Source organism: Rhinatrema bivittatum, chromosome 17 (genome assembly GCF_901001135.1).
Source record: "Rhinatrema bivittatum chromosome 17, aRhiBiv1.1, whole genome shotgun sequence".
Classification (NCBI taxonomy): domain Eukaryota; kingdom Metazoa; phylum Chordata; class Amphibia; order Gymnophiona; family Rhinatrematidae; genus Rhinatrema; species Rhinatrema bivittatum.
This window is the reverse complement of record NC_042631.1, coordinates 42420626-42708983: the sequence shown is the minus strand read 5'-3', so window position 1 is coordinate 42708983 and position 288358 is coordinate 42420626. Positions and strand designations below refer to the sequence as shown.

At 43.7% G+C, this 288358-nt stretch overlaps 2 protein-coding genes across 2 annotated transcripts; both read left to right on the top strand.

Annotated features, from left to right (window-relative positions):
- Nucleotides 1–128161: 128161 nt before the first annotated feature.
- Nucleotides 128162–278558, top strand: LOC115079490 (mucin-6-like). Its single transcript, XM_029583114.1, has 33 exons — nt 128162–128301; nt 128457–128583; nt 134071–134158; nt 142745–142854; nt 145930–146137; nt 161864–161986; nt 164636–164756; nt 168671–168809; nt 169771–169875; nt 171108–171180; nt 173667–173804; nt 177547–177711; nt 183207–183301; nt 185418–185550; nt 189671–189920; nt 192346–192398; nt 195053–195159; nt 196236–196387; nt 198297–198438; nt 200866–200976; nt 208098–208283; nt 210848–211087; nt 212360–212516; nt 213612–213755; nt 220916–220978; nt 247029–247154; nt 247876–248225; nt 249954–250033; nt 250854–253017; nt 253334–254150; nt 274265–274291; nt 274729–276133; nt 276248–278558. Exons 1-33 carry the CDS (start codon nt 128162–128164, stop codon nt 278379–278381), a joined length of 10473 nt encoding a protein of 3490 aa, XP_029438974.1. The 3' UTR covers nt 278382–278558.
- A 1083-nt stretch (nt 278559–279641) lies between these two features.
- On the top strand, nt 279642–281244 carry LOC115079489 (uncharacterized protein PB18E9.04c-like; the record flags this gene model as incomplete). The annotated part of the gene is made up of 1 exon (XM_029583113.1): nt 279642–281244. A coding segment is annotated over one exon (1521 nt), but the record flags the coding sequence as incomplete, so codon positions are not given.
- Between the last annotated feature and the right edge of the window lie 7114 nt (nt 281245–288358).

Sequence of the window (288358 nt, the reverse complement as noted above, 5' to 3'; positions counted from 1 at the left end):
CCCATGTAAGTCCTGCCGCCACCAGATCCTAAGGGCTCAACCTGCTGGGGAAGCAGCTGGTATAGGCAAAGCTCCATTCTGTCCCGCTACAGGGCACATTAGCCATCTGCCAGTGTAGGGCTTATAGGTTCATCTATGAGGCTGTGTCAAATACACTGGAGCATAAAGGGCTTACTCCCACACCAATCATTGCAATATCAGGGAGAATTGTTGATGTTTTATTTAAATGGTGAATAACAGTTTGCCTAAGCTGAGACTACAGCAGAGTAATACACTCACTTTTAAGTGTTGGTGTTTCAGTAGCCTTTAAATGGTCATCATACATATGTTAATTTAATGTAGTTTCTTAAATTAAATTACTGCCATTACCTTACATACATTCAAAATGCCTTCATTAGACTAAAAAATAATAAATATTGTTCTTACCGTATAAAAGTTGGATCTTTTGAGGGGGGCAGTGTCTCAAAATGGGTTTGTTTAACATAACGCATGATACTAATCAGTAGAGCTATGAGGGAGCACTGGAAGATCATTCAACAAATTCATCCTTCATTAAATCAACCTCTGCGAATTGCATATTCCCGGGGTAAAAACATTCGGGATCATGTTGTGCGTTCAAATTGCTCTAAACCTATACTGAACAAGGAACCTGTCCAAACATGTGATAAATGCAAATTTTGCCCTTTAAAGTCCTCTCAGACTCAGATTGTCACGACATTGGGGAAAACCATTTCATTACCTGAATCTTCTTGTCATTCAACCCATGCTGTTTATGCTATCTTCTGCCCATGCCCATTAACTTATGTGGGCATGACAAAAAGGAAGGTTAAGATTCGTCTTACTGAGCATAAATGTTGTATCAACACCAATCGAGTTGAAGAACCTCTAGTTGCTCATTTTAAAGAGTTCAAACATGAGTTTGATGATATCAAATGGACTGTGTTAGAAATCATCAATCAGCATTGGAGAGGTGGAAATCGTGTACAGACCTTGAGACAGTGCGAGCAGAAGTGGATCTTCCAATTAAAATCAGTGACCCCTGGTGGCTTGAATAAAGACATCGAATGGTTTCATTTCTGGTGATTGCCCGCCGAAATCAGGAATCACTTGACTGTCAGGTGGATACTAGACACAATTGCATTTAAATTCAGACCGACCCAAGCCGCTCCACCGCTAAGAACTTTAAGCGGGGAGATGGCGTTGGGTCCGGTAAGTTTACTTGTTGTTCTTCTTCCCACTGGAATTGTACATCGTTAAAACATTGTTTGTAAAGAAGTAATACCGCTGAATTTAATCAAATAATTTTTATACATTTTTTAGAAAAATTTGATGGACCTCTAACACCATTGAAGTTCTTTCCTTTGTAAGAATTTACGATTACCTAAAGATCTGTTTGTATCCCCGCTAAAATAAGGGGAGTGCTGGATCAGGAGAGTTTGAATACACGTCTCTGAAGCAGCTAGTGTGGCGAAACGCGCGCGTCAGACGAATACCCCCGACAGCTACGGGATGAATGACCCCGACAACGGATGAATAAGGGAAGTTGTTTCTTTTTTTAAACTTATAACGAAAAAATCCTATAAAAATTGAACTGAGCTATGTGGACCAATTGATTAAAAGTGACCCTAATGAAGTGCATGAAATGCAAGTGACTTGTGAGCACTGGGGTGGTATGATGGTCCTTAAATTCATAAGTATATATTGATATGCACAGCGTTGAAGTTTTTTCAAAATCCTAAACACCACGTATTTCAATTTAGTTTAGCCTCCCAATGCCTCCCATCCCATTCTCGCCACCCATCCCTCTCACCCAGAAAAATGCCAGGGCCAGGATCCCCCCTGGCCCCCACTTACCTGGACTGGTGGGGATCCACTGGCGAGGCTTAGGCCCAGGCTAAAGCCTTGGCCTTGCATAGACTGAACCACGGTAGGTCACCGTGACCTCTACCTTGGGCCTAGATGGAGACCAGGCCCAGGGCTGACCCATGGCCCGGCGGCCAGTCCCAAGACTTGGGCCTTGGCTTAGGCCGGAACCAAACCCAGGCCTGAAGCTGCAGCCTGGCCTGGAGACCAGGCCCAAACTCAGGCTCGATGCTGGGGCCTGTGCCTCAGCCTAAGGTCAGTACCAGAGCCCAGGCTTGCAGCTCTGTCAACACTATCCTCTTCTTTCTTCTGAAAACTGATGCCTTGTGCTGGCATCATGCCGGAGTTATTTAATTTCAAATTGCCTCCGGGCCTGGCCGTGGTGTCAGACCTGGGCCCAAGCTCCGGCCAAGGCCTCCACCCAGGCATTAGGTGGGCCCTGATGTCGAGCCTGAGTCCAGTTTCTGACCTAAGCTGAGGCCCAGGCATTGGGACCTGGCCTGGTTCTCAGATACCTGACATATCAGCTACCTGACATATCAGTTAAGTGACTGATCAGTGGCTCGGGTCTCAGCCGAGACCCTGGCATTGTGCTCAGGCCCCTGCTTTGGGCCTCAGGCCTTCACCCTAGGTGAGGCTAGGCCTGAGGCATTCATTTTAAACAAATGTAACAAATATGATTCATTTCATTCATGGGGGCCCTCAATTCATTTCGGGGCTCCCCGAATGAAATTAATTGCCCTTATTTGTCATGTTTTTAAAATTAATTGAAAACAAATGCACATCCCTAGGCAGTAAAGGCACATTCTGTAGCTGGCATGTAAACCAAGCAATTATTACAGTTCAGAGAATCTTGCACCAAAAACAATTAAATTACATGCTGAAAAAGATCAAAATTATGCAGAATTATGCAAAAGTCAATACTTTTATTTTTTACAAAATTATGTTAAATAACACAGAATTTGAACATTCTTAGAAATATATGCCAGTATTTGTATACCCTGGGAAATTAGGAAAATTGTCTTTAGTCTGTCTACATTATTACTTTGTTCCTAGTATCCATATGTCTGCAAACACATTTTCAGAGGGAAAACTCCCCATGAATTTTCCTTGTAAACTTCATGGGCCACAGCTTTGTCCTGCGAGAACTGGTAAAGAGATGCAGGAAACCAATAGGGCATTTCAGTCAGGGCAAGAAAGCTGAGCAGTACCTCCATGAGAAGCAAGAAGCAGTTGGTACATCTTTTACACCAACCTGGAGAAGTTAAAGGACTTCTGGCAGAAAAAGGGACTCGCACCAGAAGTATTGGAGCTTGTATACTCCTTGCAGCTGAAACTACAAATTCAGACCCTTCACCCTTTACCCATTTGGATCTGTACCTGCCGATTACCCTGAACGACCCATGAGTGAAAGGAAGTATCACCCTCTATTCAAAAAACAAGGCTTAACGGAAGGAGAAGCTAGTAGCTAGAGTACAAGAATGGCAACACCAGAAGCAGCGAGATTTGTGGGTGCAATCGAGAAAAGAACAAGCTCCCTATGTACTACTGCCAGCATTAGCAGCACCTTGAAGGCTACTACTTCTTCCCTCCACCTTTATCCGCCACTCTGCCACCCTCCATGACCACCATGGGCTCTCCTGCCACAGGCTATCGCTTCAGTGATTGACAACAGAGATCAGTATACACCCAGCATGAAAGACCCCTGCACAAAGTGCAGTCACATGGTTCCTCAGAGAGCCCATCAAGACTTTCGACACAGACCCATTGCCATACAGTGCACAGAAGGCTATGGCCTGGCAAGACCTTGCCAAGATTGCCCAGCATTTCCTTTCCTATTCACCAAGCAGCGGACCTAACCAATAAGCATTGTAAATTGCAGGACACATCATGAGGCCACACTGTTCATGGCTGGCAAGAGGCTGAATGTGCAGCTACACCAAACCAATGCCCCCAGTTTTTGGCATCAGCACCTAGCTGTGTTGTTGCCAGTTGTCACTCGTGCTGCTTTTGCCTGGCCTGTTCCTCATGCCCTACGCCTTTCTTCTGATTCAGCAGCTTGCTGTGCTGTTGCCAATTGATTCTCTTGCTGCCGCTGCCCAGCATGTTCATCTAGCTTATATATATACAAATTGCTACTCCGTAGCGGGGGCATGATAGATTGTTATCTCAGTAGTGAAGTACAATATACCTATTGTTAGCTCCTCTCCTCAGAAGAGTATCTTTATACAAGATTGCCAACTCCTCTTCCTTGGAGAGTTGATCCATAACAGATTGCTACTCCTTAGCAGATTGGTAATAGATTGCTACCTCCTTTCCTTACAGGAGCATCCAACAGTAGTTCACTAACAGATCTAAAGATAGCTAACTCCTCCCCTCTGGAGGAGCAGGTCATGTCATATCGCTTCTCCTCCCCCTTTCAGGAGAACAGCAGAACAGATTGTTAACTTCGCCCTCCTGGCGGTGTGAGTGACAGCAGATTGCTAACTCTTCCCCTCTGGAGGAGGAGAGAGTAACACACAGACAGAACACTGACCGACCCTTACCTAATACAGAAAAAAGGGACTACAATTTAGAAACAGAAACATGCAAACAACACTGAAATAGAAAGCCTGAGAAACCAGACTCTGAACAGTGGAATGCTAAAGAGCAAAAAACAAAATTATAAGAAATGCACATACATAAAGAAGACGGCATATTCCAATTGCTAAAATCTCAAAATATTTTTTCTTTACCTTTGTTGTCTGATCTTTTCATTTTTCTAATCAGTTGGTCCAGGTCTCTCTTTTTCACTTTCCCTTTGTCAGTCTTTTCCTAATTCTTTCTCCAGGGTCACTCTTCTCTTTCCATTTCTCCTTTCTTCTTCCCTTCCTCTCTCTCACACACACAAAGGCTCATGCTTTCTTTCACAGACTCCCTTACACACACACGCTCTCACTCTCACATGTTCTACCACACATACAAGCTTTCACTGATACACCCAGGCTCCCATTCTTACCCACTCACACTCAAGCTCTCATTCTTTCACCACATAAGCACCCATACTCAGGCATCCATTCTTTCATACACATATACACACCCATTTAGATTCCCATTCCCAGGTTACTATTCTCACATACACATATTTTATACACACTCCCAGGCTCTCATTCTCACACACCCATACATACAGGTTTCCATGCTCACATACAAACATGCAGACTCCCATTCTCATGCACAAATACCTACACTCTGGCTCCCATTCTAACAATCACACATCAGGCCTCATCGCCAAACCCCTTCTTCCGCCGCTGCAGGGATGGGCTCCCATGGTGGCCTTGCTTTGGCAGGCCCTCTCTTTCGCTACTGAGGAGATGGGCTCCTGCCTTGGCTTTACTCTGGCTGGCCTTCTTCTACATTGCCATGGGAATGGCCATGCTAGCCTTGCTTCGGGGGGGCTTTCTTTGCTGTCACAAGGATGGGATCTCATAGTGGCCTTGCTTTGCTGGGACTTCTTCACCACCACCACGGGGATGGGCTCCCAAGGCCTTCCTTCAGTGGGTTGTCTCCTTCAGCCACTGCGATGATGGAGTCGGCAGTGGCCATTCTTCAAGCCTCATTTGGTGTCAGGCAGATGTGATTGGGTTAGCCTGAGCCCCAAATGGGTGGACAACGGCCAAGGCGAGATAGGGGAGATATGATAGAGACATTAAAATATCTCAAACTTTTCCATGCACAGGAGGCAAGTCTTTTTCAATGAAAAGGAGGCTCTAGAACACACAAGGCACTGTAAGAGAAGGAAAGTTTATATGGAAACACAGAAACATTTATTTTTATTTTATTTATTTATTTAAGGCTTTTCTTTACCGACATTCATCAGGGACATCATGCCGGTTTACATCAAACAAGGGGGAGACTAAGTGTTGAAGGCAGTTACAATAAACAAGGAAGAGAGAACTGGGAGATGATGAACAAGTATGCGTAATGGCAAAGCAGAGAGGCATAAATAAGACATTCAAAATTAAAACAGAGAATATAACATAATGTAACATATGCAAACTATTTACAAGTAATGTGTCAGTGTCTTACATAGCGAATATCTCCGGTGTCTGGGTGAAAAGGGCGTTCGGTAGTTTTGTGCAACATAGCTGAGGAAGGTGGGTGGGAGAAAGGGTGGGCAGGGGGTATTAGCTAGTGATGGTCGAGAGGGGAAAGGGATGCGCGAGAAGGGATGAGAAAGGTTTAAGGGTAGGCTTTCTTGAATAGCCATGTTTTGAGGGTTTTTTTTTTAAAATTTCTGCACGCATTGCTCAAGTCTGAGTTTGGGTGGCATGGAGTTCCAGGCGTAAGGACCAGCGATGGATATGGCATGGTCTTTGGTGGAGAGGAGGTACAGTTGTTTTGGAGAGGGGGTGTGGAGGGTACCTTTATATGATGACCTGGTGGGTCTATTCAATGTGTGGAAGTATATACGGTCTGTCATCCAAGGTATGTTCTGGTTGTGAACTGTTTTATGTATGATGGTAAGTGCTTTGTATGTTATACGGTTGTGGATGGGAAGCCAGTGCAGGTCTTTGAGAATGGGGGTGATGTGGTCGAATTTGTATGTGTTGGTAAGTATTCTGGCTGTTGGGTTTTGAAGGAGTTGTAGGGGTTTAATAGAGGCTTTGGGTAGACCAAGTAGGAGTGCATTACAATAGTCTATTTTGGAAAGAATAGTGGCTTGGAGTACTGTCCGGAAGTCACAAAGGAGGAGTAGAGGTCTGAGCTTTTTTAAGGTGTTAAGTTTAAAGTAACAATCTTTCATAGTTGAGCTGATGAATTTTTGGAGGTTGAGGCGATTATTGATTATGACACCTAGGTCTCGCACATACTGTGAGAAGGAGTGATTTGGGGGGGGCACTAATGTTGTAGTGGGTTGGTGAGATTAAGAGGATCTCTGTTTTGGAGGCATTGAGGGCTAGGTTAAGGCTGGTGAGGAGGCTGTTTATCGATGCAAGTGCGTTTTCCCATCTTTTATGTGTGATGGCTAGGGAATCTGTGATGGGGATGAGTATCTGTACGTCATCTGCATAGAGATAGTGGGTGAAGTCAAGGTTAGAGAGGAGTTGGCAGAGGGGAAGAAGGCATGTGTTGAAGAGGGTCGAGGAAAGAGAGGATCCTTGGGGTATGCCTCTGTGGAGGTGGATGGGTTTAGATTTGTAGTCATCAATTTTCACTTTATAGAGCCTATTGGTAAGGTACGACTTGAACCATAGGAGGGGGGTGTCAGAGATACCAATTTCCTGGAGGCGTGTTAGGAGTATGCTGTGGTTTACCATGTCAAAAGCTGCAGAGATGTCAAGTAGTGCCAGTAAGTATGAGTGACCTTTGTCGAAGCCTTGTAGGATGGTGTCGGTGAGGGAGAGTAGGAGGGTTTCTGTGTTGTATAGTTTACGGAAGCCAAATTGAGAAGGGAAGAGGATGTTATGTGTCTCAAGGTGATCAGAGAGCTGAGAGTTTACTACTTTTTCCAGGACTTTGGATAAGAGTGGAAGGTTGGGTCAGAAATTGGCGAGGTCATTGGGGTCAAGACAGCAGAAAGAGACCATAGCATATCTAGTCTGCTCATCCACTCAACAAATTTAGCTTTACAATTCTTATCACTCCCTCAGAGATCCCCTGTATTTATTCCATGCTTTCCTGAATTCAGATACTGTTTTTGTCTCCAATACTTCCACTGGGAGGCTCTGTATCCATTACCCTCATATAAAGAATAATTTCCTAAGATTACTTCTAAGTCTACTTCCTTTCACATTCATCATTGCCTTGGAGTGCTCTAACTTCCTGCTTTTAATAGTGCTGCTTTGCCCCGTCTCATGGTGTTTTGGGCTGTTTGTGCCACTTTTCCCAGCTCTTCTTTCCTTGGAATGTTGTTCCCTTTGCTACTGAGGCCTATCTGCAAGTTCCACTGAACCTGGATTAAAAAACCTAGCTTTAGAATCCAACATAGGAAGAATTGCTTCCCCCATTGACTTTAGTGGAAACAAATTAACTTGGGAACCATAATAAACCAAAGGAATTAAAAAAAAAAAAAAAGGGCACGAACTGAAATAATAAACCAAATCAGTTTTTCATCTTGAAACTTATCTCTTCGGAGGTGATATGATATCCAGCAGGCCCCGTTTCAAGGCACTGGCTTCTTTAGGGGTATAAATACTGCTCCATTGTTCACCGCTTCATAACTTAATGCAGCATAGTCACATCAGCTCTAGAGCAGAAATGATCAAATTTAAACAGCAGGACAGGATCTAAAGCCAACCAGTCATAGACAAGAATAAAAACCAGCACCAATCAACAACATGGTCATAGGCAGACATTCTTCAATCATCTGAAACACAAATAATATGTACATTTCAAGGTGAGCACTTAAAATAATGATGTCTATTATCTCTCTTCATTGAGGCCATTTGGCACTAAAGTTTTCATTCTAAAAATCCAATAATGGTCTCTAAAATTAGAAGTATATCTCCCCCACTCTTGGATGGCACAATTTGCTCTACTACTGTCCACTTCAAATCAGAAATGTAATGTTGTACAATCGGTGCATTAGCTTTGTTAGTACACAGACAGCTCCTATGCTCTGAGATGAACTTTAATCATTTTGGTAGTCCTGCCGATATACACTTTTGGACATGGACAGATTAGTGCATGCACTTTGTAATCAGATAGACAGTTGGTTCTCGCTCTTCTCTGGTTTGTGAACTCAGATAAAAAGGAGAGACCCACTCCATGCCTGTGAGGGAACTAGCACAAAAATCACATCGATGACAAGCTGTGTGGCAGTCATTCATCTCACGACAACTCTGAAGTAAGGATGACTGTACAATTTTATCTCTAATGTTAGGGCCTCTGGAAAAGGCTATTCAAGTGCTTCCTGAAAAACTGGATGCAGCTTCAAAACAGGCCATTGTCACTACATCAGGGCCACTGCATCCATTGCTCTCACATTGTGTCTCAACATGCAAGCTGTTTCAAGATGAGACGTTTTTAAATGCAAACAAAAAATTGTTTAAAAAAATGTTTTGCCAGTATGGATCATATGGGACAATGAGGATGAGACTACGACAGACCGGTTTAAACAATAAATCCGATCGTCTAAATTTGAGCGTGACCCATCCACACTGTTTATTTTTTGATCACTTAATGTAGATTGCATCTTGGGTGCTTGCATATATTTAAGATGTTTACAAGGCAGACTTCTGTTAGTCAAATTAGCCCTAGAGTAAAAGCTTGTGATACCTTTTATTGGACCAGTGTAACAATTATCTATAAATGATACAATACATGAGCTTTTGAGGTCACATACGTCCAATTCTTCATTTCAATGCTAATATCTAAACAAGATCCCATTTAGCTTTACTACGGAACCCCCGCTGAACGACCTCCTGCAGTCGATCTCCTGCCGGCGCCATTTTCCGTACGGAAAACAATTTGCGGCAAGAAATCGCTTCCTGAACCCCGCTGGACTCCCAGAAACTTTTGGCCAGCTTGGGGGGGCCTCCTGACCCCCACAAGACTTGCCAAAAGTCCAGCGGGGGTCCGGAACAACCTCCTTCGTCGAATCGTTTTTGTCTATGGCCGCCGCCATTTTGCGGCGGCCATTTTGCAAAATGGCGCCGGCTGAAGACAACAGGATTCAATTGAGGGGGCCGTTCCGGACCGCCGCCGTTCTGGACTACCGCTGGATCCCCAGGTAATTTAAAGCATTTGGCGGGGTTCGGGAGGGTGGGGGATTTAATTTAAAGGGTCGGGGGTGGGTTTTAGGGGGTTGGCTCACGATTTTAACGATTTTTCACGATAGTTTACACACCCAAACGGCAACAATACGATTCCCTCCCCCTCCCAGCCGAAATCGATCGTTAAGACGATCGAGGACACGATTCACATCTCTAATAGATACTTGAATCCTATATGATATTAGGCCTACTGTAATGCATCTTGGGAATGGCCATTAGGGGTGTGAATCAGGTGCCCGATCGTTCCCGCTTTCAGGTTTGTCTGGCCATGGGAAAATCTCACTTTCTTGCGGATCCCTGTTTTGTTTTTTTTTAGCGAAAAATCGTTTTTCAGGTTAGTGCGTGCTAACTCATGTTAGCACGCACTAGTGAAAAATCGTTTTTCAGGTTAGTGCGTGCTAACTCACTTCAGGTTAGTGCGTGCTAACTCACTTCAGGTTAGTGCGTGCTAACTCATGTTAGCACGCACTAGTGAAAATAGCAAAAAGTAACAAAAAAACAACAAAAATAAACGTTTTTTTGTTAGTGCACGCTAACTCCCGTTAGCGCGCACTAACCCGAAAACCAATTTTTACAAAAATTCGGGGCGAAAAGTGATCATTTCTTTTTTTACATGATATATTAACGAATTTAGAAATATCATACGATATTTCAATTCGTTAGAAAAACGATTCACATCCCTAATGGGCATGACCCTCAGACAGCCACTCAAACAGCAACAATCCTATCTTTGAAAGTTAATACTACAAATATTACACCAGGCCTAAAATAGTATTAAACTCCCCATTAGGAAAACAGAACATTCCAAATTGCTATAGATCCCTACATAGAAACTACACACCAATGGAATAACTCACTTCAGTCACACATGCAAAACACAGACAGACCCTCAAATACAGAATAAAGAGACCATTCAGTATAAATAGAAATGTACAGACAAAAACTGAACTGGAAACCACAACAAACCAAATTCTGTATACACTGCATTAATGTAAAAAACAGAAACATTACCATTCCTCCAAAAAACAAAATTAGTAAAACCATACCAATAAAAAGAATTCAAAACAATTAATGAATAGAATAACATTCAATAAAAAAAAACTTATATAAAACTCTTCCAAACATCAATAAAATATTTCAAAACAGACATATCAAATAACTCACAATTAAAATAAGCATTTAAAAAAATTCCTATTATCCATACCTTGGAACTTTTGATTTCCAGTTGCCCTAAAATTGTCATGGATTAGCAGGCAGAGAGTAACTTAAGTAGTTGTGCACACACATGCTCCCTTCTCATACACACACATGCGCTCTCTCATTGTCCCACACAAAAGCACAAGCTACCTCACACTCCCACACACATGCTCTCTCTCTCCCACACACAAGCACACATGTTCACTCACATGCTCTCTCTCTCACTCTCCCACACACAAGCACACATGTTCTCTCCATACCCAAGCACACATGCTCTCTCTCCCACACACATGCTCTCTCTCTCCCACACACATGCTCTCACTCTCCCACTCCCAAGCACACATGCTGTCTCTCACTCATTTCCTCCTTGACTTAGCAGGTAGCAGCAGTCTCCTTCTTCAGCCCCCCATGGCCAAGGGACTACTTCCGGCAGGTCACGCTCAACCTCTTCCAAAGCAGTGCAGCCCCACCAAAATCGACAGCATAGTAAGAGTGGCCTTAATACATGGAAAAGTAGTGCAGGCCCTGCTGGCAAAGCTGATGATTCTGGTGTGGTCGCGCTGCTTTTCCACATACCAAGGCCACGCTGACCATGCTGTCGATTTTGAGGGGACCGTGCTGCTTTCTCTTTTACCGAGGACCCGTCGGCTGCACTGCTCTCCTTGGCACATCGCAATGGTAGTGCTGCCTAAGGCCAAGGCCATATTGGCCATAGGCACGCTATGGCTCTGCTGTGAGGAAATAGAGTGAAGCAAACCAGAAAGCTTAATTATAACATGAAGGAAATAATTCCAGTCCCAAACTTTAGACCCTGTGGATTCTCAAGTCTACTAAAAGTATGCTAGAGCTAGGGGACCAAACTGTGAGAATCCAGAGGAGACGCGTGAAGTCTTGAACCAGGAAGTAAGTGTATCATTATCTGTAAGTGTCTGGATTACTGCATAAATAGTTAATTAGAACCTGGATCAGACTGAACTAGAAAACCCTTGCTTGTGTCTGAAGGAAGAAAAACTGTCTTTTAATAGGGATGTGAATCGTGTCCTCGATCGTCTTAACGATCGATTTCGGCTGGGAGGGGGAGGGAATCGTATTGTTGCCGTTTGGGGGGGTAAAATATCGTGAAAAATCATGAAAAATCGTGAAAAATCTAAAAATCTAAAAATCACAAAACCGGCACATTAAAACCCCCTAAAACCCACCCCCGACCCTTTAAATTAAATCCCCCACCCTCCCGAACCCCCCCCCAAATGAGTTAAATAACCTGCGGGTCCAGCGGCGGTCCGGAACGGCAGCGGTCCGGAACGGGCTCCTGCTCCTGAATCTTGTTGTCTTCAGCCGGCGCCATTTTCCAAAATGGCGCCGAAAAATGGCGGCGGCCATAGACGAACACGATTGGACGGCAGGAGGTCCTTCCGGACCCCCGCTGGACTTTTGGCAAGTCTCGTGGGGGTCAGGAGGCCCCCCACAAGCTGGCCAAAAGTTCCTGGAGGTCCAGCGGGGGTCAGGGAGCGATTTCCCGCTGCGAATCGTTTTCGTACGGAAAATGGCGCCGGCAGGAGATCGACTGCAGGAGGTCGTTCAGCGAGGGTTCCGGCGCCTCGCTGAACGACCTCCTGCAGTCGATCTCCTGCCGGCGCCATTTTCCGTACGAAAACGATTCGCAGCGGGAAATCGCTCCCTGACCCCCGCTGGACCTCCAGGAACTTTTGGCCAGCTTGTGGGGGGCCTCCTGACCCCCACGAGACTTGCCAAAAGTCCAGCGGGGGTCCGGAAGGACCTCCTGCCGTCCAATCGTGTTCGTCTATGGCCGCCGCCATTTTTCGGCGCCATTTTGGAAAATGGCGCCGGCTGAAGACAACAAGATTCAGGAGCAGGAGCCCGTTCCGGACCGCTGCCGTTCCGGACCGCCGCTGGACCCACAGGTTATTTAACTCATTTGGGGGGGGTTCGGGAGGGTGGGGGATTTAATTTAAAGGGTCGGGGGTGGGTTTTAGGGGGTTTTAGTGTGCCGGCTCACGATTCTAACGATTTATAACGATAAATCGTTAGAATCTCTATTGTATTGTGTTCCATAACGGTTTAAGACGATATTAAAATTATCGGACGATAATTTTAATCGTCCTAAAACGATTCACATCCCTATCTTTTAAAGCTTGCAGGGTATAAGTCAGAGCACCGTGCTATACTTGTTAAGTACATACCTGAATGAAGCCCTATTAGGAATTCTGAATAGGGTGCTTTGACTTGCAGGGACCCCCAACCAATTGAGTTTTTAGAATATCCACAATGAATATGTCTGCATTCAGTAGAGGTATTGCATGCAACTATTTCTCATAGAAACATAGAAATGACAGCAGAAGAAGACCAATAGGCCCATCCAGTCTGCCCAGCAAGACTCATACTTATCTGTTACTCCGACTGCTGAGTTCAGAGCTCTTATTGGTAACTTTTTTTATTCTAATTACCTTCCAACCCCACCAATGATGTAGAGAGCTGTGTTGGAGCTGCAACAAAGTGAATAATAAGGCTTAATGTTTGAAGGTAGTAACCGTTGTATCAAGCAAGTTACCCCGATGTTTGTATACTCATACTGCTCAGATCAATACCTTGTTAGATGTTGTCTGGATGTAAATCCTATTTCTTCATTCACCCTGCTGTTGAAGCAGTGAACTGCACTGGATATGCATTCAAAGTGAAGTATCAGGCTTAATTTGTTAGGGGTAGTAACCGCTGCAATAAGCAAGCTACGCCCATGCTTATTTGTTTACCCAGACTATGCAATTCAGTCCTTGTTGGTTGTTGTCTGAATATAAATCCTCTTTTCATTATTCCCCCTGCCATTGAAGCAGTGAGCTGCACTGGATATGCTTTCCAAGTGAAGTGACACGCTTAATTGGTTTGGGGTAGTAACTGCCGCAACAAGCAAGCTACTCCCATGCTTATTTGTTTACCCAGACTGTGCAATTCAGTCATTGTTGGTTGCTGTCTGAATGTAAATCCTCTTATCTTCATTCTCCTCTGCCGTTGAAGCAGAGATCTACGCTGGATATGCATTGAAAGTTAAGTATCAGGCTTAATTGGTTTGGGGTAGTAACCGCCGCATCAAGCAAGCTACTCCCATGCTTATTTGTTTACCCAGACTGTGCTACCTTGTTGGTTGTTGCCTGAATACAAATCCTCTTTTCCACATTTCCTCTTGCAGTTGAAGCATAGAGCAATGTTGGAGTCGTATTAATCATGTGAACATTTATTGAATAATCACCAGGTAGTAGCTGTCATTCCCGCAAGCCACCCCCATACCTCTTCTCTTCATTCCCATCCTCCAGGATTTATGGATCCACAATGTTTATCCCACTCCCCTTTGAAATCCTTCACAGTTTTGGTCTTTACCACTTCTTCCAGAAGGGCATTCCAGGCATCCACCACCCTCTCCGTGAAGAAATACTTCCTGACATTGGTTCTGAGTCTTCCTTCCTGGAATTTTAAATTGTGACCCCCTAGGTTCTGCTGATTTTTTTCCAACGGAAAAGGTTTGTCGTTTGCATATCCTCTGTAAATATCTTCAAAAGCTGACTGGCTGGGGGACCCTGAGGGCAGGTTCTGGCACAACAGTTTCCATCTTCTCTACCAATGAGTCTCCATTTAGTTCTGGGCCAATCACTTTGGGACAATAATCAAATCATTTTATGCAGGTAAATGTGAATTTACCCTGGTAAAAATGTGTTTTGATCACTGCCACTCTTAGTGCAGGTAAAAGTACCTGTGTTTTTCATAGGATGAATACTTTTACCTGTACAAAAAAATAAAAGAGGGGAGCATAGGTTGGGGGAAGCAAAGTACATTTAGAGATCGCATATTTAAATCTCCGCTCATACTGTACAGTACACAAAGGCCTATTTACTAAAGGTTTTCTCCCATTCTCTGTCTATGGGAAAAATGCTTCATAAATTACCCCCCTAGTTAGCAATTGCACTGTGTGCCAGCTGTCATTTTCAAAGGGAGGCCCTGTAAGGTGTTTCCGCTTGGAAATGAACTTGCAGTCCTGCAGTAGTGCAAGCCCCGTGAGCAGTATCATTGTTGCCATCTTTGGGGTTGATTTTCACAGTGCTGTACGTCCATTATTTTATGTGCATGCAGTGCTTTGGCAATCAGCCTTTGGGTTCTGTAGGAAGAAGCAGGCATGAAACCTGATTTCATCCATACTTTCACCCTCAGGAGGTGGCATGATGAGGGGGTGGAGCTGGGGCAGAGAAAGGATTTACCTGCATGCTTTTAATTTTTGAAAGCATGCATATAAATCTTCACCTGCTCAGGCCTTGCCCATTTTCCCATCCTCCCCACACCCATCTTACCCCTTCCATCAGGTTGCAGACATTCAAATGCGGCAGAAGCCAATCTCCGTGGCTCCTGTCCCACTGGATCTCTTTCTCAAAATGAGCCTGGCACTATTCAGTCTCAGAGCCAGCCGGCCCCATTTTGAGAATGGGTCCCAGGAGAGCAGTCACTTCTGCCTCATCAGAACTTCTATAACATCATGGATGGGGTGAGATGAATGCAGGAATGGTGGGGGATGGGGAAGGCCTGGGGCAGGGCCTAACTTTCTTATTATGGCAGTACTGGGGGTTGTTAAGCAGGGTCCCTTCCCTTCCTATTTTCTTTAGATGGTTTTTTGGGGGGGGGTTTTTTACATTTTTTTCGCTTTAGTGTTTGCTTCAATTAAACAAAGCAAACTGACAAACATCAAACAAAACAATCACATGGAATTAAAATAAACAAGCAAAATGAAAAAATGAAATTAATGAACCTTTTTGCTTCTGTGCACATCTTTATAAAATCCCAGGTCTCCTGGCCCCAGATCCCAGCCCTGGGTCTGACTGAGCTGGAAGAGGAAAGGAGCAGGAAGAAAAAATGCCAGGTCAGTCAAAAGTGTCAAAATGTAACTGATTGCTCGCATGCATCGACTTGGACATGGCCAAACCATAACTAGTTCAGTATTCACTCTGTGCATTATAGCTTGAAAAGGTGAGAAGAGGAATCACTGCCATGACTATTATTTTCACTTTTACATAATGAGATATGCAGACATCGTTTCTGAGCGCAAGCCCCACGCTCTAACCATGGCACCACACCTCCTTCTATTGTCCAGGGAACCTGAGGAGCAAAGCTGCCCAAGAGGTCGCACTGGTTCCCATCCCGCCTAACCCTTCAGCCTCACAGCTGCTGTAACGTGACGCAGCCTATGGTTTTCAAAGAACACATTCCCACTGCCTTGTCCTGTGCTGGGCAGCCAGTGACTGGACAGAATGTTCAACCAGTTTTAGACAACAAAAAGGCCATTGTCAGCTCTGCTATATTAATTCAGAGACTCTGAAATAAAGCACTCCAGGACTTTACTGGTTGGACAGCATCTTCTCCATTATTGATTTTTCAAATTATTTACTTCTCAATATTTCCCTTTACATCAAAACGCTAGTGGAGAGCTGCATTGTATTAGCCAGGAACGGCAATGCAGGTCACTCACAATAAAGGAGCTTTAAACTATTGTAACTCATTAACTTGGCTTTGCTGATGGCATTGTTCAGTGCTGAGCCTGTGTCGGACTCAGGGCTTACTAGTGAATGCACTACGTTGGCCTCTCCCCAGGTGAGACAGGTTGCTGGGAACCAAGATCAAGGCCTGCAGCAAAGTTACCAAAGACAACTTTAGTCAAGTATTCCATGGGATAAGGCTCCCATCGAATAGACTCTGCTAAAGTTACCGAGATAAAGTTATCCAGATACATTTAGTGGATCACTGACTTACTCAATATTCCCCCTCCCTGCCCCATCCACCTATAGTAAAAAATAAAAACAGCATAAAGGACTATCTCCCTGCTGACCCAGACCTCCACCTCACAGACCAGTGCCGCACCTCTGAAGGCGAGAACAGGTGCAGTTCCTCCCCTCACAATCCTGCGGTGCTCTGACAACCATTAAGTGGGAAGCAAAATGTAAAACCCGGGGTTTGGCTAGCTGGAAAACCTCTTTGAATATGAACTCCACGGTTTCTCAGGATGCCGATACCTGTTTCTAGAGGATTTTTTTTTACTATCGTTTAGTTGTGATGCATAGTGAAGGGACTTTGACTCCTCTCTGCACTACTTATGAGACTTGATCCACCAGAAGATCTATAAAATCACTTGTCCTTGATCTACGTATCGTACGAAACATGGCAGCAAAGCTGATCGTTGGACAAAGGAGCATGACCATGCCACCCACTGTCTTATAGAGTTCCACTGGCTGCCTATAATTTGTAGAATGAGATTAAGTAGTTTATGCTTAGTTTTGAAATCAGTTTCTATAGGTCTTCCTTTATATTTATCCAATTTATTGATTCTATACAACTCTGGAAGGATATTGAGATCTTTCAATCAAGACCTTCTAACTGGCTGAGATGTGACTCAAAGGTGCATGTCATTCTTCTTTTAGTTGTCAAGGTCCTTTACTTTAGAATTCATGCAAGAAATCTAATTAGCTTAAATACAGGAAAATAATTAAAACTTGGTCATTCAATGAACTATATAAGATACAAAGTTAGCTGATAGGAAATATAGGAAAAGAACATTAAGATGGATTGTGATGTTTTAGAGAACGATTCCATTTTAAATTCTAATTTTAATTATTTTATATTTTTGGCCTTGTTTTGGTTGTATTGTTTACTGTGGAATGATGGTTTATTATTTTACTTTATTCTAAATTTATGTTTTATGTAATTGTAAACTGTTTTGATTAATGTTTGAAAGGTAGTATAGTAAGAAACTAAACCAAACTTATTATCATGAAATAGTGCTGTTGAGTTGATATTCCTGTAGTGATGTGTAAGACCTTACTTTCCTTTCTACAAAGATCTAACAGATCAGATTTCAATAAGGGGGGAGCGATTTTCAAAAGTTTTTCCATGGGTAAATGGGCGTTTATGAAAGAACACCTTCTGAAAATTGCACTCTCCACCCACCTCATGAGGGGAAAAGTATGCGTATGTACTTTACCCTATGGGGAAAAGGGGTATCATCGAGGGTGGAGTTAGGATGGACCTCCTATAGTACACATTCAGATTTTGAAATCCCCATTGGACTTTTCAGCTGCAAAGTATGTGGGCTAAAGAATCCCTCAGTACTGGACAACTGTGAGATTTTCATTGGAAAACTCCATAGAGAGTTTCTCTTTGAAAATTATCTTACAGGCCCAAGGGTACAAAGAAGGTCTGCAAGCTACATATGAGATTTCATTCTTGCCCTTCATGAAGTTAAGTGACTTGCTTGCTCAGGGTCATACAGTGGGTGGTAGAGATAAAGCAGGATTTCCAGGGTCTGAGAGCCAACCACTGCACTGTACTAGACCTCCTTCAAAAGAATTAGATCTGTACAGTACATAACAATAGTAGAGATGTGCATTCATTTGAAACTAAAGTGCAAAATGGGACAAAAAAGTCCATTTTTATTTTGTTTGAAATGAACTGAAAAATAATTTAAAAATGAAAAATGTTGTGTATTTTTTTGTTTTCAGAAATAATGCAAGAAATAGGAGAGTGATGAGAAGGTTCACCATGGACAAGGAAAACCCTGTGCCAGATATTTAAAACCAAAGTGGGTAGGGAACTTAGCCGGATAACACTTATCCAGCTAAGTTACAAGGATTATTTAGTGGCATGGCTATGCTGCTGAATATCCGTGCAGAAAACACTATTTAGCTGGTTAAATGTTATCCGCTAAGTCTAGATATGCTCAATAGCAGGTGTAGGCTTAGTCAGTTAACTTATCCAGCTAAGTATCAATATTGCTACTTAGGCAGATAAGTTATCCAGCTAAGTAATGCTGCCCTTAGTTATCCAGCTAAGTAATGCTGCCCTGATAAGTACTACTTATCCGACTATCTTCCATTTGAATATCAGGCCTCCTATATTTTATTTGATTACCTGCTGCATGCTGATTTGCAATTTGTGTATTTTTTGCCTAGACCCTTTTCTTTGACTTGCAGTAAAGGATTTATGTTGAACACCACTTCTTTTGAATTTTTTTCCTGCTGATTCCAGTGCAAGGGCTGAACAGATGGACAGTGGGTTGAGTCTTATATTTTCCTCAGTTTATTTCCTTGCTCCTTTTCTGGACAATATTGCACCTTGGTGAGATTTTCCTCCTAGAGTGTGAGCTGTGAGTAAGCCAGAGAGTGATTGTCCGGAAATAAATTCTTCCTCCCCGTCCAAACTCGAACCCAGACCCATGGCACCCTTGGTTAAGGATAAAGCACAGGGTGGGGGAACTTTGTTATGATTCAAGTTATGATTGTAGCTTTTTATTGTAATCTGCTTCAGGGTCCATGATGTGAAGTGGGTAATCATGAATAGTAAATAAATAAATAATCCTGTGATATTGCTCTGTAATAGAATGCATGTATATATTAGTAGAACATGTTTCCTTGTAAAATGGAATCCATATATACCATACATTTGCCTATTGTAACTTATGTTTGCATAAATACAGTACTATTTACAATTTTGCAAGAAGCCAACAGGATCAGGAGAAAGCCACACAATCATATCATGACTTCCTTATCGCCTTATCAACACGTTTATTTACTTTTCTGTGTTTCTCTTTACTTAAAAATTCACCTGCATTAAATTAGCCAGGGACTGGGATCCAGCGCACTCATAATAAAGTGTCTTCCAAGTATTGTAACTTATTAACTTTGCTTTGCTAATAGCATTGCTCGACACCATCTCATACTCCAGGAAGTGGTGGAATTCTGCTTGCACCACTCGCCAGCTGAGACTTGTTTATGGGTATATAAAGTCCAAGACAGATTTCTAGTCTGACAGCCTCAATGCCTATTCCCAGCTGCATTTCTTTACCATCTTTGTATATTGGTGCCTCTCTGTTCTTTTAGGGCAGAATTTTCAAAGGATTTACATGCTTAACATGGTTTTATGCACATAAATGGGCTTTTGCATACTGCTCGGGGGGGGGGGGGGGGAGGGTATACACATAAAAAGTAGGTGTAGACGTTATTCTGCATATAATTTTACACATGGGGCAGATTTTAAAAGAATTACGCACATAAGTTACACGCATAACCCTTAAAAAAAAACCTGTGCGCGCCGAGCCTATTTTGCATAGGCTCGGACGCGCGCACAAGCCTCGGGAAGCACGTAAGTCCCAGGGCTTTCCTGGGGGGGCATATCGGGGGGCATGTCGCGGCCGGCGCATCGTCAGGTGGCATTCCGGGGGCGTGGCCGTGGGTGTGGTTCTGGCCCTGGGGCATTCTGGGGGTGTGCCGTGGCCTCCGGACCGGAACATGGTGCACCGGCAGCCGGCCGGCGCACGCAAGTTACGCCTGCCTCGGGTAAGGGGGGAATTAGTTAGGGCTAGGGGGTGGGATAGATAGGGGAAGGGAGGGGAAGGAGGGGGGGCCCGGAGGGAATGGAGGATAGCTCTGCGGCTCGGCACGCACCGGCAGCCTTGCACGCGCTGACCCTGTATTTTATAACATGCGTGTGGCAGCACGCACATGTTATAAAATTGGGAGTAGATTTGTTTGTGCCGGGTTGCGCGAACAAATCTACTCCCGCACGCAGCTTTTAAAATCTACCCCATACTGTACAGAGACATTCTGGGGGATGGAATTGGGATAGGGAAATCATGTACATAACTATCTATTTACATGTACTCCCTAGTGTACTTTCTGCATGCAGACTTTGAGGTCCTAATTCAAAAGCATTTAGGTAGCTAGCTCAAAAGTTAGCCAGCTAAATACTTGCACATCTCTGGCTAAATACTAGCTGGCTAATAAGTTAGGTGGCTAAAATTTAGCTGAATAACTTAGGGGTCTTCCAGGGGCATAACTGGGAAGAGTTTTGTTAGCCAGCTAAGTCAACCAGCTAATGCCAGTATTCAGAGTTAGCAGGATTATTTATAGGGTCATTTATCAACTCGTGCTATGGCTGCCTCATCACTACCCAATCATGATACCCTGGCACACCTATCTCTGTTTCAAGACAGATCATGAAGGGGTGTCTGCTGCTCCACTAAACTCTGCAGCACCAGATAGGTGGAACTCCAAAACTTGTCAACATCTTGAATCGGATATTTATGAGGGATCCCAAATCCTTCATGCTTCTCACGGAGATGCTACCCATACTTTGATGATAGTGCCCCTCTATTTTCCTGCACCTGTCAGTTCCTTCAGGACTGGAATCTGGTGTTCAGGGGCATCACTCACTGTAGGTGAAGCAAGAATGCCAAGCAATGGATCCCCGAAAGTCCCCATCTTCCACTGCCTTTATCATATTTGCAAGCCTGAAAGATGCAGCTGCCAACCCTCCAGCATCTTTTTTTTTTTTTTACAGCTGATAGGATATTGTACAAGATAGGAGGGCTATCCTTAATCTGGGTGTTCAGCTCAGCCCACCTACACTGATGCTTGGTTTCTGCTACAACTGCTGCCTGCCCTTGCCTTGACCAGTTCCCAACAGTGTGCCATCAGGAAGAGGCAAGTGTGCATAGCATTCGCGCTGGTCCAAATGCCACTGGTGAAATGTAAGCTACTCCCCTCAGCCAGCTGTGCCTGCATATAACTGACCACAGCACTGGTTGTACAGGTTTGGGATAATCTGCCTACTAAATGTGGGCCCCCAGTTACAAAATTCCATTCAGGACATCAGGTGCAACAGAAGCTTAAAGGCCATGCTCTCTACTATCTGCAGGGGTTGGTCATCCAAAGCAATCATTTCCCTGATGCACCTTGTTACTACTTTAGAAGCCGTCTGTCTCTTGCCCCAGAACACTAATACAGACCACCACCCCAATTTCTCTATGGTGGGTTGCTGCTACAGATTCAGGGTGCTGACCTGCCACATAACTGATGGAAGGGGGCGTGGATCAGTGGCAGAGGGTGTCCCCAGGCTAGTATTGCCACCCTCCTCTGATGCCAATGCTGTTTCTGCAGGTGATGCTATATACTAGTGTTTGCCAAAATACTCCAGTACCTTCCCCTCAACTGATGGCCTTACTGCAGTGAATATACTAAGCAATACGTGGTTGCTCCCTCACTTTAAACTGATTCTAGACTAGGGATGTATGCATCTCTGGAGGCTGATGCTGGCACTGGAGTAACTTGAGGCTGAGGGTAGACTATGAGAAAGAAGGCCAGAAGCATCACTTGTGCTCTCTACCTTCAATGCCTGCTCTTCCCAGGGGTTGTTCTTAACACTGTCAGTATCATTTCTCTCACCCATCACATCTCTGGAAGCTAAGATGCTACTGACTGGACCTCACAAATTTTCTTCAGCCAATAACTTCTGATTCAGAGAATCCTAGACAAGTTTCTTCCTTAGAATCAGTTTTTAAAAATACTGCCTCCATTATCAAAAAAGCAGTGCGCTGCTGGCTTCTGCTGCTCCTGTCCTTGACCCTGACCTGATTACACCAGCCTCCGATGGCTCTCCTGAATTTTGCCCTGCTTTAAAAGAAAGAGGGAAAGAAACAGGCTGTGATGGCAGACTCTCTCCCCAATTTTTTGTTCTGGCTTCAGTTGGTTTCCTCTCTTGCCTTTCTGTAGCTACTAAATTTAGGGGCAGGATTCCCTTTTTTCTCTCTGCTACTAATAAATCTTGACTTCTCACAGGCTGGGCTAGCTCTGCAGCAATACCCATTCCTCTACCCGTGCCATTTCTTGCAGTGGCATGATGGAATTTGAAGTGCCTACTGGTGGTTTTGATATTACAATAGAATTTATTGATACTGTACCAGCACTCACAGTACCACTGTAGTTCCTAATGAGTGTGTCTGTTATACAATCAAGTTTACAGACTGAGTTCACATCAGTGCTTAGCAAGCACTGCCAACTTGTCAAACAGAGTTAGCAGCTTGCAGATGCACACAATATGTCTCTGTCTTTCTAGGGCTATTCCTTACACTGTGTGCAAAAATATATCTCTCACACACTATATACAGTGTGTGTACTAACTCCTTTTGCACACAAAAGCTGTTAGAAAGTGAACCAGAAGGCTGGCAAGGCTGTGCTTTTCTTCACTTCAGTCTGATTGCTAACCAAACTGTACTACCCTGTATTACACAGATGGAGAAAGAAAAAATCACTCGCACTGCTTCAGACTCCATTCCACTTCTACCCTACCCCCAGTGAACACAAAAAGCAGAGTCACTGCCTCTGTCTGTTGGTCACAGTGAGTGAGAGACCACTGATGGTAGCAGAGAAGATCAGAAAAAGCCCTTTGCCAATGCCAATACCTACTCTTTTAAAGCTTTGCTTTACCTCTCAGAGACCTTCTGAAAAAAAGATCCTTCTCTGCAAACGCCAACAGAGCAAATGGAGTTTCTCTGTACATCCTCATACCTTTTAGTCAGAGGACTTCAGTGTCACTTGATCCAGATGGCAGCTATAGGCTAATTGAGAAGATGTTTCATCATAATTTGCTCTCCATCAGATCTCCTTGCCAAATTGTCCCACTTTGACTTCTATGTCACATAGGCATAATTTGGTTAATATAGTTACCATTTAGTCCTTATCTGTACTTGCTGCTTGTTCAGTACAGCCATAGTCTAATGGGCCATAGACTTGACTGGGAAACAAACAAATGAATTGAAAATATTCATTGAAATTCGTGGGCACCCTCCATTCATTTTGGGAGTCCAAAAACAAAACAAAAATGATCTTATTTGTTGCAGTTTTTCTATTCATTTCAAATGAATACACATCCCTAGTGCCAGAGCAGCCAAGGAACACAAGATGAAAGACACTAAAACAGCCAGAGGAATTGGAGAAGGTAATGGGTGAGACTTCAGTGATTAATGGTGGGTGCAACATAGAACAAAAGCAATGTAAGACAAGCCAGAAAGCAGAGTGAAAAGAAAAGGCAGGAGAGGAACCATGAAATGAAGTGGCTGGTGGTAAAGCTCCTGGCTTATGCAGAGGTGGATACATATGCTAGGATCCAAGAAAGGGAAAAACTAAAATGACATCCAAAGTAAAAAGAATAATAATTAAGATCAATGAGGCCATAGCAGAATGTCCTGTAGAGAAGAGCTTCTCAGATAATGGGCCATAGAAACATAGAAACATAGAAATGACGGCAGAAGAAGACCAAACGGCCCATCCAGTCTGCCCAGCAAGCTTCACACATTTTTTTTCTCATACTTATCTGTTTCTCTTAGCTCTTTGGTTCTATTTCCCTTCCACCCCCACCAAATGTCACCCCAGACTTGACTGGGATGACATTTGGCCTGGACAAGTAAGCAAAAACTAGGCAAAACTGAAAAATAGTTTGGGAGTAATATTTAGTCACTGGCTGGACTGCAATGTTAGCTGAATAAACGTAACCAGCTAACTTTGGAAGGATATTCAGCAATGCAGCTGCACTATTAAATATGGCCGGCTATCTTAAAAATAGCCATATTTCTCTGGCTAACTTTAGGGCTACTCTACAGCATAATCAGAGTTATTCAGGTAACTTATCTGGCTAACAATATCTGAGTTAGCCAGATACCTTAACTCCTCCCTACAACTTCCCTGGCTAAATTATAGATGGATAATCAATTATCTAGTTAAATTTTAGCTGGATAAATGGGAGGAAATATTCAAGTCAGTATTTAGCTGGATAACTCCCAAGTTAACTGGTTAAATGCAGCTGAATATTGACCCCCTTTATTTCTCTGACTGAAGACTGCACTATAAACGACCTTGAGCAGGAAGGTGTAATATAAATATCTAAGCATAGAGGAAGGTGCAACAATCTGGCATAAATCACTGAGAGAAAAGATCACCAAAGAGTACTGCAGGAGATAAACTGGTATTGAAAGTGCTTTAACAGCATCAGAGAAGATACACACCATCAAGCAGTTTGCAATCCTTGCACTCTCATACAGCTTTGAAATCAGAGACTTGCCCCATAATTATCTTGAAAAATAACATGCAAGAACAAGAAAATTCCTCCATGACACCAGGTAGTCTATAAGAACTAGTGCATGGCAACACTTGCATCCCTAGACATGAAAGCAGTATTGGTCTTTTAGAAATAGATTACACATACAGAGCTACTGCTCTATGCCTCCAGGCATATTCAACAGCATTAACAGATCCAAATGGCCAAAAAGTGAAATAAGGAAGTGCACAGCCACCAGCAGAGATGGTGGAGGCCAGTTTAACATATTTTTTGAATTTAGGGGATGATATGAAAGGCAGTGGTATAAACTAGTTTGAGAGATCAGGTTAAAAAAAAAAACAACCTAGGGGAGGGAGAATTGGTGTTGGGTTGCATATGGGAATTTGTAGGTGCATCTACCCAACATGAACAAATCTCAACAGGGTTTGCTGGTCTTTATATGACATTATTTACTGAGTTACTATGTTGATTTTAACCATTTTCCTTTAATATATACATTTCTCAAAGCCTTCCATTTGTCCTATATGTGTATCTTTACTAGACTGTCTCACATGAGCAGATCATACATCTAGTAGTGCAATAGAAATAAGTAGTGGTGTAGAATCTTAAACAGCACAAAGACCCATAAAGCTGCATTTCCTGAATTTTTCCAGTTTGAATACAATAGCTAACATGCTGTTGAATAGTTTCCTATGAACATATACATATTTGGATACTAGTTACAGTAGTTCATTAGCTCAAATAGAGTAATATATTTACAACCTTTGAGGTTGCCAACAGGATCAGAGGAAGATAGAACAATCATATCAGCTTGTGCCTTATAGTCAGAAGGATTACCTATCATCATGGAGGCTTGGAAACAAACAGCACAAAGGAAGTAAAAGTAGATAGGTATCACTTTGATGGAAAATCAGCATCAGAAACACTGGCCTTCTTCAGGAATCCTGGAAAAACTAAAAGAAATAATGCATATTTCAAACAATTAGCAATGTCAAGACCATTCAATGCCATATCAACATTCTGAACAAAATCAGATTATGCAGAGATTTAATAATCAAAATGACAGGTCAGAAAACTTTACAAAATAGTAACTTAAAAGCAAGTCATTGAACCCACCCCAAATGCAAATACACATTATGATAGTGTACTGGCTAAATTGATGTATTAGTGAAATAACACTATATCCTACCACAGTGCTCTATATTGCACCATATCACTCTATCTGAAGTTACAAAGTCCTCTGTCCACACCTAGGATTGGTTCCAAACAAAGAAAAGTTTATTGTAAATCCAAAAGGGAAATAGACTGTTGCATCTGCCTCCCACAGAGCCCACGAGTGGTCTCACTTACCCCAAGCTGCGCCTCCATGGCCGAATCTGTGCCAGCATTCCATCTGCGCGTCTATGTGCCGCCAACCTTTTCTTCGCTGCAGCCCAAGTGCCGCTGACTCCTGTTGCCTTGGCAGCTGAGAGCAGACGCCGCCAACATCCTCTTCCTGCACCGACATCCTCCTAGGCATACATGCGCACCTCTTTTCCTAATTTAAACGGCTGCGGTGGGAAAAGCCCTGCAACCCTCATTGATGATATCATCTCCACTGTAGTATTTAAGGATGGCCCCTGCCTTCTACCCTTGCCTTGGCAATAGGTCATATGCATCTGGAGTAGTGGTTTGTCATGTTTCTTAATTCATTTCTGCCTTCTGTTTTTCTTGCCTTTCTCTTTCCTTCCCTTCAGACTGGTCTTGGCTTGACACCGGACTGGACTTTGACTTGCTCTTCTCGCCGCCTGCCTTGACCTTCACCTGGACTCGGACCTTGAGCTTCGTTGCCTGCCCTTGACCTCGTCCTGAGTACCTATGTCTCGTGCTTGTCTGAAACCCTGGCTGCTTCCTCTACTGACCCTTCAGCGTATTGTCTGCTAGCTTTCGACTACCTGGACTTTCATCTCTGCAGAGGCCCTGGCAACCAAGGGCTCGACCTAAGGGGAACGTGGACTCAGGGCAGTTCTAAAATGAGGCAGGGTGAGGCAGCCATTTCAGGTGGCAGGTTTTTGAGGCGCTAAAAAGTGCCTCTCTCAGAATGGCGCTATGGCATCTGCCTCACACTGCCTGCCCCTGCCATAGGGATGCCAATTGCTAAATGTCCTCAACTCCCACTGAAAAACTGGAACTTGTCTGGATTTTCAAGTCCTACTCTGCCTGCAGACTGCAGCATGCATGTGAGCAGGGGCAGACCAATTGGGTAATTGCTCGGGGCTCCAACTAATAGGGCGTTAGTTGCCTCCCTCTAGATCCGATAGCGAAAGAGAGAGCAGGCTGCAGGGCCGCCCGGTGGAGTCCAACCTGCCGGTGTCTGAAGATGTCAAGAACTGGCAGGACTGCCCAGTGGAAGCCAAACTGCCAGTGGCTGAAGATGGCAGGAGCTCACAGGGCCATCCAGCCAAAGATGGCAGGAGCTTGCAGAGTCGCCAGTGGCTAAAACTGGGAGGAGGCCACAGGGCTGCTGGCGGAGTCCAAATTGCCAGTGGCTGAAGATGGCAGGAGGCCGTAGGGTCACCAGCAGAGGCCAAACCGTTGGCGGCTGAAGCTGAGAGGAGGCTGCAAAGCCGCCACTCACGGTGCGACCAAAGTGATTTAAATCAGAGAACATCGGAGAGGCCAGGAAGTGTGTATGAGAGCTTGTGTGTGGGGGAAAGAGCATGTGACAGCTTGTGTGGGGGGAAATAGCATGTGATAGCTTGTGTGGGGGACAGCATGTGAGAGCATGTGTGAGTGAGCTTGTGTGTTTGTGTGAGAATGTGTGTGTATGGGAAAGCATGTGAGAGAGAACTTGTGTGTGTGTGTATGGGAAAGCATGTGAGACAGAGCTTGCATGGGTGTATGGGAAAGCATGTGAGACAGAGCTTGTGTGGGTGTATGGGAGCTCATGTGAGAGTTTGTATGTGTGTGTAGGAGAGCATGTGAACTCGTATGTGTGTACGGGAGATCAGGTGATTGCTTGTGTGTGTAAGAGCATATGAGTGAGAGCTTGCTTATCTGAATGGAGAACTTGTGAGAGTGCAAACTTATGTGTGTGGGGGGAAATAGCATGTGATAGCTTGTGTGGGGGGACAGCATGTGAGAGCATGTGTGTATGTGTGAGAGAGCACGTGAGAGTGAGCTTGTGTGTTTGTTTGAGAAAGTGTGTGTGTATGGGAAAGCATGTGAAAGAGAGCTTGTGTGTGTGTATGGGAAAGCATGTGAGACAGAGCTTGCGTGGGTGTATGGGAGCGCATGTGAGAGCTTATATGTGTGTGTAGGAGAGCATGTGAACTCGTATGTGTGTGCGGGAGATCAGGTGAGTGCTTGTGTGTGTAAGAGCATATGAGTGAGAGCTTGCTTATGTGAATGGAGAACTTGTGAGAGTGCAAGCTTATGTGTGTGAGAGAGAGTGAGAGCGTGTGTGTGTGTGTGAGAGAGAGATCATGTGTGAGAGCTTATGTGTGTGTATGAGACAGCTTATAAGAGAGGTAGTGTGTGGGGGGAAAGGGAGGAAGAGAAGAAAGATAGAAGAATCAGAATGAGAAGAGAGACCCTGATAAAGGAATTAAAGGACCAACAAGGAGAAAGTGGAAAAAAAAGAGACCAGGACCAATTGATTGGAAAAATATGATCAGACAACAAAGATTAAAAAAAAAAAGTTGAGTTTCTAGCAATTGTGATATGCCATCTTTGAGAATGTGAATTGTTATATTTTTTGTATTTTGCTCTTTCTTTAAAGTTCCACTGTTCATTTTGGTTTCTTAGGCTATTTTGATTTTGTCTTCACATTTCTGTTTCTGATTTGTAGTCCCTTATTTTTTTGTATTGGGCAAGGGTTAGTCCAGGGCTTTCCAAACCTCTCCTGGGGACCCCACAGCCAGTCAGGTTTTCAGGATATCCACAATGAATATGCATGAGATACATTTGCATACCATGGAGACTCAGTATATGCAAATTTATGCTTGTTTGGTTGTAATATGAACCATCTTAATTGTGCTCTGCACTTGTTCTTATGATTATGATTATTACTGTTTTATTGTAGTAATGATGATTTCTGTCTTTTTGGAGAGGATTAATGAAAGAATACATGTATATGTGTTTTATTAAATGATTGGATCTGATATTTCTGTTATATGTTCTACATTTGCTTTTTACATGATATTCTACTTGTGTATTTATAAATTGCAATAAATATAAAATAAGTTAATATACGTTAATAAGGATTTTTATTTTTACTGTTGGTAAGTGCCTGAAATAAGTGAGTTAAAAATTTAAGTTTACTCATGATGCATACTATTTAGAAATCCATTGTCAGGGATTATTTATCGATGAGTACAACTAGTACTGCCCACCCATGTTAATCTTGAGCCCATCATAAAAAAAAAATCAGGTCTGGTTTCTTCACTGGTAAGAGAAAGAGATAGAGAGCCTGCATATGTGTATGAGAGAGTGCAAGGCCTGCATGCTTGTGTGAAAGTGCATTTGTGTATGAGAGAGTGAGTAAGCCTACGTGTGTGCATGTGTGTGTGTGTGAGAGAGCGATCCTTCATATGTATGAGAGAGCGAGCTTGCATATATGTGTGTGTGAAAGCCTGCATGTGTATGAGACAGAGATAGAGTGTGTGAGAGCATGTGTATGAGGGAGAGAGTGAGAGTGCATGTGTGAAGGCATGTGAGGGAGTGAATGAAAGAATGAATATGGGTAAATGTGTGTGAGAGAGAATGTGCGGCTCCCCCCAATCCACAAAAATCTCAGGGTGACTGGAAATCAAGAATCCCCAGGTATGGACACAGCAGGGGCTTTTAAAAAGATCCTTATTAATTTTAATTATTGGGTATTATTTGATGTATGAGGTGTTTTGAATTATTTTATTGGTGCTTGGGAAATTTTTAAAAAATGTATATGATTTTAATTAATAGAAATTATTCTATTTATCAATTTAACATTTTTTTTATTAGTTTGGTTTTACTATTATAAATTGATGCTTTATGTTTCTTGATTTTATTTGTTTTATGAGGAATGGTGGTTCTGTTTTTCCATTGTTACACACAGAGTCTGGCTTCTTGGGGTTTCCATTTCAGTTTTTGTCTAATTTGTGATCCTTTATTCTGTATTTGGTGAGGGTCTGTCTTTGCTCTGTGCGTGTGACCAAGATGAGAGATTCTGCTAGCATGTAGTTTCTGTGTAGGGATCTATAGCAATCAGGTTTGTTTCGTTTCCCCAGTAGATGGTATATTGGTATTCTGGGACCCAGTGTAATATTTACACTGGGTTGGGGGGGGGGGGGGGCTCCTCCCTACAGGTAGCGTCAACTCCTGCTTGGTCCGAGAGTCCACCAGCACAACATACACAATCCAATGAATCTTGTAATACTTCAACTCCTTCAGCAAACTCCCAATCTTCACAGTGTAGGAGGAAGTCCGCTCACAGATACTTTAAGCCCCTAATCCTTCAGGGCGATTTAAAAGTTCAGCACTTTACACAGCACTCTCTAACCCTGGACAGCAGGAACCAACTAGAAAGCCTTAGAACCTAGTGAAGAATTCTAGTAACCCTGGGTAGGGGTTTTTAACCTATGATTAACTTTGACCACATCCTCCGGCAATAAATTCCACAACTTAATTGTGCATTGAATGGAAAAAAAAAAGCTTTCTTCAATATGTTTTAAATCTGTTACCAGATAGTTTCATAGAGTGTCCCCTGGTCCTTGTGATATTTGAAAAGAATGATTTCCTATATACTGCATCTGTTCCATCCTACTCATGATTTTATTAGAGGTGCAGCTACAAGATTTTCCCTTTTTTTTTTGTTTTTGGATTTGTATTGTTGTAGGGTTGGTTTTTTTTTTTTTTATTTCATTTTGATTTAGTGCACACTAAATCAAACCAAAAGGGAAAAAAATAAATAAAGCACATTCCTAGATTTTATAAACCTCTATCATAACCCCTCTTAGTCATATCCTTAATAAGCAGATTAGCCCTAACTCATTTAACCTTTCTTCATAGGGGAGCTGTTCCATCTGCTTTATCATTTTGGTTGCCCTTATCTGTACCTTTCTCTGTTCTGTAGTATTACACACAGTTCTCAAGGTAGATCCATACTGAGGCATTGTGATATTCTCAGTTTTAATTTCTTTCTTTCCAAATAATTCCTGATGTTCTATTTGCTTTCTGACTTCTCCTGTACACTGAACTGAGAAGTTCATCTGAAAACTACCCACTCTTACATCCAGATAAAGGTACATGTGGATTTCCACAATCAATATTCTTTTGGCTGCATTGGGAGGCGGTGTTTCTGGGGTGTGTTTAAGTTTTGGGAATGAAAAGAAAGCACATATATTGCAGTTTCAAACTTATGCATCTTTTCCATTGAAAAAGCAGGTGGAAATGTCTGCAGTAGGGAGATACAGCCCCCAAATTTTCAGTTTGGTTTATTTTTTCATTTCGGGGGGGAGAGGGGAGGGTGCTGTTTTGGTTTGGCCTGTTTCATGACTTTTCAATTTGTTTCATCTTCCAAACCAAGAAAAAAGAAAACAAAACCTCAAAGAAACAAAAAAAAAAACAAAAAACTGATAAAAGAAACAAATGTGCCTCCAGCAGCTCTGACTAGGCCTTCTGGGGTCCAAGCACAGTCTCTGGACTTTAATCCCATACGAAGAGGGATCCAGGACAACTATTGTCTGTCCATGAAGTCCCCTTCACTGGATTCTACAAGGCCGCCATCTGTGAGCTCCCCTGGAGAAGCCATAATTGGCCCCTGTATCTCCAATTTGATAAGGCTCAAGCAGTGGCCCTGGATGGAAGCCATCTGCTGTTCCTATTCTTCATCTTTTTCCACAACCTGATCTTTCTGGGAGCAGGTAGCAGCTTCTTTGGCTAGGGTTGCCAACTGTCCGGAGAAAAGTACAGAATTTAAAGCAGTGTATGGAAGCCAGAGGGCTGAAATATCAGGAAATTGTCCAGTTTCTCAGAGCCAGCCATAGGCATCGCCATGTGAGGCCTCAGTAAGTGTAAAGGCTGCATGGCCTGCCAGCCACGCTGATGATTTTGGCAAGGCCATGCTGCTTTTTCAATCATAGACATCGGAAGGGAGAGGTCCACCAACAACTGGAGGAGCCTTATTAGCGGCAGTGAGACAGTGCATAATTTCCTTAACGTAGCTCACCCTAGTGGTGCTGCCATGATCCCCTCACTCACCCTCCCAGCTCCTGAAGAATGGAAGGATCGTGGTCTTTCTTGAATTAAGTCTGATCTTTTTGGGTCGGCATAAGCCTCTGTTTAGCCACCTTGTGGATTGTTTACTAAACTCAACATGGACCAGAGTTATGTTTAATTTGAAGATAAACATACCAAACGTCAAGATTCAGATAAGTGAAACCTATTTGTTAGATCTGCTGTTGGACATTACATATGAGAGAATTTTTTTCATTATAATCTTTGCAATATTGAATTTTTCACCAAATATGTGAGATTTTCACCTTTTTCAACTCTAGTACCAGTGCTGAATTCTCAAAAAATCTTTAGATATAAATCAATAATAAATATAAAAAAAGAAAAAAATGTTGAACATAATAAAAAGTTAATAGGTGGTTGGAGGTTTTTTTTTAAGATCTATGATTGGCACAACCTCTTGAATACCATATTGTTCCGTTGAGAACAGGTATAGAGGTTCTGAGTTCTTTTTTCCTCCTTTGGATGACATTCTGTGGAATTTTAATTATTTAATTCATAATTCCTTAACGCAGCTCACCCTGGTGGTGCTGCCATGATCCCCTCACTCACCCTCCCTGCTCCTGAAGAATGGAAGGATCGTGGCCTTGCAGCAGGTTGCTTCCTTCCTTCTTGGCTGTCAGCACCTGATGACGTTATTCATGCACCAGCAGCCGGGAGGAAAGAAGCAGCCATGATCCTTTGATTCTTCATGAGCATGGGAAGGTGAGTGAGGGGATCGTGGTAGCACCACCGGGGTGAACTGCGTTAAGGAAATCATGTGCCGTCTCACTGCCACCAATGAGGTTGTGCAACAGAAAGAGGCCAGGAGGGGCTGTCGGCATTTTCTTCTCACCCACGATGCAGTACAAAAGAAGCCCATGAGTACTGTTGACATCTCTTTCCTCCTGCCTACGGTATAATAGAAAGAAGTTAGGCAAGGCCATCGGGTTCTCCTCCCTCCTGCCTGCGGTGCAATATAAAGAGGCCTGGGGGCATCAGCATCTCCCCACCCATCTGCAGTGCAACAGCAAAAGGCTTAGCCAGACCTTGAACAACTTTGGCTACTGAAACAGAGGCCTAGAGTTTGTGTATGTGTGAGAAACAATAAGTGTGAGAGAGAGCATGTGTGTGAGAGAGTGAGGGAGAGACAGCCACTGAGTGTGAAAGAGCCTGTGTGTGTGTAAGGGAGGGTAAGAGAGCCTGTGAGGGCAAGAGGCAGTGTATATATGAGAGAGAGGGCAAGAGAATCAGTGAGTATGAAAGAGCCTTGTTTATGAGAGAGCAAGAGTGAGTCATTGATTGTGAGAGAGCTATATGTATGTGTGATGGAGAGAAAGCCAGTGTGTGTGTGTGTGTGTAAAAGGGAGAGAGCTAGAGAGTATGAGGAAGGTGAGAGAGTCTGTGTATGAGGGAGGGTGAAAAGCCAGAGAATGTGGGAGAACCTGTGTGAGTTTGGGAGGGTGAGAGAGCCAGTGAATGTGAGACAGCATGTGTGTGTGTGAGGAGAAGAAAGCCAATGCCAAGTGAGTATGAAAGAACCTGCATATGTGTGTGTAATGAGGAGAGAGCCAATGAGTGTGAGATAGCCTGCAAATGAGTTTGAGAGGGAGAGGGCCAGTGAAGGTGAAAGAGCCTGTGTGTGTGTGTGTGTGTGTGTGTGTCTGTGTGTGTGTGAGAGAGAGAGAGAGAGAGAGGGTGGAAAAGAACTGGAGAGAGAGCCTTTGTGTGTCTGTGTAAGGGAGGCAGAGAGGGTAAGAGAACCTGCTTATGTGTGAGAGAGGAAGAGAGCCAGTGAGAGTGAGAGAGCCTGTGTGTGTGTGTGTGTGTGTGTGTGTGTGTTTGTGTGGAGGGAGAGAGAACATGTGTATGTCTGTGTAAGGGAGGGAGGACTAGTGAGAATGAGTACCTGTGAATATGTGAGAGAGGGAGAGCCAGTGAGAGTGAGAGAACCTGTGTGTGACAGAGAGAGGGAAAGAGCTCGTATGTGTGTGGCAGAGAGAAAGAGCGTGTGTGTGTGTGTGCGTGTGTGTGTGGGATCATTTGGTGCACAGTTTTCTAGTAATAAGGCAAGTAATAAAAGATGTTGTGTGGAAGGTCATATAGGAAATGCTCCGTGAGCCCAGGTGTTCAGAATTTTCACAGTTGAAAGTTGGCAGCCCTATCTTTGGCTTCTTTGCGTTTGTTTGCATGCCATCATAGGCTTTGCATAAGGCAGCCCTCTGTCAGCGACCTTCTACATTTATAATTAGGGAGGAACACTCCCGATATATAAAATAATTTGGGTACTCTCCCCAGACAGACTGCACACACTACATTCAGGAGCTGCAGACTGCAACATAGACTGCAACATACCTACCCTTTATACTTTGCATTACAACCAGCTGATCTCAATGTAACCAGTAGTTTACCTCCTGTAATATATACTCAATATGAGGCAACACCTCACTATGAAACCACTAACATTTTCTGATATAATGACTAAACCAATACCCCATCGTTATTAATGTAAATAATAAGACTGTTTATGTAAACTCTTGTTATACCACCCTCCCACAGTTTTTTGATGCAAACCATTTTGACTGTTCATATAAACCGTTGTTATACTTGTATTTCAGAGTGAAGGCCTGCGCTAGCTCCCATAGTTATTAATGTAAATCATTTTGGTTTTTATGTAAATCGTTGTTACACCTGTAAACCGGAGTGAAGGCCTGCACCAAACTTCGGTATATAAAAACATGCAAATAAATAAATAAAAAATAAATCATTCTGCGAATGCAATGGCCTAGGAACAACATATGAATTTACCAAATTAGATAAACTTAACAATTGTAACCATAGGAACCAATTTCTAGATGCTCTGAGATTGTCATGGATTAAGTAGGGTGAAGGGAAGGGGATTGTTGCCCACAAACCTTCGCCATGTTCAATAATACACACACACACTGCTTGTTCACTCCCTCCTCATATGCTCAATCGTTTTATTTATTTAAAAGAAGTTACATCCCACTCAACAGGAGACAAGTAACATACAATAATACACACCACACATGCTGAAATGCTCTAACTCACATGCTTAGTCACACACACAGACACATGCTTGTGTGTTCTTTCACGTACTAAATCATACCAACATACATGCTCGTTTACTCATTCTCTCACACACTGACTGACTGTTAAATTCCACAGGTTGTATGGTTTCTATTAGCGATGTGCTTCGGGTAAAAATTTTGTGTCAGGCTTTGTTTCGGGGGCCCCCCACGGGAATTTCATTTTTCCTGTGGCTCGGGGTTTCTTTTTTCAGGGGCCCCGGTTTTCGGGTTAGTGCGCATTATCAGGAGTTAGTGCGCGCTAACTCCCATTAGTGCGCACTAACCTGGCAGAGTTAGTGCGCACTATTGGGAGTTAGTGCGCACTAATTAAAAAATGAATTTTTCCTGAAATTTCGGAAAAAATTAAATCGTTTTTCGGTTCACCCGAACCATTCCGAATTAGGCAATTTTGTTGACATTGCTTAATTCGGGAAAAACGATTGCACATCCCTAGTTTCTATTGCAGCTCTGACCGCACTCTACCCAAGGCACCCATGCATGATATACATTTGCTTGACCTTTCAAAACATTTTTGTATGCTTTAGAGTACAAACCCTGGAGATAGGAAAAGGAGAATGTCATACAGTCCTTGGCCTCTCTTGTAAGAGAAAACTGCGTAGCAGAGTACTAATGTCAGTTCTCAACGGACAAGCATTTCATTCACTAAAACTGTTCTGTGATCCCCTAACCCATTTCGCATAAGGCATAGAAGATATGATATGCTGAAACTGTGCCCATCAAATCTGGCTTGCTAACACCATTAAAAACATGATTTATAAATAAAAGAGAAGCACATTTACTGCCAGATAATAAAGAACCATATACGTCAAGCACTAGTGGATAAGGAAGTCTGGCCAGTGCCAAGTCTTCTTTCAGCTCACAATGACGAGTTCTAGATGGGCAGTCAAGTCTGAACAGGGTGGCTGCCAAAGCACACGGATTCTGCATAATATCGGACGGATTTCATACCTAGCAGGTGTCAGACTGGGAAGACTAGGCTCATTCTCACGTTCTCTTAGGAAGCTATAGCCCTGGGACTAAGGTATTCCTGTATACCGGATAGAATGGACATAGGAAATCAGACCAGTTTTTGGTAATATTGAATACTGTTTATAATTCTTTGTAATTTAAACATCTCATAAATATGAATGTACTGCATCTTAACTTCTGGTATAAGAATTTTTTGTTTACACAAACTGATATTAGAAGAGCATTCTGCCGATGAGAATTCCTGTCACAAATTCATTCTCCTTAAGGAAACCCAGAAAGGGACTTGGGATAAGTACTGTGGATCCTTGGAGGCTAGAGGATGGAAATGAAGAAATAGGGTAGCCTATATTAACTTGAGGTGCAACATTTCAGAATGGGGGCACCCCACACAGAGTGGCAGTTACTACCCTTAACATAAGGCTTGGGGTGACCAGCATAGAGGTGGGGTGACCAATTGAGGCCACAAATTCATGGCTAGGTTGTAGCACAGAGCAATTATTTAATAAAACACTTTCGCATTTGCAGCCCAATTGGCCTTGAGGCTTTTGACGCAACTGCAACATCGCTCTCCGCTTTAACAGCTAGGGAATTAGATTAAAAGGATTTCCAACACTGGGCCCTGACTTTTATGGTCTTGGACTGCTTCTATGGCCAAGTCCAAAAGCATGTTCAAGCAGCAATGCCTGAATCATCAAGAAGGCTTCTCACCCCGTAAGAACTGTTGCTAGCAGTAATTTTATTATGGGTTTGACAGTTGCTTGGTTTCGATTGCAAAATGTACTACCCTTAACATAAGGCTTGGGGAAACCTGTACGGAGTAGCAGATACTATGCTTAATATAAGACTTGTGGGTGACTTGCATGGAGCGGCAGTTGCCACCCCAGATAGAGGGCATGGGGATATTCTGCACAGAGCCGCAGTTGCCACCATGGTGGGCAGAGCAGATGGACCATTTGGTCTTCTTCCGCCGACTGTTACTATGTTCCTAGGCTATTTTATATAATCATCTCTTATGACCTGAAGGTTGAGTCAGTGTGATAAAGCAGTGGAGAAAGCTAACAGTATTCTTGGAGGAGAGAAACTTCTAGCAGGGAAAAAAAAAAGGTAATGCTGTCCTTTTGTAGGTCATTTATAAGATACATCTTGAGTACCTTTACTACAGAAGGGCATAACTTTGGAAGGACATTGGTGGTCAAATCATCCATTCGGATGGTGGAAAGGAGATTGTGAAGAAGAGTTATTTTGAGGATTGGATGAATATTTTATACACCAGTGTTTCTTAAGTCAGTTCTGCAGTACTCTATAGCCAGTCTGATATTCAGGATAGCCACAAAGAATATGTGCAGCTCCAGCCTCAACTTCTCCTGGCATGCAGGAGCTCCTTGGGGAGGTCATGGGCCACGACTGGACCCATGCTCCTGGGTTCTTCCTACACACTGGGGAAACAGTCATGGGCTGAGGCAGAAAGGTGCATTCAGAGGAACGCACCTCTTAACCTGCATGTGTGCACATCTTTCATGTGGGCAAAGCTTACTCCCCATGCAGGAAGGAGTTCTGCCAGCAGAAAATGTGTGTAACGCAAGGAGAGTAATATTTAGCGCGCTCACATAGACATTCCATGCAAATGAGGGCATTAAGTATTACTTCCCGATGCAGAGAGACTTAATGCCTGGATCAAGGCTGGCGTTAAGTTTCCAGCGATATAGAAAAAATAATTAAAAAGGGAAAATAAATGTCTGGGTAGGTAAGTGGTTGTTGTGCGTCCCGTCCGCGCTAGGCCCGCGCCTGCTCACCTTGCTCCTGCACTGTCGGACCCCGTGCCATCCTCCCATCTGCAGCGCCATCTCCGAGGCCCTCCACTTTGGGCCTAGCTCCCCGCCGGAGCATGGCATCCTCTCCGGCACCGCCCCGCCCCTAGGTGCGCACGCACGCGGACCGCCCTGCCCTTTAAAGGGCCAAGGGCAGGAACCAGCTCTGCGGCACAGTCCGATGACGTCACGTAGACTTCTTATAAAAGCAAGTCCCTGCTCCCCAGGACCTCTTCTTGGCAATCGGGTAGACACAGTGGTGTTCTTAGTTTGCCTAACTCCATGTTTCAGTATCTCCTTGTTCCAGCGTCTCCCTGTTCCTGAGTCTCCGTGTGTTCCTGCATCCTTCTTAGGTAGTACCCCTACAGACTGCTCTCTGGTACTGACCTCTGCCTGCCTGACCATTCTCTTGACTGCCGCCTGAAACTGACCTCAGCCTGCCTGACCATTGTCTTGTCTGCCGCCTGGAACTGACATCTGCCTGCCTGACCATTCTCATCTGCCACCTGGAACTGACCCTCGCTTGCCTTGACTAGCTCGGACTGACCTTGGTATTGACCCCTGCTTTGGCTGACCACTTCTGGACTGATACTCTGGCTCTGACCCTTGCGCTTCACTCGCTCTCTTCTGGCCTACTGTGACTACCAGACCAACTTGCTGGGAATCCACTCCCGGCTTCCACCAAACTAGACCCGCAGGCACTGCCTGTCTCACCTGGAGAATCTTCCTGAACTGTGACCTCCCTGAGGTCTCCGGAGCTTCCAGTTCGGGTCTAGTCCCTCCTATATGCGTCAGCCGCGCACCCTTACTCGTGGTGGGTACACCCCTCTGCTACTTCTCCGGGAGACCATCTGAGGCCCACCTAAGTCCAGGCGGTCCGGGTACCCAAGAGCTCAACCTGCGGAACCGCTGGACTGTTATTGGTGGAGCTCTAGTTAGCCTCTGTCTCCTCGTGTGCTCCGCCTCCTGGTGGCAGGTGCTCTCTGGGTCTGACCAGAGGGCCGTACCAATCCTGCACCAGGCCAAGAGTCCACCTCCAGGGCAACAGTTGTGTCAGCTGCCACACAGCCAGATAAGTACCGACTTGTCTATCTGGCAACAGGAAGCAGCTGCCAGATAGTCGGATATGTTGGTATTAGTCTGGCTGTTTAGCAGGGTCACTGCTACATAGCCAGATAAGTATTTTATCTGGCTAGATAGTGGTGGCCCGCATCAGTTAGATGGATAAGTACAGATTTAACCGGCTATCTGACAGCTGCTTCCCGTTGCCATATAGCTGAAGTTGGTATTTATCCGATGTATCTGCCACGTGTACAGACAGCCTCCCCCTCCCTATGTTAAAATGTGTGTTTGGCCTGTGCTGAATGCACATTTTACAGTTTTTACACGTTTTTAACTCCCGATGCATTAGCAAATCATTAGCTTATTGCATAGGGAGTTAAAAAAAATTAACCTGAGTGTTAAAAATGTGCACTGAAAACCAGTGCACAGTTTTTTTTAATGCTTAGATTATTGCATCAATCCCAGGGTCATTAGATTTTTTCCCCCCTGGACCTCCTCTGTAACCAGTCCAGTATGGAACAAAAACTACACGCCGCATTGTAGCTGTTGTTCAAAAATTAAAGGGTTCCATATTCAACCCTTGAGCGACCATTAAAGTTAGCTGGATAGGTGTATCTGGCTAACTTTAGACCAGCCCTACACCTAGCCGGCAAACTCCACTCCTCCTCCACTCCTCCACTCATTATCCGGCTAGAATATAGCTGGTTAATATTTTTAAAATAGCTTAGCCATTTAGTTATTTGGTTAATTGGCTTTTGAATATCTACCTCAAAATCCTTTACTGGTTACTTGATTGAAGGAAAGAAAATGCACAGCCAGTACACTAAAGCTTATTGCACCATCAGTACGGAAATAAAATCCAAAATTGAAATCACAGCATCAAACATTAACAATGGCAAATGCTACCGGCACCGCTGACAATAACAACCTGAGGTCACCGCTGCTGCTGACGCTACCGCTACCGCTTCTGCTGCCGCTGCAAGAGGAAGGCCGGCGCGATCGGCGCCCAGACCCGTCGGGGTAAGGCCTTTTTGTTCCCTTCCCCCCGGCGAGCCTGATCTGCGATCGCACAGTCAGCATCACAGCACAACAGCTAAGTCCCTCCCTCCAGACTTACCATCCAATCGGGGAGACGAGAGGGATTTTAAATTTCACCTCTCTCCAGCGCCGCTGACAATAACAACCTGAGGCCGCCGCTGCTGCTGACGCTACCGCTACCGCTTCTGCTGCCGCTGCAAGAGGAAGGCCTGCGCGATCGGCGCCCAGACCCGTCAGGGTAAGGCCTTTTTGTTCCCTTCCCCCCGGCGAGCCTGATCTGCGATCGCACAGACAGCATCACAGCACAACAGCTAAGTCCCTCCCTCCAGACTTACCATCCAATCGGGGAGACGAGAGGGATTTTAAATTTCACCTCTCTCCGGCGCCGCTGACAATAACAACCTGAGGCCACCGCTGCTGCTGACGCTACCGCTACCGCTTCTGCTGCCGCTGCAAGAGGAAGGCCTGCGCGATCGGCGCCCAGACCCGTCGGGGTAAGGCCTTTTTGTTCCCTTCCCCCCGGCGAGCCTGATCTGAGATCGCACAGTCAGCATCACAGCACAACAGCTAAGTCCCTCCCTCCAGACTTACCATCCAATCGGGGAGACGAGAGGGATTTTAAATTTACCTCTCTCCGGTGCCGCTGACAATAACAACCTGAGGCCGCCGCTGCTGCTGACGCTACCGCTACCGCTTCTGCTGCCGCTGCAAGAGGAAGGCCTGCGCGATCGGCGCCCAGACCCGTCGGGGTAAGGCCTTTTTGTTCCCTTCCCCCCGGCGAGCCTGATCTGCGATCGCACAGTCAGCATCACAGCACAACAGCTAAGTCCCTCCCTCCAGACTTACCATCCAATCGGGGAGACGAGAGGGATTTTAAATTTCACCTCTCTCCGGCGCCGCTGACAATAACAACCTGAGGCCGCCGCTGCTGCTGACACTACCGCTACCGCTTCTGCTGCCGCTGCAAGAGGAAGGCCTGCGCGATCGGCGCCCAGACCCATCGGGGTAAGGCCTTTTTGTTCCCTTCCCCCCGGCGAGCCTGATCTGCGATCGCACAGTCAGCATCACAGCACAACAGCTAAGTCCCTCCCTCCAGACTTACCATCCAATCGGGGAGACGAGAGGGATTTTAAATTTTACATCTCTCCGGCGTTGCGCGCCTTTGGCGCGCGACAAAGGGGCTTGCCCCTTTGTGCGCCCCTTCGTGCAGCCCCTGAGATCATACTCTTTTTCATTATCTGCTTAATTCTCCTTTCATACCTTGATTAGAATTCAGCATATCATCTTTAAATCTATAAATTACATTGGCAACAAGATTCAAGTCAGCTGATTCGTGTAAGGGATAGATCCCAAGCTTTATTCATCAACAGGAAAACAAATTGAAATTGTAATCCAAAATCTCCACAAACCCTGGAACCTCAACAGATAGTGTTCCCTGATCCTAAAGCCAGCTTCGGGTCAATAATAAGCCAGTTTACTGGCCCTTGAATCTTCATCTTCTTTGGAGCACTCGAGTAAGCCTCTAATATTCTCTCTATACCACACAAACAGATCAAAATGCTTCTTGGTTTCCCTATCCCTATACATCACCATGTTTGCCATGGCGAATACTCCATACCAATCATCAAGAATCAACGTAAACATTAGGGATGTGCAGGACAAAATTTTATGTTCATATTTTTTATGTCCGAAAGGGGGTCCCACTTGCGGCCAATATGGACATAAAAAAAATCCAATGAGTTGGGTATATGTACATATGTGCAAAAAAAAAATTTAAACCCCCTCACCCTCCTTAATCCCCCCCCCCCAGACTTACCACAACTCCCTGGTGATCGAGCGAGGAGTGAGGACGTCATTTCTGCAATCCTTGGCGAGAAGCATGTGACGTCGGTGGCACGTCGAGTGACGCGGCGTCACGTGATTCCCGGCGAGTTCGCACCGGACGGCTCGTTCGGCCCAAAAAGAACTTTTGGCCAGCTTGGGGGGGCCTCCTGACCCCCTCAAGCTGGCCAAAAGTTCTTTTTGGGCCGAACGAGCTGTCCGGCGCGAACGAGCCGGGAATCACGTGACGCCGACGTCACGTGATTCCCGGCAAGTTCGCGCCGGACGGCTCGTTCGGCCCAAAAAGAACTTTTGGCCAGCTTGGGGGGGCCTCCTGACCCCCTCAAGCTGGCCAAAAGTTCTTTTTGGGCCGAACGAGCCGTCCGGCGCGAACTTGCCGGGAATCACGTGACGTCGCGTCTGAGTGACGCGGCGCCACGTGATTCCCGGCTCGTTCGCGCCGGACGGCTCGTTCGGCCCAAAAAGAACTTTTGGCCAGCTTGGGGGGGCCTCCTGACCCCCCCAAGCTGGCCAAAAGTTCTTTTTGGGCCGAACGAGCCGTCCGGCGCGAACGAGCCGGGAATCACGTGACGCCGGCGTCACTCGACGTGCCGCCGACGTCACATGCTTCTCGCCAAGGATTGCAGAAATGGCGTCCTCACTCCTCGCTCCATCACCAGGGAGTTGTGGTAAGTCGGGGGGGGGGGGGATTAAGGAGGGTGAGGGGGTTTATATTTTTATTTTGGCTCAACAATCGCGATTTCCCACATATCGAACATATCTATGTTCGATATGTGGGAAATCCGATCGTTTATGTCGAATCAATTTTTTAAGTAAAAAAAAAATATGAGTTGCGTTTTACTAATGCGGTCAATCCGAATGCACACCCCTAGTAAACATCAAACTAAGCCTCTCCCACAACACTACAACCGTCATCAAAGGCTAATTCCAATAATGATTTCACCAATCACACAATTCCTCGGCCTTTCTCTGTTATCTCTTACTCTATTCAATGCTCAATCACTTTCAAAAAAAACTCATATCTTAAACGACTACCTTACTGAAGTAAACCCAGATATCTGTGCAATCACAGAAACGTGGTTTAAACCTTCAGATTTAGCTCTGTTAAATCAACTACCAACTCAGCTTTATGATTTTTTCTCCATACCTAGAACCAAAAGAAAGGGAGGAGGTCTGCTTCTCGCAGCCAAGAAAGGTCTAAGAATATCTTTACAACATTCATATACCACATCAAAATTAGAGCTCTCTTTCTTTAAATCTGATCATTTACAAATTGGCCTAATCTACGCTCCACCAGGATCTTTAGATTCTGACCCTTCACCAGTCATTGAACTCTCTGCCAAATACTTCAACCCAGACAAACCTGCCATCTTACTGGGTGATTTCAACTTACATGTCGATGCTTCACCACAATCCCCAAATTGTGTTACCCTACTCTCGGCTCTCAACTACATGGGCTTCACACAAATTATAAAAGCCCCTACCCACAAAGCAGGTCACACTTTAGACCTTATTTTCATTAATCAGTGCATCTCAAACACAAATACAATCACATGTTCACCTGTCCCTTGGTCGGACCATCAAATCATCAACACGACCTTCAAGCTTTCACAACATCCTCCACTTTCGTTCCCAAAAAACACTATTCAATTCAGGAAACCTTGTTCTACAGACCTTCTCATCAATCAGTTCACTAATGAATTATTACATCTCGATCTCTCCAACGCATCTACAGCCACCACCTCATGGTGCAACATCACCAAAAAGATCGCAGACATTACCTGCCCTTCCATCACAAAAGTAGTACAACCTTCGCCAGACAACAGGAAACCCTGGTTCACCCCAGAACTGAAGCTGCTTAAACAAGAGCTAAGAAATAAAGAACACACTTGGAGGAGAAACCCATCCCCCACAACATTAGCTATTTATAAAACCTCCCTCAATGCTTATAGGATCACCATACTGAGAACAAAGAGAGATTTTTTCTCAAAAAAAATACATCATTTCATATTTGATTCAAAAGCACTTTTCTCCTACGTTTCAGCTCTCACTAAACCATCACCTCCTACCATTCCTGATGATCAAGCACTCAACAAAGCATCAGAACTAGCAGAATACTTTAAGGATAAAATTGACAAACTGACTATCTCTTTCTCATCATCTTTTTCATATCCCCCTTTCCCTCACATTACCTCACCTCAACTAAATACAACGCTGGAAACTTTCGAGACCACTTCAGCACTTGAGATAGAAAACATACTTAAAAAAATGAAACCGTCATCTCATCCCTTAGACACAATTCCTACTAACCTTCTCATCGCAATAAGAAACTCCATATCAAAACCAATTGAGGACATCATTAACTGCTCTCTCTCCCAGGGTCTAGTTCCTGACCAACTTAAATTAGCCATTCTCAAACCTCTACTTAAAAAACCTAACCTTCCAACCACAGATCCAGCTAACTTCCGCCCAATAGCTAATCTGCCATTGATCGCCAAAATTATGGAAAAGATAGTCAATAAACAACTATCTGAATATTTGGAAGAAAACAACATTCTTGTATCTTCCCAGTATGGCTTTCGGAAATCGTTAAGCACTGAATCTCTCCTTATCTCTCTTACCGATTCTATTCTATCTAATATGGACAAAAAACAACCACATCTTTTGATACTACTAGATCTCTCTGCAGCCTTTGACACTGTCAACATTCATCTCTATTAAAATGTCTGGCAGATATAGGCATTAAAGGAACAGTCTTCAGCTGGTTTAAATCCTTCCTAGCAAATAGACAATTCAAAGTAAAGATTAACAACAAAGAATCACAACCGATCCCTTCCAACCGGGGGATCCCTCAGGGTTCCTCCCTTTCCCCTACCCTCTTCAACATTTACCTCTTACCTCTATGTCATCTACTTACTAAACTAAACCTAACTCACTATCTCTACGCGGATGACATCCAGATACTCATCCCAATCTCAGAATCCTTACAAAAAACCTTGGCTCACTGGAACAATTGTTTGCAACAGATCAATCATCTTCTCTCCAGCCTTTGCCTCATTCTTAACAACAACAAAACTGAGATCCTAATCATCAATCAAGACATCAACATCAAACTTCTAAACCCAGCTGACCTACTCAACTCATCCACTCCCATATTAAATCACTCCCACATGTTCGAGATCTAGGTATCATGCTAGACAATCAGCTCAATTTTAAAAAATTCATAAGCACAACCACCAAAGACTGTTTTTATAAGTTACAAGTCTTAAAAAAATTGAAGCCTCTTCTTTATTTCAACGATTTTCGGATGGTCCTACAAGCCATTATTCTATCAAAAGTCGACTATTGCAATTCGCTTCTCTTTGGCCTTCCATATTCATCCATCAAACCCCTCCAAATGCTACAGAACTCTGCAGCCAGAATCCTTACCAATACGAATAAAAGAGATCACATCACCCCCATTCTCAAGCTCCTCCACTGGCTGCCTATAAAGCAAAGGATCCTATATAAAGTACTCACCGTAATTCATAAATCCATTCACAATATCTCTCCTCTTCAATTATGTAACCAACTACGCCCTCACTCCTCCTCTAGACCCATCAGAGGAGCATATAAAGGCACACTCTATGTACCTTCAACAAAATCCTCGCATCATAAACGTGCCATATCTACAGCAGGCCCCATTCAATGGAATGCGCTCCCACCAGACATTCGGCTTGAGTTCTGCCACTCTTCATTCAAAAAAAAACTTAAAACCTGGCTCTTTAGCCAAGCTTTTCCAGGACCATGATCATCATTTTTTCCCCTCCAACCAGCAAGAACATATCTTCTTCACAAACCCCCATTTTCCATACCACTACCTACTTCGGTATCTAATCTCTTGCTGCAGGACACTTGAGACTTTCTCACTTATACGTTATAATTTTTATGCTCAATAAGACCTGTCAACTTAATTGTTTAAGTCTTTTTTTTTTTTTCTCCTTTATCTTTTGGTCATCAATGTTACAACGTTATTGTTAAATTTTGAACTTATGTACACTGTTCCAAGTTTCATAACCTTGTTCTATGTAATGCCTTTTGGCAATTTTCATGTTCTGTTTCAATGTAAACCGATGTGATCTTTATTTCATATAGGAACACCGGTATATAAAAATCTAAAAATAAATAAATAAATAAATAAAATTATCCGGCTAGAATATAGCTGGTTAATATTTTTAAAATAGCTTAGCCATTTAGTTATTTGGTTAATTGGCTTTTGAATATCTACCTCAAAATCCTTTACTGGTTACTTGATTGAAGGAAAGAAAATGCACAGCCAGTACACTAAAGCTTATTGCACCATCAGTACGGAAATAAAATCCAAAATTGAAATCACAGCATCAAACATTAACAATGGCAAATGCTACCTAGCAGGTAGGCACTCTGGGACAGGTTCACTCTCCCTGGGCAATTCCTTTGGTACCTGCTCCTCTGGATGAAGCTCTCTCTCTCTTCTAACATTTCAAATCCAATGAGCCTCTGGCTAAGCATCTGAAGACGCTGCTAACAGCCATCTTGTTTCCTCCCTTTATCTAGGCCTATTCTATATAAGATTGTATGCTTGTTTGTCTGCTAAATCTTTAACTGAATAAACTTGTCTTGGAACCTGACAGTTGATAAGACTGGAAAATGAACAAGAAGGCGGCAAATGAGAATTGATTAGATTTGTAGCGAGGTCCCCAACTGAGTTGTTAGCTGCATCCTGGGAGCTACATTTACATCCTGTTGGGGGGAGGTGGGAGATAAACTTCCAGGGCCCTAGGCATACCTAAGGAAAACTCCACTGTTCCAAGCCTCGGTACTCTGGAGTGCCACTTAGGTGCAGGGGTAACCACAATAATCACTGAAAAATAACATCAGTCGCAGGTGCCAGAAGCAAAAATAGAAGGGCAAGAGTCCACTTTGGTGTTCAAAGTAAAAGTTTAACTTGCAGAAAACATAAAGACCCAATCAGTATGGAACATCAAAATTCATAAAAATCCTAATAGTCAAAACTGTGATTTCTGTTAGAGATGTGAATTGGAACCGGAATCGGTTCGGATTCCAGTTCCGATTCACATGTGGGGTTTTTTTCATCGGGCCCAATCGCGGTTTTGTTTATCGGCTGCGCCCGAGCCGATAAACAAAAAACCCACCCCGACCCTTTAAAACTAATTCCTTTGCTTCCCTCACACTCCCGACCCCCCAGAAAAATGTTACAGGTACCTGGTGGTCCAGTGGGGGTCCCGGGAGCGATCTCCCGCTCCCGGGCCGTCAGCTGCCACTAATAAAAATGGCGCCGATGGCCTTTGCCCTTACCATGTGACAGGGTATCCAAGCCATTGGCCGGCATGAGGGAGCACTGGATGGCAGGCGCCATCTTTAAAAATGGCGCAGACCATCCAGTGCTCCTACCATGTGACAGGGGCCGGCCAATGGCACGGATACCCTGTCACATGGTAAGGGCAAAGGCCATCGGCGCCATTTTTATTAGTGACAGCCGATGGCCCGGGAGCGGGAGACCGCTCCCGGGACCCCCACTGGACCACCAGATACCTGTAAAATGTTTTTTGGGGGGGTCGGGAGGGTGGGGGAAGCAAAGGGATTAATTTTAAAGGGTCGGGGTGGGTTTAGGGTTATTTTTATGTGCCGTTTTCCCAGAGAACCCCCATGAACAATATCATGGGGTTTTCCTATCGTTTCAGGGGAGCCCCCGATTTCAGACGATTTTGAAAATATCGATGATATTTTCAATCGTCCGAAGCCCGATGCACATCCCTAATTTCTGTGTCCCTGTTCCATCCTGCTTAATGATCCCTTCCCATTGGAGAGTAGGGTATTGGGCAACCTCAGAATAAACTAGAAAAATAGAATCCACGATCTCTGTAAGTCTCCTTGCCCTTGATTTTGCATTGCAGTGTGGGCTTAAAGATCAGCTTCTCAGCTTTTCCGGTTCAGGGAGGAGCCCTACCTTCAAGACTGGTCAATTGAAAGTCCAAAAATCTTCTTCAAATTTAACACAGACTCCTTCTCTTCTAATCCAAACCCCAAGGGATGAAGCTAATACCATTCAAGAAATTCCTCTGTCACTTCTCTCCCTCTCTTCTTCATGCCTGAGGGGCCTAGACAGGGATCTCCACCAACTCCACACCCTCTCTCTCCCAGTATCACCTGCCCTCTGACTCTGAGCAAGGGGAGGGTCCAAAAATGCAAACATTACTCCCACTGCCCATGGCTAGAAAAACCAGTGATAATTGAAATGTTGGCGGGCATAGCCCCCATCACATTCCCCCCGACTACAAAAAGAAAAATAATTTAGCCAGGATGATCACATTAAAATTTGCAGTATGATATTACAATGTCCCAACCACTTGGAGTGCACTATCCCAAGGGCAATTGCTATGGCCAGCATAGAAATAGAAAAAAGTTTGCAGGCATACATTTACATTTTTCAAAATACAACTAACAATATCTGATTATTGATCTCCATGATTAAGGTCAGTTACCTCTTCAGTCAATTCACCTTTACTAATTGGAAGCAGTAGGAACTACTCCAGATAGAAACTTACCAAAGCATGGCAGCAGAGGTCACCCATATGTAGAAACCATCTCACAGGTCATTAACTTTAACCTCAACTGAACCTATAGCTCATCTCCAGGAAGGGAAATCATGAAACTAAGGCACACTAGGCCCTGCTCCACCCACTGAATAGGGGAGCAAACACAACCACTATCAATACCCACAGAGTGAGCCCCAAACTTACTTATTTCAGAAAGCTTACAGTTTACTCTCTAACTTGCAAAATTAATATTCATTTACATCTCATACACACATTATTTTATTTAAATAGCTACACTCACAAGATATAATACCACAGATTCAATCCACTTACTGCATAATGATGTGTAGAGCACAAATGTTCATTGAATTTATTTATTTTTAATGATAATTTTTAATTTCTTCTTATTTTGGTTTATTATGTATGTTCGTTTGGATACCGCTTTTATTTTTATTTTTACCCATTATGTATGTTTGGTTGTAAACCGTTTTGATTAATTCTTTGAATTGTAAAGGCGGTATATAAACATTTTTAAATAAATAAATAAATCAGTAAGGGGGGGTCATCCCACTAGAGATGCACATACATGTGAATTTTGGTGGATCCAAGAAAGGTGAAAAGGTGTCTAAGGATTCCTTAGACCATTGGTTGAAAGACGCTATCTCGTGGCTTATGTTATCAAGGGTTGTCTGGTACCTTCGGACCTGAAGGCGCATTCTACGAGAGCTCAGGTAACTTCGTGGGCAGAGTGTCAGTTGGTTTCTCCCCAAGAGATTTGTAGGGCTGCAGTATGGTCCTCCCTGCATACTTTCACCAAGTATTACCATTTGGATGATTGGGCGCCTGAGACTTCTACTTTTGGTGAAAGTGTGCTGATAGCGGGTCTTTCTGTTTCCTGCCCGGTTTAGGGGTGCTTTGGTACATCCCACTGGTCAGGGCTGATCTGGGTATGTTCAGGAAAGAAAAATTGGTTCTTACCTGCTAATGTTTGTTCCTGTAATACCACAGATCAGTCCAGAGGCCCACCCTGGAAGTAATACCAAAAGTCTGATTTTCTGGTATCTGTCTTGCATTCAGAAGTGTTGAGGATTAAGTAACCAAGTTCGTTAAAGCAATACTTTGTATAATTGTTGAACATTTTTTTTGAGGACCTTAGTGGTCTATTTCTGTTTTGGGGTATCCAGGCTGGGGCTTTGTTTGCCCTCTAAGTTAAATTTCCTTGGTCTAAGCTCAGGTACAGATTAATACTGAGGGCGAGGTGGCATTCTCAATTATAGGCACAGACTCAAAGTTTGCTCTCTGCTGCCATCTGCTGGTAGGGATGCATAACCAACTATGGTATTACAGGAACGAAAATTAGCAGGTAAGAACCATTTTTCCTTTCCCACCTACAGACACACACATATCTCCCACACCTTAGTGCCCCCCCCCCCCCCCCCCCCCACATACAAGTCAAACACTCATTAACACAAGGAATGATGAATAAAACGGAAAATGTCATAATGCCTCTGTATCGCTCCATGGTGAGACCGCACCTTGAATACTGTGTACAATTCTGGTCGCCACATCTCAAAAAAGATATAATTGCAATGGAGAAGGTACAGAGAAGGGCTACCAAAATGATAAGGGGAATGGAACAACTCCCCTATGAGGAAAGACTAAAGAGGTTAGGACTTTTCAGCTTGGAGAAGAGACGACTGAGGGGGGATATGATAGAGGTGTTTAAAATCATGAGAGGTCTAGAACGGGTAGATGTGAATCGGTTATTTACTCTTTCGGATAGTAGAAAGACTAGGGGGCACTCCATGAAGTTAGCATGGGGCACATTTAAAACTAATCGGAGAAAGTTCTTTTTTACTCAACGTACAATTAAACTCTGGAATTTGTTGCCAGAGAATGTGGTTAGTGCAGTTAGTATAGCTGTGTTTAAAAAAGGATTGGATAAGTTCTTGGAGGAGAAGTCCATTACCTGCTATTAAGTTCACTTAGAGAATAGCCACTGCCATTAGCAATGGTTACATGGAATAGACTTAGTTTTTGGGTACTTGCCAGGTTCTTATGGCCTGGATTGACCACTGTTGGAAACAGGATGCTGGGCTTGATGGACCCTTGGTCTGACCCAGTATGGCATTTTCTTATGTTCTTATGTTCTTAATGCAGACTCATTATTAATGAACCATTAGCCACACATTACATAGTATAATTGATATCTAAAGTTTCCCTTTTCTAAGTGCATCCCCCAGCAACATTAAAATATTTTTGAGGAAAGAAAGCTCAAATTCACTTTAAAAATAAAAGGTGTGAATTTTAAAAGTGTTGCTTGCGGTAAAAGGCCCATATACATGATTATACAGGCCACACGTCAGCAATGCATATTTTAAAAGTGGAAAATTATGTGCATATATGCGTGTGCATGAGTAAAAAAAAAAAAATGAAGGGGGTGGGGTTTGGGTGTGTCAGGGGCAATCTGGGGCGGAGCCAAAATTTGTGCATCTAAATCTGAATTCTAAATCCAGTGGCCACAGCGTGCAGGGGGTTGTTAGCTGCACATGTTTACTACTTCTCTTGATGAGGTGTAAGCTTTCATAAACCTCTGTTTATGCCTAAAACTACTGGATGAAGGGTCTGGGTCAACTGGGGGAATTTGGATGACCTCAAGATGGACTGGGCAAACTAGTGGACTAATTGGTTAAACTAGGCTTGTCCTTCATGCCATCTTGTTTTAATATCTGCTTACCTGTGCAGGTTAAAGCTGACAAAGTCTTAAGGAAGATGTATGAAGTATGTGGTAGGTGTATTTTAAATTATACGTGCATGATTTAAAATTCCAGTGTATGTGTGTTCACGTGCCCATACGTGTGTGTATGGGCGCCTGCATGCTTGTTATAAAGTTTCTGTCTAAATGAACAATAGGGTGTGAAAAGCATGAAAAGAATGAATTTGGAAATGGTTTCCAAACTAAGCCCTGCCTCATGACTGCAGATGGCAGGATTGAGAACTTGGAAAAAGCTATAATAAGAACATAAGAACATAAGAAAATGCCATACTGGGTCAGACCAAGGGTCCATCAAGCCCAGCATCCTGTTTCCAACAGTGGCCAATCCAGGCCATAAGAACCTGGCAAGTACCCAAAAACTAAGTCTATTCCATGTAACCATTGCTAATGGCAGTGGCTATTCTCTAAGGGGTAGATTTTCAAAAAACGCGAATAGGCGTACTTTTGCTGGCGCATCAGGCGCCAGCAAAAGTACGCTGGATTTTAGTAGATACGCGCGGAGCCGCGCGTATCCACTAAAATCCTGGATCGGCGCGCGCAAGGCTATGAATTCTGTATAGCCGGCACGCGCCGAGCCGCGCTGCCTACCCCCGTTCCCTCCAAGGCCGCTCCGAAATCGGAGCGGCCTTGGAGGGAATCCTCTAACGCCCTCCCCTCATCTTCCCCTCCCTTCCTCTATCTAACCCACCCGCCCGGCCCTGTCTACACCCCCCCTTTACCTTTCTCCGGGGATTTACGCCTCCCGGAGGGAGAAGTAAATCCCCGCGCGCCAGTGGGCCTCTTGCGCGCCGGGCCGCGACCTGGGGGCGGGTACGGAGGGCGCGGCCACGCCCCCGGACCGCCCCGGACCGCCCCCGGACCGCCCCGGACCGCCCCTGTACCCACCCCCAAAACGCTGCCGACACGCCCCCGAAACGCCGCGACGACCGGGCCTGGCCCCCGACACGCCCCCCTCGGAGAACCCCGGGACTTACGCGAGTCCCGGGGCTCTGCGTGCGCCGGTAGGCCTATGTAAAATAGGCTCACCGGCGCGCAGGGCCCTGCTCGCCTAAATCCGCCCGGTTTTGGGCGGATTTAGGCGAGCAGAACTCTGAAAATCCGCCCCTAAGTGAACTTAATAGCAGGTAATGGACTTCTCCTTCAAGAACTTATCCAATCCTTTTTTAAACACAGCTATACTAACTGCACTAACCACATTCTCTGGCAACAAATTCCAGAGTTTAATTGTGTGTTGAGTAAAAAAGAACTTTCTCCGATTAGTTTTAAATGTGCCCCATGCTAACTTCATGGAGTGCCCCCTAGTCTTTCTACTTTCTCCCTTTCATCCCCATGCTCTGCATAGGGACATGTCAGGCAGTGAGATATGGAGTGGAAGTGTTGTTCTGGAATGATTCGAAGAGCACTAACTGCCAACATGGACACAGACTTCAGGCTGAACACAGTGGGCCGGATTTTAAAGGCCCGGTGACGCACGTAAAGCCCTGGGATGCGTTTAAGTCCCAGGGCTTTACTAAAGGGGCAGACCATGGGGGGGCATGGGCGGGGTGGTCTGGGGCAGGGGTGGGGTTAGAGGATTGTGTGCCGGTAGGCTGCCGGCACGCGGAATCTGCGCCTGCCTTCTGGCAGGTGCAAAAGGTAAGATAATAAACTGGGGGGGGGGGGGGGGTTAGAGTAGGGCTGGGGGGGAAGGGGTGGGAAGGTCAGTTTAGGGTGAAGGGAAGTTCCCTCCCAGGCCGCTACGATTTTGGAGCACGCATGTTATAAAACGTTATAAAATCACATGTCCATGTGTGCACGCCAGGTAGTGTTCGCACCTTTTTAAATCTACCCCAGTATGCATAAGTAATCTCTGTTCCCATCAAGTTCTCACATTCTAGCCATTAAGCCTAGTCATTAAGCAGTCAAAATTCCTTCATCCCATAACAGAATCCTCTTGAAAAATTAATGTAAATGAAATTTCTCAAGAGAACTATTAAAGATGATGAAGAGTAGCACAGAAAGTAATGCTATGAATCCTATGTTCCCCTTCTACATTTCTATATTGGAAACAATTATCAAGTCATGCCTCTGCATGCTTTCCCCATCTGTTTGTTGTAACTTTAGATAAACTGTTGTACATGTTACGCTCCTGCCCGCAAAGAGCGTGGGCAGGCTCTTACCTTGCCACAGCCAGTCGGGCTGCTGACGCTGCTTGCTTTCTCCCTGAATCAGCTGGGGCTGTCCCCGCAGCTGTTCCTGCCTTCTCCCGACGTGCTGCTGCGATCCCGGGCCCTTGAGTCAGCAGGCCGTCTCTGCTGGTGCCTGCTACAGCCCGGGTCCTTGCCTGGCTGGGAAGCCATCCCTGCCAGTGCCTGCAGCCTGCTACAGCTCTCTACTCTGCCTGCAGTCTTACCTCTCCTCCTGGGGCTGTCTTCACGGCATGGAGCCGTTCCTGCAGTCAGCCCTTCTCCTGCTTCAGTCCTTGCAGCTCTCTGTTCTCTCTGCCGGTGCCTGCAGCCAGCCTTACCTCTCTCTGCTTCTTCCTGCTTCTGTCCTTGCAGCTGGGAGCTGCTCCACTGACCTGCCTTCACCCAGCTCCAGCCCAGGGCTGCTCCACTGCTTCCCTGGCCTTCCACATGGCTGAGGACGCCACCAGCTTCCAGCTCTTCTCTCCAGCTCCCTAGGGCGCGGTCGCGCGTCTCTCTGCTCTTCTTCAAGGGCCAGCCAGGTGTGGCCCCCTGCTGACCCCTCCCTGGGCGTTGTCCACCTCAGCCCTACGAAAGGGCTCAGCTTTCAGTCTGTCTTTGCCTTCGCAAGGAGTTGGTCACTCCTGAGATCCTTCGCTCCAGGAAGTCATCCATGTTCCAGCACTTCTGCAAGGTCCTGTGTTTCTTATTACCTGTCGGAGCTCCTCGTCCAGTCCTGATGTCTGCTTGCCGTTCCAGTCCCAAGGTCTGTCTTTGATCCAGTACTCGTGTTCCAGTCCTGATGTTCCTGCTGTTTCAGATGTCCATGTTCCAGCCCTAAGGTGTGTCTCCTGTTCCAGTATCCGTGTTCCAGTCCTGTTGTTCCTGCTGTTCCAGATGTCCTTGTTCCAGCACTGGGGTCTGTCTTAATCCTTGTTCCTGATCCTGATGCTTTAACCTGCCTCGAAGCTGCCAGGAGTGCAGCGTATCCTTGCCTCGAAGCTGCCAGGAGTGCAGCGTATCCTTGCCTCGAAGCTGCCAGGAGTGCAGCAACCTGCTCTTCCTGTGCTCTCCCACTCTCAGCGTGGTCCGCGACCAGCCTTCCAGGGCTGAGTAGGGCGCGCATGAGGCAGGGTGGTCTGCGACTCAGTCCCGCGGGTGGTCTGAGTAGGGTGCCCTGAGGGACAGTGCTCTTGTCTTCCTTCAGCCCTCGTTCCTGACTCCACCTCTGTGCATCCAGCACCTCGTCCTGAGTCCACGTCTATGCATCCTGCACCTCGTCCTGAGTCCACGTCTGTGCCTGTCCACGTCTATGCATCCTGCACCTCGTCCTGAGTCCACTTCTGTGCCTGAGTCTACGTCGTTCCTGAGTCTCGTCTGAATCCATGTTCCAGTCTTTGCTGCCCTGGCCTCCATCTGGCCTGCCACTTCGTGCCGTACCCTGCGGCAGGTCCGAAAGGGCTGGGAACGGTCGGAGGACTTTTCACAAGACCAACATTGCATTGTTGGGTCTTCCGAAGCGTGCAGGTCTGGAGGAGGGCCTGTCAGCCAGTCTTCACTCCAGCTTGCTTCCGTCCAGCCCATGCTCGGGCATGCCACGCCTCCCGCGGCACCTCTTCAGACCCCTCTGGCGTCGAGCCGCGGCTCAAGGGCACACACATCTCCCAGGAGTGGGATCGCTCTCCTAGCGCTCCACAACAGTACAATACTTGCAGACAAGTTCATGTTATGTCACTAAATGGAAACTAATATATAGACCTGTCTGTTATTGGCACCAACAGATGACCTGCAAATGTTACCATGGGAGTAATGAGTATTTTCTAGCTTTTTGTTGTTAGTTTTTTGTTTTTAGTGACTAATTGATCATTTTAATGTAAATTGCCTTGATCTTTTGGACTGTGCAGTTAATACATAATTTAAAAACCAAAAAATAATAATATATAAACACACAGAAAATAACTATGTCATTAATTTTTTAACTCCTTAACTGCCCTGGATTCCCTAGAACAGCAATGCCTAGCATAAGAATCACAAATTGCACCTACATTGGATCCATTATTTTCATTTTGGCTATGATATCGCAAGTAACTTGATAAATCAAATCAGAAACTAGAAGGTGATGCCATTAGTGACAGCCAAAATGGACCAACAGGATGCAGCGTTTGTGATATAATTTGTCTTTCAAATTTAGTAGGTTTCAAAGGGTGCCAAAGAAATGCCTGGGAATTGCTAAAAGAAATTTCAAAATAAATGTACAGAACCAGCACAATTTATAACCAATGTCCCCTTTGAAATATTGCACAGTAAATAATTTACATTTAATGTAAATCCAGGTTCCATTGGCCTGTCAGAGGGATGGCAAGCATTCTCTTTGGGGACTGAATGTCAACCCTCAGGTAATCTTCAAAGATGCAATGGAAGATTCACCTTAAGATACTGCCAGAATGCCTTCCTGCCTTCTGCAGAAAAGTTTCAACAGCAAACACACAACCACTAAGTCAGAAAAAAAGGAACAAATAATTGAGCATTTTATCAGTTAACAGGCAGAGCTATTTTCTACCTTCTCCAAGGCCAACACAGTTAGTAATGGATCCTAAGTGGAAAGCAAACTAATTCTGTGACGTATTAAACCATTAAGGGAGATGAATACCTTACCAAAAATATTCTGAAAGAAAGGTACATTAACACAAATATCAAGTACTGGCATAGCTAACAGGCTTTTTACCATGCAAATAGATTGCGGTTTCTTGGTGTAAAGTATCTTTCTGCTCTATGTTTTATCAACAAAGTAGAAGAGGATTGAGGCGATGCACTCACTAGAATGATGTTTAGAAATTCAAGCTACCTCAAGGATTGCACTGCAAATGTTCTTAAAGTCCCTTAAGTGAGTCAGGAAGACACTGCTTGTGAATATAGGATGTGGATCTATTTATTTTCATTATTGAAGAGATATCAAAGCTAGCGTGAGAGTGCAAGACAAGCCTACTTTAAACTTTTCCATATTTTATGCAGAAATTTCTGTAAATTCATGTTTTTGATTTGTTATATTAATATTTTTATGTTTTTTAGATATTTTATGAATGTTGTAATTGTACATCACTTAGTACTTTTTGCATAAGCAATTAACACATTTAAATAAAGATAAGGTAATAATTAGAGTTCAAAGATGTGAGTAGTTAATAGAAATAAGAAACAGAAATATGCACTAAAGTTGAGAGCGTGTAAATGCCATTTAGTGTGCACATACACTAGCATGTTTGTTTTATTTTAGATTTTACCTAATCCCCTTGGCACACATTTTTTTTATATATGTAGAATATAAGTGTTATAAATAATAAATGCACTAGGAGGATCATTTTCAGCAGTGTGCAGACTGTAAATTAACACATACACATATACACGTCCATGCAAAGATATGCTTTCATTTTATAAACTATGTGACGGGAATTGCAGAGTTTATAAAATACTACATATCCCTGCTCCGAAAGTCTGCACGAATGTGTTTCAGGGAACTGCATATTTTCTACACCTTTTTTTATAAAATTGCATGCACATATTGGGGTAGATTTTATAAAAGTACGCCGGATTTTAATAAATACGCATGTATCTTTTAAAATCTGGGGTCGGCGTGCGCAAGGCTGCGCAAAATCGTCAGCCTGCGCGCGTCGAGCCACGCAGCCCGCCTTCGTTCCCTCCACCCCCCTCCCCCCGTACCTTCCCCTCCCTTCCCCTAACTAATTCCCCCCTACCTTTATCGCGAAAGTTACACCTGCCCGAGGCAAGCGTAACTTGCGCGTGCCGGGCCAGCTGCTGGCGGGCCATGGTCTGGTCCGGGGATTGGTCCAGAGGCCGCAGCCATGCCCCCAGAATGCCCCCGATGACACGCTGACCGCGACATGCCACCAACACAACCGCGACACGCCCCTGATGACATGCCGGCTGTGACATGCCCCCGACACGCCCCCCCAGGAAAGCCCCGGCAGCCTTTGCAACAAAGGTTCGGTGCGTGAAGGGGGAGCTTGGGGCAGGTTTTCGGGGGGTATGCGCGTACTTACACGCGTACCCCTTTGAAAATCTGCTCCATTTTGCACGCCATATAATTGTGCGCATATTTACAGCAGTTTATTTGCAGAGGCAGGTATTTTATAAAGTGTGCGCACGCTTTGCTTATGAAAATACTTTTAATCCTCCCACTTCCACCAGTTCACCCTGACCATCCTACCTGCAGCAAAAGACAAGTGCAATTTCATTTCAATTAGCAGATGTAAAAGTGTGCGTATACGTTTGGTAAATTATGCACGTGTATCGCTTCCCAAACACCAACCTATGCATGGATTTCTGAACTCCACCCCAGAATGCCCTGACCCACCTTTCTTTGTTTACGAGACACTGCTGGTGTGCGCATACTTCAGGCTTTTATAAACCACGACTTGTGTGCTACTTACACACGTGACTTCCAGATTTATACGCAGATCCCTTTTTAAACTGACCCCTAAAGCCCTAGTGGGCACACTAAGCTGACCTGAAACTAAATGTAGCATGTTTATGCTAAACTTAGCTCGTACGCCCAGAACTTGTTATAGATTTGTGGAATATAAGCATGTGGAAATAAATAAATGAAGCATGGGGGGGTCACTATTTAGAGAAGGCAGGGGTGGGCTGTTACTGCACTCCAAGTTTAATCTTTTTTTGACTTTCGGCCTCCAGTGGTTTCCCCAAGATCAGCCAGGGGTCAGCCCTGATCTCTGCTCAACTTTTTCCTTTTGCCATGCCAATTTTTTTTTTAGGGTTTGCACTAGGGATGTGAATCGTTTTTCTGACAATTGAAAATATCGGAAGATATTTTCAAACTCGTCAGAATTCAGGGGGGCCCCCAGAACCTGATAGGAAAACCCCACGAAATATTTCGTAGGGTTCTCTTATCATTTGGCGGGGGGGGGGGGGCAGAAAGAAAGGGCACAAAAATAAATCCCAAACCCACCCTGACCCTTTAAATTTAATTCTTTTGCATCCCCCACCCTCCTGACCGCCCCAAAATTTTTAAAGTACCTGGTCCATCCTGTGCTCCTACCATGTGACAGGGGCCGGCCAATGGCATGGATACCCTGTCACATGCTAAGGGCAAAGGGCCATCGGTGCCATTTTGATTAGTGGCAGCCAATGGCCCGAGAGTGGGAGATCGCTCCCGGGACCCCTGCTGGACCACCAGGTACTTTAAAAAATTTTGGGGGGGGTCAGGAGGGTGGGGGATGGGAAAGAATTAAATTTAATGGATCGGGTGTTTGTTGTTTTTTTTTTTGGCACGACACAGCCGATTAAAACAGGTAAGAATCTCAGGAACTAAGATTTCCTTTGGTTTTTACCCAAACTCGTTACCGGAAACGAGTCCGGTACCAATTCACATACCTAGTTTGCACAGCCTTTAAATGTAAAGTGTGGGAAGCCTTGGGACCCGCGTTAGGGTACCGGGGCTCCCACATTACATTTACCGTTTCCCCAGGAATTATATCTCATCGCAGTTGACAACTTTCACAGTTGGCTGCAATAAAATATTTATAACAAATTGCCTATTAATTACCTTCTTTGCATGTATTTGCATTATTCATGCATATAAATTGCATACAAAGCAGATCATTGTAATATGGGGAAGGAATCTGGGTAGGGACATACAATATCATCACCGATATCACTACAATATACAGCATGTATCGCACAATATACACTCGCTTTCTCTCCCTCCCCAAAAAATGCAGTAAAAACATTTTCCCACATGCGTTGCGCTATTTAACACGCATGTTAGGGCCCTAAAAGATGCAAAATGATGAATGACCCCCTCTAGGCCCTGTGCTCTTCAAATGTGGACATTCTCCACACGACACTATTCTTTCACTCCTCCGTCCTAGTTGTCACACAGCAGCTCACACTCTGTTCAAACACTCAGCAAGTACACATCATATTAGGTTTAGTGTGAAAGCGACTAATGGTTGGGTACAGATAGCTTTTGTGTCATGACAGAAGGTAGGGGGCCAAAGATCATGTCTTATGTGATGATGACTAATTTACTCTTAACACCAAACAAGCTCTACATGTACACAATATACTGTGTGCACCAAATAGTTACTGTGCAACTCACATACAGCCCATGTAAGCAGGAGTTAGCTAAGACTATGCAGTGTAAAAAAGGCAACAAAAGTCAATAATGTTCCTCAGTAATGAACTTCTTTAGCTCTTGCTGTCTTCCTAAGGAGCATTCAGTTGTAAGGCCTAGGCCATATGGTCTTGCCTGCTAGATAAGTGGCAAGTTGGAATGTGCAAGGGCATTCTAGCATGCAAGGTTATGTGGGCAAACCTTGTACCGAATGAATTGTTATCACAACCACCACATAATGAAGGGAGCCAACCAGAAAGTATCATTTTCAAGTCAGTGACTACTTTATTAGCAAATGCATGTAGTCCACTGTTTGAAATAAAGTCAAAGTCTTAGGTAATCACATTCTGCAAGGACAAGCTACAAAAAGCACAACCACTGTACATTTCATGAACAGCACATTCTGTGTATATTTGTACATACATTGTTTGAAATGGCATCATTACATATACAGGCTTATCTTATCCTATTGGTATCAAATCACGGTGAACCTAGACTGAATCAAATCCTTTTTATCTTATCCTTTTGGTATCAAATCACGGTGAACCTAGAAGATGTGGTAGGCCTGATTGACAAACTGAAGAGTAGTAAATCACCTGGACTGGATGGTATACACCCCAGAGTTCTGAAGGAACTAAAAAATGAAATTTCAGACCTATTAGTAAAAATTTGTAACTTATCATTAAAATCATCCATTGTACCTGAAGACTGGAGGATAGCAAATGTAATCCCAATATTTAAAAAGGGCTCCAGGGGCGATCCGGGAAACTACAGACCGGTTAGCCTGACTTCAGTGCCAGGAAAAATAGTGGAAAGTGTTCTAAACATCAAAATCACAGAACATATAGAAAGACATGGTTTAATGGAACAAAGTCAGCATGGCTTTACCCAGGGCAAGTCTTGCCTCACAAATCTGCTTCACTTTTTTGAAGGAGTTAATAAACATGTGGATAAAGGTGAACTGGTAGATATAGTATACTTGGATTTTCAGAAGGCGTTTGACAAAGTTCCTCATGAGAGGCTTCTAGGAAAAGTAAAAAGTCATGGGATAGGTGGTGATGTCCTTTCGTGGATTGCAAACTGGCTAAAAGACAGGAAACAGAGAGTAGGATTAAATGGGCAATTTTCTCAGTGGAAGGGAGTGGACAGTGGAGTGCCTCAGGGATCTGTATTGGGACCCTTACTTTTCAATATATTTATAAATGATCTGGAAAGAAATACGACGAGTGAGATAATCAAATTTGCAGAGGACACAAAATTGTTCAGAGTAGTTAAATCACAAGCAGATTGTGATAAATTGCAGGAAGACCTTATGAGACTAGAAAATTGGGCATCCAAATGGCAGATGAAATTTAATGTGGATAAGTGCAAGGTGATGCATATAGGGAAAAATAACCCATGCTATAATTACACAATGTTGGGTTCCATATTAGGTGCTACAACCCAAGAAAGAGATCTAGGTGTCATAGTGGATAACACATTGAAATCATTGGTACAGTGTGCTGTGGCAGTCAAAAAAGCAAACAGAATGTTGGGAATTATTAGAAAGGGAATGGTGAATAAAACGGAAAATGTCATAATGCCTCTGTATTGCTCCATGGTGAGTCCGTACCTTGAATACTGTGTACAATTCTGGTCGCCGCATCTCAAAAAAAGATATAATTGCAATGGAGAAGGTACAGAGAAGGGCTACCAAAATGATAAGGGGAATGGAACAGCTCCCCTATGAGGAAAGACTAAAGAGGTTAGGACTTTTCAGCTTGGAGAAGAGACGACTGAGGGGGGATATGATAGAGGTGTTTAAAATCATGAGAGGTCTAGAACGGGTAGATGTGAATCGGTTATTTACTCTTTCGGATAGTAGAAAGACTAGGGGGCACTCCATGAAGTTAGCATGGGGCACATTTAAAACTAATCGGAGAAAGTTCTTTTTTACTCAACGCACAATTAAACTCTGGAATTTGTTGCCAGAGAATGTGGTTAGTGCAGTTAGTATAGCTGTGTTTAAAAAAGGATTGGATAAGTTCTTGGAGGAGAAGTCCATTACCTGCTATTAAGTTCAATTAGAGAATAGCCATTGCCATTAGCAATGGTAACATGGAATAGACTTAGTTTTTGGGTACTTGCCAGGTTCTTATGGCCTGGATTGGCCACTGTTGGAAACAGGATGCTGGGCTTGATGGACCCTTGGTCTGACCCAGTATGGCATTTTCTTATGTTCTTATGGTACAATCATGATTGCAAGTAAGAACATGGAAAGCAGAAGTGGCAACCTCCAATAGCTACAGTACTTCTTTAATGTTGTAGCTGATAGCAGCCTTGCTATCTGATGGCTAGGAAAATGCCCTAGACAGTCCATGTTGAAAGAGTGCACTCAAGGGGACACCATAAGGGCCCATGCAGCAGAATTCAAGTAAAACCCCCAGACAATCCATGTTGAAAGTCTGCACTCAAGGGGACAGCCTAAGGGCCTAGGCAGCATAGTTCAACATGGAGGCAGCAGGACCAGTTGGAGACGCAGCAGCATGAAGGCAGGAAGCCCAGGAGGAGACCCAGCAGCATGGAGGCAGCAGCAGCAGCAGCAGGAGCTGAGATGAGATGAGACACCAGGAGCATGGGGTAGCAGCAGCAGTAGCTGAGATGAGATGAAAGACCAGCATCCAGAATAGGAGATGAGACATGATGAGAAGAGGCAGCAGCTGGACTGTGTCTGGAGGCTGCTTCAAGGAGGATATAATACAGGCAGAGCATTCAGTAGGGCTTTACAGTTAGGCTGCTGGACCACAATGGCTGACAGGAGACCATCCCTTCTGTGTGCTGGCACAACAATTCTATAGTGAGTGCGGGCCCAGCAGGCTTCTTCTATCTACAAGACATAGGAACTCTGCATAGAGGCCTGGCCAGGCTTGTGCTACTTGTTCTTTGGCCTTAGAAGCCAGGTGTTTCCAGTTTTCATGGCCCCTTGCCACATCGTCATTTGCCACTTGGGGGGGGGGGGGGCATGGATTTTGGGGGTCTACCCCTCTGGTGTCTATCAGCCCAGGGATTGCTGCTGGGTGTAGACTACAATGATGCTGGGGAAGAGTCTGATGGCAGCTTGGGCATCCTTTGCAGGATCTGCGTCAGAACGTTGGTCATGCTGTTCACTGCTGCAACCAGCATGGTCACGTTCTTTATGTTGGCAGTGGTTTGATCTCGGAGGATCTGATTCTGCCTGTTTGCAGCCCTCCTGAGGTGCAGTAGCTCTGCACGTATGTGTCTGAGGTATACTCCATGCCTCCTTTCCAACTGGTCAGCTGCTCATGAATGGACTCATCTATTGGTGACAGGGATGGTGATGGTGGTGCAGGGCATGGTGCTAGTGCCAGAATTTGGGCCTAACATTTTGGCATGACTGGGCTTGTGGGCTGTTCCTGCCGAGGGCATGGTACTTCAGGCTGAAGCTGTGGTATTCTGGTTCGAGGATGTGAAGATTGTATAGGCTCCCACTCAAGGCTCTGTTCTTCCATGAAACCAGAGAGGGTGAGGGACACATTGAGTGGGCTGGATGAGCCCAGAGGTTCCAGCATCACCAATGGCTCCTGTGCTTGCTGCTGCTCCTACTTCTCGCTGACCTGGGTCTGGGCATCCATGAAGAAGGACCTGTGCAAAGGGGGTGGTGCACTGCTGATCCCTGGGGCTTGCTGACTGGTCCCTGGGGCTTCTTGGCTGGTCCCGGCAGCTTCATGGGTGAGAACTGTGGAAACAAACATGCCAATGGCAGGTAGTATCCATTTTTGCCAAATGATGTGTAAACCTGTTGCTGGCTGCCCATTTACAGGTGAGATGAACTTACCAGCTGCAGCTTGTGTGCTGTTCAGCCTCTCAGGCATGCCCTCGAAGACATCTGGTCCCAGGCTTTCCACTGGGCACTCCTGCATGGTGGTGAGTACCATGGGTCAAGGGGCTCCTCCCTCTGGTCCACCTTTGATATTTATTTCTCACCACCACCTTGGTTTTCAGCTGCACCTTGATGTCCTGGAATATGTGCACCACCTACTCTGTTGGATTCTGCTGTGGGTGCTGATGCCCTGGACTATGTTGCACCATATTTGGCCCTTGGCTGCCTTAGAGGTCTTGGCCACCTAGTTGCTGAAGAGCATGGCATAATAGTGCAGGACCCCTGCAATGACCATGTCATTCTCCTGCATGCTAAACTTGAGAGCTCTGAGACTAGGGCGTGTGCTGCCTGGATGCCAGAAGGGGGTGCCACTTCTGCTTCCAGAGATGTGTCCTCCCTTTCCTCACGCTCCCTCCCATTCTCCTCTCCCCTCCCTTCCTCCCCCGCCCTGCCAATTCCCTTCTCCTCTGCCCTCTCTCTCTGTCTCTAGCCTGTCCTCATCCCTCCTTCCTCATCTGTATTCACTCTTCCCCCTCTCACCTCCTCCTATCCCTTCCCTCCTGCCTCTCTCTGCTCCTGTCCCTACTCCTCCTTCCCCTATCACTCCTGCCCTCATCCTCCCACTTCCTCTCCTCTCTTCCCACGCCTCTCATGCTCCATCCTCTCCACAACCTCCACTCACTTCCACATACCTCCTCACTCCCCCACAGAAAATAACAAACGTGACAAACAAACACAAACTTTCACACACACAGACAAAAGACAAAGGTAAAGGTAAACAGAAGAAAAAACAGTCTTTTACATTTTTATTTACAGCCAAATAAGATTCCTTCCATCAATGCTAAATCAACCAATTTTTATAAGCATCTGTCTATACATGGAATTCTTGGAGACATTTAATTCATGAGTAAAATATTCTTTCCAATTGTTATAGCACTGAAGAGCAATTTGTTGAAGCTTCTCAGATGACTCCTGTATATAAATTCTGTGTACAAAAGTGAGAAAGTGGAAATGTGGAAAAGAAGGAAGACATTGGGGACAGAGAGAGAGAGGAAGGAAAAACATATATATTAGAAGGGATTTGTTCCCATTGTTACATTCTCTTGGAGGGGATACAGGTTGCTAAATGTTACTATAGAGGAGCTGCATTTGTACCATCGTATAAGGAATGCTTCTGTCTGCTGTGAAAGCAAATTGCTGATAATAGAAGTGTAGGTGTTTTATTTAATGGCATTTTAGATGGACGGAAACTGATAAAGCAAAGATCCTGTTTGGCCATTTGACATAGCCAGCTGCTGCAATCTGAATTTTTTGGGAGGAGGCTCCAGCACCTTTGTATATAAGGTCTAGGTTGGCAAAGGTAGCTTTAACTATCCTGAGGCAGCAGCAGCACTGCCCAGTCCAAATCAGGTGCAGAGAAGCCTTGAGAATCCTTAGCCAGCCTATGAATCAGGGCTGACACCATGCGCTCCTCCCTCCTCCTGCTTACCTGCCTTTGCTGCTACCTTCTGCACTGTGCAGGTAAGTCCATCAGATGCATGTTCTATTCATCACAAGCAAATGAGTCACTCACCTTTTTATCGACATGAAAGTGAGATAATGGGAAGAGTTCTAAAGAGTAATCCTTATGGAAAATGTTCTGAAGAGATGGAGAAAGCTTTAGGAAAACTATGAAAACACTATAATAGCCATAAATTCTAACAGAGATCAGTATTATTACATATGATTTGCTTCCATGTAGACATCATGTATAATAGAAATCTCTGTGTGGATCTGATTCTAAATTTTTTCTGATTTATGTTGATCTGTGAGAAGATATTTAGAATCTTTCAGAGAATCTCCACATGAGATGGAGCCTTACATATTCTTGTAGTACACAATAAGATTACAATAGAAGCTAACATCTAAAGTGCCAGTCCTTTTGGTAATCTGCTACATGCAAGAAAGTTTGCCACTAAAGTCATTGATAGAGGTCTCAGATAACCATCAGTGGGCTTTGCGTCTCTACGGCATGTCCAAGGAATTCTGGTTCTTGCAAAGGGCTTAAACCTAGTGAGAGAGATACTGCAAAACATTTTATTGATTTTAGTTTTGGTGGAATAGAAGAGAAATATTTTTTATGGTTTTATGTATGATATATTTAAGGGTGAAAACACAGGGTGGATAATTTTCTATTTATACGCTTATGTGGACAATGGAGATTTATCCCAGTATTTTATAAACTGCGTGATGGGAGCTGCACAGTTTATAAAATACCAGGTACTTATACTCAAAGTTCGCGTGTATGGATTCAGAATGCATGTATATTTTCACTGCAATGAAAGCACTTACTTTTCTTACCTATTTTATAGGCATAGGAACATTTATGCGTAAAATCATACTTATGTACTTATTTGAAATCACCAGTTTATTGCTATCCAGTCTGCTTATTAGATTCTAAATACATTTTGTGACCTCAGACTTCCAGCAAATCTCTTCAAATGGTAAAAGCCAATTTCTTTAGTAATTTAGAGCCTTCTCCTGCCAATCTGTAGTTATTTGTAGCTTCTTCCCATTGTGGAATGGTTAGAAATTTAGTCCTAGTTACAGTATTTAAATGAATCCCCAGTTCTCAGTCTTCCTCCTTATTCTCCTTTCCTCTCCTGGCAGTACTGGGTTGGTACTGTAGTACTCCTCGCCTCCCAAGTGTTTCTCACCTGGGCCAGGAGTGACATGCTCTTGAATGAAACTCCCAATATTCCTTTTTCCTGGTAATGTATGTGAATTTACTCTTCCCTGTTGACACATATCCAGTTCACCCAGTCCATCTCTAGTTCACCTAAACTCTCTAGCACTTTATCCTAAACCCCCACCATTTCACTCAGACCTCCTACCCAAAAATTGCAGACAACAGACGAGTCCAATATCAATTGTGCTAATTAGCAGGTGTAAAATTGTGTGAATAAGTTAATTTATATGCAGATATCTCTTGTAAAGCAACTTTCATGCGTACCTCTTGATTCCATCCAGGAATGCCCCTATTTTTTTTGTGTAGATAAATGTGTGTACGAAAGCAAAAATACACATGTACTTTTGATGTTTATACAATATCATAAATGACAAGAGGCAGGTTAGTCTATAAGGTTCCACCTGCCTCTTGTCCTTTACGCTATACTAGACTAACACGGCAATCCCTCTAAAGACCTTTATATCATCATGTACTTGAATACAGGCTATTTGTGAGCATATATGCTAATTTTCCATGTGTTACCCCTTTGAAAACATACTCGAGGTATTTTGCTGATCTTTGTCCATTGGGAAAAGATCTTCATGAACCAGGCCCCTTGGGTTTAGATGCTATGGTTTGAGTGTTTCATATGCTGTTGATTTTATCAGGTTGTTAATAACGTTGGCAATATTTGTACTGTAGGCACAGTAATAAATCAAAATTGAATTGAGAGAGCCAAAAACACTGAGAAGACAGGAAGCACAAAGAAAAGAGCTAGCAATAGAAAAGAAAAAAAGAAATGTGTGCTATAAATACATCCTAGATGTTTTCTCATTCCCCGTCAAGACAATAAAACTCAGCTTTCAAAGCGCAAACCACGAAGCAGAACCTCAGCACAGAATGTACAGAGAAGTCTGCCCTATTTTTCATTCTGTCTGCCAGCTCAACCCTGCCTACCGCGAGGGTTCCTTTCACCCCCACAGAAAAGCATGAGTTGGTTAACTTTATGTGATACGTCCCCTTTCAAAACAATACCAAAGCAGTTTTCCCACTGGCATGGGGTAAACTTCAGCCCTATCCCATAGAAATATCCTCCTGCCAAACTGTACATGTGCGTTTCTAGACAGGCAGACCTCTCCAGTTGCAGATCAGTGAAACCATGATCAAATACAAGGTTCACTGTTGAACTAACTCCGCCAACAGCAAAACAATCTTTTCAGCAGTTGTTTTTATTGCCTAATTTTCATACTGCAAATGTCATAAGCCCCTTAGAAGACCTTATGGTAGTATTACAGCAAGGACTACAGTGTAGTCAGATGAAATGTGAGAAATTGGTCTTTTGAGAATCAGTGGAGTTGCTGCCTGACTATCTACTGACATTTTGGAGGACAACCCTGATTTAAAGAAATCAGCAAACTAAGGTCTGATGATATTCTTGATTTTCCATGTTACAGTTACCTTCCCTTTCTCCCCTGTCAACTCCACACATACAAGATAAGACTGTTTTTCAGCACTGAAAGAATTCTGGACTTTGCTGGAACTTTGCTGGAACTTCAACAGTGAGAGGTCATCAAGAAAAATTCTGAAAATCCTTCTGCATTTTGGAACACAGCAGTTCCGGGTAGAAAGAGTAAGAACAGAAGAAATGCCATCTTGGGTCCTAAAAGGGAGCTCCATTCCCTGTTGGTCATTCCCATAAGAGGTGGTGCTCCCCCAGGTCTTCCAGAAACTTATCCAAACCTTTCCAAGCCTAATTATAGCACCAGCCTTGACTATATCCTTCAGCAACAAATTCCACATATTAAATGTGCATGTACTGGAAAAAACACTCTCTTAATTTTGTTTGAAATCTATCAGTTTCTTTAATGGCTTGTCTCCTAGTCCTAGAATTATTTGAAAGGGTAAATAATTGTTCCCGATTCATTTGTTCCACAATACCCATGATAAAATCTCAAAAACTGAAGTCCAAACTGGAAGATTATAAATATTGTTTTTACATGGCGCCAAACCTTATAGCAGTTCTCCCCCTATGACTTTCTCATCAACATCAGCAAGACACAGATGGATCATACAAATAAATCTGGCATACTATAAGTCGCTAGGTTGGCCTGTGGCAGGGCATTTATACTGCGTAAATGTAGGCTAGACAGTTTAAGTAAAGAGGAATTTCAAAATGGTACTTAATTACTAGTCCAGTATAAAATCTCTGGCCTCTGTTGCATTATCACACTCTATATGCTCTTTATATCCTGGAGATGTACAATATCAATGCTATGTAAGAAACTAGAATTTACATACAGTTCAAGATTATCCCCTTGGAGAATCTGTCTGTCGCTTACACAGAATACATATTACGAGGGTCATTTTAAGACTACCCACATGTATAAAGTCTGCAGTTAAGTTTTACCCACAGGGGATGTGCACAATGATTTTTTTCATCTTCATTTTGGTTTTTTTTTTCATTTTTTGGAGATTTTTTATTTTTGATAGTGGAATGTTAGTATACAAATTATATCACAATGATAAGGTGAATCAAATGAGTGTGCCTGGAGGTGTTATACTGTATGTTAAGAATGGCATAGAGTCAAACAGGATAAAGATCCTACAGGAGACTAAATGCCTATGGAATCTTAATGGATAGAAATTCCATGTGTGATGGGAAAGAATATAGCCATGGGGGTATACTACCATCTTCTTGGTCAGAATAAACAGACAATGATAACATGCTAATATAAAGTAGGTAAACTAACAAATTGTGCAACACAGTAATAATGGGAGATTTCAATTACTCCAATATTGACTAGATAAATGTCACATCAGGACATGCTAGAGATGTAGTTTCCAGGTGAAGTATGGTGATGATTTGGTGGAACTGAAACAAATCATAGTGAACCTGGAAGATGTAATAGAGCACATTGACAAACCTGGACCAGATGGTTTCCACCAGAGTGTTTGGAAAGAACTCAAAAATGAAATTCCAGATGTATACTAGTAATTTGCAACCGCTCATGAAAATCATCTATAAAGACTGGAAGGTGGTGAATGAAATGCCAGCCTTTAAAGTGGGCTCTAGGTGTGATCCAGGAAACTATAGATCAGTTTGCCTGATGTCAGTGCTGAGAAAAATTGTAGAAACTATTCTAAAGAATAAAATTACCAAACATATAGATAGACATGGTTTAATGGGACACAGCCAGCATGGATTTACCCAAGAGGTGTCTTGCCTAACCAATCCTCTACATCAGGGGTCGGGAACCCATGGCTCGCGAGCCAGATATGGCTCTTTTGAGGGCTGCATCTGGCTCGCAGACAAGTGTCGCCATACTTCGCGGTTCCCCGCTGACCCAGCTGCTCCCCGGTCCTCCGCTGCCCGGGCTTAAAATGCTGTCAGCCCGGGCGGAACGCGGCAGGACAGCTGGAGTCAGCGGCACCGGCGTGCTCTCTTCTCCTCCCCCCCCCCCCCCGCGGCCCGGAAGAGGAAGTGGAGAGCATCGGGTGCCTGCGCGGGAAGAAGAGACCACACTAGCGTGGTCTCTTCTTCCGCGCAGGCACCCGATGCTCACCACTTCCTCTTCCGGGCCGCGGGGGGGAGGAGAAGAGAGCACGCCGACTGGAGTCATCCGGGTGCCTGCGCGGGAGTCATCGGGTGTCAGCCGGGTGCCAGCGCTGGAGTCATCGGGTGCCTGCGCGGGTCTTCCCGCGCAGGCACCCGATGCTCTCCACTTCCTCTTCCGGGCCGCGGGAAGAAGAGAGCACCGGCGTGCTCTCTTCTTCCCGCGGCCCGGAAGAGGAAGTGGAGAGCATCGGGTGCCTGCGCGGGAAGACCCGCGCAGGCACGCTAGTGTCCGACGGGAAGAAGACTGCAGCGCGGCTCGGAGGAAAATGAAAATCTTCAACCGCGGCCGATGGGACTCCGCCTTCGCCTCCGCGAGGGCTGAAAATGAAGGAGGTTAGCGTTGGGAGGTGGCTGCTGCTGCCTCGAGTTCCCGGGGGGGGGAGAGAGAGTGAATGAGCGAGCAAGCATGTGTGTTTGAGATCCTGTGTGTGTGAGTGAGAGATTGCATGTATGTGAATGATTGAGAGCCTGTATATGTGAAAGAGAGTATGTCTGTGATTGAGATCCTGCCTGTGAGAGAGAGAGCATGAATGTAAGTTTACCATTGGGAACCTGTATGTGTAAGTTTGTAATTGAAAACCTGTTTGTTTGAAAGAGTATGTGTGTATGATTGAGATCCTTTGTGTGTGAGAGAGATCATGTGTATGTATGATTAAGAGCCTGTGTGTATAAGTAAGAGAGAGATCATGTGTGTCTGTGTCTGATTGACAGCTGGTTTAGGTGATGGAGCATGTGAGTATGTGATTGAGAGCCTGTGTTTAAATGAGAGAGAGAGACCATGTGTGTCTGTGTGATTGAGAGCTGATTTAGGTGAGGGAGCATGTGAGTATGTGATTGAGAGCCTGTGTTTAAATGAGAGAGAGAGTCCATGTGTGTCTGTGTGTGATTGAGAGCTGATTTAGGTGAGGGAGCATGTGAGTATGTGATTGAGAGCCTGTGTGTAAATGAGAGAAAGAGAGGACATGTTTGTAAGCATGTGAATGAGAGTCTGTGTGTGAGAGAAAAAGACAGCATGTATTTATGTGATTGAAAGCCTGTGTGTGTGTAAGCGTGAAAAGATAGACAGCATGTGTGTAAATGTGTAATTAAGAGCCTATATAAGTGAGAGAGAAAAAACATTTGTATATGTGAGTGACTGAGAGCATGTGTGTATAGGTGTGTCATTGAGAGCCAGTGTGAGAGAGAGCGCTGGTATGTGACTGAGAGAGGAGAAAGTTCCAAGCAAACCACCCCACCTCCTGCTAATTCAGAACAATCTCAGGACACCTGGATATCAAACGTTCCCAGGTATGCAGAGCAAAAAAATTTTTGTATCCTTATTATTTTTCATTACTGGATCTTTGTGTCTGCTATTTTGAAATATTTTGTTGGTATCTGGAAATGTTTTATATGAGTTTTTAAATATTGGATATTCCACTCATCAGCTGTTTCGAAATATGTTCTTTTTGTTAGTACAGTTTTACTGCTGATGATTTTATATTTCTTGATTTGTTTTATAAGGATGTGTGATGTTTCTTTTTTCCTTTGTTACACTGCATACAGAGACTCTGGCTTGTTGCAGTTTCCAATTCAGTTTTTGTCTGCATGCTTCTTGTTATGCGTTTTGGTCTCTTTATTCTATGTTAGGTGAGGGACAGCACGTGATTCAGGTGAGGTTTTCTGCTGGCGTGTAGTTTCTGTGTAGGACTCTATAGCAGCCTGACTTGGTCCGTTTTCCTAATAGGAGATGTATTGGTGTCTTAAGGCCTGGTGTAATATTTTCAGAGACATTGTATTTTAAAAGTGTGATCTTACATAAAATGCACACATTTACTTGTATTTAGTTTTAAACATATTGTATGGCTCTCATGGAATTACATTTTAAAATATGTGGCGTTTATGGCTCTCTCAGCCAAAAAGGTTCCTGACCCCTGCTCTACATTGTTTTAAGAATTTAATAAATGTGGGTAATGGTGAGTCAGTGGATATAGTGTATCTAGATCTTCAGAAGCCATTAGACAAAGTTTCTCATGTGATACTCTTCAGGAATTTAAAAATGTGATAGGAGGCATGTCTTATTGTAGATTGCAAACTGGCTAAAAGAAAGGAAACAGAGAGTAAGCCTGAATGATCAGTTTTCTCAATGGAGGAAGGTAAATAGAGGAAATCCCGAGGGGTCTGTACTGGGACTGGTGCTTTTTAACATTTTTATAAATAACCTGGTAAAGGCAACAATGAGTGAGATGATCAGATTTGTGAATGATACAAAATTATTCCAAGTTGTTAATTTACAAGAGGATTGTGAGAAATTGCAGGAGGATCTTGCCAGACTGGGAAACTAGGCATCCTAATGGCAGATGAAATTTAATGTGGGCAAGTGCAAAGTGATACAGATAGAGAAAAATAATCTAAACTGTATTTACACAAACAATATTAGATTTCATATTAGGAGTCACCACCTAGAAAAGGGATCATACTCAGCTCAGTTTATGGCAGCAGTCAGAAAAACAAACAGAATATTAGGAAGGAATGGACAATATAATAATTCCTTTATATCTCTTTTTAGTGTAACCACAGCTAGAGTACTTTGTGAATTCTAGTTGCCACATCTCTAAAAAGATATAGTGGAACTAGAAAAGGTACAGGGAAGGGCAACCAAAATGATAAAAGGGATGGAACGCTCCCCTATGAGGAAAGGCTAAAGAGGTTAGGGCTCTTCAATTTGGAAAAGAGACATCTAACAGGAGATATAATAGATGTCTATAAAATCATGAGTAGAATGAAACGGGTAAATGCAACTCAGTTTACTCTTCAAAAAAATGAAAAGACTAGAGGACACTATGAAGTTTCTATGTAACACATTTAAAACAAATCAGAGAAAATATTTTTTCACTCAATGCACAATTAAGCTCTGGAATTCATTGCTGGAGGGATGTGGTAAAGGCAGTTAGCATAGATGGGTTTAAAAAGTCTATAAACCTATTAATGAGGTAGACTTGGGGAAAGCTACTGCTTATCCCTGGGCATAAGCTACATGAAATCTATCTACTATTTGGGATCCTGCCAGGTATTTGTGACTTAGAATGGCCACTGGATACTGGGCATGATGGATGCAGTCTAGCAGTTATTTTTTATGAACTTATTCTACAAACTATTGAAGAGACAGTGGTAAGAAATTCTTACCATTGACTTTTTTGTTTGTAGAACAAGTAAACTGGGTGTGTACGTTCATTAATAAAACTTGATTTTGCAATACCTATTATAATTTCTTTATGGTACTGTTCTTCTGATCTATCTCAAGAAATCTTAGATGAGGTTTAGGAGGTTCTATTGGCACTCTCTTTTTTCATATGGGTGATATTCATTTTGTAGATTCTAGAGTGATTAAACTCTGCTCTAGTGATGAGCGATTTAATACAATTGGTAGATGTGCCTACACATGAGAGAGGTCACACCTTAAATGTGATTTTGGGGGCTCTTTTAGCCCTTTTAGCCAGACAGCAAAGGCACTTTTAGAGAAACGAGTGAGTTTTATGGTTAGGTCATAATTAGTTTAGTAATTAGGGTGGTAGGTCAGGTTAATAAGGCTTGTCGAGGGTTAAACCCCAAGTATAATTGTTGAAAGATTGATATGGTCACTTAGAGCAATGCTGGGTGAAGTCACGTAGTAAGGAGGATAGAGATATTTGGTGGAGAGCTGACGATTGATTTCCCTTTGATTGTAAAATTAAAGAATTATCATACAGGGGTGATTATGAAATGAATGCACGGAGCAATCCTTGGATTTTGTATAAGGTTAACTCCCATTTGGGAAAGGGCAAATTGCAGGTCTGTGAGGAAACTCCAGATAGTGAGAGTTTTGAGACCTACTTTTTAAGAATATAGCAACTTTGAGAAGTTCCTTGGTAGGAACTGTTTTGGATGAATTGAAGTTTGATAGCTGGGAGGTGGTTAGTGAAATGGGTATTAAAAATAATAGAGAAGAGGAGGAGAGTACCTTGCAAGGAAGGTTACAGGTTTTTGATTATTTGTCATTATAGAATTGAAAAATTATTTTAATCAAGTAAAAGCTACTTATTCCAGGTTGGACCCTGCCTTCTTTCCTGGTTCTAACTTCTAAGTATGTCAGATATAATTTTGAATTGATTATTGTTGGTAGTGAATAGTGCATCACTGGGGAAAGGGGTGTCTTTCCTGTCTTGAAAATGTTTCTTAGTGCACCTATTTTGAAGAATAAAAGTTTGCATCCTTGGATTTGTGGTAGCTATTGACTTCCATATGTAGCAAAGCTTATTGAAAGGTTGCTACAGTTCAATTAACTGGATTTTTGGAGCATGTGGAAGGGTTGTCATCAGGCAAGTTTTAGAGCAGGATGTAGTACAGAGATAGTTATGAGTTCTATGATGGATGAGGTTTTGCCACTTTTAGATAAGATAGAGGTGATTCTGCCTTCTTAGTTATACTGGATTTATCCAGTGCTTTTGATATTTATTTTATCCCGCATGCTTCAGAATTTGCAGAGGGTTACAGTGAAACATTTACAATTTGCAAAAAAATACTAGGTGCCTAGGGATGTTATGTGTAGGATTTCTCCTGGATCTTACTTGTCACCTGTATTTTTTAAATATATATCTACATCCCCTAGTTGGCTAATTTATTCATTTGAGTTTACCATCTATTTCTACATAGATGATATACAGATTTTGGTACCCTTAGGTTGAAGAACATCATAAGAAATTGCCATTCTCGGTCAGACCGAGGGTCCATCAAGCCCAGCATCCTGTTTCCAACAGTGGCCAATCCAGGTTACAAGTACCTGCCAAGTACCCAAACAGTAAATAAATTATATCATACTAATGCTGGTAATAAGCAGTGACTAATTCCCTAAGTCAAGTTTATGGACTTTTCCTCCAGGAATTTGTTCAAAACTTTTAAAAACTCAGCTTGTTTAAAAATGGTGGCAAAATGGCTGGCTGATAGCATGTTGGTCCTGAATTGTGCTGAAACTGAATTGTTGAGATTTGGGGGGACTGACATTTTTTTTTTTACCAGAAATTAATAGCATGAGGTCTCTTACCCCAGTTGCAGAAGTAAAATCAGTGGGGGTTAAGTTAGATTCAGGTATATCTTTGGAGGCACAGATTAATTTGATAGCACTGAATGCCTATTTGAAATTAAGATTGGTGCGACAACTCCACCCTTTCCCTAGAGATAAGGGCTCTGAAAACAGTGACTTATGCTAGAAATTGCCCAAATTAATTATTGTAATGCACTATATTTGGAGCTACCAGGGAAAATCATTCAGAAGCTGGGGTCCAGGGACCCAGAGTATATCTACCTCTACAATTTAATAGACAAGTGTAGAAACTAGTTGGGCACTTCCACTGAAGTGTGAAGGCAGGGGACCTTCTCCATGAAAAGCAGGAGGAATTGGAGATGCCTCATAAGCATCTCATTCAAGATATGGGCCTCTGATGGAATTCTACTTACATGATGCTGCAGAGGCTAGTGGAGCAGCAGTCATCGTTGCATGATCTGTCTCCTAGGGCATCAGGACTGGTCAGTCATGAGACAGCTTGTGAAAATCCTGAAGCCCTTTAAGGATGCTACAGAGGAGCTGAGTGCCACAAGCGCAACCTTGGGAGATGTCATCTTTAGAAAAGCAAGTGACAGAGAGACTAGGACCTCTGACCTCAAACCCCACATACATAGTTGCAACATTATGTGATCCATGTGTGAAAGGAGACTCGCACTGCAGGCTAACAATCTGACACATGCGAAGAGCATGCTGACAAAGGGGGGTCTGTCAACTAGAGCGTTAGAGGTTGAGCAGAGGAGGGATGTAGCTCAGGAGGAAACACCATCATTTCTCAAGTCTGACAGTAGTGCAAGTCAGAGCAGCACCCTGCCACCACCACCTAGCACTCCCTCCTCCACAGTAAAAGAGAAACAATACTCACTTCTGTCCCAGGTGATCATGAAAGTATCTGGGAAGAAAGACACATGCCTGACACAAGCCAAGGAGATGGCAGTTCAAATCTCAGTGACGCTATCTCACAGAGAAATGAGGACATGGACACAGCTGTACTGGCATATTGGTTCTACAAGTCCAGTATCTGGCCAGACCTAGTGAGACTAACTCAGCGCTATCTCTCTTATTCACCGAGTATCCCCAGCAAAAAGGTGTTTTCGATGACAGGGAACATCATAAGCCTTCATCACTCCAGGCTGTCAACACCCTTGATGGAAAATCTAGTGTTCCTGAAAATTAATCTGCCTTTGCTTGGGTATCCAGATTTACAATGTGAGTGGCAAGATGAACGAAAGGAAATTGAAGGTCCTATAGTTGCTCTGCCTGTCTGCCTGCTGTGCCTCAAATACCAGCAATGGGGCCTACATTTAGCTTCCAGCAATAATATCCACATCCAGTGACTGACTGTGTCTGTCTGCATGTCTCCAACACCATCAATTGGGTCACATTTATGCAATCAGACTGCTGCTGCCTCCCAGTCCCGAGATGCTAGATCGAGGGCCACACCACTCCAAATGCTGAGTCCTGCCATGTTCCCTTCAGTGTCAGTTGGGTCACACACATCCTGCTTCCTTATTCCATGTCTCCAAAAACATCACTGGTGCCAATATGCACTGACACCTTCTGCTTGCCTTGCCCTTAACATCACTGGTGCCAATATGCACTCATACAATCTGCCTGCCTAGCCCTTACCAACATCACTGGGGCATTGCAGAGACCCCAGTGAGTGGGGATGTTGAAGAGCTAGTGATCAGCATGAGCTAGTGATCAGCATGGGCAAGTGGCGAGGAGTACCAGGAGGATACCAAAGAACCACCAATGGAAGAACTATAGCCAGTCCCAAAAGTTCTGCCAGGGTGGAATTTGACCCTGGAGCCAGAAAAGGATGTTTAAAGGACCAGGGGTGCGCAGTGCACACTGGTGAGCAAAGTGTGATTTAGGGAAGCCCTGGAATGGGGGGGGGGGGGTTTGAGTATAACTCTAGACACCAGACCCCAAGCCTAACTGGCAGGACGCCAGATAAGAGGGAATCGGAATGTGAGGCACTTTCCTGGATGGGATCCAGAGGGAGTGAAAATGCTTGGACCAATGGGTCCAGGTCTGTGATGCAGTGCCCCTATTTTCCCCCTTAAACCTGTGCAGGACCTGGATAGGTGCCTGGTCCACCTTAATTCCCCTAAAGTGAGAGAGCTCTGTGATGGGGCCCAGCAGGGGAGGAATAAGAGTTGGGATCCAGGTGGGTTAGTCAGAACAGGCCCGGTTCTCTAGGAGGAAGGCAGCTCCTGCAGAACAATGCTGTCCATACACTGAACTGCAAACGAAGCTGTGAGTACTGAGGGAAGCAATACTAAACTGTAAGTAATGAGAGTACACTGTTCTGAAGATAAGACAGTCTACTGTTTGTTGCTGTAATTACCCAAATAAAGTTAGAAGTGCTTTTAACAGGCTAGAGTCAGACTAGGTTTGTGCCTCCAGGCCTGAGGGTTCTCCACTCAGTCCCACAGGCAGTTTCTTGCAAACAGCAACAGATCTCCTAAGTAGCCTGATTATTGGTGCATGTTGCTTGTTCTTGCCTTGTGCTTCCTGCCTCCTGCTCCTGCATTCCAGTTCCTTGGTTGTCTGCTGTCTGCTCCTTCCTCTGTCTCTTGTCATCTTGTGCGCCTGCCTCTGTTTCCTTTCCTGCCTGCCCTGCTTCTTTGGATTGATTTCTTGGACTCTGCATTCTGCTGCCGGCCCCAAACTTGCTTCATTTTCTTGACTTCCTTGTTTGCTGCCTGCCTCGACCTTTGCTTGGACTTGGACATTCTCTCTTGCCTTGCCCCTGAGACTCGCCTAAGTCCTGTTGGCCATCCGCACCAAGGGCTCAACCTGCGGGAATGACAGTTGATATAGGTGAAGCTCCAGCTAGTCCCACCAAGGCACTTCTGCCCGCAGTCAGTGTGGGCCACATGGGTTTGCCTGAGCGGCTATGTCAACCACACCACCACACAGAGGTCCACAACCGTAATAAGCTGCTTTATGCCAGGGCCTGCACAAGAATTCTTGATGACGATGATGTTCAACAACGTGGTCCCAGCTTCTCAGTGGCAGAACAGGAAGCCTTCACAGAGCAAGCTGACAGCTTAAAGTGCATGCGTGCAGCAAAGTGCAGAGTGCAACAGCAGCAAGGAGGCACATTCTGATACATTTCAAACCACAATACTGGGTTCCTAACACTATAGGGACCTGACAGCACATCCAGCAGCAGCCTTACACTGCCTTAACCCAACACCAACAGCACAAGGGGTCTGGCAGCACATCCAACAGCAAAACCCCACCTGAGTCTACAGCAAACAATTTTTAGAAATACTTTCAGCTCCTGTCATTCTTCTGCAATGGGCAGAACTCCTTTTTAGAATGATTCCTTGAATCTTCTGGTTTCTTGAAATGAAGATTACCTTTATCACAATATAATGGATACTGAGTTCCTGAAATCAAAGACAGTCAGCTCTAGAAAACAAAAAAAATAGTTTTAATTCCAAAAAGGGGAAAAAATCATAACAAGAAACAGGAACGGTAGAAAAACCTCCTTGTTTCCCAAACTGAGGAGATAGTGCCAAAAAACTGATAAAGTTGAAACTTTTCTGCATTGGGTCACTGTCAGGTCCACATCCTGGAGGAGTAGTAGCACACTGCAGATCTTCTCTACCCCTTGATATATCCTTAACACAGAGGTGCCCCAATCCTTTGTGAAAAGGGTTCCGAGCTTCTCACAAGGAGAACTCTCCAAAATTGGCTTTAAAAAGTAAAAACAAGTAGAAACAGGTCAGATAGGAGGCTTGCCCAACAGGGAAAATCCCAACTCCTTGCATCAAATTAGGAAAAACTGTACAGCAGGAGCCAAAGGGCTCCTGTCTGCATGAAATTCTAACTCAAACTCCATGAGGATTGATGTGTTTGAGGATGATAAACAGCTAGAACTCACTATCTGAAGTTCCCACATAAGGGAACAAAATCCAAACCTCTACTAATTCTGAATAGCTCTAATGTTGTGAGCACTGATGGGTGCTTGAGAACATGAGCCCCTGTGCCACAATGTGAACTGCGCAACCCCAGGCCTGGCCATGGTCCATGCCACTGGTAGGCGAATGCATCCGAGCACAGGCTGGCTGAAGCAGGAATACTCAGCTTGGAAACAGGAACATGCTTGGCTTGGAACAGGAACCCTCAGATGTCCAACAAACACCAGAAACTGAGACCCAGCAATGCAATGCTGGTCTCTGGGGTAGCCCTCCGGCCACTCAAAAGCCCTGTCGGATTGCCACTTGGAGGAACAGTTACAACATGAGGACAAAGGCTGAGGTCTTGGAAATAAAACAAAGGCTCTGAGAGAGTCCGGTGCCACTGCATGCCCTACACAACCCTGTGGCTGGTTGTGGACCATGCCAATAGCAGCACAGGGCACTGGATTAAAAAGAGTTGGAACAAGCTGGAACAATAACTCTGAAGACCAGGGACAGGACTCGGGAACTCAGATTCAGACTCAGGAACTCGGACTCAAACTCAGAAGCTAGGAAGGAATTCTGAAGACTTCAACCAGCAATGAAGACTTTGAAGACTCTAGACAGGATGAAGGCTGGAACCAGGAACAAGGCAAAGGAATGGATTCAGGAACGAGACGAAGACTTGGATTCAGGAACAAGACAAAGAGTCTACAGGAACCAGGAGACATGGAACAGGAATAATGGAGGACCTTGAAAGCACTAGCAGACCTTTGCGAAGGCCAGGAGCAAAGATTGAAGTTCTCTTTTATAGGGCTGGCTGCAGATGACATCATCAAGAGGTGCTGTAGCATTTCCCACTGTGGAAATTCTGAAGAGGATCATTGGTAGGAACAATGGCGTGGCTGCAGTCGGCAGTGCTCTAGGCCGCAAGGATGGTAGAAGGAGTCTCGGGTGAGGCAGCGCTTTGGCCATGCAGAGTGGCAAGGCGGCGATAGTGGCACAAGGCCACGCTGGGAAGTGAGTGAGCTGCTCTCAGGCCAGTCCCATGAGCGGAATCACAATATCCAAACCTCCCTATAAGTTAGTACACTCCTTTTAGGAAGGGAAACCAAAGTTTCCCTACATAAAGTTTGGAGTAAATTCCTGGCTCAGCTTCTACTGATTAGTACCATACAAAATCTGAATATCCAGTTACAGCATGAACACACAAAAATACATGCAACCTCGCCTTTCACATATTCTGCTGAAGAGAATAAGAAAGACTGGTGACTGCTTATTCCAAGCAATAATGAAGGATTTTTGTCATCTGTATTTTTCAGCATAACATCCGTTATATCCACTGATATAATGGATGTTAATATTTCTTCACCATGCCAGTATCTAATCATAACTATTGCCACATGCAATTTGCGAAGGTAATTCTTAATAACTAGATGGAGATTAATGTTTACATATATAAACTCAGTAAGTGCTTCTCAAACAATCCAACCCTATCACATGGCAAACAGTACCATATTTTGCTTGTAGAAACATACTTCACCAGTGCCAAGTTAAGAAAGATCTGAGGTAAGGCAAGTTTCTAAGGCTGAACTGTAGTTTTTCTTCTCTTCAAATAATAACAAGGTTTCATCAGTACCTGTTGAAAGAGATGATTTATGCCAGGTTTACAGTAGCCAGCCTTCTTGAGACTGCATCATGGATTTCCACTCTTGAACACTGCAGATTTAATTAAGATGTACATTAAGAGATAGAATTGAAAGAAATGTATCCCTCTAACACTATACTGTAGAGACTGTCAACTTGTCTGTTGCTTGGCTTTTGTCCTTCCATTTCTGATCTTATTGCTAGGTCTCCTTACATTTTTAATCCTATATATTTATGCTTCTAGGGAATAAAAGGCAAGCATATAACTGGAATGCCCATAGCCTTATTTTAATTCTCTTTCCTTGAATCAGTTCCTCAGCAATCTGGTTTTAGAATGGTTAGTGTGACTAATATAACCCGTGGGTGGGATGGATCCTTTAACTGGCACCCAGACACACACAGAAAGAAACAGACACAGATGCTTTTTGCACAACCACTCCAAATATCTCTATGGAACTCCTCCCACTGAATAGCATTAGTGTCTGAAGCCCAGGCTCCTAAGTATGGGGACGAACAATAGATCTTATACCCTGCTACTTTGCATTTCAGGCCCTCTTTCCATCCTCGGTTCCAGCACTACTCAGCATCCAATAAAAACACAATGAGAAAAATGGTGGATTAGATGCTACTTATTTACACTTAAATTCTCTTTGTAGTTCATGTAAATAAATAGTAAGATAGCAAGAAGATATAATAAACTTGTGACTCCAATTCATCACCAAATGTTCTATTCTCAACTGGAAGCTCTTCGTTTACACTGAATTCCTTTTCTTCTCCAATTTCTTTCTCTAATATCCTAGTAGATTGAATATAGTCCAGTCCTTCTTTAACTAATTCTTAAATTTTCCCTCTGAAAGTTGTTAGCATGTATACAGTCCCAATATTTAATTAGAACTTATTCCCAGATTTGATCTCTTCCAAAAAATCCTTTAGACATAATTTAACTCCTCAGACAGCACCAGAAGGGTATTTAAGTCTTTCTTGATACTTTTAACTCCTTAGGCAGTGCCTGGTGGGCACATCTTACTCCCTCATGTAAGACTTCCCTCAATAACAACAAAGTTCCTGTTACCTTTATGTTGTATCATCTTTGTTTCTCCTGGAGTGCACCTTATTGGGATCCCTTGATGTAGATGGAATGTTTTACACCTCTGCATCTTTCTGGATGACTTTCCTCTACCAAAGGTTTTATATACGGACTCCCAGGTACCATGGGTTATCAGCTCCAAGAGAAAAAATATTAGTTGAACCCAAAAGGGGGAAAAAAATCAAGCAAGAAATAGGAAGGGTAGAATAAAACTTCTGTGCCTCCAAACACAGGAGATAGTTCAAAAGACAGTTAATGCAAAAATATTCTTCCTCTGTATCAGGTCGCTGTCAGGTCTGTACTCTGAAGGAGAGAGAGTACACTGCAGGTCTCCCTTACTCCAAATTCTACCTAGAATACAGGGACGCCCCAATCCACTGCAACCAGGGTTATTGGCTCTCCCAGGGAATTCTCAAAAATTGTCTTAAGAGTCCAAAGCAATATTTAAAAGGCTGGATAATTAAGTCAACAGAAGGCCTACATAGGGTCTCTTCCTCACTCCTGACCCATAACTTAGAAATAATTACATATCAGGAGGCAACCAGTTCATTACAAGATTATGATGGTTTAATGTATTTTTCTTCTTTCTGTGCTCCTCTTTAACTTTTTGTTGATTAGATTGATTTTATTTTTTAATTTTTATTTAATTTTATTTAAATTATCTTTTGGTTAACTCGATCTATATAATTGATACTTGTAAACCGTCTTGATCAAACTAGTTTGAAAAGACGGTATAGAAATATTTTTAAATAAAATAAATAAATAAATAAATTACTGCTTAAACATCTAAATCAAAAAGCACAAGGAAAGACTGTGCATGGGATGATAAACAGCTAGGAGAAGACACCCAATCTGCATGATCCCACATGGGGGAGAGAAACCCAAACCTCTCTCACTTATTTCCTCATTGAACCTCCCCAATTAAATGGTACACTTCTTTAATAAGGGGAAACCAAAGGTCCCTTGCACTAAGAGGAGCTTTCAAAAACTTCAAATCCCTATATACCAGGCTACCAAAAAAGCTGAGCCACCACCTCCAGCTCATACAAAATGCAGCACCACAAACTATGCTAAATGTCATAATTTACATGGTTTACTCCATTCTTACAAACCCTTCATTGGTTCCCAATGCCCTACCAAATTAAATTCAAAATGCTGATCTTGGCTTTCAAGGCACTTAAGGAACTTACACCATCCAACCCCACAAACTGACTCGCTCTATACACATCTGCCTGCCCACCATGCTCATACCTCAAGCCTGCCTAGTGGTACCAGCCCTGAAAGGAATGTGACTTATCATGAGATAGAGAACATTCCTGGAGTCAGTCCCCACCCTCTATAGCTCCCTACCTCTAGATATCAGGCTAACCCCTGACCTGCTCACCTTCAGGAAGAAACTGTAGCAGCCTTCAGCCCACAGCCACAGCCTTAATCACTCACCTTTGACTACCAAAACAAAACTTCACAATGTACCTTTCACTTGTTCCACTATATTTATATCCTTTTTATATCCTGTTTGCTCTGAATCCCCTTTATATCTCCATTTGCACTCCAGCTATCCTACCTGATATTTTGTGGCAGCTTTATCCCACAGCCACACCCTCAGACTCCCAACTTTATCCATCGCAATAAAACCATCACAATGTACACTACATCTACCCCACCATATTTATCTTGTACCTTTATTTGCACTGAATTTTCCTATTACCCATTGTATTTTATCCTTCATGTATGATTCCCTCTTTGTAGCTTTACATGCTGTATTGTAAACTTAAACCTCTGTTGTAAAGGCACTTTGAACTCTTTTGTTGGAAAAGAATGAGTAAATAAACAATGATAATGATAATTATGAAGATTTAAACATCAGTCTCTTCATAAATGAAATACAAATCAGAACAGACAGATCTCAAAAACTGAGTTTGATTAAGCGGTCAGAAATGTTCTAAATTATAATTAATTCAATGGGACACTTGATAATCCCTCATGCTATGAGGATTATTTATTTATTTATTTATTTTCTTTTATATACCGACATTCGATAGAGATATCACATCGGTTTATAGGTAACTGAGGGAATAGGGCGAGGTCCGCCCTATTTTACATTATAACATGATAACAATTATAACGTGGTAACAATTATCAAGTCTTGTAGTTCCTAGTCCATGACTCAAACCACCAAATTAGTCTGTCTGCTTCAAATTATTGGATTTTGGTGCAAAGTGCCATACCAGGGAAGTCTGAAGGGGCTAATCAGTGGTAGATCCAAGTCTTCACTTGAGGAAACAGGACAAGAAGATTCAGAGGAAATAGTTGGCACTTCAGTCATTGGCACTGTAAATAGTTGGTAGCTGGTAGACCGGAGAAGCATTTGCTAACATACCTGCCTGGTGCAAAGTCATCTCTCATGTGCCATTTACATAGGATTTTAAAGGATGCTGGGGGAGGGGAGATCCAGCTGTCATGGTGGGTACCAAAGTCATAGGATAGGCAGGAGGTGATTCTGGAGGGTAGATTCAGTTTTTTCAAAAGAAAACTGAAGTCCAGAACTTCTAGGGTTGCATTCTCAAACATGTTCCCTGTTCCATGCACAAGACCCCAGAGGACAGCTGAGCTCCAGAGTCTCAATGCATGGATGAAATGATGATGCAGGGAAGAGAGCTTTAAATCTGTTAGGAACTGGGGAACGCTCTAGGGAAAGGGGAACCTATTCTGATGGCATGGGCTCCTCCTTAAAACAGGGTGGAATGTGGCTGCTGATGCTAGAAAGGACATAGAAAAGCTTTTAAACTAGAGACTCCTTTGGAAATTAAAATGTCATGGGATACGATGCAATGTCCTATTGTGGACTGATAACTGGTTAAAATTCAGGAAACAGGCAGTAGGACTAAATGGTCAGTTTCCAAAAGGAGGAGGAAGGTAAACAGTGGAGTGCTGCAGGGATCTGTATTTGAACTGTTACTGTTTACATTGGGTGTAATATTCAGCCAATGAGCAGCTTGGTTAGGTAGCCAGATAAATGTACCCGGCTAACCAGTAGGGTATATTCAGTGGCGCAGTTGAACCGCTGAATAAACTCAGTTACCGTAAAATATGCTAACTTTAGGACTGTCAGCAGCACAATCAGCTGCATAATTTAACTGGTTAACTCTGAATATCAGAGTTAGCTGGGTAACTTATGTGGCTATCTCCTCTCCTCCCCAAAATGCTTCTCACCCACCCCTGGAACACCCGTGACTTATAAGTCTCTAAATATGCTGTTATCCTTCTAAATGGCTTTTGAATATTGATCTCGATAGTGATAAATTATCTGGAGAAGTGAGCATGAGTGAGGTGATCAAGTTTGCAGATGACACAAAATTATTTAAAGCTGGATTATAAAGAACCGCAAAAAGACCTTATGAGACTGGGAAATATAAGTGGCAGGTGAAACTTGATGTGGACAAGTGCGTAGTGATGCACATAGGGAGTAATATAAGTGTGCAATTCTGGGTTCCATATTGAGGGTAATTTTATAATAGCCTGAATTTTTTAAAGCAGACATGTGTGCATACCTCCGTTTTGAAAATTTATGAGTTGAACCAATATGTGCATACACAGATGTGCAGAAAGTTATACCTGCTCCTAGGCAAATATAACTTTCTACATGTGCATTTACACACATACTTTAGTAAATGCTGTCCCCACCCCAGTTCTGCCCAACAGACTGAGTAATGAGGGGAAAAGTTCATGCAAAATGAGGTTTCACATGCACAACCTCACAACTAATTTTCAAAGCACCACATATACCTAAGTCAAGTTGAAAATCAGGCCCATTAGGAGTACCCACCAGGAAAAAGATCTTGGAGTCACTATGGACAATATATTGAAATCCTCAGCTTACTATACAGCGTGGGTCATAAAAGCAAACAGAATGCTGGGAATGATTCGGAAAGTAATTGAAAAAACAAAAACAGAATATCATAATGCCTGTGTCTATGTTGATCGATGGTATGACTACATCTTGAGTGTTGTTTACGGTTCCGGTTGCCCTGTCTCCAAAAAGGCATAGCAGAACTAGAAAAGGTACAGAGAAGGGCAACACAAATAATAAAAGGGATAGAACTAGTCCCTTATCAAGAAGTTAAACAGCTTAGGGCTCTTCGGCTTGAAAAGAGGTAATGGAGAAAGATAGGATAGAGATTTATAAAATCATGAGTCGGGTGGAATAGGTAAAGAGGTTTATTAAGACTAGAGGACACTCCATGAAATGAACAAGTAGCACATTTAAAACAAATCAGAGAGGGGATCCATGACAGTTGATTGAATATGCAGGGTCTGACAGCAGCAGCCACCTCTCTTTGGCCCTGCCGCCGAAGCCACAGTCTCCTCTCTTCCACCAAGTGGAACAGACCCGGCAGCCTGCAGCTTGTCCGGACCTAACACAGTAACTTTCTCTTTTCAGTCGCACCTGAAGCAGGGTTGTTGCAGGTGTCTCTTTAACAGCTTGTATTAAATGGTTTTCCACTGTCTCAATGGTAAAGAAGAGGAAGGGGAATATTTGGGGAATTCCCCCCCCCCCCTCTTCAACTCCAAACGTAGCAGTTTGCCTAATCCGCGATTACTAGCTTCATGTCAGCTATGGCCTCACTGGGGCCCAGGAAAGCCCATGAGGCAGAGGATATTGCCTCCAGCTCGGGAACAGATGTTTCATTAAGTCCAGGTTTCCATGCAACACCCCGTGATGACGTTGCAGAGGCAGGATCCCAAGGAGATGCCGTAACAGCCATGTATAACACTCGGGCGACCACAGTAGCCATGCTGCGGCCAACCCATACTCACCCTGAATGCCGCTAATGAATGCCATCGTCCTGACTTGTCCCAGCTGCACGTGTGGCCCCGCAGCAGGAAAACAGAGTGGCGCCAGCAGACGACGTCAGAGCTGGCTGGGGATTTAAACTGACACCTCAGCAAAGGTCCCCTGACATTCTGTGCAGTGCGTGTTGCCTCTTGAATCTTGTATTTTTCCTGCCTGCCTTACTCTGTTTCTGCCTTGCGATGCCCTGCCTCATCCAGTCTGCTTGCTTCCCCCTTGCTTTGTTCCAATCTGCTCAGTCTTGTCCAGCCTGCCTACGATCGGACGTGCCCTGCTCCTGCTGTTGTCTTGTCTTCCCTCTCCTGGACTGATATCTTCTGCTCTGACTTTGCCTGGAACCTGACACCACTTGTCTTCACCTGTCCAGACCTCGTATGCTGCTGCCTGCCCTGACATTGGCCTGTTTCTTCACTATGTCTGTCTGGTATCCTCGGGATCCTCACCTAACTCCTGCTGGGCTTCCAAACCCAAGAGCTCTACCTGCGGTGGAGGAAGCTGATACAGGTGAAGCCCAGACCTGGTCCCAATTCCAGCGAGTCTGCCTGCTGATGTTGGGGGCCCAGCTGGGTTACCAGTTGGGCAGTACCAATATCACCTCAGTGCAAGGGCTCACACCAGGGGCCCGTGCCCTGAATCTCAAGTTCAGTGCCCCCAGTCTCAACGACACATCTAATTGTTTTCAATCCCAGCCAAGGGGAAGTTGCCACATTGGGCCTGGACAAGAGAGAAGGCTGGGGAGTAGGCCTGGACTGCGCAGCTAAAAAAAGAAAGTTACCACATTGGGCCCAGGCTATACAGCTGCTGCTGCGTGGGGTCCAGGCCACATAGCTGAAGAGAGAAGATCACCATGTCAGGCCCAGGCTGCGCAGCCGAAGAGAGAAAGTTACTGAGCAGCTGAAAAAAGAGTTACTGTGTTGGGCCCGGACTGTAAAGCTGAAGATAGATGGTTGCTGGGTCTGTTCCACTTGGTGGAAGAGAGGAGGCTGCAGCTTCAGTGGCAGGGCCAAAGAGAGGTGGCTGCTGCTGTCAGACCCTGCACATTTGGGGAGGGAGGAGAGGGGGAGAAGAGAGAGAGTGTATGAGAGCTTGTGTGAGTGTGAGAACAGTAGCTTGTATGAGATGTTTTGTGTGAGTGTCTGTGTGTGTGTGAGAGAGAGCAGTAGCATGTGTGAGAGGCTGTGTGTGAGAGAGAGCGAGAGCAATAGCATGTAGTAGAGGATGTGTGTGTGTATGTGAAAGAGAGAGAGAGCAGTCGTATATTTGAGAGTCTGTGTGAGTGTGACGCTGCATGGGTCCAAGGAGGCGGCTGCCTGCATGTTCTAGGGAGAGAGAGAGAGAAAGCAAATGAGAAAGCTTGTGTGTGAGCATGTCTGTTTATGAAATAGAGAGAGTGCGCAAGATGTGTGAGAGAAGCTGCATGGGCACAAGGAGAAGGCTGCTGCTGCTGTTGCCTTCACATTCCAGAGAGAGAGAGAAAGAGAAAGAACATGTTTGTGTGAAAGAACATAAGAACATGCCATACTGGGTCAGACCAAGGGTCCATCAAGCCCAGCATCCTGTTTCCAACAGAGGCCAAACCAAGCCATAAGAACCTGGCAAGTACCTAAGAGCATGTGAGAATACATGGAAGAAAGAGCGCATGTGAGAGATTGTGTGAGAGCATGGCTGTGTGTAAGAGACACTGTGCAGGCCCAAGGAGTTTGCTGCTGCCTCTCCATTCTGGGGAGAGAAAGAGAGAGAGAGCATCTGTTTGTATGTGTGGCAGCTTAACTTGAGTTTTATTCATTTCCTAAACAGGCTACGGTGGCTCTATTAATCCTGTTCAAGAAAACTGAAGCTTTAAAAATATCTGAAAATGTGATTCCTCCCCTTAATAGGATTTACTACTTCCATGGGAAAAAATGAATTGGTAACTGGGAGAGAATCAGACTGGGGGGGAGGGGGGAGATTTATCTCTGGATAGCTTGGACTTAGCCACCTTCCTGAAGACATCTAGCGAGGATAAGATTAAAAGAGCTAAGTTGCCTAAGACAAGGATTCTGTTATGCCTCTTTATTTTCATAACTGTGGGGTACTTTTGTTGGTGGGAAGATTTGGATTTTCCTGATTTTTGTTAGAAAAATACAAAGGAAATGTTTTCTGATGATGTGACAGGTGGTTATAGCTTTGGCCTCAATTTTATAATTCAAAGCACATGCAAATGTGTAATTAAAATTCAGAGTGTGACACCTTTTTAACCCACGCAGTTGCATTTTATCCTAGATGCTAAAAAGCCAAGAAGCAGGTGGTCCAGTTAGCAGGGATAATAAATAGATCTCTTGTTGCACTCCCTGTGGCTGACTATTAGTTTATCCTTTTAACTTTCACCTAAATTGTCAATCCCTCACTGGTTTTGTTTTTTGGCATCCCCCATCTATTAGCAGGTTAGTTTAAGGCACTCTATTCTTATTTTTCTTTTCTTTTGTTGTTTTTTCTTCTTTATTTAAATAATTTATACAGTATCTGTGTTCTGATGTGTTAAATTTAAATAGCATTAAATAAAATAATTTAAAAAAAGAAAAGGAAACTGGAGAAAGCTTTTTTTGCACTCGGTGCGCTATTACACTGTGGAACTGGTTGCTGAAGGATGTGGTAAAGGCACTTAGCATAGCTGGGTTTTAAAAGGGTTTGGACAAGTTCCTGGCAGGAAAGTTCAAAAATCATTATTAGCCAGGCAGATCTGGAAGTGAGCAACAAGGAACGAATCTATTGTTTTGGATCTGCTGGATATGTTTGACTCGGACTGGCCACTGGAAGAGAAAGGATGACCCAGCATGGAATAATCTTATGTTCTTAACCTCATCAGTAGCTACAGATTTCCCCAAACCCTTACCCAGAAGCTTGTTTTGCTGTCGATATACTACTGTAACTCCTTGATGGTCTCTTGGACTTAGATAATTTCACTCAAACAAAAATGTTCTTCCAATTCCAAGTTTTCCATCAGAAATTTAGCAGGAAAACCTATCGATCTGCACAAACAGCAAAAGAATCAGCCAAGAAATAACACTGAAAAACTACAAATCCAAATATGAAGCCCTGCATCTTATCTTTACAAATTATGCAGATAGAAAAATAAACAAGGGTTTCCTCCAGTAAAATATACACAATCATCATTGACACTAGTTCCTCCTCCTAATCCTGTAATATTTCTTTTCCAGCTTTGAACTTGCAGTCTGACAGGAGGGGTAAGTAAAATACTGTCCAAATGGCATCCTTATTTCTGTGCGTGTCAGAAGATATTCACAGCCTCATTTTCATAGAAACTTCCATTTCCAATTACATGTGTAGCCTAATTTCCAGACATTTAGGGGCGGATTTTCAGAGCCCTGCTCGCGTAAATCCGCCCAAAACCGGGTGGATTTACGCGAGCAGGGCCCTGCGCGCCGGTAAGCCTATTTTACATAGGCCTACCTGGGCGCGCAGAGCCCGGGACTCGCGTAAGTCCCGGGGTTCTCCGAGGGGAGCGTATCGGGGGCGTGTCGGGGGCGGTCCCGGTCGTCGCGGCGTTTTCGGGGCGTGTCGGCAGCGTTTTGGGGGCGGGTACGGGGGCGTGGCTACGGCCCGGGGCGGTACGGGGGCGTGACCACGCCCTCCGTACCCGCCCCCAGGTCGCGGCCCGGCGCGCAGGAGGCCCGCTGGCGCGCGGGGATTTACGCCTCCCTCTGGGAGGCGTAAATCCCCCAACAAAGGTAAGGGGGGGGGGGTATAGACAGGGCCGGGCGGGTGGGTTAGGTAGAGGAAGGGAGGGGAAGGTGAGGGGAGGGTGTTAGAGGATTCCCTCCGAGGCCGCTCCGATTTCGGAGCGGCCTCGGAGGGAACGGGGGTAGGCTGCGCGGCTCGGCGCGCGCCGGCTATACAAAATCGATAGCCTTGCGCGCGCCGATCCAGGTTTTTTAGTAGATACGCGCGGCTCCGCGCGTATCTACTAAAATCCAGCGTACTTTTGTTTGCGCCTGAGCGCAAACAAAAGTAGGCCTATTCGCGCTCCTTTTAAAATCCACCCCTTAGGTTGTATTTGCTGTGGAGCTCCTGTGGAAAACCAAGCAGAGCAAACAATGCTTGCTAGGCAGCTGCCATTAAACTGAAGAACAATCATTTATTTTACCGTATTTTTGTCATTGTCTACTGAATATAAACTTTGCAGTTCCCTTTAAAGGCAGTTTTTAGGCTAGCGATCAAGGACACAAGCCATGAAGTATAAAAAAAACTTAGAGTCCATATTCAGTCGCTACCTGGCAGAACACGTTTGCTGGATAAACGTAGCTGACTAACGGGGCCAGGAGATGCGTATCTGGCAAGCTAAAAGCACTCGGGTAATTTGCCCTGTTATTTTGTGTGGGAGGCTGGAAAGGTTCTTCAAAATGTCCTGTCTGGGTGCTATTTTGGTCCCCCACCTGACGTACGCCTGTGGGAATACCTCGGCTTCAAGTATGCACGCTATGGAAGACTGGTCATTCTTTCAGTCAGCCAGAGGAAGGCAATTTGCAGACAAGCGATTTTACCCCAGCAATCTCTGTGCGTACATTGCCAATGCAAGCTTATGCTAATATGTTCACTTTGAAACTCCTCGGTAAAGACTTTGCGTGCAATGTACATGCAGACTTCACCGCTGTGTGGGCTGCTTGAAAATACCCATCTCTGCGGGTGCTTTTTCCACTGCTGTACTGTTCCTTTCATTATTGCTGTCAATCTTGCAGATAAAAGATTGCTGTCAATCTACAGTGTCTGCACCAGTTGCAGGCAATTTAATCATTGCCCCTAATTTTAAACGTTGAACTCCCAAATAAGCTTTTGAGAAGTCAGTAAAATGGGAAAACCAACCTATGGACAAGCCTGACTAAAAATAGAGTAAAACTACCTCCTTCCCTATCTAGGAGACCCTTTCCCCTTATTTATTTATTTATTTAAAAACATTTCTATACCGTCTTTCACAGCAGGAGTTGACCAAAACGGTTTACAATTTACAAAATAAAAAATAAGAGATAACTACAAATTAATTAAGATAAAAACTTACAATCAAATAAAATATAGAAAAATCATATAAGGTAAACAGAAGAATAGAAAGTTGAGAAAAAAATACAATTTATAATTTAGGCCCTAATTCTAACTGTATCTCCTCTAATTATTTAAATTAACTATGCTAAAATATGAAATGAAGATGGAGAAAGACCCAGGGAGTGTTTTTTCAGGAACAGATTTGTTTTTAAGCTAATTATTCCTTGTTGCACTGCCAGCAGCAAATACAATCAACTGGAAGAGCATGACATTTTAGAGAGAGAGTTGGCCCCTGAACACTGTAGGATACTTTCCACAAGCCTTCTCTCTTAAGCAAAAAGGAGACTCCATAATTGAGATATGTATTGAAGAATGTCAATGAAATGGTTACCATGGGTGCAGAATTCAAGGAGCTGCTTCTCTGGCCCCAGGACCCCACTTATGCTGAAGTTATAGCCAGTAATGAGTGCAGCCCAATTTCTCAGGGCACTCCATGAATTAGGCAAGGGGCCACTTTCAGATGCTACAGACCAGAGAAATACCTCTGGATCAGGATTCTCTGGGCTTTCTCTGTGGCCGCCCTGGTTATTTGGAAGTCTTTCCCCAAAGCTCTACATACAGCAGACCGTGCCAAGACTTTTAAAACACTGCTAAAAGCATGGCTATTTAGACAAGCATTTTATTAAGTCCACAGGAGGTTCTTGTATTTTCCATGATTTATTGTGGTTAATTTTGATTTCGGTGCATATTTATTGCTATGATTGTTTTTCATGTACATCGCCCAGAATATGGGCAATTAATAAATTCAAATGAAAAATAAAAAGAGAAAAGATAAAGAGAAGGGGGAGAGCAGCAGAAAGGTGCCAGATCCTAGGGGATAAATCACAATCTCTCAATAAATATTTATTTTAGAAGATTTATAATCTGCTTGAGCCTGCATTCTTGGTGGAGCACAATAAAACAGACTTTACTAGAATCCCAAAACAAGTACAAAAATACAGGAAAGCAGTTCTTCCAAGTTTCAAAAGCACGCAAAAGAAAACAAAATATTATACCAATTAAGTGAAGTTGTAGGGAACTTAGGATTCCACTGGTTCCTAACAGGTCTCTTCTCTACCAAACACCAAGTCAGATCTTTGAAAGCCTCCTCTCCTACAAGTAATGTATCACTATACTTAGTTGGTGCACTCAGTCTCTCAGATAAGTCTCCTTCTCTCTTTGAACTTGGGAAAATAACTCTTCAGACCACTGCTTGCTGAGCGCTTCCTGATACTCATGTCAACCAATGAAAGAGCAAACCCACTCTCCCAAGGAAATGGAAGGCTAACCACCCTTCCTCCTCCAGGAGCCTGGAGAGCCACAGACTTTGCTGCCTCCCCCTAGCTCTTCTAGGTGACATACTAAATTATTTTTATAGAATTTGAACACTTGACCCACCCTGTAGTGGCTGGTCCTTAACTATCACACACTCACTGCAAACAATACAAGGCTGCTCCCATTGCTGGAACATTATACATTGTACATAATTGGTGAGGCCTAGTCATCCTTGAGTGTATAGGCCCTGCCCCGAGCTGGTCCTGAGCACAGAGGCTCATTGGGAAGCTCATTGCCAAGGACAAATGCCATGACCCCCCAGAGTTCCCACCTAGGGGTGGGGGGAGGAGAAAGATTAAACTCTTCAAGGCCCTTAGGGATTTTTCTTACAAGGGTTCTGCTCATCAGCCTAGTCAAAAGCACAACATTCACTACACAGTAAAATCTGCTATTCAAAATAAAAGCATTTTGTCACACTGATGGCAGGAAAAAGAAAATCCAAAAAGTAATCATACACAGCAACACAAGGTCTAAAACAGCACAAAAGTAAATCTCAATCACTTTCAGCAGCACTACAACTACTCTCCCAAACAGATCAGCTCTTGGGACTGGAACACTCCGCATTCGGGTCTCCCCAAGTATCTGCTTTGAAGGCAGATCTACCTTTTTTTTCTTAGCAGCTTTTCCAATTCTGGTGAGCTTCTGGCAGATTTTTTTCTAACCAGGAGTTCCCTAGGACTCCTTCAGATGGTCAGCTTCCTTTTTCTGAAACTCCCACTGGGGACAAAATCCCTTGTCGGTGTACTCCTCCCCACAGATTTCTCACAAATCAGATGAGAAATTGTAAGCATCTCCAATACCTGACCTCTGCTCCTTCACTTCCGTCTTCTCAGAGCTCTCCATGTTGAATATGAATACCCCTTTTCCTTCTTGGAAGTACTGGGTACCCCCTCCCTTGGGTCGCAGTCCCCTTCACTGGACAGGAATTCTTTTTTCTCCAGAAGATCCCACTCCCCTGTGAAAGGAAAGACTCCATAAGCGCCAGTCCATAGAAAGGTGGCACCCTCAGACCGCAGTTTACAGACTGGCTTCTCCTGAATTCAATATCTTAGGAATCCCCTCAATCTCCTACTGTATCTCATGGGTATAGGAGTTTAATTAACCCAATGATTCCCCCCCCCCTTCATTGGGCAGTGTCAAACCTAACATATTCTTACCTTCACTGACCTCACTAGTAGGGGCAGGGAGTGTTGAGACCACCAATTCTACTCTACTGGCTCATGTGTTGCTATTAAAAATAATGGTAACTTTTCTAATAAGGACAAAATTTGGAGTTCCCCTTAAATGATGTACAAGTAAGAGATTACTTGTAATTAGTTATTTTTCAGAGTAAATGGATAATTAGGCAATGACTTTCTGTATAGTCATCTAAACGGACTGTCTAAACTATTTGCATAGCTAATATGTGATTGAACATCTGGGTTTTTTTCACATTGGAAAAGGCCAAACTGGCTAATCGAATAGATTCAGCCATTTTTCACAAATAAAGCTGAGATGAATAGTGGACATCTGATTGGTCCCTTTTCTACTCTTTATCATAAAGAAATAACTTTCAATTGTTTGTGAATACTTGATATATTAAGACACAAACTTCCCATTAATCTTCGCTTTCTAAAATTGTTAATAAGTCTATATTAAGGGGACTGTGAGGCATTGACCCTAGTGTTCCCCTATTTAACTGGGCAAAACCAAGCTAGATGCCTGATCCACCTTAAATTCTTTAAGGAGAGCGTAATCTATGGGCGGAATCCTACAGGGCAGAAAGGGCTTAGAGAGCATAACTAGAGACTGGGAATAAGAGCTGGGATCCAGATGGGGATAACCAGACCAGGCCCAGGTCTCCAGAAGGAAGGCAGCTGCTATAACATCACACTGTCCAAACACTGAGCTGAGACAAAGCTGAACTGTGAGTACTGAGAGAAACAGTACTGAACTGTAAGTAAAGAGAGTCCACTGTTCTGAAGGGAAGGCAGTCTACTGTTATGCATGTGTGAAGCTGTAATAAAGATATACTGCTTTAAGCAAGGCTGGAATCAGACTAGTTTGTGTCCAGGCTTGAGGGAATCGCCGCTTGTTCCCACAGTGATATACTTAGTTTCAAGTGGTTCTAATGCTACATTTACCACTGGCCATAACCAGCAGCTCTGTACTGTTTATTCATTTAAAATATTTTTGTCCCTCAATATTCACACTTCAATGTGGCTAACAAAAAGAGCAGTCATAAAAAATATAATAAATACAAACAAACAAAAAAATGTACATTAATGTAACAAAATAAACATGTAGCACACCCTGCCAGAAAATCAAAGCATATGTTATCTCCTAAAACGTTATCATTCAGACAAAAGATGGTACCACACGCTGTTAAAACATATCAACAAAAGCTTGTTGGAACAAAAAGGTTGTAAGTAGATTCTTAGATGTCTTGGTGCAAGATGAATGTCCACAGGTAAAGAGTTCCAAAGAACCGGACTTGCTATAGATAAAGGCCACACGCGCCTTTCAGCAAGCTGTGAGTACCTTAGAGGGCATGACACGTGGACCCCTCAGTTGTGATATTAAGATTATTGTAGGATTATAAAGGCACTCCTTGGAGCTCGTCCAAGGAAGATCATCCTCTCCAATCATTTTGTCTACCTTTGTTGCCTGATGGAAGAAAGACATACTGGTAGCATATCAAATGTGGCAGACCAAGTTGACTGAACAGGAATATAAAATTGTATGTTGTCCGCATACAAGTGGTACCCTGAACAGAGTCCTGCAAGGAGTCAGCGTATTGGTGCCATGTAAATATTGATAAGCATAGACAACTGTGTGGAACTCTGGGGCACTTTAGTCGTGAGTGGACACCAATCAAATGTGCAATTTCCAATTCTGTTCTCCTGGAAATGCCCAGTAAGAGAGGGCCACAGCCATTGGAGAACAGTGCCAAGGATCCCGCATGCATGCAATCGGTATGGCAGGATGCCATGGTCAAAGGGATCAAATGCCATGGAAATATCTAATAAAACCAAAACAAAACTTTGGCCATTCTCAAAACACCTCCTGAATACATGTAACTTAATAATAAAGTTTTTGTGCTTAAGGTATTTCAAATACCAAACTGATACATATCAAGAATTTAATGATCATGACTGATGGTTCAATAATCTTATACAGGAAAGTTAAGGAGGAGATAGGACAGAAATTCAGCAAATCAGAAGGATCCAGGCCAGCACTTTTAATAATGGCCTTACAGAGGCTTAGATGTCAATTCTCCCTCAGCCAAAGATAAACTGATTATACTTGTAATAAATGGACAAAGATTTTCTTTAAATGCCTTCGACAAAGCAGTATTATATGGATTGAAGGGAGAAGATGATGAGTTCAGTGCATGGATGTTTCGAGAATTCTTAACTTTGGAGACAAAGGTGAAATGTTCCCATTTAATTGGAGATGAATTTAGCAATAAAGAGAACTGAACTAGGCAGTGAGAATAAATGGCACATAGTTTTTCAATTTTGCTACAAAAGTAGTACAAAAAAGCATTAGAATGAACTGGTGTTGCAAAGGAGCTGTCATTTGACATATTCTCTCTCATTAGCTGGCAAGTTGACCATTTCACCAGATTAAAAAGCTTGCAAGGATTATTTCCAGGTTGTTGAAAACACTAAGAGGAACAGAGTTTTTTTGCATTATCAGATGCCTGTCTATATATATCCATTACATGCCCCCAATGACTCAGATGTGTGCTGCTTATGCTAAAAACACTTCTTTCATAGCTTAAATTTTGCATTGTGTAGCTGGCTGGAAAAACAAGGGACATCGGGTCTGTCATTGCACTTATATGACTTCATAGAAGCTAATTGGTCAAGTGAATGGGTAAGGGAATTCTGCTATAATTCAATAGCATCGTTCATATGTTTTGGGTCAGGATCAGAAAAGGAAGAAGACTATAATTCCTTAAACTGATGAACATCAACATGCGGTTGCTTCCCAACAAGCTGGATTTTAGACATAAAACTAACAGACTGGACAGGAAATGAAAGCATAAAATGGTCCAACCAAGGAATCTCTAATATGGCTAATTTAGATGAAAAATCAGCCATAATTCTGAAATTAAGAAAAATTAGATCTAGGGAATGGTGATGTTCGTGAGTGGCACATTGATCCACCTGTATCCACCCTAGAAAAGTCATATCCAAAAATCTCTGGCATACTACTGCATCCACATGCAGATCAAACTTTCCAACTATCGACGTTTTATTTAAATCAACTTTATAAAACAATTATTGTTCTAAAAAGGGAACAATTAGATATCAGCATACCAGAGAACAATATACTAAACAAACGCTAACAGATTTATAGCTAAGTGATAACATTTTATAAGCCGACCCATTTCCTAATTCCTCATGGGATACCTTGTGAGTACTTTTATATACAATTGTTAGCCCTCCATCTCTCTTGTTTTGACCCCGGACCTAAGACATGATGGAATATCCAGGGGAACAAATTTGGTTGACCAAAACATTATCAGTGTTGGTTAGCCAGGTCTCAGTTGAGCATGTCTGGTTTATGATCCTGCAATAAGTTAAAAATCACTGGTACTTTTTCTCTTATTGATTGGACATTCAGAAGTAAGACTTTATGCTCACAATCACACAAGACATTCCCTGGTGCATCAAGGGACACACATTTTAAGAGTCACTGATGATTTTAAGTTTTTCAGGTCTCCATGCCATCATCTGACAAGAAGCAGTGGAATATTCAAATGTTATTCGTGGCTTGGCCATAGGTTATGATACAAATTGCTAGGATCACAGGGTAAAAATCTGAAAAGCAGAAAGTTAGGTCAGCACTTGAGCTTGCACTCAGTGCACATGAAGAAGCATACAAAGGATGGATGGTCGGGGCAGGGAAAGAAGAGATTTGCAGAGGAACTCTTTAGGTAGATGAGCATACAGGGGTCCATTTTCAGCCACTCTGTGGCTCGGCTAGTTAGCAGGGTATATTCAGTGGTACAGTCTTGCCACTGAATATACCCCACTATCTTAAAGTTATGTATAACTGACTAACTTTAGGACAGTCCTATGGACTGACCAGAGTTAGCCACTTAAATTATGTGGCTACCTCCATTTCTCCCATAAATACCCCCCCCCCCCACTCGCCCTGAGTTATGCTGCTATATTGCAGCCTCATAACTCATTATGCAGCTAGAATGTATCTACATACAGCCTTTTTGCCATTTAGACGGATAACATTTCTGTTATCCGTCTAAATGCTTTTGAATATCGCCCTCACAGTATTTACCAATGATATCAATTTACTTTTGCTATATTGTTTGTATTTTCAGCTATCAATGTGACATCCAGCAGAAATGGTAAGTAAGATTTTTTCAAAAACACTGTTTGGATTTGTTTAACTTGCCAGCCTAATGAGTTGAGCATGCTAATCTTTTACTATTGTCTATAGGATCCTTAGTGTCATCAGATAACTCCAAATCAAGGGCAGGCTGAGCCTGCCCTGCTTTTGTTCCATTTGATATTTGGGGATGCAGTTCTGATCTCCCTACAGAAAGTTGAGGTAGTTTTCTTAACTGAGTGCTGTTCTACGATAAACCACAATGCTTTACAAATCAATACACAGCAATACATATATGCAGGTAAGTTTTTAATAAGGATTTACACGTGTAAATGTAACTACTATCATAGCAATTTTCAAAAGTCATTTACCTGTATAAAATGCACTTAACATGAGAAAATCCTATGGACAATTCAATAGCATATATTGAGGCAATTTTCAAAAGCCCACTTACTAAAGCAAAGTGCATTTACTCGAATAAAACAGTTTTACGCATCTAAAAGCTTTTTAAATTCATGCCTATAATGAAGAATGCATAAGTCATAACAAAAGCAAATAAAACCATAAATAAAATAAGCAAAAAGGAAAAACACATCTAAAAACTGATAATTATGACAGAGGCAATCTAAAATGTAAAAAAAAAAAAAAAAAAACTAAAAAAAACTCAAGTTTAGCCCCAGATAGTAAAAATAAGGAAACCGTAAAACTAAGAGTACATAGCAATGGTGTGATGAAAAGGTCAAGCCTTTTCTGAATTTCAGAGAGCTGTGTTCCAAACCCAGAGTAAGGACTACTGCATTTTGTCATAGTAGATCACAGGACTTCCTCCATTAAGCTGCAGCAAGCCTGTAACCAGTCGTTACTCGTTACTAGATATGCAACAAAATAGGAGCTTCAAGCCACCACTAGGCTCTTGCTGTTTTAGAAATGCTTGCCTTAGGAAAAACATTAAGAGATCTATGCACTAACCAGCATTAAATCCAGTTTAAGGGTGTCACCAAAATGTCCCTTACTACGTACATCCACTGAATAATTGATGTCAGAGCGACACTCCCCAGGGTGTTTAACAAAATACATAAACCCACTTTGACTTATGTTCTTTCCCCCAGTCTTCTATCCTGGGCAAGTGGTTGAGGCTCAAGGTTGGAGCACTCAGGCCTTCCAGGAGGAAAGATTTCTGGGATCCAGGGAGGATCCCGAGATCAAGAGATGAATAATAGTGAAAGGGGAGTTAGTTCCATATCACTTGCATTTCATAGAAGATTTTGCCTGGAGTGTTTGCAGAGTGAATATCTGATTGGCATTAGAGCAAGGACTGCCAGACTGGGAGATCTACCTTCAGAGTTGCTGTTTGGAAAAAATCAGCAGAAGCTCGACTGTTCCAGTTTTGTATTACTGGACCATAGAGATCTGCATGTCAGATGACAACTTGTGGTCTTTCAGAATGAAAGGTCCAGAGCAGCAGGGGAAAATACATTTGTCTCCTTCCCCAACTCTAGGGCAGAAAGAGTAACAACAAATTTCCTTCTGAAACTCAAAGGAAAAAAATTCAATCACTCACACCAGTCCCCTCTGTCCATCCACTGGGTGTGAGATGAAAAGGAAAAGCTTTTCTCATCCTAATCCTTTCCAGAGGTGGGGAGATTTTCCCACCTCTGGAATGCAGAAAAAAAAATATAAAAAAGAAAAAATTCAAAAACCTTCAACAAGCTGCAAAAAAAAAAAAAAAAAAGAGGCAACCCTACCAGGCAGGTTATTGACCAGAGAGATAAACTTCCTTCTTTCTAGCTTGGGAACACTTATAGTCTTAAGGATCAGCCACTAGAAATTGGGGATCAAAGAAAAATACCTTTTCTCCTTCAACTAAAGATGCCAGAATGCGTCTCCTTCTAAGTCTCCCAAAACAATGAAACACTGAACTCCCACTTTGCCTGCACTCCTATACTTTAGCTTTCAATCTAAGGCCATCTAGTGGAGATCCCAAGGATGTCTACACTGACTTGGAAAGCAGTGATATGTTTGTGGGGGACAGAGAATGGGAACGAGAATTTATACGCTCATCTATACAAAGTGGAAGAATCACAATTGGGCAGACCGGATGGGTCACTTTTATCTTTCTCTGTAATCATTTACTATGTCGTGGTGTTACCATTGTAACCCCCATGACAGGATACGTAAAATATAACCAAGTGCCGAGGGTTTTTGGTGGGTTCTGAAAATGGTCAGGAAGATGGTGTAGTGGCCCAGGCTCAGCCCAGGATCAGAGATATCCCTACTGCACTGAGATCCGGTTTTCCTCTCTGAGGCATGGACAGACGTTCCCCTAGGCAGACTGGCAGCTTTTTCAAGACTGGGTGCATATGTCTCAGGAAAACCCAAACTCTGGGTAAGGATCTAATCCATCCATACATTGAGTTGGCAGTTTCAAGAATGCCAAATTTATTTACCACAAATGGTAGTATTCCACAGTAAGAATTACAGATAAATAGCCAGGAGCAAGTCACCAGGAAAACACTCTAGAAGCACTCAGATTTCCAAAGTAAAAGGGAATTCATTTCAGTAAGACATCAAAAGTTAAGATAAATGATGAGACTTTCCCACTGCAAACTGTCCTCTTTAATGTTGTTCCTGTTCTTCCTTCTAGGGGTTTCTTCCCAAATGAAGCTAAGCTTTAGCCTAGGAGCCTTAATTTTATTCTGTCTATGGAAAAGTGTGCCTCCTCTGCCTGTTAAACTAGTGAGCAAACATGGACAGCGGGCAGGACAAACAAAATCAAACTTAAATTGGGCAAGGCAAAAAAGACGCACATTCTCTGCAAGTCTCATCGTTCATACCATTAGATGTCACCGTATGACATCAATGATACCACCCACCACCAGGACAAATGCAGTTCATTGTTCTCTATGGAGTAAATTTTCAAAAGGGTTTCATGCAAAACAAAATAGCAAGTATCTGCATAGGTAGCATGTACTCGTAGATATGCTAGTTTATCCTCGTGAAGAGTACCAGTGTATTTTCTACGATGTGCATACACGTTGGGATAGATTTTAAAAGGTGCGCGCGCAGTTCCTGGCGCGTGCACATGGATGCACAGATTTTATAACATGTGCATGTCGGCGTGTGCCATGTTATAAAATTTGTGGGCCGCATGCACATGTGCGGGCGGCACGTGCAGGGAGGGGAAATTTTACCAAATTACTTGCGGCGATGCAATTGGGTCTCCCCCAGTTTCCTCCCAGTCCACTCCAATTAAGAAGCGGGCTGGGAGGGAACTTCTCTACCCCCCTGCCTAACCTTCAACATGCGATATAATGCAAATTATGAGGAGGGGAGGGGGAGGGGAAGGGAAGGGCAGGGTCGGTGGGGTCTTCGCTGCCAGCGATAATGTTACTAACATTATCGTCGGCAGTAGCACACCAAATAGCACCACCTTTCACAGTGGCACTATTCGGTGTGAAGGCTGCGGGCTTTCGCAGGCCCCCCCCGTTTTCGCAGGATTCCTCATTCTGCGAAGAATGATGAATCCAGGCCTTATTCAGCTAACTTAACTGTATAAATCCAAATATCAGCAGTTATCTAAGTTACTCGGATAAGTTGTTCCTCCCCGTAATGCCCATTTCCCATCCACATGTTATCCGGCTATCTACTTATCTGGATAAGCACTTATCTGGCTAAATGGCGGCTGCTGAATGGAACCTGCTATGTATCCTGCTCTGTAGCTTTGGAATATTGGCTTTCCTAAATAGAAGTTGAGTGAATGTTAAGTAGTATTTAAGAATGGACCATATAGAGATAAAGATCACAGTTTTGGGACCAGAGCCACGCTATGTTTGCTGAAAGATCATTGAAACAATCTCCACACTTATGGATGTCATGAATTGTGGGTGACAGAAGAAACAAATCTATGAAAACTTCACTTTCATATACCCACTCTTATGAAATAGCTAGAATACAGAAGGGATTGCAATGAGACCTTATCCCACCATTCACCAGTAGTATAGCAGTGTAGTCCTATTGAATCTTCTGGACAGAGCTATCACTGCAGAATGGTTTAGGGCTGCCATCTCACACAGGTCAACTAAGATATGCTGATGTAGTCCTGGTTTAACCCCTGCCAGCAAGCATAAAGATATAGTCCTACTCCATGGATACAATGAGGCAAAACTAGGTTAGGTTCAGACTATCCTTGTTGGCTTGGGTTAGGGGGCAATGCTAGAAAGGTTCCTGTTTTACAATTAGAAATTTTTGCCAGATTAAATTACTACTTCTTTAGCAGGAGTGTGAAGGAGTGCAGGATAGGCCTTCCTTGAGCGGGATCAGACATTCAGCCTGGTCCATCTTAAGAGAGCTCAAAAAGGAAGTTAACTCTCAGGGCGAGTCCTTTGAAAGCAAGGCTAATAGTGTGAGCTCAGGTGGGAACATTCAGGCCCAAGGAGCTCCAGGAGAAGGCAGCTCCTCTGACATGGCTGGCCTATTTGTGAGTATAAGGGCAAGGCAGACCCTTTAACATCAATTACCCTACTTCTGTATGATGCTCTAATGAAGGAATGCTGATGTATTTTTGTTTGCACTATAAATAAAAGCACTTTAAAAACTGCAGATCGCTTGTACTATCTTACAAGGAGACAGAAAACCAGACATAGTGGGAAGGGAGAAAAATACAAGAATAGCATTGCTAATAAAAGTGTCATTGCCACATGACTATACTCTAGTACACATGGAGAGAAAGATTATCAAGGAAAGATAGCACATTCATTAAAATTGGGGTCAAAAAACAAGTTGTAGCTGGTATACTTTAATGGACTAACTTAACACATCTGGGCTCGATTTTTAAAATTACTTATCTGCAGGGCCCAGTGTGTGTAAAAGGACATGTGTAACCTAGATTTTCCACACATTTTTACAAACACTGAGGAGACACATTCAGGGGGAGAGGGGTGTAGCTGGGTCAGATTTGCGACTTAAGGGCATTTTTTATTTTAAAAATAAGGATGGTATCTTTGAAACCGGTGCAAGGGCACACATTCGCACGCATACGTCGTCCCACTTCCCAGGACCGCTGCCATTTTATGACATACACGCACGCATTATAAAATAGTCTGGCCACACACACGTGTGCCACGTTTTAAGTGGGCACACGCATGTGCATGCAAATCCCTCTTCTACCGGATAAGTCGGGGGATTTTTAAAGTGGTGCGCACCAAAACCATTGCCTGTTAAACCAGTTCATCCCCAGTTCACAGATAGGGCCTCCAACAACCCCCCTCCCTGGTTTGATAACCTAAACTCCCCTCTGTTAACTCAGGCCCTCTAAACCCCTCAGAAATGGTTCAATCTTTTTATTTATTTTATTTTATTTTTTTAAACTTACACGTCATCTAAAGGAGAAATAAAATTTTGCAGCAGGGGATCTTGGCCTGTGAGGGGGGGTGTAAGTATATTTGCGCACATCTCTGGTTCATGCTCCGAAAAGCTCATGCCCAACGCAGACCATGACCATGCTCCACCCCCTTTTCAAAAACTTTGGAGACGTGCACGCTGCGGGAGATACGTGTGTATCCAGGTGGCTTTTAAAATCTGCTCGGCGCATGCAAGCCCGACTTAATCGCACATCCCCTAATTAATGCATGCATTGGGCTTTTAAAATTCACTTTTAAGCATGGAAGTTACCCTATACAAGTTACATCCTGCTCGGAGCAAGTGTAACATTTTGCAAGGTAATTTGCACATGTACTCGATCATTTACTCAAAGATTTTCAAAGCAAACGTACAATGGTAAGTTTACTAAGAAAAGTCTGTGGGTACAGGGTCCATGTACACTTTACCACTATGCGGGCTGCTATTAAATTAGCTTCCCTAGGATTGGTTTTCAAGCACTGTGCTCCCTCCATGGCTCTCAGGAGCCAGTCACAGATGTGTGGAGTTAAACCAATCAAAAGATAATGCCTAGAGCATGCATGTTGACCCTTATTTCTATGTATTCAAGTTGACTAACATGGCAACCACAATGCTTCACATTACTTCAGTAATTTTGGAGAAAATGCTTTATAGAAACTTGAAGAAAATAAACAGCACAGTACAGCGTATATTGCAATAAATTCTTAAATACCCACTTTCAAGAGGCCAGGTTTTTTAACTCTTTGAACTTACTTTTTTTTTTTTATTTTGTAGGCAGCAAAAGGAAGACCAGACAAGGTGAGCATCTTGCCAGGACAGCTGTTGAGACTGTGCTGTACGGTATTTGAAAGGTTATGAGCAGCTACCTCTCTGTAAATCAACAACACTGGCAATGATCATGGAAAGTATATCTTTAAAGACAGCTCCTCCACTAATATAAATATGAATGTGATCAACCATTCTGTTTGTCACTAAATGGCCCTAGGTCCCACACCATTAGGACTAGTAACAGCACGGGATTTCCATTCTCTTTCAGTCTCTCCACTGAGCTGACTGTGATTGGCTATCCCAGGGGCATAAGCGGAGCTAGTGGTAGAGAGTTTAAGTTTTGAGTTAGGTTTTGAAGAATAAGGAGTGTTTTCTTCTTTTCTCCCTGCTGAGCTGGGCCCACTAACCCAGCTTGGTGTTTTTCTTGCATTCAGAGGAGATCCCTTCTCAGTACACTCCCCTGTCTGAGAGAGTCTGCCCCCTTTTTGTAGAGAGTTAAGGTTTATGTAGATTTTGGTCCAATTTTGATACACTTTTCTTATTCTGGAGAATATCCTGTGTTCCTTGCGAAAGGAGCAGCCCCTCCAGTCCTGAGAGCAGGGGCTAGAGATCTGTGAGCAAACCTTCTAATCCCTGGACAAAGCAAGACCAGTGACAGCGCTACCCAGCATGAGATATTTTGGATAGAAACTTTTGGATATTCCCCTTTTTTTGTTCGTGTAGAGATTTTTCCCCGCACCTCTGCACAACCTGGTGAAAGAGACAGAGAGCTGTGAGGTGAATTGGATATTTGGCCTCCATCCCTGAGAGGTCCTTCAAGGTTGTACCATCAAGCCTTGGGGGACTCCCAATCAGATCTCTACCCCAGAGGGACCAGGACATGGGCTGTGGGCTTCAGACTGAACTTTGGACTCAGTTAGGATCTTTTTGTGGTGTGGGGCTCCCTCCTAGGATTCCCCCCTACTGGACTGTTGCACAGATGCGTAGGCAGTGGCAAACTTCCTCCCAGGAGCTGGAGAGATGGACACCAGCACCCCAGCAGAGACCCTGGGTAAAAAGTTCATTTGTTAAATGTTTGTGGGACAGTGATGGACCTTTTGGAAATAATCTGTAATATGATTTGAACACCCAGTCTGAGTCCAGCTTGTCTGTCCTTGAGGAGAACACAATACCAGAAAGATACACACACCATAGAAGAAACTCTCCATCACCTGGACCACAAGAGGTTTTCCTCTTTCCCCACAGCAAGAGCTCACTCCCTGGAAAGTGCAGGAAGGGGAAGGATGGGAAGAACAGCCCATAAACCAATACTTTTATTGCCCTAGGGCAATCAACAAAGGGTTACATTAATATAAATATTGTGTAATAGCTAAGGATGTATCCCATGAGGTATCCTATAAGTTATAGCCCTGTGCTATAGACATCACCAGCATTCAACTCTCATTGTAATCCTATAAAGATTCCAAAAATATCCAAAATGTTATCCTCAAGCAATTCTTAAAAAAAAGGTTAGACTCACTGACAGCTAATAACGCCATAGGTCCAGGCATATCTTTCCAAACACCATGAAAACATCCACTTCTTTTCTATCAGAACACAAGCTGTAGGAGAAGTCCCAGAAGAGATTGTTGAGATGAGTTTATTCCCATAGGGGTAGATTTTCAGACGAGCGCGAATAGCCTACTTTTGTTTGCGCTCCAGGCGCAAACAAAAGTACGCTGGATTTTAGTAGATACGCGCGTAGTCGCGCGTATCGGCTAAAATCCTGGATCGGCGCGCACAAGGCTATCGATTTCGTATAGCCTGCGCGCGCCGAGCCGCGCAGCCTACCCCCGTTCCCTCCTAGGCCGCTCCGAAATCGGAGCGGCCTAGAAGGGAACTTTCCTTTGCCCTCCCCTCACCTTCCCCTCCCTTCCCCTACCTAACCCACCCGCCCGGCCCTGTCTAAACCCCCATCCTACCTTTGTCGGGGGATTTACGCCTCCCGAAGGGAGGCGTAAATCCCCGCGCGCGAGCGGGACTCCTGCGCGCCGGGCCGCGACCTGGGGGCGGGTACGGAGGGCGCGGCCACGCCCCCGGGCCGTAGCCACGCCCCGTACCCGCCCCCAAAACGCTGTCGACACGCCCCCGCAACGCCGCGCGCTCCGGCCCCGCCCCCCGACACGCCCCCCTCCGAGAACCCCGGGACGTACGCGAGTCCCGGGGCTCTGCGCGCGCCGGGAGGCCTATGTAAAATAGGCTTCCCGGCGCGCAGGGCCCTGCTCGCGTAAATCCGCCCGGTTTTGGGCGGATTTACACGAGCAGGGCTCTGAAAATCCGCCCCCATAGCTTTGGACTGTTTAAACAATCATCACGACCCCTGATGCAGAAACGGTAATTTCAAAATGCTGAGTCAATGACTGGGGTTTGTTAGCATAACTCCATATCGCATCTTCCATCATCATGCTGAGGAACAAATTCACTTCTCTCCAAATAAGGGGTAGATTTTAAAAGAAGCGCGATCAGCCTACTTTTGCTTGCGCATCAGACTCAAGCAAAAGTACGCTGGATTTTAGTAGATACGCGCGGAGCCGCGCGTATCCACTAAAATCCTGGATCGGCGCGCGCAAGGCTATCGATTTTGTATAGCCTGCGCGCGCCGAGCCGCGCTGCCTCCCCCCGTTCCCTCCAAGGCCGCTCCGAAATCGGAGCGGCCTCGGAGGGAACTTTCCTTTGCCCTCCCCTCACCTTCCCCTCCCTTCCCCTACCTAACCCACCCACCCGGCCCTGTCTACACCCCCCCCTTACCTTTGTCGGGGGATTTACGCCTCCCGGAGGGAGACGTAAATCCCCGCGCGCCAGCGGGCCTGCTGCGCGCCGGGCCGCGACCTGGGGGCGGGTACGGAGGGCGCGGCCACGCCCCCGGGCCGTAGCCACGCCCCGTACCCGCCCCCAAAATGCTGCCGACACGCCCCCGCAACGCCGCACGCTCCGGCCCCGCCCCCCGACACGCCCCCCTCCGAGAACCCCGGGACGTACGCGAGTCCCGGGGCTCTGCGCGCGCCGGGAGGCCTATGTAAAATAGGCTTCCCGGCGCGCAGGGCCCTGCTCGCGTAAATCCGCCCGGTTTTGGGCGGATTTACGCGAGCAGGGCTCTGAAAATCCGCCCCTAAGTGTTTTTTGTCAATAGATATATAAAGGTTGTACTTAAAAAAAAAAAATCAAAGGCACACTATTTCTCCAAAAAAATGGTTTTATTTACATATATAAATAGACTTAAAAAATATCTTTTCCTGGATTCAAACAAGACCATATGATTATATTCATTTGCCGAGGGTAAGACATAAGATGCACAATATGAGCGCAGTCTACGGCTGATTTCTGCTGGTAATAGTTACATTTTATTTATATGTTTTATACTCACTTGCTCAAGCCCTATTGAGTTATACTTTTCATACTTTCTGCCTCTTGTGGTTACTATCCCTGCAGATTGTGAAGACCATTTTTATTCCATCCCATTGCACATCCATAGCGCAGAACTACATCATAGAATGGGCTAAGAGGTCAACAGAAGAGCAGGTGATAAGACTGGATTCAAAACAGGGATTCAGATCAAAGAAGTTAATTCCCTTCCAAGTCAAATAAACGGACCTTCTTTATCATATCAAAACATAAAAAGGGTTTTTGCTTTCCTAAAATACCTAGAAAGGGACTTGTCAGCTGGGAAGAAAATATTCACAATCAGAAAAGTCACATAAGTTTAAAACTCAATCAAGTGAATCAGAGATTACTGAGAAATGTTTTGTACAAATATAACTGCTGCTTGCTTCAATCTCTGATTTTTAAAAATTGTAGAATTGCATGCCCTATCTCAGGGGTGGCCAACCTCAGTCTTCAAGAGCTATGAACAGGAATGGTTTTCAGGGTATCCATAACAGATAAGCATGAGATAGATGTGCATTCCCTGCTTTCGTTGTATGCAAATCTATCTCATGCATATTCATTGCGGACAGCCCGGAAACCGGATCTGTTTGTGGTCCTTGAGAACTGGATTTGGCCACCCCTGCCCTTATTTAGGTTTTGAAATTTGAAACTCACAGGATCGTTGAGGTAGTGGTAGGGATTGTACAGCTGAGTAGTTGGTGTGGACGGGCAGACTAGATGGGCCATATGGTCTTTTTCTGCCATTATGTTTCTCTGTTTGTAACAATAAAGAGAAAATTAATACATCTTAGAAAAAATTGGTATATAATCAAGATAAATTAATATCTCAAAAGTAAAACCATGAAAAATGCATTAAAAAATAATAAATACATTATCAAACTAGCACTGAGACGCAAACCACCCCACTCTTACTAGGGAGGAAGAGGCCATAATCATCTAATAAAATAATTAATAAAACCTCCGACCGTCATACATGGTGATCCCTTCCCCATCCCCAAATAAATACCAACAAGTGCCAAGGCCCTGGTCCTTCAAGCTTCCTGAGGAGGAAAATTTTGCTGACCTCTCCTCATCACTGGCTCCTGCCAGAAATTAGTTTTGCTCATCGTGTTCCTGATGTACTAATCTTGACTGCTTCAGTAGATATTTTTCAACCTAAGTTCCCCAGCACAATACCTGTCTCCTAGTAATTTACAAAAGTTTTTGTTGTTTTGGATGTTTGCAAAATTGGATAATTGATACTATATGTATTCTTTGCTGTTTGGTAAATGTGTATAAATGGAACCTTTACCAGGAATTACATTCTATCACCAAGGAAATTGTGAAAAGCTGGAATTTATATTTCCTGACTGACGTAATGTAGACATGTTAGCTGAGAGGCTCACTTTTCTAGGTGGTTATAATGTACTCAATAACAGTCATAGCATTAAATCATATTAAGCTGCTTTAATCTGCCTAAGGTGAGATTGTAATGACATTCTTCTAAAATATTTTACAGTTTCTACTGAAGATGATCTATATTACCAAACTGGCTATGATCCCATCCCAGGTAAAGGTGACATAATGGGGCATAGGCCCTTTCTAGGACTCTCTGAGTGGTTACAACCATCTGCATATAATAGATTCCATCTGATGCTTACACATGCACATCTAGCAATTCCATATGTCAGGCCTCTTATCCATGTGTGAAAGGATTTGATTCATCCTGGTTTACTGTGTGTGTGTGTGTGTGTGTGTGTGTGTGTGTTAGGAGTGGGGGAGTGGAGAGGAGGGAGGAGCCTGGATATAAGCCTATCATCACAGTAATATTGTGGACTCTTATTATTTGGTGGAGGGATAGAAGTATAACTTTAGCTCTTTTGACATCCTCCTCCCATTTCCATACAACTTATTAAGCAAGAGGCTTACAAATATTGCTCTGCTGAGCCTCCCTCAATGGAGCTGTTGGTGATAAGTCATTGTATAGAATATGAGATGTAGGCTACCTTTATCTCTCTCAGATATACCTTTCATAGAAACAGAAATAAAGACCACAAGGTTGTGGGCTAATGTGATTGTGGCTCAAAAAGTTGAAGCCATTCTGTTAACAACGACCTGTGGCATTTGCTTAGTGTACCGCCCTGCAATTCCTCCACACATTAATCTGCTGGAGTTAGTTGAGGTTTTATCTATTTTAGATATTTGTTAACGGGTGATTTTAACTTGTCTGTTGATCGGTTAGATACTCCCTGCTGGCTGCTGTGGAGGTTTTTTTTTACGGCAATGTCATCCTTGGGTTCCAGCAAATAGTAAATGCCCCTACTCATGTGGTGGACATATTCTAAATTTGGTTTTTACTAATGATAATTTTATGCTAAATAAAAAAGTCATCTATATTGACAATAGTTGGGTCTTTCAGCACTGTAAATGTCTGTGATTTTGTTTGATTTTTGGCATTGTTGATTGATTCTTATGTAAATTGTATGTAATTTTATTGTACCCTAGCAATTTAGGAAGACTGGGTAATAAATATTTTAAAATAAATAAGTGACTAATCTGTCAGTGACTAAGGGACCATGGTCAGATCATTTTTAAATTCAGTTTTATTTAAGAGATGTTGAGGTTAGAATTGAGGTAAAAAAAAAAAAAAGGAGCAATTGATGCATCTCTTAATTTTTGGATATTTGGAAGCTTATGGCTGAGAATATGGGTTTTGCTACACTGACAAATATGATTTATTCCTGAAATATGCCCATTACTTAAGCTCTTGATGCAGTTGCTCCGTTGAAAACCTTTAAGAATGTTAGAAGAGAGAAGGCCACCCTGGGTTTCCCCTGACATCTTAGAGGTTGAGAAATTCAAGAATTGCAGAGCATAAGTGGTTAAAAAAAAAAAAAAAAGAGTCCATGCAGAGCAAGGAGGCATATCATGTCTGTTTAAAACATTGACTCCTGATTGTGCGGGTTTTGGTGGACCCTTATACCGGCCTGACGGAGAGCGTAGAAGGTGGAAGAGAAGTCTCCGTGAAGAGAATACAGGCTGGGAGGCAGATACTAGCAGAGCGGGGAGAAGAATCTTCACCCTGGAAGCCCGTGCTCCCCCAGGAGGAGCCTGTAGGAGCCGGGCCGCTGGGACTTAGGTGAGGAGAGAAGACGACTTCACCCTGGAAGCCCGAGACTCCCCCGGGAGGTGCCCGTAGGAGTCCAGACCGCTGGGACTTGGGCGAAAGGGCAAAATCCGAAGAGATGATCCGAGGTCAAGGCAGGTAGCAGTCAGGAGGCGACGGGAGCAGGCAGGGGTCGGAACCGAAGAAGCAAACCAAGACAGGCAGGAAAGCCTAGAACGAGAGCAAGGCTGGAACCAAAGGCAGATCCCACGAACCAGGACCGGAACTGAAGTAGGAACTGGATACCAGAACCAAGAACCAAGGCTGGAACGGAAGCAGGCAACTGGAACAGGAACCAAGACTGGAACTGAAGCAGGCAACTGGAACAGGAACCAAGACTGGAACTGAAGCAGGCGAGAATTCCTGAGGCACACAGCAACTAGGATCACCGAAGCAACCTTGTTGCAAGGCATCTAACAGGTGCAGACGCCGGCCTTAAGTATTTGCCGGCGTCTGACGTCATAAGGAGGGACGGCCCGCGGTGTGGCGGGAAAGTCCCTTTAAATTTATCCTCTTCGCGCGCGTGTGCACCTAGGAGGGGAGGGGCTCAGTTTGGCGACTCGGCGGCATCTCCCTCGTGGAGACGCCGCCACGAAACAGTCCGTACCGGCCTGCCTGTGCACAGAGGCTGCTGCCGGGGACCAGGGCCAACAGATTGCAGCGAACCTCCCGGCGCCGAGTCCCCGAACGGAGAGGTAAGGTCCTGGTTGTGACTGGGACCGCAACATTTAATAGCTAAAAATAAATATTTTTCTTACGCAGTCAAACTTCTTCCTTTCCCAGCTTCCAGATATCAGAGAGAGCTCAATTCTTAATGCCAAAACATTTATTGAATGATGAACACTAACACTCACTGCAAATGGCACGGTACTGAAGAGAGCAGCACAGATAGCAGACCTGGTACGACTGTGATGAGAATATCGGAAAACTCAGTCATAGGCAGACAACTGTTTTCACATCAGTCCAGGAAAAGCAGACCTAAATAGCCATGTCTTGTAGTGTTTTGTGAAATATAGGTTATCTTTGATGGCTTTTTTTAAATTTTTGGATGGTATTCCATAGTTTAGGTCCCAAGCAGGAGATGGCCCTATTGTTAGATTCAGCCAGAAGATTATATTTTCTGAGGTATATAGGATCAGCTGGTCCCTAAGGCATTTCAGCCCTGTTCATTTTAAAACGAGTGCACCCATACACACACATAGCACACACACAAGGATATGCTGGAATTTTTAATTATGGGGCAGATAATAAAAGCTACGTGCTGGCGTAGATTTGTGTGCGCAACCCGGCGCGCACAAATCTACGCCCAATTTTATAACATGTGCGAACAGCCGCCCGCATGTTATAAAATCCGGGGTCGGCATGCGCAAGGGGGTGCACACTTGTGCACTTGCTCGCCGAGCCCTAGGGAGCCCCGATGGCTTTCCCCTCCGAGGCCGCTCTGAAATAGAAGCGGCCTCGGAGGGAACTTTCCTTCCACCCCCTCTCTTCCCCTATCTAACCCGCTCCCCAGCCCTACCTAAATCCCCCCCACCTATATATTTTTTTTATTTATGCCTGCCTCTGGGCAGGTGTAGGTTGCGTGCGCCAGCCGAGTGCCAGTGCACAATCCCCGGGCCCAGCGGCAGTGGAGAGGCCTCTGGCCACGACCACTCCCCGCCCCCGGACCGCCCCACCCTGCCCATTTTTTCAAGCCCCGGGACTTACACACGTCCCGGGGCTTGTGCGCGTTGCTGGGCTTATGCAAAATAGGCTCGGCGCGCGCAGGAGCATGTTTTCGTGTAACCCTTTTAAAATCTGCCCCATGTGATGCTTGCACGCATATGTTTTAAAATGCATCAACCATGCACAAGTATGCTCCTAATTTTAAGAGACTACTCGAGCACAGCTAGCATGTGTGAATCTTCCATAGGACCTTGCCAGCTTTTACGTGCATATGTTAGTGAATGTTAAAACATGCTTGCATGAGGCACATCCACCAGTTTGGCCAGTTAATAGCCAGGTCTTTCAGACCCCTTTGGTTCTTCATCTTGCATGCTGTCCAGTTAACCTGGACCCCTCACCCTATCGTATAAGCCCTAAAACGTAAGATCTACAGTCTTGCATCTCATCAGGAGGAGCAGTAAAGTTACATGAATATCTAACGTACATGCTCTGTGGATTTCTTTTTTAAAATTCGGAGTTACATGAATGTCTTGGCCCCACCCCGGAACGCCCATGCCCCACCCCTTTTCTGCCCTTATATTCCTCACCCGTACACATGTATTTTGCAGCTTTTTAAAATCCGCGTCGCTTGCGTGCGGCCCATGTATGCGCAAGTGAGCATTTTTGTGTGCGCAGTGCTTTTAAAATTGACCTGTAAGTAACGAAGATCAAGGAGGTGATTTTGAATTTGGTTCTGTTAGCTATTGGCAACCATCATAAGCTGTGTAGCCCTATTGATCTTGTATAATTTAAGTTATCATACCTTCTGGATTTGATGCTAAAGCTGCATGGGGGTATTTATTAATTTATTTATAAACTCTAATTGTCTTGTAATAAACACAAATAGTAACAATCATAGAAAATGATAAATATACATTACATTGCATGAAATAAACCAAAGCAAAATTACACAAATATATACAATAAAATAAAAAATTAAAAACAATAAACATAAATTGAAATAAAATCTGCAAAATAAGACATAAACAATATAAAAATGATAATCAATGTAAAATAAGTATATGACATAAAATTTTTCCTAAAAAATACATTTTTTATTGTCTTTCTGAAATTAAAATAATTTGTTTCAGATTTAATATCGGTAGGTAAGGAGTTCCATAAACATGGATTCTAATCTAATCTTAGATTTTGCGGGGGGGGGGGAGGGGGGTATATATGAATTAATAAATCTGCCATATAATTCAGATGCCCATTATAAATAGTTTTACAAGATAGACCAAAAATTCTTAAACTTGACACTGCAATGTACAGTTGATCAGTGGATTTTGCTACAATTGCAATTAAGAGCAACCATTGGAGGCATTGAAAAAACATACTGCAATAATAAGAAAGATATAGGAAAAAAGCATGAATGAGTTTTTTCAAATATGACGTCCAAAAAGGGCCTAAGCCAACAGACATAGAGGAAGTAACAATAAGATGACCAGACCAGACACGATAAATGAGTAGATAAAGTCAACTTAGAATCAGTTATAAAGTCCAAGGTAGTAACTACTTCTTTATGCTGTAAATCCACTCCAGCTATTCATGAAACCCTATCTAAACTGGCATTTCTCTGACTCGTCAGAGAGCTTCAGAATTTTTAGCATTAACATTCAATTAATTGTAGAAAGGACAAAGGCAGTTCTATCTTAGTATGATCACATCCTCAGTATGATACTAGTTAAAATAAGCAACTACCTGAATATCATTGGCATAGAGGAACATACTAAAACACAAATCTTGAATCAAGGTTGCTCGAAGTGAGAAATAGAGATTTAATAAAATTGTTCCCAGGACAGAATCCTGGTGAACACCATGAAACAGAAGTGTTGAATCTGATAGCAAACTTTATAATACTACCCTGTCAAGTAGGATCTAAACTAAACTATTCCTATCCCTTCCAGTCCTAATTCACTAAACTGCAGAAGCAGTAGCTGATGGTCGATAGAATGAAAAACTGCAAAAACTAAGTGCATCTTTTCCCTGGTCAAAGTTCAATGTGATTAATGCTGATTTTGTATTATAATTACACCGAGACCCAAACTGCTTAGGATATAGAGCATTGGTCTTCTCAAGGAAGTCATTAAGACAATAACTTTAAAACAGCCACGCGGGCATACATGAACGCGCGTATGCCAGCTCACAACAATGGTCGCGGCCATTTTATACCATTTGCAAGTATGTGCGTGCCATTTTACATGGATGTGTGCATGTGCTGCTTCTACTGCGTAAGTGGGGGGGAATTTAATATACACAAGCGCCGACAATTACCAGTTGAACCAGTTCATTCCCACTTTGTCCAGTTAGCTAGGGGGGGGGGGGGTAGAAAGTCCTATCTGATAACTGATCTCTCTTTTACCCTACCTGCCCCAACCCTTAAAACTCCACTGACTAGCCTAACTTAACACACCATCTATAACAGAAGTAAAGTTAGGCGGTAGGGGACCCCAGCTTGCACTTGTGCGCATAAATACGCGCTGGTTTCCATCTAAATTCTCGGAATGCCCATGCCCTGCCCAGACCATGCCCACACACCTTTTTTGAACTTTTTCATTTGTGTGGATACTGGGAAATACACGAGTTCATGGATGCTTCTTAAATATGCGCGCTGCGCACTGGCCCAATCAACACACATATCTCCTTGATTTGGCGTGTGTAGGGCTTTTAAAATCTATACCTAAGTTACAATACTACTTCCTTCTCTATAACCTTAGAAACACATATTGAATTAGAAAGACCTATGATTGTTGATATCACAGGGATCTAAAAACTTTTAATTAAAATGGATGAACTCTAAGTTTAGTCAGGGGAGAATGGCCTTGTGTTAGGCGACTATTTACTATGTCAATGAGGGTTTTGAGGGTAGGCTGCTGGGAGACAAAGCAGGTCTACAAGGCTGGAGGACTACAAAATTGTCTATAAAATAAAAACATTTTAAATGTGAGTTTCTAATCCTTCTTCCCCTTTTCTTTTTCCTGTGTGAATACCAATTTCTCACTGATAACGATGTGGATGAACTGTGTACAGAAAAATATCAAGATACCCGTAAGTATTCTTTATGAAAAAGGGTGGTAGGGAAGGAGGAGTGCATAAAAACAGACATAATTCAGTGACTCTTCTCATTTTGACGCTAATTTTCCTTAAACTTTTATCTTCATAAATTCCAAAGCCTTTGCCTTCAACAACGTACGCATTGGTCTAATACAGCAAAGCAACTTTCATTATTCTGTCCATAAAATTAGTCGGCCCATAGTTGGGAATGCAGGAGCAAGCCAGGGACACTACTGGAGGCAAACGAGAAAACCTGTTCCAGTTACTGTCTTATTTTGGGTGGATCCTGTTAAGCGAACAAATTACCGCAAAACGTCGCAAGTTACTTACGTATCATTGCAGACTCCAGGAAAATTCTAATATTGGGGCACACTACAAAAGTCGTCCTGGGGTGTTTATGGGAATGTGCCTGTAGAGTGCACGTGGTTGATCCCTCATGTGACTGATGGGATGGAAGAAGACCTTTCAGGAGAGATTATAAATATAATAAAAAGAAAAACAGAGAAAGGAATTGAATATGCCACCATATAACCATCCTCTCTCCTTCCTGTAGTTGCTGGCAAGAGCTGGTGTAGCACTTGGGGCAGCAGGCATTTCATGACCCTGGATAAAAACATGTACGAATTCTTTGGAACCTGCAACTATATTTTTAGCACAGTCTGTGGCAGCAGTCCTCCAGACTTCAACATCCAGATACAGCGATTAACAAATGGGAAATTCAAAAGGATTATCATTGAGATTGCACAGATCACCGTAGAGATTAAAAGCGGTGTCATTAATATCCCAGGTATTGGGTAAGTGATCTTTAATATTCACAACAGCACTGTGTTTCCAGCATATTTAGTAACTGTGTTCTGCATCTGTTAGTGCTTCTAATAATTACAGTCTTTTCAGTCTACTTACTGGAAGTATCCAGCACTTTCTACATTTGTATTCTCTTGGAGTCCCTATTATTTTCTTCCACTGCATTCTTCACTCCGTTTTTCTTCAGGACCAAAACAGCTACAAGAAGTGCATTACAATTTGTGGTCTCTGATTACTGAATTATAGAGCAACTGATTTTGCCCATAAACTTTGATCTAGCTTATGCACGAGGACCTGGTATTTAGTTTGTGATATAATATATGCTAACTCATTTGCAAAGTGTAGCAGCGAGTACTGAAGCCTCCTTTAATATTATTCATGCATACCTGCAGATTTGTAATTTTGTGATTCCTCGTGCTGTTGGTTCTGGTCTCTCAACTACTTCATGGAATTTGATGTTTATGGAACTGAGATCCTGGTATATCTGTTGTACAGGTGTGAGGCCATCCAGGATTGTGTCACAGCCACAGATGCAATCCTATAACATGTTCCTTAGCTGAAGTTTAATTTGATTCACATCCCTTTCCCTATTTCTCAAGACCTCACTCTACCATTCTAGTGGGAGAGGGACGACTGAGCACCAGTGAGCTTTATTTACATAGCACCGTTTAAAAACATTTTCTTTCCCTGATCCTGAGTTCCAGGGAGATGATAAATTATTTCATAAATATTTACCAGTATTTTTTATGACTATTCAATCTTCACAATAACATTTCTGGGATCCCTTGCACCTTCTGAACTAGGTATCTCTTTATCCTTTCTTATTTTAGCCATACTGTTCCATCTCTAGGGCAGAAACATTCAGTCCGACCATACCTTTTCAAAAAGTGTCATCAATAAAATCTTCCCCATGTCCTCAATAAAATGAAGTTGCATATGTCTGTTCTTCTCTTGGTATCACTTAGCACACTTCTTCCCTGCTGTATACTTAGAGAACAAATCAAGAGGTTAAATATCCTGCTCCCGAATCAGGCATATGTACACATCAGTCTCTCTTTGCCTGGTTTTTCAAAGCCCAGTGATTGATACTTATACATTCAGGCCGGGATTTGTCAATAGGCACACGAGACCTGTGCCTTGGAAGAGGAAATCCGTGGGGGGAGCGAGAGTAGGCTAGCTGAAGATTTGCTGCCTTCTAATAAAAATAATATACATTATACTAATAAATATAGTGTAAAACTACTTTAGTTTCATAATGTTATATAAATATGTAATGTAAAAGATAGAAATGTTTGCTAGTTTGCTTCAGAATTTTTTAATTTTTTACCACAGGATCTACCCCTGAGCTGCCACAGGAAACTAGGGGACTGTGCATTAGACCTTCTGCCCTCTGTTGTCCAGCCTTGGTGGGGGGGGGGGGGGAGGAAGAGGGGGATGACAAGGTGCAGTGGTTCCAGCAGTGCCTAGGGGTGCCAAAATCCTAAATCCACCACTGTAGACATTTCTTCTTTAAGCTCACCATGCAGGAAAGCAGTCTTTATGTCAAGATGCTCCAGTTGCATATTTTTGCTTGCTGCCACAAGCTTCACAACTGGCACAGACATTTCATCAAAGTCAGCACCGTATTTTTCACATGTAGCCTTTGGCTACCAATCTTCCCTTGTGTCTTTGCACAGTTCCTTCTGCATCATAATTAGTTTAAAAAATCCAACAGCATCCTACAGCTTGCCTGCCTCTTGGCTTTTATTCAATGCTCATGTCTTATTTTTATGACAAGCCTCTGTCTGCCTCTTCTTTTGCCTCATTTCTCCATTTTTCTGCTTCAGCACTAGGCATGCTGGCAATGTCTCTCCATGAAGTCGGGTCAGGCATTCTTTTCTTGAATTGTGTAGCACATACATTCTGGTGAATTTCATTTATTTGATCTTTTAGATCTCCTTAGCTTGGCTCCTGGTTTTGTAAGTGCTGCATCTCCTTCCATCTGATTATCAGCGTCATGCTCCTCAGGTTCAGAGGTTGTGAAGTTCTTTGTTTGAGAAGAAACATCAACAGCATCTGCATGTTCGTCGTCTTGTAGGTCCCTGTCATTGGCAGCTGTGCATGCCTCTGCTTGCATGTCAGCATCATCAGCCTCTTGCTCAACAGCTCCATCTTGATCTCTTACTGGGTAGAGCCATGTGCTGCTAGTGGATCTTGCTCTTGTTATTTCAGATCCAAGGCTTAGTGATTCATTCTTGTTCATCCATTCTCTTTAAAATATGCTACATTGCATATTTTTTATTTTTGTTTTGAGAGCCAGGATTCTATAACTTTAGTTCCCACAGCATATCCTAGTATGATTCCCAATTCACTCCTGAACTGTAGTTTGCTTTTCTTTTATTTATGAAAAACACTCTTGTATGTGGCAAATTAGGCTTGTGCCCATTCCACAGCTCATAAGGTGTTTTATCTGCATCCTTGATTGGCAGACAATACTGTAAATAGGTAGCAGTGTTAATTGCTTCACCCCAAAAGTCATCATATAATTGGGCATTCAACAGTAGACATCTAATCATTGGGATCATTCATCGCATACAATAACGCTGTAATGAGCGCGATAACAGCCTATCATAAATCACATATGTAAGTTAAATATGTATTAATAAACAGGGAGGAGTTTGGGTGGGGTTTAGGGAGATTAGGGGTTACCAGCGCTGTGTGTGATAAACTATCGCACACTAGCGTGGGCCATTTTACAGGAAATACCTATGAGGGCAACAATGACCAGCGCGGCTGATATCACCATGTTCAATAACGCATTGCTGCATGGGTTACCGTACGCTGTGATGCAGCCAACTGCTCATTTGCGCACCCACGCTCCGTTTTTCTACTGTGGGTGATCATTTCTCTATAATTGTAGCGGAATGATGAATCTAGGCCCATTTTGTTCAGAGCTGTAACTTATGGTCTTTTCATGCTTTATCCCTTTTTCTCTTAGAAATTCCTCCATTTCTTTGCTGCAGAATTCCCCTTGCTTGTCAATTCTAAATCCCCTTAATTTTCCTTCAAAATGTATTTTCAACGGCAAAGTAATTTTTATATTTTTCAAAAACCTCTCTTTTATTTGACAACTGATAACTATTCAAAGTACATTTATACTTATCTACAAGTACAGGGTGGCCCATGGAAAAGTAGCCTGCCTCCAATGCACTGGTATTGAGGCAGGCTACTTTTCCATGGGCCACCCTGTATAAGAAAATAGCTCTTGTCAGACTTTGTTTTGACTGCTAGGGGCCCACAAACATCTGCACAGACCAGTTCCAGTGTTTGGTTTCTTTTGTCTGCAGCACAGGAAAAGAGCTTCTCTTTTCTTTTCCTCTCATACAATATTCACAGGGCTTTCCTTTATCTTTGCAATTGCAAAGCTCAAAGCTTCTCTTCTTATCTGCTTAGGTATTCATAATTAAATGCCCATAGTGTTTGATCCCTCTGTTTCCTTGTAAACAAGCATTAATTGTACTGCACTTGTCTGCAGGCTGCAACAGTTCAAGTAAGTTTGCATTTATTTTTAATGCTTTTAACATGATCTCCCCATCTTTTTCTACATGCATTCATTGCTCCTTAGGTGGATTCACAGCCTCTTTCCATCATGTAGCAAAGGTTTAAATAATTCCCATCTAGTTCAGGGGTCCAAAAAGCATCCATAAACTCAACAGTTTTAACTTCTTCCTCATTAATCAAACATCTAACTTGGATCCTTCCTTTTCCATGTGCTTCAAAAGACCTGTCCATCTGCCAGACATCTCTGCTCTGAATAATTTATCTATGCCCAATATACTGAAAGGAACAATAATCAAACCAATATTAAAGAAAAAAAACATGGACACCCTAACACTTACTGTAGTGTTCCTCGGCCGAAGACAGCCGCGGCCACGGCCCCCTACCTGAATCCTGATGGTGGGCCGCCGCGGTAGCGTTGGGGAAAGCTGCTGGAATCTTGTGCCCTTCGTTCCTGTGCATTGGCGCGGGTCTCCGGGGTGGCCGCCGGGTTGGCAGCCGTTCCTGCTCCTCCCTTGCGGCGTCGGGCAGCCTTCCTCCGCGGCCGGGAATCCAAGATGGCCACCGCCATCTTAGGCGCAAGGCCGCGCCTCCTCACAGGATTTAAAGGGACCTCATCCCTTTAAGTGCCTGCACCTGTGTCCAATGAGCCAGAGCAGAGGAAGTATATAAGGAGACTTCCTCTGCTCATTCCTTGACTTGGCAATAGCTTCCAGCATTGTTAGAGTCTGCTTGATTCGGTGAGTCTTCTTGCTTTGGACCCTTGCTTCCTGGTTCCTGTCTCATCTCAGTGATTCCTTGGTTCCTGACTTTGGATTGGCAAGCGGTGATTCCTGGTGTGTGACTTCAGACTGGCAAGTGGCGATCCCCTGGTGTGTGACCTCGGACTGGTAAGTGACGACCCTCTGGCACTTGACCTTGGACTTCTTCTGGACCATCGTCTCCAAGGGCCCACCTAAGTCCCAGTGGCCCGGGTCCCTACGGGCTCCTCCCCGCGGGACCGCAGGCTTCCAGGGGTGAAGCTCCAGTTGGCCCTTGCACCAACCTCTTGATTCCTTGACCTCTCAAAGGTCCACCTAAGTCCCAGCGGCCCGGGTCCCAGAACTTGGATTGGAAAGCGGTAATTCCTGGTGTGTGACTTCGGACTGGCAAGTGGGGATCCCCTGGTGTGTGACCTCGGACTGGTAAGTGATGACCCTCTGGCACTTGACCTTGGACTTCTTCTGGACCATCGTCTCTAAGGGCCCACCTAAGTCCCAGTGGCCCGGGTCCCTACAGGTTCCTCCCCGGGGGACTGCGGGCTTCCAGGGGTGAAGCTCCAGTTGGCCCTTGCACCGACCTCTCGATTCCTTGACCTCTCAAAGGTCCACCTAAGTCCCAGCGGCCCAGGTCCCAGGACAGGGCTGGGGACCACTGTTTTAGAAGACACAGTTGGCTTCTTCGATGTCACGACTCTTCCTCTGTCTCTACAGTCACCTCAGTCTCCAGTGCTGAGGGTCAGCTGGTCACATCTTCTGTTCCGCCTCGCCACCCGACGGGAGACCCTAAGGATCCACCTCCTAAGGTATACCATCCTCCCGACAGCCCAAGGGTTCACAAGCCTGAGCATAACACTTACTAACTACAGACCAGTATCCAACTTACCATTAATTGCAAAATTAATAGAAAAAACAGTTCAAAAACAACTATCAGAGCATTTAGAAAATAACAACATCCTATATCCATCACAGCATGCCTTGTGTAAACATAACAGCACCGAAACACTATTAATTGAACTGACAGACAATATTCTAAGAGGATTTGACAGTGGAACATATTACATTCTTGTATTACTAGATCTATCATCAGCATTCAACACAGTGAATCACGATATACTAATCAAAAGACTAGAAGAAATAGGACTACACAACAACACAATTACATGGTTTAGATCCTTTCTAAGTAACAGATTTTTCCAAGTACAAATTAATAACACAATGTCTGAAAAAATAACCCTAAATACAGGAGTTCCACAAGGATCTGCACTATCAGCGACACTCTTTAACATTTACCTACTACCACTATGAAGACTTCTTGAGTGAGATATACACTGCACTAAGTGTGCCTTTTTTCAAAGAAGACACCGCTACACTTTAAAGGACAAATCGTTTGTCCTATGTTGAATCAACTTACCATCATTCCAATTGTTATGGTGTGAAGTTCTCATATCATTTAAGTGAAATAATACAAGCAACTATTGGTACAGTAGCCCCTGAGGCAGCTCCTGCACGAGCGAAACTCGGCCAGAGTCAGGCCAACACCAATAAAGAATCCCTATTCACACCGATCACTTTTGTTCTTCCTGCTTTCCAGCATAATTGATCAGTTTCCGATTTGTTTTCTGGGTCCTACTACCACTATGCCATCTTCTCACTGGTCTCAGAATCATACACTATGTTTATGCCGATGACATACAATTAATATTACCCATTGAGGACACCATTAAAAAATCACTAAGCTTAGCCAATATGTATCTTGACATAATCAAACAGCTATTAAATCAAATGGAACTAGTAATAAACTGTTACGGCTGTGGCTGCTGTGCTACCGCCTCACCACCAGGGGCCCCTCTAGGGCTGGCTTTCCTGACAGGCCCAGTCCATCTCCTATGTCCACTCTATGCTCTGGGTGTGCCCTCTTAACCCTGCCTGACAGTTGCCTCGGTGCTTCGGCATCGAGCTCACCTGGGCTCCCTGCTCTAGCCTGCCTTGCGCGGCCTTCGGGCCTATCCTTGCCTTGCCTTGCCTTGCCTTGCGTGGCCTTCGGGCCTATCCTTGCCTTGCCTTGCCTTGCCTTGCGCGGCCTTCGGGCCTATCCTTGCCTTGCCTTGCCTTGCGTGGCCTTCGGGCCTATCCTTGCCTTGCCTTGCCTTGCGTGGCCTTCGGGCCTATCCTTGCCTTGCCTTGCCTTGCGCGGCCTTCGGGCCTATCCTTGCCTTGCCTTGCCTTGCGCGGCCTTCGGGCCTATCCTTGCCTTGCCTTGCCTTGCCTTGCCTTGCGTGGCCTTCGGGCCTATCCTTGCCTTGCCTTGCCTTGCGCGGCCTTCGGGCCTATCCTTGCCTTGCCTTGCCTTGCGCGGCCTTCGGGCCTATCCTTGCCTTGCCTTGCCTTGCGTGGCCTTCGGGCCTATCCTTGCCTTGCCTTGCGCGGCCTTCGGGCCTATCCTTGCCTTGCCTTGCCTTGCGTGGCCTTCGGGCCTATCCTTGCCTTGCCTTGCCTTGCGCGGCCTTCGGGCCTATCCTTGCCTTGCCTTGCCTTGCCTTGCGCGGCCTTCGGGCCTATCCTTGCCTTGCCTTGCCTTGCGTGGCCTTCGGGCCTATCCTTGCCTTGCCTTGCCTTGCGCGGCCTTCGGGCCTATCCTTGCCTTGCCTTGCCTTGCGCGGCCTTCGGGCCTATCCTTGCCTTGCCTTGCCTTGCGTGGCCTTCGGGCCTATCCTTGCCTTGCCTTGCGCGGCCTTCGGGCCTATCCTTGCCTTGCCTTGCCTTGCGTGGCCTTCGGGCCTTTCCTTTCCTTGCCTTGCCTTGTGCGGCCTTTTGGCCTTCTTCCTTGATTTCCATACCTGGCCTACGGGCCTTCCGTGTGTGTGTGTGTGGCCTACGGGCCTTCTGACCTGCCTTGCCCCGCTATTGGTGTGTGGCCTACGGGCCTTCCATGTGTGTGTGTGTGGCCTACGGGCCTTCTGACCTGCCTTGCCCCGCTATTGGTGTGTGGCCTACGGGCCTTCCATGTGTGTGTGTGTGGCCTACGGGCCTTCTGACCTGCCTTGCCCCGCTATTGGTGTGTGGCCTACGGGCCTTCCGTGTGTGTGTGTGTGGCCTACGGGCCTTCTGACCTGCCTTGCCCCGCTATTGGTGTGTGGCCTACGGGCCTTCCGTGTGTGTGTGTGTGGCCTACGGGCCTTCTGACCTGCCTTGCCCCGCTATTGGTGTGTGGCCTACGGGCCTTCCGTGTGTGTGTGTGTGTGGCCTACGGGCCTTCTGACCTGCCCTGCCCTGCTTACTGTGCCCTGACCCAGCCTGGACCCAGACACTGCTGACTGCCGCCTGCCCTGACCCAGCCTGTACTTGACACTGCCACTTGCCGCCTGCCCTGACCCAGCCTGTACTTAGACACTGCCACTTGCCGCCTGCCCTGACCCAGCCTGGTACCTGACTCTGTTCGAGCTTCCTGTCTCTCTCCACCTGGAGCCACCCTGCTGGGTGGTGTGCACGACTCCTGTCCGGAGCCCAAGCGTAACATAAACATTGAGAAAACTGAATTCCTACACTTAGAAAGAAAGAATATAAACATAATTCAAGCACCAATAATACTAAAAAATGATCAAAAAATTGAATTAGCCGAGAAGGTGCGCAACCTTGACATGATAATAGACACAGAACTAAACCTCAAACAGCACATATCACTAAAAGTTAAAGAAGGGTATACTATTAGAGTCTCATGAGTGTTGGTCCTGCTCTGCTCCTAAGGCCACACTATCTCATATGCTATTTGAATGTCCTTTTGTCTACACTTTTTGGCAACATCTCTGGGATAAGGTCTCCCATATTTTGGGGTTGAGCCTTCCAATATCGTACTCCACAGTTGTTCTCAAAGGGGCACACCCGTCAATTCAACTTTCACTACCCCATCGTAAGTTACTAGATTTTTTTTCTAACCATTGCTCAGCATAATGTCATGTCAAACTAGAAACGTAGTGAGTTACTATCTGAACATTTATGGTGGAATACAGTATGTTTGTACACTAAATATGAAAAGGCTATGGCGATCAAATTTGGTCGTCTTGGTAAATGGTCTCAGGTGTGGAAACCGTTAGACGCCTACATTAATTCACTGTGACAAGTTGTTCCTATACTATGGGCTATATTTTATAAATCTACGTGCACCAGGCGCAAACAAAAGTACACTGGATTTTATAAGATACGTGCATAGCCGCGCGTATCTTATAAAATCAGGGGTCGGCGCACACAAGGGGGTACACATTTGGGCACCTTGTGCACGCTGAGCCCTGCGCGCGCTGCCTCGTTCCTACCGAAGCCGCTCCGAAATCAGAGCGGCCTCGGAGGGAACTTTCCTTCCACCCCCCCACCCCCCCCCGCACCTTCCCCTCCCTTGCCCTACCTAACCCCCCCACCCCCACCTGTGTTTTAAAAGTTACGCCTGCCAGAAGCAGCCCTTTGTGAACTTTTCTGTTCTTATAGTTGCCTACACATTTCAAGCTTGGCTATTGCCTGTTTAAGAAACATTTCATGCTGTAGTGTAAGTTAGGGGTGGCCAACTCTGGTCCTCAAGAGCTACAAACAGGCCAGGATTTCAGGATATCTACAATGAATATGCATGAGATAGATTTGCTTAAAATGGAGGATATGCATGAAAAGCTCTTGCATATTCATTGTGGATATCCTGAAAACCAGGTCTGTTTGTGGCTCTTGAGGACCAGAGTTGGCCACCCCTGGTATAAGTAGTCTTACAGTGTTTGCACAGCTCCGGGTAGTGTGTAGAGTCTAAACCCCTTTATGAGCCCATCTAGCAAACTGACATTTTTTTAAGAGCCATTTGCATAGATATGAACTCTGACACATATGTAATTATATTCCCTCTTCTTTTAGTTTTATGCTAAACAGTCTTTGGAAAATTATGGATGTGTAAACCATAGTCACCTGTCCAAATGTCGTCTTAAGGGTATACCACATTTCTTTCCCTGTAAGCAAATCTTCAATTAGTTTTAAGATGTCATCACTTACATGGCAAGATGATTTCTGCTTTAAGCTTGGCTTCATGCCTCCCCAATTTTTCTTGGCTTTCGTTTCAGCTGGCCAGTCTTGTTCCAATGCATTCACAATGTCCAATTTATTGAAGAGGGTTCGCATAAAAATATGTAATTCTTATGGAACTTCCTGGTATGGCTAAAACATATCCCATGTTTAAGACCTTTTACAGTCTAAAACAGTGGTCCCCAGCCCTGTCCTGGGGGCCCACCAGCCAGTCGGGTTTTCAGGATATACACAATGAATATGCATGAGAGAAAATGTGCATATCATAGAGGCATGAGAGAAAATGTGCATGCTGTGGAGGCAGTGCATGCACATTTTCTCTCATGCATATTCATTGTGGATATCCTGAAAACCTGACTGGCTGGTGGGCCCCAGGTCAGGGTTTGGGACCACTGGTCTAAAAAATATAGCAACCACAGCTTCCAACCAACGTTGGAAGCTGTGGTTTAACCGCTGTGTTCAAAGTAAGAATGCACACAAAAAGAAATGGTCAGTATTTATTTGAGAATCAAAACATCTATGCAGAACCAGAAAGCCTAGTTTCTTTAGGAGCTGTAGCACAGTTGTAGGGCAGATCAGAAGTGAACCTGATAGCAGCAAACAGGCAGAGTAGGAGAGAGAAAAAAATGGGTTTTATGACATCAGCTAACCCCTTGTCCAATCACTTGTAGTAAGTATGAAACAGAGAAGGAGGGAAAACATTTTAATATTATCTTATTTTACATAAATATGCGTTAGTACAACTTACTCAAGAACTTTGCCTCCCTTCTACACTCTTAAGAACTGTTTCCAACAGGTACAAGGATACCAGTACTGGTTCCAAATAAGCTAAAAATAAAAGGAGAAAAGATGGGATTCACCCCAGAGTTCTGAAGGAACTAAAAAATGAAATTGTAGACCTGTTTCTGGTAATTTGCAACCTATCATTTAAAACAGCCAAGCTACCAGAAGACTGGAAGGTGGCCAGTGTGAAGCCAGTTTTTAAAAAGGGTCCCAGGGGTGATCCAGAAAACTGTAGACCAGTGAGCCTGACTTTGGTGCCAGTCAACATGATTGAAACTATTCTTAAAAACAAAATTAATTACTGACCACATAAATAGACATGGTTTAATGGGGTAGAGTCAATATGGTTTTTGCAATAGGAAAGTCTTGCCTTACCAATTTACTAGATTTATTTATTTATTTATTTATTTATTTAATCAGCTTTATATACCGACATTCAAATTAATTTCATGTCGGTTTACAATAACAGAATTTGCTGTAGCAAAATTCAACATAAAACAATTATAATAAACCCATTATACATCTTGTAAAATTTTGCCTACACCTTTAGATGTTTTTGAGGGTGTAAATTAACATGCAGACAAAGGTGAGCTGCTTGATATAGTGAGTATTTTCAGAAGGCATTTGACAAAGTCCCTCATGAGAGACTCCTCAGGAACTTGGAAGGTCATGGGATTGGAGGCAATGTCCTACTGTGGATTGGTAACTGGATATAAGACAGGAAACAGAGGTTGGGAATAAATAGTCAGTTTTCCGAAATGAGAAAAGTTGTTAGTGGAGTGCCCCAGGTCACCTGGGACCTGGCCTATTTAGCATATTCATAAATGATCTGGAGAAAGGAACAATGAGTGAGATGGCCAAATTTGCAAATGACTCAAAATTGTTTAAAGTCATTAAAACAGCAGCGGATTGTGAAGAACTGCAGAAAGACTTTGTGAGACTAGGAACCTGGGCTTCTAAATGGCAGATTCAATTAAATGTGGACAAGTGCAAAGTAATGCACACAGGGATTAATAATCCCAACTACAAGTACACAATGCTAGGTTCAGTATGGGAGCCACCACCCAGGAACAGGATCTCAGAGCCCTTGTGGATAATACTTTGAAATATTCAGCTCAGAGTACAGCAGCAGTCAAAAAAGGCAAATAAAATGTTAGAAATTATTTGGAAATGAGCAGAGACCAAAACTAAGAATATCATAATTCCCTTTATAGATTCGTTGTGCGACCATACCTCGAGTATTGTGTGCAGTTTTGGTCACTCAGTCCCAAAAAAGACATAGCGGACATATAAAAGGAACAGAAAAGGCCAAAAAAAATGCTAGAGGGGATGGAAAAGCTCCTTCATGGAGAAAGGCTAAAGAGATTAGGGCTTTTTAGCTTGGAAAAGAGATGAAATATATAAAATCATGAGTGGGGTGGAACAGATTAATATGGAATGGTTATTTACACTTTCAAACACTTCATGAAACTAGCAACCACCAAATTTAAAACAAATCTTAGGAATTATTTTTTTTACTCCGCATACAATCAAAATATGGAATCTGTTGTCAGAGGACATGGTCAAGGCAACTGACATAATGGGGCTCAAAAGAGGATTGGACAAGTTCCTGAAGGAAAACCATATCCAATATTAGACAGGAGATGTGGAAAAGCTAGTGAGTGAAACAGATCAACTATTGGGGCTATCACAGGTACTTATGACCCAGTCCGGCCACTGTCAGAGACAGAATGTTGGATTCAATGGACCTTGGGCTGACTCAGCATAGCACTTCTAATGTTTTTAACTATCAGGCAAAAGAAAACATTAGCTGTTTCATGGACAGTCTGTCTGGCAGCATGCTCAGCGGAGTGATAATTCATTCCCAAAGGTGACTGCAGACATGTTTCTGGAGTATTGAATTGCATTGTACATCGGGATCCAGTTCATGTGAAAGCACTATATAAATATCATTATCACTGTTATTATGAATTGCCCTACTCAGTCAGATGACCATATAATGATTAATACTCCATTTCTTTACAGGGTAGTGAAGGTACCATATAACAAAAATGGGATTTCTATCCAGAAGTTTGGAGACTTAGATGGTCTGGTGGTCAAGCAGAAAGGCATGGAGCTGATTGCAATGTGGAACAAAGATGATCATCTTAGGGTGAGTAACATAAAAATTAGGGATGTGAATCATTTTTCAACGATTAAAATTATCGTCCGTTAATGTTAATAACGTCTTAAATTGTTATAGAACACAATACAATAGAAATTCTAACGATTTATCGTTAAAAATCGTTAAATCGTGTTAGTGCGCACTAACAGAAAATGATACAAATTGACACTTTCCAGGTCAGTAAAGGTCAGTTAGGAATGAATATGTGTTCCTATTGGCTGGCTGCCCTCTTATCTATTGATGTTACCAAGGTTCCCACTGAGGTGATGGTTGGGGGGATGGGAAATGGAACTGGAAACTCACGAACACCAACAGAAAATGAAACAAAGTGTTGACACTTCCCAGGTCAGCAAAGGTCACTTAGGAATGAATATGTATTCCTATTGGCTGGCTGTGTTCTTATCTATTGATGTTACCAAGGTTCCCACTGAGGTAATGGTTGGGGGGATGTGAAATGGAAACAGTTGGAAGCTTGACAAAAAAAGTAACGTGATGATCATCACTCATGTGACTAGAACTTGTTTGTTTATTATTTTTGTTATTTTTGTCAGGAAGCTCCCCCCTGTCTGTGAAGCCAGCCTCTCACTAGTAATGCAGGGAAGGAGCTGTCTCACCCTTCACCATCCTCCCCCCCCCCCCCCTCACCCACACACCATTCACTGGCTGGGACATGGGGAGGGGAGGAGTGAGGGTCAGGAAGCTCCCCCCTGTCTGTGAAGCCAGCCTCTCACTAGTAATGCAGGGAAGGAGCTGTCTCACCCTTCACCATCCTCCCCCCCCACCCCCTCACCCACACACCATTCACTGGCTGGGACATGGGGAGGGGAGGAGTGAGGGTCAGGAAGCTCCCCCCTGTCTGTGAAGCCAGCCTCTCACTAGTAATGCAAGGAAGGAGCTGTCTCACCCTTCACCATCCTCCCCCCCCTCACCCACACACCATTCACTGGCTGGGACATGGGGAGGGGAGGAGTGAGGGTCAGGCAGCTCCCCCCTGTCTGTGAAGCCAGCCTCTCACTAGTAATGCAGGAAAGGAGCTGTCTCACCCTTCACCATCCTCCCCCCCCCTCACCCACACACCATTCACTGGCTGGGACATGGGGAGGGGAGGAGTGAGGGTCAGGCAGCTCCCTCCTGTCTGTGAAGCCAGCCTCTCACTAGTAATGCAGGGAAGGAGCTGTCTCACCATTCACCATCCTCCCCCCCCCCCTCACCCACACACCATTCACTGGCTGGGACATGGGGAGGGGAGGAGTGAGGGTCAGGCAGCTCCCTCCTGTCTGTGAAGCCAGCCTCTCACTAGTAATGCAGGGAAGGAGCTGTCTCACCCTTCACCATCCTCCCCCCCCCTCACCCACACACCATTCACTGGCTGGGACATGGGGAGGGGAGGAGTGAGGGTCAGGCAGCTCCCTCCTGTCTGTGAAGCCAGCCTCTCACTAGTAATGCAGGGAAGGAGCTGTCTCACCCTTCACCATCCTCCCCCCCCCCCTCACCCACACACCATTCACTGGCTGGGACATGGGGAGGGGAGGAGTGAGGGTCAGGAAGCTCCCCCCTGTCTGTGAAGCCAGCCTCTCACTAGTAATGCAGGCGGGATAGGGCACTGCATGCAGGAAGATCACAACACCCCTGGTGTCAGGGTTAGAGCACTGTGTGCAGGAAGAACACAACACTTCTGGTATTAATAGGGATAGGGCACTGTGTGCAGGAAGATCACAACACCCCTGGTGTCAGGGTTAGGGCACTGTGTGCAGGAAGATCACAACACTCCTGGTATTAATAGGGATAGGGCACTGTGTGCAGGAAGATCACAACACCCCTGGTGTCAGGGTTAGGGCACTGTGTCCAGGAAGATCACAACACTCCTGGTATAGGATAGGGCACTGTGTGCAGGAAGATCACAACACTCCTGGTATTAATAGGGATAGGGCACTGTGTGCAGGAAGATCACAACACCCCTGGTGTCAGGGTTAGGGCACTGTGTCCAGGAAGATCACAACACTCCTGGTATAGGATAGGGCACTGTGTGCAGGAAGATCACAACACCCCTGGTGCCAGGGTTAGGGCACTGTGTGCAGGAAGATCACAACACCACTGGTATCAGGGTTAGGGCACTGTATGCAGGAAGATCACAACACTCCTGGTATTAATAGGGATAGGGCACTGTGTGCAGGAAGATCACAACACTCCTGGTATTAATAGGGATAGGGCACTGTGTGCAGGAAGATCACAACACCCCTGGTGCCAGGGTTAGGGCACTGTGTGCAGGAAGATCACAACACTCCTGGTATTAATAGGGATAGGGCACTGTGTGTACATGAAGATCACAACACCACTAGTGCCAGGGTTAGGGCACTGTGTGCAGGAAGATCACAACACCACTGGTATCAGGGTTAGGGCACTGTGTGCAGGAAGATCACAACACTCCTGGTATTAATAGGGATAGGGCACTGTGTGCAGGAAGATCACAACACCGCTGGTGCCAGGGTTAGGGCACTGTGTGCAGGAAGATCACAACACTCCTGGTATTAATAGGGATAGGGCACTGTGTGCATGAAGATCACAACACCCCTGGTGCCAGGGTTAGGGCACTGTGTGCAGGAAGATCACAACACTCCTGGTATTAATAGGGATAGGGCACTGTGTGTACATGAAGATCACAACACCCCTGGTGCCAGGGTTAGGGCACTGTGTGCAGGAAGATCACAACACCACTGGTATCAGGGTTAGGGCACTGTGTGCAGGAAGATCACAACACTCCTGGTATTAATAGGGATAGGGCACTGTGTGCAGGAAGATCACAACACCCCTGGTGCCAGGGTTAGGGCACTGTGTGCAGGAAGATCACAACACTCCTGGTATTAATAGGGATAGGGCACTGTGTGCATGAAGATCACAACACCCCTGGTGCCAGGGTTAGGGCACTGTGTGCAGGAAGATCACAACACTCCTGGTATTAATAGGGATAGGGCACTGTGTGTACATGAAGATCACAACACCCCTGGTGCCAGGGTTAGGGCACTGTGTGCAGGAAGATCACAACACCCCTGGTATCAGGGTTAGGGTACAAGTTCTAGTCACATTGACTGATCACATTACTTTTTTTGTCAAGCTACCAACTGTTTCCATTTCCCATCCCCCATATACTGTCAGTGGGAACCTTGGTAACATGAATAAATAAGAGGGCAGCCAATAGGAATACATATTCATTCCTAAACTGACCTTAACTGACCTGAAAAGTGTCAAATTGTATCAATTTCTGTTAGTGTGCACTAACTCCCGTTAGTGCGCACTAACTGGGAGTTAGTGCGCGCTAATCGGAAAAAACGATTTTTAACGATTTTTCAACAAAATAATCGTGCCTAACATGATTTTCTTCTCCTGCCACATAATTTCAATCGTTAAGACGATATGGCACACGATTCACATCCCTAATAAAAATGATCAGCCTAATAAAAATGATCAACCCCCACTCAGTTCACAGACTTATAAGCTCAAATTTTCTACAGCAAGCATGGCTAGAACTGCACCAATGTAATAAGCTAGAACTATATTGAAGTGCATGAGAGGAGAAAGCATTGCATGAGTGTGTGTGTTTGTGTGTGTGTGTGTGTATGTGTGTGTGGGGAGGGGGGGGAGGGGGCAGGAGAAGAGGGGGAAGGAGGTCTCATGAGAATGGGTAGCCAGGCATCCTCTTTAAAATAAACTGGAGGCACAATTGCCCTATTTTGCAATCTGGCCATACATATATAGCCTCACCAAGAAGTGTGGATTATATAATGATGGATTCCCCCTCGATGAATAGACTTCTGAAGGGTGAGTGTTCTAGTAATGCACCCAAGACCTTTACCTGTGAGCCAATGAACATACTAAGGTAAAAAAGTGCAGCCTTTATTATTTAAAAAAACAGAGCTGCAGTAAAAGAAATGCACGGAAAGGGCTAACTATAAACAGATAGGAATATAAATACACAGTCAAACTGGCTTCCAGTTATATTTTGCCCTAGGGCAATAAGCTGTTACCTTAAATCTACTGGTACTAAGGCTTTGAAAACCTTTGCATTATTAGTGAACGCATGATACACTAATAGCTGGGCCCAGTAATATACATGCAGAAACACATACAATCCCCCTGCACTCGTGCCCAAGAAGGTAATTGCGCTATGCTGTATAGTATCTTAATCCTTGGGGGTTAGCAGCAAGAATGTGATATGCCTTCAGTTTTTCCGAGAGCAACACACAATAGTGAAGTATGCAAAGAGTTCAGCTTGGATCTGCAGTGGGATACTCCCGCTCCAGGGGCTCAAGGGTTAAAATTAGAAACAATAAAGAACTTGGGTTTAACTATAATCCACAGACTTACTTCTCTTGAAGATGACTTAACTTTTTTTAATGCAGTGATGGATATCCCTGAGTATAATCTGATGGCTCACTTATTTATGCACTTACCTATCTCTTCTGTGGGTGTGAGAAAATGGTTACTCACGCTCCCCAAACGACTCTTCTGAGTAGTGGTCTTCCTTCCGGTCTGTGGGACCTTTATCCTCTGCACCTAAGCTTTAGCAAACAGTGCCCCTTGATCACAAGGTCCTGGCATCAGTGGTCAAATGCATCAGCAGCACAGGGTTCAGCAGAGACTCGGTGCTGCAACTCCTAGGGAATTTCAGCCAGTCTCTTCCCACTGCTCACTCTAACAGGGATACTCACTGTGTAAAGCCTGAAGGAGTCAGCAGGCCTAATTGGTCTGCTCCTCCTTGTAGTTCGGATACAACTGGGCAATGTTTTAGTTATAAAATTAAAGATCTTTCTTCCCAGTTTTCCTCAGAGTACATATAGAGTAGGACGTTTAAATGACAAGTTATCCGTCTAAAGTTAGCCGGATAACTTGTCATGGATATTCAGTGGGATAAAGGTCTCATTGAATATCCCCAATTAAAGTTCTCCAACTAACTATAGCCGGATAACTTTATACATAACCGTATATTCTTTTGAGTATCTCCGGTTGTGTCTGGCCATTATTCAAACAGTGCTATTTGTCTGGCTAAGTCCGAACTTAGACGGACAAATGGTGCAGAATATATGTGACTCATAAAAACCAGAGCTTTCACCTTTATGAATTATTTGCAAAAAAAACCCAAAACATTTTTACCACAAACTGATCAAAGCATTTTATTGAGCTTGTATTATTTTTCTCAAGAATTTCCAATAAATCGCCATTGATTTCCATTAGACTATTTTCCTTGAGAACTCAGCACTTTTTCTTTTGTCATGAAAATGTGTTTGCCTGGTTGGCGGATCATGTGGAAGATCTGGCATGATATTCTGTGGCAGAGAGGCAAATAGCGGTGAGATTCTCAGGTTCATAGCATCTGCTCAAGGCTGGCGTTGTGTGCCAGAGATGCAGTGTGCGCCCCTCGGTTTGGTGACTTTTTCTAAGGGTTGTTCAAAATTCTAATCATTCTTTGGATTCTCTCAGGTTGCCATTGACAAGAAATATAAGAACATGACATGTGGTCTCTGTGGGAACTTTAATGACCAGCCCATGGATGAGTTCCTGATGCAAGGTATGTATGTTACGGGAAAAGAAGCCTGCATATCTCAGCTTAGCACAGCTGTTAATGAAGGGTGACCTTACAGCTCCACATAGGCTAGTCTTGATTTTAGCCCAGTGCATATCTGGAGATGCAGTTCTGATTTTCCTAAATAAAACAAGACTGCTTCACCATGCACATGGCTTAACGCAAGTATTTTCACATGGCACTACATGCTCATTCTAGATTAACGATTCTGGATATGGAGGGATATCCTTACATTTCTAGTTAGAAGAAAAATGGCTCTTTTTATTCTTTGCATACCTGTACATCCCTATCCGAAGGAGTGGCCTGTGTAATACTGGATTCCCCCCTCTGTGAATAGATTGCCAAGGGGAACTGTCCCTGTACACCAGCAAACACTGAAATAATAATTCTGGTGGGTTTTTTTTCTATTATTATTAGAACCAAATGCCTTAAAGGCGATGCATAAAGGAAAAAAATAAAGTTAAATCACAGATATAAACACCAGCATTCAAACAATACAAAGAATTTCAGAGCAATGCCCTTGAAATAATTAACCATGGGCTTTGTACATTTTTATGCTTTCTAGTAGGGATGTGCAGAGCAAAATTTTATGTTCATATTTTTTATGTCCGAAAGGGGGTCCCACTTGCGGCCAATATGGACATAAAAAAAATCCAATGAGTTGGGTATATGTACATATGTGCAAAAAAAAATTTAAACCCCCTCACCCTCCTTAATCCCCCCCCCAGACTTACCACAACTCCCTGGTGATCGAGCGAGGAGTGAGGACGTCATTTCTGCAATCCTTGGCGAGAAGCATGTGACGTCGGTGGCACGTCGAGTGACGCGGCGTCACGTGATTCCCGGCTCGTTCGCGCCGGACGGCTCGTTCGGCCCAAAAAGAACTTTTGGCCAGCTTGGGGGGGCCTCCTGACCCCCCCAAGCTGGCCAAAAGTTCTTTTTGGGCCGAACGAGCCGTCCGGCGCGAACTCACCGGGAATCACGTGGCGCCGCGTCACTCAGACGCGACGTCACGTGATTCCCGGCAAGTTCGCGCCGGACGGCTCGTTCGGCCCAAAAAGAACTTTTGGCCAGCTTGGGGGGGCCTCCTGACCCCCCCAAGCTGGCCAAAAGTTCTTTTTGGGCCGAACGAGCCGTCCGGCGCGAACGAGCCGGGAATCACGTGACGCCGGCGTCACTCGACGTGCCGCCGACGTCACATGCTTCTCGCCAAGGATTGCAGAAATGGCGTCCTCACTCCGCTCCATCACCAGGGAGTTGTGGTAAGTCGGGGGGGATTAAGGAGGGTGAGGGGGTTTATATTTTTATTTTGGCTCAACAATCGCGATTTCCCACATATCGAACATATCTATGTTCGATATGTGGGAAATCCGATCGTTTATGTCGAATCAATTTTTTAAGTAAAAAAAAAAAATGAGTTGCGTTTCACTAATGCGGTCAATCCGAATGCACACCCCTACTTTCTAGTACCCCCTGGTATACTCTAGTGTTGCTAGCGAGCTCGCTATATCCCCTGCAGGTAGGTATATTACTACACCAATCACTGGGCCCAATATTATTCATTCATAAGAAAGACACCTGCCCTTCCCCTCCCCTTCCACAGGAGAGCTCTGCCAGGGGTAATGTCCCCAGACTCCGGGAATTATCAGCCACACGAAATGTCCCTGACTTCTGGAGTGGCGGGCAACATTGTAGCAGAATGCGGCTGCAACTAAGATGCGCAAAAAAGGAAGCATCCTTTTACCCCTCAGGTGCAGCGATGGAGCTGGGAAATTAAGGGATAACGGTCTACGTGCCATCCAATAGTTTATAGGTGCCTCAGATATATAGCTTTCTTTTACATAATGAGGACAGTCACAATAGGGAAGGCAGAACAGAGAAGTTAGCGTAGGATCCGGTGGAAGAGTCTAGCCCCGTGTATCTGAATCCGACAGTCCTCGCACCTCCCCTTGCTGGATCCTGGGAGCTTTATTGCGTCCCTGCTAGGGGGAGATTCAGCAAACAGCCTCAGCATGGCTTCTTAGGACAGCAACTTGTGCAGCTGTTTTACGCTGTCCCCCTGCCTTCCTTCTGTTTGCCTGCACAAGCCGGGCAAGAAACCCACTATCGAGATGCCTTGTATAGTCTAGCACGGGGGTTAGCAAACGTTTTGGGGCTTGGGGGTCACATTACAAGTTATCATCGCACAGAGGGTGGAGTTGGGGGCGAGGCACCCCCTTGGAGCTCCTCGACATGACAACCAAACCCCCAGCTCTTGCTGCAGGCATTTGTTTATGGCAGCCTTACGCATAATCAATAATCATTTTTAGCACCCGAGTCCCTTCGATCATAGTTCCCAGCCTCTATCAAAATTAGCAGGACCTTCAACCCACAAGGTACAAGATGTTTTCCCGGCTAGCAGACTACCTCACCTCAGACAGAAAGCAGAACACATGCAGACCCTCACCAAATAAGAATAAAAATAGTAAAAATAGAAAGGTGCAGACAAGTGGAAACCACTAAAAGCCAGACTCATATGCAGTGCAATAATGCAAAAACAGAAATATCACCATTCCTCATAAAACAGGGGTCAAGAAATATAAATCAGTCATAACAGTGAATAAACCATTCTACTAAAAAGAATATTTCAAAACAGATGAACAGAACATATAATAATTAAAAAGAATAAGGATGAAATGTTTCCCAAAAATCAATTAAATATTTCACAACAACAAACACCCAATAATTCAAACTAATAAGGATAAACATTTTCCTCTCTCATACCTACGAACTTTGAATTTCCAGTTACCCTGAGAATGAATTAGTGGAGGGGAGGTGAAGAGAATACACACTTTCTCCTCTCTCTCATATACACAAACATACACTCACATTCATGAATCCTCTCTTCTCATTCCCCTCTTCCACTTCCTCCTTCCCTCACCTTTCATTCACCTCCGCAATCATTCATCCTCCTTCCCTCCCTTCTCACTCACCCTCCCACTCAATCCCCTCACTCCCACTCACCCTCTTCCTTTGCATCTCATTCACTCCCATCCCTCTGTCAGCTCCCTCCTTGCAACTTATTCCCTTCTGTCACTCTCCCTCCTTCCCACTCACACACTCTCTCCCCTCCCTCATTCACTCCCTTCCCTATTACACACCCTCTCACCATTTCCCTCCCCCATTCAGTCCCTTCCCTTCGGTCCCACTCTCACCCCCTTCCCAAGCCACCATATGACTCACCTTTCCTACCAGAGTTCTCTCATCTTCCTGCCAGCTGGGTGTTGGAAGCCTGCCAGCAGGTCAACTTCAGGCTCACCACACTGTAGGACCTCTTCTTGCTGGTGGGGAGTGCAAGCCCCACCAGCACATGATGCCACGGCACCACGGGACCTATTCTTGCTGATGAAAGGCAGGAACCTCGCCAGCTAGCCATGCTGGCCATGCTGGCTTGGGTGGGGACCCTGCCAGTGCATAATTTAATGCAACGCAACACAGCTGGCTTCTCTTCCTCCTAGCAGGGGTGGGAACCCTGCTAGCGCATAATTTAATGAGCCATGAGGCAGCTGGGTCTTCTGCCTGCTGGTGGCGGGTGGGAATCCTGCCAGCGCATAATTTCATTCACTGCGAGGCAGCCAGGTCCCTGCTGGTAGGGTTGGGAACCCCGCCACTGCATAATTTTGGCAGCCAGGTCCTCTTCTTACACCATTCAGGGTCTGACTTTGCACAGGCCGCATATAATGTAAATTTTAAATCAGTGGGCAGGCTGGAAGAAAGCTGATGATAGGCCTGATGTGGCCCATGGGCCATAGTTTGCCTACCCCTGGTCCAACAGATCTCTCCTGGTGCAGGCAAAGGTAGCCTCAGCCTGGTTCAATTGTCTGCCAGACTTCATCTGCTCATCCAAGCAAGAGACCCTAGGTAACAAAATCTGCTGCAAAACCTGAGTCAGAGTCTCTTGTCTTTTAATTCCCCATTATCCCAGCAGGCATGCCTATTTCAAAATCTTTCCCTTCCTCCACTGACTCTTAAAGTCAGGTGCCCTGAAGCATGGTGCACTAATATGATGCAAAGACAGATTGAATCAGCCATGTTGATGAGGTCAGCAGGAGATAATCACCAGTGTCCTGCTTGTTCCTCTGTGACAGGCATACAGAGCAAGGTAGGAGGCTACATTTGTGTAGCAGAGCCCCTGTTTTTGGTGCTTTATCCATAACTAGGGGTGCTATGGGTCCGGGTACAAGTCCAGACAGTAAGGAAGAATTATCTTCCAGGGCCCCTGGCGCAGTCGATCGTCACCTCAGTGACCACACTCTAGATCAAATATTTCCCCAAAGGTGCCAGATGGTAAGAACATAAAATCAGGGAAGCCAAAATTAAAACTGCGAGCAAAAACCAAGAGTCACAACAGGGTCCGTCCATCCCCTTGCAAGTCCAAACTAGGGTAAAACTGAAAAGAAGACTCCAGAGTTAATGATTGGTGTTCAAATTAAAGACAGACTTCACTGTAATTTAAAGAGGAGGATCCAAGCCAGAATCACAAAAATAAGAATTAGCATATACCCAATAATCAACAAAAAACCGGTGGTTTCTCTATCCATTTTTCTTTTCACCTCCCTTCCAGCTCTTGCACCTTCATCCATTGACAAGAAACTCTTCTCAATTAGTGCTGGGAAGCTGAATTGTATCTCCAACATCCACCAAAACCAAGTGGAAAAAAGTTAAAAACATCCCCAAAGTCCAAGGAAAATATCACAACGCATTCCAAACTTTCCGAACCTTTAAACTGTAATCCAGTTATCCAAATCTGAGGCTCTTGATGCCTTTTCTCCAAAATCCTCAGACTCTCTCTCCACCCTCGTTTTTACTGGACACTTGGGGAAAAGGATCTCTTGATCCAAATTCTTAGGGGGACGGGAGTGGGACAACCCTTTTCTTCAGACAGGTCTAACGCAAAAACTCCCAAAAGTCCAAACAGCTCTTTTCGGTTGAGACTCTGGATGAACCTTCTATTTCCATCTCCTTCTATTCCAACTCCCTTCTCCCTTCTGAAGATCGAGCATGCCCCAGGGGGATTTATAGCCCACTGAGGCCTCCCACAAACAGGTGGCATCAAAGCAAGGGGAGGATTCCAAAATGCAAACTTCACACCCACGCTCATGCTGGAAAAATATTAAGGAGCAATATTAGTGACAAGAAAAGCCTTGACACACTTGCAAAATAAGAATTAATAGCAAAGCATCTTTCTTTCATGGCTCTTATTTTCAGCACATGATAAGATAAAGCTGGTTGCCCTGCTTCTCAAGAATAAGCATGGATTTACAATGCTGTATGCAAATAATGCTGCAGCTCTTTGTGCGGAAACATCCGACATTAAAATAACACAGCCCAATACCTTAGTAAGGGCTCTCATGTGGGAGGCCTGGGTTCAACTCCCAACTCCAGTTGCAGCCCTTTGGGCTTGCCAGGGCTAGTGATGCTGCAGAGGCCGTGTTCACAACCTTTGGGGAAGCTCAGTCATTGGACAAGAGTGACATCTAGTGGCTGGATTCAGGGCATGCATGTACTGGTTTGTGGAAAGAGTTGTATTCCCCGAGTCATCTGGCCTAGGGCTTGTTCTTTTGTACCCCCACTCCAATCTAGCTGAACTGGGCTAGATGAGAGTTGGAAGAGGACAAAAAAAGCAGGAAAACTTGATGGCTGTGACCAAAGGCTCCTAGTATGTATCATCCGTAAAAGAAGAGGACAACAAAATAAACGTTAAATGCATGAGAAGCTTAAAAAAAAAAAAAAAGGAATATACACAGGCAGTTTTGAATTTCTGGCATATTTTTTTTCCAGTAGAGGTCATGTGAGCTACTACTTTTACCAGTGCTTTTGTCTGTCAGGGCTCCTAGCTGGAGTCTGAGCAGCCTCAAGGGGCTGGGGACTTCTTAAGGCTCCCTGCTGGCTGAAAGCCAACCACCAAGAACTGTAAACTGGATTCAGAAGCGCTGTGCTACACGGCGCCTTAGCAGCAAACCACTAGTCCTTCAGCCAGAAGCAGGGTCCAAGCCAGGCTCGAGTCAGGAACCAAGAAATCCAGATAGGACACAGGAATTACAAATTTCTAATTTTACTAGTCATATTGTTTTACTGTACTTTATAAATTACGAAGGTTGATATTGTAAGTCACTCAGAATTTGGGATGGAGCGGCATAAAAATCTTGGAAATAAATAAGAGGCTGGTGCAGAGATCCACAAGCACAGATGCAGCCATGAAGCACGGGGAAGAAATACCCCATCCAAGCTGGACTAGCTGCTACTAGTACTGAGCCATTCCAGAAACAGGACAGAACACAAGCATCTTAACAGAGCGAAGACAGCCCTGATAAAGGCCAAATAGCTCATTCATGGAGTATGAGTGCCAAAACCCACAACTGGTTCAAGGCCAGCCACTGTCTCGCTGAACTCAACACTCCAAACTTGGGCTATCTTATTTAGCTACCTGTGTCCATCTCAGAGGCAGATTTATCTCAGATGCTCCCCTAAGCGAAGAAACAGGGGCTTTCCCCACTGAAGATGTTTTACACTGTGATGAAACAGGCAGCTCCTCCTCCACCTGGTGGCCCTTTCTCCAAAGCAATGCCCAGCATAAGGAACAGAGCCCCATCAGCCCTGCTCAGAACTAATTTTATTTTACATCAGCCCAGGAGTCCCTGTGTCTTTAAGGGGTGAGTTTGAAGGGATAAGATTCTGTTTGGGAGAAAGGATTACCAGAGAGGGAGAAGATGCATCCGTTTTACTGCAGAGTCCTTAAGAACATAACTTGCCATACTGGGTCAGCCCAGGGATCCTGCAATCCTTTTTCCAGAAGTGGCCACTGGCCAATCCACGTCACAAGTACCCAACATTAAATAAATCCTATGCTATTATTCCTTATTAAAAGCAGTTTAAGGTCTTCTCCTCTAAGAACTTATCCAAACCTTTTTTAAACCCAGTTACACTAACTGCCATAACCACATCCTCTGGCAATGAATTCCAGGGTTTAAATGTGTGTTATGTGAAAAATAATTGTCTCCAATGCATGGGCCTGCTCGGCCTAATTAGAAATCTTGGCCTGATCACAATGTGGCAAATCTAGATTTCTTTCCACAAACAGAAGACATTGCAGGAAATCATAAGGGACCCAATATTCAGCCGGCAGACAGCAGGATCAGTAGGACTTATTTGGCTATGTTTTAGCCAGTCAATTTGTGGGTGGGTAATGGCAGATCGTGCAGCACTACTTAGCTAGATAACTTATCCAGCTAAGTAGCAAAGTTCAGCCTTAGATGGATAACTTATCTGCTTAAGTTAGCCCTGCTCAATAGCAGGTCTAAACTTAGATGGATAATACTTACTTATCCATTTAAGTAGCGATTTGTCCAAGGATATGCAGCAGCATAGTGGTGCTGCCAGTTTGTCTATCCGGCTAACTTAGATAAATGGACAACTTTTGAATATTGACTCCAAGGTTCTTAAACTAACCTGGAGGGAAGTTTAAAAAACATGGAGTATTAGTTTCCCCTTCAATGACTCATGGAAGCATTATGTAGAAACCCCTATCTATTCTGCAAAGGCATTGGTATTTTTTTCAGTTAAATAAAAAAACAAGTGTGAATATATTTATTTATTTATTTATTTTTAATTTTTATATACCGAGGTTCTTATAGAGACTATAAATCACTCCGGTTTACATATAACGATAAACTGCCCAACAGAGATAAGGGGGCTTTACATAGAACAGTGGTACATATGGAACATTATAACTGGATGACAATTTAACATAATGATAATCAATAATATAGAATAGTTTTACTTGTAATTAATAAAATTATGTAATATAAACTGTATAATTTAAATATTTAACTTGGACATAGTGACATATTGGTCACATGGCAACAGAAACAAAACAGGGTTGAATAAGCATCAGCTGTAAATTTATGAGCAGTAGCACTGATCTTCAGTGCTTTAACCCTGGCTACTGTCCATCCCCGCATCATTCATATGTGTTCATAAATTAACCATCTTTAAAAATACCAAAAATGTGTATAGCATGGAAGGGCATCTTACATTCACTCACTTCACCCTGGGAGCAGAAAGGGTTGGGCATTGTGGCTGCAAAGTCTTTAAGAATATAAATATCAGTGGGAAAACAGCCTTGTAGGGGGGGGGGTGATTCTTTAGGGAGGGTGGGGAGCTAGGAGAGAAGTACATAGTACATAGAAAAACAATGTAATTGGGACACTGGGTTGGAGATAGGGGCTAAAATCACCAAAAAATGCAGCAAGATTCATACTTTGCCACTAATCCTGCCAAAGTCCCCATTCTCTTCCTATATATATTTCATGGTATGTGCTTCTCTCCTAACCACCCCTACTGTCCCAGTGTCCCTCCTCTCCCTGGACAAATACATCCCCCAACAAACCTGTCTCCGTATTAAGATTTACATTTCCTGAGAGTTTGCAGCCTAGTTAACTCTTCTCCTCGTGTCCATCCACCGGAGTCCGATTTCGTTCCACCACTGGTGTGCATTTCGGTGACTCGGGGCATTTTTACTCTCCTTCCCAGGTGAAATTCTGGAACCTTACAAATATGCCGCGCTGCAACAGATGGATGACCCTGGAGACAACTGCCCAATTCAGATTGACACTATCAAACCGTACTCAAACAAGAAATACGTACGTAACTCTGGCTGCTGTTTTCTCTATGCTGCGCTGGAAGGCTTGTTTATTGATTGATTGATTGGTTTTATATACCGTCGTTCGATAAATAACATCACAACGGTTTCCATTGGAATAAAGGGTTGTGCTATCTTGCTGAAATGCGTGGGACATCCTTTAGTAATTTAGGGCTAGAATCAGGAGACTGCTCACGTAGAAGTTCTTTTCTTTTTCAGCCCTGAATGTAGCTGCCTAGCAGTAATATAATTATGTCCATATTTATACCTTATCAGTTGTTTTCAGTGTGCATGGAGGCATACAAGGTAAGCCACATGGTTACATGGCCTCGTCCATGTCAGTTAGCAGCCAACAGTGAAAGGGATATTAATATTTCCTACCTCTGTACCAACTTTAAATATTCTGTACGGGGCTGATTAGCTAAGCAAGAATGAGAGTTGGGGGTGTACATGAAAATATATATATTTTTTTTGTTTCACTCTTTGGTTTTCTTTATTGCTTGTTTCTCATTTTCTTTAATGATTATTTAATTTTGTTTCATTTATTTGAACCAAAATAAAAAGCAAAGGAAAAAAAATGAAAGATGGAGTTCTCCTCTCTCCCTGCCAAAAAAAAAAAAAAAAACCTTCACAGTGTCCTTGAAATAAAATATTTAAACCCACAGGCTTTCTCCTATTCCTCTATGCCTCTTTCCAGTGCCATTTTATTGTATAGTAAAATGTTAAAAGGCTAGCACCATTATGAAAAATGGCACTGGTGGTGCAGGAACAACTGGGAATTGCTCCTGTCCCCGGGAGAAGTTACCCAGTTTCAGGAATGTTTCATGGGATGCCTGTGGGGGACCCATCCTGGGGGAGGGGGGGGGGGCAGAGAGTCTGGGGGTCCATGAAGGTGGAAAAAGTCCCAGGGTGGTTCTTTAAATATGACTCTTTTTTTTTTTAATGTTGGCATGAAATGAAACAAAATAACACAAATATTTTGATTATTTCTCTCATTTTGTTTAAAAAATGAACAAAAAGGAAATGTTTACATTCTCTATTTTCATTTCAAATGTGAGCATAACACTTTGTTAATTCTCACATAGGGGCCGATGCAATATAGTGTGCTCAGACACACATTTTAGCGATTAGAAATTAACGCCTGCCAGAAGCACATCCCTGGATTGGGAAAACAGACGCTGATAAATTCAGCGTCCATTTTCCAAACCTGACTGCCGGCACTGTAGGGAGTAAATAAATCAATATTAAAGTGTCAGGCACTTAATATTCATTTATTCACTAACTTATTGCCCATTGGTCCTTTTCACTGACATTTGTCAGTGAAAGGACCAATCCCCTTTCAGGACAGCCTTCTGAAAGGTGATTGTTTATTTCATTAACATGTGACAATGAATGAACCAATCAGCAATAAGTGGAGTGAATAAATTAATATTAAGTGCCCGACACTTTAATAATGATTTATACACTCCTTAGGTGCTAGTAGTCAGGTTTGGAGATTGGACGCTGAATTTATCAGCGTCCATTTTCCTAACCTGTGCATGTGCGCTGGTTAGGAAAACGGACGCTGATAAATTCAGCATCCGTTTTCTTAACCGGGGGACAGCCGTCGATAGCGGACCTCTCTCGAACGCACGCTGTCAAGGAGGTACTAGGGGCATGCAATCACCCGAGCACCTCCTCGACAGCACGAGCCCTAATTTAAATATTGCATTGCGCCCCCAGGAGAGGTACCTGGGGGCGCGTTAGGAAAGCGGGCGCTGAACACTCAGCGTCTGCTTTCAGCGCAACATTTTTGCATCGGCCCCATAGAATGAGAAGATGCCATAAGACATTGTTCTCTAGCCAGTGTGACATGACCCACTGCTGTAAAATCATACAGGTGTGCCACAGAAAATTTACCACTGCCTGATGCTCAGATCCAGACAGTGCCTAGGCCCTCCTTTTAGTACCTCACAGCAAAAAGAGCCATTAGTGGTAGCTCTTAAACATGCAGAAGCTCCTTTCTGAGCATATTCTGTATCTTATCCTCAAACTGAATGAGACAGGGAGAATAAGCATGGAGCACTGGATGTGACTCACTTTGAGTGTTGTGTAAGGGTGCTTTCCAAAGTTGATATGAAAAATACACCTGTAAAAGGTATATCTTAGAGTGGTGAAAAGGCAAAGATGCAAGGCAAAGGCAAGGCATAGTATAGGTCATTACTCTTATGCATTGTATCACATTTTTGCTAAAGGAATGTCTGGAAAGACTAGTGTTGCAAGTTCACTGTAGGAAAAAGTACTTAGAAATGCAGAAGTATATTAAAGGTCAGTGCCTGTATCCCATCTTAGTTCTAGGCTCAACTTACACCGTACATATTACACTGATTAGATTTGTAAAACTAACCAAAGCAGCTGAAATGCTAACAAATATGTCAAAGGTCAAAAATATGTTAAAGGCCAGCATTAAGTTTTGCTTTTGCCTTCTGGGCTCAGTTTACAAGAATCCTATCTTATTAACCTACTTGAAATAAAATTATAATGCCAACCAATTAGGGAGATGTTATGCTAAACTCTTTGATGTTCAAATCACAGGTAGTGATGAATTTAACTGATTGTATTACTAAGGTTCTCTGACACTGCTTCTGAATTGCCCTTGCTGTTGCACTTCCCTAAGATATCCCGTTTCCTTGAATAAAGATTTTTCTCTTTCAGCTGCCAGTGTTAAGTGTTTCTTTAGAATCCACATTAGTTGTGAGCAGCAGCAGTGGAGGAGCGCTGGCAGTTAAATAAGCCAGCTGCACAATGTGGACCTGCACTTATGATGGGTCCATATATGTCCCTAATACCCCCCCTTTTTTTTTCTTTAATTTGGAAGGGTTACTAGTTAAGCTTTCAGTGCTTTCCTAGCTCTTCTTTTGGCTATATGAGTCATCCCCTTGTCCACATTGCCTGCATTGTAAAGGCTGATGTACCACACATTTTTGTTAATGTAGGTATGCCTTGGTTGGAAAACAATGTCATAAAAGATGACAAAAATTGACAGTCTCTTCTGCAGGGAAATCAAAGATTCAAATATCTTTTTGCTTCGTTTCAGGCTGACTTCTGTGAATCATTACTCAATCTGGTTTCCCCAAGCCTGGCAGTGCCGAAGAAGCCATACATCAGGCGGTGCCAGAAAGACATGGTAACTTGCACCACACCCGGGGAGAAGAACTGTACCTGCTCCACATTGTCAGAATACGCCAGACAATTGTCTCTGCAGAAAGAACCAATCAACAACTGGCGGCAGAAAAACTTCTGCTGTAAGTTAGTAATATGGTATAGCTGCCATGACAGGAATTTCCTTGTACAGCAAATTTATCTTTTAATTCAGATTAATAGTAATGTATTTCAGTGATGAGAAAAAAGTTCCTGTTATAGTAACCATCCAAAGTCAGCTAAAGTAGCATTTCTCATTCAGTGTTAGTGCAGGATATATTGATAACCTGGTTCTTCCCTTCTCATTTGTCCATTTCTTCATTTTCTCTCATCCCTTGATGGCCACTAGGGATGTACATTTGTTTGTTTAGTTTTGTTTAAGTGCACACTAAACTGAATTATTTATTTTCAAACTTTTATATACAACACAATCAGAAATACTGGCTTGAGCAGTTCACAAAATAAAAATAAGCAAAATTCTAAAATAGTCATACATTAAAAAACCACTAAAAAGCACTTTAGGTCAACAACTTAACCAAGCTGAACATCCTACTATGCATGGATACAACCATGCTTTCACCTTCTTTCTAAATGACAAATAGTTATTTCCCAATCTAATCTCAATGGTGCTGAATTTCACAATAGTCGCCCATACATTAAGAACATCCTACTTTGAAATACTGCTCTCCTAACCACCTTAATCACCAGTACAGAAAACAAGTCCCCATGTGCTGAATGTAAATTGTACTTGGAAAGTACCTCCTTACCTATTTCTGTAAATATCATGCACTCTTTTCATTGGTTACCTTAAATATCAATGTCAATCTTGAACTTGGCTCTCTCCCTAATAGGGAGCTAATGTAATTCATTTAATAGTGGTACTCATTCTCCATGGACAAGAAAAAATTAGTCTTGCTGCCATATTTTGTATCACTTGAAGCTACTGAATGGCATTCCTATCGAAACCCCATTACAATAGTGTAAAACTGGCATCACCACTGCCTGTACCACAATTTGAAACACTGAAACTCAACAAGTGCTGGATTTTCTTCAATTGACGGAGTTTTGAAGGCTTCTTACAGTGCTTGTCCCCATGTTTACAGATTAAACAGACGGTACTTAGGTTAGAAGCATTTATTGATATGCAAAATAAGACAGTTATCAGAAGAGAGAGACAGGGCTCCTTCAGTTTTCTGCTTGCACATTAGCTGCTTATATAGAAAATGTCTCTCTTTGTTTACCAGTTTCATCTTATCTCAACACATCATGACAGTTGGATCTGCTTCTTTTCATCTTAACCTAGCCCATTATTGTTGCCTCCAATATTAGTTGGGGGCAGGTTATCTCCCTTGTATCTGAGTTTCAGTCTCACCATGGCACCTGTGGTTTCAGCATCATGGGCCTCTTTTGACTGGTTGTCAGATCTCCCCACAGGCAATATTTCTTGAGCAACACCATTGTAGTTCTGCACATACACAATATGTCTTATAGAGCTGTCTCTTGCTCTGCAGATATACAGTTTCAAAAACACCCTCTGTAACATCAATGAAATCTGTGGTTCAAAAGACAATTTACTATCATACTGCACCTCCAAATTTCTTATGACTAACATTTATCAACTGAAAAAAATAATCCAAATAATAAAAATAAAACTAAATGAAAATAAAAACTAATATTTGCTGGCTGCACATCCCTAATGGTTGCAGTCATTGACATACCCTTGAACCACTAATAAATACTGTTTCTATAACTTGATATTTTAAAATATAGAACTACTGATACTGAAAAGAGTGTCATCCTTGAAGTGCATGAAAGTAAAGCAGAGTTGCTTACCTGTAACAGGTGTTCTCTGAGGACAGCAGGATGTTAGTCCTCACATATAGGTGACATCATCAGATGTGGGAGCCCAATACGGAAAATTTATGTCAAAGTTTCTAGGTACACTGAGCATGCCCAGCATTCCACGCACCTACGCAGGGTCCCTCTTCAGTCTTGCAACATAGAATTACGATAAAATAAAAAATAGGAGAAACCCAACTCTGCAGGGTGGTGGGCAGGTTTTGCAAGGATTAACATCCTGCTGTCTTCGGAGAGCACCTGTTACACAGATGAATTCCCTAGCTACAGGCTGCTCCCCAACAAAAAAGGAAACCAACAGACACCAACCAGGTGCCAATGGTCACAACACCACAGGTGCTGTTGGTATCAGAGGGGGAGACAGTCTGAACCCAAACAACAGGTCCTAGATTGGGAGAGTTGGATTCTACACCTCAAACAGGTTCTGGAGGGTTGACTGGCCAAGCCTACTGTTGTGTTAGCCATCCCTAGCCAGACAGTAATGGGATGTGAATGTGTGGAGAGAACTCCATGTTGCAGGTTTGCGGATCTCCTCCACAGGAACTGCTCACAAGTGGGCCACTGATGCTGCCATGGCTCTGACAAATTGAACCTTGACATGACCCTCAAGATGTAGTCCCACCTGGGCATAACAAAAGGAGATGCAATCTGCTAGTCAATGGGATAGTGTCTGTTTGGCAATGGAAACACCCAACCTATTCTTATCAAAAGAAACAAAGTTGAGTGGACTGTTTATGGGTTCTGACTGCTCCAGATAGAAGGCTAAAGCTTGCTTGCAGTCCAAACTGTGCAGTGCTCATTCACCTTGGTGCGAATGGGGGCTGGGAAAGAAAATTGGCAGGACGATTAACTGGTTAAAATGGAAATCCGTCACCACTTTAGGCAGAAACTTAAGGTGCATATGCAAGACCACCCTCTCATGATAAAACTTAGTATAAGGTGGCTAAGTCACTAAAGCCTGGAGCTCACTGACCCTGCTTATTGAAGTGATCGCCACCAAAAATATGGCCTTCCAGGTCATGTTCTTACACAGTTATGCAGCAGCTCAAAAGGAGCTTTCATCAGCTGAGCTAACACCACGTTTAGGTCCCAAGACATAGTGGGAGGCCATAGGGAAGGCTTCAATTAAAGCAGGCCTCACATGAAACGTACAACTATAGGCTGTACAGAGATGGGCGTGCCATCTACACCGTGGTGGTATGCACCAATTGCACCAAGATGAATTCTGATGGAGTTGTTTTTTAAGCCAGCATCCAAAAGGTACAGAAGGTAAAATCAAGCACTTTTTGTGTGGAGCAGGAGAATGGATATAGGGCCTTCTGCTCACACCACATGAAAACCTCCTTCATTTCAGTCCATAGGACATTCTAGTGGAAGACTTTCTAGAAGCCACCAGGACCTGAAACACATCTCAGAAAGATCAAGCAGTTGCAGGATTAACCTCTCAACATCCAGGCTGTGAGTGACAGGGCCTGGAGGTTGGACTGCTGCAGCCTGCCCTGATCTTGCATTATGAGATCTGGGGAAGTCCCCAGACTGATCAGTTTCCGGATGGATAACTCCCATAGAAGTGGAAACCAGCCCTGTCTCAGCCACTGAGGGACTATGAGGATCATAGTCCCTCTGTTCTCTCGAATCTTCAAGAGTCTTCACCACTAATGGAATCGGAGGATATGCATACAGAAAACCCTTGCCCCAGTGACACTGGCCAGGGCGTCCAAGGCTGGTTTGCTGTCTGATGTGGACAGGGAGCAGAACTGAGGTACCTTCCTGTTGCAGGGGGACGTGAACAGACCTACCTCTGGCCTCCCCAAGAGGCAGAATATTTGATTCTCTATGCCCTGGTCCAGGGACCACTAAGTCTGAAGGCTCAACTCAGCCTGTCCGCTACCATGTTCTCCATGCCGGTCAAGTATAAAACCCTGGGCACCATCCTGTGAGACAGGGCCCATGACTAGATATGGACCACTTCCTGACACAGGAGGTACAATCCCTTGCCTCCCTGCTTGTTGACATACCACATGGCTACTTGGTTGTCGGTCTGGATTAGGACAATTTTGTTGGACAGTTGATCTCTGAAAGCCCATAGAGTGTACCTGATCGCCCAGAGCTCCAGGAAGTTGATTTGACAAGAACGTTTCTGAGTGAACCACCTGCCCTGGGTGCTGAGCCCATCCACATGAGCTCCCTACCCCAGGGTAGATGTATCTGTTGTTAGCACACTTTTGAGTAGGAGTCTCAGAAAGGAAATCCCCATTCCAGATGGGAAGTGCCCGCCACTAGGACAAAGAGTTCCTGAGAGACGGGGTGACTTGGATGCAATCCTGGAGGCTCTGAGTGGCTTCTGCCACTGTGACCTCAGGGTCCATTGGGCTCTATGCATGTGCAAGTGTGCCAAGGGAATGACATGGATGGCTGTAGCCATGTGGCCCAACAACTCCAACATGTGCCAGGCTGATAACTGCTGGCTCTGTTGAACCTCTGTTGCAATGGTCGCAAAGGTGATGGCTCTCTGGCAAGGCTGAAAGGCCTTGGCCTGAGCCATGTCTAGAAGGGCTCAGATGAAATCCAATTGAGGTGACAGACTGAGATGGGACTTTAGGTAGTTGAGAATGAACCCTAGTGACTCCAACACCTGAATGGTCAAGCACATGGACCTGGCAGCCACTGCCTGAGATGTGCTCTTGACCAGCCAATCATCCAGATTGTAAACCATTGTGATGGCTAGTCCAAACAACGGTATATAAAAGAAATAAATGAACATACACTCCCAGTCTGTGGAGATGTGCCACCACTACGGCCTGACATTTTGTGAAGACCCATAGGGCGGATGCAAGCCCAAATGGCAATACCTGGTACTGGAAGCACCGTTTTACCACCAGGAATCTGAGATACTTCCTGTGACCTGGGAAGATCTCGATATGGGTATATGCATCCTTTAGGCTGAGGGAGCATAGCCAGTCCCATTTTGCAAGAGGGGGATCAAGGTAACCAGGGAAACCTTGAACTTTCTTTTTTTTAGAAACTTGTTCAAGGCCCTCATGTCTAGGATGGGATGGAGCCCTCCTGTTCTCTTTGAAATCAGGAAGTACCTGGAGTAGAATCCCCACCCCTCTTTGCCTTGGTGGTACGGACTCGACCGCTCTGGCCATTAAGAGGGAGGAGAGCTCCATTGCTAGTTCCTCCTGATGCACTACCGGCCCTCAATATGGACACAGAGGGCAATTTGACAGGACACCCAATAGATTCAATTGGTACCTCTGATAGATAATGGACAGAACCCACTGGTCCAAGGTTACACTGGACCACTGGTTCACAAAGAACAGCAGCAGGGGCCATCACCCTGGGTATGGGCAACTGGCTTACACTTCCTGTGGCCCAGTCAAAACCTCATCCCTGGGTTTGACTGAGGAGCCATCTGGGGCTTGGGAGCTCTCTGCTGCCTAGGACTTCCTTTGATGAAAGAAAGACTTCCTTGGCCCTGGCCTCCTGGAGGAGGAAGACAGTTCCAGAGTACTGGCAGAGAGTTGGAGGGTTGCATGATGGTCTCTGAGTTGGGCCACAGTGTTCCTCACCCTATCTACAAAGAGATTCTCTCCCGTACACAGCACATCAGCAAGTCGTTCCTGTACCTACGGTCAGAGATCCGAGACCTGCAGCCATAACATTCTGCGGGCACTGAATCCCACTGAAAAGACCCTTGATGCTGTCTCAAAAACATCATAAATCACACAGACCTCGTGTTTCTCGCACTCCAGACCCTTATACACCAGCAATATGAGGGTGTCTTGCTACTGTTGAGACAGCTGCTCAACCACCTCCTGCACCTGCTTCCAGATGTCCTGCGAGTATTGGCTCATGTAGAGCTGGTAGGCAGTGAAGCAGGCAATAAGTATGGTGCCTTGGAACACCTTCCTCCCAAGAGCGTCCATCGCTCTATAGTCCTTCCCCAGGGGTGTTGAGGAATGGGTCCGAGAGTGCTTGGCCCTCTTGAGGACGGATTCGACCACCATCACCAACTGGTGAGACAGCTGATACTTATCGAATCCAGCAGCCTTGAAGGATCTGAAGCATTTTGTGCCTTGTATCCTCCTCTGTCAAAAGCTGGAATGGGATGTACTGCGCCATCACCCTTACAAACCCTGCAAAGGTTAAGTCCTCAGGCAGAAACTTCCTTTGCTAATCTGGAGAAGGGTCTGACAGGAGACCATCCAAGTCTTCGTAGGACTCTCTTTGATCATTTCCCCCAGGGGTCTTAGGGACCCTCAGCCTCACTGAATGCCAGAGGGGATGGGGCTCTAGGTGCTCGGCCTACGTCCAGAGGTGTAGGCACAGATTGAACTGGTGAGGAACTACAGGCCTCGGCATCTCCGCTGGCCTTGGCAGAACTTCCTCCTCAGAGGATAAATATGGATTTATCTACCTGGCAGCAGGAAGCAGCTGCCAGATAGCACAGGTCACCCCTACTTATCCGGATAAACTGATCACACCTTTCTGCATTGGCCTGACAGTGAGAAGACTAGGAGTACCTGAAGGTCTTTTTCTGTTATCAGATCTCATGTACATTTCTCTGCATGTTTCTAGGTTGTTGATCAGGATTTGATTCCTGGTATTTACAAGGTAGTTCCTCAGGATTTCATTTCAGATGATGGTATAAAGTTAAAAGACCCTGTATTCCTGTAGGATAAATTTATATCAACCATCATAACTTATTCCTTGCCAAAATGCAAATTCCACCAATTTTCAAAGCAAACATGTATAAGTCATTTTGAAAATTATCCAAAATAACACACACAGACTAACCTGCACAAAGTTACACCTGTTCTTTGGCGCATGTAACTTGGGTGGGTTAATTTACATGCATATGTTTTAAAATCAAAAGTATGAGTGTAAATCCGAGTTCCTTCCTCCAGAATTGCTGTTTTTGTGTGAATAAGTATGAAATCAGGTAATATGCATACTTTTATGTGTACAAATCCTGCACCATTTTATAGGGAGCCATTTATGAACATAAAACCAGGTTTTATGCACATAAATGGCTTTAAAATTTACCCTTAAAGGTAAATGAGTCATAAAATGCCAGAAATACATTTGTCAGAGATGATCCACATGGGGCATTGGGGAGTCTTATTAGCCACATTGCAAGCATAGCACCACCAACCAATATTATATATAAAATGCAATACCACGGTATTCGCTGCAGCTTTCCCGATACACAAAATTGTTCTGCATGCTATGGGCTTAGGTTTATGAATTGAGGCCAGAGCCTAGAATGACAGAATCCATTCCAGCTCGTTTCATTATAGGTTCTTGATGGACTGAGAGAACAGCTTAAGGCAGTGCCTGGGCTACAGTCCAATTTGGCTTACTGTCCTGGAGTGCCAGTTCACTGAGGTATTAAATCCTCCACTGTTCTTCCTAAACAAACAATAACATGGGCATGGCGGGAATTTGTGCATCCTCCCCCCTCACCCCTTCCCACAAAATACAACACACAACTTTTGGATTTACAAAAGGCCGCAGTTTATTCACAGCTACAAATGTAACCCAAGCCCAACAAAAACAACTCCCCCTTTATCTACCCTCACGGCATACAGTTTGCCACCACACTCCCTGTGGCATGCTGAGATGCCCTTTCATCCCAAAACCAATATGGCCACTCTCAACCCCCTCCCCCAGTGGGATCCAGCTGCCTACTGGTCCTCAACCAGCCGCATCTCAGCAGGGAAGAACCTGCAGCCTGAATAGCAATCCCACTGCCCGTCAGCTGCCTTGTGTAGACTGGCATAAGATGGAAAGAAGGTCTAGGTCAATTGAATAGACAGGAGGCATCAGTTGGACATCATTTTAAAGTCACAAGTTCACAACACATAAGTATAAAAAATTTGTTTCAAAAAATTATTTTTGTGAATCTGCATTTCAACATGGTGGTGGATGGTTAGTTAATGATTATAAACGAAAAATTTTGCAACCAAGTTGGTGCCTGTACTAGTCAATATATGAAACTACCACCTATTCACTTTATTATTATTATTTTGTTGCTATCTTTAAATTTTCACACATTAGTCTGAGTAGGGGTTAAATGTTTTGAGATTTGGGTTTGATGTATTGTTAACCCCATGAGTGGAGATTTTTGAGATTATTGTGTAGCAGTGTAGCAGCCCCCCTCCCTTGTTACCCCACAGGTCATCAATGTTACCCTTTTTACAATCCTAAAATGTAGGCATGAGTTTACCACCAAAAATAAGGACAATCTACATTGCCCTTGTTCTCCCCAACTGTGGTCCTATTAATCTCAAGTGAAAAACCTCTCAAAAGCCTCCTGATGCATGTTGTTAAAAAGATCAAGCCCAACTTCAGACAAATGCAGCCTATCGGACCAGAACAGGCCAGGTCAAATGTCCCCCGCCTCATCATATCTGACCTGAAATCTCCTTGCGCCTCCATCCACGCACCAATTTGCCTGTTTGTTTTCTTAACACCACGCCTCCACAAAGGCTGCCCCCTGAACTTGCTTCTCACTACTATATCTGACACCTGAAACAAGTATGTGGCAAAGCAGACTACTGAAATCTTTTCTTACCATTGCCACAAACTCTTTACAAGTCCAGTCACCCACATTATTACCTGCACCCCCAGATGCTCGACACGTAGTAAGATGTGCCTTCATTAACCGAATACTGAACCAGCATATATGTTGCCCCCATCACCTGCAGTCCCAGGTGTTCACCATATAGCCTCTGCAGTGCCCTCTGATAAGCCCTCTCATTTGCTTTAGGGCTAATTTAGTGACAAAAAAAACAAAGGTACAGTGTAGATGTAGTAATTGTTTGTGCAAAGATATGAAATGTGAGACATGCCTTAAAACATCAAAGCTGAAATTTATAGAGCTAAGATGATGGTCATTTGGTACCAATCCAGTAAACGCTTGCAAAGTCCCTAGTGTCGGAAAAGTTAAAATGAAACGTAGGGTCTTCACAGAGTCCTCAGAAGGACGTTTGATATTTATAAATTAGTTGCAACTGGCATTTAGCTTATGTAATTTAGTTTTGTTTCATTGTTTCAAAACAGGTCATTTTGACCAAAAGGAGTCACATGCAAAGCAGAATGACTGGAATATTCTGTTTGAAGCCGCAGACAATTTTATTTATTGGAAAAGCAGCTCATGCCAATAAAACTACTATTTGAAAATGAAGCTTCATGGCCTGTCAAGGTCTGCCATGCAAAATGTTCTAAACATACTGAACTCATGACCTTAGCTATAACAATCATTTAGGGGGTAATTTTCAGCCAGTGTAAAGTCTGCACGTACGCTTCACCAGCAGACTTTACACTAATTTTCAAAGTAAAAGTGTACATATCCTTTCACTTTGAAAATGATCCCATCATGACTACACCCACACAATTACATCTGCTATCTGTTACGGGTAAGTTCTGATGGGAGATTTATGCCCACGCTTTTTAAAATAAAATAGTATGCGTGTAAGTCTCAACCCCATCCAGACTCCACTCTTTGGAACGCCTCTCCCCAATGCATGTAAATGTACATAGGTACACAGTGTGTATATCTGTAATTTTCCATTTATAGAAGTCACAATTTTCTAAAGGGTCTTTTTTGTGGGTAAAGCCCCCACCATGCATTGCTCCTTCACCTATGAAGACATGGGCTGTTATCAAGCCTTATGTCCAAAGTAAAATATTCTCGATGAAATGACTTAGGCTGATGATAGGCTGACATCTCTCCACAACAGAAAACCATGCAAAATGTGCTCCAGACAGCTGTGTGTTGAAAAGACCAATCCTACAATAGCAATAATATACAGTAACAGCAGACCAAGGCAGAGGTACATTACCAGAGCTGTGTTTAGATCCCAGTACCAAACTGGAGGGTGCTGCAGGTCATGATTGAGATAGTGATCAAGATGGGGTCGATATTTAAAGGACAGGCTTGGATAACCTTCGGCGTTACCTGGAAAAGCCCAATGTAACCCCTCTTCCTGGTGCAATGATTAGCTGGGAGCATTCGTAACACCCGGGTTCCATTCCAACTCAGTCCTGCTACCCTGGTGTGGATTCTCCAAAACACAGGGAGGATTAATCGCCCAAGGAATTAAGATGATGCTAACCAAGGAGGCAACTTAAGTCAAGGTATAGTGTTCCAAAATGACTGAAAATGGTCAAATAAAATAGTTGCAAGTGATGCAGTCTTTAAAGCATGTAGAATCCACCAGCAGGGACTGAAATGTATCAGGGGATATTTGATCCTTACTTTGTCACCCTCGTGGGATGCTATAACTCGGTTCTTTTGGGGTTTAAGACACCATTGGATAGATGCTGGATGCCCTATCTCCCAAAGACTCTTTTTGGTACCTGATACTCTGAATTCTCAAATAGGAGTAGCCTAGTGATTAATGCAGCAGACTATGAAGCAGGAAACCAGTGTTCAAGTCCCACTGTTGTTCCTTGTGACTTTGGGCAAATCACTTTACCTTCCATTACCTCAAGTACAAACTTAGATTATAAACCCTCTGGGGATAGGAAAAACCTACAGTACCTGAATGTAATCCACTTTCAAGTGCTACAAAAAGTCTAAATTAATACGTCTCTTCTTTTGGAGTACAGGAATGAGCAGCTTTCTGTTGAGTCTGTGGACCCTTGGTCCGAGGCAAGTTTGACGCAACCTGCAGGGAGGAGCCCTTCAAGTTCTCACTGACAGCAGGCAGACCCAGGCGAAGCAGAGACCAGTCAGGACCTTCACCTGTACCAGCCCACGTTCCCCTCAGGTTGAGCCTTTGGATGCGGGGGCCGGCACGCAGGGTCTCTGCTGACGGCAGAAGAGAAGGCTTGTAGTTAGCTAGAGTTGTGGGCAGGCGGGCACATCTGAGGTCCGGTCAGAGGCAGGCAGGCAGTGGTCAGGCATATCCAGGCCAAGGATGAAACCGGGGATCTGTCCAAGGGAGGAGGAGAGGGATGGATAGGCAGGGCAAGCAGGCAAGGGCAAGAACAAGCTGGATGAAGACTGGAATGCAGGGAAGCAACACGTGGTACTGGGGAGTAGCTGGACCTGTTGCTGAGGTAAGTTGCTTCTGGGGAGCTGCCTTTCGATAGGGCAGTGCTGGTGATGTCATCTCTAGGGGTCGTGGGGACTTTCCCACTGCAATCCCTTTAAAACCCTGGGTAGTGAAGCACATGCACTCCTAGGGGGAGGGGGGGGGGGCGGCGCATGCTGTCGGCAGTGTCCTGATGGTGTGAGGGAGAGTGGCATCCTACTGCTTGGTTTATTTGGCAGCATTTGGCACATTAGCGGAGAGCGAGGCCAGGCCTGCCTGGGAAGGTCAGTGTGGTGGTTTGCAGGAGCAGCCTGTGGACCGCCAAATGCAACACTTTTTCCGTCTCTCTTCTGGTTTTCTACAGCCTTCTCTGACCACACCTGAATCACAACTACATTTGCAAAGAATGTTGTCACCCTGACTTGTAAATAACTAACTTATGATGTTAAACTTCTACTGCTTCTTCTCTATGGTCCTAGTTCCTTTACCCCTGTTCATTGTAACTGCAACTCCTCTGCACCAGATTCAGTTATTGTATTTTCTGCACACCCTGTTTGAATGTAAACCGGCATGATGTGATTTTATCATGAATGCCGGTATATAAAAAACCTAAATAAATAAATAAAATAAATGTCTGGTCACCTCTGGGCAGGCACCTGACACTCAGTTCTCACTGATCCTGTGAAGATCTTTATTTAATTTGAACGCTGATCATTGTCTTCTATCCTCCATAGGAGGGTGCATTCACAGTGAAAAGATTTACTCCCTCTAAACAGGTATACTCTCTACCCCCACTGGATCCAATAGGAGCTGTAAATATCCAAAGCACCACTACAGGGAATTTTCTGTGTGGCTCTCTTTACTTACTAAAGACTATGTAGCAACAGGGACAAAGGTTGTACCCCTTCTTCAAATTCTGCTTCCTCTCAGTCTCCTGACTCCTAAGCCTTTGTAAAAAAACAAACCAAAAAACCCACTCTCGGATTTCTCGCCCCATTGTGGCCACTTCTTATGGGAATTCCATAGCAAATCGGAGGAGGCTGGACCCAGAGAAGAGACTATAGACCCCTTTAAACCAAGATTTGAAAAATGTTCCTCACTCCCTGGCTAAATTTTATCCAGATAACTCATTACCCAGACAACATTTAGCTGGATAAAAAAAGGCAGTGATGGAGATGCTCCAGGGACATGGCTACATTTTAGAGAGTGAGCACTGATATTCAGGAAACTTTAGCTGGGTATATTCAAGGGAACACTTATCCACCCATGTTCTGCTGAATATCCAGGTAAAGTTAGTGTGAATTTCCTGCTCGCCGGCCCAACGAGTATCAACCGTTTTATGTTTGGGATCCTAAAACTGGAACAGTAGGAAGTGCTGTAGGACAGGATTTTGATGTTTTGGGTGTGAACACTCAGTACTGGAGTAATAGAAACTGCAGTTAACACTGACATGTATTAATGTATTGCTTGTGGAGGCCCAGTCTGAACAACAAGAGGCACTACTTGTGAATAGTATAGTGACAGCACATAATTACTAGGGATGTGAATCGTTTTTTGACGATTTAAAATATCATCCGATATATTTTAAATCGTCAAAATCGTTAGGGCCACGATACAATACCAATTCCCCCGATTTATCGTCAAAAAATCGTAAATCGGGGGAAGGGGGAGGGCAGGAAAACCGGCACACTAAAACCCCCTAAAACCCACCCCCGACCCTTTAAATTAAATCCCCCACCCTCCCGAACCCCCCCCCCCCCAAATGCCTTAAATTACCTGGGGGTCCAGCGGCACACTAAAACACCCTAAAACCCACCCCGACCCTTTAAATTAAATCCCCTACCCCAAATGCCTTAAATTACCTGGGGGTCCGTAGCGGCGGTCCGTAGCTTAAATTACCCCCGGGTCCGTAGCTAAATCGGGGGAAGGGGGAGAGCAGGAAATCCGGCACACTAAATCGTGGTGTCTTCAGCCGGTGCCATTTTGCAAAATGGCCGCCGCAAAATGGCGGCGGCCATAGACCAATACGATTCGACGCAGGAGGTCGTTCCGGACTCCCGCTGGACTTTTGGCAAGTCTTGTGGGGGTCAGGAGGCCCCCCCAAGCTGGCCAAAAGTTCCTGGGGGTCCAGCGGGGGCCCTGGAGCGATCTCCTGCCGCGAATCGTTTCCGTACGGAAAATGGCGCCGGCAGGAAGTCGTTCAGTGAGGGTTCCAGACCCCCGCTGAATGACCTCCTGCAGTCGATCTCCTGCCGGCGCCATTTTCCGTACGGAAACGATTCGCGGCAGGAGATCGCTCTAGGGCCCCCGCTGGACCCCCAGGAACTTTTGGCCAGCTTGGGGGGCCTCCTGACCCCCACAAGACTTGCCAAAAGTCCAGCGGGGGTCCGGAACGACCTCCTGCGTCGAATCGTACTGGTCTATGGCCGCCGCCATTTTGCGGCGGCCATTTTGCAAAATGGCGCCGGCTGAAGACACCACGATTTAGTGTGCCGGATTTCCTGCTCTCCCCCTTCCCCCGATTTAGCTACGGACCCGGGGTAATTTAAGCTACGGACCGCCGCTACGGACCCCCAGGTAATTTAAGGCATTTGGGGTGGGGGATTTAATTTAAAGGGTCGGGGTGGGTTTTAGTGTGCCGGGGGTGGGTTATAGGGGGTTTTAGTGTGCCGCTGGACCCCCAGGTAATTTAAGGCATTTGGGGAGGGTGGGGGATTTAATTTAAAGGGTCGGGGGTGTGTTTTAGGGGGTTTTAGTGTGCCGGTTCACGATTTTAACGATACTCTAAACACCCAAACGGCGACGATACAATTCCCTCCCCCTCCCAGCCGAAATCGATCGTTAAGACGATCGAGGACACGATTCACATCTCTAATAATTACAGCTAATAAAGATCAACTGGCCATCTATTCTGCCCAGTTATTCCTCGCCGCGCTCTAGGGCAATATCCCAGTGGCAAGCTATAGAAGCTTGACCGTTTGTAGGATATCACTCCTTCCTACTACCCAAGTAAGTTTTTGTTTGTTTCCTTATTGGTTCTCTATAATCCTAGCTAGACGACCCTACAAGATCCGATGCCTAATCCAACACACAACCGCTTCTGTGTCTCACCAAGTTTTGTTAATAATCTGGACAGTTAGCAAAACTAGTGAGGCCGATACCTGAACATCCAGCCTCTGAGTTCTCTCTGGTCTTGTTGGATAGCAACTGGCCACTACCGATCTGCTGGCATCAGAGGCATTGGCAAGGATGTCTGTGGAGTCTAAACATTGGAATACAATAGCAATAAAACTCTTCAGGAATTTTTAGAATTCTCTGGACATTTTTCAGGATTTTTGCTGGAGATATGCCCTATTTTGTTGGAAAAACAGATACAGAAGATGAACTCTCAAATGCTGAAAATGCTGGGACTTTTAGAATTTTGCATAATGTTACAGATTTAGATATATGTAGCAAAAGGTATTGCAGATTGACAAGACAATATATGATGCTCAGTACAGAAATAACAGGGTACTTCCAGTTAGGATTCAGGTACACTGGCAAAACAATGTGGATCATCTCTTACATGTGTCTATATTTTATGACTGGTACTTTTTGAGGCTAAATTTTAAAGTTATTTAAAACACGAGTTTATGCACATAAATGGCTCCTTATACATTTGCTAGGATTTGTAAGCATAAAATATGCACATAACCCAATTTCATACGTACCTCTATGTGCATAAAAAATAGTTGTTCTGGGGAAGGGGAGGGGCTAATTGGGATTTGCATGCATATTTTGATTTTAAAAAGTATAAGTGTAAATTTATAGACTTTCTCCCAGGAACGTGTCCAAATTTATTTTAAACCTAGCTTGGCTAGATGCTTTGCTCACGTTCTTTGGGAAAATATTCCACAGCTTAATTGCTCGTTGAGTGAAAAACAACCTCCTCAAATTAAATTTTAACATTTTTATACAGCTTTTCCATTCATATTTTATCAATCTTTTGATTAATCTATCAACAAGCAATATAAACATAATAAATCATTAAATAATCAATTTTCACAACTTTGTTGACACAAGACACAGCACATGTGCTAGGATAATACTTTGTCACAGAAATATTTAATGGGTTTCCTAGGTAAGTCATGAGAAAAAAAATGCACCTAACAGGAAGCAGGTCTCCTATTTACAAAGCCTCTTGTCAAGCTATAGTGAAATGACCTCCCTCTTGTTTTCCGTAGGGAAGTTGAGCACCTGCAGTAAGATATATATTAATCTAATATAATGTATTAATTGGAGATGTATAGCCTGCCATTCAGAGGGATGAAAAACAATTCGTAGAAACATAGAACAAGATAGCATATGAGGACTGTACGGTCCATCTAATCTGCTCAGTCACATCTCCTGCTCAGCTTTAGAGTCCCTTCCTCTCCCTCAGAGATCTCTGTGCTTGCCTCATGTTTTCTGTAAGTCTGTTGTTGTCATGTCTCCACCACCTCCACAGGGAGGCTGTCCTATGCAAAGAAGGCAGTAATCTGTTCCACAACCAACCAACTTTTCACCCAAAATATAACAGAATTCTCTGAAAATAAACACATAACTACTGACATCTCTGAAAATCACAGATAATCCAATTGCCATATACATAAGGTCCCTCATAAATGCTTATCCTGTCAGTTATAAAGTCATAGTTAGGGTTTGAGTCTTTTGATGAAATTAATCACAATGCTAAAATAAACTTAACAAGTAGTTACTTATACGGATATTTTTTCAGGCTGTCCATGAAGTAACAGAATGCTGGGGAACTCTTGCTGTCGTATGCTCCTGTCTGAACATGCTGCATTGTCCTCATAACATGCACTTACATTCTCACTGCCATAAGGCTGCTTTTTTTTTTTTTTTAAAGTTAATTTTGTTGATTTTTTTCCTTCTCTATGTTAGCTACTGGCAAATGTCCTGGGAACCAGATATACAGCGAGTGCCAGTCACCCTGCATTGCCACCTGCTCCAATCCCCAGTATACCTGCAACAGTTTCTGTGTCTCTGGCTGCTTCTGCTCGCCAGGTAAAGTGCTACTTCTCACTCAAAATGTCCATGCTATGTAGCACCTGTCCCATCTTCTCCTCAGTAACAGGGGCTCATGCATGAGGGTTTTGGGCCATTGCGGTACCCATGTTCGGTTCTTCTCACTCAGGGGCAAAGGACAAGCCATTCAAGGCCTTTAGGATTTTTTCTGGAAATCCCCACAACAGTAAAATAAAAGGAAACACACGTCATCAGTTTAAGAGTTGTTCCAAATAAAATCCTTTACTGGTTGCAGTTGAAAATCACAGTGGGCGCGCTTTTATTAGTACAGTGTCATTACAAAAAAGTAAGGCTTCAATAAACCACAGCCTCAATCAATAGCGGAAGTGCAAATCCCTGACAGTGAGCATTTTTGGTAAAAGAACCTTCTTTTACCAGGCATTTCTCCTGGTGGTATCTGCAAATCTGGATACAGATCCAATGGATTAGAAACTGTAATAGGTTTGGGGGTTAAACGTCAGAGCAGATTGACTATGAGGCCCCACATTTCATCTGTTGCACAGGCTTCATTCTACAGTTTGAGAATGATTAAACAACTGTGGCATCTATCATCCCCCTAATGATCTGGTGTCTGTTGTGCATGTTTGTGCTTTAAACATAATAGGTTACAGAATTCCCTGTGTCAGGTATTACCCGAAGTTTGAAGCAATTGCAACTGCTTAAGACATAGCAGCAAGATTGAAAGTTGCAGCAAAGAAAATAATAGTCTTTTTAGAACTGCACTGGTTGCTTATTGAGGCTAGGATTGGGGTTAAAGTGCTAGTGCTGGCCTTCACGGGTGCGCTTTTTAATCTCCCTGAATATTTGGCAGACGTACTTTCTCGGTACTTGCTGTCTCAACAATTGAGGTCATCCCAGTGCTAGCTGCTAAAGATCCCCGCAATAAGATATTTTAAGGTGGTGCTTACACTTCAGACAGCTATTATTTGTGGAACAAATTAAATTACCCAAAGAGATCAGGCAGGAAAAGGACTATTTTAAGTTAAGGAAGTGAGTAAAAACATGGTTATTTGTCCAATGCTAAGAATTTTGGAGGCATTCTATGACTGGATGTGGAGTTTGAATTTGGCAAAGTGATCTTGATGCTTTTTGATTAAGATATTGTATTTTATTTTCTGTATTTATTAATGTATGATAATTGATGATTTTATATTTGTCCTTGCCTTGTCTCTATAAGACAAGAAATGAATTTCAGGTAAATAATTTAGAACTGGAAGTTTCTTGGCAAACAGATAGATGTGCCTGTGACTGATGCTTTCCTCATTGGGACATTCTCCCTGTAAGGCAGCCTTCTCCTTATCCAACACTGCGAAGAAATCCCTCCTAGACAGAATAAAAAAGATGAGCTTAATTCCCCTCTTCTTAGAGACCCCTTCAGGATATCTTGGGACAGAGGCTCCCAAACTTGTCCTGGAGGACCTCCAGCCTGTCAAGTTTTCCAGATATCCACCATGAATATACATGAGATAAATTTCACTTAGCATAGGTATCTGTTATAAGTGGAATATAAATTGTTTTAATAAATAAATAAATAAATAAATCAAATTTGCATGCAGATCATGCACATTCATGGCGGATATCCGGAAAACCTGACTGGCTGGGGGGTCGTTCAGGATAGATTTGAGAACCACTGTTTTAGGAATCCAACCTTGGACCCCAAGACAAGTGTATCCATAGTCCTGGATACCCCACATTTTTCGGCCACAACCACCTTCCTTGTCCCCTCAGAGAGACCATTTCTAAAGACCTCTATTGAAAGAGAGATCTGAAGCAGCCCCTGAGCCACAATGATACAGGAGCTTTGTCAAGCTCAAAGACACCTCCCACTGGGGAGTGAGAAACACTTTATCATTCCCTACTCTCTCTCTCTCTGACCTCACACTCAGGATCAGCTGAGACTCTACCAGTAAGGGAAGTTTTGGGATCTGCCCTCGCCCTTTCCAGTTATGTTTCTCATTTGCACTATCAAGTCAGATACTTTTGTTGTTTATGATAATACAGTCTCACATAATTTCGTGGCCATCACAGATGGACATTGGGTGACCAAGTCTGATTCTTAATTGTCATGGTCCCATGGAAAGAACCTGAGCCAGCTGCAGCACCTATTGGTCAGTGCAAGAAAGCCCTTGTAGCAGGCTTTGAAGGAAGCCACAGCCCATATCCCTTGACCAGAGACCAGTGACCAGACTATTGTGGGTGGTAGGGCTCCCAAAAGTAGAAAGAAAACCACAGTTGCTACAAATGAAGGTAAATTAATGCTTCAGATTCAAACCACCCCATCATAAGTAGCAGGAAGCATGACTTGAGCAGGATCAGATCGGACAAAGATACCCAGCAGCCTGAAAGGTGCTCTGGCCAAAAAGGATGGCCATCGTGCATAGGAACTAGAGAAATGGGACACTACTGCCTATCATTTGTCTAGTGCTACTGCAGAGAGACAACTGAAGAAGGCACAAGAAGGGAGCTAGAGAAGAGGAAAGAATGAAACAAAAGGCAGGCAGAAAGAGAGAGAAGAAAGGGAGAGCAATGAAAGCAGAGGGAGTGTACAACAGAAATAAGAGGGAAAAGTAAAGTTTCAAAAACTGTAACAGCTATTTCCAGCCCTCAGATCTTGACTTGTTCCATTAGGCACCGTCCTGAATGATTTCTCGGGATCTCAACACTGCATTCCCGTACGTGAGTGCCCCTGCAAGATTAATAATGCAATCTACAGACCTGGATATGTACTGAAAACCCAGTGCAGCACTTGGTACGTAGTTATACTGCTGATGCTTGCATTCATTGTGAAATGAATGTTTCCTAGGGCAGTCATTACATTACTGATTGCTCACCAGTGTTTGATAAACTGTCGCACAGCTGGTACCCTGCAGCCTAAAAATAAATCAGTAAATTTGTATACCAGGCCTAGTATGTACATGATAGCTGCAATCACTAGGTGGCATCCAAGTGTATTCTAGTACTTCATGCTGAGAGGGTCAGGCTCTCTAATGCTCTCTGAGTAAGACATATGTTCCTAGGATACCTCTGGCTCTCCTCACTCTCTGCTCAGTCAGCGCACAAGCAGGAGGTGGAAGAAACTGAACATTGCAAGAACCTCCCACCCCTTAGGCAAGTAAGTTATCCCCTATTTGGAAAGCACCTCAGTCTTGCCAAAATTCACTGCGAGACTGACATGATTTGCCCAAATCTTGACTAAATTGATAATTCCAGATGGCAATATTGTGCCATACGCTATAGTCAGACCTGTCAAACCTGGTGTCATGGGACATGCATACTAAGCATCTTTTCTTCTGTATCTATAAGAATATCATCAAAAGCAAGCTGTACTACCAAGTGTTGTGGGATCTGCCTCACAAGTGATTACTGTTGACTCTGGAGTCACCCCTAAATACAGAGCATTGCAGATGACAGCAGAAAAAGACAGGTTGGATCATCCAGTCTGTCCAGCTGTTCCTGTTTATACTACAAAGATATCCCAGCTGCCAGCCATATAAGTTAGACCATTTGATCTATATTACCCCTTATCCAAATCAGTTTTTACTTCCTCATTGGTTCTGTACCATCTGTACAATCAGCCTCAGTAACAGCTCCTTGCCTCATCATCGCTTCTCCCATACTCCTTGCTATGGCCATCCTTGTGCTTTATCTTAGCCTTTTCTAGGTCCCTGTATTTTGTGTGTGTTGTGTAATTGTGTGTTTGAGTGATGTGCCCTGCCCTTCTCTTGCCCTGTGCTTGTTTGATTTTGCTCCTGCCTTGCCTGTGTCCTGCTTGTTTGGCCTTCTGGTTCCTTGAGTTTCTGCTCCCTGCCTTGCGCCCTGATTCAGCGTTGCCCTTGCCTTGCCTGTATTTGTTTAGACTTGTTCCTGTCTTGCCTATGCATTTATCTGTCCAGTTAGTGCACTCCTTATCCTTTGTTTCCTGTGGACGCCTTTAGTACCCTGCAGCTAGCCGTCTCTGGGTGTGCTTCTGGGCCCTGTTTTCAAGTGCACTTCCAGCTAAGTCCTGCTGGCCACCAGATCCTGCGGGTTCAACCCAAGGGGGAGGTGTCCAGTCAGGCAGAAGACTACACTGCTCTGTTCTGGATTCTTGAGCTGTTCCTGTCCTGGGAATTTTCTAAGACCAGCCTGCACAGCTGTGACAACCTCCCATGTCCCACCCCAAGCCCTGCAACCATCTATACAATTGCCAATACTAGTGAGGCTGTTGCACAAACATCCAGTCTTTCAGGAGTTCATGGCCTTGCTAAACAATACCTAGCCATCATCAACCTGCCGGTACCAACCCGGTTGATTCTGGGGAGTTTAACCTGCTGGTATAAACTCATGGGCTGCATTATCACTAAGTCGTACTTCCTTTCTCTGCCCTTCAGTTCATCATCACCTTTCCTCTTGAGAGAGTTAAGAGTAGGTTGCATGCAATACTGAAACTTTCCAACTCTGTTCCTATCACTATCATAGAACATAAGGACCATTAGACCCATCTAGTTTGCCCAATTTCACTCTTGGAGCAGTACCAAAGACCCCAAATCTCAGGGAATGTCCAGTGGCAAAGCAGTAAGGGGAAAGCCTACCTTATAAACATATAACTCCATGTTACTTCTTAAGCTCACATACAGTACCTTCTTACTAATGATTCATTGACACCACAAACCAAAGCTAACTTGAGCTTATGACCTTCTGATAAAGAATTATTAACAAAGTCTGTCAAAGATACTTAAATCTTCCTGCATAATTTTAAAATGAGCAGTGGAATAATTAGATAGCAGACAAAAAGTATCTCAGACTAGAAATAGTATCCGTTAATTCTCTCTCAGTTACACGAGCAAAATGCTCCCATTTATAGTCATCTGATATCCCCAGAGTGACACTAGGAAGAGGACACTTATTAAATGGCTGCACAAAATATTTAACCTTTTCTTTAATAAAGGTAACAGAGGTGACAGGATTCCCAGCAGCTAGGCATCCTTTAGTTTAAGAAATGGGAGTAGTCAAACGTTTAACAATAGAAAATAATTTCTGCAAATGACTCGGAGCTAACAGTGTACATTTAGAATAATATTCTCTGGCACATTTGTATTCAGATAATGCAGTGCAGTAAGAATCCCGATTAATTTGGGTACTCTCCTTACACCATAGGCATCCATGCCTCCTTAAATTATGTTTAAAGGTAATCAGATCACTACTGTAACAGGATGCCTAATGTGCATGTTTAATCTGACTGGCAGACAAAGGAGTAATTTCATCTAAAACTAAACCAAGTGAATCTTGCCAACTTTTCAATGCATCATCCACATTCAAAGCAGTCAAAGATTCCAGTCTAGAGAGCTCCCGTGATTTCAGTTGTTCCTTTTCAAACTAATAACAGACGTAAGAGCAGTGGTAGATTACATAACAGAGCAAATATTCACTGTCACAGAAATCAAATAATGGTCCGTCTACGGCACTCTCTCACACGTTATCCTAGTTTGAGCATCAAACAATGATCGGTTCTTAACACACACAAGATCTAATGTATGTCCATGTTTGTGAGTAAGATTTGTACTTTCCCTTTCAAAATTATCCAGCCAAAACTCTCTGCATACATTTACACCTTCACCTGTACACTAAATCTATCTTCACATGTACATCCGCTAATACGTATGCATAGTTTTTCCAGGGAAAAATCATGGACATACTTTTGAAAATGCAAACGTGCCCGCGTAAGTGTAAACCCTTCCCCACCCACTCCTGGGAATGCCTCTGCTCACTGAGGCTAAAGGTACATACGTACAGGCCTTGCAGGCCACCTGCTCCTCCATATCATGTGGGAAAAGCCTTTTTCCATAGGTGAAGCACTGCTTTATACACGTGAATGGCTTTGGAGATTACCTTCCTTGTGTCCAACCAAGTGTAAAGTTCAAATTCCACTATCTTTAGGCAGACACCCATGGAAAACTTGCTGTGACTGACTGGAGAAAGGTTTGCTTTGATTGATTCAATTCAGGAGCTTTTTTTTGTGATTGGCTGTGCGTTCCCAGACCTGCACAGAATGATTGATCTCACATCTCAGCTGAGGGATGATGCTAAAACAGTAAGGCAGGTTAGCAGCCCTCTGTGTGCCAGACTTACTAAAAGGGTTTTCCCCATTTCGAGCTAAAGATACTATTTCCCATAAAATAAAATGGAAAAAAAATATTTTAGTGCATGAAAATGTAGTGTATGAAATGGATGTTTATCTGCAGAAGAGGGCCATTCCCAACCGGATAATGCCCTCGGGTGACCCAAAAGGAATACAGGACTCTGAATAAACATGGGAACCATGCTTCTAATCTATTTAAAGGTACATTTGGATGCTTTTTTGCTCAAAATAGATTTTGGGCTCATGCCCTCTTGCATGGTTTTTAAAATGCTATTTTGATTTCAAAAATATTAATAGGAGTCATTGTGGGTGGAGAGACATTTTAAGGAACAGCAAAAAAAAAAAAAATGTTGTAGCACATGAGGCTTTGAGCCTCTTCTTCAGATATGAGCTCCGCTTAAACCTGACCTTGCCTGTGTCTCGGAAAGGCGCAAGCCGCATTACGTTGGTTCTATGAAAACCCCTGAATATCTCTAGGGAACTTTTGTTCCATTGTGATAGGGGTCAGAGTTCAGCGCTAATGGACGTTCCTTCTTCTCCCCTAGCAAATGTGTAATGGGCCAGTGGAACTGCAAAGACCAAGTGTGCCCAGGAAAGTGCTCCATCGAAGGAGGATCGCACGTCACCAGTTTCGATTCCAACATGTTTCGCTTCCATGGAGTCTGTGCCTACATCCTTCTCACGGTAAAGCCACCAGCACACTGCAGCCACGCCATCCACTAACTTCAGTCTAGGGGAGTTCTTAAAACAAATTACCTTAGATATTTATTTCCAAACATGTGATATTCCATTTTTTTCGTTCCTAAAAAGTGTCTTTTACCCTTCCTCTAGCATCCGGGACATTGTAGTCCCGGGTGCTAGAGGACCTGGGCCCAATTGCAGAATCAGTTCTTCCGTCCCCAGGCTGGCTGGGAATTGGGATATTGCGGAAGCAGCATTCATATCTCCTGGTTGAGGAGGGGGAGCCCCAGCCATCGTACAATGGACTTCGGGTTCTAGAGGGGATCGTGGTGTGTGTGTGTGACCACTGCAGCGATTGGGCTTGAGTGAGTTAGGAGAGGATTACAAAATAAGGGGGAAACTCCAGGTAATTCTGAATGAAGGCTCGTGTGCAGCTAATGCTCATTCGTTTGAAAATGCCAATGCATGCATGTAATGTTCACCCCTTCAATCGAAACACAGCCATGCCAAAACCATATTCAATGTATTCCACCATCACAATACCAGTGCCAAAAGCCACCATCATCTACAAGGCAAGTACTGGAAATAGGGCTGTGCTTATTTCCATACCAGCAGAGAGGGGGGCTGGGTCAGAAAATTCAAGAGACAGAACTGAAGCGTGGCTTGGCTGTGAGAGACAAAATAAGGTAAGACAGAGCAATCAGGTAGCAATTAAAACAAATCCACTTTGATTTGTACAGCAAGGCTCTATATCTAAACTACGCTAAGTCCAGATCTGCTCTCTCATGAGACGAGCTGAAAGGAACATTCAGGGCACAGAGGATGGACCTGGACTGAGCCCTGACCAAGATTAACCATCTCCACATTACCTGGAGGGGAGGGAAAGGTGGGGGACGAAAGAAATCCGTTCATTTTCTGACAGCAGGCAAGTTGGCTGCATGTGTCCTGTGTTTCTCCTGCACAGAGTAAAGAGCTGCCAGGAAATGGGACCGTCGTGGGCACATTCGAAAAATGTGGAACTTCTGAAACAGAGACATGTCTGAGCAACATCATTTATACACAGTTCCAGGTAAGAACACAAATAGCTTCTCGTTGTGTTGTACAATATAAGCCTTATAGCGTAATTTTCAATTTCACAGCAATAGTATTGCTATGAAATGGCGTATAAGAATTGTGGCAGGTTCGTTAGCTCGCCTTCTTTCTGTCCAGCATCAGTAGGCCTAAATCCTTACAGGGAAGAAAGGAGATGATAATCTCTTTTTTTTTTTTTAAGATTTATATTCCACGTTTTGCACTTTTTTCAGTGCTTCAAAGTGGATTACATTCAGGTACTGTAGTATTTCTTTCTGCTGTAGTGTCATGTATCAGAGTGCAGAATTACAAAGACCAGCTATAGGAAACATGACTCCCTGGTGATTGAGGGGAGGGCAAAGGATCCCCAAGATACAACATTACAGTAAGATTACAGTTACCACCATCACAGTGGCCAGTGGTTGTACACTGCCAATCAGAGGAGTAGGGGAGGAGAGATAATTAAATAGGAGATGGGGGGACCATGACGCAGAACCCTTAGGGACCTCCTGCTATTACACCCTCTGTCACCCCCACATTGTTCAGTGATTGAACCCCTTCCATATGTTGAGGTAGAGGCAGCCATTCAGGTTTATTTCACATCTGGCCTGCAAATGCTGTAGTATCAGGTTATTTCTCACTTGGGAGCTGCAAGTACTACCTGAAAAGCGAGTGCCTAAATTCAGACTCCTACCTGCCGTTGAACCTTACTCAGAGTTAAGAGAGTTCTCAGCATTCTCCCATGATAACCTCCTGCACAAGAAATACCGTCATGCATCCTAGTGCCCAATTGGCTCGTTCTGTATATGTATTGTTACTTATGACATCACAAACCAGTGTGACCCAATCTGATCAAATATATAGGAATTAATTTGTGGCACTGCTTGGAAATGGGACTCAATCTGATCACGCACATAGGGACTAATTTGTGGCACTATTTGGAACATGATTGTTTCCAGATGTTTTGGAGAATTGATGGAAGAGTGGCTTAAATAATTTCAGGAACAGAAAAGTAAAAGTTGTAATTTATACATGATATATATTACTTGCTATGTGTACTTTTAAGCATTACACAGGACACACAGGGTATTAAGTGAAAACTGAAGGGCACACCCTGGGGTAAAGTGCCTTTTGGAGCAAAATGCCTGAGGGTTGCTATTGACATTTTTCTGTTTCTGATGATACCAGCATGCATTATACATAGTAAACCATCTAACTCTATGACCACAGAAAACAATTGTAATTTCAAAAGAAGACTATATCACGGTTGATGGTGAAGTCAAACAGCTGCCCTACAGCACAGGTAAGAAACATTTTCATAGTGTTCTTGGCTAGAGGAACCAGTTTACCAAAGCTTGTTGGCATTCGGCATGTGTACCGTATATCAAAATGATTAGAGCTAGTCCAGAGGAAGGTTACTAAAATTAGGTAGAGGTTGAACCTTAAGCCCTCTCACAATATTTCCCAAGCTAGTTCTGAAGGCTCACCTAATCTTTCTGTTTTCCTGGATAGCCATCGTGAATATGCATGCGCTAGGTCGCCAGAATATATAAATATATCTCTTCCCCTTTGCTCCATGTAGCAAAAGATCATCTGTCCTTATCCAATACTTTCTTCAGTTATGTTCCTGTCTTTGTGTCCACCCTCTCCACTGAGGCTACTCCATGTATCCACTACCCTTCCCATGAAGAAATACTGTCTAATGTTGACTGACATGTTCTAGAATTTTCTTTCCACTGGAAAAGTTTGCTTCTTGTGCATTATTTATATCTTTTAACTATGAGCAACTTTACCATAGCCCTCCCACCCCCATACCTATGTAGGGGGTGGGAGGCTTGTCACATAAGACTTTTGATGCCAATCATGCTTCTTTTTGGTAACCTTGCTGTGGACCGCCTCCAGCCTGTCTATATCCTTTCAGCGGTGCAGCCTTCAAAAGTGGACACAAAGTTTCACCAGTGTCCTGTACAGAGTATCTATCATCTCCTTTTTTCTAAGGGTATACTTCTCCCTGTGCACTCCAGGATTCCTCTGGCTTCGGCTTCTGCTTTCTTGCCCTGTTTCGCTACTTTGAGATCATATGAAATGATCACCCTGTGGTCTCGGTTCTGCTTAGTGCAAATCAATATGTAACACCCCCCCCCCCCCCCCCCCACATCATGTACTCATGTACTGCATATTCATGACAAATATCCGGAAAACCTGACCAGTAGCATGCATTTCCAGTAGCAGGAGAGGAACCACATCCTGAGAGGAAATGAGGGGGAAATATAACAGAGATATTCAAATACCTCACACAGTATAAGAAGCATATTCCATTGAAAGGAAGTTCTAGAACAAGGCTTATCATAGGAAGCTCCACGAGAGCGTGGAACTAGGAGTAACGTAGGGAAGTATTGGTTTTGACAGAAAGAATGGGGGATGCATGGAGCAGTTTACAAATGGAAATGGTAGAGCAAACTTGGAATTTAAAAGACTACGGGATATGCAGAGAGAATTAGTGAGGAAGGGAGGGTAAAGCTGGAGATCAGGTGGAGTATTGCAGCAGGAAGGGTAAAATGGGCAGACTACAGGGACATTGCTGTCATTGTCTGCCATCATATTCTCCGTTTCTATGTACTCTTTCATTGTTCTAGTTAGGTTTAATCTGTGTTCAGAGTCATAACCGAAGAAATAAATGATGTTTTTATTGCTGGGGGGTGGGATGTAGATGAATTGACTTGAACTATTCCCACAAACCATGGCAGCTGTACCCTTTGCAAAATGTTGCCTTCTTAAGAGCCCCTGCCAGGGACCTGTGGGCCAAAGAAGGGATACAAAATACCTCAAGGATTAGCAGGGACGGTGTGGCAGGGAGGGGATCTACGACAGGCAGCAGTGCGTCATGGAGGTGCTGTTTTCTCCTGGGTATTAAATCGACTCATTCTCTGGGTCAGATTTAAAGATTGGGCATAGATGGGTCAAAAAAAATGTGACAGCAGCTGGCAAAAGTCAGGGTTTCTGCATAATTTTGCAGTAGGATTTTAGGATTGCTGCAGCTTCAGGAAGGGAACATGGCAAAAATGTGTGCAGCTGAAAACTTGTGCAAAACCTTGGTGAGAACTTTGCACACAATTCTTGAAGTAAGCTCTTTGGGGGAAAAAGGGTTGCATTGCTTTTTTACAGAAGGTTTTGCTTGCACATTTGTTTTTTTATTTGCCTAACAAGGAAAAGAAAGCTTTGTACGAAAGGCACACAGTTTCACAACTGAGCCAGGAAAGTGACTTACGAGGCATTTAATCATTTTTTCTATACATTTCCTAGTCAGTAAATCTATACATACAAATAGTTCTGACTCAGAGTGTTATGTTAATCTAATAACCAAGTTAAAACAAGCACACAACAGGCAATTTTTAAAAGAATGAAAAGTGGAAGTTTTTTATATTTTCTCCTGCACACCTCTCTGCTGTGTGCAAAAATGCCAACCAAACAGAAAGCAGCCTAAATAGGCCGTATGCTCTTTTTCTGCCGTCACAGTTCTGTGTTTCTAATTATACAAGGAGCTTTCTAACTGATGAGCTCAGATTGAAGATGTTCTTAGATTGGTCACTTTATGTTTCAGCAAAAGGTGAGGTAAAAGTCAGCATTTTTTGCAACAAACATTTCTCAGTATACTGACTTGTGGCAGACTTCTGAAAGAGTTTGGCCTGACTGTAAATTCAAGTTGTGTTATCCCATGCCTTAAGCATCTTTAGTGACATGGCATGTTACAGATAAATAAACTAACATATTGTTCCTCTGTCTTCTCAGGCGACATTGTGGTCATCCGAGAGTCTTCCACTCACACAGTCCTGTACTCTAACTATGGGATGTACATGGTGATTCAGCGGCAGCCCGTTTTCACCGTCCACATAACGGTTTCACTCAGTTTTCAAGGACAGACCTCGGGTAAGGACCCAGGCTCTCTCTGGTTCAACACTGGATGAAATCCAGACAAGTTGTGTAGATATTTAAAAAAAATAAAAAAGGTATCATTTTTGGTGGCACTGAAAAGAGACACAGCTGGATTTAGCTTCTTTAAGGATGGGCCTTTTGGTACGCTTTGCCACGTCTCGGCCATTGATCAATCACCTGTGGTGACTGATCTTTTCTATTTTCATTTACCTCTGTGCATGTCAGGATCTCTGCTTTCCATACCCCATGTGCTTTTAATAATATAGTGTGGTGGGTGTGCCTTAAAACCAAACCCTGGATTGAGCATTTTAAGACCTCTATAAGGGTCCTATTTTCAAAGAGAGGTCCGTGTCTATAACAAGACCTGTTTTGGCAATAAGGCTCATACCCCAAGAGATGCATCACGGGAACGCGCAGAGGGTCTTACTTTTTAAGATGTTGTAGTGTATGATCTTGTAGTGGGAAGACAAGGCACTGATGTCCCATGAATTAAAAGTGTGTATACTATCTTTTCTGACTTTTAGCCTTTAGGTTTTATAGAGAGAGGTAAACTGGTTGGGTGGTTCTGCCTGCGATATGGCTTTTAGAACGCATGGAGCTGACACTGGTGCGGGGGGCTGGGGGTTCTCATCCTTCATGGCACTGCAGCTTCTGACTTTAACATGTGGACTTCCTGCAGATTTTCATAGCGGAACTCTCTGCGTTCTTTCCCTTTGAAAATGAGCAAGTGTAAAGACCGTGCTTTAAAAGCGTCCGCATGCTTTGCACTGTTCTTTGTGCGGGTGGCAGAGGAAGGGCAAAATAGAGCGCGTACAATACATTGGAAAAGCAATGCACACACACACACAACATTTTCTTCCCCCCCATCCTAAACATCTTTTTATTCCCCTGTGGTCATAGAAGCTGTGCGGACTTTCACCAGCTTCTGAGGGGGGCAATTTTCAGTCAGGCCATTTGACCTGAGTTAAACCTTTGAAAATTACAATCCAAGGGAGCAATTTCTAATTGGTCTCCCAGGAACAAAGTCCACAGGACGGCCTATGCAAGGGGCCAGCCATTTTATTACATATGTGCATATATGCACGCATGTTATAAAATAATCTGAATGTGCACACGTGTATGAAACTTTAAGTGGACGCGTGCCTATGTACACAAATGCCGCCTCTACCGCATAAGTGGGTTGTTTGTTGTTTTTTTTTTTAATAGACATGCATGCCGATGCCATTACCAGTTTTCCCAGTTCGTTCCCTGTTTGCCCAGGTTGGGGATAGAATTCCAAACCCCCCTAGTTTAATAGCCTCCCTTCTCCACTGTTAGCCCCGTCCCTTAAAACTCTGCTGGTCTATTTATCTTTATTTTATTACTTACCCGTCCTCCATAGCAGAAATAAAGCTATGTAGCCGGGGTCCACAGTGTGCACCTGTGCACGTAATTATTTAGGTGCAAATTTGAAAATGAAATCCAGAAATGTCCATGCCCACCCCTTTTTTGGAATTTTTCATTTGTGCACACAGTAGGAGATAGGCGCATACTCGGGCGGCTTTTAAAATCCGCTCGCCGCACACCAGCCCCGCATATTTGCATATCTCCTAGATTTGGCACGCCCTGGCCCTTTAAAATTTCACCTGATAGTGAATGTCTATTAGTGAGCCTGCTCTGTAAGTGAGGTATAAATTCTGAACTTGCCTGCAGGGTATTAACAGTTTAACAAAGATATAGTTAAATATTCAACTGTTTACCTTATTTATTTTCTATATACTGACATTCAATCTGAGATATCACATCGGTTTACATTCAGGTACTTCCCTATCCCCAGAGGGCTTACAATTCTAAGTTTGTACCTCAGGCAATGGAGGGTAAAGTGACTTGCCCAAGGTCACAAGGAATGACAGCGGGACTCAAACCCTGCTCTCCTGGTTTGTAGCCCACTGCTCTAACCACTAGGCTATTCCTTCTGCTCTAACCACTAGGCTAGTCCTCCTCCTACCTGCAGTGTAGTGACTGAGCAGTGAGTCTGCAGTCTTATTCACAGATAAAGAGAATTTAATTGAATATTAAACGTATATTTGCTGCCTGCTTGTAAAAGGGGAATGTTGATTTGCCCAGATAGGTGCAAATTCCATGAGTAAACAAACTTGTCTCATGATAACAGGCCGTTGCCTTTACCCCTGTGTGGCTTGCGGTAGTCATCCCCACGGATCTAGCTGGATAGCTCCCTCGTTCTTTGCATGCTGCCCTCATGCCTCTGTAAGAATAGAAGTGACTGTGTACTGTTTTACAGCGTTTGCACTTTTACCCACCAGGAAAAGTGGCGAGAGGTCAGAAGAATAAATGTACATGTGGAGCTTTGCTTATTTTAAATCTCTGCACATACTTTCCCCCCATGTATGCAACCCACACACATAGGACAGGCATGGGTCATTTTGTACTTATGGATTTTGCAAGTTGAATTTTCAATGGGAAATTCTACAGGAGTTTCCCTGTGAAGATATTCTGCGAGGAGTTTTCCTTTAACTCAGTATGTGCACTGTGTGTTGCATTGCGCTGTTTGGACTCCTGTAAAATTATTGAAGGCAAGATTGGTTAATTCTGATAAATGCTGCTGGCCTTTAACAACACTGACATAGTCACCCAGATGCTCTTTTATTCTAATAATACCTTACCCTTTTGGTCGGTGCACAGAAGATAGTTAAATCCATCTTACATTTAGACGGTGATCTATCCTTTCAGATAGTGATCTCAGTCATGCATATAAATTAACAGCCAAACATCTGCTCGAATAAAACGATTCCGTGCAATTGGAAAGGTCATAATTTACTAGATGTAAATTAGTGATAGAATACATTTGGAGGCTATATAGATCTGAAGCAGCTGTGGCTATTAAACATAATAGTTTGGGTAAGATCTGAGCAATATGAAAACAGGTAGATTAACATGGACACATTCACTCATTAGGTTTCTTGAGTCATATATGACTGTGTTCTTATTTCATCTCTTTCTTATTTTTTCTGCTCAATTCTGTTATATAATGAAGATACTTGGAAAAAAAGAAAAGAAGCTTGAATCCCCGAGACTATAAAGTATCCACAGATTTGCAAGCTCCACAGGGAAATGGAACATTGCCGCCAATGAGGATGATTTTTGGACCAATTTACCCAGGCAGATTGCCCGGATGAAAAAATTGTGCTCTCCCCCCACCATGACTAAAAGTTCACGTGGGCTTTCCCAATGCACATACCTTCAGCTGTGCTAAAAAGAGGCATGAGGGGAGCATTTTCCAGTCAGCGGAGTAAACAGAGTTTGTACATTAGCATTTTCAAATGTACATGCACTGTTGGGGTGATCCCCACCTCCCACTCACAAATAGCAGGTACAAATCTACCCATGGAAATAGCGGGCAATTTTCAAAAAGAAACGACCCGGGTAATTTCCCCTAACAGGTGCACATGAACAAAATTGCTTGTGTGCCTCGCAGCACCACCTTCTATTCAGCACCACCGTCCCAGATATGTGCAGTGCACGTCCTATAACTTCAGTTTCCATTTATATGTCACCCTCTGCCAAAAAAAGTACCCAGGGCGCATACAACATAGCACTCCAATGCGATAGCACATATCTCAAATAAGAGCACGAAAATTATTTTACAATGCAAATAATGTTGTTAGATTTACAGAGACAATGATCGAACAACCAGCTGATGTTCCTTTTCTACTGTTTGTTTTTTTTCTCTGTTCAGGGCTATGTGGCAATTTCAATGGGGCAACAACAGACGACTTCATGACCAGCTCGGGCATCTCTGAGGGAACTGCAACCTACTTTGTAGACTCCTGGAGGGCAGAAGCCAACTGCAAACCAGCCCAGAACAGGGATATCAACCCCTGCTCTCTCAGCCAAAAGAACCGTAAGCAAAACCTGTAGCTCCTCCTCTTTGGGTTGTCTTGCAGGTGTGCATGAACAGGAACAGCCAAAGAGCAAGGTTATGTTGATTTTCTGCCAGGTTGCTAACCTGGAACCTTTTTTTTTTGTTTTTAACTTGTTCCTGTTCCCTATTGCAATTGGAGTAGAAGGTGAAAGCTGCCACTGACGACGGTATGCTATCTTTAGCACTCAGCGTAAAGAAAGCCCTTGGAAATCTTGTGTATTCCATTGAGTATATCTTTCCAGTCTTGTTCTTCTATTGTTCACTTTGGGGCCTATGCAATAAAATTCAGGCTGAAAATGTTTCAGCATGCAATTGGGTAAAAATTAAAAGTGTGGGTACATTACGTAGATCTTGGAAAGCTAAATACATGTGGATGCTAAACTGAGCCTGCTCAGTTCTCTTCCTTTTCGCAGTCTTTGTCCCTTTCCTCCAAAATTGTATAAAAGCAAGCCTGGATCGTAGGCTGCTTGTCGGTGTTAAGCATCTGGACCAAAAAGAAGAGGTGAAAGAAAAGCCAGAACAAAAGCACACATCTCAGGTGTCTGCCGAGGACATAGAAAAGGAAGAGGAGGAAAGTGCAGCCTGCTAGACACAGTACTAGCTGCAAATTCTTCCGCCATCTCTCCACTTTTTTGCAACTTATCCTATGCCCTTCTCAACAACTGGGTTACTGTATACACAAAGAATCCTTAGTTGGAAAAAAGTGAAGAGATGGCGGAAGAATTTGCAGCTGGCTCTGTCTAGCAGGCTGCAAGTATAGTGAAAACAGAAGTTCCAGTGGAAACACAAGTACTTATGTAGCAAGGTCTAACTAGTTGGCTATATGAGCCATCTGGAAAGGCCATGGGGATCTAGGAAGCCAGATGTTCAGGCAAAAGTCACACAGGTATTGGTGGATTTTTGGTTAAATAAGGGGAGGAGAGGTGTGTGGGTATGAACAAAATAGGGGAATTTTCATGCTCAGCTACTCAGAACAGAGCATTAAGGAAGAAAACAAAAATGGTCTTGGATAAGAAGGATATCTTACAGGAGGTCACATTCTTATGGCTGGTGACTGGCATATGGCGTTGGTAGTGTAGATGACAAAAAATGAGACAGACTGGATGGGCTAATTGGTCCTTTTCTTCTAGCTACTATGTTAGTATGTTAATATGATTTGAAGCAGGGAGGCGATTGCATCATCCTGGAGGCTAAGATGCCAGACCCATACCTTTACATGACATTCAGCCAGGAGCATCTGCAAGGAAGAGTGTGGCTGGCATCATCTAGTGCCTCAGCCTGGCAATGAATCACATTTATTATTTATTTATTTATTTGGTGAATATTTATAAACTGCCTATCTCAGTGTATCTTTCCCTCAGTGCATTTCAGCAGGGAGGGTAATCTGCCGGCCATGATTCCTAAGGTTACTTGCATTTGATCTCCTTCTATGAGCACTCTGTAGTTTTGGAGTTGGGATCGGTGTTTGTCCTGGTGATGCTCTATGCAGTCCATCAAAAGATATTGCATGGGAGAAGCTGCTGTAGCCCTGGTTGAGGTTGCAACTGCAGGAAGGATAGCAACAAATCTCTATGTAAGAAAAATAAGCAAAAGTAAGAGGAAACATAAACCTATTTAGTTCTCAAAGGAGGTGGCTAAAAAACTAAAGGCTCAATGACCAGCATTCAAGAAATACAAGGGATTCCAAAAAGAGGAGTACAGGGAAGAATATCTGGTGAAATTGAAGGAGACGAGGAAAGAAATCAGGAAAGCAAAGTGCAAAGCGGAAAAAAGGATTGCCAAAGAGGTCAAGCAAGGAGACAAATCATTTTTCAGATATATCAGTGAGAGGAGGAAGGCCAGAGGTGGTTTTTGTAAAATTGAAAGGAGAGAAGGAGCAATGTGTGGAGGACTAGCAGAAATATTAAACAAAATCCTGGAGAAGAACCAGTGCTGCTTGACAAAAACTCAAATGTGAGTGGGGTAGACGCAACCCTATTTACAGAAGAGAATATATGGGAAGAAAACTGAAAGTGGACAGGGCTGTGGAGTCGGACGAGGTACATTCCAGGATGCTAAGGAGGCTAAGAGATGTGCTGGCTGGTTTACTGAAAGACCTCTTCAGTAGATCCCTGGAAGCCGGGGTAGTGCCACAAGACTGGAGAAGAACAATTGTGCTCTCACTTCAGAAAGGTGGTAGCAGGGAGGAGGCTGGAAACTACAGGCCAGTTAGCCTTACCTCGGTGGTGGGAAAATCAAGGGAGACCTCTAAAAGATAGGTTAGTGAACTATCTACAATCTGAGGGATTGCTTGACCTGAAGCAACATGGTTTCACCAGAGGAAGGTCCTTTCAAACAAATCTGAATGATTTTTTTATTGGGTTATGAGACACTTAAATCAAGGAAGAGCACTCAATATGGTTTATCTGGATTTTAGCAAAACTTTTGATACAATCCCACATAGGAGGCTCATAAATAAAATGAGAAGCCTAGGAATGGGTGCCAACATTACAAACTGGTTGACTGACAGGAGACAGTCTGTAATGGTAAATGGAACCTACTCAGAAGAGAGAACATTGTTAAGTGGAGTCTTTCAAGGATCGGTTTTGGGACTGGTTATGTTCAATGTCTTTGTGAGTGTCATTGCTGAGGGGTTAGAAAGAAAAGATGGTCTGTTTGTGGATAATACTAAGATCTGCAACAGCGTGACCATACCTGAAGGAGTAGAGCGAATGAAAAACATTTTAAGAAAGTCTGAAGAGTGATGAAAAGTTTGAGAGCTAGATTTCAATGCCAAGAACTGCAGAGTAATGCAAGGTGATATTTCTTTAATGCATGAGTTAAGAATTTTTCATCTGTTTCTAATTTGCAAATTTCTAATTTACAAATTTCTAATTTGTTTTGGATTATATTGTGATAACAGATGATATTGCCCACCAAAAGACCATATTTATGGTTGAAAATATTGGTCTTCCTTGGACAGATCACCACCTGTTAAGGTTTAAATGGCAAGTAGATTTATTATGTGATAATGAGGATTATGTTTTTAAAAAGGTTAAGAGTGAACCAGTTGTTGATCAGATGCTTGTTTTGTGGGAGAAGGTTAGGGAGAGAGTGGTTTTAAGTTCTCCAGATGCAGCTGTTAATTGGTAGAGTTTGAGCTTTAAAAGATTTATAGTAAAGCAGTGAAGAAAGTGGTTAGGAAAAATATGGAAGTATGTGGGTCCATGGTTTTCTAAAGCATTAGTGGTGCACAGGAAAAAATGTAATGAAATTAGAGAAAAATGGAGTAAGATTAAATCTAATGTTGAAAAAAGTAATTACAGGAGAGCTTTAGCTGAATATAAAATAGCAGTGAATCTGTCAAAGAGAAAGTATTTTGCGAAATGATTGAGAGAGTCCATAAATAGACCATTGGAATTATTCTCTTTGGTAAAAGGGGCTATGTTGAGGAAAGATATTGTAGTTAATAGACCTAACTTTGCAGCATTGGCAATTTTTTTAAATAAGTTGCAGAATTTGCAAGCCCAGATTGTTAAAACTCATATTGATAGTAGGGAAGAGTCTTACAGCTATCAAAGGGGTCTTACTGGGATAGTAGAGATCAGTGAGATGGGATTAGAAGAAAAATTTCACTATTTAGAGCCTCTGCCAGTCCTTTAGACCCCTGTAGATTTTTATTGATTAAGAATAAATTTGCAGTATTTCAGGATTGTCTAGTAAAGATATTGAATGTATCCTTGTCTAATGGTGGAGTCCCAGGTGTCTTTAAACAGGCTGTGGTTAAACTGATTAAAAACAAATGCCTCAGTATCCCTAGAATTACTGACAAATTATCGGCCAATAACTAATCTCTGTACCTTATGTAAGATTTTAGAACAGTGGCTACTAAAATAATTGGATAATTTTGTATTGGACCATGGCATTTATGATAACCAACAATTTGATTTTCGGAGAAACCGTGGTACAGACATTCTGTTATTATCACTTTTAGATGATATATATTGTGCATTAGAGCATAAGAAGTCAGGGATATTGGGTGTAGCTAGATGTTGCATCCACCTTCAATACAGTGCCTCTTGATAAAAAGTTAGCTTACATGAATATGGAATTGTAGGCACTGTACTGAAGTGGATTGCCTCCTTTTTAACAGATAGGAGGCAGAAAATGTCCTACAAGGGGGAATGTTCAGAATGGTATAATATGACAGTAGGGCTAATAGTGGAGTTAATATAGGTTTTTCATTTCCATCTTCTAGCCTGTAGGAATCCACAGTGCTTATCCCATGCCCTTTTTTAATTCCATTATCATTCTCGTCTTCACCACCTTGTCTGCTAGTGCATTCCAGGCATCCCTGTCTATGCAGAAATAGCTCTATAGTAGGAAGGAGTATGACTTCTGCATGGGGGTAAGCTGCATGGTGGCAGTTACTACCCTTAATAGAAGACACGGGGGTAACCTGTATGGAGTGGCAGTTACTACCCTTTACAGTAGATAAGGGAATAAACTGCATGGAGCGGAAGTTACTACCCTTGACAGTGGGCAGGGGAGTAAGCTGCACAGAGCGGCAGCTGCTAACTGTGGCAGCTTGCTGGGCAATCTGGATGGACCTTCGGTCTTTATCTGCCGTCATTTACCCTGTTACTAAGACCTCAAAGTTCTCCAAAAACAGCTCTGCTCCTTAGAGAAGGTAAGTTGTTAAACAAAAAAAAATAGGGTTGATAGGGTTTAGGGGTCAGGGTGGAGAGGGGGGAAAGGGAGGAAGGGTAAGTAGAGGGATAGGAACTTTCCCTCCCAGTCTGCTCCTTAATTGGAGCAAACTTGGAGGGAACTGGGCAAAGGCCCAATCACGTCACTGCGCATACTTTAAAAAATCTCCCCTCCCACGCGCGCACAACCCGTGCGCACTGATACAAAATTGGACGTGCACATGCACACGGGTATTGTATTTTATAACGTGTGCGTGTCACCGCGCACATTATAAAATCGGCGCGGCCATGTGCGCGCACTGGGAACCGCACGCACATGGACACCCACGCATCTCTTTTAAAACCTACCTCTATATGTGCATCTTTTTAGCAGGCATGATTTTCTTTGCAAAAGATACTGACTAGCACCAAATTTATGCCTGTGGCAATACTTGCATTATTTTAAAACAGTACAAAGGGAAGGTCTGCATACATGAATTTCTGCACAAACCTGAAATTTGGTGCAGATGCTAATTTCAATTTAAAAAAATTACAGGGACTTTTTTTTTTTTTTTTTTTTACAATTTTATATGTTTTTTCTCAGTCTTAAGTCAGAATCTAAATCAGCTACGTGTACTGTAAAAAAAAAAAAAAGACAGAATGGTTAGAGATATTGGCTTCATAAATGTAAAGGGAATTAATCTGAGAATAAAATACTGAACATTCAAAGCCTGGCTTCCCTTCGTCATGCTCTGTGTTGGCACTATAACTGGAATAAACTAACGACTATCTTTCCCCTTTGTGTAGAAATCTGCGCAGAGACCCACTGTTCATACCTGACCGACAGGAATAATGTGTTTAAGAATTGCCACAACAGCGTGGACCCAGAACCGTTTTACTTGGTAGGTGATGCATCTGATAGCTGCTCTCTGAGGCACACTGTCTCGACGTGCTGTATTAGCGATGCAGACAGCAAGCCCATTGTGCTGCCGTGTTCAGAGACATCCACTCTTGCACCCGTGGCCTCTGCTCAAAGTCATGAGGGGTAAAAATGCCTTTAAAAGCAAGAGTAGCCATCATTGGGAAATTAACTGATGGATTCATAATAGTACAAATGAAGCCCACAAAAATTTGCACAACGGATCACTGCGTCTCCCTGCTTCCCCAATTGCCACAGCTGCTCCTTCACACGTCTCCGACTCCCTTTGCTTCTGAAGCCTACTATGCAGACGCCCTTCACCATCTCTCTCCCTATTCCTAACCCTCCTCCTCCATCTGTCTCTTTATTGGAGCAACAACTTGGAAAGTGGTGTGCAGAAAAGCCCCTCCCCCCATGAGTAGAACAAGCCCTAAGGCTCGGGATGGTCATTGGACCTTGCAAGGTCCATGGCCCTCCCTGTGTGCCCCCATGCCCAGAATGGGGCGAGGTTAACCTAGTTATATCATATGGTTGCAAAGGCTCTGCCTTATCATGTATTTATTTATTTAAAAGTATTTATTGCCCTTGCCCTCTGATGTTCGGGCGGGTTACAAAGTACATTCATAATTAAATAGACAACATAAAAGAATAAAATAACTTAAAAGAATAAAAGAGATTTTTACATTAAATAACTTACAAAATGAACAAATAGTTTGAATAGTTATAACTTGCTAAAGTTAACAGTGTGCGTAGCGCTGTGTTCTAACCTCTAGCCGCACGGACATTGATATATTAAGAAACTCATACCTGAAAGTGAGGAAGAAAGCCAAGACCTTTCCCTCAGTATTAAATCTGATGCTATGGTAAGAACTGGTTTCAGACTTGGTAGGACAGGGACTGCAGCTCCAGTGAGGAGCCTGTACTGTTTCATCTGCTGCAGCTTCCAGGTGTGATTGCAGAGTCAGGCGTGCTGCTTGTAAAATGGATCGGCCACAGTATGATAAAGGCAGTACAGGGCAGCGATCCGATCAGCAATGGCATGACCATTAATCTGCATTATTAGTACATTTAAGTAGCCATCGGTAGAGCATATGGATAAATGAGTCAGTGCTGGGTTTTCAATTCCATTTTAAAAAGTATTCTAGGAATTTGTACTATGAGAAATGTTGGCAGAAGCGTTAGGAAACCAGGACTGGCTTACCTGTTCCATGTTACCTGGAGCCAGATAGGCCACATATTAAATCAGTTGTAAGGGCCTCTTGTGAAAAACTGCACCTGTTATACCATCTCAAGCCACTGATTAATCGATCCCACATGTTTTTGTACAGTTTTGCAATCATTATTAACTGAATTAGATTACTGCAATTCTTTATACATTGGACTACCCCTTGACTATTGCAGATTATCCAAAATGCGGCAGCTTGTATTATTTATCAGGCTCTAACATCCATGATCATGTGACTCCAGTATCACAGTGGCTCCATTGGTTGCCCATATGTTGCAAATACAATATAAACTGGCCCTCATAATCTAATTTATTAAATAATATCTGTGCTCCCTGGATAAATTCAGTTCTCAGAAGGAATGCCTCTATAAGGACTCTTCGGTGCTCGAATCAAGGCTTATTGGATAACCCATTCCCAAAATTAGCACATCTGTCTGAAACATGAGAAAGGACCTTCACCTCTGCCAGGCCTGTATTTTGGAATTTCCTCCCTGCCTTTGTCTAGAACATACAAGGTACCAAAATATTCAAGGCGGCTTTAAAAATTCACCTATTTAAGTAGGCTTTTGAACTAAATGGCTAATAACTTCAAATGATGTTTTCAAAAGCAAGAAACTATTTTGATTCCTTTGCTGCATTGCCTGAGTGTATTCCTTTCTCTTCGCTTTTCTGATCTTTGCATGTTATGATATTGGATTGTTTTATGTTCTGTGTTTAATATTATGTATGTTAACTTGTACCCTGCCCCAACCTTCTGGAGAGTGTGAGTACAAATATTTTAAATAAAATAGTTACCTGGCCATTAAATATAGGCAAGAAGTTTCTGAGGGAATTCTGCCTTCCCACTGTCATGACTCTTTTGCTCTCATTTCAGAGATGCTTGTATGAAGCCTGTAATTACGAGAACACCTTTGATTTCCTTTGCTCTGCCCTGAGCACCTATGCACAGGCCTGTGCATCCAAGGATGTTATCCTTCCTGACTGGAGGTCGAACGTTTCCAGCTGTGGTAGGTGACCTCAGCAAGCCTCTGGGCTTGGACAGGAAGGAGAGCCTGGCTAGAGCAGCAGAAGTCTGGCCTATCCTATGACTATAGAACTTATAAACACTCAAGGTAGCTGAAAATCAGAAATAACAAAATGTACAATATTCAGCTATTAATAGAACTCAATCTATGATGTTTTCTAGCAACCGTCATGAATGGCCACAATTGCTAATGGCTTATTTGAATCAAGCCCTTAAAGCACTGGGCTTGTATAATCATAGGTTGCTGAAAATGGACAGGGCAAACACTGTGTAAAAACTACTAATGTTTGCACTTAGCTTGTTCCACCAGACAGTAAATGAATATTTTTCAATTCCTGAAGTGCTTGCTCCAACACTACAGTGTTTCGGAGTTTCCAACTCCTTCCTCAGGGAACTTCAGGGAGGCAGTGTGCTGGTAGGAAAATTCTGTGTGGAAAGACAAAGCAAAACAGAGTTCTGAACATTGCCGAAGGCTAATGAACCAACAATAGGCTGAGAGCTGGAGTCGGGAGACTTACTGTATAGCAGAGGCTGAGGTCATTCAAAACGCTGAAAAACATTTGCTGTGAGTGCTGCAATAAGTAACACAAATTGGTTATATCCTCCTTATTATGCCGACAAAACAAATATTAGAAGGCTGGAAATGTGCAGACAACGTGAAAGAGTGTCTTTTAAGAAGTAGTATACCTCTGCACTGAGGTCTACAGTCGGACATCGCGCTAAACTTCTTTGAATTAACAACTAAAAAGTATCAAAGTCTCTTGAAAGTATAGAAAAATGCCACTCCGGTGCAAAGATGTAAAAAACGTACGTGTACTGCAACTGTACAGCCTTGCTGTGATTTGTGCCGCTGAATGACAAGTAAACGCGGGAAAAACTGCGGGCTTTAAAGGAGACCCGCCGACCAAGTTTGTTGGTAGCAGGAAATGACGTATATGAAATGGCTGACTTATGACATCATTGCCCTTATTTGGATCACATTCAGACAAGGATTCCTTTAACATGTCATCTCCATTTTTCAGTCGTATACCTCATTCTGCTCTGCCCATCACTTGGTCTCTGTCTCAGGTCTGGGTGAACCTCCTTTAACTTTTTTTTTTTTCAAATAAGATTCAGATCTGGGAGCATGTGAATAAAAATTACATGGATAATTAGAGGCCTCTCTGACCCAGTTCAAACCTGACAATGATTTTATTGGGGGGGGGGGGGGGGTTATAGGGAAAATATGGATTTACTTGTATGGGTTCAGATTTATGCAAATATTCACAGATTTGAAGTCGCTGAAGACAGCACAAATCTCTGCATGTTCCGAATAAAATGTTGATTCAGCCCAGGTCCTGCCCCGAGTGGAGCACCGGTGGCAGCTCCACACACACAAGCCAATGCCAAGGCTCAGAGTAGCCCATGCCACACCGAGGAGCCAGAGTTGCAGCCCAGCCCCCTGCTGTCGGGCTGCACTGAGAGAGAGAGAGAGAGAGAGAGGCTGGCAAGGGAGGAAGCCCAAGTGAAGGAAGGAAAAGGGTTTGGGGGAAAAGAAACGAAAAGCAAATGATTAAAAATAAACAGTTAAAGAAACACTAAGCAAAAAGAGTCAAATAGATTTAATAAGGCACAAAAAAGCACAGAGAAAGGTTAGGTTAGATCAGGAGGGGAAATTATTGCTCCTGGCTCCTCAAAATTGTAGCTGGTTTTGAAAATGTGTTTTTGGTCCTGCCCCTGGCTCCAGGGCCGACCCTGCCTGGAGCTGCCCTTTGCATGCACCGTCCGGCTCATGAGCAGGGTTCCATTCACTTTGTTTCACCCCCAAAAGGAGACTGTGCAGACAGGTTATGCATTTCATTTCATTTCATTTCATTTTTCTTTTGGGGGGGGGTCCTTATATTTGCTTTATTTCTTAAAAAAAAAAAAGTTGAAAGAAGGTCACCACTGCCACCAAAAAAAACCCCTCCCCCCCCCCCCCAGGTCTTCCCCTGATCCTTCCTAACCTCCCACCCATGCCCCAATCCTCTTACCCTCTTATTAACAATTTCTTCTGGGGCAGGAAGGATCTTGGGTGGCTGCTTGCCCACAGCTGCTGTTATCGCAAGTCGTGCCGGCAGACTGAGGCCAGCACCATTGTAAATTGATGCCATATAAAATGGTGCTGGCCTGGGTCCATCAACATTTGTGATAGCAGCAGCTGTGGGGAAGAAGCAAATGGGGAATACCCCTGCCCTGTGAATAAAGTGGGTCTGCCAAGGCTGAGGAACACCAGAACTGCCATTTTTAGATCAGATCAAGGATCCATCAAGCCCAACATCTTTTCCATCAGTGGTCAAGCCACATCCCAAGTACCTGGCGGGATCCCAAATAGTAGTGAGATTCCATGCAACGTATGCCCATTGATAAGCAATGGCTTTCCCCAAGTCTTCCTTCTTAATGACAGATTATGGACTTTTTCTTCAGGAACTTGTCCAAACCATTTTTAAACCGAGCTATCTTAATTGCCTTTTCTACATCCTCCAACAAAGCATTCCAGAACTTAATTGTGTGTTGAATAAAAAAATATTTTCTCCATCTTGTTTTAAATGTGCTACTCAGTAACTTCATTGTGTGCCCCCTTGTCTTTTTATATTTTGAAACAATAAACAACCAAGTTGCATTTATCCATTCCACTCTACTCATTTTCTCAATCACTATCATATCACCCTTTAGACATCTCTTTTCCAAGCTGAAGAGCCCTAACCTCTTTAGCCTTTCCTCATTAGGGAGCCATTCCATCCTTTTTATTATTTTGGTCACCCTTCTCTGTACCTTTTCTAGTTCTGTCAAATCTTTTTTTGAGATATAGTGACCAGAATTGCACAAAGTACTTTAAGTGTAGTTGCACACTGGAGCAATACAGAGGCATTATGGCATTGTCCATTTTATTCTCTATTCCTTTTCTAATAATTCCTAGCATTCTATTTGCTTTTTTGACTGCCACCAGACACTGAGCCAAGGATTTCAACTTTTGTCCACAGTAACCCTAGGTCCCTTTCCTGGGTGATAATTTTTACTATGGAACTTAAAATTGTGTAACTGCGGTTTCAATGTTTTTCCCTATGTGCCACACTTTGCAGGAGAGGACCTGAGCTGGGGGCTTTGTATTGACAGTGATCATCTATTGTTTTTAACAAAACAAAGGAAAACAAGATGTTGTTCATTTTTCTTTCATTTTATTATAAAAGTAAAATGAAGCGAAATGGGTGATTCTGTTAAAGTTTCCTAGTACATCCCCAGAAAAAGGGAGGCAAGGAGACTGAATTGCTTGGCTGACTCTATCCCAGCCCTTTGGGTTGTAATTTCATCCAAGCTGCCTTGCCTAGCACTAATTTTTGTGTCTCTGCATCCTACTGGAAACAAAGCAGAAGCAGCCTCATGAATCACAGAATCTTAGCAGAATTAAAAATATAAAGCAGAAGGCAAGAAGCATTTATCCATGCCCTCTTCCTCATCATCCAACTCTCACCTCACGCTTTGCACCTTCTGAACGGCCTTCCTGAGCTGGCGCGCCATGCTCCCTCTCAGGCCATAGTCAAACCGCGTCGGGTCTGATGGGAAAACAGTTATTTGGATTAACAAGATATTGCATTTTGTATTTTTACTGCACTTTCAAAAACGTATTAAAAAGTTTAGTAGAGACCCATAGACTAACTGTTAGTGATAGGGAAGTCTCACTGTGGAATTTATGAAGCAGCACTACATTTTTGGGAAATGTGGTAGAATTGTTCATTTATATTTTTGAATATTTTACCTAGTTCAGTTTTCTATACATAATCAAATCCTAAAACTCCCCCCTTCTTCCCTGTGTGAAGCTGCTTTTAAAACTTAAACCTTGATTCTCCCTGATTGTACCCTTCTTCATATTAACCAATTTCTGTCGTAAATAAAGATTCTCTTCTGTATCTCGTGCCTCTGCCCAGTGCTGTGAACATCTTGTAGCGCTATTTAAATGATAAGAGTTAAAATAGGACAACGCATTTCATTTTGAGGATTTTCATTAGCTGATGATGGAAAAGACCACTGGAAAAAAATAAAATAGCATGAAACACAATGAATCATCAACTGGCTGTTTTTTCTAGAAATCACCTGCACCGGCAACCAGACTTTCAGTTACAGCAGCCGGGCCTGTGGGCGCACCTGCCTGTCACTGCTCGGCCAGAACCTGGAGTGTTCCCATGGCAGCATCACCGTCGATGGCTGCAACTGTCCCGATGGGCTGTACCTGGATCACAGGAAAATATGCGTCCCCAAGTCCCAATGTCCCTGCTACCTGGAAGATGGCAAGATTATTCTTCCCAGTCAACCAACATCATACAACGGGCAAACCTGGTGAGTGTTTCAACACAAACTGAGCCGGCTTGGCTGGGGGCATGAGATACCCTACTCTCGGGGAAAGACTGGGGGTCTTGTGTAAATGAAGTGAAGCAGGAGTCAGCAGATCTCTGTGAAGCAGTGTCTGTAAGTCCTGCTCTCACACTTACTATAGACGAGTCCTTTTCAGGGCAATTGCTGGAAAGCTGCCCAAGCAGCAGCAAGAGAGGCAGATGCTTTTGAACCCATGCCAGTTCTAGTGAACTTTCAAAGAGAAGCTAGCTGGCTAAAGCTGACACGGGTACAAAAATACCCCAGGTATCTTGGAAAATATAGGGGAATGCCATTCCCCCTTCACCCCTCCCTAGCCTCACCATGCTCCTGAGAATACTCATTGTTTGAAAGGATGAACATGGCCACTTAATGAAATTTGCCATTCTGAGAGAGAAAGGTTTGACCCCCAACAGGTCAAGTTGGCTCACTTCTTTGAAAACCCATTTGACAATTAACCCATTTATCTTCCTATGCATTTGGTGGCTCACCTGCGTGATGATAATTACTTTTCTCTCATCTCCCCCTTTGAATGCTGAAATGCAAGTCAGAAACTAAGAGGCCAATGCACTACATTTTCACACTTTCACAAACATTAATGTGCATTAAACTCTCACAAGTAGTTAATGGGCATTAAAAGGGCTGTTAATGCATGCAGGCTAGTTTACAGACATTAACAGCGCTGTTAGCACACAAACAAGTTAGGAACATAGATACATAACAGAAAAAGACTGTCTGGCCCATCCAATCTATCCATCCATCCAATTAATTTAGCATTATAATTCTCATCCCTTCCATAGGGATCCCCTGCTTTCTTGAATTCCGATACTGTTTTTTGTCTCCACCACCCTCTCTGTAAAGAAATATTTCCTAAGATTACTCCTGAATCTATCCCCGTGTACCCTCATCACATGACCCCCTTCGTTCTAGAGCTTCCTATCCATTGAAAACGGCTCACCTTTGTGATAGCATCAAAATGAAATCTATGCTAATGCAGTAATAAGAGACAAATCTAGGTAAAATAGCTTATCTCGTAACATGGCGAAAACATGTGTGTACATGATACTTCATAGATGCATTAATGAATCTATACTTCAGGGAGAGAGTTTAGATTTTGTGATTTACAAGTGAATGTTCAAAGGAGTTACACATGTAAATGTAACATATCATAGCAATTTTCAAAAGCCACTTACCCGTGTTAAGTGCACTTAACACAAGTACTTCTTATTGACAATTCAATGGCATATATTATAGCAATTTTCAAAAGCCCACTTACATATGTAAAGTGTATTTGCATTTGTAAAACCCAATTTGTATGTGTAAAAGCTTTTGAAAATCAGGACCATTGTCTGCATGTATTCATGTACTTTAGTGTCTACAGTAATGTGCTACATTTGCATGTCATTAACATCAACCAATAATACCTGTGATAAACACCACCTTTATGCACGTTTATGGAGAACAGTAGTGCACTTTAATACAACTAAACTTGGTAGCCAGCCTTTATGTTAATGTATTTTTCTAGACTACCTTCCCCTTGTACCAAAGTACAACCCAAATTAGTTCAAAAAATCAAAATACAATTATGAACATACATCAATACATCATTAATCTAAAATGTAAAAAAAAATTATACATGAATAAAAACATCAGTATATCAAAACAATTAATAGATCAATATATCAGTAATCTGGAAACAATTTAAAAAAACAATACTCTTACTAGACAAGCTAAGCCATAAACCAGCTAACAAAATATCCATTTAATACTAAAGTAGGCCATCCAGCCATACTACAATACCTTCAGCCCACCCAACGTAACTAATCCCCAGTCTCCCGGTTCCTCCTGAAGGAACTCTTAAATGGGCGACCGTCTTAGTTTTTCACTTTCGGGAGCAACCTGCCTGGAAGTGATCCACCACCGCAGCAAGGTTAGCTAAAAAGTCTCCCCCAGATGACATTGGAGGGAGAAGGTAAGGTCTATTATTTTAGGGGATTTACGTGCTATGGAGGATGGAAAAATCGGTCAGTTGGCTCAATAGGCAGCTGACACCCATTCTCTGCGATTGAACTGAGCATGGAAGCTGGTGGTGCAGGGAAACCTCAGGGCCCTCATGGTGGAACCAGAGCAGGGAAGGAGGGGGAAATCACAATTTTGTATAGTTTGTATTCTACCATGCTATCATCTCAATACATAAAGCAGGACAGTAAATTCTTTGAATGAGTATTAAAAGCCACTTCAGGAGAAACATTTCTAGTCTAGGTGCTGCATTCTAAAGTATAGCACAGTGAAAGTCAGTATGTAAGCTATGATTACTTTAAGGTGTTGTTCTATGTTTTGGACAGTGATTTATTAGTGTTCATACTGAGTGGTACATGTTTTGTCCTTTTAGTTTTTGTACTGATGGGAAGCTGAACTGCATTGGCCAGGCAGCAGATGTGGAAAGTATGGATTCTATGTTTTCCTTCTTTTTATCTAACTCCGAGCTCTCCTCCATTCTGCCCATCCTATTCAGGACCAGTCGCCCCCAAGCACTGGCATATCTTGGCCACTTAGCTCTGCCTGGTTTCAAAATCTAGGGGCTCCCTGAAACATTGCCAGCCCAAAACTATGATGTGAAGCATTTGGGGTTTTCTGTTTCTAGTCCTTTTGCCAGCTCAGGAAGCACAATTATCTCTTGTAGTAGGAGGTAGGTTACAGCACCATTTATTGCTTGTCCAGCCACTACACCAATCTTCTGTGGAAAAGGGCAAAATACAGCAAAGCCTGGGGCATAGCCAGGGCGGCTCTTAGGCTGGCTACTAATTGTAGTACCACTGCTTTATCCAGCATCCCTTCCCTTTTGGGGATCTGAGCACTCAGCACTCCTAAGAGTGCTAAGAAGGAAAAGAGGTGAAAGTCTAAGGATTTACTACTACTAAACACTTCTCTAGCACTGCTTGACACTACCCAGCACTGTAAAAAAAAAAAAAAAAAAAGACAATCTCTTCTCAATAGAGCTTACTACTAAACAAGGAAATATTCAGGACAAAAAAGAAATGTCATTTGTAAAGACAAGGGTTAAAAATTATTTAATGAGGCAGTAAGCAGGACAATCAGGCATTAAGATTTAAAAGCTTCCTCAATAAGGTGGGTTTTTAGATTGGATTTGAAGAAGGCAAGGCAGGGAGCATGATGCACCAGCTCAGGAAGTTTATTCCAAGCATATGGTACCGCCAGGTGGAAAACATGAAGTCAGAAATTGGCAGGAGTGCACTATGAGTGATATAGAGAGAGATAAGAGAAGAGAGGTAGTAAGGAACTGAAGAATGAAGGCTCTTGTAGGTGAGCAAGAAGAGCTTGAATTGTATACAAGAATGGATAGAGCCAATATAGTGACTTGAGAAGAGAGATTGTATGGGTAGCGAATTTGTGCAGCTGAATTTTGGATGGATTGTAGTGGAAAGAGATGGCTCACTGGGAGACCTGTGAAGAGCAGGTTGCAATAGTGTAAGCAGGATATAATGAAAGAGTGAATTAACAGCATGCTGAGAAAGAAAGGCACAGATTTTGGATATGTGTAGAGAAAGAGAGAGGGGAGTCGAAGATAACTCCAAGGTTACGGGCTGAGAGGATTGGGAGGATTATAGTGTTATCCACAGAAATAGAGGTAGATGCGACCTGGTTGAGAACTCAAGACTAATTTTGTGAATCTTGTCATGGAAGTAGTCAGCCATAGTCTGGATAGAGAGAGAAGAGAGAGGGAGGTAACAAAAGTTTGAGGAGGGAATTGAGTGTGGCAAAGAAATAAAGGGGTAGATTTTAAAAGGGTTATGCGCGTAACCCTTTTAAAACGCCCCTGCGCGCGCCGAGCCTATTTTGCATAGGCTCGGCAGTGCGCACAAGCACCGGGACACGTGTAAGTCCCGGGGCTTCGCTAGGGGGGCATGTCGGGGGCATGGTGCCAGCCTGGGGATGTTCCGGGGGCGTGGCCGAGGCCTCCGAAACAGCCCCTGGGTCGGGAGTTGGCACGCGCGAGTTACGCCTGCCAGAGTCAGGCATAACTTTTACAATAACGGTAAGGGGGGTTTTAGATAGGACCAGGGGGGTGGGTTAGGTAGGGGAAGGGAGGGGAAGGTGCGGGGGGGGGGTGGAAGGAACGTTCCTCCGAGGCCGCTTCGATTTTAGAGCGGCCTTGGAGGGAACGGGCAGTGCGTGCAGGGCTCGGCGCACGCAAAGTGCACAAATGTGCAACCCCTTGCGTGCACCGACCCCGGATTTTATACCCGCGCGTATCTTATAAAATCCAGCGTACTTTCTTTTGTGCCTGGTGCACGAACAAAAGTACACGTGTGCGCTGTTTTCTAAAATGTACCCCAAAGCTTGTAAGCAAGAAAGTTTGTCAAATAGACATTGGGGTAGATTTTTAAAGTTATGTGCGGGCGTAGATTTGTTCGCTCAACCCGGTGCGAACAAACCTACGCCCGATTTTATAACATGCGTGCGCTGCCGCGTGCATGTTATAAAATCCAGGGTCGGCGCGCAGCCTGCCTCCGTTCCCTCCGAGGCCGCTCCGAAATCGGGCATGATTTGTAGGTTTCTTCAACAGACAGAAAATGAGGCAACACTTTCTATAAGTCAAGCACTGCACCTTTTTTCTACTGTTGTATTTCCCTTCCTGTACCATCCCACATAACCCCAGCTGCCTCTCTCTTTTGTTGTAGTTCATTCTTTCCCCTTTTTTTTATATCTATATTGTTTCTCCCCCTCCCCAAACTCTAGATAATGCTCCATATTTATGTAACTTGCCCATTTCACAGTATCAGAAGCAAAATATTACATCTCTTCCTTCCAAGACCACATGAGACCTAGTAAACTCAAGAGTGAGATGAACAGCAAACAGAGTGAACCACCTCTTCTGTGTTCTTTGTGCACAGTCATCTTTCAAAACAAGTAGCATCACATATCACCCTCTTACACTTACGCATCCCAGGAGGTGTTCACCTCTAATCTGTATTCTCTGCTAGAGGCCTTTGATAGTAATTCCCCCTCATTTTGGAGTTTTCCCCATACATTCCTTTTAGTCAGTAATTCCTTGTTATTTCCCATTTTCTTTCTAGTAATGTGCAGTGCTCCTAAAATATTCAAGGGATGTGAAGTGATGTCACAAGACAAAGGAGCAGCTTGTGCCCCCACCTGCCAGATGCGAGCTACTGGAATTGTCTGTGTGAGTTGCATATCTGAGGGTAACAATGTCTTCAGAGGACCCCCTTAAGATACAGCCAACTAATAAAATATATTGCAAGCATCCAGTTTCCAAGATTAGGCAAATTGATGCACTATGCAGGCAGGGCCAGTGCAAGGGTCTATAGCACCCAAGGCAGACCAGTGTAACACCACCCCCCTAAAAAATCCAAAGGGGGCCCCCATACAGCAGTAAATATATATAGTCATGTTCTCCCTCTTACAGTGCTCGCGCTCTCTCTCACGCCTCCTTTGCCATTTTGAAAATAGCGCACCCTCACGTATCCCGACAGTGCCCCACCCACTTCAGGTGCACTTCAGGTGCAACCTCCTAATGGTTGTGCCAGCCCTGTGTGCAGGACCCAAGTTGGAGGAATGGGAGTCATCTATGGTATCTCTCGATCATTAGAAACAATTTGGCTTACTTCTAGTTTTTTTATACCCAATGTGAAAGCATTATGAAATGAGATAGGTTCAGAATTATAACTGCCATATTGGGACTGAAAACCCCAGCACTGGATCATTCTGTTCTTGCTTCTTACTCCCATTGCTTGAACATTCAGCAGAATTAAGGATTTACCCTTTGAGGTTGGTACACAGTTTGGAGGGAGCTATGGAAAAATAGCTGTTTGATTCTAGAGAACTTCTGTTTTCATGGAAACTGTCCTTCTTGAGTAGAGGAGATGCATGTTCTCCATCAAGAAAAATTTAAAATAGAGTTTTTTCTGGCCATTGGGCTGTCGTAGCTGTGAAAGCGTAGCACCTCCATTACACAAGTGTGGCATGCAGTTCTATAAAGTTGAAGAGAATGGAAGACGAGAAGACAGAAAGGTCAACCGGAAGGCCCATAAAAAAAAAGATCCTTTGGCCAGAGGCTGGCACCCTGTGTCCTAGCTGGCAAGTCTTGGGAGGAGTCCCACTTGCATTTTAGCTGTTCTTAACTTTTAGCGGGATGAAGTGTATCAAAATGTAGAAAACAAAAATGCTATACAAAGAGATATTGGCTAGGAAAAGATGCTCACATAGGGCCATGCTTGCTATGCCCACCTGTCTTTCCAGGTACCTAGCAAATGCCAGTCTGGGTGCGTTTGTCCCAATGGATTGTATGAGAATTTGGATGGCAACTGCGTGATGCCTGAGAACTGTTCCTGTGAATTTAGTGGTCACCTGTATGAGGATGGACAGGTGATCCAGAAGGACTGTCAGAGTTGGTGAGTACTTGGTCATAGACTGCGTGCATCCACTCTCACTTTTCAGGCTCTTCTTGCACTACCTTTTGAGGAGATCTTGAAATAATTGTATTTTGGCTATACAGACCCCAAAGTGCAAAGATTCCTCTGCAAGATTTGCACAACTCAGTGTGCACACATTTGCATAATGCCAAATGTATGCCTTTGGTAAAATTTAAACCATTTTAGAATTGTATAGGCTATATGATTGCTGCTATATTTGTGGATATTTTGTACAATATCTTTTATTGCATAGTTATGTAAACCATGGGACCTTTCACCCCAACCTTACATTTAGTTGAAATGCTAATATTGGGAGTAATTTTCAAAGATATTTATGTGCATAAAACTTTGTGCACGCCAGCAGTCCCTTCCCCGGTACAGTGGCAAATGGCCGCTGTACTGGCCACCTCCAGGCCCGCCCCTCCCCGCCCCTTTATCTGGGCCCGGCACTTCGGCCTGTAATGGGGGTTACGTGCATGGCCGGGCCCCTTTGAAGATGGGCGTGGCGCGCGCAAGGCTCAGCCATGCCTGCAACCCATTTTTTTATGCGTATTTATTTATTTATTTATTTACGAGTTTTTATATACCGTCATTAAGTTATTTACCATCATAACGGTTTACAATAGTGCACCAATATCAAAGTGAATATGGATCATAATTTACATAGGTGGTACCAGTACTATTCGGTAACAAACAATCAGGTCGATACAGTAAAGTGTGCTCCGTCGGAGCGCACTGTCAGCCTGCTCTGGACGCGTGTTTTCCCTTACCCCTTATTCAGTAAGGGGAGGAAAACACGCGGCCCACCCGCGGAACCTAATAGCGCCCTCAACATGCAAATGCATGTTGATGGCCCTATTAGGTATGCGCGCGGGATCCAGTAAGTAAAATGTGCAGCCAAGCCGCACATTTTACTCTAAGAAATTAGTGCCGACCCAAAGGTCGGCGCTAATTTCGTCCGGCGCCAGGAAAGTGCACAGAAAAGCAGTAAAAACTGCTTTTCTGTGCACCCTCCGACTTAATATCATAGCGATATTAAGTCGGAGGTCCCTAAAGTAAAAAAAAGTAAAAAAAAAAAAAAATAAATTTGAATTTGGCCCACGGCTGTCGGGCTGAAAACCGGACGCTCAATTTTGCCGGCGTCCGGTTTCCGAGCCCGTGGCTGTCAGCGGGCTCGAGAACCGACGCCGGCAAAATTGAGCGTCGGCTGTCAAACCTGCTGACAGCCGCCGCTCCAGGCCAAAAGGAGGCGCTAGGGACGCGCTAGTGTCCCTAGCGCCTCCTTTCCCTCGTTTGCACCGCGTCGCCTAATTTGCATGCTGGAGCATACTGGATAGCTCGCACCGGCAAACGGCCGGTGCGAGCGCCGGGAGAGCGGGCGTTCGTCCGCTCTCCCGCAGTTTTACAGTATCGGGCTGAATATGTTTAAATAAATAAATAAATAAATATTTATATTTATATGGGGGATTAAATAACAGGCCGTTAGTGATCTGATCTTTTTGTGTATTTTTGCTTCTTTAATAAATATTTCGATTATAACTGCAGTTTTTAGTAAGCCACATAGCAGCAAGGTATGTTAAGTACTTTTTTTATCCACATCGCAAGCAAATCTGAAAATGTGCTCAAGTTATACAGGTACTGAGGTATCTGCATACCTTGCCTTTGCTACTTCCATGGCCCGGGCTATGGGGTATAATTTGCTCCCTGATCCTGAACGCTCCCCCTAGGAACGTCCCCAGTGGGGCACAATTTTGAAAGCCAGTTAGCCGGCCAGAGCCCTTTTGAAAATTGCTCTCAATATATCCTCATAAAATGGCGACTTCAGGGGCCTTGTAACACACCTGCCTAAACCGACTTTGCAAGACGCTGTGCCTCTCTCCTTCTCTAGCACCTGCGGGGAGGGCCGATGGAACTGTGAAGAGAACGTGCACTGCGCCTCCACCTGCGTACTGTACGGGGAAGGTCACATCAACACCTTTGACGGGCAGCGCTTTCTGTTTGATGGCAACTGTGAATATACCCTAGTGACGGTAAATCCCAATGCTGCAAACCTCTTTCCGCTTGCTCACAAGGCACTGTAGCCCTTGTTTGCTTTCACTCCAAGTTCTTGGGGGATGTTTCCTCTTCCATTTTCAATCTGCTGTCTGATCTCACATCTTTTTAACTCAAGATTCAAAACTCACTTTATTTCCTGGAAGAAGGAGCTGCTCCTCCTCTTATTTTTATCCCGTTTTTTGGAGGGTTTTTTGCGACGTGAGTGTCTCACCCAGCAATAAGTGACTCTCGCCTGCAAGGGCTGTAGGATTCTTTCTACCGCTCTTGTGAAAGTTTGGAGGTGATTACAGATGGGCTGTTTTTAAACAGGAAAATCTCAGCGATACCTTTTTTTTGTTTTTGTTTTGTTTTGTGTCATTTCCCATCCTAAATACACACATTATTTTGTTTTGTTTCTGTGTTTAATGGTTTTAGCATGCTTGAAAGTGATTTAGCAGGTGCGAAAACGATCAAGCAAGTGTTAAATTCAGAAATGAAACAAAACAACATTTTTAAAAAGGAATAAACAGGGTTAATACAATGAAAACCAAATACAATTCAAGTTTGTTCAATGCCCACCACAGGTTGGCAGCGCACTAATAACAGTGTTGGGGCACAGCTAATGGTATTAATAGGGACTGCAAACTTTGATCCTCAAGGCCCCAGACATTGGTTCACTTTTCAGAACTCCTACAAAGAATATTCATGATATATCCTTACATGTAATAAGTAAGAACCATAGTTTGCATATTTTGGTTGCCCTAAACATGAAAATTGTTTGTGGCCCTCAAAAGTCCAGAGTTGCCCAGCCATGGTTTTAATGATTAGCAGTATCACAGATGATTTACTAAAGTGAGCATTTTGCAAGGGTTTAGACAGGGGTACAATGCAGGCTGTTTGACTTACCAACATTTCAGAAGTGAGCAACAATTCATTCTGGAGTATGTGTTATGCTCCAGACACGTAGCATCTGGGAAGTGTGCAGAAATCCCAAAACACAGGCAATTAGCGAATTATTATTATTATTTTAAGTACAGTTAACTTTTAATTTTTAGCCTACCTTCCTATAGGGAAACTGACCTTATAAGATCAGCATGTCTGTGAGTCTGTCCATCCTCTCCTAATAATTTTTGTGTGTTAGTACAACGTCATTCTAACGTCTGCCACAGATAGCAATCACCCAGTGACTTCCAACTCACAGTCTTCATGTGCTCTGAATGCTTCTGAGATGACTTAGAAGGGATTTTTTTCTTATATTTCCTGTAGAAATTCAGCTGAAATCTCAGGGAGGTCATAGAATTGGGATTATTTAAAAATTCTTTCAACCTGCATGTTCCATTTAGGAGTTCACAGTGGCTTACATAGTATTATATACACGTTCCCAAAGACAAGTATGAGAACTGAAACAAATGACTAAATAAACAGGAGACATGCACAGTGCCGGTGGAAGAGTGTTCAGCTGCCCTAGGTGGTGATGGCATCACGTGATCTCTCTCTCTCCCCACCCCCACCCAGCTCCATGCCTCACCATGCCACTTCTCATCTCATCTGTCCTTTCAAAACTGCTGCCCTTACCTGCTGCTCCACCCACTTCCGGAGCCTTAAGCCATGGACTACACCACCTAATGCTTAGGCCGACCCCAGACATACATCTATTAAACAAATTACAGACCCAATATTAGTTTTGAAAGGCTAGCTGGAAAAAGTTTGCTTTTAGGGCCTCGAACATTTTTAAAGACAGGGCCGTGCATACTGAGCCTGATAATCTGTTCCATAACTGCAAACCAGCCACAGAGAACCCACTGTTCTTGTGATCTGTAATCTTGCTACCTTCGCAGTTGGAACCTCCGACAAATTTTATCTGCATTTGAGATTAGCAGTGAACAAAATATTCCTTAACATTAACTTATTGTGAGTTTATCTAATCCACTGAAAGTTAGCACTTTTTTCCTTACAAAACTACAAAGCAGACTAGATACCACACTTTTTTGTTTTAAGTTAAATCTACCCCTCCAAAAAGCATAGGCACACAATGATGCAATTATACACAACTCCTACACTTGGTTCTAAAATTATTTAAGCAGCAAAAAGTTCATTTAACAGTCTAGGAAGCCTTCTGAATCCAGGAATACATGGAGACAAAGAGACCCTCTTCTGCCTCAGCACAATTTTCTTATGACAAGTCAAGTCAATCAGTCCCACCCCCCAATAGGTACAAAGCCAACAATCAGAGTTCACCAATTTACTATCCCTCTCACATCTGCAGTTCTGTGACCTGCAAATATAACCAATCATGTGGATAGAATTTTCTGAGCCATAACTTACATTGTATTATACTGGTACATGGTTGTTTCTCTGTGTTTTCATATAGTTATCCTGTTTCCATGAATATTTCACTCATTATGATCCAATTTCCTTTTCAGGATAGCTGTGGCATAAAAAGTCCAGAAACCAGCTTCAAAATTGTGACAGAGAACGTCATCTGTGGGAGGACGGGGGTCACCTGCTCCAGGACCATTAACATCTACCTTGGGGTAAAAACACTGATCTGTAACAGATTGGGGACACACTATCCCTTCCCTTGCAGTAGCACCAATGCACAGCATCGATGACTTTCTGTAGGGATTCTTTGCTACAGCAAGCATGAGCTGTGAAATCCACCATAGCGAATGGTCTGCTAGCACCAAATAATTCCATGATATTTGTAAAAAAGAAATAGCATCAGAGTGAATGTTACCCACACAGTGCTAAACATCTAAAAGTGGTCAAGGGCTGCGGTTGAGGAGGTTTAGGTCCTCCTGTACACCTGCACATCCATGAAGTAAGAGCTTAATTGTGTGTGTGGCAGCATGCGGGAAGGAGGATAACCAATGGGACAGTGCTATATTAGGGTATAAATTATATCGTAATGATAGGGAAGATCAACTTGGTGGAGGTTTGGCACTTTATGTCCGGGAGGGTATAGAATCCAACAGGATAAAGGTCATACAAGAGACTAAATGCTCAGTAGAATCTATATGGGTAGAAATCCCATGTGTGTTGGGTAAGAGTATAGTGATAGGAGTATACTACCATCCACCTGGACAAACTGGTCAGACAGATGATGAAATGCTAAGAGAAATCAGGGAAGTGAACCAATTTGGCAGTGCAATAATAATTTGAGATTTCAATTACCCCAATATTGACCAGGTAAATGTAACATCAAGACATGCTAGAGACAAAAGCCCTGGATGGAATAAATGACTGCTTTGTGGAGCAACTGGTTCAAGAAAAAAAAATGAGAGAGGGAGCTATTTAAGATTTAATTCTTAGTGGAATGGAGGATTTGGTGAGAAAGCTAATGGTGGTGCTACTTGGCAATAGTGATCATAACATGATCAAATTTGAACTAATGACTGGAAGAGGGCAATATGTAAATCTACAGCTCTAACACTAAATTTTAAAAAAGGAAAATAGAAAAAAACAGAAAGGTGCAGCTGCAAAGGTTAAATATGTACAACAGACATGGACATTGTTTAAAAATATAATCTTTGAAGCACAGTCAATATGTATTCCACGCATTAAGACAGGTGAAAAGAAGGCAAAACAATTACCGGCATGGTTAAAAGATGAGGTGAAAAAGGCTATTTTAGCCAAAAAACATCCTTCAAAAATTGGAAGAAGGATCTATCTAAAGAAAATAGGAAAAAGCATAAACACTGTCAAGTTAAGTGTAAAACATTGATAAGGCAGGCTAAGAGAGAATCTGAAATGAAGTTGGCTGTAGAGGCACAAACTCACATTCAAAACTTTTAAAAATATATACGAAGCAAGAGACCTGTGAGGGAGTCAGTTGGACCGTTAGATGACCAAGGGGTTAAAGGGGCTCTTAGGGAAGATAAGGCCAATGCAGAAAGACTAAATACATCCTTTGCTTCTGTGTTTACTAATGAGGATGTTGGGGAGATACTGGTTCCGGAGATGGTTTTCAAGGGTGTTGAGTCAGATGAACTGATCCAAATCACTGCGAACTTGTAATATGTAGTAGGCCAGATTGACAAACTAAAGAGTAGCAAATCACCTAGACCAGATGATATGTATCCCAGTATTCTGAAGGAACTAAAAAATGAATTTGTAACCTATCATTAAAATCATCCATTGTACCTGAATACTGGAGGGTGACCAATGTAACCCCACTATTTAAAAGGGCTCCAGGGGTGATCCGGGAAACTATAGACCAGTGAGCCTGACTTCAGTGCCGGGAAAAATTGTAGAAACTATTCTAAAGATCAAAACCACAGAGCATATAGAAAGATATTAGGGGTGTGCATTCGTTTTGAACTTAAATGTAAAACGCAACTTATTTTTTTTTTAACTTAAAAAAGTGATGAGGCGAAAACGATCGGATTTCCAACTTATTCAACATAGCTATGTTGAATACGTTGGAAATCGCAATTGTTGATCCTAAATAAAAATTTAAACCCCTCACCCTCCTTAATCCCCCCCCAAGACTTACCAAAATTCCCTGGTGGTCGAGCGGGGAGTCAGGACGCCATTTCTGAACTCCTTTGCGAGGAGCACGTGACGTCGGCGTCACGTCGGAGTGACGCGGCGTCACGTGATTCCCCCTGCGTTCGCTCTGGGACCCTCGTTTGACCCAAAAGGAACTTTTGGGTCAAACGAGGGCCTCCTGACCCCCCCAAGCTGGCCAAAAGTTCCTTTTGGGTCAAACGAGGGTCCCGGAGCGAACGCGGGGGGAATCACGTGACGCCAACGTCACGTGCTCCTCGCAAAGGAGTTCAGAAATGGCGTCCTGACTCCCCGCTCGACCACCAGGGAGTTTTGGTAAGTCTTGGGGGGGGGGATTAAAGAGGGTGAGGGGTTTAAATTTTTATTTGCACATATGGACATACACTCAACTTATGGAATTCTCCATATGTCCATATTGACCGCAAATGACCCCCCCTTTTGACTTATGGACTTATGAACTTAAACTTTTGGTCTGCACATCCCTAAAAGATATGGCCTAATGGAACACAGTCAGCATGGATTTAGCCAAGGCAAGTCTTGCCTCACATATCTGCTTTTTTTTTTTTTTTTTTGAAGGGGTTAATAAACATGTGGATACAGGTGGAAAAAAGTGTATTTGGATTTTCAGAAGGCTTTTGACAAAGTCCCTCATGAGAGGCTTCTAAGAAAACTAAAAAGTCATGGGATAGAAGGAGATGTCCTTTCGTGGATTACAAACTGGTTAAAAGACAGGAAATAGAGAATAGGATTAAATGGTGAATTTTCTCAGTGAAAAAGGGTGAACAGGTGGAGTGCCTTAGGGATCTGTACTTGGACCAGTGCTTTTCAATATATATATAAATGATCTGGAAAGGAACAGGATGAGTGAGATAATCAAATTTGCAGATGGTACAAAATTATTCAGAGTAATTAAATCACAAGCGGATTGTGATAAATTGCAGGAGGACCTTGCGAGACTGGAAGATTGGGCATCCAAATGGCAGATAAAATTTAATGTGAACAAGTGCAAGGTGTTGCATATAGGGAAAAATTACCCAAGCTGTATTTACACTAAGTTACATTCCATATTAGGAGTTACCACCCAGGAAAGAGATCTAGGCATCATAGTGGATAATACATTTAAATTGTCAGCTCAGTGTGCTGCAGCAGTCAAAAAAGCAAACAATGTTGGGAATTATTAGGAAGGGAATAGTAAATAAAATGGAACATATCATAATGACTCTGTATCGCTCCTTGAAGAGACCGCACCTTGAGTACTGTGTACAATTCTGGTCACTGCATCCCACAAAAGATATAGTTGCACTGGAGGAGGTACAGAGAAGGGCAACCAAAATGATAAAGGGGATGGAACAGCTCCCCTATGAGGAAAGACTAAAGAGGTTAGGACTTTTCAGCTTGGAGAAGAGACGGCTGAAGGGGGGATATGATAGAGGTGTTTAAAATCATGAGAGGTCTAGAATGGGTAGATTTGAATCGGTTATTTACTCTTTCAGATAATAGAAGGACTAGGGGACACTCCATGAAGTTAGCGTGTGGCACATTTAAAACTAATCTAAGAAAATTATTTTTCACTCAATGCACAATTAAGCTCTGGAATTTGTTGTCAGAGGATGTGGTTAATGCAGTTAGTGTAGCTGGGTTTAAAAAAGGTTTGGATAGGTTCTTAAAAGAGAGGTCCATTGACTGCTATTGGTCGGGTTGACTTGGGGAATAGCCACTGCTATTGCTGGCAGTGGGAGCATGGGATCTGCTTAGTTTTGGGGTACTTGCCAGGTATTTGAAGTCTGGATTGGCCACTGTTGGAAACAGGATGCTGGGTTTGATGGACCCTTGGTCTGACCCAGTATGGCAATTTCTTATGTTGTTATGTAGCATGGTGAGAGTACTGAAACAGTGTGTTGCAACTGGATATATTTTCAATAGGCATAAGAACATAAGGTTGCAGTTCCATCTATATGGAATTCCTTACCATATTCACTTCGTCAAATTTCAAACACGCAACAATTTAAGAAATCGTTAAAAATGTACCTTTTTCAATTAGCTTTTGAGACTTTTGCATCAGAACACACTTAATCACCCTCGACTATCATCCTCCGCCCATTCTCCAGCTACTTCTTTTAACAATATTTGTGGTTTGGTATTCTGAATACTAAGACTGAATATCAATTTTAGTTTTTTTTAGTTTTGTCCTTCCATTGTTGTTTTTGTTGTTATCTAGCTTTTATACTATACTGCTCTGGTTTTTTTGTATTTTATTATGTATGCAATGTATGTAAACCGTTTTGATTAATTTTTATATTGTAAAAGCGGTATATAAACTTTTTTAAAATAAATAAAGTCCATCGAACCAAGCAACCTGTCTCCTACAGTGGCCAGTCCAGCTCACAAATACCTGGCAAATCCCATAAATCCCACTCCCAGGGATTACAATGCCTTTCCCTACTCTACCTGAATAATATTGTTTTATGGACTTTTCCTTCAGGAACTAGTCCAAATCTCTTTTAAAATTCCACTGTGCTAAATGTCTTAGCCACATCTTCTGGCAAAAGATTCCACCGCTTTATTAAGGACATGCTGGTCTGTTAGACCCAGCATCCTGTTTCTCAAAAGTGGCCCATCACAAAAAGTAAATCCACTTTCTTCTTGCTCCCACCCAGCAACAAGTGGTAGGTTTCCCAGAAACATCTGGTTAATAACACTTAATGGACGTTTCCTCCAGGAATTTCTCAAAGCCCTTTTTAAACCCCACTATGTTTGTTGCTCTGGCCACATCCTCTGGCAACAAAGTCCTCAGCTTAATTGTGCACTGAGTGAAAAAATACTTTCTCCAATTTGTTTGAAATCTGCCACCTGTTAGTTTCAAAGAGTGTCCCCTATTCCAAGTATTAACTGAAAGGATAAATATCTGTTTCCTATTTATCTTTTCCACCCCCACTTGTGATTTTATAAACCTCTATTTACATTTCAAATTCTAAAACAAGCAGACACCCCCTGAAAATTACGACCAACAGATCCAAAACAAATCATGCAATGTTCTCTTTCACTCAGCACACAATCAAGGTATGGAATCTGTTGTCAGAGGCTGTAATCAAGGTGACTGGCATAGAGGAGTTTAAAAGAGGTCTGGAGAATTTCCTGGAGGAAAAGTCCATAATACATTATTAGCCAGGTGGACTAAAGAAAGCTATTATACCCTGGGCGTGAGTAGCAGGAATTAGATGTACTTTATGGGATCTGCCAGGTACTTGCAACCTGGATTGGCCACTGTCGAAGACAGGATGCTAGGCTCAATGGGCCTTGGTTTGTCGCAGCATGGAATTTCTTATTTTCAAGAAGAGTCCTAATCTGTTTAACCTTTCTTAGTTTTTACAGCACCATTTTTGTTCCTTTTCTCTGTACGTTATCTCTCTTTGCTATGTATTTTTTGAGATGGGGTGACTTGAACTGCACACAATACTCAAGGCGTGGTTGCATCATAGATTTATACAGAGGCATTACGATATTCTCTGTTTTATTCATTATTCCTTTCTGAATAATTCCTAGCATTCTGTTTGCTTTTTTGATTGCAGCTACACGCTGAACTGAGAATTTCAATGTGCTACAAAATCCTTTTCCTGGGTGGTTGCTCCTAACGTGAAACCAAACATTGCGTACCTAAAATTGGGGTTATTTTTCCCAATGTGCATCACTTTGCACTTGTCCACATTAAATTTCTTCTGTCATTTAGATACCCAGTTCTTCCGTTTCGCAAGGTATTTCTCAGTCTGCCTGCATTTTAACTACTTTGAATATTTGTGTCATCAGCAGGTTTGATCATTTCACGTGTCTCTCCCTTTTGTTCTAGATCATTAATAAATAAGTTAAACACAGGTCCTAGGGCAGATCCCTGGGGCATTCCACTACTACCTTTCTCCACTGAGAGAACTGAACAGTTAGTCCTAATTACTGTTTCCAATCTTTTAACTAGATACATAGATAGCAGAAAAAGACCAGATGGACCATCGAGTCTGCCCTGCAATCTTGTTTTGAATTTGAATCTCAGACTTATAGTCTAGGCCCTTTCATTGTCTCTAGGGTTTAATTGAAACTGTTAACCCTATGCTTCTTTGCTTTAGCTCCTTAGAGGGTCCACAGAGTCTAACCCAATTAGTTACCAACTCAATGTAAAACATTACCTACAATCCCAAGTCTTTCTAATTTTGAGGAGTTTTTCATGAGGGACTTTATCAAATCTTTCTGAAAATCCAAATACACTATATATCAATCGACTCACTTTTTTCCATGTGCTTCTTTACTCTCTCAAAGAATTTTAATAGGTTAGTAAGGCACGATTTCCCATTGTTAAATTCATGCTGGCTGCTCCCCTTTGAATTGCGCTCATCACCAGTAATTTTGTTCTCATTTACAGCTTCCAGCAATTTTCCAGGTACAAATAGACTCACTGGTCTGTAGTTACTTGGGTCCTCCCTGAGCCCCTTTTGAAAATTAGTGTTACATTTTTTACCCTCCAGTCCTCAAGTATAGAGGCAGATTTAAATGATAGATAACTGATTACCAGTAGCATGTCTATAATTTCATGTTTGAATTCCTTTAGAACTCCTGGGGGTAAATGCCATCAGGTCCTGGTGATTTGCTACTATTTAGTTTGTCAACTTACCCAAGAACTTCTTCCAGAACCACGCTGATTTGATTCATTTCCTCTGAATCATCACCTAGAAAAAAAAGTGGTTCAGGCATGGGTATCTCTCCAACATCCTCCTTTGTAAAATCTGAAAGTGAAAAATTCATTTAGTTTTTCCACTATGGCCTTATTCTCCCTAATTACCCCTTTTACCCCATTGGTCATTCTAGTGGCCAACTGACTTACTTTCAAGTTTTTTTTTGTTTCTAATATACTTGAAAAGGGTTTTATTGCTTTTGGCTCTTTGACAAGTCTCTCCTCATATTCTGTCTTGGCCTGCTTTATTAGTGTTAATCACCTAATTTGGCAGTATTTGTATTCTTTCCTATTTTCCTCATTAGGCCCTACATTACATTTTTTTTAAAGATTCCTTTTTTGGCTTTGATCGTCTCTTGCACAGCATGCTGAGTAAGTGGCCTAGTAGCAGTAAAAACATGTCACATATTTACCATATTTGCTTTCCAGACCACAGAAATCAAGCTGACTGACGGCAAGTACACCATCACTCCAGCCAACTCCAGCCAGAGCATCCAGGTGCAAAGGAACACTCTCTTTATCGTGTTTGTCATCAACCTCCCAGGCAAGTTCACCATAAGCCTGCTCTGGAACAAGAACATGAACGTCTTCATTAAGATCCTCAAGCATAGACAGGTAACTTCTGTTGTCCAAAAGGCTGTATCTTCTACTCCACAGTCACAGCAAGAATGGTCAAATCAGCTTTTCTTCGCTGTAGTAAAGGTCTACAGTGCTGAGTGGGAGATTTGGGTTCAAATCCCAAAACCCAAATTTCTGTGCAACATCTTGCTTGGGACTGGGAATGCTGTTCTAATGACATTCCTGGCACCCAGGGGGCCACAGCTGAGGCACAATCTGTTTCATTGACACCTGGTGGCTAACAAGCATCACCCTTTATCATTCTACTGTCTCAGTAACAGGAGCGCATGGGGTTAATTTATCATGGAGCTTCAAAAGCGAGTGGGTATTAAATGCATACTCAGATCGGTACTATCCAAAAACACTTAGCCCATTGAAAGAAAAGATTTTGTGGAATTTTTTTTTTCTTGTTCTTTTCTACTGTGTATAGAGGGCTGCTTCTGTATACAGGGTGCTCACAAGGTGTGGGCTCTATGATGCAGCTCACAAGGCACTGAGAGGACTGCTGGGAAGAGAACACTGGGTTTTTACAAAGCTTTCCTCCAAGAGGATTTTAATTCCAGATACCTAGAGAGTAGAATTTCTACAAAGTTGAGCGTTTTAGTGCTGCTTTAAAGAGATGTTTTGGCTACTGACTGAAGGCTCTTCTGCAACTCCTTAAAAACAAGCAGGAAAGTTTTTATTTTCTTGCTAACACAAACCGGGGTAGATTTTCAAAGGGGTGCGCACGCACGTACCCCCCAAAAACCTACCCCAAACCCCCTCTGTGCGCGCCGAGCCTATTTTGCATAGGCTCGGCGGCACGCGCAAGCCCCGGTCGCGCGTAAGTCGCGGGGCTTGCATGGAGGAGCGTGTCGGGGGGTGTGTGTCGGGGGGCATGCCGAGAGTGACGCAGCGTTTTGGGGGCGTGCCCGGGGTGTGGTTCCAGCCCGGGGGCGTGACAGTGGCCCTTGGACCAGCCCCCGGACCGGAACATGGAGCGCGGCAGCCGGCCCGGCGCGCACAAAGTTACGCCTGCTTCGAGGCAGGTGGCGTGGCTCGGCGCGCGTCGGCTGCTGATTTTGGGCAGCCTTGCACGCGCCGACCCCGGATTTTAATGGATACGGCTACGCGCGTATCTATTGAAATCCCGCGAACAAAAGTACCCATGTGCGCAGATTTATAAAATCTGCCCCACCATGTATAGCTCAGAGTCCCTGGAAGTTGAGTATGATATTGGATACCTGCCCCTTAAAGCAGCATCTTCAAATTATCAATCTGCTTCTTGAATCTATCTACTTTGCTTTTTATCTGTCACTTATCCATCATCACATTTTATCGTCAGCTATGTAGAAATATGAAGTGGGGTCGGGATGGGGGGAGAATAGAGGTTCAGACACACAGCAAAGAAAGCAAAATCTCTTTTAGCCACTCCCCTGGTTGTATTTACTAAATGCTACTTATTTAGTTCTTGTTTCTAGAACTCCTTAGTCTTCACTTTTAATATATTTTGTCTTTTTACTCTTTTTTTTTTTTTTTTTTTATATAAAAGGCTTGCAACTTTTACTATGGTTACACAGCCTGTTCTAAAAAGTCTACATGCCAGAAATACTAATTCTTGGGGAGACCTAAGGAATAAGTTTAATTTATCCTTATTTTAGAGGGTTTGTTATATTTTTCTGTTTTTTGTGTAGTGCTAACCTTACCTGTATATTTTTCTATGTTAATCTGTTGTTTACTCTTTCAAAGAGTACAAAGACTAGGGAACATGCAATGAAGTTATTAGGAAATACATTTAGGACAAATAGTAGAAAATATATTTTTTAGTCAAAGCATAATTAAACTTCGGAATTTATTACCAGTGCATGTGGTAAAAGCTTTTAGTGTAGCTGGGTTTAAAAAAATGTTTGGACAAGTTCCCAGAAGAAATGTCGATAAATCATTTTTAAGGTGAACTTGGAGAAATCCACTGCTTATTCCTGGGATAAGCAGCATGGAATCTATTGATCTTTTGGGATCCTGCCAAATACTTGTGACTTGGATTGGCCATTGTTGGAAACAGGATACTGGGTTTGAAGGACCTTTGGTCTAACCCAGTATGACAAATCCTTTGTTCTTATATTAAGGTGGTCTATAAATAGCATAAACCAAACTATGCAGATCCCTGAATCAAAAATATATGCACATATATGTGTATTTTCAGGATGGACATAATTGGGGGTAATTTTCAAAAGGATTTAAAATTGCAAAAGTAACATCGTGTCAATTTTCAAAGCTCATTTACTTACTTAAATCCTTTTGAAAATTATCCCCATAGTATTTTATAAATTGTGCAACTGCCACCACAGTTTCTAAAATACAGCCTTAACTGTTGCTGCACCTAGTTATGAGGGGTGTGTGCCATCTTACGTACACTATTGAAAATTTACTCTCTATGGCCTAGGAGCATTTTTATATGTCCTTTTGTCTAGCTCTTACCTATTCTTGAGCTGGGAGACGGAATTCATTTGGTTGATAAAGACATGTGGACACATGCCTGTCTATGGCTTCCATTCCACCTGCCTCTTCCTTCCTCCCAACAGAGCAGCATCTGTGGCCTGTGTGGTAATTACAATGGCAACGTGAAAGACGACTTTGAAACCCGCAGTAGATATGTGGCGTCGAATCACCTGGAGTTCATCAACTCGTGGAAAGACAAACCCACATGCAGTGACGTGAGCTTTGTCGTGGATCCCTGCAATCAGAATCCATATCGCAAAGCCTGGGCTGAGAAGAATTGCGCCATCATCAACAGCAATACCTTTTCTCCCTGTCACAGTGTGGTATGTGGAGCTGGAAAGTGGTTCACGGTCACAGCTGCATGGCTATATTGTTTGCATAGTAACAGCACACCTAGACTCACTCAGAACTTTCAGCCTCCAAGTTTTTTTCCCCATCACATTAAGGTCTCTCCACCCCCCCACCACTGCATATTTCACTGGCATTAACAACAAAATCAATTCACAGTAATGCTGATGTTTTTAAACTGACTGAAAAAAAGAATTACAGAATCCCCCTCATTTGTGATTAAGCTGGAAGGTCTTCTTGCTGCTCAACTCTCGCTTCAGGTGGGAATAATGGACTTGTTCATGCAATGAATCCCAGTGTTAGAGATACAACATCTCACCACTGCCATGTCACAGCGTAAAGCTCCCTTCATTTTAAAGCACTCTTCCATTTCATTACATGGGTATCATCCAAGGATCTCATGTGCATTACTTTTAACAGAAGGATTTGTTAATTATAACTATTTCATTCATATATCAGACAAGCCCCCAGTGCTAAATGAATATCAAATTCTGATGCTCCCTCCTGCTGTTAGAGATGCACCACTGTGATATTCATGCCAGAATGAGATCCAGCTCAGATTTTCCCATGTTGGGTATAGGCCTGGGGTGAGTGGAAAGAACTTTCATGGTCTGAGCAGCCCACCTAAATAACCTGAAACCCTTTGATAGCATTTTTACTGCAGTTAGCCATAGGGAGGGAGGACTGTGCCATTTTTTTTTAAATTTAATTACAATTATGATGATGCAAGTATTTTATGGATTTTCTGCAACTTGCCCTGGACCTTTGTTGATAGTTTAACTTGTTTATATGCCCTAAGTAACCGACTAAGTAATTAATAAATAAATCCCTGGGTTCAAAATTAGCCTTGAGCAGAGCAGCTAAATATAGCCACATAGTTTCTCAAGAGGGCTACACTGTGCTGCTGTTGAAGTAGGGGCGCTCTCAAGAGCATGTTTGGGTCAATTACCAGGGATGTGCATCTGTTTGTCCAGTAATTTCATTCGTTTCAGTGCTGCGCACGTATCTCATGAACAGAAGGTAGGCGCACAAAACCGATGCTATACACTCATGTAGGAGGCTGTTTGCATGTAGTTTCTCCCCTGGAGCGGAGCCTCAGCCTTACAACTAGTGCGGGCTACATTTGCAGGGATTTTTGCTGCAATGTGCCTTTGACCAGTTTTCAAAGAGGAAGTACCTGAGTAATTTTAGTGTCAGCTAATTCCAAGTGTTATGCTGCCTCTGATTTTTTTATCTGGCTACCACAGGTGCAACAGCTGCCATACTATGAAGCCTGTGTGCAGGATGCCTGTGGATGTGATTCAGGAGGGGACTGTGAGTGCCTGTGCGATGCCATTGCTGCCTATGCCAAGGAGTGCATAGATAAAGGGGTATGCATCGACTGGAGGCGGCCCGACTTCTGTCGTAAGTGACTGTTTTTGCAATGAGAATGCTTTGATTGTATCTTGTGACCATTCCAACGGGATCTTCTTGTAGCTGAGAATCGCTTTACAAGCAGCGTTCTCTGGGGCGAACGCTGCTTGTAGCTTTTTCTGTACAATTAATTATAGGGCGTTTCAACATAGCATGATGATCTCTGACAAGTAGAGGGGAGAAGAAATGCCAGCGGATGAAGAACTTCATTGGCAGGGCTATGCTTTAGAATTCACATACAAGAACTTCTACATATTGTATCCTCCAGATTGCTATTTATGTTACACATTTTTATAATGTTTGAAATGCTTACATCTATAGTTACTTTAAATCCTTTGAACCAACATTTATTTTTAGGATTTTGTATCTTATTCTGATAAAACTTGTTTAATTTCAGGTCTCTCTTCTCTGTTCTCTACTTGTGATTCCCTTTAGGAGTTGTGGAGACCTCTTATCATATAATTAATTTAGTTCCCTCACTTATTAATTACCAAGCTCAGCTTAGGTTTCTTATAACAAACCCTGTCAATTGCTCCCTTTTGCTAGCCCTTGTCACACCTCCCACAATAAGGTCTAAAAAGTAATGAAATTGTGGATGAGTCAGGGGATGGAGGTGCACACAAACTTTCTCCTCTCTCTCTCTTATATACACACACTAACACACATTCATTCTCTCTCTCTCTCTCTCTCTCTCTCACACACTCGCACACACACACACACACATATATGCTATTCACAAGCACCCACTCTTTTGCTCATTCACCATCAGAATTTAGACCTCTTGATGTATCAACTTGATTCAGTTTGCAGCTGGTTAGTCTATTTCAGAATAAGGCCTATTGCTGTGAGCACTATTCATTAAAACTTGGTCAGTTAAAATGCAGTTTTGGTAACAAATAAGCTATAGAAATAGGATCTTATTATATTTTTATGTGGGCCTTTTGACCTAAATCTGCTTATTAAAAGCACTGTTTTTTATTAAGAATGCAAGAAGTGGTCCAGTTAGCGTCTGCAGCACCCTCAGCCCTTCCTGGAAGAGGCATTGGCCAGAGGGTTAACAGGCTCTGTTTTCCTGCCTTTTCTCAGCTGTGTACTGCGACTTCCTGAGTATCCACCAGCAGACTGGCGACAACAGCTACGTCTACTCAGGCGACATTAACTGCACCTGGCATTACCAGCCCTGCCAGTGCCCCTTCAATCTGAAAGGCTATCCAAACGTGAACACTGAAGGTAGGAGCCTCTCAAGAGTGTGGTTTGCCCATCTGTGATACAATATCAGGACCCAATTACTTTATTATATCCATGTCCTTCCTTTTTATCTGCAGCCTGTCTCTACTTTCTTCCTCCCCTCACCGCACAGCTTGACTTTCTCCTTCACTCCGACCCCCCCAGACTGTCTTTCTTTCCCTTATCCCTCCCTGCAGACTCTCTCCCCTTCCTCTTCTCACCCTGTGGCCTGTCTTTCTGTCCCCAACCCTCCCTGCAGCTTGCTCTTTGCCTGTCCCCTGGCAACCTACCCCTGTACAGGGCTGGCAGTTCTGTGCCAGTCTTAATGTGGCAGCTGATATTGCAGGCTGAGGTTTTAGAGACTTACGTGTGAGCTGTGCGCGTAAAATCAGCATTCGTATGCATGTTACCTGTGTGTGCGAGCAGAAATGTATGTGCATAGCAAGTGGGCTCATGCTCTATTAACGAGTACATGATACTTCATTAACAGGTGCACTTACTTTTACAGCTGCAAATCAGGTCATGGAAATTAAATCTAAACTCTCTTTTCTCCAGTTTTTGGGAATTGGGTCTGGAGTAAGTGGTGGAGAGTGTGAGTGAACTGGTGTAGGTCTTGGTGAACTGGTGCTTGGAGGAATGTGCACAAGCGTTTTCTCAAGTGTGATTGCATGAATCAATCAACTACTCCCTGGGGGAATTCTGCACAAAAAATTGAATATTCTGCGCACACGAGGGCAGATTTTAAAAAAGTACGCGCGAGCGTACTTTTGTTCGCGCAACCGGCGCAAACAAAAGTACACAGGATTTTAAAAGATACGCGCACAGGATTTTAAAAGATACGCGCATAGCCACGCGTATCTTTTAAAATCCGGGGTCGGCGCGCACAAGGCTGCGCAAAATCGGCAGCCTGTGCGCGCTGAGTCGCGTAGCCTGCCTCCGTTCCCTCCAAGGCCGCTCCAAAATCGGAGCGGCTTCGGAGGGAACTTTCTTTCCAGCGCCCCCACCTTCCCTTTCCTTCCCCTAACTAACCCACCCCCTGGTCCTAACTAATTCCCTCCCTACCTTTATTTCAAAAGTTACGCGGCGTAACTTGCGTGCGCCGGCGCGCCATGTTCCGGTCCGGGTGCTGGTCCAGAAGCTGCGTCCACGCCCTCGGAACGCCCCTGGGCGGGAACAACGCCCACGGCCCCGCTCCCGGAATGCCCCCCAATGATGCGCCGGCCGTGACACGCTCCCCAACACGCCCCCCCCAGGAAAGCCCCGGGACTTACGCGCATTCCGGGGCTTCCGTGCGCCACCGAGCCTATGCAACATAGGCTCGGCGTGCGCAGGGGGTGGAAGGGGCAGCTTTCCGGGGGTTATGCACGTATCTTATGCGCGTAGCCCTTTGAAAATCTGCCCCACATTTTCTAAAATCTTCAAAATTCTGCACATTTATTTGTCAAAATAACAATTTTTGCAAATTATCCTGCATTTCAGTGCAATCTAGTATTTTCATGAGAGGAGGTAAACAAGAACAGAAGCAGAGGTCAAAGGAGGATTCACATCTCCACCTGCTCTAGGCCAGGGGCAGCAACCCATGGCACTGGGCAGCTGAGCAGACGACCGCCGCCGCTACCTGAATCAGAAAGCTAGCTCCCAAGCCTCATATGCAGCAGCAGGAATTGCATTTAACCAAACATTTCCCACTGCAGAGGGACCGTCTCGTGCAGCAGGAGATATTTGATTGAACACCACCTCTGCAGCAGAAGTCAGAGTCCGTTCAGCTATTCAGTGCCAGGGCACACATGTCAAAGGCTGCAGACCTCTGGCTCACAACAAATGGAAATATGAATCTCAATTGGCCTCTACCCCTATCCCCATTCACCTGCTTTCCTCTCATACCTCGAGCCCCCACAAGAAACATTCTCTCTCCCCCTTCCCTCCCCTTTCTCTCTCCCCCTCTCTCATTCTCTCTCCCCCTGTCCGATTGTAGGGCCCTGGTCTTTGTACAGTGCAGCTTGCTAACCTCGTCCGTGCCGCGCTGCCTCTGCTCTCCGTGTGGGAACCTCACCTGCTATGCCCTCTGCTCGCTGTGCACGTGCCCATGCCGCGATGGTTCCGCTCTCCATGCATGGTGAACCTCGTTCGTGCCGCAATGCTTCCGGTTTTGCTTCCTCCAGCAGAGCATTCGGAAGGGAGAAGCATTTGCTGCACTGGATTCTGCAAGGCGAGGGAGGAAATGTGCGGGAAGGGAGAATTCTGCGCAAATTCTGCTTTCCGCATTAGGGCAGAATTCCCCCAGGACTAATCAACTTTATAAACTACCTCCCTCTGTGCATAAAGAGAGGATTATTTCATGCACAAGTTACAATTATTTAATGCATAAAATATAAGCACAGATTTTTATAAAATAGATGTAGAAACTATGTGGATCCCTGAATTAAAAAATATGTGAGTATTGAAAGATATGTGCATATGTTCTGAGTGGTGATATCCGATATTTTATAAACTGTCCAGCACCAGCTCCACAATTTATAAAACACAGGCATGATTTTAGGTGCACCTACATACTGCATATGTATGTGCTGTGTTACATATATTATTGAAAATTACCCAACTCCATACAGATAGAGGTAAGCAGGATGAGGATGGAAGGGTGAAAAAAGGAGAAGACGGGAAAAAACAGGCCATTGGTATAAAAGTTGGGATATGAACACATTTTCAGCTGGAGTCTGTTGCAGTTTTGGCAGTGGCCTCCACTGAGATCCAGGGCCAAAGGTCAAACAGATCTAGATTTGTATTAATCCAAGCTATCACTTACTGTTCAAGATGTATTGGAGTGGCTGTCTCTTGCTATATCAGTGTGGTACTGCTTGCACATTTGGTTTAACAATAGAGCTATCCTTATCCCCTCCCACAGTCCTATTGAAAAATATCTTACTTATCAAGAACTGGCCCCAGCACATTCTAATATCACAACCTCCACAGAAACTGATGTACTAAAGGTGAGGGGTGGACAACTCAAGAGCCACAAACTGGTCTGGTTTTCAGGATATCCACAATGAATATGCATGAGATATACGATGGAGGCAGTGCATGCAAATATCTCAAATGCATATTCATTATGGATATCCTGAAACACAGGCCTGTTTGTGGTTCTTGAGGACCTGAGCTGGCCATCCCTGTACTAAGCACTGCAGGTTTTGTGCTGGCTACAAACATAGTTGTACTTTTTGGAGGCTGTATAAATTACAGCCATATAGTAACTGTTTTTTCACCTGTCAAGCAAGCACATCTTGAGATTCATATTCAGACAGTCTGGATAGCAAAGTTAGCCGTATAAACTTATCTGGCTAACTTTAAAGGTATATTCAAAAGTGGAGCTGCACTACTGAATATAGCTGGCTAACAGGCTGACCAGAATTAGCTGGTTAACAACTCCTCCCAGTTATGCCCCCCAAAGAACATCCTAAGTTAGCTGGCTAGAATTTGTCCTAAATGCCCAAATTTAAATAATGAATTTAATCATTTAAAATTTATTAACCGCCTATCACCATTTCTAGGAGGTTTCCAATAAAAGATCCACAATTGCTGCAAATACAAATAAAAATCAAAACCAACCTTTACACAACATTCATAGTACAAATTACTTAAACTTTTACTCCATTGGGCCATGAACCTGTCTCCTGCTTCCTCTGAAATGCTATCAATTCATCAGTATCTTGTTTGCTCTTCATGATAATACATCCACATTGTACACTCAGCCATTCATAAGTCAAATGCCTGCTGAAAAAAAAAGAAGGTTTTTACCATTTTTCTAAATTTTAGCAACACAGTTTTGGCTTTCAAGCACCCTGGCAATGTGATCCAAACTGTCGGGCCCTGCACATAGTAGAGTCTGTCTCGTAACTCCATCTAGTGGAATTACTTTAACAGATGGAACATCCAGTAACATTTGTGAGCCAGATCTTAAGGCTCTTGTAGGTTAGCACAACTTCAAAGCTGAGTTAAAACTGTTTGGAGCCAGCCCATTGATACCCTTAAAGGCCAACATTATCACTTTCAATATGATTCTCCTGACAACAAATAAAGTCTAACACGTTGATATATCGGAATTTCACCCACAATTCGCACTGCTGAATTCTGTATACATTGAAGTGCACACATAGAGCTTTTGGGAATCCAATATATAATGCATTAGAATAATCACTAGATAATGTATCACTGTTTTCAAGTCATTCTCATTTAAGAAAGGACATACATGTTGTAGCATTTGTAGTTTGAAGTATGCTGAGCATACTACTTGCTTTAGCTGTGGGCAAAACAGCAGCCTGGCATCCAAGATAACGCCCAAGTTACGGGCTTCCTGAGAAATCATAATTTTTGTATTGTAAATTAACCTATGTTAAGGCATATTGTCTGATGGAAACCTAGACAGATAGAGAATTTCTGCTTTGGCCATATTGATGACTAATCTGTTCCTAATTAACCATGATTGTGCGACAAACATTGTGACACCTTATTCAAAACATTTGAGTAAGATCCTCCTCTTATCAGTACATAAAATTGGATATCATCCACATAGATTCTGCAAACACATGATAGATCGGCACAATATATATATTAAATAATGAAGCTGAAAGAGCCAACTCCTGGGGCACTCCCATTAAGATCTTAAACACACCAGACTTTTTACCTGCTAACTGTACCCAATAACTCCTTCCTTCCAGAAAGGAGAAGAACCATTTAAGGACCTCATCACCCATCAATATCTCATGTAAGCGTCTTAAGATAGAATGATTGACAGTATCAAACGCTGCTGATAAATCTGGCAGCACTCGTAGGAATTCTGTTCTTGAATCGAATCCTCTGCTAAAAACATCACACATTCATAATAGCAGCGTCTCTGTGCTATGTCCTGGTCTAAATCCATATTTATGTAGATCTAGGATATCAGGCTCATCCATAAATACCTGCAGTCGATTTAAAACCACGTTCTCTAAAAATGTTGTTACAAAAGGTAAGTTAGAAACTGGTCAATAATTTTTAAAATCATCAGGAGCCTTTTTTTTTTTTTTTTTAACAGTTCTTACCAATGCAGCTTTTAATGGTTGTGGGATGTGGCCTTCTCTCAATGAAAAATTCACTAAATTATTAATGAATGGGGCAATTTCCTTTCTAAGACATTTTAAGGATGCATTCGAACAATCACTAAGAGAACAAAAATTAGTTTTTAGGTTTCCTATTATATTACAAATTTCATCAATGGATGTCTCTTCGAAGGTTTCCCATCTAGTAGAGCATTCATTTACCTGGGTCACATTAGCAGACACAAGTGGATTGATTTTGTCAAAGTATTGACCTATGAAATCTTTATCAATTCTTTTTTTTAATCACTAGAAATGTCATCTGGTGATTTAATCTTTTACAATATAAAATAGTTCTATTGGCCAATTCTGAGCTTCCTGAATCATATTCAAAATACATTGACGTTTTAACCTATCTGCCTTAACCTTATATTCTTCCAATTTATCTATAAATTCCTTATCTTGTTCTAAAAGATTTTCTCCAATGACGTTCTCTCAAATGTTGCTTCAAAGGAATCACACAGGGCTTTGTATGCTCTACACCTAGATCTGTTCTTATAAGGAGCTACCACATTTAAAGCTGCCTCAATGGAGCTTTTCCAAATATCAACTGCCTTAGGCACGTTAGCAGCAGCAGCATTGTTGAACTTTGGCAAAACAATCTGTAGGAGTGAATCCGTTTCAAACAGAGCACATTTCTTTATCAAATCTAATGATCTACTAGATGTATGACTTAACTATGAAGTCTCTGCTTCAAATTGGATCAAAAAATGGTCAGACCATGGTACCATGAGACTACCCACATGAAGGTTTGCATATACCTTAGAATTGATCATAACAAAAGTAAGATCTAAAGCATGCCCTAACCTATGAGTCGCTTGATGAATTATTTGCTTCCAACCTAATGCTTCCATCATACCCAAGAAAGGAGCTAGATCAACATACATATTAAAATCTCCTAAAATCACAAAATCTTTTAAATCAACATTAAAAGATAACATATCTGCTACAGTTGAAGGATCTCTGTTTAGATTAGAAGGTGGAGAATAAATCAAACAGATATCCCAGTTATTATTGGCAATTGCTAGCACTTCAAACTTTAAAGTGTAATTAGAAAAAAATAACATTTTTAAAGAACCCTTCATAATAATAAGTAAGCCCATCCCCCCTGTTTATCAGAGTGATTCAAATAGAACAGATCATATACTTACAGCTGACTCATTAAAACAGTGTCAGAATTCATCAGCCACGATTCAGTAAAACATATTACACTGTTTTTTCTCTTTGATTAATTCAAGAATTACTGGAATCTTCTTCCTAATCGCCTGTACATCTATAACAAAAACAGATATTTTCTCACTAGGAGTCACAGGTACCTTGTTCAAATTAATCTGGGTTAAAAATCTACCAGGATGTACAATGGTTCTTAGGAGAATACCTGTATAGAGACCCCTCTCACAAATGACTGGTATAAACTTACCCATATGTTGACAACTAGATGAAGATAATCAAACCCAGACCACAAATCGCACACTCACTCAGTAGTGCACATAGAGGTGCACAAAGGGGCCCTGCTCGTTTTGTGCATGAAAAAGGTGCGCACTGCAACGGCACATGGTGCCTTCAGTGTCTGGCACCCAAAATGCAGTCAGAGATGGGCGGGGCTTAAGTCCCACCGGGCAAACGAGGGAGGCAATGTTCCGGCAGGCCAAAGATAGCACATGCTTCTAAATGACAATGGAGCAGGTCAACACAATGGGAAACCAGATGGTCAGGCTCTCAGTACTTTACTGTGCCTTTGGCATCTGCCCTTTCTTCCTAAGCCTGGCACCTGAAATGATGTCAGAGATGGGCAGGGCTTAAATCTTACCAGGTAAACAAGAGAGATGATGTTCCGGCAATCCAAGGATAGCAAAGGCTCCTAGATGACACGGAGCAGGTCAGCACAATGGATAGCCAATGGATAGGATCTCAGTACTTTATATATTGATTTAGCCACCTAAATTCTTCTGAATTTGGATCTTCACATTTATAACCTACTGGATTATTTTTATATTGATCTGACAGATTTTTTTTTTTCAACTTTTTCCCCAGGGTGTTATAACTGTGGTCCTTACAATTACTACGACCCAGAACAGAAGATCTGCATCAGCTGTGGTAAGTGGAAAACTAAAGCCAGCTCTAGAGCCATTCATGAGTGCTCGTTACTGTAGCACGTTACTGTAGCTCGTTACTGTAGCACGTTGCAGAATAGAGCACAAGATTACTTGGCCACTGCCTTAAGATCTTATGATCTTTGCTTGAGCACAATGAGGCTAAGTGGCTTGAGTGAGACAGATACACCAACTAGTAGAGATGAGACCAGATATCTATGTATGTAAATGTATATTATAAAGGAAAATGAACTCTTGAGCCCAGCTGGGGATGGGGATGTTATGGAAGCAGCATGTCTAAGACTGAGTCGTTGCACAATAATGACACCTAATGATGTAAGTTCACGTCTAGAAGGAACCATGGTCTGTGGTCCCTGGCTGAAGGACGATCACTGCAATAAGTAGTGGTTAAAAATGTTGGCAAAAAAATAGTTACCGATGAAGGCTCATTGCATCCTAGCTACAGCAGAGGCCAGTTCTGACTGAATCAGAAGCCCAAAAGAGGAGAAAAAAAAATTCTGGTCCCCCAAATGTTTTTTTTAATTAATTTATTTTTTTTAAAAGGAAATCCTTGGGAGGGGTGGGGGAATCTACTATTATTCAGAAAGCACAGGCTAATAGTCTTTGTAATAGTACCACATACCACTTCCATTTTCTAATATATTGTACCTCTTTTTACTTTTTAGACTTGAACATGACAACACCAGGTAAGACCCCCAATCCTTTAAAATGTAAAGAGGTGGCTCAGGCATTAGTTCAGTGAGTCCCCTGGCTGGTCATTCCCCTACACCTGTGACCCTGCTCTCTGGGTTCACAGGGGGGCACTTTTGAACACTACGGGCAGCTGCAAAATCGATGGCACTTATTTGTGGGATTGTGCCAGTTCTCAAAAGAAAGTACGCGTGCACATGCCCTTTGAAAATTGCCCACAGAAAAAGGACTTGCACAGGTTTTCCCCTGGTTTGTTTTTTTACGGATACTTTTTGCAGCCAAAACAATGTATGTAGTTTTGAAAATGCAAGATTATGCCCATTATTGCTTCCCCCAGCCTAATCCCACCCTGGAAAGGCCTCCATGAAAATGCAGGTAAAAAATACTTCATTGTTACCCGCACTTTCAAAAAGCCCAGATAAAAGGCTTTTGAAAATTGAATATGATAAATGCAGACATTCCCACTTATCCTGTCTAAAGGGAGGGAGAATTCGTGATCTCTGATGCAAGATAGGATGTGCAGTCGTTTGAAATGACAGGGAAAACACCAATGACATTTGTTTTGTTTCCCATCCCAAAATGACACGAAAAACAACAAATGTGCATTTCTGTTTCATTTGCGTGTAACTAGATGGTTTGAGCACACACAAACGCAGAAACAAAATACATGAAAACAAAACAAACAAACAAAAAAAATAGCACACGAAAAACAAAATGAAACTAAAGTTTTTCCCATGGATCGCTAATGCAAGAGTAGCATTAGATTTTAATTGAATCTCACCGGGATATGTTGTAATCGATTTCATGTGAATAAGCACTGGATACTTGTCTTGGGACCTCTGGAAATTTGAAGTGAATATTTTAATACTGAAGAATTTCACAACTACATAAGGACGCGCCGATTTTATAACATGCGCCTGCTGGTGCACACATGTTATAAAATTGGATGGCCATGCACGCATGTGCGAGCGGTGCATGCGGGGGAGGGGGAGGGGGATTTTCATAAAATACACACGGCAATGCAGTCTCAGGCCTTCCCCAGTTCCCTCCCAGTACAAGGAGCGGACTGGGAGGGAACTTTCCTACCCCCCTTACTTCTCTTTTGCCCTCTCCTTCCCACCCCCTAAACCTAACCTACCTTTCCCTAAATTTTTTATGACTTACTGCTCTTCCGGAGCAGAAGTAAGTTATGCAAGCCGGCTGGCTGCCGTCATGTGCTTCCCCGAGACGGCAACTAATGGCCGCTGTCCCGGTCAGCCTCCGTTCCGCCCTGACCACGCCCCCGGCCTGCCCCTTTTTCAGGGCCCGGCACTTATGTGCGCATCGGGACGTATGCATGTGGCCAGGCGCTTTTGAAAATGCGCGCAGCGCGCACAGAGCCCAACCATGCACGTAAGGCCCAGTTTTTACATGCGCGGCCCTTTGAAAATTCACCTGTTTGTGCATGAACTTTTGAAAATGCAACAATAATTATGCATAATTGCAAGCCACTACCCCCCCCGCATCGTTTCCACTCGGTTTGGGTAAACCTGTGCGCAAACATGGCATACGCTTGTGGGTTTGCCTCTGTGTCAGGTGGACAATTTTATGAACGGCCACAGGCTAAAGCCCTTGGACCTGCAGAATCCCTTTGAAAATTACCCTCTATGCTGTATGCAATTCCCATAGCGCTTTTCCACACTTCAGAAATAGTCTTCAAACCCAGTGATAACTGCACCGATTTAAACAATGGACTGTGCCCAGGACAGATCTAGATCACTCCAGATACTTGAGCGATGGATAAAGGAAAATAGTTCCGATCTAGGAGGCAATTATCAGACCTTTTGCTTTGGGAAAATGTCTGCAGCTACTTTAGAGCTGCAAATTTGGCACTAAGTTTCCAAGGGAACGCTCCAAGGGAACATCCTTTCACCTTGAGACCTGCCCTGGGTGCAATGTACCTGCTCACATTTGCACCTCCTTTTTGTGCAGGTATATATATATTTTTTATTTATTTATTTATTTATTTTTGTTAATATGGAAAAAAACAAGCAGAGACCTGAAAATACAATCTATAGTGCATTGTTTTACAAACCCATGCAAAACCCACTTCCACCAAATGCACCTAAAAGTACACATGCTGTGGCATATATACTGACAGGATGGAGGTTTGCATGCATAAGTAGTGATGCACCCACGTAAGTGGCTTTGAAACCTGCCCTGCTAAAGGTTAAGGATCTGTGAATTTTAAGACCATTTGGGATATCATGGGGCAGATTTTCAAAGGGTTACACGAGTAAGATACACACGTAACCCCCGAAAAGCTGCCCCTGCGCGCGCTGAGCCTATCTTGCATAGGCTCGGCGGCGCACGCAAGCCCCGGGACGTGTGTATGTCCCGGGGCTTGCAAAAAGGGGTGGGGCTTCAGGCACAGCGGGAGACAGGCGTAACATCTTCAACAAAGGTAAGGGGGGTCTAGGTAGGGCTGGGGGGCGGGTCAGGCAGGGGAAGGCAGGGGAAGGTGCGGGGGGGGGAGGGAATGGAGGCAGGCTGCGTGGCTCGGCGTGTGCAAGTTGCACAATTGTGCACCCCTTTGCGCGCGCCAACCATGGATTTTATAACATAAAATCGGGCATAGATTTGTTCGCGCCGAGTTGTGCGAACAAATCTGCGCAGCCGCGCGCAGGTTTTAAAATCTGCCCCTATTTACCTTAGCAAGCTATGTTTTGCATTGTGTTTAATTCTGTATCATGTGTAATCCTTAAACGCTGTCATTGCTCTTTTGTTTGTTTCAGCACCAAGTACACCCATCACAACTACAATTTCACGTAAGCTCGGATTTCTATCACATAACGTTGACATTATTGTAGGGGCAGGTCAATACTTGGCACTTAGCCTTGCAGTTCATTCCGTAATACCACATCATTCACTTTCACTGAGAATAAGCGTAATGCTATAAAGAACCTCCCTTACCATGTACTCTGCAATACTCCAGAAGCACATATGGGCGGCTGTAATAAGCACCCGCTATCAATTACAAATCTTAATTTTCATGTATTATTTTTAACATTCTCTAGGCTGCTCTCCTCTAGTTCCATGTAAAGAAATGGAAGCAGGCTTGTTCGAAGCAGTGTTACAAACTCAGAGTACCTCATACATCTCTGGTCTAATTGGTTCATTTTCCTTGTGATGTCATAATGGTATTGCACACTTACTAAATTGAACCAATCAGATTCTATTCTATCCAATGCAATTTGCGACATTCTTTTTTCTTGGCCTGGCAGCTTCCTCTTGTTGCTTTTGGGCTTCCAACTAATTGGAACCAGCCTGTACTGGGCTCAGCCCAGCAAGTACAGCAATAGTCTTTGGACAAACTGTGGATCCCCTTCAGAACCTGGTTAACGTGGACCCTAAGCCTGGCCACAAGTGTCAGTACTGAGGGATAGCTCAGGGCTGTGAATGATGCCTCTGTGCCATCCCCAGCCCTGGCTAGCCTGGGAAGCAGAAGCCTGGCCCAGAAACCGAGCTCTGTTCTTCTGCGTGGCACTGCATACCACTTGCCACTGATTTACTGGTGCCGGCCCTACAACATTGTTCTGAGCACCAAGGATGTGCATTCTTTTTTAAATGAAATGAAAATGTGTGGCAGAGCACTCACATTTTGTTTAAAAATGAAAAAAAAAAAATTCACAGTTTTCTTTTTGTTTATGGGAAGTCACCAAAAAGAAAACTGAGGTCCGCTTAACCACCCAAAATACCAGAACTAACCCCCCCTCCCCCCAATCCCCATAATTCACCTAACCCCTCTCAGGCATTTCTTTCCTCCTTCCTGGGAGCAGGAGTGTTCCCCCCCCTGTCACTCCTGCCACTCTGGCATCGGCCTGCCTCGGGCCATCCAGCACCGTGAGGAGAGAGCGACTGGGTTTGCTCCTGCCCCTTTATACTTCGTAGACTCCAGGAAGGGGGGTAAGAGACCTCTGGGGGCAGGGGGAGGGTAATTTTGTTCTTTTGGTGCCAGGTGAAGGATTGGAGGGGGGGGGGGACAGTTTCCTTTTTGTTCTTATTTATTCAATGTTTATTTCAGTTCGGTCAATGAAACAAATCAAAATAAAAGTAAAAACAATCACTTAAAACAAAACTTACTGAAAAGATTTTCCCTGCATACCCCTAATGAGCATAGTTGTTCCCAGCGGCCCAGGGAACGTATAGGGAGGGTTTGAAAAGTAAATTCTGGCACTAAATCATTTTTTTTAATGATGAGACCTTTCAGTTGGCTGTACCCGGTGATTTTTAGGTCACATCCAATAGATACACAGGTTAAAACAACTTTTCCGAAAAAAATAAAATAACTCCAAACAATATTGAATCACATTCCATTTATTTTATTTTAAAAAACTATGTACCGAATGGTATGGCACTTGTGTAAATGTCTCAGCATCCCTATCTTTATGTGCCTACTGTAAACCGTTGTGACGGAAGCCACTTAACAACGGTATAGAAAAGTCTTAAATAAATAAATAAATAAACAAATAAATCTAATAACTGACTGGAGAAAATGCATTCGGACTTCCATGAGTCTTTCAGTAGCAAACATCACTGGGCACTGACCTGCAATTGTTTGATGAGATAACTTCTGAAAGAATCATCCAGCATGACGTCGCTGTTAACTGAATGGCCACTCAAAATAATGTTAATAACGAAAACGGGAAAGTGAAATTTATACTAAATATGGGTGGGTATTCCAGCTTGCCCTATGGACTTTTGAATGTTACATTGTGCATGGTGGGTTCAGGATTCTTCCAAAGGAAGGGTATTGTGTAAGGCAATAACTTGCATATTTGCATAAAATCTTTTTCTTCCTTCTTAATATATTGTTTTATAAGCATTGACAAGTAACATAGTAATGACAGAAGAAAAGATCCAAATGGTCCATCCAGTCTGCCTAGACACATACTAATGATATCGTTACTTTAATTTTCTTGCATTCATTGATTTAATTTTATTATGACAGTGTGTGAATTTAGCAACAACTCTACAAATATTTTCCATATTCTTTTTGTTTCCAATACAAATGACAGAGAGCCATTTTGTTGACTAATGATGTCACTAATATTCCTTATATTATTACTATATAATATATATTACATTTTATTATATTTACATATATAATATATATTATATTTCTATATATTCAAATGTAACCTAAGCTTATTGAAACAGTAGCATTTCATTTATCCAAATGTTAGAGGTACAATAGTGCCTGAGGCAGTGGAGATTATTACGACATATTTGCCCACATTGGTAGTTACATCTCAAGCTGACAAAGAGACCATCACATGATAGAGTAAGGACAAGTACTTGATAAGCCATTATATGCCTAGGGCAATATCAAAGTTGGAGACTAGACTTTCTAGTGAAATAGAACTTTCTGGAATTCACAATGGTTGACTGCACATGAACATTCCTTTCCCAAACTAGCTTTTTCGCCCAATGATGTTTCGTGTCAACCACTATAGGAAGCAACATTACCAAGAAGTAAAGCAAAAGTGAAATACTGCCTTTTGAATGTGCTGCAAATGAGAGAAATTGTATTGGAAGTTAGTGCAACTAGGGTCAACAGAATGGCTAGCTGGATTAGGTAATAATATATTGTTTGTCACATTGAACTAGAAAAGAATTGACATTTTATTACATACAGGAGTTTAATGCAGTTGTCTTACACTATAGATAATTTTCAGCTGGAGAAAAGACAGTTTGTCTAAAATACATTAATTTGTAACTATTAAAATTAACAAATGGTAGATAGCTCCTTTTGTTTTCACTATAACTTATAGATTATTGAAGTTTGGATAATTTCATGCTATTTACCATTGGTCTCGAATACACTGAAAACTGGTCATCCACCTGTTCTGCCAAACTGATTACATAGATCTTTCAGAGTTTTATATTGTCTTGTGTTATTTAATTCCCATCCCAATGCACCCTGCTAGAACATAACAAGAGCCAGAAAATATTGTACTGTGAGTTTAAAAAAAACAAAACAAAACCAAAACAAAACAGTACTGGACCAAAGATTTCACAATGAAATGGAGGTAAAGCAGCTTGGCAACCCTTCCAGCATTGTGGAGCAAGAAAGTGATTTAGATACCTGATCAGCCACAGAGGCAAATACTGCAATGCGTACCCCAAGATCATCAAACAGCAAGATTTGGACCACAGCGAACATGAATTTGTGCCACAGACACAGACAGAATGAGGTCAGTCCATGAAGCTTATTGTTGTGTTTTCTTCAATAAAGTGAGATGTAATTATGGTATCTAAAAGGTAAGAGAAACTTGAACAGGGCTGGGATGATCTGACCCTAACCCTAATAATCTCTTTCTCTAAGCACCAAATATGCAAACAGAATCATAACTCGGTCTTCTCTATCTCACCATTTTGTTTGGATTCAGGTTAGCCGTGAGAAGCAAAAACTCACACACTTTAAATAAAAAATAATGAGTGCAATTGTAAAGAGTGTTGTCCAAGAAATTCTGGGCATACAAGAAAAAAAGACTCACAATGTAACCACCACCATTTGATTTATTAGAAGATCTTCCTCAAGGTTTAAAAATATACAGAATGTCTCATTACATTTATTGCAAGCTCTCCAATGATTACACTTAATGTCCAAAGGCACCTGACCAATGAAATGAGATGAATTCATCAAGCTGATAGCATCAGTGTTTATACCCAGCACATGTTCCCAACACCTATAAAGATCAAGGGAACCAGACATTCTCTCAGAACTGAACTGCACTGTTAGGGCCGGATTTTAAAAGCCCTGCGCGTGTAAATCCGGCTGGATTTACGCGCGCTGGTGCGCCTATTTTGCATAGGCCACCGGCGCACGCACAGCCCTGGGACGTGTGTAAGTCCCGGGGCTTCGTAAAAGGGGCGGGGAGGGGGCTTGTCCAGGGTCAGGGGGCGGTTCGGAGCAGGACCAGGGGGCATGGTGCCAGCCCAGGGGCGTGGTCGAGGCATCCGGACCAGCCCCCGGGTCGGGTGATGGTGCGCGCAGATTTACGCCTGCTGAAAGCAGGCGTAAATCTGCCAACAAAAGTGGGGGGGGGGGGGGTAGATAGGGCCGGGGGGGTGGGTTAGGTAGGGGGAGGGAGGGGAAGGTGTGGGGGGTGGAAAGAAAGTTCCCTCCGAGGCCGTTCCGAAATCGGAGCGGCCTCAGAGGGAGCAGGCAGCGCGCACCGGGCTTGGCACGTGCAAGTTGCACAAATGTGCACCCCCTTGCGCGCGCCGACCCCGGATTTTATAAGATACGCACGGCTACGTGCGTATCTTATAAAATCCAGCGTACTTTTGTTCGCGCCTGGTGCGCGAACAAAAGTATGTGCTCGCGCAAATTTATAAAATCTACCCCTTAGGTTTTTGAACATTAACCTGGACTGGGTGTGTGTGTGGTGAAGCTGTCATGCTGATGACATAATAGTCTTACATAGGGCCAAGTGCAAGCATATTTGGCACCATAGGTAAAACTTGGTCATTTGCCCTCCCCCCACCCCTGAACTTAATTACTGGCAGCAGTGGCTCAGGCACAGTGCTCCCTTCTTTGCTGGTATTGGCTCTGGTACGGCACCCCCTCTGGACCTCATGCTGCCGGAAATTTGCCACTCCCAAAATCTTGGCACTGTAGTTTGCCCAATCGAAGCACCAGCCATGTCTTACACTGTTGGTCATGTTGAACCTGAGTGTAGTCTTTTGGGGGTTTGCATGGATGGAATGAATCTATTGGTATATTTTAATAGCCTGATGATGCTTTCCTAACAAACCAAACATCATAACCCATTTATGACTAAGGGACTAAATTGGGCCTTATGTCAGAGTCAGATGAAAGATTAAATTCAACTGTTTGTTTCTAACTTGAATCCAAACGTTTGCCAGTTCTTGCAGCTGCCACTTTTTATTGTTGTTTGATGTTTTTATTGAGATTTTCATAACATACAAATTAAATGAAAACAATTAATGAATTACAGTTAAAATATGATTTAAAATATACTATAAATAATATCAATATCTATAATTTTTACTTAACTCCCCAGCTTCTAATTCCCCCAACTACTTTCCCCTATATTTATAATAAAGAGTTGGTTTTAAACAAGTAACATGAATACATTTTTACTATTCAAATCATTCTCCTTCAAATATATTCAAGTAATATATAGTGTCACATCCTGGAAATATTTTTTTAATTTTATTTTTTGTCGAGAATTTTGAATAACCTTACTTCTTTAAATCACATATAATACTGTCTGACGCATTAATCTGCTCCATGTTTCATATAATGGAGCTTCTTCCTTCCATGACAATAATATATTTTTTTTTAGCTAATAAAAGTGATAAACACAAAACCTTTCTTTCTCCGCTGGACAATGTACTCGTCTTTTCATATAAATGTAAATATAATAATTTACCTGACTCTTCTATATTAATTATTTTAAACTGTTTCTAACATTGTACTTTACTCCAGTAAATTTGTAATTTAGGACACCCTGAAAACATATGACAAAAAGTACCACTTTGTATTTTACATTTTAAACATAAATTATTATTCCACAATTTCATTTGACCACCCATTGCTCTAGTAATATAGCTTCTATGAATAATTTTGAATTGAATTTCTCTCATATTAGCTATCATTAAATACTTATCGATTAAAGAAAATGCAAAAATAATTTCTTTTTCAGTTACTAATATTCCTAAATCCCTTCCCCACAAAATAGCTAATGTATTTAAGTGAGATAATTGTAGATGAGTCACAAGTTTAACGTTTTTGAGATTAGGTCTGCTGTGAAATCAGACTCTGTTCTATAGACTTCTGGAAAGAGATAATCACATACTGCTCATTCTTCTACATGCAGCCACAATGGAAACCACAACACACGTACATAGCTAAAACCAAAACTACACAAACTATAGTCAAAATTAAAACACACATAACAGTCAAAAGCACAAGAAACATTCCAACAATCAAAGTCACAGAAAACAAACGGACTGATGGAGTATGGTGCGCTCGACCGAGCGTACCATTAGCCCCCGTTTCGTTGCGCGTTTTCGCCGCACTATTTTTATCCCTTATACAGTAAGGGGTAATAGCGCGTGGAAAACGTGCAGCCAACCCCCCCCCCCCCCCCCCCCCCCCCCGAAACTAATAGCGCTCGCAACATGCAAATGCATGTTGATGAGCCTATTAGTTCTGCGCGATCCAGAAAGTAAAATATGCAGCCAAGCCGCACATTTTACTCTCAGAAATTAACTCCTGCCAAAGGCAGGAGTTAATTTTGGCCAGCACCAGGAAAGAGTACAGAAAAGCAGAAAAAAACTGCTTTTCTGTACACTCTCCGACTTAATATCATAGCGATATTAACTCAGAGGCCCCAAAAATAAAAAATCGTAAAAAAAAAAAAAAATCAACACATGGCTCGCGGGTTGAAAACCGGACACTCAGTTTTGCCGGCATCCGTTTTCTGAACCCGTGGCTGTCCCCTGTCCCCTGGCCCAATGCTGGGGTCTAGGCAGGGACCCAAGCAAAGTTCCAAGCCCAGGCCGACAACCCCACCCCAATATGCCGCATCCTGGCCTAGTTCTGATACCAGGGCTTCCACAAGGACCCAGACTCAACTTTGCAACCCAGCCAGGAAGCCAGGTCCTAACACCAAGGCCTCAGCCCAGACCCAGACCTGATGAGCCCAACCTGGAGGCTGGGTCCCAAGCCCAATGCCGTGTCTTGGCCTGTTCCTGATGCCAAGGTCTCCACAAGGACCCAGAACTGACTGCGACCCAGTCAGGAAGCCAGGTCCTGATTCCAAGGCCTCAGCCCAAATCTAGACCTGACGAGCCCAACCTGGAGGCTAGGTCCCAAGCCCAATGACGCTGCCTGGCCTGGAGGCTGGGTCCCAACAATGGGTTCTTGGCCCGGAACCAGGTTTGACGCTGTAGCCCAGCCCGGAGGTTGGGTCCTAATGCCGGGACCTGGCCCAGAGGCCAGGTCCTGAAGCCTGGGCCTTCAACACTCGAGATGGTCATTTAGAGTACTTAGTAATGCCCGTCGGCCTGTGCGACGAACACGATGAATGACATTTTGCGGGACCTGTTGTACAAGAGTGTCGTAGTGTACCTAGATGATATCCTGATATTTTCTCAGGACTGGTCTACTGATCTAGAGGACGTCAAACAAGTACTATGAAGGCTTTGAGAATATCGGCTCTACGCCAAGCTATCCAAATGCGAATTCCATAAGGACTCTGTGCCTTTTCTTGGCTATATTGTGTCTAAAGATGGCTTCCAGATGGATCCCCAAAAATTAGAGAGTATTAAAAATTGGTCCCAATCTACCAGCCTGAAGGCCCTGAGATGAGTTTTGGGGTTCACTAATTACTATAGAAGCTTTATAAAGAATTATTCTTCTTTAACTGTGCCCTTAACTGCAATGACCCAGAAAGGGGCCAATGCTTCTAAATGGTCTGCGGAGGCCATTTCCGCATTCGAGGATTTAAAGACTGCCTTTGCCACCAAACTATGCCTGTGTCATCCAAACCCCAACAAGCCATTCATCATGGAGGTCGATGCTTCTGTTGTTGGTGTGGGGGCTGTATTGAGCCAAACCGGAGACTCCAAATCCATACGTCCCTGCTCCTTCTTCTCGCGACGTTTCTCTCTGGCAGAGAAGAACTATAGGATCGGAGATAAAGAGCTCCTGGCTATTAAGTTGGCATTCAAGGAATGGCAGCCTTGGCTTGAAGGCGCTCAAGATCAAATTACCGTGTTTACGGACCATAAGAATCTAGAGTATCTCCGCCATGCACAGCGTCTTAAACCATAGACAAGCCAGATGGTCCTTATTTTTTAACCGTTTTGAAAAAGATAAGAATTTATTCAAATTCACCTCCATGAAAAGACCATAGGCTTCTAGACAATTTTAGATAAAGTTTTTCAAATCTCCATGCATACCACTCGTATTTCTACTAACCAATTTTATATGGTTCAATATTTACATGACTACATGCAAACGATAAAGCCTTTTCTACAGCCTACGAACAGTGGAACTTACTACCTCCAACTGCTGTTGGATGCGGAAGAATGCATATGACATCTTCTCCATTTTATTTGTGAGTCATTTGACTCCATTTCACATACCTTAAACTTAAACTTAGATTTTGAAGACTGTAATCTGTAAGCATTTGTATTTATTGTAAGAATTTGTATTTATTATTTAGCTATTTACATTGATCTGTTACCACTTGGTCCTGTTCTCTCCTTTACCTCAAGTTCTAAGTTCCTACAAAGTTAGCCTTGTTATTTTATACCCACTTGTTTGATGTAATTTTCCAATATTGGTTCTGTGTAAACCGAAGTGGTATGTACTAGTACATGAACTCCGGTATATAAAAGCCTTTAAATAAATAAATAAAATAAATAAATACCTCCTCTACCTCAAATTGGAGCTTGGTGTATGGTATGCCTTAGTGCAAGTAGCAATTGGGATGATGTCCATGAGAAGGTGACAGATTTCTCTTGTTTGAGAGATAACCTGGTTGGTAAAAAGCTTAGGGAAACGGTTGCTCAAATTGAAGAGCAGAATGTGGCGGTGCAATCCCTCTAGACAGTTCCTGAGCAACCCTCTTCGTTGAGATCTTCTAAGTTTACAAAAGGCTACTTTCAAAGACCTCCATTCCAACCTTTTCAACAGTACTGTCTACCGTTTCTTCCGGCTCTGAGCCAGCAAACACTTTCAACTAGACACGCAACAGGCCTAGTCTAAACCTGAGCCCAGTTTTATATCCCTCTGAACAATCACTACTCCTCTGTTCCAATGGTGGACATAATCCAAGCCTTCTTGGATGTGTGGCAACGGATAACCAAAGACTTCTGGGTCCTCAAAATCATGAAGTTTGGATACCATTTGCATTTCTTTTGGCTTCCATCTCTTCCTCACTGTTCAACTCTCAGTCCAGATCTGTCTCATTTGACACAGCTTCATCTGGAAGTACAATCACGTCAACAATGAGTGTTAGAGCCAATCCCTGCATCCCCACAAGGACATGACTTCTACTCTCAATATTTCCTCATCCTTAATAAGTCAGGAGGGTTGAGGCCCATTCTGGATTGAGGCACCTGAACAAACATCTTCTCTGGGAGAAATTCAAAATTAAATCCCTCAAATGATTCTCCCCTACATCTAGAAGGAAGAATGAATGTGTGCTCTCAATCTGATATTGATATATATGTTTATATACCCATCCATCCTTCCCACTAGCAGTACCTTCATTTTCAGGTGGATTCTTCCCACTATCAATACATGGTACTTCCGTTTGGCCTGTTGGCAGCTCTGAGAGTCTTTACCAAGGGCCTCGCAGTGGCAGCAGCTCACTTACAAAGGATTCAAGTTTTCCTGTACCTGGACGATTTACTAGTTACGAGCGAGTTCCTGGGAAAAAATGTTGCCTTCCTTACACAAAACTATTTGTCTTCTACAAGATTTGGGCTTTCTGGTGAACTTAAAAAAATCAATCCTAGAACCAATTCAGAGAATTAAATTCATTAGATCATGGATAGACTCATTGCAAGAGAGGGCGTTTTTATCATCGAATGAGTGAGCACTACGTGACCAATCATTCTTAAACTACTGTTTTCACAGTGCTCCACAGCCAAAATGATTCTTCTTGATTTAGGTCCTGTGGCAAAGGTCATTCATAATCCGTCTGCATATCCATTACCTGCAATGGAGTCTGCGATCTCAATGGAATTAACGCAACCACTGTCAACTATAGTACAGGTTTCCAAGGACATAAAGAGGGAGTTACATTGGTGGTTACACCCCTGCATGCTTTAGGAGGGAGTTCCACTTTGTGCTCTCCCCTATCATGTAACACTAGCAATGGACTTCTCCATGAAAGGAAGGGGCATCCACACAAGATCATTCCAAATCTAGAGCACTTGGTCTCTTGAAGAAAGCTGCAAATCAATCTGCTGGAGCTTTTGAGCAATCAGATATGCTCTGACAATGTTCACGCATCGTCTTCGGGGAATGAACATCTTCATTCAGACAGACTACCAGGTTGCAAAGCTGTATGTCAACAATCAGGGAAGCACAAGGTTATAGCCTCTCTGCCAGGAGGCACTGAAGATTTGGCAGTGGACAACCAGGAATCGGGCAGACTTATAGGCCACTTAACTTCCAGGGTTCTCAAATACACTGGTGGACTACCTCAGCAGAGCATTCCATCTACATGAGTGGTCTTTGAAACAACTAGTAGCCAACAAACTCTGACTTATGGAGTCTACCATAGGTAAACCTATTTGCATCAGAGCAGATCAGAAAGTTAGACCAATTTTCCTCAATTCTACCCAGATGTTATGTTTGCCGGCTCGCAGGATGGTCCTGAGAGCTGGCACACTCACCCCGAATACCGCCCAGGCCTGCTACATGTAGCAGAATGCTGCTGCCGCTGACTCTCTCATCTGCAGCTTGGATGCAGTCATCCTTTGCCTGGCCCCACTTCCTCTAGGCATGCACACCTGCCCAAAATCTTCACTTAAAGGGCACATGGTGGGAAACAAGCCATGGCGCCACTGAATGTCATCTCCTCCAGCCCTTATAAGGGTCTTAAAGTCTCCCAGAACTTGCCTCAGCAATGGGTCATCTACAACCTTGTAGAGTTGCTGCTAGTTCTGCAATTCCTGTTCCTGCCCCTGTATTTTGCCTCATCTCTCCAGTTGTCTCATCCAGTTACTCTGCTCTGACCTGCCCTGCTATCTCAGTCTTCCATTTCTCCCATTTCTACCCTCGAATTCACCTCTGGATCTGATCCACACCTGATCTCTGACCATTCTTGTGTTCTGCCCACTGCAGCCCTTAGCATAGACCTTGACTACTCTTGCATGCTGCCTGCCTCTGACCTCAGTCTGGATCTTAACTACCATTGCCTGCCGCCTGCCTCTGACCTTAGCCTGGTACCGGACCTCCACCCTTCGCATCACCTAAGAGACTTACCTAATATCTGTCAAGGGCTCAACGTAAGTGGAAAGGGACTGGTACAAGTGAAGCTCCTGCCCATTCTCATCCCAGCCTGGTTCTGCCAGCTGTCATTGAAGTCATTGAAGGGCCTTCCCTGCAGGTTGAGCCAACCTCATCACAGCACTGAGGGTCCACTAATCTTACACCAGGATAGGAAAGGACATCTTTCTGCTCAAGTGGGGAGCAAACCTCTTGTACACTTTTCCATTGATCACCAAAACAATACAACACCTGATGCAAGAAGGCCCTTGCTTGATCCTCATAACTCCAGTGTGGCCCAGACAGGCATGATTTGCATATCTTGTACAACTTTCCAGCATTCTCCCTCATATACCTGGGGACAGACCCTGCATTATTAATTTGGATGACAGAACACTATCATCTGAACCTTCCAGTCATCAACCTAATGACTTAGATATTGAATGCTCAGTAATAGCCTGTCTCTCTTTCCCATAGAAATTGAAGACATAATGATTTCAACTAGGCGGCCATCAACTAGGAAAAACTATGCTTTCAAATGGAAAAGATATTTCAAGTGTTGCAGCATAATGACTTGGACCTGTTCTCTTGTAAATCTAAGCATTTGCTAACATACTTGCTCCTTCTTATGGACTCAGGTGTTACCATGTCATCTGTAAGAGTGCATCTTAGTGCCATAATAACTTACCATCTATAGTGGATGATAAACCCGTCTCAACTCATCCACTTATATTAAGATTTATGAAAGGCTTATTGCATATGAAGCCTCCAGTATACAAGCATCTAGTCCCATGGGACTTGAATGTTGTCCTTTCTCAAATAATGAAGCCACCTTTAGAGTCTTAAGTTCTTGAAATGGGAAGTAGATTTTCTTGTGGCAGTATCCTCAGCTAGTAGAGCCAGCATCTCCAAGCTCTTGTTCATTTTCCCCCATACATGCAATTCTTCCACAATAGGGTAGTGCTCCACACTGACCCAAAGTTTCTTCCAAAAGTTGCCTCGGCTTCCCACATTAAACAATCCATCATGTTTCCTGCCTTCTTTCTGAGACCACATGCATATGAAGGAGAAAAGACGCGTCATATTAGATAGTGAAAAAGCTCTAGCCTACTACAAGAAGAGAACTATGCAGCATCGACAAACTGCACCACTCTCCTTATTGTACGATCCTAATAGACTTGGTGTAGCAGTTGCCAAACATACACTATCCAGCTGGATAGTAGACTGCATTCAACACTGCTATGCTTCCACAGGCTTGCAAATTACAGACTCTGTCAAAGCTCATCAAAGAGAACTATACCCTTTTCCATTGCTCATCTGCGAGAAGTGCCTCTCAGAGACATCTGCAAAGCTACAACTTGGTCATCAGTTCACACCTTTATGTCACATTACTGACTAGTCAATCTCTCAAGGACTAACAGTAAATTTGGACAAGCAGTTTTGTGTAGCCAGTTTGCATAATAGACTTCTCGGTGGAGTATGAATTTCTTATTTAATAAACACCCCGCTGCAACTCTTAGCTTGAGACTTTCCACACATCATGGCTAATTCAGGCTACTTAGCAGAAAAAGGAAGTTTGCTTACAGTAAAAGGTGTTTCCTTAGATAGTAGGATGAAATTAATTAGCCATGCAAAATACACATCCGCCTCCCTAGAGAATCAACTACCAAGCTGGGATTAGTTTTGATATCGACTGCCCATGCTCAGTAGAGGTCAAACCTCTACTAGCTTGGAGAGACCAGTCTGTTCGGTGCCACTAGATATCATCACCCATGTATCATAACTAATTTATCCTGCTATCTTCGGAAAATACTGCTTTATCTCATAACATTGTTGCCGGCCGGCATTGTATATTGACCTAATACTATTTATCAGTGATTCTGAAACCAATCCTTAGGTCACACTAGCCAATCTGATATCCAGGATATCCACAATAAATATGCCCGACAGATTTGCATGCACACCCTCCATTGTCTGTAAATTTATTTCATGCATAATAATTGTGGATATCCTGAAAACATGACTGGCTAGAGAATCCCTGTACAAGATGGGCTTTATCAATGGAATTGTTAGTTTGATACAAACTTTACTCTTTTCTTATATTCTATGCATGATGAAAACAGCTGGAAAGATCTACACCCAGGATACCAGACAACCATTTCTTTTTCTTGATACACATCCCCCTTCTAGACAGAATATATATTTCTATGAAGATGACTTAATTGTAGCAGCATTCCTTAAAACTGGCACTAACACAGCTGCAGGACTGCAACGTAAATGGTGTTAAACTCTGTCATTCAATACTGATCTTTGATCGTACTCAATGATGAAAATTGTTTGTTAATTATCTGTACTTTTGAAATAATTTCAAAAGCCATATAGTGATGATACAAGTTATTTACTGAATCATAACTCCTTCAAGGATGTATATCAGTCTATTAAGTTTAAGTTTTGGGAAACTATATCCTATTAAGAAATAGAATTTGTGAATTTCCACTTCAAAATCAATAATGCTGCCATATAGCCTAGAGAAGAATTTCCATTAGCTAATATAGCTATGATGGTAGTTGTATGTCATTTTTACTTCTGGTCTTAACCACCAGAGTGGGTCTCATAAACTGTAATTATCATTCCATAAGAAGCAATCACACAGCCTATTCCAATGTTTATTTTACAATATTCATATATGTAAATAACATTTATAGCATCTCCTATTATGCCAAGCAATTAACGGTTATCTTCTAAGAGGATCTGCTTTCAAAAGGTTTAGGTGCTTAACTTTGGGAGTTAGAATCCTAATTTGGTTTCTCTGAAAACTGACTAGGGCTGATGAGTAGTTACATTTTGTTGCCTAGTTTTACTAGAATCCTAAATTTATGGTCTTAAAAGTGGGTGGCTTTTATAACGTCACATGCATGGATGCTAATGACACAGTTGAGGGTTCTGGGTGAAAGTGTAATGCACATGTAAACAACAAATGGGATTGGGTTTAGTACATGGGCGCTAGCTCACAACCACATTAAAGCTGATGCCTATTGGGGTCTAGATCCCTATGTCTTGCTGTGAAGGAGATCCCTCGACAACATAACTGCTGCTGCTCAGGTTCGCAAGGGTTCAGATCACTGCAACAAAAGGCTAAGCACTAACTTCCCCCCAGGATGGAGAAAAGTGTGAGCGTTGTATAATAAATACTAAGTGCTAGCCAGATCAAGAATATGCTTATCTCACATTTTATAGGGAGTTGTGGCCTGGGTCTTTAGGATACCCTAGGCATTGCGGGGAAACCTGAGTTTTTGTAAAGGCAGAATGAGCTGTTAAAGGGAAGAACCTCAGCTGTTGACTGGGCCCCCTCAGCTTTCAATTAATCACCTTCTACTTGTAATGTATGTGGTAGTTAAACAAATCCTTTTTTCAAGGTGTTCATGCATATCACTTTATTGTCAAAAGGCTCCTATTGTCAATCCTGAGGAGCTTTTTGACCACAAAGTGATTTGCATGAACACCTTGAAAAAAGGATTTATTTCATTGAAGTGGGCCAAAGACTGTTACCATATTTTCCCATATTTAATCTAAAACAATATTTTACCCATGGTAATGGGCTTTTACAAAATTGCCTTCCCCCTCCCCACTGTGTGAGAGTAAACTTATTCTCATAACTTTACCCACAGTGAGAGAAAGCATTTCCAGGGGCAGGATTGGCTTTTGAATTTTCAAAATTATGCACATGGGGGAATTTTCAAAAGGAGTTACACACTTAAAAACTGGGTTTTATGCATATGAAGGGGCTTTTGAAAATTGCTATGATAGTAATGAAACGTGTGTAACTCCTTTGAAAATTCACCTAATTAGCTAAATTATGCACGTACAGGGAAATTTTAAAAGAAACGTGCGTGCACATAAACGAGCATAGCAGCACGTGAGAGGAGAGTCGCTGCAATTTTAAATTGTGCTCACAAGTATGCGCATATTTAAAGTACCCCTCCTGCGCATATGTCGGCTACGGCTTTAGCGGCTTTTACGTGAGTATGCAGGCGGTATTTTAAAACAAGCTCGCATGAGGGAAAAACAGTTTACCCAAGTAGTCCACCAGTTTGCCTGGTTCATATCTAGGTTTCCCAGACCCCTCTGGTACTTCATCCTGCAAGCCCCCTTCCCCCACACACACTTGACCCTGAACCCTCACGCTGTGCTAAACACCCTAAAACTCGAGATCTCCAGACTTGCTGCTCATTAGGACCAGAAATAAAGTCACATGCACAACAAGTTGACACGCCATGGTCAGCTTTTTAAAAATGCGGACTTATGCACGTTAAGTCTTGGCCCTGCCCCAAAAGGCCCATCCCCCACCCAATCCATGCCTCTTTTTCACCCCCTTCTTGACATGTGTACAGGTATGTACGCGTGAACTTCGCGGCTTCTTAAGATGCGCATTGCTTGCGCGAGGTATGTGGCTGTTTTTGCATGAACAATGCTTTTAAAAATCGACCCAATAATTAGCAAGTTTTATGTGTTCAGAAAGGTTTCCTGGGGTAATTTTCAAAGTAATAACTTTCAAACAGTTACACACGGCAGCATATACATGCGCATATGGCCACATATAGATCTACGCATATAGGGGTAGATTTTTAAAAACTGCGCGATCGCGTACTTTTGTTTGCGCAGCCGCGCGTATCTTCTAAAATCCTGGATCGGCGCACGCAAGGCTGCCGAGCAGCCGGCGCGCGCCGAGCTGCGCAGCCTGTCTCCGTTCCCTCCGAGGCCGCTCCGAAATCGGAGCGGCCTCGGAGGGAACTTTCTTTCACCCTCCCCTCACCTTCCCCTCCCTTCCCCTACCTAACCCACTCCCCCGGCCCTATCTAACCCCCCCCCCCTACCTTTATCCACGGATTTACGCCTCCTGGAGGGAGACGTAAATCCACGTGCGCCAGCGGGCTGCTGGCGTGCCGAGACTCAACCTGGGGGCGGTTCCAGAGGGCGCGGCCACACCCCCGAAACGCCCCGGGCTGAAACCACGCCCCGGTCCCGCCCCCAAAACGCCGCATCATCGGGTCCCGCCCCCGACACGCCCCCTTCCAAAAACCCCGGGACCTGCGCACGCCGGTGGCCTATGGAAAATAGGCGCGCCGGCGCGCAAGGCCCTGCTCGCGTAAATCCGGGCGGATTTACGCGAGCAGAGCTTTTAAAATCCGCCCGATATTTTATAAGCCACGACCATCAGATATGCGCAGATTATAAAATATGCATCTGTTTATCCCAGCACATAAGCATGTATGTAGGCTTACATGCAAATACATAATGCATTGAACACATATTTTATCCACGTATTTTAAAAATATACAAGTGCAAATTTTATGCATGAAAAAAGTAGGACTTAAGTCGGGATTTACAGGTGTAAAGCTGTATATTTTAAAACATACACAAGTGAAATTATCAATTTTACCACTCCATCCACGGAATACATGCGTAGAAACTACTTATGGGCGTGTATGCTAGGTTTTTTTTTTTTTAACATTTTGAAAATTCACCCCTGTGTGCGCTGTTTGCTTTGAAAATTAGTGCAAAATCCACAGATAAAAACTACCTGCAGATTTTATACCAATATGGGCAGTCTTAAAAATTCCACTTAAAGGTTTTGGAAGAAATAGAAAAGTGGCACCTAGCAATGCAGAAGGAGCTTTAAAATAAGACTATATGAATCTCCATGTAAGATTTCCCTTTCTCTCCCATTCTGTCTCCCCATACCATCCTAGCTCAAATAACTTTTGATATAGAAGGCACTCATTTATTTAGGAATTTTATATACCGTTGTTCCAACAGAAGGTACAAAATCTGCATTCGTGTTCTAGGTCAACACAACATTTAAAACATGTTAATTAGGGGCTATGACAGTAGTTTGTGATACATAAGTTCCATTTCAATAACCTTCATGTATTAGTCAGGCCAATCAGTAGTGGCAGCCTGGCAGAGCTTCAGTCACCTGCCTGTATTCGGGGATTAATAGCAGCTTTCTAATGCATATGAGTGCTGTAGAGCTTTAGCAATAAATCAGACTACCAAAGGAACACACAGAAATGAGCATAAACATTAGGGTTTAGCTCTACATTCTCTGCTCTTTAGCATGCACAGTTCAGTAAATAACTTGAGTTACGCTCATCACTATCTGTATAATAATTTCCGTTCTTCCTGATATGATTTGTAGAGCAATAGGAATCCTGCAATGCTCTCTTGCCTTGCACGATAATGGTAAGAACATGGAAAAACCCTGTCCTGGCAATCACTCAGGCCTTGCATAATATTTTATTCTACGGAATATTTAAGCAATTCCATTCATGCAAGGATAGGAATCATCAACAGCTATATTATTTATTCATTGTTATCACTGAATTCCTGAGGTATCCATCTTTGTCTTTCCATTTATTTAGTAGTTAAGGATGGCAGCAATAATCCAAAGAAAATGCATACAGACAGATTTTGAAATTGCCTCTCACCCCACATGGGGCAAGTACAGCGGGTGTACTTCTCCCTGTTTACAAAAAGGGGCAAAGTTAGCTTGGGGGGAGGGAAAGTATGTGCCGAGATTTCATTTTGAAAATTCCATGTATACATTTACTCATGCACTTTGCACCTTCTTCGATGCAGGGGGAGGGAAGTATTCAGGTAAAAAAGAAAAAGTACCAACATTGGAGGTGATTTCTTAAAGGTGTTATGTGTGTAAAAGTAGCATCTATTGTAGCTGTTTTACACCCATCAAACCTTTTGACAATTCAGTCCTATGGAGTGAATTTTCGAAGGAGTTATGCGCCTGTAAATCCTTTTGAAAATGACCTCCCATTGTGTACACGAGCCACATTATTCAGAGGAAAACTCCATGAGGAGGAGGATTCTACCTACGAAAATGAGCCTGCAGTCTCAAGCTCCACAGACGGTAGCAAAATTGCTGTTGATGTGCCCAGTGCCCCTAAATATAAAATAACATTCAGGCCGATACAGTACAGTGCTCTCCGGCGGAGCGCACTGTTAACCCGCGTTTGACGCGCTAGCTTTACCCCTTATTCAGTAAGGGGTAATAGCGTGTCGAAAATGCGCGTCCAACCCCCCCGAACCTAATAGCGCCCGCAACATGCAAAAGCATGTTGATGGCCCTATTAGGTATTCCTGCGCGATACAGAAAGTAAAATGTGCGGCCAAGCCGCACATTTTATTTTAAGAAATTAACGCCTACCCAAAGGTCGGCATTAATTTCTGCCGGTGATCCAAGTTCCACGCCCTGTTCAATGCAATTACATTCTTACATGCTTGCTACCGTTATAATGTAAACCGAGATGATATGTAATATTTTACATGAATCCCGGTATATAAAAATGTTAAATAAATAAAGTGCACAGAAAAGCAGTTAAACTGCTTTTCTGTGCACCCTCCGACTTAATATCATGGCGATATTAAGTCGGAGGCCCCCAAAGTTAAAAAAAAGTTAAACATTTTTAAAAAATAAATTTTTTAAATCAGCCCGCGGCTCGTGGGTTGAAAACTGGATGCTCAATTTTGCCGGTGTCCAGTTTCCAAACCCGTGGCTGTCAGCAGGTTCGAGAACCGAAGCCGGCAAAATTGAGCGTCGGCTGTCAAACCCTCTGACAGCCACCGCTCCTGTCCAAAAAGAGAAGCTAGGGACGCGCTAGTGTCCCTAGCACCTCTTTTTGCCATGGGCCCTTATTTAAATAAATTAATTTAGTGAATCGCGAGCACAGGAGAGTGGCCTGTGCGCGCGCCAGGAGAGCAAGCATTTGCCCGCTCTCCTGTGACTTTTACTGTATCAGCCCGCTAATTTGGGTTTGAAGATGAGGAAAACAATTTTTAAAGCTGATTCACATGATCATACCTTATGGTTGCTAATTGCGTAAATTATTGCATGTACAGTGCACAGAACCAAGCTGCCAATTGGCTTCAAGGCATGAATAACTGCTTTTTTTTCCTCTATCTTCCTTCAAGTATTTGGGATTTCTCCTGGCTTGTCAATGCAAATACCTAAAGAGAATTACAAAACATTGCTAAGCATGCCATGGATGACTTGGACTTAGTTGGCAACTCTGACACAGCCCGACAATTCTCAAATAATTCATGAAAAGTCATGAATGAGGATTTGTATTATGACATGCACTGTTGCCAATGGCATGCTTCTATCCCTAGTTTTCCATTTTCTATCCAATGCATTGTTCCTGATTTTTCCCAGAAGATAGGAACACAACTGCATTGGAATTGAAATTAAGAACACTGAACTGAATCAATAGCTTGGGAGGTCAAAGAAGTGGGATGGCAGCACTTTATCAGCACATCTACTATACCTAAAAAGGCATAATTTTGTTCCTGGTTTGATTTAGCTAATTTCTAGCAATAAAAAGAAGCCACAGAAAATCTTGGTATAGTTAGTTGCCAATTTAACAAAATGTTGATGATCCCTATCAGTGTAGTGCTTTTTTTTTTTGTGTGATTATGACTGAAAGAAGCATTTCCCTCATCACTTCCATATACATTACCTTCTTCCCATGAGATAATTACGGTAGCCAAAATCCAGAAAGCATCTTGGTTGTGATTACTATGGAAAAACTGTAAAGATGTCCTGTAACAGCAAATTTAAAACTCTGCAAAAGGACCATAACCATTTTGTAGAAGGCTCTTTAAGCATATCAAAGAGCTTCTGAAAGCTATACAGCCATAGACGTCTCCTAAAAGAGGGCTACATCTCGAGGAACAAAGAGCATGAAGAGAGCGACTTGCTTACCATGAATGACGTGACCGACTTCCAAAACAAAAACCGTGGAGATTTAAGACAAAGATATCAATGTAGAAAGGGAAGAATCCAGCTGAACATAATATTTAAGTAAGTGAACTTTTGATCTTAGTAGGGAACGTAACACAATGAAAAGTAAACAAACCCTTAAATATTATTTTTAAAATATTTTTAGGGTAGGACTCTAAAATAGTCATATTGTTAGAAACATTTTAACTTCTTTTGACCAATAATCAAACCATAAACCGGACTTGTGTTAATATGTTTATATAATAAAAATATCAAACAGGCTAAAACTTAGACATAACTACTACAATCAAACAGATATGAAGACATCTCCAAACTGGAAGACACATTCACTTATTCTATAGGAAATTGGCAGGTAAACATCCAGCAAATCTACATTGCACAAAATATTTATATTTGACCTGACCTTTCTGGTACAGATATAAAAAAAATTAGCTAACTTCAGGGCAATAAACTCATGCAGTACAGAATCAGGATCATAGCAACAAAAATGCAGTTCCAAAGGAACTGGCATGTTATTTTTAAAATTTGCATATATCTGAGAACTCAGAAACTTAAAAATTCTGCCTTATAAGGAATGAAGAAAAATCCATTTTTGGGAAAAAAAAGTCACAAAAACAGAGTCTCATTTTTATTTAAAGGAAGATATGAATTTTGTACTCAAATGGAGGAAAACTATTTCTGGATCTCTACAACATTTTTCGATCATGCTCTCAGGTTTTTCATAAACATATACTCTTGCTGTTACTGGTTAAATGGAAACAACAAAAGAATTGACAAAGAAGAATCATTTTCACTTTTACTTGATTTAACAAATGATAAATTTTGATCACTTTAGGTGAAAAATGTCCTCACTAAAATTAACAATAAGCAAGTGATTATTAGCAAGCAATAGCACCATCTTAGATCTTGACTTCTATTACCAGAACCCTCAATGAATTTACAGTATTCTAATCATCCATTATCCTTCATGTAATCATTTATTTCTTATAGTCACAACTCTGACGATCACGATGCCAAGCAGTGTTTCAACACCATCCACAATACTACCAACAAGTTCAGAATTACCAACCACGAGAATGACAATGGAAGCAAGCACAATATCAAAACCATTTACCACAGAATTGCCTACACAAACCACAATATCAGTTTCAACAAAGATACAGACATTAAGCAGAACATTGTCCACTTCAATTCCGACATCAACACAAATACCAACTTCTTCATTTTTCACTACACCCCACAAACCAACCAAACCCCACACAACAATTACAACCACAAATCAAACAAGTTCAACACAGTCAAAAAATACTACATCATCAACTACAACTGAGACATCAACCACACCGCCAACCACACCGCCAACCTCAACTCTGACATCAACCACCACCACCACTACATCGCCAACCTCAACCCTGACATCAAACACCACCTCCACTACACCTCAAACCTCAACCCTCACATCAACCACCACACCTCCAAGCTCAACGCTGACATCAACCACCACCACAACCACACCGCCAACCTCAACCCTGACAACCACCACCACAACCACACCGCCAACCTCAACCCTGACATCAACCACCACCACACTGCCACCGTCAACGCTGACGTCAACCACTACCACCACACCTCCAACCTCAATGCTGATGTCAACCACACTGTCAACCTCTACGCTGACATCAACCACCACCACACCACTAACCTCAACCCTGAAATCAACCACCACCACCACCACAATGCCAACCTCAACATTGACATCAACCACCACACTGCCAACCACAACCCTGACATCAACCACCACCACACCGCCAACCTCAACTCTGACATCAACCACCACTACCACCACACCGCCAACCTCAAACCTGACATCAACTACCACTACCACCACACCGCCAACCTCAACCCTGACATCAACCACCACTACCACCACACCACAAACCTCAACCCTGACATCAACCACCACCACAACCACTACACCGCCAACCTCAACCCTGACATCAACCACCACTACCACCACTACACCACCAACCTCAACCCTGACATCAACCACCACTACCACCACACCACCAACCTCAACCCTGATATCAACCACCACCACCACAACACCGCCAACCTCAACCCTAACATCAACCACCACCACCACACCACCAACCTCAACCCTGACATCAACCACAACACCAACCTCAACCCTAACATCAACCACCACCACACCACCAACCTCAACCCTGACATCAACCACCACTACCACACCGCCAACCTCAACCCTGACAACCACCACAACCACTATACCGCCAACCTCAACCATGACATCAACCACCACACCACCAACCTCAATCCTGACATCAACTACTACCACCACACCTCCAACTTCAACGCTGATATCCACCACACTGCCAACCTCAACCCTGACATCATCCACCACACTGCCAACCACAACCCTGACATCAACCACCACTACCACCACACCGCCAACCTCAACCCTGACATCAACCACCACCACCACACCACCAACCTCAACCCTGACATCAACCACCACCGGCACCTCACCGCCAACCTCAACCCTGACATCAACCACCACCAGCACCTCACCACCAACCTCAACCCTGACATCAACCACCACACCACCAAGCTCAACCCTGACATCAACCACCACCACAACCACTACACCACCAACCTCAACCCTGACATCAACCACCACCACCACCAAACACTACACCACCAACCTCAACCCTGACATCAACCACCAAACCACCATCCTCAACCCTGACATCAACCACCACCACACCTCCAACTTCAACGCTGACATCCACCACACTGCCAACCTCAACCCTGACATCAACCACCACACTGCCAACCTCAACCCTGACTTCAACAACCACCACCACCACCTCACAGCCAACCTCAACCCTGACATCAACCACCACCACACCACCAACCTCAACCCTGACATCAACCACCACCACCACACCGCCAACCTCAACCCTGACATCAACCACCACTACCACCACACTGCCAACCTCAACCCTGACATCAACCACCATAACCACTATACCACCAACCTCAACCCTGACATCAACCACCACACCACCAACCTCAACCCTCACAACCACCACACTGCCAACCACAACCCTGACATCAACCACCACCACACCGCCAACCTCAACTCTGACTTCAACCACCACCACCACCACCTCACCGCCAACCTCAACCCTGACATCCACCACCACTACCACCACACCACCAACCTCAACCCTCACATCCACCACCACCACACCGCCAACCTCAACCCAGACATCAACCACCCACCACCATTACACCGCCAACCTCAATGTTGACATCAACCACACAGCCAGCCTCAACCTTGACATCAACCACCACCACCACTACACCGCCAACCTCAACCCTGACAACCACCACCACTACACCGCCAACCTCAACCGTGACATCAACCACACAGCCAACCTCAACCCTGACCTCAACCACCACTACCACCACTACACCGCCAACCTCAACCCTGACATCAACCACCACCACTACACCACCAACCTCAACCCTGACATCAACCACCACCACTACACCGCCAACCTCAACCCTGACATCAACCACCACCACCACCACACCACCAACCTCAACCCTGACATCAACCACCACCACACCACCAACCTCAACCCTAACATCAACCACCACTACCACAACACCGCCAACCTCAACCCTAACATCATCCACCACCACCACACCACCAACCTCAACCCTGACATCAACCACACCACCAACCTCAACCCTGACATCATCCACCACCACCACAACACCAACCTCAACCCTGACATCAACCACCACTACCACCACACCGCCAACCTCAACCCTCACATCAACCACTACCACCACACCACCAACCTCAACCCTGACATCAACCACCACACCAACCTCAACCCTGACATCAACTACCACCACAACACCATTAACCTCAACCCTGACATCAACCACCACCAAAACCACGCCAGCAATCTCAACCCTGACATCAACCACCACCACCACACCGCCAACCTCAACCCTGACATCAACCATCACCACCACCACACTGCCAACCTCAACCCTGACATCAACCACCACTACCACCACACCGCCAACCTCAACCCTGACATCAACCATCACCACCACCACACCGCCAACCTCAACCCTGACATCAACCACCACTACCACCACACCGCCAACCTCAACCCTAACATCAACCACCACCACAACCACACCGCCAACCTCAACCCTGACATCAACCACCACTACCACCACACCGCCAACCTCAACCCTGACATCAACCACCACACCACCAACCTCAATCCTGACATCAACTACTACCACCACACCTCCAACTTCAACGCTGACATCCACCGCACTGCCAACCTCAACCCTGACATCAACCACCACACTGCCAACCACAACCCTGACATCAACCACCACTACCACACCGCCAACTTCAACCCTGACATCAACCACCACTACCACACCGCCAACCTCAACCCTGACATCAACCACCACAACCACTACCCCGCCAACCTCAACCCTGACATCAACCACCACCACACCTCCAACTTCAACGCTGACATCCACCACACTGCCAACCTCAACCCTGACATCAACCACCACGCTGCCAACCTCAACCCTCACATCAACCACCACCACACCGCCAACCTCAACTCTGACTTCAACAACCACCACCACCACCTCACCACCAACCTCAACCCTGACATCAACCACCACACCACCAACCTCAACCCTGACATCAACCATCACCACCACACCTCCAATTTCAACGCTGACATCCACCACACTGCCAACCTCAACCCTGACATCAACCACCACACTGCCAACCAAAACCCTGACATCAACCACAACCACACCGCCAACCTCAACTCTCACTTCAACAACCACCACCACGTCACCACCAACCTCAACCCTGACATCAACCACCACCACCACACCACCAACCTCAACCCTGACATCAACCACCACCAGCACCTCACCGCCAACCTCAACCCTGACATCAACCACCACACCACCAAGCTCAACCCTGACATCAACCACCACAACCACTACACCACCAACCCCAACCCTGACATCAACCACCACCACCACAACCACTACACCACCAACCTCAACCCTGACATCAACCACCACCACCACAACCACTACACCACCAACCTCAACACTGACATCAACCACCACCACCACACCACCAACCTCAACCCTGACAACCACCACAACCACTACACCGCCAACCTCAACTCTGACCTCAACCCTGACATCAACCACCACCACACCACCAACCTCAACTCTGACATCAACCACACCGCCAACCTCAACCCTGACATCAACCACCACTACCACGACACCGCCAACCTCAACCCTGACATCAACCATCACTACCACCAGACCGCCAACCTCAACCCTGACATCAACCACCACTACCACCAGACCGCCAACCTCAACCCTAACATCAACCACCACAACCAGTACACCGCCAACCTCAACCCTGACATCAACCACCAAACCACCATCCTCAACCCTGACATCAACCACCACCACCACACCTCCAACTTCAACGCTGACATCCACCACACTGCCAACCTCAACCCTGACATCAACCACCACACTGCCAACCTCAACCCTGACATCAACCACCACCACACTGCCAACCTCAACTCTGACTTCAACAACCACCATCACCACCTCACAGCCAACCTCAACCCTGACATCAACCACCATCACCACCACACCACCAACCTCAACCCTGACATCAACCACCACCACACCGCCAATCTCAACCCTGACATCAACCACCACTACCACCACACTGCCAACCTCAACCCTGAAATCAACCACCATAACCACTACACCGCCAACCTCAACCCTGACATCAACCACCACACCACCAACCTCAACCCTAACATCAACCACCACACTGCCAACCACAACCCTGACATCAACCACCACCACACCGCCAACCACAACCCTGACATCAACCACCACACCGCCAACCTCAACTCTGACTTCAACCACCTCCACAACCACCACACCACCAACCTCAACCCTGACATCCACCACCACTACCACCACACCACCAACCTCAACCCTCACATCCACCACCACCACACCGCCAACCTCAACCCTGACATCAACCACCACCACCACTACACCGCCAACCTCAATGTTGACATCAACCACACAGCCAGCCTCAACCTTGACATCAACCACCACCACCACTACACCGCCAACCTCAACCCTGACAACCACCACCACCACTACACCGCCAACCTCAACCCTGACATCAAGGACCACCACCACCACACCACCAACCTCAACCCTGACATCAACCACCACCACACCACCAACCTCAACCCTAACATCAACCACCACTACCACAACACCGCCAACCTCAACCCTAACATCAACCACCACCACCACACCACCAACCTCAACCCTGACATCAACCACACCACCAACCTCAACCTTGACATCAACCACCACCACCACTACACCGCCAACCTCAACGTTGACATCAACCACACAGACAGCCTCAACCTTGACATCAACCACCACCACCACTACACCGCCAACCTCAACCCTGACAACCACCACCACTACACCGCCAACCTCAACCGTGACATCAACCACACAGCCAACCTCAACCCTGACCTCAACCACCACTACCACCACCACTACACTGCCAACCTCAACCCTGACATCAACCACCACCACTACACCACCAACCTCAACCCTGACATCAAGCACCACCACCACCACCACACCACCAACCTCAACCCTGACATCAACCACCACCACCACACCACCAACCTCAACCCTAACATCAGCCACCACTACCACAACACCGCCAACCTCAACCCTAACATCAACCACCACCACCACACCACCAACCTCAACCCTGACATCAACCACACCACCAACCTCAACCTTGACATCAACCACCACTACACCGCCAACCTCAACGTTGACATCAACCACACAGCCAGCCTCAACCTTGACATCAACCACCCCCACCACCACACCACCAATCTCAACCCTGACAACCACCACCACCACTACACCGCCAACCTCAACCCTGACATCAACCACCCCCAACACCACACCACCAATCTCAACCCTGACAACCACCACCACCACTACACCGCCAACCTCAACCCTGACAAGCACCACCACCACACCACCAACCTCAACCCTGACAACCACCACCACCACACCACCAACCTCAACCCTAACATCAACCACCACCTCCACTACACCGCCAACCTCCACCCTGACATCAACCACCACCATCACCACACCGCCAACCTCAACCCTGACATCAACCACCACCACTACACCGCCAACCTCAACCCTGACATCAACCACCACCACCACTACACTGCCAACCTCAACCCTGACATCAACCACCACCACCACTACATCACCAACCTCAACCCTGACAACCACCACCACCACTACTCCACCAACCTCAACCCTGACATCAACCACCACCCCCACCACTACACTGCCAACCTCAACCCTGACATCAACCACCACCACCACTACTCCACCAACCTCAACCCTGACATCAACCACCACCCCCACCACTACACTGCCAACCTCAACCCTGACATCAACCACCACCACCACCACTACACTGCCAACCTCAACCTTGACATCAACCACCACCACCACCACACCGCCAACCTCAACCCTGACAACCACCACCACCACTACACCAACCTCAACCCTGACAACCACAACCACCACTACACTGCCAACCTCAACCCTGATAACCACACAGCCCTCAACTCTGACATCAACCACCACCACCACTACACCGCCAACCTCAACCCTGACATCAACCACCACCACACCACCAACCTCAACCCTGACATCAACCACCACCCCCACCACTACACTGCCAACCTCAACCCTGACATCAACCACCACCACCACCACTACACCACCAACCTCAACCTTGACATCAACCACCACCACCACACCGCCAACCTCAACCCTGACAACCACCACCACCACTACACCAACCTCAACCCTGATAACCACACAGCCCTCAACTCTGACATCAACCACCACCACCACTACACCGCCAACCTCAACCCTGACATCAACCACCACCACACCACCAACCTCAACCCTGACATCAACCACCACCACCACCATTCCACCAACCTCAACCCTGACATCAACCACCACCACCACCACTACACCGCCAACCTCAACATTGACATCAACCACCACCACCACTACACCACCAACCTCAACCCTGACATCAACCATCACCACCACCACTACACCACCAACCTCAACCCTGACAACCACCACCACCACTACTCCACCAACCTCAACCCCGATATCAACCACCACCCCCACCACTACACTGCCAACCTCAACCCTGACATCAACCACCACCACCACCACTACACCACCAACCTCAACCTTGACATCAACCACCACCACTACACCGCCAACCTCAACCCTGACATCAACCACCACCACCACTACACCGCCAACCTCAACCCTGACAACCACCACCACCACACTGCCAACCTCAACCCTGACATCAACCACCACCACCACCACTACACCACCAACCTCAACCCTGACAACCACCACCACCACCTACACCGCCAACCTCAACCCTGACATTAACCACCACCACCATTCCACCAACCTCAACCCTGACATCAACCACCATTACCACTACACCACCAACCTCAACATTGACATCAACCACCACCACCACTACACCACCAACCTCAACCCAGACATCAACCACCACCACTACACCACCAACCTCAACCCTGACAACCACCACCACCACTACACCACCAACCTCATCCCTGACATCAACCACCACTCCCACTCCACCAACCTCAACCCTGACATCAACCACCACCCTCACCACTACACTGCCAACCTCAACCCTGACATCAACCACCACCACACCACCAACCTCAACCCTAACATCAACCACCACCTCCACTACACCACCAACCTCAACCCTAACATCAACCACCACCACCACCACCACTACACCGCCAACCTCAACATTGACATCAACCACCACCAGCACTACACCACCAACCTCAACCCTGACATCAACCACCACCACCACCACTACACCACCAACCTCAACCCTGACAACCACCACCACCACTACTCCACCAACCTCAACCCCAATATCAATCACCACCCCCACCACTACACTGCCAACCTCAACCCTGACATCAACCACCACCACCACCACTACACCACCAACCTCAACCTTGACATCAACCACCACCACTACACCACCAACCTCATCCCTGACATCAACCACCACCACCACTACACCGCCAACCTCAACCCTGACAACCACCACCACCACACTGCCAACCTCAACCCTGATAACCACACAGCCAACCTCAACCCTGACATCAACCACCACCACTACACCACCAACCTCAACCCTGACAACCACCACCACCACTACACCGCCAACCTCAACCCTGACATCAACCACCACTCCCACTCCACCAACCTCAACCCTGACATCAACCACCACCACCACACCACCACCAACCTCAACATTGACATCAACCACCACCACCACTACACCACCAACCTCAACCCTGACAACCACCACCACCACTACTCCACCAACCTCAACCCTGACATCAACCACCACCACCACACCACCACCAACCTCAACATTGACATCAACCACCACCACCACTACACCACCAACCTCAACCCTGACAACCACCACCACCACTACTCCACCAACCTCAACCCTGACATCAACCACCACTCCCACTCCACCAACCTCAACCCTGACATCAACCACCCACCCTCACCACTACACTGCCAACCTCAACCCTGACATCAACCACCACCACCACCACACCACCAACCTCAACCCTAACATCAACCACCACCTCCACTACACCACCAACCTCAACCCTGACATCAACCACCACCACCACACCACCAACCTCAACGTTGACAACCACCAGAACCACACTGCCAACCTCAATCCTGAAAACTTCATCAACCAGAACCGAATCACCAATTACAAGTCTGACATCATCCAGAACAACCATGCCATCCTTAACCACAAAGCAGACTTCAACTACATCGAAGACACTTACATCACACTCAACCTTTTCACCAATTTTCATAACTCCTCATTCAACAATAAAAACAACAGTAGATGTATCTCATCTTTTGAGTCCTGATCAAACGTTAACATCATCACCTCAAAAAAGTAAGTTTTTTAAAATTATATATTATTTATTGGTTAGTCCAAACAAATAAATCATTACTGCATGTCATTCTGAGAATAATGAGTTCTTTTAAGACATACTACACTTTTGGTCATTTTTAACATGTTTTCACTGTATATTCTTCAGTTCATTCAATACTTCAATTGCTTACTGGAATTTTTCAGTTAATATATTAACTACTCTCTCTTCCCCTCCCTGACCCACCCCCCCCCCCTTTTTCCACTTGCTCCAATAAATTGTTTTGATATCATGACTGCCTGCTTTATTGTTCCAAAAATTTTAATACAACCTCTTTTTAACCCCCTTCCCTTATCTTTTCGTTCCCCTCCTTTCCCTCCCCCTTCTCTATTTCCCTGTCCTCCCCCTGCCCCTTCCCCCTATTCTTTAGCCTCTATTATCTTGCTGTTGCCATCTTCCTCTATGTTTGTCTAGATATATACATATTTAATGTTTCCTTTTAAGTCTGTTGTTCGCCTTCTGCTCAATATTATATATGTTGTTTCTTATAGATTATTACTGTATCTGGTCCCCCTGACACAGCCCGATGCGAAACACGGTTGTGTCGGGGCCCTAGTTTCAACACTGTAAACTATAAATTCTTTGACCAATGTACACTATTGTTGCAATTGCATCTCCAATAGAAGTTTTTGCTGCCAAGACATATTGCATCAGTTCACGTTGCATATGCTTAATATAATCACATACATCTAGTAACATATACTGTAGATGCTCATCCTCAAAGATTATAGCAGCTGTTGAAGCACCAGTGGCCTTGTATTAGAAAGGGACTGGTATGTTTTGATTGGAGATATTTTGATAGAAGCAGTAGCATGACAATTCATTTTCCTGTACATGAAAAAATAAGGCAGAATATAAGAGTGGCATACTCTGTGCATATACTTCCAGCCCCTAACCAATCAACTCACACATCGAACTGCGGTTCACTCCTTTTTTGAGATGCAAGACAAACTCTGTTCTTGTTCTAAAAAACCATACTTCACATGTTGAGTCCTGGCAACCAAAGAAAACACTTTCTGGGCCCCAGAAAGAATTAATCTTGGATATGCAAGACTGGAGAAAAATCTGTGCTATTAACCTAGGCTCAGCTGCTGAGTTATACTAGTTGGAGAATACTGGATTCTTTGTAAGTTGTGGTATCTTTTTCTGGATGGACAATAATGCACAAGCTTTTAAGATCAATGTGTTGATCCAATAAAAATGGTTACTGCTTACAAAGAATCATAAGTTTATTTTTACCAGATGAGCCAATCAGCATTCAGATGCCACTTGGATTTAGTAAAAAGCAATTAAGAATCTTTTTTTGCTCCCTTAATGTACCCACCATTTTACTCACCAGAGATTTTTCTTTCTGGTAAATATAATAGATAAAATAAAATATCATAACCTCTTTCTTTTCATGTAATAATCACATATTAGTGGACTTATGATACTGATGTTGATCAAACTAGACTCTATTAGTTGGTATATGTAGAATAAAACATTTTCCTCAAGGAAACATCTAAAGGGGGAACACTCCATGTTCTCAAAAGCTCATGTACGGTATATCACCTTTGGATTATTCTTATATTTATTTATTTATTTCGAGGCTTTTATATACCGAAGTATAGCAGATTGCCTTCACTCCGGTTTACATGGTAACAACTTAATACAATTTAATAACATTGGAACAACTTAATATACTAGGAACGATGTTCGGGTCATAGGTTTAAAGGGAGAGACGATTACAAACTGGAAATGAACATTTTTACAACAGACGAAATTGTCATTTAATAAAAGGGGAGAACTTAAGCAGAGTTCATTGTTAGGTGAGGGGTACAATAGGACTTATTGTATCGGAGAGGCTGATCTGAGGGGTGGGACGCGGGGAGATGAGGATCGGTATTGAGGGGGGAGGGGTGGGGGAGGACATTCGAGGAGGTTATAGCGTGAAGTGCAAAGGAGGGAAATGAGATAGGAAGTTGCGGGTGGCTTAACTGACGCCATCATGGAAAGTTAGGTTGAAATACCAAGTTTTGAGTTCCTTTTTGAAAGATTTGATGTCACTGAGTGAACTTAGGTAGTGTGGTAAGGTGTTCCATAATTTGGGTCCTGCGATGGAGAAGGCTCTGTTCCTCGTGTTGGTAAGTTTAGCTATGCTGAGGGAAGGTATGTCTAGATTCAGTTTGCATGCTGTTCTGGTAGAATGTTGCGCTTTGTGAAGGTGAATCATGTCATTGAGGGCGGAGTTGGCTTCTTTGAATATTGCGTTGTGGACAATTGTCAAAGCTTTTAATTCAATTCTTTGTGCTATTGGTAGCCAGTGGAGACTTTTCAGAACAGGGGTGATATGATCTGATTTCTTCTTGCCGGTAAGGATTCTGGCAGCGGCGTTTTGAAACAATTGGAGAGGCTTTATGGTGGATTTTGGGAGGCCGATCATAAGAGAGTTGCAGTAGTTGAGGCTGTTGAAGATGAGGGATTGCAGCACAGTTCAGAAATCTTGATGGTGGAGAAGTGGTTTTAGGTGTTTCAGGATGTGGAGTTTATGAAAGCCTTCTTTTGTTTTAGCTGCGATGTTCTTTTTTAAGTTGAGTTCGTTGTCAATCCAGATTCCGAGGTCTTTTGTAGTGTTTTTCAGTTGGATGCAGATGTTGTCGATTTGTAGGAAGTGTGAAGAAGTTGTCAAACCAGAGTTGTGTTTACCTATGAGGATGCATTCGGTTTTATTCATATTGAGACAAAGTTTTAGTTGGTTTAGCTTGTCTCTGATGGCGATTAGGTGGTTGGCAGTGGTTTTTAGTGTCTCATCGATGGTGTTGGATACAGGGATGAGTAGTTGAATGTCATCTGCATATATATATGTTATGCCAAGACTTGAGATGAAGTGGCAGAGTGGGAGTAGGTATATATTAAAGAGGGTGGCAGATAGGGCGGAGCCTTGTGGTACCCCTGGTATCAAGTGGGAGGGGATTAGATGAATTGTTGTTAATGGTGACCTTGAAGTATCTTTCTTTTAGGGAGGAGGTGAACCAGCTTAGTGTTTTATCAACAAGACCGATGTGTGCAAGTCTTGATATCAGGCTTTCGTGGTCAACCATATCGAATGCCGCGGAGAGATCAAGTAGAATTAGTATGTGATTTAGTTTGTCATCGAGACCCCTGATTAATTTATTTGATAGATTGATTAGCAGAGTTTCTGTACTTCTGTTTTTCCTGAATCCGTGTTGAGAGGTATGTAGGATATTGTTGTCTTCTAGATGTTAAGCTGAATCATTGCTGCTTTCTCAGTCATCTTGGTGAGTAGTGGGAGGTTTGAGATGGGGCGGTAGTTATTCAGATCTGCAGGGTCAAGGTCCTTCTTTTTCAAGATTGGAGTGATAGTTGCTGTTTTTAATTGGGTTGGAATTGGATTTGTTTATGATTGCTGCAATGGTCGGGGCGATGATGTGTGCCATTTCTTTCAGGTTTCGGGTTGAGATTATATCTAGTTCGTGGCGCGCTGGGTTGATTTTTTTTAGCATGTTTTCGGCGTCTTTGTTGGATATTGGTACGAAGTTCAACCAGGGTGTTATGGTTGATTTTACGTTTTGGTCCTCCGTGTTTTGAGTGGGTGTTGAAGGAGTTGGTAATCTTGCTTATTTTGTTCTTGAAGAACAGGGCTAGGTCTTGGCTTAGGTTATTTGTATTTGTTGTGCCGGTGCTGTAGTTGTTTTCTTCAATCAGGTTTTGTACGATGTTGAACAGAGCATTAGAACTGTTTGAGGAGTTCTTTATCTTTAGACTATAGTAGTCTCGTTTGGTGTTCATGATTGTTTTTTTATATGATGCAAGTAGCGTACGGTATCATTGAGTGGTTGCTGGGCAATTGGATTTTCTCCATTCCTTTTCTAATTTTCTTAGGTTGCCTTTCATTGATCTGAGATGTGAGTTGAACCAAGGGTTGTTTTTCATCACTTGTTTTTTTAATCTTTTTTGTTTTTATGGGGTTTATATTGTTGGCAGTTTGTTCCTTGAGGTGGAGCCAGGATAGTATGGCGTTGTTGATGTTAGAGAGGTCTAAGTTAGCGAGTTGTTTAGTGAGCTCTTGTTGTAGTAGGTTGAGTTGGAAGGGAGGTCGGTATTTGAATGATGGTCGGTCAGATGCATCCTTCAAGTTGTTGTTCTGTATTTGTGTCTTGCATTGTATGATGAAGTGGTCCGACCAGGGGACTGGATTGGATGATATTTGTGAATCTGCGAAGTGGTGGTTGGTGAAGACCAGATCTAACGTGTGACCTGCTTTATGTGTAGGGAAGTTCACTTGTTGGTGCAGGTTGAAGCTGGAAAGCATGTCAAGCAGTGTTTGGCAGCTTTGAGATCTGGGGATGGAGTCTGTGTGGAGGTTGAAATCCCCGAGAATGATGGTAGTTTTTTTTGTGCTGATGTTCGAGATTAAGTATTCTAAGAGTGGGGATACTTCGCTATCTAGGAGCTTGGGGGGGCAGTAGACTAGGCATATTTGTAGGGTCTCTGAGTCGAAGAGAGCAACTTCGTACTTCTTCGGGAGGTTGTGCAGTATCAGTTTCATGTTGAATTTCTTTTTTATGATAAGGAGTAGGCCTCCTCCTCTGCGATACTTGCAAGGGATGGAGAATAAGTCATAGTCGGAGTGGGTTATTTGGTTAGATATTACATGATCTGTATTTTTGAGCCATGTTTCGGTTATGGCAATGAAGTCAGGATTTTTATCTTGGATGAGGTCGGCTAATACCATGAATTTTTTGGTTAGGGATTGAGCGTTAATAAGGAGAAAGGTGAGGAAGATGAAGTTTTTGACGTGTCTCTTGAAGGGGATGTTGATCAGATGCCTGTATCCAGTCTGCTGATTAAAATATATTCCTACTGTACAAATGAATAATTGTAGAACTTAGATATTGTAAAGTTGTGATCCACCACTTATAAGTCATGGATCATAAAAATATCACAATTTGTGAATACAGACCTCAATAAAAAGAAAAACAAAATTAGCATTCATATTTATCTGTTTTTCAAATTTCATGGTACTAAAAAGCCCAGAACAATATATATCACTAAATTAATTCATCATAAATTAACATAGATAAATTAAGACAAACTCATCCAAACCATTATCACATAAAAATAGATACAATTAGGCATGGGCATTTGAGAAAAACAAAACAGGAAATTAGATGAAATTTCCTATTTCATTTCATTTCACTTCGTTATCAACGTGAATGATTGAAAATTCAACAAATTTTGTTGGTTTTCACATTTTGTTTGAAAATAAGACTGATCCATCAGGCCTAGGCAAAGGTCTGAAGCAGAGGCCTTGCCTAGTAAATAGGCAGAGACTCAAAGAAAGGGACTGGGACTAGGTCACAGCATAATGCCGGGGCCTGGGCTTATGGCCTAGACCTTGGCGCAACATATGAATCACGGCCTAGACCAGAGAGCAACACCAGGGTCTCAGATGAGAGACATGCCTAACACGTGGCCTTGATAGAAACCCTAAAATATAAACTCTTACTTGAACCAGGGATCCAGCATCGTGGTCCAGGCCCAAGCCCAATGCTGGGAACAGATCCAGAGGCCAGTTCCAAATGTCCAGGCCTAGGCCTGATGCCATGAACCAGTCTTGAGACCACGTTCCGTCATCAGGGCCTGGGCCTGGACCCAGGCAAGACATCAGGACCCAACCCAGAGGCACGGTCCTGATGCCTGGGCTTAGGACTTAGCTGGGGCCTGACACTGCAAACCAAATCATAGATCATGTCCCAATGCCGGGACCTGAACCTAGGCCGGGATCTGAGCCCAGGCCCAAGGCCACAACCTGGATCAGAGACAGGTTCCCAATGCCGGGGCCTTGGCAGGGACCCAGTCAAATATTGGGACCCACCCCGGAGGCCAAGGCTCAACGCATGAGATGCAGCCTGACACCACAACCTGGTTCAGAGACTGGGTCTCGAGGCCGGGAACTCAGTCTGGACCCAGACCAGACACCGGGACCCAACCCAGAGGCTGGGTCCTGATTCATGGGCCCAGTCCCAAGGCCGCAACCCTCTGGTGGTCCGCCAGAGTTAATCAACTCTGGCGCAACACTAGAGCATGGCATCTGTTGGCTTCAAGTGCCAAAGATTGAAGTTGGAAGAGGAGCACTCCAAGGCCCTTGCCTGACACTAGGCCGAGGCTCCCGCGTTGAGACCTGGTCTCCAACCAGGGTTGTGGTGTTGGCCCTAGGCTTAGGCCCAGGTGACGAAACCCAGCCTCTAGGTTGGGTCACAACATCAGGCCTGTGCCTGGACCCTGGCCTAGGCCCAGGACTTGGGACCCAGCCTCAAGCCTGGGCTAGGGCTGAGGCTCCGGCATCCAGACCTAGTCTCCAGACTGGGTCACAGCAGGCCCCAGCCTAGGCTGAGGCACAGGTGTTGGGTCCTTTCCTCTGGGGCAGATCCCGGCATCGGGCCGGATCTAGGCTGAGGCCCCAGTGTCGGGACCCAGTCTCTGAACTGAGTCTGGCATCTGGCCTGGGCCAGGGTCTTGGCCTAGGCAGATGTGCAGGCATCAGGTCCAGGCCTTAAAGCCTGGGCTGTGTGTAGATTGTAGGCCAAAGTCGCTGCTATCATCCTGATGCTTAGACCCCGGATGAAGCCTCGTCCTTGTAGAGCCTAGGAAGCTGTAGGTCGCCGCAATCTCAACCTATGCCTTACGCAAGGCCCAGGCATTTGATCCCCCCATACCAGTTAAGTTTGTGGGAGTGGGGGGGTTTGTTTAATATTTATTTTATTTTTTTTACAAAATGAACAAAAACATTTGATGAAATGAAAGTCATGGGACATCAAACCCATGAAAATGAAATGAAAAAAATGTTTCTTCTTCCCATCCATAGATACAATAGATATAGAGATATATATATTAAAAAAAAAACATAACACCTAGTATTAATACAGCCAATAACAAAGCTAAAACATTCTAAGATATCAATTTACTTAATAGCCCTCCCAGAGTATTTTAATGGCTCTAATATGTCACTGAGCTGTCTTATGATACTATAGAGCAAACATTATGTGCAAACAGCATTTCATAGGCCTTTAAGGCTGTGTATTTTAAGCCATAATAGTCTGAACTTGTTCTCATTTTTCTGGGCATTGAATCCCAAAGCTTCACTGCCAATATAAAACAAGCCCTATTATTCGTTCCACTAAACTTTGCTTCTGTTAGAGATGAATAGCCAGCAGAGTCTCATGACATTATCACAAAATATGTTCTGGGCAGTATGAAAATCTATAAGAATAAAGATTTGCCATACTGGGTCAGATGAAAGGTTCATCAAGCACAGTATCCAGAGGTCAATCCAGGTCACATGTACCTGGCAGGATCCCAAAAGGTCTATAGATTCCATTTGGCTTATCCCAGGGAAAAGCAGTCAATTTCCCCGAGTCCACCTTAACAATCATTTGTGGACTTTTCCAGGAACTTTTCCAAACCTTTTACTATATCCTCTGGCAACAAATTTCAGAGTTTAATTATTCATTGAGTAAAAAAATATTTTCTCCTGTTTGTCTTAAATATATTTTCTAGTAACTTCATTGTGTGTCCCCTAGTTTTTGTACTTTTTGAGAGTAAACAACCAATTCACATTTACCTATTCCACTCATTTTATAGACCACTATTATATCACCTTTGAGCCATCTTTTCTCCAAGCTGACGAGTCCTAACCTCTTTAGCCTTTCCTCACAGGTGGATCGTTCCAGCCCTTTATCATTTTGGGCACCGTTCTCAATACCTTTCCTAATTTCGCTATATCTTTTTTGAGATGTTGTAACCAGAACTGCAGACAATTCTTGAGTGTGTTCACATCATGGAACGATTCAAAGGCATTATGATATTCTCTATTTTATTCTCCATTCCTTTCCTAATAATTCCTAGCATTCAATTAGTTTTCTTGGCTGCTAACGCACACCAAGCAGGTGATTTCAATATATTATCCACAATGATGCCTAGGATCCTTTGCCTGCATGGTCACTCCCAATTTGGAACCTTTCATTTTGTAGCTGTAATTTGGGTTGCTCTCTCTTACGTGCATCACTTTACACTTGTCCACATTAAATGCCATCTCCCATTTGGATGTCTAGTCTGCCAATCTCACAAGTTCCCCTCGTAATTTCTCACAATTTTCTTGTTTGATTACTTCACTTGTTCTTCCCATCTTTAGGTCATTTATAAATATGTTAAAAAGGCAGTGGTCCCAGTACAGATCCCTGGGGCACTCCACTGTTCACCCTTCTCAATTGAGAAAATTGACCATTTAGCCCAACTCTGTTTTTTAACCAGTTCTCAATCCAAAATAAAACATTGCCTCCTATCCCATGACTTTTTAGCTTCCTCAAGAGTCTCTCATGAAAAATGTTTTCTGAAAATCCAGATACATTATATCAACTTCCTCACCTTTATCCACATGCTTATTCACTAAAAAAAAAAAAAAAAAAAAGTGTTCAGAGCCTAAGCTATTCTTTGCACAAGTGATCTGTTACTTCCCAGAGGATTGTCCACAAGCCTCTCCCTGGCCCCTGCACATTTGCTTTCATTATCTTCCTCTTGAATCTCTGAACCTTTCACACTCTGGAGGGTAGAGCACCAGTCAGGCGATTCATAAGGCTGCTGTGCTTCCTCTGCTTCCAGGGGCACTGAACCATTCCTGGCCTCAGGACCAGTGCGAGGGTATTACGCGCCCTAGGTGCCTTCTTCCTTGCGCCCAACTCCACTCCCCCTCGTCGCATCATGTGGACTTGTGTACTCTCCCACTCCTCCATGCGGAGGAAGCTGGAGCAAGATGGCAGGAGGCAGTGCAAGCCGGGGTCTGGCCTGACAGAGCCACAACAGAGTGGGGGGGGGGGGGGGGGGACAGGTTACCGCTCGGCTGAGAGACGCCCTGGGTCAGGTGACAATGGACAAGTTGCTGGCTCTTGCTGCCGCGACTGCTGCTCCTGGGACCCTGGCACCCTAGGCCTCTGCCTAGTTCACTTAGTGGTTCCGCCGGCCCTGCCTGTCCTTACTTCTGCCTGGCTGACAGGAATGCAAACCTTACTTCCAAATCTTTCCAGGCATATGCCCAAAGAAACCTGGCTCCTTATGGCACTCTCTTGCAGCTACCAGTGTCTTTCTAGGTGGTTTTGTTTAGATCTAAAACCTAACTGGCAGATATTAAAATAATCCAGCTCATCCAAGCAGTTCAATAACTAGATCTAAACCACTCTCTCAATCTTTCCAAAATAGGGAAGATTAGACACTGGTCTGAAATTTTTATTCCTTATATCAAAGAACTGTTTTTTTACAGTAAAGATCTTCATTCCTGCTTTAAGGGATTTGCACTACTGTATATTTTTAGTAAGATTTGTTGCCACATCTTGATCCTGCAGCTCTGTTCATCCATGATGACTATGGATCTAGTTCCCAGGTCATAGGCCTAATCTTCAAACCAATTCCTTCAATCTACGTTAGAAAAGGCCTCCCAGCACTGTGACTTCACCTCACTGTAGGACTGCGTAAGTGATCTGTTATTGGCATCACTAAACCCCCTAGCAGATCTTTGTAATTTTATTCCTGAAAAATTCTGCAAACTGATTACAAACCAAGGGCCTGGATTGCTAAGGCTTTTCTCTCATTCTATGTCTCTGGGAAAAATGCTTATTAAATCAGGCCCCAAGTCAGTACATTCAAAAGTTCCAATATGAAATAGTTCTCTGTATTTATTTGTAGAATTGTAAAACATTTCTGCATAGTCATCTGACTATATTCTAAGGAGCAGATTTTCAAAGGGGTATGCGCGTAAGATATGCGCATACCCCCCGAAAACCTGCCCCAAGCTCCCCCTGCGCGCGTCAAGCCTATGTTGAATAGGCTCGGCGGCGCGCATAAGTCCCGGGGCTTTGTTTGGGGGCGTGTCGGGGGGCGGCGCAATGTTCAGGGGCGTGTTGGGGGTATGGTGCCGGCCCGGGGGCGTTGGTGCACCAGCAGCCCATCAGTGCGTGCAAGTTACGCCTGCCTCAGGCAGGCGTAACTTTTCAAACAAAGGTGAGGGGGTTTTGATAGGGCAGGGGGGGGGGGGGTTAGGTAGGGGAAGGTGCGGGGTGGTGGTGGAAGGAAAGTTCCTTCCAAGGCCGCTCCGATTTTGGAGCGGCCTTGGAGGGAACGGAGGCAGGCTGCAGATTTTGCACAGCCTGCCGATTTTGCGCGCCAACCCCAGATTTTAAAAGATATGCGCGGCTACACGCGTATCTATTAAAATCCGGCGTACTCTTGTTTGCGCCGGTCATGCGAACAAAAGTGCGCGGGCGTACTTTTTAAAATCTGCCCCTAAGCATCCATATATATTTTCAACAGCATCCTGCCTTCTGATTTTTTAGGCTTCTCCATGTTCATCCATTTCCTTTTTGCTCTGCAACCTTTGCATTTGAGATCTTGCAAGGTTTCAGAATCAGAATACCATGGGGAAGACTTACCAAAAGGAGCCTTCCTCTATTTTTCAGATGTACAATTGCAGCAGTTAATACCCTTCTCTGCCTGATCTGATGACGGCTGTAAGGCCTCGAGCAACAGAACTAGATTTGGTTGTTCTCTGCTTGAACTTTCTTTGTTCTGTGCTGTCCTTCTTCATCCAATATAACCACTGAATTGATGTTTTACTACAAAGTGATCCATCCAAGACATTGGGCTTGTCATGAGGTTCTCTAGTGTCAGCTCAGATTATTCTCCCATAAGGAATGAAGGCTGATGTAATATGTCCTGATACATTTTGGGGGAGTTTGAGCCCTGGCTAAAATCCAGCATGGTCATCAAATCCAAAACTTCCTGAGCTTCACTGTGTTGCATTCTATTGGCTTGTGCTTTGAGATCTAACAATAATCTAGGAGAAATTCTAATGGGTGTGCAGGCCAAAACATTTTGTATCATGTCATTTTAATGTATGACTATTTTTACTTTGTGAATGTTTTCGATCTGAACCGCTTAGAATTATGGATTATGTAACAAATTCTTAGATAAATAATTAACACAAATACCATCACTCATACTCAGATGAACCCCTGTCTGCATCAGTAGCAGTAATAATACAATAGGTTCATTAAATAGCAATAGGCTTTCATTCTTTCATGCCGGCTAATACTCTCCAGGATTCCTCCCCAAATGTGCTCTCCAAAGCGGTGTTTCCCTGTGGCTTCACATTTCGGCACACTAGTAATAATGGCAACCACTTTTAGATGGGTTCATAACTTAGAAATAATGGCAGAAAAGGACCAAATGGTCCATCTAGTCTGCCCAGTAAGCTTCTTACGGTAGTAACTGCCACTCTGTGCAGGTTACTTCCACATTTCTCTTAAGGGTAGTAACTCCGCTCTGTGCAGTTATCCCCAAGCCTTAAGATAACCCATAAAAGTTGCAGCTAGCAACATTATCTGGGTGATGAGCTTTCTTGAAAATTCAGACAACATGGCTTGACGTGCTTTGCGTAGGGACTTGGCCGTAGAAGCAGTCCTGTACTTTTTCCCTTATGTCCATGTATCAATACCCCGGACCGTACAAGCTGGGGCCCCTCTAGATGTCTGAATCCAATCAGGCTTTAGTCTCATAGCTCCCAATGGAGCAGGGCTAAAAGGTCCAGAAAAACCGAGCCCTCCGTGGGGCTTAGTCCAGGCAGGCCAGGTGGCTCAGCAGCAGAAAAAAGTCCTGAATATCACAAGGTCGCCACCCACAGTCTCAGCTATGTCCTTAATTACTCTGGTGGTGGTGGTGGTGGCGGCATCTGCTTCCAGAGGGGTCCAGCATGGGAGGGAGAGTCTAGGGTCTTGCAGCTCCTGATCATTTTCACACGCCCATGAGATAGACAAGGTCAACTGGGGGTAATTTTCAAAACCATTAGTGCATAAGTGACTGTTCTAAAATGGACCCAGTGGTTTGACAAGGATTTTTACGTACACTGAGGTAAGGCATTCTGGAGGCTTAGAGCAGCTGTAAATTTGTGCAAGGTAACTTGTATGCATATTTGGCCAATTATGTGAGGATTTTCAAAGAAAACTTAGGCTCATAAGTTCACATGAATAATTTGAAGTAAAGTTTGAATGTTATATACAGACTTCACTGCTTTGCGGTTATAAAATGATCCTCTTATTAATAAATTCTAAATTCGTTTAATTAGGCTTAATCAATAAGAGCAAATATTAATCATTCTGCTTTCATTTAGAATTGCTGAACCTATATAGGAGTACTCTCTGATTTCATTTCATCTTCTCCCCAACAGCTACAACAAAAGTCAGTACAACTGTTATTTATCCAGGTACGTTTCTGAGCTTCTCTGCAATTCCAGGCCTGGAGTATTAGATTGTTTTTGCAATAAACTACCACTGGGAAAATGAGAAAAACCCTTTAGTATACCAGGCCCTGAATGAGAGAGAAAGGATTTGTATGTGCATGCACCCCTTAACCTGTCTTCTGTCTCCTTTCCCAAAATATTTATGTACTAACTGTTTAATTAGACATAATGAAATGGGTTGATATAAGATAAATACCACATGGAATGAGATGTATTCAAGTATTTTAGCCTCCACGAGTGGGTACCATTTCCTACAGTCTTATGCACTCTCCTTTTATGTATGTTCTCACTAATACATTGACCAAATAACTAACTATTAAGGGCCAGATATATTGAAGGCTGTAGTTTCTGTATTATGGTTTAGGCACCCTGTCTGCACTACGTAAAGAAGACACTATCTGGCCCATTTTGTACTTTTGCCTTTCTTATGTGATAGAGGCAAAAGAACAGTCTGTGGCTGGTTGGCACCATTTTGAATTGCATATATTAGCAGTTTAGCTAATGCTTGATTGATTAAAGGGTTTAAAGACTTTTGTGCAATGTGTTAAATGTCCTGCTAATGCATTCATTAAAACTTTTCATTAACATGTATTTAATGAAAACATTTAATGATGCCTTCAGTGGTGTGGTTAAGTTTTTTGCAATAATGGCCATGTTAATAGGTGCAAACACATTAATGCAACGGGTATTATCTTTAAATGAGTTGGCTAGAATACTTTTGAATATTAATGATCCATTTAAATTTGAATACAAATTTTGAATCTGCATTTTGGAAAAATACACTTTACTGTTAAGGCATATTAACATCACTTTAGCATGTGTTCAGCACTAACACAGGCATTTAATGCATATTAATGCCAGTTAATAACTAGGTTATTAAATCATGCAAGATTTTCTTGCATTTATTATGCATTAATTCTGATAGTCAATTTTAAAATAATAGGTGATGTTAAACATTTTTTGGATTCAGCATTAGTAGATATAGATATACATGCACTTGTAGCTATGTTTGTATCAATACAGCCACTCAGGAAAGAAATGTGGTCATCCACACTGTATAGCAGCACTTCTCACTCACACAAACACCAGGCCAGTCAGTAACAGTCAGCAGGATTTTATTAGCTAGTTATCTGGCCAGAAGTTAGAAGCTTAATAACTATCATAAAATTATACAAGAAAACAAGCAGTTGATTGCGTAGTAGATTTTTTTTTTTAACATATAAAGTACATAAAAAAGGAACAAATTGCAGTAAATTTCCACTGCTAATCAGGCCACAGAAATGCAGCCAAGCAGCCTGCTTAAATACTGCTACATCCTGGACTCACTGACTTCCCATCCAGCCAGCGCTAAATGCAAGCCAGACAGACAAGTTGGAGAAAACTCCATTTGAAGATGTTCATGCTTAAGAAAACAGGTTCCCCTCAAACAATCAATCAATGCTAAGAGCAGAGTATTCTTATTTGTTGACCTTATTTTTTCCAATTTTTAGCTTCTAAGTTACCATACAGGGTGCGACAGCGTTTTGGTAAATATCGAACAAACCCAAAGTCTGCATGAAGAATCTATAGTTCTCCTAATTGTGTATTCAAAAATTACCTCCATGCCTCCACAGCACTTGTACCACACACTCACTCCTAGTTTGTAGTGAAATTATTTTTCCCTTATGAGAAACCCTGCATGTCCTTCACATACTCATGTGCACTTATCCCCTCCCCCTCCACTCCCTTCACGTCGTCTTCTCCTCAGGATGTGTCTTGGCTAAGTTTATTGTATTGGATTTAAATAAAGTGTAAGATAGATAATGAAAGAAAATGTAGGTGCTCATGGAACTTCATCTCAATTCTCCCAATCCAAAATTTACAGCAGTGGAAGGGGCACAGATGAGGGTTTGATTCTAGGATCAGTAATTTTTCCCTCAGTCTTTCTGAAGCTGCTATCAAAGCCAAGGGAGAAAGGGAAAGTCACTTGCACACATACCATACACTGTGGGGGTCATTTTCAAAGGAGTTACGCATGTAAATGTGACATACTATCGTAGCAATGTTCAAAAGCTATTTACTCGAGTAAAGTGCACTTACTTGAGTAAATCCTATGGACAATTCAATGGCATATATTGTAGCAATTTTGAAAAGCCCACTTACTTGAGTAAAGTGTATTTACTCGAGCAAAAACCAGTTTTGCTCGAGTAAATGCTTTTTAAAATCTACCCCTGTGTGCGCCTACCTTCCATTCATGATACGCATGCACTGCCAAAACGAATGACACGAAGGCAGCAACGAATGCACATCCCTAGCAGTAGTGGCATGGGATCTACTTAATGTTTTGGGTACTTGCCAGGTACTTGTAAACTGGATTGGCCACTGTTGGAAACAGGATGCTGGGCTTGATTAACCCTTGTTCTGACCCAGTTTGGTAACTTATGTTCTTATGAGCTATATCCTATTATCTCAGACTGCATTGCCTGATGACAATGTGGTAGAGTGGGGCAAACACTAGAAGGTAAGCATAACTCTTCAGGTTTAATATTTCTAGTCACTTGGATCTATCTCATCCAGACATTTATAATAGTGAGGGACACACTGTGTAATGTAAGCCATATGGGTATGAGATTATATGTAGAGGTATTGTAGGATCTGAAGAGATACAAATTGGAGTAGAAGTAAAAGAAATAAAAATAGAATATGGAGTAAAAAGGAATTTTAAACTATAGGAGTGTCAATAAGAGGCATGTTTCCATCTCTTTTTGTGGTAGTGTGTTTGTCTTAGGCAGGGCGTTTTGATGCAGTTTTTGATGATTGTTGGGATTTGTGGTGTAATAAGATTAATGGTTGAGATGGATGTTAAGATTGTGGTGGGGGCAAATGTACAAGTGGGCATTGATGTTATGCTGGCAGTAACTGTGGAAGAGAAAGTTGTGATGACTTAGATTGATATAGTTATTGAATTAAATGTTGCAATGGGTCTTGCAGTTAAGAATATAAGAACATAAGAAAGGCCATGCTGGGACAGACCAATGGTCTATCAAAGCCAGCATTCTGCTTCTGTCAGTGGCCAGTTCAAGTCACTTGGAAGTACCTGGCAGATCCCAATAAAATTGTTTATTCTATATTGCTCAGTCCCAGAAGTAAGAGATGAAGATACTCAAATCTATCTAGTTAATTATTGATGGGTGTCCTCTAAACACTTGCCCAAACCTTTATTTTTTAATTTAGTTAAACTACAAACTTTGATCACATTTTCTGGCAATTGTCATGGAGTCTGGGAGCATGCCTACAGAGGCAGTACAGGGCTGCAGGTCAGGACTGGAGCTGGTCTTCTGCCTATCCAACTCCCTCCCCTACAGGTTGAGCCCTTGGGTTCTGAGGGCCAGTAGGACTTGTCTTCTGTGTAATATCATGGCACAAACACAGACTGGGAGCTGAGGTCAGAGGCAGGCTGGATGAGGCAAGTCTAGCTGAAAGCTGGATATAGGTATTGGCTGAGGTATGGACACAGAACACAGGCTGGGGACTGGATACAGAGCTTGGTACTGGTTACAGAGAAAGTGGTCTATACATTTCTTAATTAATTAAAATCAGGGTCTAAGGATGTGTATTCAGTTTAAATATACAAAATATGACAAATTAGTCAATATTTGGTTCATTACAAATGAAACAAAGCTCAATCCACTCTTAAAATTCTGAACATGTTTCAGGCTATTCATTTTCAGCAACTTGCATGCACAAATTACAGGTTGCAAACTGAAAACAAATTACAATAGGTGCGTACAAGTTGCAGAAAACAAATAACTCCAAACATTTCAAGGGAAAAAAGAAATGATATGAAATTTAGACAGAGAATGCACCAAAATTGAAAGAAATGAGCCCTCTCTCTAATTCTTCACTTACTACTTCTGGAAATGAGCAATTGGCATACGCTTTCCTATTTAGTATTGTGAAGGAGTAGCCTAGTGGTTAGAGTAGTGGGCTATTAACCAGGGAATCCAAGTTTCATAATCCCACTGCTGCCCCTTGTAACTCTGGGCAAGTCACCTCAGCCTCCATTGACTCAAGAGAACTTTAGATTGTGAACCCACTGGGCACAGGGAACTACCTACAACACCTGAATGCAATCTTCTTTAAAGCACCTGAAAGATGGAATGAATAAATAAAAATATCCGATGGACACTTCTAAGTGGCCATTACCAGAGACAGGACACTGGGCTTAGTGGCCCATCGGCATGGTACTGCTTATATTCTTATATAGACATGTTTGTGTTTCTATATAACTGACTAGAAATAAAAGGTCAACAAACACAAAACTGTAAGGTGATACCTTTTTATTGACTATATTTTGGGAATTACACTCCCTTCATCAGGTCAGAACAAAATGAGCAGGTAAAGGCAGAGGATGTTGAATATACAAGAGGATTACAGGTTACATTTGTGGTGTGCACTTGCATTGTTTTACTCAAAACATCCCCAGCTCATTTTATTTTTGTATTAAGTTAGTCCAATAAAAGGTACCAACTTATATTTTTGTGTTTGTTGACCTATATATATTTCTACACATTCATGTGAATTGTCATGGCAACCATGCTACTTTAGGAGGCCAAGTTTTGAAAAGGTTTTACGAAAGTAAATATGTTTACTTGCATAAACCTAGTTTTGAAAATTGCCCAGCCTTACTGCTTTTACCCATCGGTGCTCCTTAGGGAAAGGGAGTTGTAGGAGCAGATTTGAGTTTTAAATCTATGTGTGTACTTTTATTTCAGACCTGACCCACACTAATAACAGGTACAAAATCTATGGATACAAAATAGATCAGATTTTCAAAGAGAAACTCCCCAGGGAGTTTCCCCATTGAAACTGAACTTGCAGGTCCATGGGGACTTTATAACCACAGAGATTTTGAAAATTGCTCCCTATATAACAAGCTGAAACCTGAAAAACATTTGTAGACAGATATCTTTATGCAAGAATATTTCAATAATTACAGGGAGATCTATAATCAGCACATTTGTCTGGCTAAGGGCCTAATTCAACAGTGTATTCCCAAAGACGCAAAACAGGAGAAAGGCCTTAGTGAATCAGACAGTAAGTCTGGCACTTAGCCACACAAATGCGTGATTTAAAAATCCCCCTAGGCCAAAAACGTGTCCAACAATGTCAGGGGTAGTCCGGGGAACATTGCAGGGAGGATTGCCATTATCCAACTAAGTTAGCCCAAGAACCCTGATTTTCAACATTATCTAGTATAATGGGCAGGCAAATTTCATTGTATTTGTTTTTTTTAATTCATTTTTGGGGGGAGGTGGGGTGTTTTTTGTTGTAGGGATTTAACATTTTTTTTTGTAGTTTTTCATTTTTGGCAAATAGTGCATGCTATTTGCCAATAGCATGCATTATTTGGCGAAATTGAAAAATGCATAGATTTTTTTTTTTTTTAATTTTTCAATGAGTTTGAAAGGAAAACAACCTCATTAGTTCCACATTACTCCTTTTTTTTTCCCCCAAACAAAATGCATATCCTTATAATCCATCTAACTGTAAGACAGCCAAAGTATAGTTATAAATTTAGCTGGATAAATCTATCCAGCTAACTTTAAGATAGCCAGATATATTTAGCTGTGCGCCCATGCTGCTGAATATGAGACCAAGCTAACCAGATAAGTTTATCCAGATTACGTCTGGCTAGCTTTCCTAGCTAGCTGCTGAATATGGACCTCAGGATTTCTTCCACTGAAAATCACATCTTAAGGGGGGATTGTGATTGGTTTCATTCCTTCGTCACTCTTACTTGCCCCTACATACCCCATCTTCTACCCCCCCCCCCCCACACACACACACACACACACACTGCCTCTCCCTTGCAACCTTTATCTCTGGTGCTCTCTCTCATTCCCACATCCCTAGAACCATTTCAAATACATACCCAACCCTGTCGCCAGTCTGCTATCTCACATACATTCCTGGTGCCAATACCCTCCCCCTACACACACACACACATACACACTGAGAAGAAACCCTTCACCTGCCCCTCCCAGGTGATCTCCTCTAACCTTCCCCACAACTGATGCTGTCTCCCATTTCATGAACTGATCCTCTTCAAACTTGGCCTTCCCTCACGCCACCTCCCCTCCGGAGAACTGCAGCCAATCCCTAAGGTTTCCCCTTCTGCCAATTCTCTCTTCTACTCCTTCAAACATTGCGGATTCTCTCTCTCACTCCCTGTGATGCCTCCTTACGCTGTTTGCCATAGATAGCCTTTGCAGCTTGCAGTACGCTAGGCACCACCCCTGTGGCACGCTGGCCACAGGTCCACACACAGCTCTATTCTATTGAGTCAAAATAGCTTTATTTGGTTGTCTTTGCTTAAAGAGGCATTCATTTTGAAATATTTCAAAAAAAATACACACTCACCAAATCAACCTGAGAATCGTGAAGACTGAAAAAACAAAAACAAATCAGGAAATCACTCGGTACCCACATGTGCAGATGTCGGATAATGAATTATCCAAACAATATGAGGGATGGTCAAAGGATATAATGTCCGCAAAGTTCGTGAATTATAAAAGCAGGTTTTATTGAACCTTGCACGGTCCCCAACCACGGACAGTGTTTCGATTGACTGCGTCTGGAGGGACCTCGAGTCAGATTTTACAAGCTTCACATTTAGAATTGAATGGCAGATAATGGATTAACCCATCTCCAGGCAGAAATGTTTGGACCTGTCCAAACTGGGGGTGCTCGTTTCATGCACTTGGGGTGCTCCCTTTCATGGAAGGTTCTTTCTTGAGGATAGTACTTTTCTAGTTGCGGTTTTCATTGGCTGGGTCTCCCTCCATAGGAAGGAGAACAAGAATGTTGTTGAAAGACTGGTTTAGTGGGAATCTCTTTACTAGGTTTCTGCACTGTGTTAATATTCCCTGCAGAACTCTAAACCCAAATCCTATGCATGACCTTGTGTTATCACCTCTACCCACATTTTCCTGACCTTTCGTATTTCTTCTTGTTCATTGTACCCTTTCATAATGGCATCACCAATTGGCTTGGCAATATGTTTATTTCTTTCATATCTATTTCAGAATCTACAAGTACAGAATTCATCACTGGTAAGTTTTCTTTTACAAATTCATACTGTCCTCTGAAAAAGGTACTTGGATTCATCGCAATAGAATTCCATTGAGGTGGACAAATTTCCTCTCAGTCCATGATTGAGAAGTTTAGTCCTTTTCCAAGGATTTAAAAAAACAAAACAAACAAAAAAAACCAAAACTGTCATGCAACTTTTTGAAGAGGTGAAAAGTGATTAGGAATATTTGCATTTCTATTCATCTACCCTTAAAACACTGATTTCTAGGCTCTCTCATAAACTTTGTCTAATGTATGCATCAGTTTTAGCAAGTACTAATTTTTTTTTTAGCCAAAGCAAAATTATTTAAAATTACCAAATATTAAATAGATGCAGTTTTTTTTGTAATTCAAATGCTGTTCCAGCTTTTCTCAATACAGAATCCCATATAATATTTTTCTGATTCTTCCTAAACAGAGACTGGGACCATCTCCTCAGAAATTACACCAACAGAAACCATGTCTGTGACTACAGAACAAACAACAGAAACGTCTGTGCATACATTATCCACACCTGTATTAACAGAAACAGCATACACGTCTACTGAAATAACTCCATATAAAACTGAATCCACATCAACAGAGGTCACGCCCACATCACCAACCTCAACGACCTCAACCACTACGTCCACCTCAACAGTACACGCCACCACATCCTCCACATCCAGCACAACAGTAATCCCCACCAGTACATTCACCTCAACAACTCCCATCACTAAGTCCACCTCAACAGTAACTCCCACCACTTCGTCCACCTCAACAGTAGCACCCACCACATCGACTACATCCACCTCAACGGTAACCCTCACCACTACGTCCACCTCAACAACCCCCACCACATCCACTACGTCCACCTCAACAGTAACCCCCACCATTACGTCCACCTCAACAGCCCCCACCTCAACAATAACCCCCACCACATCCACTACATCCACCACAACTCTCACCAGTACATCCACCTCAGCAGTAACCCCCTCCACATCAACTATGTCCACCTCAACAGTAACCCCCACCACTACGTCCACCTCAACAGTAACCCCAACCACAACCACTTCAACAGTAACCCCCACCACATCAACTACATCCACCTCAACTTCCACAACTATGTCCACCACAAGAGTAACCCCCACCACATCGACTTCATCCACCTCAACTCCCACCACTACGTCCACCTCAACAGTAACCCCGACAACTACATCCACCTCAACAGTAACCCCCACCATTTCATCCACCTCAACAATAACCCCCTCCAAATCTACTACATCCTCCTCAACTGTAACCCCCGTGACTATGTCCACCTCAACTCACACCACTATGTCCAAATCAACAGTAACCCCAACCATTACATCCACCTCAACTCCCACCACTACGTCCACCTCAACAGTAACCCCCACCACTACATCCACATCAACAGTAACCCCAACCACTACATCCACCTCAACAGTAACCACCACATCGACTACATCCACCTCAACTAGAACCAGCACATCAACTACGTCCACCTCAACAGTAACCCCCACCATTACATCCACCTCAACAATAACCCCCACCACATCCACTACATCCACCACAACTCTCACCAGTACATCCACCTCAACAGAAACCCCCTCCACATCCACTATGTCCACCTCAACAGTAACCCCAACCACTATGTCCACCTCAACAGTAACCCCCACCACAACCACTTCAACAGTAACTCCCACCACATCAACTACATCCACCTCAACTCCCACCACTACGTCCACCTCAACAGTAACCCCCACAACTACGTCCACCTCAACTCCGACCACTACGTCCACCTCAACAACAACCCCCACCACTATATCCTCCTCAAACCCCACCACTACATCCACCTCAACAGTAACCTCCACGACTACATCCACCTCAACTCACACCACTACATCCACCTCAACAGTAACCCCCACTACAATGTCCACCTCAACGCCTACTACTACGTCCACCTCAACAGTAACCCCCACCACTACGACCACCTCAGAAACCCCCAGCACATCCACCACAACCCACACGACAACGTCCACCTCAACGCCTACCACCTCGCCCACCACATTGACTACACCCACAACCCCCACCACAGTGTCCACCTCAACAGTAACCCCCACCACTACATCCACCTCAACAGCAACCCCCACCACTACGACCACCTCAGTAACCCCCAGCACATCCACCACAACCCACACGACAACGTCCACCTCAACGCCTACCACTACGTCCACCTCAACAGTAACCCCCACCACATTGACTACACCCACAACCCCCACCACATCAACCTCAAAAATTACCTCCACCACTACGTCCACATCAACAGTAACCCCCAGGACATCGACCACTATGTCCACCTCAACTCACACTACTATGTCCACCTCAACAGTAACCCCCACCACTATGTCCACCTCAACTGTAACCCCTACCACTACATCCACCTCAACCCCCACCACTATGACCACCTCAACAGTAACCCACACATCGACTATGTCCACTTCAACCACCCCCACTACTACGTCCACCTCAACTCCCACCACTACGTCTACCTCAACAGTAACCCCCACCACTACGACCACCTCAACAATAACGCCCACCACTACATCTACCTCAACTGTAATCCCCACATCGACTATGTCCACTTCAACCACCCCCATCACTTCATCCACCTCAACTCCCACGACTGTGTCCACCTCAACAGTAACCCCCACGACTATGTCCACCTCAACTCCCACCACTACGTCCACCTCAACAGTAACCCCCATCACTACATCCACCTCAACAGTAACCCCCACCACTACATCCACTTCAACACACACCACTATGTCCACCTCAACAGTAACCCCCACCACAACGTCCACCGCAACGCCTACCACTACTTCCACCTCAACAGTAACACCCACCACCTCAGTAACACCCAGCACCTCCACCACAACCCACACAATGTCCACCTCAACACTAACCCCCACCACTACGTCCACCTCAACTCACACCACTACGTCCTCCACAACAGTAACCCCCAGGACATCGACCACTACGTCCACCTCAACTCACACTACTATATCCACCTCAACAGTAACCCCCACCACTACATCCACCTCAACCATAATCCCCACCACTACGTCCACCTCAACTCCTACCACTATGATCACCTCAACAGTAACCCCCACATCGACTATGTCCACCTCAACCACCCCCACCACCACGTCCACCTCAACTTCTACCACTACATCCACCTCAACTCCCACCACTACATCCACCTCAACAGTAACCCCCACCACTACGTCCACCTCAACTCACACCACTACGTCCAGCTCAACAGTAACCCCCACCACTACATCCACCTCAACTGTAACCCCCACCACTTCATCCACCTCAACAATAACCCCCACCACTTCATCCACCTCAACAGTAACCCCCACAACTACATCCACCTCAACTCACACCACTACGTCCAGCTCAACAGTAACCCCCACCACTACATCCACCTCAACTGTAACCCCCACCACTTCATCCACCTCAACAATAACCCCCACGACTACATCCACCTCAACTCACACCACTACGTCCACCTCAACAGTAACCCCCACCACTACGTCCACCTCAACAGTCACCCCCACCACAACGTCCACCTCAATGCCTACGACTATGTCCACCTCAACAATAACCCCCATATCGACTATGTCTACCTCAACCACCCCCACCACTACATCCACCTCAACTCCCACCACTACATCCACCTCAACTCCCACCACTACATCCACCTCAACAGTAACCCCCACCACTATGTCCACCTCAACTCACACCACTACGTCTACCTCAACAGTAACCCCCACCACTACGTCCACCTCAACTGTAACCCCCACCACTTCATCCACTTCAACAGTAACCCCCACGACTACATCCACCTCAACTCACACCACTATGTCCACCTCAACCGTAACCCCCACCACAACATCCACCTCAATGCCTACCACTACTTCCACCTCAACAGTAACCTCCACCACTTCAACCACCTCAGTAACCCCCAGCACATCCACCACATCCACACAACATCCACCTCAACAATAACCCCCACCACATCCAAAACACCCACCTCAACAGTAACCCCCATGACTATGTCCACCTCAACAGTAACCCCCACCACTACGTCCACCTCAACAGTAACCCTCACCACATTGACATCATCCACCTCAACCCCAACCCCTACATCCACCTCAACAATTACCCCCACCACTACGTTCACCTCAACAGTAACCCCCACCACATTGACTACATCCACAACCCCCACCACAACGTCCACCCCAACAGTAACTCCCACCACATTGACTACATCCACATCCCCCACCATGTCAACCTCAACAATTACCCCCACCACTACGTCCACCTCAACAGTAACCCCCACTACTACGTCCACATCAACAGTAACCCCCAGGACATCGACCACTACATCCACCTCAATTCACACTACTATATCCACCTCAACAGTAACCCCCACATCGACTATATCCACCTCAACCACCCCCACCACCATGTCCACCTCAACTCCCATGATTACATCCACCTCATCTCCCACCACTACATCCACCTCAACAGTAACCCCCACCACAACATCCACCTCAATGCCTACCACTATGTCCACCTCAACAGTAACCCCCACATCAACTATGTCCACCTCAACCACAGCCACATCCACTTCAACTCCCACCACTACATCCACCTCAACTCCCACGACTACGTCCACCTCAACTCACACCACTACATCCACCTCAACAGTAACCCCCACCACATCCACTACACCCACCTCAACAGTAACCCCCATGTCTACGTCCACCTCAACTCACACCACTACGTCCACCTCAACAGTAACCCCCATGACATCAACATCATCCACCTCAACCCCCACCACTACGTCCATCTCAACAGTAACCCCCACCACATTGACTACATCCACAACCCCCACCACAACATCCACCCCAACAGTAACCCCCACCACTATAGCCACCTCAACAGTAACCCCCACCACATTGACTACATCCACAACCCCCACCATGTCAACTTCAACAATTACCCCCACCACTACGTCTACCTCAACAGTAACCCCCAGGACATCAACCACTACGTCCACCACAACTCACACTACTACATCCACCCCAACAGTAACCCCCACATCGACTATGTCCACCTCAACCACCCCCACCACCACATCCACCTCAACTCCCACCACTACATCCACCTCAACTCACACCACTACGTCCACCTCAACAGTAACCCCCACCACTTCGTCCACCTCAACAGTAACCCCCACCACATTGACTACATCCACAACCCCTCACCACAACATCCACCCCAACAGTAACCCCCACCACTATAGCCACCTCAACAGTAACCCCCACCACATTGACAACATCCACAACCCCCACCACGTCAACTTCAACAATTACCCCCACCACTACGTCCACCTCAACAGTAACCCCCAGGACATCAACCACTACGTCCACCTCAACTCCCACCACTACATCCACCTCAACAGTAACCCCCACCACTATGTCCACCTCAACTCACACCACTACGTCCACCTCAACAGTAACCCCCACGACTACATCCACCTCAACTCACATCAGTATGTCCACCTCAACAGTAACCCCCACCACTACGTCCACCTCAATGCCTAGCACTACGTCCACCTCAACAGTAACCCCCACATCGCCTATGTCCACCTCAACCACCCCCACCACCACGTCCACCTTAACTCCCACCACTTCATCCACCTCAACTCCCACCACTACATCCACCTCAACTCCCACCACTACATCCACCTCAACAGTAACCCCAACCACTACATCCACCTCAACTCACACCACTACATCCACCTCAACAGTAACCCCCACCACATCCACTACACCCACCTCAACATTAACCCCAATGACTACGTCCACCTCAACTCACACCACTACGTCCACCTCAACAGTAACCCCCACCACATCAACATCATCCACCACAACCCCCACCACTACGTCCACCTCAACAATTACCCCCACCACTACGTCCACCTCAACAGTAACCCCCACCACATTGACTACATCCACAACCACCACAACATCCACCCCAACAGAAACCCCCACCACTATAGCCACCTCAACAGTAACCCCCACCACATCAACCTCAACAATTACCTCCACCACTACGTCCACCTCAACCCCCACCACTACGTCCACCTCAACAGTAACCCCCACTACTACATCCACCTCAACTGTAACCCCCACCACTTCGTCCACCTCAACTCACACCACTACGTCCACCTCAACAGTAACCCCCACATTGACTATGTCCACCTCAACCACCCCCACCACCATGTCCACCTCAACTCCCATTACTACTATCCACCTCATCTCCCACCACTACATCCACCTCAACAGTAACCCCCACGACTACGTCCACCTCAACTCACACCACTACGTCCACCTCAACAGTAACCCCTACCACTACGTCCACCTCAACAGTAACCCCCACCACATTGACTACATCCACAACCACCACCACAACATCCACCCCAACAGAAACCCCCACCACTATAGCCACCTCAACAGTAACCCCCACCACATTGACTACATCCACAACCCCCACCACGTCAACCTCAACAATTACCCCCACCACTACGTCCACCTCAACTGCAACCCCCACCACAACCACCCCCAGCACATACACCACAACCCGCACCACAACTTCCACCTCAACAGTAACCCTCACCACATCCACTATATCCACCTCAACAGTAACCCCCACCACAACCACTGTATCCACCTCAACAGTAACCCCCACCACAACCACTACATCCACCTCAACTCCTAGCACTATGTCCACCTCAACAGTAACACCCACAGCCACATCCACCACATCCTCAATAGTGACTCCCAGCACCACATCTACTACATTTACCTCAACAAGCCCCACCACTATGAATACTACATCCACCTCAACTACCACATCCACTTTATCCACTTCAATAATCCCCAGCACCACATACACTTCATCCACAATGACCCCCACTACCACATCCACTGCATCCACCTCAAAAACCCCCACCACATCCACCTCAACTCCTACCACCACTTCAACACCAACTTCTACCACAAAGTCCAGTTCATCCACATCAACAGCAACTTCCACATCTACTGCAACAGGAACTCAATATGCATCTACTTCAACAGTCACCCCTACAACCACACCCATCTCAACATACACTACTACATCTGCTCCTGTGACAACTCCTATTACCTCACCTTCTAAATCCACCTCAACAATAACTCCCAGTAGCAGATCCACTACTTCAGTATCCCCTTTCACTATGTCCTCTTCTACATTAAGTACAAGCACTGTTATATCCAGATCAACCCTCACAGAAACCACACCAACTGAAACTGCATCAATATCTACAGAAATCACACCAACTGAAACAATTTTTACTTCCACTGCCTCCACTGTCCTGACAACATCTATATCTTCTCCCACGACAAGATCCATTTCTACAGTCTCTCCCATCATGATGTCCACCTCAACTATTATTCCCAAAAGAACATCCACTTCAACATTCAGCTCTCACAGAACACCTTTCACAAGCCATTCCACGACGACACTGCCACCCAGTTCCACAGTCACTTCACCTTTCCTCTGGTAAGACACAAACTTTTTTTTTCTATTTTAGGTTTGGGTTTTTTTAAGTTTGTCTTTATGTGCATTGTGGATGTCCTGAAAACCAGACCTCTTTGTGGCTCTCCAGGACCAGAGTTGCCTACCCCTGTTCTAAAATATGAGCTTTGTGTTTCAGGAGAAAAAATATCCACAGAAAAGGCAGGTGCAAATCTCTTTGGGCAATACTTTCTTGGACAATTTTCAAACAATATTATCTATGGGGTAATTTTGTAATGGCTTGGATAGGAAAATCAGCAAAAGCATGCATAAGTTACCAATTTTCAAGTGATCTCATGCACGTATTGTGGCTTTGAAAATTGACCCATCAAAACTACCCACACACAATTACACCTACTAATTGGGGTTGCAGAAGTTTTTAATACCCACATACTTTTTAAAATCTGAAAGTATGTGCATAAATCCAAATCCCTCCTCAGTGACACTCCCAGGAATGCATGCACTTTAAAAACTTGTCTGCCCACTATGCAGGTTAACAGGTCATTTCTATGGATAAAGCACTGTAATACCCACAGAAAGGCTTTTGAAAATGACCCTCCCTATGCATAGATGCCAGATCTGTGGGTGCAGTTTCCTTCACTGTGTCGAAAGGAGTATTTTGTGTTGAGTTTAACCATCCCCAATTATGAAAAGTTGGTTCCCATATCCCTAGAAACACATTTATGTTAAAGAGCCTTGCAATGAAAAGAATCATATTGTTATTGTAACACTGAGTCTGATCAAAATCACTTTTTTTTTTACACTGAAAATGTTTTTTCTCCATAACTAATATCATGAAACAGACATCTTATGATCTCAATTATTTGGTGACAAGTTATGAACAAGCATATCCTGAGCTTTGGATTCTATTTTAAGGTAATTGGGAATGAAGAGCTGCAAAGTCACTGAGCAATTACACACAAGCAGATCAAAGAACTTATTTTTAACTTAGTGACTTTACATTCAGGATAAAGTAACAAGACCCTTAGCAATCTTCAATATATAAGTCCCACTGTAATACACAACCGTGTCAGGTGCATTCTCACCTCTTCTTTTTAACTCAAATATTTCCCATCTCACCCCTTCCCTCCCCCCATCCTCTATTTCCCTTCCCCAATTATAGTCACTTAACCACAAATGAAGCTCTCTGCATGACATTATTCAAAATGAAGATCTCAATTGGATGGATATAGCTGGAGCATATGTCAAAATTCCATGACCACTTCAAACATTAAGCATATTCTCTAACCAATTACATAACCAATTCAACCATTAGTCAATCTGTAATCCCTAGAGTGACCACGCCCTTGCTTGATTTGCAGGTCATGCATGTGTGGACCTGGTCTCCACCAGGTAGTCCTAGAGCCCTTTCGTAGAGAGAAAGCAGTGTGGGAGAAAACATCCTATCAGCAGTTCCCCCTGGGGTTTGTCCTAGATGAATTAATCCCTGCCTAAAAGAGAGGGTCAGGCTAGTTGATGGGTGGTCTTTTGGTTTTCAGAGATTGAGGAGCTGGTTTTTGTTTGTCCCTGTCCAGATTGGAGTCTACCCACCTAACTTGGGTTGTGTGGACAACAAGGAGATTCTGCATAGCACACTCCCTGCCTGGGAGGATATTCCTCCAGTTTGAGAAGCTAATTATTGGATGTTGGATAATTTGTGGATTTTTGGCTGAGAAAGAGAGAGACCCTGGATCTTCATGTGTGAGGGATATGCCCTGTATCAAGAGGCCAGGGAGCAGAAGATTCGAGACAGCCCCTCCATCACATAAGGGGTTCCTGTGACTGTCTTCATCTGAGTGGAAAAGCAGACACTGTTTTTTCCTATTTTGGTCAGGAGAAAGTTACCACCATCCCTCTTCACATTTGAAGCAGGGCAGTCATAGATTTGGACCTCTTCTCAAGAGGGGTCATTGTAGGTGAATCCAAGTAAAAAATAGCTCAACATGCTGAGAGACTCAAATTTGGATCTCTACTCCCAGGAACAAAGAACACAGGCATGCTGACATCTGTGGACTAGGTTGGAGGACAGATACTTGTTTTGGGGCTTAAAGGGGTAGATTTTCAAAGGGGTACACACGTACTCCCCGAAAACCTACCCCAACCCCCCCCCCTCTGCTTGCGCCGAGCCTATTTTCCATAGGCTCAGCGGCGCACACAAACCCCGGGACGCGCGTAAGTCCCGGGACTTGCATGGAGAGTGCTTGCATGGAGACGCGGTGTTTCGGGGGCGTGGCGCGGGTGACGCGACGTTTCGGGGGCGGCGCCGCGGGCGTGGTTTCAGCCCGGGGACGTTCCGGGGGCGTGGTCGCGCCCTCCGGAACAGCCCCCGGGTCGGGTGATGGCGCGCCAGCAGCCCGCTGGTGCGCGCAGATTTACGTCTGCCTCCGGCAGGTGTAAATCCGTCAATACCATCCATAAATCCATCAGTTCCATCCGATTTCGGAGCGGCCTCAGATGGAACGGAGGCAGGCTGCGCGGCTCGGCGCGTGCAGGCTGCCCAAAATCGGCAGCCTTGTGCGCGCCGATCCCAGATTTTAATGGCTACGCGCGTATCTATTGAAATCCCGCGTACTCTTGTTCGCGCCTGGTGCGCGAACAAAAGTACGCGCTCGCACAAAATTATAAAATCTACCCCATTGGGTCTTCATTTAGGATTCCCAGGCCATGCTGGAATTGGGCAATTCAGAAGAAGGAAGGGTAAGCTACATCCCAGGGGGTAGTACTTGGGACACCCCACGCCGAGGACAGTGGGAAAGCACACTGAAAATACACCATTGGAACACAGAAGTATAGTGGAAATCATTTTCTATGTGATTGGACTTTATTTACTTCTGACAAATCCAAGCAAAATTTCTTTTGAACACCCACCCAGTGTCCTGCCTGTTCCTGCAACTGTACTAACACTAAAAGGGACAATAACAGAGAACCAAGCTTATTATTTCCCCCATGAGTAAAGAATCCACTCCTTGGGATATAGGGAAATGGGGAAGAGATTAAAGAAGTAGCCCCAGATATGTGTTCCACCAGAAAAGGGTTACATGTGCTTAGTACGCATCATGCTAATGCAATTTTCTGCCATGGGGACCCTGGGCTATCAAAGCCTCATCCCTCTGATAATCCTGTAAATCTACGGTATTCTTGTTTACTGGTGGAAGATCTGCAGTGCGATGATGCCCTGGTTCAGAGCAAGAGCAGAGCTCACTTACTGTTATATAGCGTGAGTTAATAAAGCCGCGGGATCTCACCAAGAACTTATAGCCATATCACAGAGACGGGGAGATTATAATGCATACTGGAAACTAAAAAATAATGACATGCCCAAAAAATAACTGGATTACCTTTTACCAGGTTCCTCCAAAGCTTGCATACCTGCACTCAAGACTAGACCAGGGGTGCGTACGAATCACATTTGAATTCACCTGCCTGAATGAGGAGATTAACCATGAGAGAGCACCAATGCTGTGCAAGCTTACATCGTCACCTTGTTGACCATTTGAATAAGAACTGTTCTGCCTGGAAAACAACAGATCATTAGCTGGGGCAATAGCTCAGAGAAGAGAAATTGGCATGAAGAGCAACTACTGCTGGAAGCCATCGCAAATACTCTTATAAAATGTATTATATGTACAAGTCTTGACAGGTAGAATGCCATTGGCAAGAACAGACAAGCTAGTTCTATACTGACCTCATCCATGTGAATATGTGCGTAACATTTAGGCTCAAGAGGATGTAGTAATCGTCTTCAAGGTGATATAGGTCAATTCACTCGGGAACTGCAAACAGGACTCGTATGGGAGCCTGAAAACCAAATGCCCCAAATACAATACAGACCAAAAGCTGACAGCGAATTTTATATCATTGCCAATGCAGAGAGACATGACATGTATGCACTGTTGAAAGGCCCAGTGGCACACATGCTGCTGCCAGGGGTGAATTACTGGAGATGGGTGCCTGAATGCCATAAATGACCTGCTAAAGAAAAGAATGACACATGCAAGTGCAGGAGGCAGACCCCCTAGTAATACTGGATGCATGTAAAGTTAGAGATACAAATAAATGTACTTTAAAATGTCTGCATGCAAATTAAGTTTGAAAATAAGAGTTAAGATCTATGACATTAAAGGCAAAGATGCAGGAAAGGCAAATCAAATGGTCATCCATATCAGGCACATCACGGTGCTGGGAGAAAACCAGCTATAGTAATGCCTTTTAGGAGGCTGAATTGTTCTAATTGGAGCATTGCCCGCCAGCTCAGGATGAGTCACATCCAGTGCTCATGTGCAGGCCTGGGGATAAGACAGAGGCTGAAAGGACTCAAAAGGAAGACTCTCATGGAGAAAGATGAGGAGATGCTGTGTGCATTTATATGTTGCACAAAGTGGGACCAATCTATCTGTGCCCTGCATGTAGCCCACTCCAGAGCTCATGCAATAGCATGATGGAAGAGGCATTTAATGATTACCCACATTCTCACAAAGGAATTCCTACATGCTTTAAGAGCCAATGCTGGTGATTGGTGCTGGCCTGATCTGAATATCAGTCAGTGATGACCTTTTCATAGCACATCTGATCAGGGCTTAAGGCCTACCAGTAAGCCGTGGCATACTGGTTGGGAAAATACTGGCCCAGTTTTTTGCTACTTGGAATCCGAGGGGGACACACCCAATTGCCATGTGGCAAACTGCAACAAATAATTAAACCTGGATGAAATAGAAAGCTTACTAAAGCAAGGAAAGAAAATGACATGTAAGATCTGCCCTATGATCACTGGAGGTGCTGCATTAAATACTGCCTGATGGTCGGTACACTTTGCCTCAGCTACCACTAAATCTGCTGGTGTAGCTATTTTAATACATAAGCGATTGCCTCTTTCTATTAAACAAGAAATTAAGGATCCCATGGGTAGATATATCATATTGATTGTCGAGCTCTTTCAGTGCACGATGGTGCTGTGTAATTTATATGCCCCTAATAATCTGAATATGGCGTTTTTTCAAACCATTCATGACCACTTAGTGCCCTATATGAATTATGGCCTCATAGTTGGGGGTGACTTCAATACCATCAAAGATCCCCTGTTGGACAGAGGGGGGGGGACACCAGCCACAGTAGAGGTCACTGGGGTAAACCTTTTTCCCTGTTTGAACAGGAATTGGACTTATTGGATGCGTGGTGCACATTAAACCCCACAGCTTCTGACTTTACGCATCTTTCACGTGCGCACGCAACATACTCCCACTTGGACTACATTTTGCTTAGCACTAGTCTGTTCTCTCAACTCACCGATGTGGGCATAGACGATATTATACTATCAGATCATGCCCCTGTCTGGGTGGAGTTGACCTGGTCGCTGGGGAACCCCACTACTTTCCATTGGAGATATCCGTACTATCTGAATGGGGATACTGATTTTCGAGTGCACCTTCATGCCAAATGGAAGGAGTATTCCTCTCATAATATACAACATATGGAGGACCCGGTGTTATACTGGTACACATCTAAAGCGGTTATGAGGGGGGAGATCATTTCCTATGTGGTGCATAGGAAGAAAATGTTAGATAAACGGATCCTTATTTTAAGCTCACAACTCCGCGGGGCTAAACAAACATTGATATCTGACAATCCCCCAGCTCACAGGGCCCAGTATCTATCAGTGCAAAGTGCTCTTAATTCTTTATTACTACAGAGAGCAAAGAAAAGTGTTTTGTATTCCAGTACAAGCTCTTCCAAATGGGTAATAAACTGGGCAAGATAATGGCTAACTTAATTAGAGCCCGACAAGCGTCCAATTTTGTGGCTGCACTGAGGTCCTCTATGGGACAACTGGTTATGGATACTCCCAGTGTGTTAAAGGTTTTCAGGGACTACTATGCTACTTTATGCACAGCTGAACCCCGGGAAGTGGACAGGTGCCAGCAATTCTGTGACAGGATAGAGATGCCTCGAGTTACTCTAGAACAGCAAGGTCAGCTAAATCAACCGATCTCAGAGGTAGAGACAAGGAGGGTTATTTGGCAAGCTAAATGCTTTAAAGCACCGGGGCCTGATGGCTTTACAGCCAAATATTACAAGGCTTTAACAGATGCCTTGATAGGCCTACTTACTAGCACTTTTAATGCCTTGATCGAAAAGGGTACTTATCCGGGGCAAAGCAATGAAGCTGCAATTACATTAATCCCTAAACCGGGGAAAGACCCGTAATCCCCTGCAGCGTATCATCCCATATCATTATTAAACGTCGACCAGAAGCTGTTGGCCAAAATTTTAGCTGATAGATTGGCTTTGATCCTGCCCTCTCTAATTAGACCAGATCATCTCAATCAAAAACTAATGCTGTTCCTGAAATTTCGTGGCTGGAA

Coding starts and splice junctions, on each gene's coding strand:
- LOC115079490 (XM_029583114.1), top strand. CDS start 128,162: ATGTTGGATTCAATGGACCTTGGGCTGACTCAGCATAGCACTTCTAAT. Junction 177,712..183,206: donor CTCTCTCAGCCAAAAGAACC/GTAAGCAAAACC, acceptor CCCTTTGTGTAG/AAATCTGCGCAGAGACCCAC. Junction 212,517..213,611: donor GAGGCGGCCCGACTTCTGTC/GTAAGTGACTGT, acceptor GCCTTTTCTCAG/CTGTGTACTGCGACTTCCTG.